We start from the raw sequence: 235,164 nt of genomic DNA, 5'->3' as shown, positions 1-235,164 counted from the left end.
TCTTGAGGCACAACAAAAAGGTAAGTACAAAATAAATGTGCTGTTTGTGTATATTGTATGTACCACACACACATCCACATATACTACCTCTTAACTGTAACTCACCCCACCCCTACCCCTGCTTTTTTGAGACAGTATTTACTCCTAAATTGCCCAAGCTAGCCTCAGACTCATTATGCAGATTAGGCTGACCTCAAACTCATGATCCCTCCTGCCTTCGCTTCCTGTATGTTTGGGATTACAGATGTGTGCTGCTACGCCCATGTTAAAATACCGTTTAATTTTCTAATGTGGTGTAATACCATTGGGCCAATGGATAGTCTTTGTATTTCATTGGTTCAGTGTTTTTAAACAATGGTCTAGACTAGAAAAGTTTTCTCCAGTGTAGACAGTTGAGCTCTGGCTGTGTGGGTGCTAGGGGAGCTGTCTACCACCTCATAAAACTGTTAGAGATACACAGCAGGGTATAATGCAAAACTGTTTCTTACTGAAGAGTACGATAAAAACAAAGCAAAAATTACTGCATTAGATGCATCTTCTGTGTGTGTTTTGTGGGTTGCTAATGATAACTGAAAGCATTTAATGGGGGCTTAGGATGTTGGAGAGGAACAGACGGGTCTGGCACTGGCGCATAGTAGCTGAGTGCTTCACGTCCTGATGTGCTGGCCGCAGGCAGATGCTAAACCCACCACAGTGACACATCTCTGACAAGGTCACACCTCCCAATCCTTCCCAGACTCTGCTACTGCCTTGTGATTAAGCATTTTCATTCAAACTACAGTTGGTTTGATTTTAGTCCTTTTGAAACACATAGGATTGGAGAAATGGCTCAGTGGTTGAGAGCACTGGCTGTTCTTCTGAGGTCCTGAGTTCAATTCCCAGCACCACATGGTGGCTCACAGTCTCTATGGTGAGATCTGGCATCCTTGTCAGGCCTGCAGGCATACACATAGACAAAACACTGTACATAATAAATCTTAAAGAAAAAAGAAAACACATAGTAAAAAGGTTTGTCGTAGCCAGGTGGCGGTGGCACACGCCTTAAATCCCAGCACTCAGGAGGCAGAGTGGATTTCTGTGAGTTCCGAGGTTAGCCTAGTCTTCAGAGTGAATTCCCGGTCAGGCTCCAAAACTACAGAGAAACCATCTTGAAAAACAAAGATTTGTCATGAATGTTCTTATGAGTTAAAAACGAGTGTTTGTCTCCACCTGCCTGGGGCAGCCTTGCTGGAGAGGCCTCAGGTGGTCTGGGGGGTTAGCGCTGCCTCTGCTGTTTAGTGGCCATGGGACTTGGAGCCTGAAGTCACCGTTCTGAACTTAAGGAGCTGCTGTTCCTTGAGTAGGTTATTAAGAGACGAGAGAACTGGAAGAGAACATCTTCCCTTTTTTGTCAGGTGAGCGTAATCATAAAAAAGAAGGATGAGGGGTCGGTGATGGAAATGGTCTCAACTTCACTGTAGTGCCCACGGTATAGTCAAAAGACGCAGCCCAGACCTGTTGTCAGACACTTCACTCTTTGTCGTCTCCCCAAGAGGCAAGGGACTGATGCGCAGATAACAAAATTGGAATTAAGTAGCCAACCCAGGTCACGTCTGGGAAGTGTCAGTCTCCAGAATTTTCTCTAGAACGTGCAGCTGTGTGGCACTCACCTGTACCGGCAACACTAAGGTATCTGGCTGCGGTTGCCTGTCACAGCCTTGTCCTTGTGGGCTCCGCCAACTCAGCGCACCGAAGGAAGGACGCCACGGAGATACCAGGTCGTGACCTAAGAAGTTGGTAACACATGCGCTCTGGTTTCTGATTTTGCTACATCTGCAGAAGTGAAAAATGTTTTTCTCTAATCTGGGGAACTTTCCTTTTAGAAAATCTGAAATTAGCTCCCATCGTGTGTAATCTTGTTGAGATACTGCTGCTTGCTGGCACCGTGCTGTGGAGGGGGTGCAGCCCCTGAGTGCTCTAGACAAGTACAAAACAATATCCCCAGCACCCGGGAGTTCAAGGACAGCCAGGGCTGTACAGAAATCCAATTATAATAAACACTTCAAAAGCCTGACTAATGGCATCAAGCAGGTCTTTTACTTTGAATTAAAAAAAAAAATTTATTTTGTATACAACATTCTGCCTGCAGGCCAGAAGAGGGCACCAGATCTCACTATAGATGGTTGTGAGCCACCATGTGGTTGCTGGGAATTGAACCTCTGAGCCATCTCTCCAGCCCCGTTTTGACTTTGTGTTTACTCTTTTGGCCAGTGAGTGAGTGGCGGAGTATGTGCTGACTGATGGCTCAGAGGCCCCATCCATGGTCCATGGAGTTTTCACTGCACTCTGTAGCCTTGGGAATGGTGCAGAGGCCACGGAGAGGTATAATCCACTTTAACCACCACTTTCTCCTCAGCCTGGGCATGGCACATTTAAACTCCTGTCTGTGATATGTCCTAATGCATTATTTCTAGTACGATTGGACTAATGTTTTTAGTTTAATTTTCCTCCTAGTTTCTTTATCCCAAGAGCCAAGTCTATTTCAGTGCTCAAAGTGTAGCCCTGCCACTTTATCCTTTGTTATTTTTTATTGAAAAAAGATACATATAAGTTCCTTGTTCTTGTTTTGATTTTCATGTTTTGGGAGGTTTTGTTGGTGTTTGATACAGGGTTTGTCTGTGTATCCCTTGCTGTCCTGGACCTCACTCTCTCACTATGTAGAGCAGGTTGGTCTTGAACTCACAGAGATCCACCCGCCTCTGCCTTCCAAGTGTAGGGATTAAGGGCGGAGCCACCACTGCCCAGCTTGTGTTTGGGAATTTCTTTCTGTTCTTGTCTTAAACAGATCAGGCTAAATGCCATGGCATTTCGTGGGTTATTATTTCTAGTTCTATTTCAGATTTTGATATTTGATTGAATTCATTATGGAAAACAGATCATTCTTTTCTTGTACCTTGGATTGAGCTCTTCTATGTAAATTGTTCCTTTTTTTTTTTTTTTTTGAGACAGGGTTTATCTGTCTGTGTAGCCCTGGCTGTCCTGGAACTTAACTTTGTAGATGGGGTTGGCCTCGAACTCAGAGATCCCCCTCCCACCTCTGCCTCCACACCCGGTTATTCTTTTATTTTTATTTTAAGGATTTGTGTATGAAAGGCAGACATATGGCAGAAGATTGAGACCAAAGGTCAGCATGGTGTGTCTACCTGTGTTTCAAATTGTGTATGTGTGCAGATGTTCATGGGTTCTGGAAGAGGATGTCATATCTCCTTGAAGCTATAATTAGAGGCTGTCGTGAGTCATCTGACATGGATGTTATGAGCCAAAATGAAACAGAACCTAACATTGGACCGTCTCTCCAACACCTTGACCTTAATTTTTAAGATGGTGTCTTTCACTGAGCCTAGAGCTCACTGGACTGGCTGGCCAGTGAGTCCCCAGGATTTGTCGTCTCCACATCCAAATGCTGGGTGACTGAACAACCATCACTTCACCCATGAGCCAGCTAGTCCTTAGGGCGTCTGCAGCAGCATCTTGTGCTCTTTGACAGAGGGAGGTCCAGAAGTAAATCTCAGATTTTTAAATAGGAAAATAGTGTGAACTTGGATTGAACACTTTAGAGAGCACATTGCTTTACTCCATCTGTAATCTGTATTAAAAAAAGCAGCTCAGAAAGAGAGCACGTTTAAACTGACTTTGTCCTAATACTGTAAGCCTTGTGTATTTCTAGATCTATAAAATAGGGAATATGGCTGGGTGTGGTGGTGCACACCTTTAATCCCAGCGCTCAGGAGTTCACATCACTGCAGCAGTCTGAAACTGTCGGGTCTGTCTTCGCTCCATTTCCATCCTGCTCTTAATGACGGAACGAGGTGTCTCCATGATCGTGTGTGAGCGAACGGAACATCGCATTTATCTTCCAAATGCAGAAAAGCAAGCACAAGTTTCTCTAATTTCAGTAAAGCGGACTGAATTCTCTCGTTCTACGTTGTAATCAGGGAAAAAGCTTTCTATTCTGTTGCTGTTCCCCCGAACAGAAAACACCGCCAGTATCAAAAAACTAACCCCAAATGATCGCCGCTTTATATCCTATTCTTAACCCACTCACAGCAAACTGACTTTAATGTAAAACACTTCCCAAAGAAACACGCCATGCTCCTGAGATTCAGACGCAAGTTTGGTTTCTCAGTATTGCAAACTCAGGAGTTTCTAAAAATTTCCACATACAATCAACAGCTTTCACGTCCAGCACAATAAATACACGGGCTTCTCAGACACCAGACCCTCTGTCCTGTCCTGAACACATGTGTCTGTGTGTGGTGGCAGTGAGACTCCTCTCCACAAAGGCCAGCGCTGCACACTTGCTGCCTTGAGACCCCTGAACCTGGGGCCCCAATCAGGCGTTGAGAAGTTCATCGTCTGAGTGTCCGATGGCGTCTGGGTTGGAGAGCGGATCCAAGTCTGCAAATAGATTGAACCAGGCTGACATGTCTTGGTTACCATTGTTGGGGGCTAGTGAAAAAGAAAGACATTGAAGAGATTCAGCTTTTGGCAATAATATTTTTGTACTACGTTAGTGATTTTTGACACAGATGCTCCGTAATAATAAAGTTGGCTGACATCGATTCACTGTGTTCCCTTAAAGACAAATTGAAAATGCAGGAAATATATGCTTTGCTGAGCTTGAATTCAGTGCCTCGGGGATGGTGACAAGGATCATGTGAGAAACAATCTCAGGTGATTTATAGAAGGCTCTCAGGTAAGGTTGCAAGTTACAGTAACTTGCTCCTGAGAAAACTTGAACTCTGCTAAAAGCCTCTTTATTGGGGCTGGAGAGATGGCTCAGTGGTTAAAAGCACTGGATGCTTTTCCAGAGGAACCAGGTTCAGTTCCAAGGACCCACATGGCAGCTCACAGCTGTCTTTAACTCCAGTTCCAGGTAATCTGACTTCCTCACACACCAATGTGCAGGCAAAACACCAATGCACATAAAATATTTAGCCTTGCGGTGAAGGCGCAGGTCTTTAATCCCAGGAGGCAGAGGCAGGTAGATCTGAGTTCAAGGCCAGCTTGATCTACACAGCTAGTTCCAGGACAGCCAGGGCTATACAGGTAAGCCTTGTCTCAAAAAAACCTAAATAAATAATGTCATACTTGAAAAATGTTAGACATAAAGGAAAAAAATTCTCTAATTTTTATTTCTCTTTTGAAGCAGGCTCTTGCTGTGTAGCTCAGGCTGGCTGCAGATTTGTGATCCTCTAGATTATAGGTGTGTTCCGTCATGCCCAGTGCTTGTCAAAACATTTGCTAGCAAGGGCTGGGGAGATTTCAGCAGCTACATACATGCCAAGTTTGATCCCCAGGGCGCACATAGTAGAAGGAGAGAAACACATATGTTTTTCCCTCTCTAAAGGTAACTTTAAAAAGGTAAAAAAACAACAACAACAAAAAAAAAAACCGGCTGGGTGGTGGTAGCAGACGCCTTTAATCCTAAATCCTAGCACTCAGGAAGCAGAAGCAGGTAGATCTCTGAGTTTGAGGCCAACCTGATCTACAGAGTGAGTTCCAGGACAGGCTCCAAACCACAGAGAAACCCTGTCTTAACCCCCACCCCCCCAAAAAAAAGTTAACATTTTGATAAGAACATTGTGTCTCAGATCCAAGTGGTTTTCTTGTATGTTTTTGCGTGTGGTACTTTGAATGTAACTGGCCCCCATAATCTCATTGGAAGTAGCACTATTAGGAGGATGGCTTGGTTGAAGTGCGTATGGCCTTGTTGGAGGAAGTATGTCACTGTGGCTGGGCTTTGAGGTTTCTTATGCTCAAGATACCACCTAGTGTGTCGGTTGACTGCAAGATGTAGGACTCTGAGCTACTCCTCCAGCATGTCAGCCTGCATGCCACAACACTCCCTGCCGTGATGATGGACTGAACTCTGAAACTGTAAGTAAGCTCCCCCCATTGATTTTTTTTATTTTTATGAGTTGTCATGGTGTCTCTTCACAGCAATGGAAACCCTAAGACAGCTTGGTTTTGGTTTTTTGAGACAGGGTTTCTCTGTGTAGACTTGGCTGTCCTGGAACTAACTCTATAGACCTGGCTGGCCTTGAACTCACAAAGATCCATCTGCCTCTGTGCTGGGATTAAAGGTGTGCACCACCACTGCCATGCGGTAGGTCATTTCCAAAGGCTACTAGTCCCTTGTCTTTGGGGTACTGTATTCAAACACCATGACCAAAAGCAGCTTGGGGAGGAAGTTAGGACAGAGGCTCAAACAGGGCAGGAACCTGGAGGCAGATCTGATGCAGAGGCTGTTTACTGGCTTGTTTCCATGGCCTGCTCCATCTGCTTTCTTATCAGTCCAGAGATGGAACTACCCACAACGGGCTGGGCCATCCCCCATCAATTACTATTTAAGAAAATGCCCTGGGAGCTGGAGAGATGGCTCAGGTTAAGAACATTGCCTGCTCTTCCAGAGGTCCTGAGTTCAATTCCCAGCAACCACATGGTGGCTCACAACCATCTGTAACGGGGTCTGGTGCCCTCTTCTAGCCCGCAGTCATACACACAGACAGAATATTGTATACAAAATAAATAAATATTTAATGCCCTATAGGCTTGCCTACTGCCTGGTCTTAGGGAGGAACTTTCCCCATTGAGCCTCCCTTCTCTTTCATTCCGGCCCATCCTTGTGAATATGGGCATTGTAGCCACAGTACTGCATTCTTATTTTTTATGTGTTTTGTTGGGGCTGTCTGGTTGCTATTTTTGTTTCTGTAACAGTCTTGCTACGCAGCCCAGGCTGGCCTGGCTCATCCTGTTACAATGTTTGAGTACTGGCATCTGGGGATTAGAAGTATGTGGCTGGTTCACATGTCAGGTTTACATTGTTTCAATTACGTGTTAGACTGAGTCCACCCTGTACTTGATGGATGAACACTCTACTTCTCAGCTGTCTCTGGGTCCCGGATTTCAGTTTCAGCTTGCATTTAATGATTAATGAAGTGGCACATTTAATGAGTTAATTTTTTCTCCCTTTTTGTTGGTTTGAGACAGGGTTTCTCTGGGTAGCCCTGGCGGTCCTAAAACTTGCTCTGTAGACCAGGCTGGATCCACCTGCCTCTGCCTCCGAAGTGCTGGGTTTAAAGGTGTGTGCCATCACTGCTTAGCATGAGTTAATTTTTTTATTTTTAATTTTTTTGGTTTTTTTTTTTTTTTTTTTTTTGGTTTTTCGAGACAGGGTTTCTCTGTGGCTTTGGAGCCTGTCCTGGCACTAGCTCTTGTAGACCAGGCTGGCCTCGAACTCACAGAGATCCGCCTGCCTCTGCCTCCCGAGTGCTGGGATTAAAGGCGTGCGCCACCACCGCCCGGCTTTTTTGGTTTTTTGAGACAGGGTTTCTCCGTAGCTTTGGAGTCTGTCCTGGAACTCGCTCTGTAGACCAGGCTGGCCTCAAGCTCACAAAGATCTGCCTGGCTCTGCCTCCCAAGAGCTGGGATTATAAGCATGCGTCACCACCACCCGGCTGTGTTAATTTCTAAGTTACAGATTTTTCGATATTACTATTTACCCAGAGTTGACACCGCCTTTTCCCTACTCTTCCTTCCCTGACAAAGCAAAGCAGCCTCCGACATACAGGTAAACAGTGTCTTTCTCACGACCTCAGCTTGTTTTTGGTTGAGACTGAGACTCACTATATGGCCTAGGCTGGTCTTGAAATCATAAAGATCCACGGGCCTCCACACCCCGAGGGCTGGATTAAAGCCTATGCCACTATGCCCGGTAGTGTCTTCACTTTTTGTGTTTGGTGAGCCATGACTGTCTGCCACAAGTCCACGGTAGTGTCTTCGCTTTTTTTTTTTAATATTTATTTATTTATTGTGTATACAATATTCTGTCTGTGTATATGCCTGCAGGCCCGAAGAGGGCACCAGACCTCATTGCAGATGGTTGTGAGCCACCATATGATTGCTGGGAATTGAACTCAGGACCTTTGGAAGAGCAGGCAATGCTCTTAATCTCTGAGCCATCTCTCCAGCCCTATATTTTTGTTTTTCTATAATGCTAAATTTGTTGAAAAATTTTAAAGTATTGCTATCATAAGAATTTTGAAAGTCTGCCCAACACTTGAACAATTTGAGCAAAAAAATGATTAGGTTATAGTGATTATAAACTACAAAAAATAATTCAAATGGATAAGAGATTATGCATGGGAAGAGACAAGCCAGTTTAGAGCAGCGTAGACCAATAGTGTGTTCAGGAGGATACCACCTATCCTTAAGTGGCAATCATCAGGCCAAATGATGTGCCTTGTCACCAAAACCCAAAGCCTGTCCTTCCAGTGACAAGGAGCATCTGAAGCAATGAGATCAGCGGATGGGGAAGCTGGATGGCAGCCCATGTTGGTACACAGCGCTAATCCCACAGATTTGAGGTTGTATCCGAGGTGCCTGGGTCATTCCTATCCAAGGCATCTTCTGAGCTGGGTGGCTCAGTGATGGAGCACATGCCTACCACGGATGATGCATGGCTTTTTTCTTCACACTGTGAGGCAAAGTGGTCCTTTTCTAAATTCTCCTGAATTTTACTATTAATGAATGCAAAGAAATGACTTACATTTTAATTTCTTTGGACGCTGTGAAGGCAGTGGCAGGGTATCTGGGTGTTCTGATCCCTCTTGGGAGCCCCAGCCTTTGGGGGAGGACAGAGAAACAAGGGTCAACAGCGAGATCCTCCTGTCTGTGCCAGAGAAGCTCTTGATTGGCCAAGCCCTCTCCTTAGTGTGTAGCTTAATAGAGAGTGAAGTGTGTTTATAGCTAAGGATATTGAGAGAGGTTTGCAGTTTCTACACTTTTTCTGATTTGTTGGATTACTGTTTTTCCTTCCTTTCTGTATTTGATATTAAGGATTGCTCATTTACTGTGCTAGACGTGATGGGCTAATAATGCCCATTTTTACTTTTAGGATATTAACAAATCCTTTAATCACTTTGCATATGCCTGTGGTTTGCCTTTAGATTCAGTGTGAACAGAAGCATTTTACTATAAAGCACAGACATTGACTGCTGCTGGATGTAATGGAAGTTTTTCAGGACACAGTATCTGGGGGACGAGATACAAGGATATGAGAAACTACACAGCTATGAAAACAGGAACCAAGTCACTTCAGTCCCAGAGGACTTGAACACCACTGCCGTATGTGTTAGAAAGTTCAAGGATTGGATTAGAAGACGTGAGTCTGAGCTCACGTGAAGACCGAACGGGAGCTGAAGGAACAATAGTGGCCTTTTAATCCCAGCACTCTGTGAGTTACAGCCCAGCCTGGTCTATAGAGTGAGTTCTAAGACAGCCAGAGCTACACAGAGAAACCTTGTCTCAAAAATCCAAAAAAGGAGAAGGAGCAGAAGAAAGCAGCTGCTGCCGCCATGGTTCCCTCAGGGATCTGGAAGTACTTGGTGGGGCTGGAGAGATGGCTCAGAGGTTAAGAGCACTGCCTGCTCTTCCAGAGGTCCTGAGTTCAATTCCCAGCAACCACATGGTGGCTCACAACCATCTGCAATGAGATCTGGTGCCCTCTTCTGGCCTGCAAGTGTACATGCAGATGGAAAACTGTACACATAATAAAGAAAACATTAAAAAAAAAGTACTTGGTGGTGGAAAATGGTATTTTGCAATGAGTCGGAGGTGAGAGAGAAGATGCAGACACATTTATCCTAAAGGCCGCGCAGACACCAGAAGTGCGGAGGGGGAGCTGAGGGGTTGATGTTGGATTCTTGCAGCAACACAGGCAACCGCGTGAAGTTCTGAGTGGACTGGAGCCAGACTGGGCTCAGTGTGACAACAACAGCACAGGTCCAGGGGCAGACGATTCCCAACGTGTGGCCATGGACACAGGGCAGTGGGATTGCTGGTGACTCCTTCTCTAGACAGCCCTCTGCCCATATCCCCACCTATTCCAACTCCAGTGTCCTCCACTCCGCCTGAACCCCCCCCCCTTTCTCTCATTCTGAATCTTTTTTTTTTTTTATAGCTCTGCTTGGAGTCTGAGCAGTTATTTATTTTATTTATTATTATGTATACAGTGTTCTGCCTACACACCAGAAGAGGGCGCCAGATCTCATTATAGATGGTTGTGAGCCACCAAGTGGTTGCTGGGAATTGAACTCAGGACCTCTGGATAAGCAGCCAGTGCTCTTAACCTCTGAGCCATCTCTCCAGCTCCTCATTCTGAATCTTGTAGGGAAAAATAGACACCAAATTTTTCTAGGGGTGGTGGTGGCATCATCTGACCCAGGAGTGGGGAACACATGGGTTTGGAGGAGGCAGCAAGGACACAGCCCTTGTTTCAGACTTCTTGATAACCACAGTGCTATTTGGATTTGATATTTTTTTTCCTGTTGACTGCCATAACTGCAGATTTTATCTTGTAGTGGTGAAGTTAAAATCAATTTCCCTTGATTCTAGCATCAATAACTGCAATAGTTTTGCTTAGCAAACACAAAGCATGCGTCCAAATGTCTCGTCAACACTTACTTTTGGAAGCTCCTTCCGCATGAAGGCCGAGGTCCAAGAGCTGTGAAGGGAGGAACTGGGAGGATCCCACCGGAGGCTCCTGGGCTGTGAGGCCAGCACTGGGGCTCCCGCAGGCTGTCTGGCATTCCTGGGTAAGCTCACTAGCACTCGAAGAAGTGGGGCTCAGGAGGCTGTTCAGAAATGCAAATTCCTTCTCAAAGTCATCTCCTTCCAGCGAGTCTCTAGGCAGAGCTTTTGCCACTGCTGGTTGAGAACAGAAAGAGGAAATGAGAGGAGGATGTAGAAGAACTAATTCTGCTTTTCCCTTATGGCATTAACATGATTTTAAACAACTATATTTGCACGGATGTTGGTGGCTCACTTTTAATCCCAGCATTTGGGAGGCAGAGGCAGGTGAATCTCCGAGTTTGAGGCCAGCCTGGTCTACAGAGAGGGAGTTCCAGAATAGCCAGATCTAAAGTCTCAAAAACAACCAAACAAAAACCCTTTCCTATACTCTTTCTCCTTCCTTGATGGCAGTCTCAAATTTGGCTCAGATTGTTCATCCTGTTACCAGTTTATCAAGAGATTTTAAAATTATAGTTGGATTGAGTCTGCGGTCTTTTCCCAGGGGTCACAAACTATGTAACAGTTCCCTTCTTACACCCAATGTGGTTCCTGGGCAATGAACTCAGTCATCAGGTTTGCTGGCAAGAGCCATTCCACCCACCCCCAACCCGACGTTTTGGATGGGTGTTGGGGATCCAAACTCAGGCCCTTGTGAACATCTGCCGAATCCCTGCCTTGTTTTCATATTTTATATGTATAGTGTTTTGCCTGCATGCATGTACATGTACCAGTGAGCATGGTTGGTGTCCATAGAGGACAAAGAGGGTGTCAGATCACATGGACCTGGAGTTACAGATGGTTGTGAGCCACCAAGTGGGTACTGGGAATCAAACCTGGGTCCTCTGGAAGAGCAACCAGCATTTTAAACCACTGAGCCATCTTTTCAGCTCCACTATTAACATTTTTTTAGAGATTTATTTATTTATGTATATGGGTGCTTTTGTCTGCATGTACATCTGTACACTAGAAGGGGCACTGGAACTCATGAAACTATATATTCGAGAGTTGTGAGCCACTATGTGGCTCCTTGGAATTAACTCAGGACCCATTAAACACTGAGCCATCTCTCCAGCCTTCTGCTTGCTGTGGGATAATGTTTTTGTACACTGTAAAGATTTATCACTCATATTGGTTTAATAAAACATAGATTGGCCAGTAGCCAGGCAGGAAGTATACACGGGGCAATAGATAGAATTCTGGGAAGTCAGTGACCAGCCAGACACAGAGGAAGCAAGAGAGAATGCCTCACTGAAAGAAGGTGCCAAGTCATGTGGATAAACGTAGACAGAATTAAGGGTTAACTTAAGTTGTAAGAGCTAGTTAATAAAATGTCTGAGATAGGGCAGGAGAGATGGCTCAGTGGTTAAGAGCATTGCCTGCTCTTCCAAAGGTCCTGAGTTCAATTCCCGGCAACCACATGGTGGCTCAAAACCATCTGTACTAAGGCTTGGAGCCCTCTTCTGGCCTGCAGGCATACACAGAAAGAGAATATTGTATACATAATATTTTTTAAAAATGTCTGAGATAATAGGGCAAACAATTTATAATTAATATAACCTGTGTGCTTTGGGACTGAACAGCAGTAAGACAGAAAATCCATCTATACTCCTTAATAATTTTGTGTGTGTGGTTTCTTTTATTTCTCAATACAGATTTCCTCTGTGTATCTTTGGCTGTCCTGGAACTCATTTTGTAGACCAGGCTGGTCTCGAACTCAACAGGGATTCAACTACCTCTGCCTCTCAAGTGCTAGGATTAAAGGTGTGCACCACCATACCCAACCTCCTCTTAATAATTTTAATAAGCTGGAGAGATGGCTCAGAGGTCCTGAGTTCAATTCCCAGCAACCACATGATGGCTCACAACCATCTATAATGAGATCTGTCGCTCTCTTCTGACGTGCGGGCATACATGGAGACAGAATGTTGTATGCATAATAAATAAATCTTTAAAAAAATTTAATAAGAGTGCAATTCTGCTTCTTACTACCTATCTCTAGAATTCTTTTCTGAAGCCATAAATCTTGGGTTTTCCTGAGTTGAGTTTCCCAAAACATTTAGGGGGCCTGTCTCTTCAGGGTGCTGGAGGTGACAATAGAGTTGTTCTTCTGTCCCTTATCACTGCAGAGAAAAGGGTAGTTTCAAGCCAAGAGCACCTAAGGTCCAGCTACCTCTCCTCACAAGCACTCAGTTTCGAAGGTGAGGGGGCCACTCTGAGGTCAACCATCAAACAGGATTCATAGCCCTCTCGCTGTACAGAATTCAAGCCTAAGAACATTCTCAGAGATAGAGAAGCTGTGCTAAGAGCCCCAGGAAAAAGTCAGTCTTGCCAGACATATAGGCTAAACCATAGCCAGCTACTTTGCCTGAAAGAACCAGGGGGGAAAGCTCAAGATAGCCTTAAACTGGTGGCAATCCTACTGTTTCAAACCTTAGTGTGATGAGATGTCAGGTGTCAGTCACTATGCCCCAGGGTGGAAACCTGAGGCAAACGTGGAGGCATGACGCCATCTAGTGGTGAAACAGTGGAAGTGTCCACTGGCTCAGAAATCACACAGTGCGCCATCTAGTGGTTAACCAGCGGAAGTGTCCACTGGCCCAGAAAATCAAACTGACATTTTGGAAGGGCAGCCACAAAGTCTTCAATGTGAAAACACAGTTTGTGGATTAAAAGACAGGCAACTGGAGTAGAAAATATAAAACTGGGGAAACAAGAAATGCAGCACAGCACTAAGGAGTCAACATCCAGTCATTGTAGTTCAAGAGGGAGGTGAGAACCGGAGACTTCCCAGACCTAGAGGGGGCTATGAAGGCACAGGAAAGTCAGAGGAGGATATTCAGTAAACTCCCCAGTGTACATAAAGCCGTCTGGTTCTGCTTGGACCAGCCTATGCCACAGAATACTCACAGCTCAGGAGATGGTGGAAGGTGTTCACGGTATCCATGGAAACTGGTAGCCAAGAATACCAGACCCAGAAAAGCTGTCTTGTAAAAATGAAAAAGCAAGCCAGGCGGTAGTGGCACACACGCCTTTTATCCCAGTATTCGGGAGGCAGAGGCAGGTGGATTGCTGTGAGTCCGAGGCCAGCCTGGTGTACAGAGTGAGTTCCAGGACATCTAGGACAACACAGAACCCTGTCTTGAAAAGGGGGAAGGGGAAGCTAGCGAGGAAAGCAGTACACACATAACCCAGAAGGCATAAAACTCACATATTTTTCAATTCTGTAATACAAACATGATGCATACGCTTTGCGTGTCATTAGCAATGGCCTAACCAACAGATAGTGAAAACAACAATAACTACATTGTTAGGAGAAAGGTGTAAGATGAGTCCAGCAGACAAACATTTGATCCTGAGGACAAGTGGAAGGAGAAGGGAGTCAACTCTCACCTCTGCACATGGGCTGTGGCATGCGAGCATCCACATACACAGTCCCACACTCAAATAAATGTAACTTTGTTTTGTCTTGTTTTTTCAGGACAGGGCTTCCTGACTGTCCTAGAATTCTCTCGGGAGACCAGGTTGGCCTCAAACTCAGAACTCAGAACTTGCCCTGCCTCTGCCTCCCAAATTCTGGGATTGAAGGCATACACCACCACCACCCAGCAATAAATGCAATTCTTAATAATCAAAAACAAAGACTGAAGCCAGGTACGGTGACATATACTTTTAATCTCAGCCACGAGGCAGAGGCTGATGAACTGGATCTCTGAGTTCAAGATCACTCTGGTCCATAGAGTGAGTTCCAGGACAGCTGGAGCTGTGTACAAGCAAGAGCCTGTCTTGAAAACAAAACAAGACCCAAAGGTTGGGGGCTGGAGAGATGGCTCAGTGGTTAAGAGCATTGCCTGCTCTTCCAAAGGTCCTGAGTTCAGTTCCCAGCAACCACATGGTGGCTCACAATCATCTGTAATGAGATCTGGTGCCCCCTTCTGGCCTTCAGGCATACATGCAGAAAGAATATTGTATACATTATAAATAAATAAATAAAAATATTTAAAAAAAAAGACCCAAAGGTTGGGCACAATGGTGCACACCTTTAATTCCAGTACTTGGGAGGCAGAGGCTGGTGGATCTGTGTGAGTTTGAGGCCAGCCTGGTCTAAACAGAGATCCTAGCTCAAAAAATTAGGATATAAATTGAGACATCAAAAATTCAAAATAGGCCTGAGGGTGTAGCTCAGTTGATAGTGTCTTGCTGGGTTCAGACCCTGGAACTACATAAGATAGGTATGTTGGCACACCTCTATAATCTCAGCTCTCTGGAAGCAATGTAAGGAGGATCTTAAGTTCAGTGTCATCTTTAGCCATTTTGAGGCTTTCGGTTTTCGATTTTTTTTGTTTGTTTTTCGAGACAGGGTTTCTCTGTGTTGCTCTGGCTGTCCTGGAACTCATTTTGAAAGAGATCCGCCTGCCTCCCCAAGTCCTGGGATTAATTGTGCACCACCACTGCCTGGCTGGGATTTCAGATTTTTAATATTTATGTATATGAATGTTTTGCCTAATATATATATGTGTGTGTGTGTGTGTGTGTGCACCATATGTATATCTGGTTCCTTGATCTGTGAGCTGCCATGTTGGGTATTGGAAACCAAACCCAGGTCCTCTGAAAGAATCAGTAAGTGCTCTTAAAACTTCTGCGCCACCTCTCCAGCTTCTAGAAGATTTTTTTGAAACTATTATTTTCACTCTTTGTGATCAGTGTTGAGTTGTGACTATTACAATATTGCATCTTTTACACATAAGTCTTACAATAATCCACAAAGCAAAGACTGCAGCTGACAAACCAAAACTAAAAGGACTCAAAGCACACTCTGCCCCTCAATGGAAGAATGGATAAACTAAGTGTAGAATATATACACATTAGAGTACTACTCAGCGGTAAAAAAAAAAACAACAATGACATCTTGAATTTTGCATGCAAATGGATGGAAATAAAAAACGCTATCCTGAGTGAGATAACCCAGACCCAAAAATATGAATATGGTATGTACTCACTCATTAGTGGATTTTAACTATAAACAAAGGACATTGAGCCTATAGTTCATGATCCTAGAGAAGTTAATAGGGTGAACCCAAAGAAAAACATCTATAGATCCTCCTGGAAATTGGAAGCAGACAAGATTGCTGGGCAAAAGTTGGGAGCATGGGAGTGGGTTGGGAGGAAGGGGAGAGGGAAGGGAGAAGAGGAGGGCTGGGGAGAGCTTGCGGGAGTGGGATGGTTGAGACGGAGGAAGGGTGGATATGGGAGCAGGGAAGGAGAGATCTTAATTGACAGAGCCATTTTGGTGTTGGCAAGAGACTTGGTTCAAGAGGGGATCCCAGGTATTCACGGTTATGTCCCCAGCTAGGACCCTGGGCAGTGGAGGAGAGGGTGCCTGAACTGGCCTTGTCCTGTAATCAGACTGATGACTATCTTGAATATCACCTAGAACCTTTGTCCAGCAACAGATGGAGATAGAGACAGAGACCCACATCAGAGCACTGGACTGAGCTCCCAAGGTCCAGTTGAAGAGCAGAAGGAGGGAGAATATGACCAAGGAAGTCAGGACCGCGAGGGGTTGATCCACCCACTGAGACAGTGTGCCTGATCTAATGGTTGCTCACCAAATCCAGCTGGACTGGAACTGAACGAGCATGGGATCAAACTGTACTCTCTGAATGTGGCTGACTATTGGGGCAGACTGAGAAGCCAATGATAATGGCACTGGGATTTGTCTCTACTGCATGTACTGGCTTTTTCAGATCCTATTCTATTTGGATGCACACCTTCCAAGGCCTGGATGGAGGGGGGAGGGCCTTGGACTTCCCATAGGGTAGGGTATCCTGCCCTCTCTTAGGACTGGAGGGGGAGGGAATGGGGGAACAGGAGGGAAGTGGGAGGAGGGGAGGAAGTAGAAATTTTAAATGGTATTATTTATAAAGTAATAAAAAATAAAACTTTTGGAAAAAGAAAAAGTGACAAATTATTTTGACATTAAAATGTAGCCATTTCAGGTGAAGGCGTCTGCCATCTTACCTGGTTCTCTCTCACCGCTTTCTTCCTCTTCTGACAAAGCTACCCTACAGTAAAAACAGAGACTTTAATTAAAATACGTTTGAGGGTCATAGCTCTCAGGTTCATGTAATTAAAATTTTAATTCAGGAGGTACATAAAACTTGTCTGGTAGGTCAAGTCTGTAACAGAGTATGCCCTATTTCGATAGATTTTATATATCTGCACAGACTGTAAAAAGCTTTATTCTTACCTTCTTTTTCCTTTTTTACAGGGGGGCGGATTTCAAGACAGGGTTTCTCTGTAGCCCTGGCTGTCCTGGAACTCACTCTGTAGACCAGGCTGGCCTCAAACTCAGATCCACCTGCCTCTGCTAGGATTAGAGACACGCACCACCACCGTCTGGCTCCTTGTTCTGGTTTCCTACCCCTTATTTCAGGAAACACTAACTCAGTCTTTATCAGGATTTTAGGCACTGGACCAAAACAAGGCTGAAAATTCCTTATTTGGAAATCTGAACTCCAGAATGTCCACAGCCTTTTGAACACCAAGCTGATAGGAGAAATGGAAAACTTTGTTACCACGAGGCTTGTTTTATGAACACACGATTTAAAGGAGAGTAACATTGCCTCAGGTCACACACAACTCACACCAGTTCCTTTCCTGTCTACCATCTCTTCCTTTTAGTAAGGACATCTAAAAAACCAGGGAACATGTGTAGAATTATGCCGAAGAAACCAGTGCATGCCAGCAAGCTGACTTTACTGTGTTTTAGAGTATTGACTATAGACTTTTATTATTTGAATTAAAATTATCCTAATCAATTAAAAATATATAAGAAAGCATAAATAAATTTTATGTTTAGACTTGGATCCCATCCCTAAGATATCTCAGTATGTTTATGCAAATATACCAAAATTCTTTTTTAAAGTCTGAGAGTTGGAACACTTGTACAAACACCTCGGGTAAGCGCCCTTGCTCTGTGTATCCCAGAGCTTCTGGCTGCAGAGCGTGGTGTTCCATTTTAAACCACTGGGGCCTGGGGTGGCCTTTACTTAACTTGTAGGAACTAAAATAGAGGAGACAAACACCCCACTTTGTTGCATTCTACTTTAAATAATAAAGTGATATTTGCCAAAGAAGGTAAGACAAGCTAGCTGATGACATCCCTAGTCAATGGTCACTTCAGTAGGTATCTAATACAGGGTGTTAGAACACCCTGTAACAGGAGTGGAGCATAGAAACAGGAGAGATTGAGCTGTTCTTCCTGGGCATGGCTTTGCAGCTGTCAGTACTGAAGGCTTTTAATACGTCTTAAAAGACACTTAAAGACTAATACAGTAGCAAATTTAAAAAATACTAAGAACAGGGGGGCTGAAGAGATGGCTCAGTGGTTAAGAGCACAGACTGCTCTTCCTGAGGTCCTGAGTTCAATTCCCAGCACCCACTTGGTGGCTCACAACCATCTGGTGCCCTCTTCTGGCCTGCAGGCATACAAGGAGGCTGAACACTGTGTACATAATAAATCTTTAAAAAAAATACTAAGAACAAAACCAAAAAAAATCCTTTCAAAGTAAATAGAAATTTAGGATTTGGAATGAAGTTTCCAATGATAGTATACATATGTTTAAACAACTTGGATGAAAAATGTTTGGGACTTTGCTTGATTGATAAAAGAATAGCTTTATACTATTGAAGATGCATAAGATTTTCAATAAAGCTTCTCTGTGAGAATAAAAAAACTCCATTCAACTATTTAGTCCTGACTTATTGTTGTTTTGTTTTTGTTTTTTTGAGACAGGATCTCACTGTGTAGCTCTGATTGACCTGAAACTCACTCTGTAGGCCAGGCTGGTCTCCAACTCCCAGAGATCCCCCTGCCTCTGCCTCCTGAGTGCTGGGATTAAAGCTGCGTCACTACTTGGCCTCATTCATGATTTCAAATGTCAGCATGGAATCAAGGTAAGCTTAAATTATATGTTTTATACATACAGACATTTAGTTTGGATTCCCCAAAGAGAAATAATATGGTTGGGAATCACCACTCAACAGTACCTGTCACTACCAGCAGAGTTTGGCGCTGTCTTGGGCAGCAGAAGAACATGGCCGAGCACAGGGAAGCGGGCAGAGTAAGGCCTTAGCCCCTAGTCTCAGCTGTGTCCTTGGAGATGGGCTAAGCCGGGCCCTGCCCCTGCTCCTGCTGTCCCTTCCAGGCTCCCCAGTGGAACGCAGTTCTTGGCACAGTGCACAGCCCTCCTCGTGAGAGTATGGAGTCGTCATCACAGCGTTCGCTGACTTACTTGTTGAGGTTTGCAGTAAGACAGCTGCCTTCCGCTTCTTCTTCCTTGTTGTCTGCAGTGACATTGCCTGGTTTGTCTTGTAGTCGCTAAGGATATAAAATGTAATAAGTAGATTGAAAAAAATCTATTCCTTTTTTCAAACAAAAGGAGCGTAAAAACGTTAGACAACCGTATAAAATAGAAATAGTTCTGAATAGTGAGCCATGAGAATGTGGTTGGTGTAATTTGCACACCGTTCTTCATCCTGGCTGCCTGTGGAAAGGTTAGCAACCTGTGGTGGGTTCAAGGAAAACACTGCACTGTTGGCCTGCTCTGCAGTCCTCAGCACATAGCTAAACATGTTCCACTTCCATTCTGAGGAGAAATCAGCCACATAATTTTGCCTAAATAACATATTATTAACTGAAGCATTTATTATATAAAAATTTAAAAAGCAACTTTAGCAGGGTGGTGGTGGCGCACGCCTTTAATCCAAACACTCGGGAGGCAGAAGCAGGCTGAGCTCTGGGAGTTCGAGACCAGCCTGGTCGAGCTATTTTCAGGACAGGCTCCAAAAGTACAGAGAAACCCTGTCTTGAAAAATCAAAAAAAAATTGCAACAAACAAACAAACAACCTTTAATCAAGGGCAGCTTTGGGGCTGAAAGGTGTTATCTTGTCAAAAGACTTTTAAAAATGAGAGTGGGCTATGGTGGTTTGTGCCTTTAATCCCAGGGTAAGTCCTCTATGAGTTCAAGGCCACAGTAAGACCCTTTCTCAAAAAAGGAAAAACTTAAAAGATGTAGTGACATTTCATTTGTATTTTAATGAATAAAGCATGCCTGAAGATCAGACAGTAAAACAGCCCCACTGGTCAGCCTTACAGACCAGGCAGTGGTGACACACACCTTTAATCCCAGTAACCATACTAGTTTGCCACAGAAGCCAGGTGGTAGTGGTGCACACCCTTAATCCCAGCACTAGAGAAGATTATAAAACAGGAGGAGACAGTCTCAGACATGGTCTCATTCTGAGATTCCTGGAGGCAGGATCACCATTCTGGACTGAGGTAAAGGTAGGAGCCAATGGCTGGCTGCTTTGCTTTTCTGACCTTCAGGCTGAACCCCAATATCTGTCTCTGGTTTTTTATTGATCATGCTATAAAAGGAGAATGAAGAAATGAATCAGCAGTTCAGAACACATGCTGTCCTTCCAGAGGACCCAAGTTCAATTCCCAGCACCCACATAAGGCGGCTTGCAACCACTTCTAACTCCAGTTCCAGAGTGATCAGACACCTCTAACGTTTGCAGGCACCCGTGTACGCGCATACACATGCATGCGCGCGCACACACAGACAAAAGGCACTTAAAGCTGGCCCATCAGAACGGAAGGAGTGACCATCACAGTGACCTTGTTGAATAGCACACATGACTGGGCCCTGTGAAATACGGAGAAACTAATCACACGTGAGCACACTTTTCACATATCCTGCAGTCGCACCATGTCAGGGCCACGCTGTGTGATCTGAGCGCCAGGAACCTCAACTGTGACATCAGGGTACAGGCAGGTAACCTGGCCTGCCTTTCTATCACTTGTTACTTCAATTGTTTTCCTTTTTGTAGATTTTGATAGCCCCTGTGTATTTTCAGGGTTTTGTTTGTTTGGGTTTTTTTTTTTTTTAAACAGATTTATTTATTATGTATACAATGTTCTGTCTGCATGTGTGCCTACATGCCAGAAGAGGGCACCAGATCTCATTACAGATGGTTGTGAGCCACCATGTGGTTGCTGGGAATTGAACTCAGGACCTCTGGAAGGAAAGTCAGTGCTCTTAACCTCTGAGCCATCTCTCCAGCCCTTTGTTTGGGTTTTTGACACAGGGTTTTCTCTGTGTAAAGTTGGCTGTCCTGGAACTTGCTCTGTAGACCAGGCTGGCCTCAAATTCACAGAGATCCACCTGCCTCTGCCTTCCAAGTGCTGAGATTAAAGTCATGCTCCACCACCGCCCAGCATATTTAATTTATTTTTAGTAAATTTCATTCTATACATCTTTTTAAGAAAGACTTATTCTTAATTGTGTGTGCAGATGCCACAGAGCCTGGAAGAATATGATGTCAGGCCCCAAAGCTGCTGGAGTTATAGGAAGCTGTGAGCCACCCAACATGGGTGCTGGGAACCAAACTTGGGTCCTCTGCAAGAGCTGAACTCTTTTCTTTTCTTCTTTTCTTTTCTTTTCCTTTCTTTCTTTCCTTCCTTTCTCTCTTTTCTCTTCCCTCCCTTTCTTCTTCTTTCTTTCCTTCCCTCCCTTCCTTCCAGCCCCGCGTCTCCTGTGTTTCTACTCTTCTTCCCTCTCCTGTCACACCAGTACCTCAGCGTGCAAGGTCCTGGTGACTTCAGAACCTAGAGGGTACAGATCCTAAAGAGAGGGGAAAATGTTTCCCAAGGTTTCATGAATTTGGAACTTAGCTTAGCTAAGGGCAGTTTCAGTGTTGTCACCTAATAAAGTGTGATACAGCTGAAGGTGAACCCAGGAGACATACCTTGAGAGCGATGAAGTCATATGGATGAAAGTCAGCACAGGCCTCCTGGATTTGGGACATCATTTGAGCTGTTTTCTCCCAGAACCCAAGCAATGTTCTCTGCGGAAAAAGGAAAGAGAACACTATAGTCCTGCCCCTTCTGAGACTGTTTGAGGCTATAGTGACAGGAACTGATCAAACTGCCCAAGTATGGGGAACAGAAGGAACTATGGCTCACAGTTCTTCACTAAGGTTAGCACCCGAGTCTGCTCATAATAAGAGAAAGAAAACCAATGTACTCCAAAGGCATAAGAACATGAATATCCATGTGTGTAATCTTTATGTTAGCATATATAAGCATTTATGTATGTGTGCTTACAGAGGTCAGAGAACACCTTGAGGGAGTTGGTTCTCTCCTACCATGTGGGTCCCAGGGATCAAATTCAGGTCATCATGCCTGAGAGCAAGCATCTTCACATGTTGAGCCATCTTGGCCCATGAGAATCTTTTTTTGAATGTTTTGTTTTGGTTTGTGAGACAGGGTCTTACTATGTAACCTTGATTGGCCTGGAACTAGCTCTGTAGACCAGGCTGGTCTAGAACTCAGAGATCCGCCTGCCTCTGCCTCCTGTGGGCTAGTATTAAAGGTGTTTGCCGCCACTGCCCTATAAGAATCTTTTCATTACAGAGAATATTTCCTACTGAATTTGGCCTTTCATTAAGGCCTCAAGAAAGACTTGACCCCTCAAAATGTGTTACTTAGCTAACTCAGGTAATTTGTAATCTTTCTTGTTGCTTCAAGATTCCTGTCTCAAGACACAGGCTGAATAGCGAGAACAGAGAAGCACCAAGCTATTAGCTGTTGAACTACAGATCGTCAAGGCTTTCCTTTCACCTCATCTTTTCTTGAGTCTTGAATTCCATAGTACTAAATGGAGTTAAGCATATTGCTTTAAGACAGCAATGAATAACCACCTCCTTCCAATTCCACTATTCCTTCCTTATTCAAATACAGTTTCTACTTGCTGTTTTCAAATACACAGCAACCTCAGCAACTACTACTTGTAAATAGCCAGCATTCATCGTAGATTATTCACGTGACTTTAGGGCAACATAATGCATGTTGGGGTATTTGTTTAACAATGCAAAGATGTGTTGCATTTGTTTATGTTGTGGAATATTTGTTTAATTATGTAAATATGTCTTGTATTTGCTTAACCATGCAAAGATGTGTTACATTTGTTTATGTTTAGAATATTTGTTTAACTATGTAAAGATGTATTGCATTTGTTTAATATATAAAGATGTGTTGCATTTGTTTAACAACCTTGCCTGCCTGTCTAAGTCACCTGATTGGTCTAATAAAAAGCACAATGACCAATAGCAAGGGAAGAGATATAGGTGGGACTTCTGGGCAGGGAGAGTAAGTAGGAGGAGTTTAGGCTCAGGGGAAGAAAGAAAAAGAGATGGCAGGTGTTGTTCTTTTGCCGAACTACAGTTCCCAGCGTTCTCCTGGATACGGACATTTCCCAGAAGCCTTTGCATTCCCCGTTAAAAGCAAAGGTCGTCACGAGTTTGCTCTCTTCTCTCTACTCTTCCCCCGCCTTTCCTACTGTGTTGGCACGCTCTTACCTGCCTGTTACCCCTCCCCCATTAAAGTGCACCCACGTGGGACCACCGCGTGTCTGTGTCTTTTCCTTGCGTAATGTCTTTACCCTCTAACCTGCAGCCAACCAGCAATTAAGAACAACAGTGGTGCCGCCATTTGACTCGGTTACCTCTCCGTCCAGGTGCCTGAGGCTTTTGCCTCTGGGTTTCACCGGCACAAGGTCTGGACCGACTGCCTGCACTCACCTCCACCTGTTTACCACGGCCATTCACCGCCGCCTCATCCTGATCTGTGAGTTAACCTAAGTTGGCTTCCTCCACCCCCCCCCCGCCCCCCCCCCCCCCCCGGGTCGCTCACAGACTGTCCGGCCGGCTTTCTTTGGCGCGTCCTAGACTAGGTCGCCAACCTCCCCCCCCTCCCCCCCCCCCCCCCCCCCCCCCCCCCCCCGGCTTTTTGCCCATGGCTGAAACCTGCCTCAGTCTGCGCCCCGGGAGTTCGGTGCTCCTGGCCTCTTTCTCTTTTTTCTAACCTTTCCGGCCTGCTCTGGTGCGGTGCCTTTGGGGCCGTATGTCGGCCCTGAAAAGCTTCATTGTCTCCTTCCAGCCGGGGCTCCCCCCCCCCCCCCCCCGTCCGGTAGCTGGGTTTGGGCCAATTAAGTTTTATCACGCCCCAAGAACACTCGGACACCTGTGCTCTTGGCCTTCCGTTGTTCACGGTACTTCGGTACCTTTTTGCGGGCAGGCTGCGCTTCAGCTATGGGCTCTAAGCATTCTAAGCCGGTTCCCCCATCCTCCCCACTCAGGCAGCTTCTGGAAGCTCTTGAGCCTCACGCCCTCATCCCCTCCATAAAACTATCTAAGTTAACATGGCTTTGTTACAAAACTTGGCATAAGTACAATTTACAAGGTTCTATCCGCTGGCCTTCCCAAGGGTCATTTGACCCCGACACTTTGCAGGAACTGGCCAACTTCTGTCACCGGTCAGCTAAATGGAAAGAATTAATGTATGTTATGGCCTTTTTCTACATGGCCCTGAAGACTGACCCATCCACCTTGTTGCACTGTTCACCTGCTCACATGTTTTTGGCCCTGCCCTCCCTCCAGGAACCCTCAGCTCCCGCCATGGGCTCGCAACCCTCCGCTCCGACCATGGACCCCGCTGACGACCCCCCGGCCCCCTTGACCTCGTGGGACCACTCCTTCCCGCCCTGCCCAATCGGGGGCTACCTCCCCTATCCCCCCCTCTTCAAAGGTTTCTTTTAGGTACAGAAAGGATTCGCCTACACCTTCCCCCCATGCCTCTAAACGTTTCATTCCTAGGTCTCCAGGAGTTCTGTGTAAATATCCTTCTGGGTCGCCTTCCCGTTCCTCTAAATCCCCTGAAAAATCTCATTCCCCCCATCTCATATATCCCAGCCTTTCTGATCCAGCTTCACCCAACTTCTCTCGCAGCCGGACACGACTACGAAGTCAGCTAACAATTTCTTCCCATCACAGGAGGCGCAGGCTGTCCGAATCAACTTTGGAATCCTCCGATTCACCTCCCCGCCCCACCCCTCCGCCTCAGTCTTCCAAAACCCCCTCAGGCCCTAACCCCGCCCGCCGCCTTGCGCCTAATTTCACCCCTCCCCTCACGCACTCGCTAGCCGCTGCCCCTGCTGCAACAGCAGACTCTGATCTACTCAAACCAGCTACCATCCTGCCCTTAAGGGAAGTAGCTGGCGCTGAGGGATTGATGAGGGTCCACTTGCCCTTCGCCTTATCGGAACTTTCACATATTTCTAAGCTACTAGGGTCATACACAGCTGACCCCACTAATTTTACAAAAGAGTTTCAATATTTAACCCAATCTTACAACCTAACTTACCATGATATTTATATGATTCTCTATAACAACTTGCTTCCTGAGGAACGCCGACGGGTCTGGGAGCAGGCGAGACTGCACGCTGATGAAGTACATCAGACTCAGCCTTCTCACCCACCTGGCGCAGAGGCCGTACCCGACCAGGAACCCCACTGGGATTACAACTCCCCCGGGGGCATTCTGGCCAGAGACCGATTCCTAACCTGCCTCCTGGTGGGATTAAGGAAGGCCGCTCTCAAACCAGTAAACTATTCTAAACTCGCAGAAATTATCCAAGACACTAAGGAAAATCCTTCTGCATTTCTTGACCGCCTTACCAAAGCTGTGTTACAGTTCACAAACATGGATCCAGAATCCACGGAGGGCAGACAGCTCCTGATGACGCACTTCGTCAACCAGTCCTACTCAGACATCAAGGCAAAGCTCAGGCGTTTGGAGAAGGGTCCCCTAACCCCACAGGCACAGATCCTATCTTCAAGATCTACCACGCAAGGAATGACAAGGCCCGAAATCATTGCCACGTGATCACGGCACCCACCAGGCCAGCCGAGATGATGGACTCCACTACCCGCCCTCCGCGCGCGGCTCCCCCGCCCCCCGGCCCATGCTTCAAGTGTGGTAAGACAGGTCACTGGGCAAAGGCATGCCCCAATCCCCATCGCAACCCAAGGGGCCCCTGCCCGAGGTGTCACAGGGAGGGTCATTGGTCCACAGACTGCCCTCGTGCGTTCGATGACGCGGGGGCAGCCGCCCCAGAGGACCCCCAGGTTGACCTATTGGGCTTGGCTCTGGAAGACTGAAGGTTCCCGGGCTCCTCTACCGACAACCCGACTGCTACGCCCATCTGCAACCAGGAGCCGCGGGTACTTCTCACAGTGTCGGGATGCCTCATCTCCTTCCTCTTGGACACCGGAGCAACATATTCGGTTCTAAGGGAATTTTGGGGGCCAACCTCCCCCTCAAGTTCCCCTATTGTCGGGGTAGGGGGACAGCCTTATCTACCTCTCCAAACTCCACCTCTCAATTGCATATTTAGAGGTATCTTTCTCACACATTCATTCCTAGTTCTACCAACCTGTCCAGTCCCACTCTTGGGAAGGGATCTTCTGACCAAGCTGGGAGCTTCCATTTCTTTTGCGCCCCCCACCCGTTTCGTTTCAGATTCGTCGGTGACACAGCTGCTGCTTCTCCTGGCTCCGCGACCCCCTGATACTAACATGCCTTTTCCCCTCCCAGCTTCCCAGGTGGACCCTCTCGTGTGGGACATTCAAAACCCAGCTGTTGCTAAACACCCCCCCTCCCGTCGTTATTCAGTTAAAAAACCCTACTGGGTGTATCACTCAAGCCCAGTACCCACTTCCTTCCCAAAGCCTCAAAGGACTAAAACCTATAATCTCTGATCTCTTGAGGAAGGGGCTGCTTCGCCCCACCTCATCTCCCTTTAACACTCCTATACTGGCTGTCAAAAAATCTAACGGGACTTATCATTTGGTTCAGGACCTCCGGCTCATCAATTCTGCTGTCGTTCCTTTACACCCAGTGGTACCTAATCCCCTCACCCTACTGTCTAACATTCCTTCAGGGACCTCCCACTTCTCAGTCTTAGACCTAAAGGATGCATTTTTCTCTATTCCTCTCAGCCCTCAGTCTCAGAACATCTTTGCCTTCACCTGGACAGATCCTGATACTAATTTCTCCACTCAACTAACCTGGACCATTCTCCCTCAGGGATTCCGGGACAGCCCACATCTCTTTGGCCAGGCTCTGGCCTCTGATCTGCTCTCACTGTCCCTCCTTAAATCAAAACTGGTACTCTATGTCGATGACATCCTGCTATGTAGCCCCTCTTTGGAGACTAGCAGGACTGACACCGCCACCTTATTAAGTTTTTTATCCAAAAAGGGCTACAGAGTCTTGCCTTCTAAGGCTCAACTGTCCACCACTCAGGTAACGTATTTGGGGTTAACCATAACCCCAACACAAAAGGCTATCACCCTGGACAGAAAAAGACTAATTCAATCTCTTGCAGTTCCTTCCACCAAAGAAGAGGTTCTGTCATTCCTGGGAGTGGCCGGTTTCCTGCGATCCTGGATTCCCTCATTCTCTCTCCTCGCCCGCCCCCTATATGAAGCAGCTCTTGGCTCTATGCATGAGCCCCTCCTTCACCCCATCACCAAACCTTTCCGGAGACTCCAACAGGCCCTTACCCAGGCCCCAGCCTTCCATCTTCCGGATTTAACTCGCCCTTTTTCCCTTTATGTAGCAGAAAGAGAGGGCTATGCCGTGGGAGTTCTAGGCCATCAACTGGGACCTTCCTTCGCACCTGTAGCTTACCTGTCAAAGAAGATGGGCCGGGCACCCTGCATACGGGCTTTGTCAGCTGCTGAACTTCTTATTCGTGAGTCAAAAAAACTAACCTTCGGGGCACCCACTACTGCTTTCTCTCATCATAACCTGTCTAACCTCTTAACTTACAAAGGCCTACAGACCCTACCTCCTTGTCGAGTTCTTTCGCTTCAGGTGGCGCTGGTGGAAGATACGAGTCTCACATTCCAGTGCTGCCCACCTCTCAACATTTCAAATCTTCTGCCTCAACCTGGTGTTAATGATTCCCCATCCCATTCCTGCATTGAGGTCCTAGAGGACCTACTGCCCCACCCCTCACATATACAGGAGGGCAGTCTGTCCCAGGCTACTCACACCTGGTACACGGACGGCAGCTCCTTTCTGCCCGCAGAGCAGGTTATACCATAGTGTCAGACACGGAGATAGTCGAGGCAAAGGCATTCCCTGCTCATACTACCAACCAGCAGGCTGAGCTGATAGCCCTCACCCGTGCCTTTCAGTTAGCCGCGGGACAATCTTTAAATGTTTACACAGATTCTAAATATGCTTTTCATATCCTGTTATCTCACGTGGCCATCTGGAAGGAACGCGGGCTTCTCACAGTGAAGGGAGGGTCTATTACCAACTCAGAGCATATTATGGACTTACTAAGAGCCTCCTATCTCCCTAAAGCTATAGGAATTATTCACTGTCGGTCCCATCAGTCTGACAGTTCTATTGTTTCCAAGGGAAATAACCGGGCTGACAGAGCAGCTAAGACAGCAGCACTTAGCTCAGATCTGCCTCAGTTACCTCAGGGAGTCCTTACAGCACAGCCCACAACCCCGCAGACACCTCCTAAGACTCAACAGATCCTGTCCTACCTACACCAGCTTTTTCATCCTAATGAAAAGGCTCTGCTTCATTTTGTAAAAACACATATCAAACCCACGCCTGAGGACATCAGGTTTCTAAAAGCCACCACTGCCTCCTGTCAGATCTGCCAAAAGTCAGATCCCAGGACTAAATATCGTAGCTTCCCTTTCCCTACCCACCAAGCAAGGGGCTCCATTCCGGAAACTGACTGGCAGCTGGATTTTATTCATATGCCCACAGTCAGGAGAATTAAATATCTCCTGGTTCTGGTGGATACAATGTCTGGGTGGGTTGAAGCCTCCCCCACCTCTAACAAGAGAGCCCAGACAGTCTCTGATATTCTTCTCCGAGAGATTATTCCTCGGTTTGGAATCCCAACTTCTCTTCAGTCAGATAATGGTTCAGAGTTTACTTCTCAGATTTCTCAAAATCCGTCTAAAGCGCTCGGAATCCCCTGGAATTTTCACATACTGTACCATCCTCAGTCATCAGGTAAGGTAGAACGAACTAACCGCTCTTTAAAGGAAGCCCTCATTAAGATGTCACAGGAGCTCCACCTTGACTGGGTAAGACTCCTACCCTCTAACCTGCAGCCAACCAGCAATTAAGAACAACAGCAGGGGCCAGACAGACAGACATGGAAGAAGCAGGAAAAGCAGGATGTACAGAAAGAAAGGTAAAAGCCCCAAGGCAAAACATAGATGAATAGAAAGAGGTTAAATTAGTTAAAGGAGCAGGTGGAGCAAGCCTAAACTAAAGCTGAGCCTTCATAATTAATATTAAGTCTCTGTCTTTATTTGGGAGCTGGTTGGCCGCCTAAGGAAAATTTTGCTACAGGTGAGACTTGAGAATTTAGTCACGTGGGACGGCAGATCAAAGGAGCACATGATCTCGACTGGGCTAACTTAGGTTTTTAAGCCCAAATTATCTTTACTTAATTGTCATTGGTTTCATTTTATTTATCTATCTATCTATTTATTTAGGTTTGTTGAGACAGGGTTTCTCTGTGTAACAGCTCTGGCTGCCCTAGAATTTGCTTTGTGGACCAGGTTAGCTGCAAACTCAGAGATTCGCCTGCCTCTGTCTCCTGAAATTAAAGGCGTGAGCCATCACAAATGAACCTTGCTTCATTTTCTTTACTTGATACAAAAGTTTTCAACCTTTTTGGACTATGGTGATCTTCTTGCTTTGTTGTTTAGTTTGGTGACGGAGTCTGGATGTGAACCCTCAGTCCTCCTGCCTGTGCTCTGGAACGCTAAGATTACCTGGCTGCCCCTACAGCTGGCTGCACTTACATTATCACTGCCTCAAACAAAAGTATATGTAACCAGAGTTTATGAGCCTTAAATTTCACCTCCTCACCATTTTTCCTTTCTTTTCCTTTTTTAAATTTTTTTTAATTTTAATTTTATTTTCATTTTTTGAGACAGGGTTTCTGTGTGGCCCCAGCTGTCCTGGAACTCAATTTATAGACCAGGCTGGTCACTAACTCAGAGATTGGTCTGCCTCTACCTCCCGAGTGCTGGGATTAAAGACTTGCGCCACCACTGCCTGGTTTACTGTGCCCACTTTCGACCTCAGAAAGTCTCTAAGTCTTTCTGCTAGGACCCCAAAGAGGACAGTGTGGAACTAGAGTATAAACAGTCTCTAAGTCTCTCTCAGTCAGAGCCTTATGGTTGGTTCTCTGTCTCATTTACAACTGTCACTGGAACCTGATCAATGACATCAATTTTCTTGTACCATTAGACAACTTGTAAAAAGGAATCGCACTACGTCTCCTCTGCGAGAACGTGCTGACCATGAGTGGGCAGGTACCTGGTAAGTAGTGAGAGAATGAGACAGCATATTGCAGCGACTGGCTCCAAGCAGATCCACTTTCTGACAGACATCCATTTTTAACTTGTCAAAAGAACCTTTGCTATTTCTCACTTGGATCTGTACCTGCAATCACAAAAAAGTCCATTATTACCAGTACCAAAAATGGAAATCTAATGGGCCTGAAATTAGTTTCTCCAGAACACGGGATTGTAACAGTTCCTTTCTCTGTCATTATCATTCCGTGATTAGTGAGAGAGACTTTAGCTACTTTTTGACAATTGAAGGCAATTCTTTCTTATATTTATCTTTTATATATTTGCTCATTTGTGTAGCAGGGGGCATGTGTCAGAGAACATGCATGTGGAGTTGAACATGCATGAGGTCAGAGAACAGCATGTGGGAGTTGGTTGTCTCCTTTCACTATGTGAGTTCTGAGGATGGAATTCAAGTTGTCAGACTTGGAGGTGGGCGCTCTGACCCTCAGAGTCACTTCACTGGCATCCGATAGCTAACTATTGGAAAATCATTTGGTTAAGAAGAAAACAAGTGCCCCAGATAAAAATAGATGTTTGAGATGTTTAGGATATGTACTGTATATAGTAAGAGTAGAAGCAAAATTTGGAAGGGCTAAGGAGGTGGCTCAGTGGGTAAAGGCACTTGCCACCAAGCCTGGTGACCTGAGTTTGGTCCTTGGGACCCACACAGTAGAAGGAGAGAACCAACTCCCAGTTGTCCTATGTCAATGACATGTATGCTGTGGCATGTGTTCTCACACACACAACATAAATGAATAAATGTAATAAAAAGTTTTATGGACAAGCATATTCTAGTGATATATGTGCATTTCACAAACAAACAATAAAATAATAAATTTAGAAGAACAAGTAGAAGATATGGTCAAATGTTGGGAGGCATTACTATTTCTAAATCATTGAGGTATTTATAGATTTAAATTGTTTCTTAATAAATGTCATCAGACAACATAAACACTGACTTTGAAATGTTTATTCATTGACTTAACTAAAATTTACAAGTTGTCCAGTATATGAAGCACCATTCTGAAAACTGAGCTTTGGTGACAAACAAGTGTTCACCTCACCGCTGTCAGGCAGGGAGGGGCAGAGAAAAGGGAAATCACTGCAGGACGGACTCTGAGCCTGGAAACGTACTGAAGACGTGAACAGAATTTGAACGACCACTGAACCACCAGGAAGGCCCTGGGCGAGCTGGGGTAGAGTTTGCACAGGAAGAGGTGATAGCTACACTGAGACTCTGGGGTAGAGTTTGCACAGGAAGGAGGTGGTAGCTACACTGAGACTCTGGGGTAGAGTTTGCACAGGAAGGAGGTGGTAGCTGCACTGAGACTCTGGGGTAGAGTTTGCACAGGAAGGAGGTGGTAGCTACACTGAGACTCTGGGGTAGAGTTTGCACAGGAAGGAGGTGGTAGCTGCACTGAGACTCTGGGGTAGAGTTTGCACAGGAAGGAGGTGGTAGCTGCACTGAGACTCTGGGGTGGAGTTTGCACAGGAAGAGGTGGTAGCTACACTGAGACTCTGGGGTGGAGTTTGCACAGGAAGGAGGTGGTACCTACACTGAGACTCTGGGGCGAGTGCCCAGGACAAGGGGCAAGGCTCAGAGGAGCAGGGCCTTGGTGAGAGGAGTCAAGTGTCAGAAAGCTGTGCGGGGGATGAAGGGCCAGACCTCTGCAGGATTCGAAAGGGGACAGACAGGAATCTGTGCTTTTGTTTTATGTCCATGTAACAGTCTGAAAAGACGGAATTCAGCGCTCCAGGGCTTTCTCCGTGCTGTCAGACACTCTCGGGAACTAGATGCTGTCGTCAAGGGTTCCAAGGGAGTAGGACGAAGGCTGCTCTGGCTGCAGGAGGAACACTTACTTATTTCACAGGACTGCTGACAGGAGTCAGTGAGCTGTGCTTGCTAGAGTTATGTCATCGTTTGCAGCTGAGAACACACCACCCTATCGCGTGCAGTGTGTGCACCTGTAGTCTCAGCTCTCGGGAAACTAGGCAGGAGTGTGCATTCCTGCCCAGCCTGGGCTAGACAATGAGATCTTTTTTTAAAGATATATATATATTTTAATATTTATTTATTTATTATGTATACAATATTCTGTCTGTGTGTATGTCTGCAGGCCAGAAGAGGGCACCAGACCCCATTACAGATGATTGTGAGCCACCATGTGGTTGCTGGGAATTGAACTCAGGACCTTTGGAAGAGCAGACAATGCTCTTAACCTCTGAGCCATCTCTCCAGCCCAGACAATGAGATCTTATTTTTTTTTAAAAAAAAGGCTAATATTTTATTATCACTGTTAAATTATTCTGCATTAGTTCTCTATGTTAGTGTCAAGAAAAGGAGGGCTGGAGAGATGGCTGCTCTGCTCTTCTGGAGGCCGCACAGCCATCTCTAATGGGATCCAGTGCCCTCTTCCGGTGTGCAGACACGCAAACAGAAGCACCCACATACATAAAAGACATGAAGAGACCTAAAAGAAAGGAAAGGGATACATTTTCTTACTTTTCTAAACTTTTCCATTTGTTTTAAGGTGTCTGGGTCGAGCTCCTGGGATGCATCCTTCATCCACAGCAGGGCTCCTCTGTACTCCGTGCGAGCCTGCTCCATACGATTAATGGTCACCAAAGTGTCAGAAACGGCCCTCTGGCTGAACGTTGCTACTTCTTGCTTAAGACGAGTCAGGGGAGTGCACAAGGCCAATCTAACAGTAGAGAGGTAAAGATCAGAGGATTGCACATCTGTAAACATGTATTTACCACGATGATGAGTCACAAGCATGCCTAGAAGATTGAGAAAGCAGACTGAGTTTCTAGGAGAGATGTTCCTACAGGTCCACCCCCTTTTTTTAAAATATTTATTTATTTATTATATATATAATGTGTGTATGCCTGAAGGCCAGAAGAGGGCATCAGATCTCATTACAGATGGTTGTGAGCCACCATGTGGTTGCTGGGAATTGAACTCAGGACCTTTGGAAGAGCAGGCAATGCTCTTAACCGCTGAGCCATCTCTCCAGCCCCAGGTCCACCCCTTTTAACTTTAGGAAATATAACTTGGTAGCATTGCGGGTGTTGATCCAGATAAATAACCCAGCAGGCACGCTACCATCTAAAAAGAGTTCCGAGACCACAAAGGACTCCCCACAGAGTGCTCAGTTGGCAAGTGTAGGGAGAAGCAGGGCTTTAAAGGTTATATTAAAATGCTAAGAGAACTGAGGGGGATACAGTTCTTGACAGCTGAGGACAGGAACACAGGTGTGTAAGGAGCCCAGCTATGCTAAGGCTGCTTTCAATTCAGTGGCTCAATTCTTTTTTTTTTGTTTTTATAAAAGTTATTTAACTTTATTTCATGTACGTTGGTATAACAACACCAGATTCTCTTGAACTGGAGCTACAGACAGCTGCGAGCTGCCATGTGGGTGCTGGGAATTGAACCCGGGTCCTCTGGAGGAGCAGTCAGTGCTCTTAACCACTAAGCCATCTCTCCAGACCCCTGGCTCAATTCTTTTAAGGAGGGTTTCTACACTAATACGGCACTGCAGAATAAAGTTGGGCCAGACATCACACTGCAGAACCCGATGAGGTCAGTGTTCTCATTCTTTCTGTATTACAAGGATTTGAGCTGTATCTAGAGAATGTGTGTGTGTGTGTATGAGATAGTCTTTGTAATACAGATCTTTATGCTAAACACAGTGAAATAATAAGTAGAAAGCATGTAGTTAAGAAAGAAGAAAAACCAGGCTGGGTTTGGTGGGACAGGTCTTTAATCCCAGCACACGGGGAGGCAGAGGCAGAGGCAGATGAGTATTTATGAGTTCAAGGCTAGCCTGGAATACATAGTGACCTTTTCTAAAAAAAAAATAATAATAATAATTAAATTGAAACTTTTTAAATTTTTTTTATCATAGATAGTATATGTCAACAAAAGTGACTTGAGGGGCTGGAGAGATGGCTCAGAGGATAAGAGCATTGCCTGCTCTTCCAAAGGTCCTGAGTTCAATTCCCGGCAACCAAATGGTGGCTCACAACCATCTGTAATGGGGTCTGGTGCCCTCTTCTGGTCTGTAGGCATACACACAGACAGAATATTGTGTACATAATAGATATTTTTTTTTAAAGTGACTTGAGGAAGGTGTAGTGCAAGGGTCCTGTGTCCACTAGGCTGCATGAGGCCCGGGGGTGACTGTCAGCATTCCAGAAAACAGAAAGGGAAAAAAACAGTAACACATATTTTAAATATTAACCATTCTGTGACTCTATTATAGTAAACTATTTGAGAAATAGAAATGTAGCTCTAAATGCTGCTTTTAGGAATCAGGCAACGAAGAACATTAATTTTTAAGTAATTCTTTTGAGTGCAAATGAATAATTAAGAGCTAGGCATAAAATATATCTCCCCAAACACATTTCTCGTGAATGCCTTATTACAAGCTCTCTTTGCTAACTATGGGAACTGAGCACACGCATCACAAGCAGATGCGACTACAGTGAAGGAGGAGGAAAAGCCGGGTGAACCTTTGCTTGGCTGAAGAGCACAGAGCCTTGCCAGCTGCGTCCATCATTTTGCCAGCTTGAGTGGTGTCCCGTTCTGCTTGGAACTTTAAAAAGAGCCCGAGTTCATTTTCTTCCTCTGATATAACTAGAGAAAAAAAATCACAGTTTAGTTCATTGCTTCATTTCATCATTTTCTTAGAACATACAGTAGGCAGGAGACACGATTCTACAGGTAAAGGGGCCACCAATGCTGACGGCTTGAGTTCAATCCTTGAGTCCCACCCACATGTGGAAGGAGAACTGACCCTGCACACACGTGCTATGGCAGACACACACACGTGCACACACACACACACACACACACACGTGCGCACACACACACACACACACACGTGCACACACACACACACACACACACGTGCGCACACACACACACACACACGTGCGCACACACACACACACACACGTGCGCACACACACACACACACACGTGCGCACACACACACACACACACACACGTGCACACACACACACACACACACACTATATATATATATATATATATATATATATATATATATATATATATAACCACAGGATGGTTGCTTTTCTTATACAAAGTATTTGTTTCTTGTTTGAAATTGTTGAATTGTCTTGGTTCCCACTCTGGTTTTCCCCCAGTGCTCCCTATCCTAGACCCACAGACATCTACAGTCCTGATGTCACCTGGTGCACTACCACCCAGCATGGACCATGAAGGGATGGTCCAGAGTGTGCTGCCTGATGTGAGAAGAGATGGAGGAAAAACAGACTTTGACTAATCTGACTACTTTCATACTGTCATAGCTAACAAAAAACAAAAACAGGGGGACTGGGCTAAGAGTGGGCAGAACTCGAAACATGTGTTCTGCACACGTGAGGCCCCATGTGTACACAGAAGTAAGCTTAGGTTTTGTTTTTTTTGGATTTGTTTTTGTTTTTGAGACAGGGTTTCTCTGTGTAGCCCTGGCTGTCCTGGAACTCACTCTATAGACCTCGTTAGCTTTGAATTCACACGTCCGCCTGCTTCTGCCCACTGAGTGCTAGAAATTAAATGTACACACCACCATCGCCTGGCTCTGAGACAGGGTCTTAGTATGCATAGGATAGCCTTGGCTCCCTGTGTAGCCCAGGTTGGCCTCCAGGTCGTGATCTTCCTGCCTCAGTCTTTTAAGTACTGGGATTGCCTGGCTTGCATGTTGTTTCTAGGAATACATTTTTGTTTGTTTTTGAGACAGTCTTCCCTACAGAACCCTGGCTTTCCTGGAACTCAGAGATCCACCTGCCTCTGCCTCCCAAGTGCTGGAATTAAAGGTGTGCACCACTATACCCAGCCTGGAACTCATTTTTATTACACTTTACAAAAGTGTCAGACGATATTGTTCCTCACCACAGAGTGGATCATGATGTAGAACTCTCAGCTCCCTCTCCAGCACCATGTCTGCCTGCACGCCACCATACTTTCTGCCATGATGGTAATAGACTTAACTTTTGAACTGTAAACCAGTCCCCTCCATTTAAACATTTTTTTCTTTATAAGAGTTGTCATGGTGTCTCTTCACAGCAATAAAACCCTAAGACAGCATCCAGTGTAGGCAGTACTGCATTAGTCTCAATACTACTACTACTACTACTACTACTACTACTACTACTACTACTACTACTACTACTACTACTACTACTAATAATAATAATAATAATAATAATAACCACTTTAAAAGTAAAAATCCCAGCACTTAGGAGGTAGAGGCAGGTAGATCTCTGAGCTTGAGGCCAGCCTGGTCTATAGAGTGAGTTCCAGGACAGCTGGAACTACACAGAGAAAGACTGCCAAGAAAAAAGAAATATTAAAAACAAAACAAAAACCGGAAGGGCAGCAGCAGAGGCCAGCTCTCTCCATTTGTAAACTCTCTTCCCTCAGAGCAAGGGGATACAACGAAGGGGCAGCCAACCACTCAACTAGTGTTACCATCTTTAACAAAACCATACACCGTGTTATAAACACGTACCATGATCCAGAGCTAGTGATCTGGGGAATCACAAACTCAAAAATTCAAATTCCCTTTGGTTATCTTCTAAACATAGACTTAGAAGCGCTTCCCATTGTCTGAAACACCTCTGTCCAATCCACACACCCAGCCCTCAGGACAGCAGAGTGCGTGCTCTTGCTTCTAACCCAGAATAATTTTGGGGTCTCTCAACTTTTGCTATGACTCAAAGGCATGAGTCTACTGCTTTTCCTACAGTGTGGATTTCAGCACAGATTACAAAGAGTAGAAATGCTTAGATGTCTAAAACTTTTATTTCTTTTTATAAACTTAAGAAATTCTTGTAAGCTTCAGGGAGTCATGAGACTTGGATATACCTCTCACAAACCAAATGGACTCCAGATAAGTACTCTTGTCAATCAACAGCCTAAGCTTTCCCCCTACCCCTTCCCCTTGACTTGGAATTCCTCCCTTCCTCCAGTTACCAGGACCACAGACCTAGAAGTGTCAAGAGTACACCCAATATACAACCTTTATCCTAAACTCCCTAACTTTACTTTCTGTCCCTTGTCTCTCTATCCAGCAGATTTCCAATCAACTGAAGTTGCAAACTGCTTCAATATTTCTTGCAACATGTCAGCCTTGGATGTTGCAGAACCTGCATCCGAGACTGCTTCAAAGCAGCCTGCATTTCACTAGCCCCAGGTGGTCCCATAGAACCTGGGCAGCAAGCCAACAAGCAAAAAGCAAAACAAAACAATCCAAAAACAAAACAAAACAACAACAACAAAAAACCCAACAGATGTCCTCAAGCCTGTATTTCCCTCTCCCTCTCTGTCCTTTGACCAACATTCCTGTCTTCCTGGGCCCCAACAATGACACCCCATTTCAGCTCAGCAGTTGTTACAGTTAGAGATCGTGCTGACCCCTATCATCAACGAAAGGCTGGAATGGGAGGTCTCAAAGAAACCCAGGACAAAAGTGAGGTGCGATTCATGCATCAAAGCAGACACTGGATACCTCTCCCAGCACTTCTCACAACCCCCCTGCCTGGCTCCCTTACCCCTGGTGTCTTTTCCTATGTAACACAGCCGTCTTGGCTATATATGCTCCTGGTTCTTCTCTGGGCTGTGCTCCTGGACTTCTGGTTCATCGTTTGCTTTCTCTTCTACCCCCACCCCCATGACCTGGTGCAGTCTGCTGACCCATGCAGCCTGGACTCTTCCAGATGTCTCTGGCTGTGCTCTCCCTCATATTTATGATAAAAACCTTCTCAGTCATACCTAGGAGTGGTCATGTCCTCATTTTCATTCAGGAATAATGTTAACATTCCAATTGCTTGAGAGGAATGAATTTTCTACGGCTCATACTTTAATATTAGGGAAAATCATCCCTTTTGTGTGAGGATTTAAAGCTCTCTGGGAACAGAGAACACTCCATTTTCAGGTATAAAGAGAGCATAAATCATTGCCGAGTCTCACCTTTATGGATGCTGAAAGAGGCAGGTGAAGCCCAGCCTCTGCTGCTTTTGTGCTGGGACCAGCCTGCCAGCGTCAACAGACACCCCACTCTGACAGGCTCATTCCGGGGCCCTAACCTGCTGTGTTTGTCTGATAGTACGAGCAGGAGAAGACCTGTGAGTATGAATCTTCAAGACACCACGTGTTTGCAGAGAAGGTACACAATGAAGCCTGCACTTATGGCCTCTTCCTTCCTCTGACATGCCACGAAGATGCAAAGTTGAAGGCACACAGACTTGCCAATGTTTCTAGACATTTTCAGTGGACATGGCAGCCTTTCACAGCCTGGTGTTTTTGACCCTTAGTAACCTGGCCCTAACTTTCCTTTGTTCTTCCTCCCTTCTTAGTCTTAGATACATGCTCTTCCGTGCATACGGGCTGTTTTCTTTCTTTACTCTTGTTCCCTGGCCTCCAAATCTCTTCTTCCCTCATATATCCGCCCCCCACCTAACCATGACCACATTCCCTTTGTCAAATACCATATCCCACGGTTACTCCCAGCTACAGTTCTGTGATATGTCTTGAAGCTGACTCAGTTGCATGCTTTTTGTATCATTTTTTAATTTTGTCACAGAAAGTTCAACTATTTTCTTGGGAAAAGCACACATATAGAATGCATGACATATTTACACACACAAAAACAACTTCCCTAATTATGCCATATTGAGTTTTTCTTCACTATGAGTTTTGATTATAAATGGTAAACCTGACTTACAAAGCTTTGGAAAATAGTGTTTTTTTTTTTAAGGCAGTGTGTTATTGTGACCCAGACTGACCTGGCTGGCCCACACTCGCCTCTCACTCAGTGACCCTCCTGCTCAGCCTCCTGAGTGCTGGGGGGCAGGGGAGAGTCACCCACAGACAGGAAAGCATTTATTAATGAGAAAATATTTACTGAACACTGACTCCATGCTAGACATTGTTTTTAAGGTTTGGGGACACACAAGTAAACAAAACCAGTTCCTGCATTATCAGATCCAGCACAATGGCTCAGTGGGTAATGGCACTTGCCACCAAGCCTGTGACCTGAGCTTTGGTCCCCAGAGTCCACATGATGGAAAGAAAGAATTGGCTCTCACAAAGTGTCCTCTATGCCCTGACATGTGTATAACCTAACCTCAAGCAAGAAGTAATTAGTAAATAATAGGAAAGTTAAAAGAAGAGCACATTCTAAGTGTAAAAAGAAGCAATAGAGAGAATATACAGAATGCTGAATATTATAAGAGCACAGGGGAGTTATAAAGGAGAGGGAGTTTGAATTAAGGCCTTGTCAAAACGATGGCCTTTGACGAAAAATCTAAGGAAAGTTAGGGAGCATATGATGCAGATATGCCTGTCGTGAAAGAGAGCGACACAATTCAGTGAAAGGGTTTCAGGACATGAGATCAGAGAGGTAGCCACATCTAGTAAGCCACTATAATTGAAGTAGAGAAAGAAATTCAATGGCCAAGTTCCAACCGGAAGTGGTCGGGGACAGAGAAGAGCCTGCCAAAGGCAGGATGCTGAAGTTGGAGAGGAAGACCACAGCGGGGTGGGCTTGTGGGAGCGGAATAAAGGAGGTAAACTGAGGAGGGGGTAATCAGCTGTGGGGATGAGAACTGGCTTTTCCTTCCTGTGACCTTGACAAGAGATGCTGGAGGAGAGGAAAGAGCAGAAGGAAAAAAGCCAGGTGTGGGGGGATCTGCCTGGAAACTGAGCGTTCAGGAAGGCGGAGGCAGGAGGATTCCAGGCCAGCTTGGGCTACAGAGCATACAAACAACATTATCAAACGTTCTTGTGAGAGAAAAAAAAAGAATGAGGAACTGATTGTAAAATCTACAGGGGCCAAAAGAGGTTTTGAAAGATGGAACAAACCTTAAAGTTCACCAAGAGTAAAACCAGAGTAGAAAGTGAGTCTGGGCTAAGGGATTTAATGAAGTAAAAAGGAAAAGACGGACACCGGGGGTTTAACAGGTCACTGTCAGTATTCATAGTTTTAAATTTTAAATAAAACCTCACTAAATAGCTTGATAAACATACTTTACCATTAAGTGCTCATCTTCAAAAATGCATACCAATCATTATTTTAAATGGGAATTATCGGATAGCTATGATGTCATACCATTGAGTCTTAGCTGATATTTCTCAACTATCTTCAGAAGTTCATTGCATGTCTCCTGGATGGAGTGAAAAACCTTGAAAAATAAATTTTATTAGGACAATTTAAAGAACAATAAACAAATACAACTTTTAGCACTTCAAAATGAGAATATTTGCATAAAAGTATCTATTGGGTTTACTTCATAAATTATGTCAATTTTCTTGGCTATGATTTACCTCTCTTAAACATAAATACCATGTCTATTTTTATTGACTGGGATGTACTTCAGGCTTAGTTTTATCATTGATATAGAAAGCACATGGATAAAAAGAGATAAATTGTGGAATTTATCTATAGAATTTGTTCTCCCTTCTGCTCCCAATTATCTGAACATGAGAAAGTTATATACAATATAAACAATTTCAACAACACAGGAAAAAGAGAGTACTTTAGAAACAGGTGATGCTCAATATGGGGCTTTTTCTAATAGTGTCAAAGCAAAACAGTCCAATAAGTTTATTATTAAAAAAAAAAGATGTAGCCGGGCGATGGTGGTGCATGCCTTTAATCCCAGCACTCGGGAGGCAGAGACAGGCGGATCTCTGTGAGTTCGAGACCAGCCTGGTCTACAGAGCTAGTTCCAGGATAGGCTCCAAAGCCACAGAGAAACCCTGTCTCGAAAAACCAAAAAAAAAAAAAAAAAAAAAAAAAAAAAAAGATGTATTGGGCTGGGCAGTGGTAGCAGATGCTTTTAATCCCAGCACTACAGAGGCAGCCTGGTCTACTGAGTTCCAGGACAACCAGGGCTACACAGAGAAACCCTGTCTCAAAAAAACAAAAGAAAAAAAAAACAAAAAAAACCAACAAAATGACGGTAACAAAAAGAATGTACGGGACGGGTGAAGTGGTACAGCCTGTGCTGGCAGTAAAGGGGGAGGAGCCCTATACTGTGGTCACGCATAGCCACCATATGTAAAGCAGCACATGCAAGTTTGTAGTAATTCTAAAAGTTTAACTTCTGCTGTGCTTTGTTTGAGTCAAGATGACACAATGTAGTATAAAATCTAAAAGTGGCAAGAATTCTGGAAGTTCTCACCGTAAAGAAACACCACATGTTTGAGCTGTGTAACTAAAACATTAACTATCAGATATATGGATTGAAGGTTTCATGGTATCCACTTTATAAAAAGATTTATCTTTATTTTTATGTGTTATGTGTTCTGCCTGAAGGTGTGTCTCTAACCACATGCTTGTCTGGTGCTACGCAGGCCACAAGAGGGTGTCTGATCCCGAGACTGTGGGTGCTGGTAATCAAACCTGGGTCCTCTGTAAAGCAGCCGGTGCTCTTAACTGCTGAGTTTTCTCCAGCTCTCTCTCCATTAAACTCTTATGTTTTTATGTATCAGTTAAACTGAGTTAAGAATAAAAAGAATATCATGACACCAAATACAAACTGCTTTTGGAAAAGGCTGGGGATGTGGCTTAGTGGTTGAGCACTTGCCTCCCATGCGTGGGTTCAAGCCAGAACTGCCAAAAGGGAAAAAGAAAATTATTTGAAAATAAATTATTAAAATTACAAAAGCTTGCTTTTGGGTTATTTTTGTTTGGAATTTCCCCTCTTTGCTACTGTAGTTAATCAGAAACAGAAAATTAAGAAAATATCTGGTGAACTCTGACTTCAAAGTTAAGCCCACAAGATGAAGCCATATACCTGGTGCAACTCTTCATACATAAACTTTCCTAACCTGGGAGTATTTATAAGAGTCGCTGGAGGAATAATAATAACTTTAGATGTGCTTGATAATGAATTAGATTTGGCATCTGGTCATGGCCATTTAAAACTCAGTTTTCGGGGCTGGAGAGATGGCTCAGCGGTTAAGAGCATTGCCTGCTCTTCCAAAAGTCCTGAGTTCAATTCCCAGCAACCACATGGTGGCTCACAACCATCTGGAATGAGGTCTGGTGCCCTCTTCTGGCCTGCAGGCATACACACAGAAAGAATATTGTATACATAATAAATAAATAATAATAATAAAAAAAAGCTTTGTTAAAAAAAACCCTCAGTTTTCAGGGGCTAGAGAGATGGCTCAGCAGGATCCGCCTGCCTCTGCCTCCCGAGTGCTGGGATTAAAGGCGTGTGCCACCACCGCCCGGCTAGCAGTTGAAAACAAATAAAAAACTGGCTGCTTTTCTAGAGGACCCGGTTCACCTCCCAGCACCATCTGTAACTTCAGTTCCAGGGGATCTGATGCCCTCTTCTGGCTTCCCCAGGCATGTGGTGCAAAGACACACATGGAGGCAAAACACTTACCATACATGTAAACTAAATAAAAAACAAAAATCAAATTTCAATGCATGAAAGATTACAAAATGATACAAACAGACCGCCCACCAAGATGAGGTGATTACGGCAGGAGGTTCCCACAGTCCTGCAAGACTTCCTACTACTGTATGTTATTTTCATGACGAATTTTACTTTTTACTTATGTTTTTTGGAGATGGGGGGGGGGTCTTATGCAGCCCAGGATGGCCTTGAGCTCACTAGATAGCTGAGGATGACCTTAAGTTCCTCATCCTCCTGCCTCCAACTCCCAAGTGCTAGGATTATATATGAGCCATCAAGCCTAGAATTTTTTCAGTTTTTAAGAAAAATAGTACAAATATGGAAGAACATAGCTGATTGCCAATATGTGTAATGGTCAGCATTACAATACAATGTTCTAGAGTGCCTAACCATATAAACAACACAGAAATAGTTCCTTCTGTGGGATTGTGTGTGTCAACAGTTCTGGGTGTTGCTACAGCAGTCTGCTCACGTCCCACACATGAACCACAAGGATTACTCTGCAACACAAACAAATAGCAAATGCTTCTTTTCATTTCCTGCTTTTTCAAGACAGGGCTTCTCCACTGTGGGTGGAGCCATCCCTGGGCTGGCAGTCCTGAATTCTGTAGGAAAGCTGGCTGAGCAAGCTATGGGGAACAAGCCAGTAAGTAGCTCGGCCTGAGGACCCTTCCTTGTCTGGGTTTCTGTTCTGACTTCCCTCAGTGACGGACTACAGATGTGGAAGAGAATATGGAAGTCTAAGTCAAACCTCTCCTCCCCAACTTGCTCTTCGTCATGGTGTTTCATCACAGCAGCAGCAACCCTAAGACGCTCCTTAAACTCCTTGGTGTGCATGTTTGCGACAATCTCCCTTGGAGTCCTAGATAATAACCAGTTCCACACAATACACAGTCTTCACGTTTACCTCAAGCTTAGCATCCAGTTCTGCATCAGATGCAACCACATGCTCGTCTTCCTTCTTTCCTGTGGCTTTGATAAAGACCTGTTTAGTCTTCCAGTACTTCTTCTGCATTCTGTTCATCACCGACTGCTTATCTTCTGCTCTGAGCTGCCCACAGGAATCCATGGAGTAACTAAAACACACTAAGATTAAGCTTCTTTTAAAAACTTACCAACAGACTAAAAAATTACATTTAAAAACTTACAAAACTGACACCTAGCTGGCTTGTCAGTATTTAATTGACAAACCAAAATTGATATCAAATATAAACATGATAATGCTTGCTTTATATGATCTAGGTTTTTTCCTATAATTACAACTATAGAAAGAGAGAGGTAAAAAGATTAATATTACTTCTACTTTTGTTATGAAGCAAAAGTGTTAAAATTGTTATTCTATAGTTATGACTGGAAATAATTCTATTTAATCAATATCTAATAGCAAACATTTCTTAGTTTATTACTCCCCCTAATTTTTAATTTTTGCAGCATACTGAAGAATAAAATTTGCATACATATATACATTTTATAAATATATTTACAAAAGATGTTAGATGAATATAATTTAATAAACATTTTTAGATATGTAAAGATTCAGATACATGCACATCTTTAAATATTAAATAAATACTGTAATATCCATAAGACAACAGAAACGAAAACCTTAGATATGGAGGAGACATGTTATAAAGAAAGGGACAGACACTGTAAGCCATCATCATAAACCTGATGGGTGATTGCTTTAACAGAGATGACACAGCTACATATAAGAAAATAAAATGTGAAAAGCATTTTGTAAAGATGTTTAAAAGAGAGACAATAATAATTGCTTGATACTAAAGCCCAAAGTATTCCTGTGGGCCGGGGGAACAGAGCGGAGATGTCCGTGACTCAGTCGCTTGTCCTTGTCAGCAAAGAAACAGACTCGTCTCCCTTTCATTTGGAAACACTTACTAATTAAGTTAAAGTAGGCTAATTTCTAAACTCCCAGGGCCAACAAGAGCAAGAGAGCCTACCATGACACAAAAGCTAGGGAGAAAAGAGGAAGGCAGCCTGACAGACAGCAGACACCAATTTACTAGAGTAGGATTGCAATATTTAAAATCATATACAGGGGCTGGAGAGATGCTCTTCCAAAGGTCCTGAGTTCAATTCCCAGCAACCACATGGTGGCTCACAACCATCTGTAAAGAGGTCTGGCACCCTCTTCTGGCCTTCAGGCATACAGACAGAATATTGTATACATAATAAATAAATAAATATTAAAAATAAAATCATATAAAACTTCCTTTTAAGCACTAAAAACCCAAAGTCATAAAAAAGGTTAGAAAGCAGGGTTAGAGTATTTGCCTGACATGTTTGAGGCCCTGACTTTAATCCCCACTAATCCAAAATCAAACCCAATTAAAAATAAAGTCCTGAAAAACTAAAAACTACAATCCAACCAACCACTCATTTAGGTGATGTGACATTCTCCTCAAACAAAATGACACAAAGGTAAAAAAGAATGTGTCAAAAGTAGATCTTACCAATGTATACCAAGAGTTAACATGTGGTATATATCAATAAATCATAGAAAATATTGAAACAAGTCAGAGATACAAACTTCAAGTAGTCTAATTAAAAATCAACTACATGGGGGCTAAAAAAAAAAATGGCTCAGGAAGAGCACTGGCTACCCTTCCAGAGGACCTAGGTTTAATTCCCAGCACCCACAGGACAGTTCTCAACCATATATAACTCCAGTCCCAGAGGAGTGGGCAGCAGGCATGCACATGGCATACGTGTACACGGACATACATGCTGTCAAAACACCCATACAAATTTTTAAAAAAGGAGTAGAGAGGATAGAGAGATTTCCCGGTGGTTAAGAGCACTGGCTGCTCTTCACAGGGTTCAGGTTCATTTCCCAGCATCCACATGGTGGCTCATGATTGCCTGTGTGTACCTCCAGTCCCAGGGGAATCTGATGCCCTCTTCTGACCTCTGGGGGCACTAGGCATGTATGTGATGCATATAAAAATATACAGACACACATGGTGCACATAATACATGCAGGCAAAACATCTACACATAAAATAATAAATATTTAAAATGGGTTAGATAGCCAGTGTGGTACACACCTCTATAATCCCAGTACTTGGGAGACTTGGGCAGACCTAGGATACACAGTGAGACTGTCTAAATAAACAGACAGATAAATCTGGCTGAAATCGTGTATGGACAAAAGGAATACAACAAAAGTGGACTCAAAATGAAACTATAAAAATGATCAGATTTAAGGAGAGACAAGTAGGTATTGGGAAGAGAAAAGCTATAAGAAAAAGACAAGATAGAGTGGGACAGAAAACACCCAGAGAAATACAATACCCCTCAAACTTGTGGATGACAGTCATGACGTATAAATGCAATGAGCTGGATAAACCTAGGTAGGATAACACAAATAACACAAATAAAATCTTAAGTAGGTACATCATAGACAAGCTGTTTAGATCCAAAGATGGAAAAACACTTTGAAAGCACAGAAAAATGTTTAATCATTCTTATTATTCTTTATTATTATTATTATTATTTTGAGACAGAGATTTTCACTCAGGCTGATCACTAATTGACCAAGTTGGCCTTTAACTCATGGTGATGCTCCTGCCTCAACATCCTGAGTGATGAGATAACAGACAGAAGCCACTGGGCCTGGATAAGAAAATCTATCTTGAGGGCTGGAGAGATGGCTCAGTGGTTAAGAGCACTGCCTGCTTTCTAAAGGTCCTGAATTGAATTCCCAGTAACCACAGGGAGGCTCACACCCATCTGTAATGAGATCTGGTGCCCTCTTCTGGCCTGCAGGCATGCATGCAGGCAGAATACTGCATAATAAATAAATGAATGAATGAATGAATGAATGAATGTTTTAAAGAAAAAAAAATTATCTTGAAAAACAATGAAGAGCCGGGCGGTGGTGGCGCACGCCTGTAATCCCAGCACTTGGGAGGCGGAGGCAGGCGGATTTCTGTGAGTTCGAGACCAGCCTGGTCTACAAGAGCTAGTTCCAGGACAGGCTCCAAAACCACAGAGAAACCCTGTCTCAGAAAACCAAAAAAAAAAAAAAAAAAAAAAAAAAAAAAAAAAGAAAGAAAAACTATGAAACAAAAATACAGATGAGAGCTAAGTTTTCAATAAAATAGCAAATTTAAGTAAAATAGAAAGCTAAACTTAAGATATTTAAAGGAAAAATCATGTTGACGCGTAATTCTATATTTACGAAACCATCCATTAAAAATAAGCTATTGTGGGAGTGTATACCGAAATCAAAGAACAAAAGAGGTTGAGGCAGGAATACCATAAGTTCCAGGCTATCCTGGGCTACACAGTGGGACACTATCTTAAAATAAGAAAAAAGCAAAGATGCAAACAAAAATGAAGGCATTTTCAGATACAAAACTCAGAGATTTAACGGTTAAGGTATTTCAGAAATGCCACCATCTGGCTAGATTATAACTTCAGCGTTTGCCCATCACTCCTGTTGCGTGAGTTCAATCCCCAACATGGCTAACAACAGGAATAGCATATGTTTGGGCACACACGATAGCGCTGGTATTGTTGTCACTTCTGGATGGCGAACTTTGTCATCAGAAATGTATGGTCACGGCGCGATATCTCAGGATAGAGTTCAATTCCAGAACTCACACCCGCCTCCTGAAAGTTGTTCCCCCATCATGGTACATGCATGCACACACCAATAAGTTAAAAAATGTAAAATGCCAACAGTTCAGCCAGGCCAAGTGGCTCAGGCCTTTAATACCAGCACTTGGGACGCAGAGGCAGAGGTAGGGGGATCTTTTTAACTTTGAGGCCAGCCTGGTCTACAAAGAGAGTTCCAGAAGAGCCAGGGCTATTACACAGAGAAACAAACCCTGCCTTAAAAAAAAAAAAAACAAGCAAAGAAACCAAAATGTCATCAGTTCACCATTAATTGATGGGAAAAGAAAATGTGGCATATTTACGTAATAAATATTACTCAGTCATAAGAGAGTTACTGACAATGTGTCTGGACATGCTGAGTGGAGTAAGTGGGGACCCAGAACACAAAAACAGCAACACAGCATCCTTCAACCTGCTTCTGCCGCCATATTGCCTTCTCTTCCTCCCCTCTCTGCATTTGAAGGATCCTTGTGATTACATCTAAGCTACCCAGACAACCTGTTTCTACCTCATGAGTCCTACCAACCTGTGAAGTCACTTTTGCCACAGAAGGTAATAGCTCTCTGAAATCCAAGACCCTGGTGACTAGATGTTATCCCGAGTTTTTATCCTTGTTTAGCAAAAGAAAAGGCTCAGATAACTCACTTGGGAAAGGTACCTGGAAGTCTTAAAATGGCTTCGTTCTGATTTCATACAAGAGAACTGGAGAAGGGTCTTTTCCAACGTTTGTAATACTGGTTTATTGATGCCAGTTTTCATGTGAGTCTGTTTATTGTTCTGGAAGGGCAGTCTATGTTTTCTAGAGGCTTTCATGGTCGACCCTTTATTTCACAATGATAGCTATAGATTTCCTCTGAGGCAAATTCAGATTACACTTCATTATGTTCATGGAATTTCTTGGCCACAGCTGGGAGGGGTGCAGAGATGGTGTCACCTGAACATCCGAGTGCTGCCAACACTCAGAACTCTCCTTCCGTGAATTCTGGGGCCTGTGCTCCTGCGGGAGGGAGGGAGCCAGTGTACCCCATCCTGTGCGTCACACACTTCCAGCAGGGCAGGTCTGCTCTGAGAGCCATCGTCCCATGAGCGAGCCTCAAAAGCACCTGTTCACTTCTCTTCTGGCAACTTCGTTACCCTGCTTATTGTGCCGTGTGTGTGTGTGTGTGTGTGTGTGTGTGTATGTGTGTGTGTGTGTGTGTGTGTATGTGTGGGGTACACATGGAGGTCAGAAGACAACTTACAGGAGTTGGTTCTGTGTTTCCCAGGATGCAATTTAGGTTCTTAGGCTTGGAGTCACACCCCTCCCTGCTGAGTTATCTCTTTTCCTCTTGCCTGAGGGGGACCCTCAGCTATTCTTTTGACATGCTATTGGGTGTGTGTAGGAAAGTGACTAATTATCATTATTAGTCCATAGACCTGGGGAAACAGACTACATGACTTACAGCAGCTTGTATGTGAATATTCTACCTGTTCTCTATTTTGCTAAATGTCCAACATTTTTATTGTTATTTTGTCTTCCAAGAATACTAAGATCCCTCATGTACCCAGCGTGCCTTCTGGTGTTTCGTTGGCCTCGCACACACGTGTTGTTTGCTTTGATTATGTGCTTGCCTTAGTATCGTCCTAAAGACTAGTAAGGAAGAATGGGAGGCAAAATGTATTGATCCTGCCATTTTAAAATACAAAGTTTATTATTTATACTTTTGGCAGTTAGTCACCCTCCCCACCGTCCTTCTGGAATGCTTGTGTTACATGTAGGAGCCTTTCTGGTGCATATCCCTAAGCCTTGTCTCATACGCTTTGCTTGTCTTTGGTTCCTTTTCCTATGACCTCTCCATATGGCGGCTTACAGCAGAACCCACATAAATGCTGGGCTTGGTGGCCTGCACCTGTAACCCCAGATCTGGGGTGGGAACAGGGTAGACTAATCCCAATGGTTCACTAGCCAGCTAGTCTGGTCAAAATGACAAGCTCCAGATTCAGTGAGACCCCTGTCGTGAAAAGGTGAACAGTGGTAGAGGAGGACCCTCAGCTTTGACCTCTGGCTGCCACATATAAACATACAGGCAAGTCAGAGCACACTCACGTGTGTGTGCGCACACACACACAAACACAGACACACACAAAAACACACTCACACTCTCATACAGTAAGGGCAAAACAGTAAGCAATTCACAAAAGAACTTTAAAAGTTCAATGAATATACAAAATTATATTCCACCAATAGCTAAAGAAATACAAACAAGGGGCTGGAGAGATGGCTCAGAGGTTAAGAGCACTGATTGCTCTTCCAGAGGTCCTGAGTTCAATTCCCAGCAACCACATGGTGGCTCACAACTATCTATAATGAGATCTGGTGCCCTCTTCGGGCATACAAACATACATGGAAGGAATGTTGTATACATAATAAATAAATAAATCTTTAAAAAAAAAAAGAAATACAAACAACCCAGGTAAAAGAGGTGGAATTCCAAGCCAAACAAAGAAATACAGTGGGGCTGGAGAGATGGCTCAGAGGTTAAGAGCACTGCCTGCTCTTCCAAAGGTCCTGAGTTCAATTCCCAGCAACCACATGGTGGCTCACAACCATCTGTAATGAGGTCTGGTGCTCTCTTCTGGCCTGCAGGCATACACACAGAATAATGTATACATAATAAATAAATAAATAAACAAACAAACAAACAAATAAATAAAAGAAATACAGTGTAATCCTGTCTCAAAAGAGAGAGGAGAAAATGTCAGATGAGCTATTACTTAAAAGTACTTAAAGCTTTGGGGAAAAGTGAAATAATAGTTTACATAACTCTTTTCTCTAAAATTAAAATATCTCATATGCAAAATTCCATATCTTAAAGTTCTGATGTCAATAAATAAATGTCAGATATAATGATGAAATACAATCAATTTTAAGGAGACACTCATGTCCGATAAGCATGTGCTCTAATCTCATATAGATCCATTTTTGGCAACTTGGATGAGCTCTGAAAAGCTCACTTCTAACTTGCCGAATCCTTGAAGCCAGACAGCAGAACAGACAACTGAAAAAAATGGGAACATATTTATGGTGGCTACAGTTCTTTACAGTTTTTCTGGGCTTCGCCTGTGAGAACCTGACTGAAGAATTTATAAATGGCCCTCATTCTTCAGTGGTGTAGAACTAATTCAGCAAGACCTAAAGTTGGGGAATCAGTTCTGAGACCTTTAATCACCTTTAGATAGGTGGAAGTCTGGAGCTCTTCTGTAGATACTTTGCAGAACTTCCCTAAGGTCTGCATGGAACACAGCACTCAGGAGACCCCTGACACCACACATCAGCACCTCCCTTGACGAGAGAGCTGATTTTTAAAATGTCTGTCCTTTGACTTTAACTGCAGGATTAAAAAGGCAAGCAAGGTAGGCACCCGAAAACCCACAACAGCTTGTGGAACATTAAAAAAAAAATTATTGCCTAGACACAAGGCATGGTTACGTAGAAAAGAATCAGGGCACACATCAGACTGAAGTAAACCCATCATCCCTCAGCCTTGCTGGCCTCAAAACCAATGGAAATCGCCGTACAAGCAATCAGCTACAGCAGCACTAAGTCAGCTACAGCAGCACTAAGTCAGTCAGCTACAGCAGCACTAAGTCAGTCAGCTACAGCAGCACTAAGTCAGTCAGCTACAGCAGCACTAAGTCAGCTACAGCAGCACTAAGTCAGCTACAGCAGCACTAAGTCAGTCAGCTACAGCAGCACTAAGTCAGTCAGCTACAGCAGCACTAAGTCAGCTACAGCAGCACTAAGTCAGCTACAGCAGCACTAAGTCAGCTACAGCAGCACTAAGTCAGCTACAGCAGCACTAAGTCAGCTACAGCAGCACTAAGTCAGTCAGCTACAGCAGCACTAAGTCAGTCAGCTACAGCAGCACTAAGTCAGCTACAGCAGCACTAAGTCAGTCAGCTACAGCAGCACTAAGTCAGCTACAGCAGCACTAAGTCAGTCAGCTACAGCAGCACTAAGTCAGTCAGCTACAGCAGCACTAAGTCAGCTACAGCAGCACTAAGTCAGTCAGCTACAGCAGCACTAAGTCAGCTACAGCAGCACTAAGTCAGCTACAGCAGCACTAAGTCAGTCAGCTACAGCAGCACTAAGTCAGTCAGCTACAGCAGCACTAAGTCAGCTACAGCAGCACTAAGTCAGTCAGCTACAGCAGCACTAAGTCAGCTACAGCAGCACTAAGTCAGTCAGCTACAGCAGCACTAAGTCAGCTACAGCAGCACTAAGTCAGTCAGCTACAGCAGCACTAAGTCAGCTACAGCAGCACTAAGTCAGTCAGCTACAGCAGCACTAAGTCAGCTACAGCAGCACTAAGTCAGCTACAGCAGCACTAAGTCAGTCAGCTACAGCAGCACTAAGTCAGCTACAGCAGCACTAAGTCAGTCAGCTACAGCAGCACTAAGTCAGCTACAGCAGCACTAAGTCAGTCAGCTACAGCAGCACTAAGTCAGCTACAGCAGCACTAAGTCAGTCAGCTACAGCAGCACTAAGTCAGCTACAGCAGCACTAAGTCAGTCAGCTACAGCAGCACTAAGTCAGCTACAGCAGCACTAAGTCAGCTACAGCAGCACTAAGTCAGTCAGCTACAGCAGCACTAAGTCAGTCAGCTACAGCAGCACTAAGTCAGTCAGCTACAGCAGCACTAAGTCAGCTACAGCAGCACTAAGTCAGTCAGCTACAGCAGCACTAAGTCAGTCAGCTACAGCAGCACTAAGTCAGCTACAGCAGCACTAAGTCAGTCAGCTACAGCAGCACTAAGTCAGCTACAGCAGCACTAAGTCAGTCAGCTACAGCAGCACTAAGTCAGCTACAGCAGCACTAAGTCAGCTACAGCAGCACTAAGTCAGTCAGCTACAGCAGCACTAAGTCAGCTACAGCAGCACTAAGTCAGCTACAGCAGCACTAAGTCAGTCAGCTACAGCAGCACTAAGTCAGCTACAGCAGCACTAAGTCAGCTACAGCAGCACTAAGTCAGCTACAGCAGCACTAAGTCAGCTACAGCAGCACTAAGTCAGCTACAGCAGCACTAAGTCAGCTACAGCAGCACTAAGTCAGTCAGCTACAGCAGCACTAAGTCAGCTACAGCAGCACTAAGTCAGCTACAGCAGCACTAAGTCAGCTACAGCAGCACTAAGTCAGCTACAGCAGCACTAAGTCAGCTACAGCAGCACTAAGTCAGCTACAACAGCACTAAGTCAGTCAGCTACAGCAGCACTAAGTCAGCTACAGCAGCACTAAGTCAGCTACAGCAGCACTAAGTCAGCTACAGCAGCACTAAGTCAGCTACAGCAGCACTAAGTCAGCTACAGCAGCACTAAGTCAGCTACAGCAGCACTAAGTCAGCTACAGCAGCACTAAGTCAGTCAGCTACAGCAGCACTAAGTCAGTCAGCTACAGCAGCACTAAGTCAGCTACAGCAGCACTAAGTCAGCTACAGCAGCACTAAGTCAGCTACAGCAGCACTAAGTCAGCTACAGCAGCACTAAGTCAGCTACAGCAGCACTAAGTCAGCTACAGCAGCACTAAGCAGTCAGCTACAGCAGCACTAAGTCAGTCAGCTACAGCAGCACTAAGTCAGCTACAGCAGCACTAAGTCAGCTACAGCAGCACTAAGTCAGCTACAGCAGCACTAAGTCAGCTACAGCAGCACTAAGTCAGCTACAGCAGCACTAAGTCAGCTACAGCAGCACTAAGTCAGTCAGCTACAGCAGCACTAAGTCAGCTACAGCAGCACTAAGTCAGCTACAGCAGCACTAAGTCAGTCAGCTACAGCAGCACTAAGTCAGCTACAGCAGCACTAAGTCAGCTACAGCAGCACTAAGTCAGCTACAGCAGCACTAAGTCAGCTACAGCAGCACTAAGTCAGTCAGCTACAGCAGCACTAAGTCAGTCAGCTACAGCAGCACTAAGTCAGTCAGCTACAGCAGCACTAAGTCAGCTACAGCAGCACTAAGTCAGCTACAGCAGCACTAAGCAGTCAGCTACAGCAAACCCTCCTAACATCAGCACCCAGAGCCCAAAGACTACAACAGCCATGTGAACTGGGAGGGCCTATGGTGCTCTGCTTGCACCACTTTCACGCAAAGATCAGGCTAGAACAGAACAGCCCCATCCAGCAATAACTAATTACAAAACAAATAACAAGGAAGAGCAGCACTCTGTGCAAGAAAAAGGAGAAACTGCCATAACAGAAAAAAAATAGGAAAAAAAAAAACCCAGTTGAAATTAGTTCCGTAAAACAGAGGTTTGAAAAGCTTTGGAGACAAAAAACAAAGATACCCCCATACAACTGATCGTAAGAACTGAAAAGCACCAAGAGTTAAGAAAAAACAGCTGGGACTGGAGAGATGGCTCAGAGGTTAAGAGCACTGGCTATTCTTCCAGAGGTCCTGAGTTCAATTCCCAGCAACCACATGGTGGCTCACAGCCATCTATAATGAGATCTGGTGCCCTCTGCTGGTATGCAGGCATACATGGAAAGAATGTCGTATACAAAATAAATAAACCTTTAAAAAATATGTACTGAATTTTGAACTACATTACCAACAACTACAGGCAGAAGGGCTGTCTGGAGCAGCAGTTTGGGGAGATTTAAATATGAAAAGTCCAATGGCTTGAAACAGCATAGTTAGTCAAAATAAGGATGACTGATCTAATGCATACAGTAATTCTGGACAGAGAAATACTGATACTTGGAATAGCCAAAGTAAGAGGGATGTAAAACTAAAATTGAAAGGCTTTACCATGCTCCCGGAAAAACTAATTATGATCCAGACTGTCTCATGAATATTATTCAAGTTCAAAGGAAAATAGAGTGCTCTCAGCACTTGGACAGAAAAATCGGTGCCACCTCCAAATTAAGTAATTTATACTGGTTCAGACACCCACTCTTAACATAAGGTGGGGAAGTGACAGTTAAGGGTTAACTCTTTGGCATGTCACTGTGAGGATCCAGCACCACAGGGAGAGAAAGTAAGTACTGTGTCAGGTGCTGAGGGACAAAGCACCACACGGAATTGTCTACTAGCTAGGATATATAGGAATAGGTACATAACATTCCGTTGTGTGTGTTATTGATGGGTATACATTGTTTTCAAACTTGGCATTATCTGAGACAATACGAGGAACATTTAAAAGATACACAAGCATGTTTATTAGATATGTTCCCAGAAGCATAAAGGCATAAGTGTGTTTTGAGGTGCTAAGGTTTTGCAGCGCTATCTTCCATGTTGTACCAACCAGCACCATTTCCCAACGGCATGGTTGATGTTGTGCTGTGTCACATTTTGGTGAATTTCAGTATTTCAAATTTTTCATTATTGTCTTATGGTATTACGGGATGTTGTTCTTGTCATCAGTACAACTATGATTACCTTACAAGAAATCCTCACAAGATTAGCTCTGCTAATAGTCTCTTCTGGAAATGGGGGGCAGCGTTCGACGGGCTCATGAGGCACAGAGACGAACACAGGGGCTCACAAGGCAACACACACACTCGTGAGCCCTCCTCTCCCCAAGGTATAAAAGCAGTTACTTCTGAATGGGAAGCTGCTGTCTGGTGGGTAGTGCCTAGAAATAACCTCGGTCAAACTCTGGGTCACTGAGCTAGAATCACTCAGTTTTTGTCATCAGTGTCCTATGTAGGGTGAGTCACACAGCACACGGTGACCTTTGATGCTGCAATTATAAGTAGTTTGGGGGGCAATGACCTCTTACATAGCTAACGGAGTAAATGGATGTGTTCGAACTGCCCAATCCATCAGCTACTCCTCCATTTCATTCCCTTTCCCTGAGGGCAAACACTATTGAAATTAGGTCAGCTGATAACACTGTAGTGGCCTCTACCTGTTTAAGTAAACGAAGAACGGCGTATCTCTCACTTTAAACTAGAAATTAAGGTGGAAAAGCTAAGCTGAGGGCTACAACAGGCTGAAGGACGGATCCCTACATTAAACACAGAGCCTGATTGTGAATGAAAGCGGTATTGGCATTCCATTTGTATTTTAATAAATAAAGTTTGCCTGAGGATCAGAAAAGCAAAGCAGCCAGCCACTGGCTCTTACCTTGACCTCAGTCTGAAAAGGGTGATCCTGCCTCCAGGAATCTCATAATGAGACCGAGAGGTGTCTTCTCCCATTTTATATTCCTCTCTAGTTCTGGATTAAGAGTGTGCATCACTACCGCCTGGTTTCTATGGCAAGCTAGTGTGGCTACTGGGACTAAATGTGTGTGTCATTGCTGCCTGGTCTGTAAGGCTGGCCAGTGTGGCGGTTTTACTTTTCTGGTCCTCAGGCAACCTTTATTTATTAAAATGCAGATGAAATGCCACTACAGAAAGCAGACACTCTTGAAGTAAAATCAAAGTGCCACCCCAGAACACAAGTGTAATGAGGAAGCAAACCAGGATTACAGAAAGATCTGGTGGTTTGGACAGATCATGGCAGCTAAGCATCTAATCCAGAACATCTAATCTCTTCAATTTGATAAAGTTACAATTTATCTGAGAGAGTTACAGGGCAAAGTCTGTAGTTAACAGAGTCTGGGTCATGAGACAGTTTTGTTTAAGTGTGGAGTTTTTGGTGTTTCATTTTTTGAGACAGGGTCTTGCTTTCTTCATTAGCCTGGCTGAAAATTCTCTGGCCTCCCTCTACTGGGTGCTGGGAACACTGGCGTATGGTATAGCACCCAGCTCTGATTCATGAGGAATAAGGTACAGATATCCATGCCACCTCTATAACACTGCCCAGATTAGTTTCAACTGTAAACTTGATACAACCTAGAGTCACCTGGAAAGAGGGAACTTCAGTTTAAGGACTGCCTCCATCAGCTGGGTATGGTGGCGCACACCTTTAATCCCAAAATTCATGAGGCAGAGGCAGGCAGACCATCCGAGTCTGAGGCCAGCCTGGTCTACAGAGCGTTCCATAAGCAATGTTCCTCCTCTATGGCTTCTGCTTAAGTTTTCACTTGTGTTCTGCCCTGGCTTCCTTCAGGGATGAACTGTGACCTGGAAGTGTGAGCCAAAGAAACCCTCCCCTTCCCGGAGTTGCTTTGGTCATGGTGTTTATCGTGGCAACAGGAAGCAACCAGGACAGGCATGAAGTGCAAGGTGAAACAGGCAGTGTTGGTGCAGAAGCCGCAAACTGCCAGAAGGTCCAGCTGAGACTGTTGAGGAAGTGGACACACACCAAACAACAGGCTTAAAGGGAGCTGAGAAAGCCTTCTGTTGAAGAAGACTCAGCTGGAACTTTCACAGACAGAAGCCAGTGCCCGGCTTTGTCCAAGGACAGGATGACTCCCTTGTTCGGGGCTTAATATGACTGATGACTAAGTTGAAGCCAGTGCTTCTCGGTCATTTAAGAATCAGTTAATAAAAGGCTAGTTCCTGGACAGCTAGGGCTGTTGCTGAGAAACCCTGTCTTGAAAATCCAAAAAAATAAACAAAAATAAAAAAAAATAGAAGTTGAGTTAAGCTGGGCGGTGGTGGCACATGCCTTGAGTCCCAGCACTAAGGAGGCAGAGGCAGGTGGATCTTTGAGTTCTAGGACAGCTTGGGCCATGAAGAGAGCCTGTCTAGAAACTGCCACCCCCTCACACATAAGTCAGAGTAATCATCTACTACCTCTGGTTCTTCTAATCTCTCCACTTCTGAAGTGACCCCAGAGCTGAAGCGGTGGATAACTAGAAGGAAAGGGTGTCTTCCGTGCACAGAAGGAAAGTTGCACAGGTGATCTCCCAGAGGTTGTGACAGCATGCACAGCTTCTGCCCAAGCTCACACAAGACAGTCCCAGCATGGAGCGGAGAGATAGGTACAAAGTTCCATCCTCCACGTTCCTGTGGATGGACACACAGCCAAGGGCAAACAGGCAACACAAACTGGACCTGATGGTTCTGTGCGGAGACCCACTGCTCAGGATCCTTTCAAAATAGTACTGCTAAGCACAGTAGTATTTCCTGTTGTCTCGGGTGCTGAGGCAGGAGGATTGCTTGAGCCTGAGTAACATGGTGACATACCATGTTATATTTATACTTAAAAAAACTTTTTCTAGGGGGCTGGAGAGACGGCTCAGAGGTTAAGAGCATTGTCTGCTCTTCCAAAGGTCCTGAGTTCAATTCCCAGCAACCACATGGTGGCTCACAACCATCTGTAATGGGGTCTGGTGCCCTCTTCTGGCCTGCAGTCATACACACAGACAGAATGTTGTATACATAATAAATAAATAAATAAATAAATAAATAAATAAATAGAGTAAACCTTTTCTACTGGTCATTGGCAACACACCTAGTCCCCCAAGAGCTCTGATGGAGATTTACAATGAAATTAATGTTGCTTTCATGTCTGCAAATATAGAAGGCCCAGGAATCACTTCAACTTTTAAACCTTATTATTAAAGAAATGCACTTTACAAATCTGTAGCATCCATTCCCATGACAGACTGAGAAAATTATGTAATGACATTTTTGAAAGAAGTTGGCACTTTAGATGTTTTGATTCATGATTTATGAGATCAAAGTATTAATATTAACAGGTGTCTCAGATGACATTGAGGGGTTCAAGGCTTCAACAGAAGTAACTACAGATATGGTAGAAGCAGCAAGAAAGTGTGGAGCCTAAGGATGTAGCTGAATTACTGTAGCAGATGAGGCGTGGCTGTTCTGTGTTTTTGGAGACAGGGTTTCTCTGTAGTTTTGGAGCCTGTTCTGGAACTCACTCTGTAGACTAGGCTGGCCTCGACTCCCAGAGATCTGCCTGTCTCTGCCTCTTGAGTGCTGGGATTAAAGGCGTGCGCCACCACTGCCTGGCCGAGGAGTGGCTTCTTGAGATACAACCTGTATAGTGAACACTGACGGAATGACAACTAAAGATTTAGACTATTACAGAAGCTTAGCTGATCCATGGCTGGAAGGGAGCAGCTCCATTGGAAGAAGTGCTATGCTACCAAGCAGTATTAGTATTTCAAGCTACAGACGATCATTCCTAAAAGTTAATCACTGATGTTAAAAACAACAACAAAAACAAAATAAAACAAAACTGTTACAGCCACTCCAATCTTCAGCAACTCAGCAAGACTTCTTCCAGGAAAACAGCCACACTGGATAAAGGGGCAGATATGGCACTATTTGGCTTTTAATAATGTATTTTTTTAAATAAAAAAATCTATGTAATTCTTTTAGACTTAAGCTACTGCACACTTAATACAACAGAGTATACATTTAAAGAATAAAAATAAAAATTTAAAGAAGACAGTGAGTGTTAAAGTAAAAAATGATTTTACTCAATGTATAACTTTTGTTTATTAATTAAGTTTAGATTGGCTGGGGTGTGTGCCTGTAAACCTGGCATTTAGGAGGTAGAGGCAGGAGGATCAGGAGTTCCTGTCTTGGAAACAACAAAATTTTTATATGTATTGGAAAACTACAGGATTATATATCTCACTTTATTGTGGTGGCTTAAAACTGAATCAACAATATATCTAAACTGCTTGGCCAATGTTGAACTGGGGCCATAATCTCAAATTACAATTCCAAATGCCATTAGCAAGAATGCTGAACTCCTGAAATGTCAGTCCCCAAGGTCTACATGATACAAAAAACATATTTGGAATGGGTACAAAGCTAGGTATGCGTGGAAGCCAGCACCCTAAACAAGATTTTAAAAAATTAAAAATAGTAAACTGGGAAAAAGGGCAAAATTTAAGTGATAAATAAAAAAGGCCAAACAACAAAAATAAAAATGATATTTAACAAAAGCCACTTCACATAAAGAAAATTAATTTCCAGTTTTAGAAATATTTTAAAGTTCTTTACACATACCATCTGGTTTTTTTTTTTAATTTTGTTTTGTTTTTCGAGACAGGGTTTCTTTATGGAACCTTGGCTGTCCTGGAATTCACTCTGTAGACCAGGCAGCCTTGAACTCAGAGAGACCTGCCTGCCTCTGGCTCCCAAGTGCTAGGAGTAAAGGCGTGTGCCACCACCACTTGGCCCCATTTGTTTTAAAGAATATAAAAATAATAAAAATTTAAAGAAGAAACAGTATTAGTGTAAAGAAAAGATTTTACTCAATGTATATATTACAGAGAACCAGAGTTTGTTATTGTTAGTATGAAACATTATAGTATATTATGTTTCACATTTTGATATTTGCTCTTACTTTTGTCACTGAAATTAATTTTTATGACAAACATCTATGTAGTGATATTTTGTTATGTTTTAGCAAATACAGTTTGCCTGAAGATCAGAGTGTTGCGTTAAACCACTAGAGGTCAGGTGGTGGTGGCTCACACTTTTAATCCCAAAATTTGGAAATCCCATGCCTTTAATCCCAGAACTAGGGAGGTGGAGACAGGGCTGTAAGGGCCGAAGAGACAGAGCTCGGTGCGGGCTGAGGTGCAGTCTGAAGCAGTCAGTCAAAGGACGCAGTCCGAGTAGGCTGTCCGTCCGAGGACTCCTTAGAGGTAAAAGGTTTCTCTAGTGGCTGACTGCACTGCTTCTCAGATCTCTCGGCTTTCACTCTCTAATATCCTACTCCGGGTTATTATTAAGAACAATTAGAATTCGTACTACACATCTACAATGAAAATACTTCCTGCTTTTCCTATCAGTCTCATGTTTAGAGTTTTGCCGTCTGAACTGGGATCCATTTACCTAGCAATTACAGCTGCTGGTAATTAGATAGTGCTCTGCCCATAACAGCTTCCAATAGCTACGTAATCAACCATTTCGCACTGTTAAAATAAGTAAAAAGAGTTCAAAGAAAACTGGGAATGTTATACACCGATAATAAATATAAGATGATTTTTAAACTTCGGTCATATAAAAATATATACGTACCAGTAGGAGATGTTTGCTTGGCCAATAAATGTGTAACTGTAGTATATAATTAAGTCCCACTGAAGAATGAGGTACCTGTGGCTGCTAATTGTGATGTGGAGATGATTAAAGTAATACCACTTTACAAAACATCGCTTGAGCCAGAATCAAATCAATCAGTACCTGAATACTTAGAACCCAAACCACAGAGAAACATCATCTCCCCACAAATTATTTCAGTGACCTACAGCTGCTAACAGTTGTATGTTTTGTGCATGAAAAGCATAGATTACATGAAGCGTCCCCACCCCCCACCCGGATGGCAAGCCCACAGCCTCACGGGTAGGGTGCCAAGCAGGATTATTTTTCCCTTCTCCATCTTTCCTAGAGCATCAGGTTTCGGTCGCCGGCATCGTCGCCCAGGTGAGGTCAGTGGTCAGAGACACCTGGCCTGCTTTCCCCTAGCGGAATCCGAGGCTGGGGTCCCCACCTGGGAGAGGAGGCGACGCGTCTCGCACTTTGCCCTAAAGCACAGCAATGCTCAGGTTCTGCTTTCACCGTGTCCACCGAGCAATGAGGCTGTCAGCAAGGCGTCCCGTAAGGGAACAATAATCAAATCAATTAAGCACGACGTACAAAGGCGGCCAGCGGGACAGGCTGTGAGCAACTGCCCCAGCGGAAGCATCCAGGCCGGCCTCAGGCCGCGGCTTCTCCCGCAGGCGGCGAGGGAGAAGGGGCTGGGTCTGCCCAAGCCGCCGGCTGAGGCCGGCCCGCCGAGAGCGTCGGAACCGGGCGAGCCCCCGCGCCCCCGCCCGCTGTTGTCATGGGAACCAGGTCTGTCCGCCGCCGCCCTGAGGGAGCGGCGGCCCCGAGAGCCCCGGACGCTCACCGCGCCGCCGGAGCCGCGCTGCGCCGCTCCTCGCCGCCCGGGCCGCGCTCTGCCGCGCCGAGCTCCTCCGCGCGCCGCCCCAGCCGCCGCCCGCGAGCTCCCGCCCGCTCGCCGCGCGGGTGCGCCGAGGTGCGGGCTTCGGCGGCGGGAGATTTAAAGCCACGCCCGGCGAGCTCCGAAGTTACCGGTCTCAGCTGGCGAGCTCCGCCCGCCCTGGAGGAGTTCGCGGAGGTGACAGCCACGGTGGGCGCGTGGAAGCCCGGGCCGCCCTCGTCTCCCAGCCCCCGCCTTCCCCGCGCCGCCTGTGCGCCTCGGTCGCCACTCAGTGCTGGTGCTCAGCGCGCGCAAAGGCTTCGCGTGGGACTTTAAACCCTCATTTTTAAAAGGTGTAAAGAGGGGCAACTGTTAATAACCGACTTCAAAAGGCCCTATACAAAATTGTAGTGCCGCGTGTGACAGTGAATGATAAACCAGTTTTCAGAGTAAAAAGCAAATTCTGAGCCTAAAGATCTCAGAAAAGAATGGAAATGAGGCAAAAGGAAAATTGTTTTGATAGGGAATAATAAACCCAAAATGCTTCTCTTTTCAAGTTTGACACCCAAGTTCACCTTTCCTATAGGGTACAGTACACAAGTTCATTGTGTATAAGATACACAGGCTAGCAAGAAAAACACCCAAAGCTTACACTTGGGATAAATAGTCTTGAGGAATTATGGAGAACTACGTGAGGTAAAGGTCCAGGTAAAATATTAATTACGGAGCGCTCGCTGTAAAATCAGAAAAAGAGATACCTTTTCTATAAAAGGCTGATTTGGACCAAAACTTTTCAGTTGAATTGAGATCCTTACCCAGATATTTGAATTTCAAATAATGGGCAAATACTTGAAGCTATATACATTTTTTGCCACCCGCTCCCCCCACCCCCAATGTGTCGGTAGCTTTTCTTGCTGTTGAAGTCCAAATCCTTGAAGGATTATGGATTAGCAGGTGGCAGACATAGTTAATTAACTGTATGTCCTCGGATCTTTCCTAGGCCATATAGAGATGGGTAGGTGGGTCCCCAGTTTTTTCTAAGGCTCCAAAGAGTTCTAAACAGCCAGGTGCCCAGGGCAAGGAGTTAATGGCAGCTATTGCAATCTATTGAATGAATCCAGCTGTCAGCAAAGCACAAGGTGAGCAAAATGAAAAAAAGACTCAAACTGGGCAAAAACTGATGTGGGAGGTCACTTAGTACAACCAAAGCTGTATAGCCCGCAGTGCTGACCATCTGTGTAATGGAGCCCCCTGTGATTTAAGCTAGAAAGGTCCTATGGACAGATGGCCCTGCAGGAAGACTGGAATAACCTACCTCCACCACACCCTTAGCAGCTGCAGGCTGACAAACGCATGGCAGCCTTTTAACTCCCGCAGGATAGGAAAGCAACCCACCTGCTTGATTCAATTTAGGTTGCTCAATGCTCTTCCCCTCCAGCTCCAGGTTAACCCTAACTGATCCCACTTTAGGCATTAAATTTTGTTTTGAAGACAGGTCTCACTGTGGAGCTCTGGCTGTCCTGGAACTATGTAGAACAGGCTGGTCTTGAACGATTCGCTTGCCTTTGTCTTCCGAGTGTTGGCATTAAAGGCATGGGTTACTAAGCCGGGCTTTCATGCATTATTTGTAGGTACACACACAGATTCAGTCCACGAGGGCTGCCTGGCTCTCTAACAGAGCAGACAAGGCCTTCAGTTTTGGCAGATTGTTCTTCAGAGGAAGAGAACTAGACTCTGGTGGAGTCAGCCAGCTCCTAGATGCTCTTGAAGAATACTATCTTTACCAGCCTGGTCTACAAGAGCTAGTTCCAGGACAGGCTCCAAAACCACAGAGAAACCCTGTCTCGAAAAAGAATACTATCTTCAAGGAGACAGACCGTTGGGAGGTTTGCCATGCTCCAGCCTCCAGGACTTGCAGCTGCGAAGAGGAAGGACAGGCGCGCGCGCGCGCGCGTGTGTGTGTGTGTGTGGGGGGGGGGGGGGAGCACGGAGTAGGAGGATCTGAACCTTTCCTGTCCCAGTCTCTCCATACTTTGGTGGTAGATGGAAAATCATTCTTGCAGCTGCCTCCAATCTGAGACTCCGCCAGCGACTTTTAACTCTAGCCTCTGATATCTGCCTTAATTTCATTAGTGACCTGCTGTCTGCAGACTTAAATGCAAGGCTGGCACCTGCAGCCTTGCAGACCGCACAGAGCAGAGCCAGTCCCTCAGTTGACATTCCACTGTCACCAAGACTCTCAATTGCTACTTTCCTGTTTGAATTGTTCCCGCATGGCAATTAAGTTTCCTTTAGGTATACACCCACTCCATTCCTGGGAGGGCAAGACAAGAACTCATAGAACAGACGGTCCCAATATTGTTTGGGATCCCTTCTAACCAGCTTATTTGGCCTCTTAATAATTCAAACGTGTCAGTGCAGTGCCTGCAGAGGCACAGGGAGAGGAGTTTGGGCGCTGTGGCTCACGCTGGAGCAGACTTTTGATGATTCACCTGTCACTGTGTCGCCATGCTCCTAAAGTCTGTCTGATAAACTCAGGCTTCACTAAGCTGGTGGAATCCTCTTTGGCCCACTGTCTACAGTGAACAGTTGTGTTCGTCTCCCCAGGAAGTTACACAGAACATGTGTATCATGTTTATGTACCAGTCTGTTCTTTCCCTTAGATGCTTCACTGTTCCAGTCTCATGTATTTCTGCAGCCTTGCCTACTAGCACTTTGCCTAATGCATCATTAGGTCCCTAACCATCTTTATTCTAATGAATGAAGCAAAACAAAGATGCCTAATGGTGAGCTGACAGGTATTATAATTTTTTCTTCTAGACAGGGTTTCTCTGTATGTATCCCTGGCTATCCTGGAACTAGGCCTAATTTTAAATTTAGGAAGTTGCTGAGTGGTATTAGTAGTAGTTCATCCTGATTCTGATTTTGAACTAGTTATGAAGCCAGTCATGATTTGGAAGTCCTAAAGCTCTTGCTTCCACTTCTTAAGTACTGGGGTTACAAGCATGTGCAATGATGGTTTTCTGAAACAAGGTTTCTCTGCGTAGCTCTCTGGCTGTCTTGGAGCTCACTTCGTAGACCAGGCTGGCCTCAAACTCAGAGGTCCACCTGCCTCTGCCTCCTGAGTGCTGGGATTAAAGGCGTGTACCACCACTGCCTGGTGCAATATTAGTCTTTTCTTTTTTAAATTCTTTCTTTTTTTTTTTAAATTTATTTATTTATTATGTATACAATATTCTGTCTGTATGCCTGAAGGCCAGAAGAGGGCGCCAGACCTCTTTACAGATGGTTGTGAGCCACCATGTGGTTGCTGGGAATTGAACTCAGGACCTTTTGGAAGAGCAGGCAATGCTCTTAACCACTGAGCCATCTCTCCAGCCCCAATATTAGTCTTTTCTAGGTTTTTCTTCAAATAGAAAAAAGAAGAGACAAAATTACTTACTGTATTTGTAATATATCCTTTTATAACAGTTCAAAGGCAAATTTTAATTTCAAACCAGTATTTTTAAAAGTGTACTTTAAAACTCAATTAAATTTTTGGGGTCTGCATAGGGTAAACAATTCAGGCCACACATTTATTGTGTTTTATAAAAAGGAAAGACAGAGAGTAAAATGCAGCTATTATGAAAGATGAACCATTATACACATATTAAAGGGCGGCTTCCTATCTCTGCACTGACAGTGGTATTGGAGGACTAGCCACTGACTTCTTTCTCTGAGACACTGTCATGTACCTTAGGCTGCTTCTGAGTTCCCTATACAGTGGGGGGTGGATGACCTTGAACTTCTGATTCTCTTGCTGCTAACCTCCCAGGTCCTGGGATTACAGGAATGCACTACCACACCGACTTTCTTTCCACGTGTTAGAGACAGGACTCAGGGCTTTGCACATTTTAGGGAATCCCTCTCCCAACTGAGCTATATCCCCAGTCCTCTGCAATTTCATTCATAGTTTATGACACAACAGTAAGACACGAAAGACAAAACAAAACCCAACAATATTTTTGAACAATCCTTCATGTTCAAGCCCCTACATGGGAAGTAGTAGGTGAGTATCTGTAGGAATACAATTTGTTGTCTGCTCCTCCACTCAGAAGTAGCTGTGTGAAAAGAGAGAAAAGTAAATATAAGTATACAGTAGCTAGACATGATTAAATACGACTTTCATTTTGTTTTTTTGAGAGAGGATCTGTGTAGCCATAGCTGTTCTAGAACTTACTCTGTATACCAGGCTATCCTCGAACTCACAGAGATCTGCCTGCCTCTGCCTCCAAATGCTGAGATTAAAGGCACATGCCACCACTGCTTGGCAAGACATTGCCCACACGAAGTGTGCATATGAATATATATACAAGATATGTATGTATATGTGTGTGCGTGCGTATATATATCTTGTATTCTGACCATATTTTCTATCTATACCCAAACAGTTTTGCTTCTTCTTTGATGTCATATACTAACACAAACGATTTGATGTATGTTAAACTGCACAGCTTGAAACAGTATTTAAGGGGACATATTAAAACAAACATCTCCGCTACTAGGTTGAGCATCCCCAATCCAAAGGTCTGCAGTGTAGGTTGGAGATGTAGCTTACAGGTAGAGCACATGCTGATACACACAAGGCTTTGGGCCAATTTCAACGATGTAAAGATGCGTTGCTTTGCCTGCCTAAGGCACCTGATTGGTCTAATTAAAAAACCGAATGGCCAATAGCTAGGCAGCAGAATCAAAAGGAAGTTCACATTTAGATTTGGGACCCATTCTAAGATATCTCATAAATGTGCAAATATTCCAAAATCTGAAAAGCTGCACATCCAAAGCATTTCCGATAAGGAACACTCAATCTACATCACTATACAGTGTACAAAATATTAAAAACAATCAATTATTTTGGTTGAGACACAGCATGTTATTTTACTTCCAATGAAGTATTTGCCAAGGTATATAATGAACTAAAATAGTTTTGGACTTAAAAAAAACAACAACAGGGGGCTGGAGAGATGGCTCAGCGGTTAAGAGCATTGCCTGCTCTTCCAAAGGTCCTGAGTTCAATTCCCAGCAACCACATGGTGGCTCACAACCATCTGTAATGGGGTCTGGTGCCCTCTTCTGGCCTTCAGGCATACAGACAGAATATTGTATACATAATAAATAAATAAATATTAAAAAAAAACAACAAAGGCTCCGTTTACTTTTTGAAGATATGTTTTTACACTATAGCCTAAGCTGGCCTCAAATTTGCAGCAATGTTCTTGCTTCAGCCTCCCTAGAACTGAGATTACAGGTGTGAGCTACCACATTTAGAAATAATCACGTTGTAAAAGAGTGTATTATTTTCAGGCAAATGTACACTGCAGATTATACCAAGTAGCTCTAGGACCTACATTCTGAAAGAATTCTTGGACAAGAGATAACATATGCACATAAAAATGATTATAATTTTTGTTGTTGTTGTTTTTTGAGACAGGGTTTCTCTGTAGCTTTGGAGCCTGTCCTGGAACTCACTCTGTAGACCAGGCTGGCCTCAAATTCACAGAGATCCTCCTGCCTCTGCCTCCCCTAAGTGCTGGGGTTAAAGGTGTGCACCACCATTGCATGGCTGATTATAATTCTTGAAGTACATTTTTTAATCCATTTCTATTATGTAGAATTAATTATGTAAACTACACATGCAATTCCAGCACTCGGGAGGATGAGGTAGGGGAGGCTGCTGTTAGCTTGAGTTCAGCCAGGGCTACATATCAAGACCTGGTCTCATCACAAAAAACCTTCTAAAAGAGGTATTTCAAACTAGAAATACTGTGATACAATCAGTTTGAAGTAGTGAATTTATGGACCATATGGGATTTGGATATATAGCCAAGTAGTAGCCCACTTGCCTAGCATAGGTGAACCCCTGGGGGTTCAGTTCCCAGAACTGCCAAAAGAAACAAAATGATATATGGGGGGGGGGGGGAGACTTGTTTTAAAACTTCAACTTTTGTTACTCTTAAAGAGCAAATCTGTTTTCAGTTTTTTGGTATGAGATGTAAAAACAATTTTTTTGTAGCACAAGCCTGTAATCCCAGCACTCAGGGGGCAGACACAGGCGGAGCTCAGAGTCTGAAGTCAGCAGTGTCTACACAGGGAGTTCTAGACAGCCAAAGAAAGACCAGATCAGATCAGACCAACCCGAAAGATCCTGTTAACTTTAAGCATAAGGTCTATCCTTTCTTCACCAAGTAATTTCTAACTTCTTACCCCTGTGTCTGTCCAGTCCACACTTAGAACTTTGTCTTCATGAGCAGCTAGATCATAGAGAGGAGCCTTACAACTAAAGATGAAAATACACACGTTACATGAATGCAGTGTTTTTCAATACAAACATACAATTAGTAATACTTCTCATTTATTATAACAAACACTCAAGAAAAATGCTATTTAAAATCAAAAATTTATTCACAATAAGGTCAATTTCACACTTTTATACTTTATATTTCTATCCCAAATCTTTTCCTTAAGTTTGGTATGTTTATATTCCTAAATACATAAAAGCCAGATGGGCAACAGACATAATCAAATCAAAACTCTCAAGTTTCCCTCATAAACCTATTTTTCTAAAATATAAAAACAACCACTTAATTATTTTGTGTCTGGGTGTTTGCTGTGCACCATACACTCATGCAGTGCCATGGCGGTCAGAGTTCCAGATTTCGGCTCCTATAACCATCCAGTCCTGCAGGGGGATCCAGATAAAGGATAAAGTCCTCAGTGCTAAGACTACCAGCATGCCCAACACCATTCACCTTGTTTATCTAGGTTCCAAGGTCCTCATGTGTGCAAGGCCAACGCTCTACTTACTGAGCTATGCCTGCAGCCCAATCCTGGGACTTTTTTTGAGTATTAGTATTTGTTACATGAGACAGTATGAACCAAACCTGGGTCTTCTGGAAAAACAGCAAGCGCTCTTAATTGCTGAACCATGCTTCCAAGTCCCCACATTTACCTTCTTGTGTCCCACAGCTTGACAATGTTATCTAGAGAGCCTGAAATCAGCTGCTGTTCATGGGTAGGAGACCACTTCACTGATGTTACCCAGCCTGTATGTGAGGTGAGGGACAGCGACACCAAAGAACCATCTGGATGAAGACGAAGAAAATGCAGTGGTTTTAGGAAAGAGAAGCAGAAGACACCGAAAGAATTTTCATAGAAACTTATCTTTTTAAATATTCCCCACTGGATACAACATACCTTTAGTTCGGGGATCCCACAGTCTAATATGCCTATCTGTGCTTCCAGAGGCCAAACGTTTACAGAGGGGAGAATAGGAAATACAATTAAACACTTTATTTCCTGTCTGAAAATAAAAGGAAAGAACATTTAACCAAAGAGAAATTTATTACTGACAAGCTCAATGTTAACTAGAGGAACACCAAAATTAAGTCTTACCAAAGTTGACTTAAGGCCACCAGACTCAACATCCCACACTCTAATTGTGTGATCCCAAGATGCACTGCAGATTTCTTCAGTATCGGACCAAAGCACCGAGGAAACTGCTTCATTGTGGCCAGAGAGGGTCACCAAGGGAGTCTAGAAATAAAAGGCCCCCAGAAGGGAAAAATATCTTCACCACAGAGTAACTGAAACAAGAGTAGATTTTAGGGTCAGGTGTGATGATGTACTCAGGAGGCAGAGGCAGGGGGATCTCTTGTGTTCCAGGCCAGCCAGGGATACATAATGATACCCTGCCAAAATAAAAGAGATGTCAATGTCTAAAGTAGATAGGCCAGATTTTTCCCCAGTGGATTATTGTTTTTATAGTAATTCTCCAAGATAGACATTTCTCTCTTTGTCTTATATATGAAGGGGCTCAGTGGATAAGTGTCAGCTGTCAAGACTGATGAACTAAGTTTAACCAAGGGACCCAAATGGTGGAAGGAGAATCAATTCCCATAAATTGTTTTCTGACCTTACACATATGACATCACACACAGTAACACATACCACATAAACTTAAAAATTGAAAAAGAAAATCTTGAAACTACTGGTTTCCACATATAAACAAGCTAAAAATATGACCAGGGATTTCACAATTCAGTATCAAAGCACTAACTAGGGCTTAAATTATATTCTACTGTATTTAAACAAAAACAAAAGTACAGTGCTACATAATTTCTTTTCTATTTTCAGACAATGTTTCATATAGCCAATGCTGGCCCCAACTCACTATGTAATTGAAGTTGGTCTTGAATTCCCAGTTCTCCTGCCTCTACCTCCCTAGTGCTGGGATCATAGGCATGTGGCAGTATGCCCAGCTCTAAACGATACACTTTATTTAAAGTCAGGGGATAGAAAGATGGCTCAGCAGTTAAGAGCATTGGCTATTCTTCCAGAGGACCTGGGTTCAATTCTCAGTCACTCACATGACAGTCCCAGAGGATCTGATGCCTTCTTCTGGCCTCCTCAGGCAACAGAATGCGTACAATATAGAGACATACACTCATACTCATAAAAATAAATACATTTCAAAATAAATTTATATATAAGTTAGTACGTAGCTAGATGCAGTGAGGCAAGCCTTGTACTTTTGGGTACTGGAGAGGTTACAGCAAAAGGACTGCTTGAGCCCAGAAATTTTAGGACAGCTTGGGCTACACATGAGCTCTTCTTGCTTTCAAAGAGGCATAAATTAAGTATGTTAGATAATGTCAGCCAGTTATAGCTCTAAAAAAAAGTCATTATCTCAAGTACTTGTAGGCATGTGGAACCCAACGTTGGGAAACTTACAACACCTAACATTCAACAAGGAACACCTGCACAGCATCTGTCTAGCATAACGAGGCGCTAAATTCAATCCTTTCCTTAAAGTTCTAATTTGTGAGCATGTGTCTTCATTCATAGCTTTTAAAAATGTTTTTATTTATTAATTGATTGATACTTGTTTCTTTAAGACAGGGTTTCTCTGTGTAGCTCTGGCTGACCTGGAACTCACTCTATAGACCAGGCAGGCTGGCCTTGAACTCCCAGAGATCCACTTGTCTCTGCCTTCCAAGTGCTGGGATTAAAGGCGCGCAGCACTACTGCCCAGCACGCTTAAGCTTCTTCTTTTTTTTTTTTAAAATGTTTGTTTGTTTGTTTATTTATTTATTTATTATGTATACAATATTCTGTGTGTATGCCTGAAGGCCAGAAGAGGGCACCGGACCTCATTACGGATGGTTATGAGCCACCATGTGGTTGCTGGGAATTGAACTCAGGACCTTTGGAAGAGCAGGCAATGCTCTTAACCTCTGAGCCATCTCTCCAGCCCACGCTTAAGCTTCTTAATGTATGTTAAACTTTAATTAAAAGCAAACATAAAACCAAAACTGTACTGATTTCAGTGAGAAAGTCTGTGTATAGGTTTTCTGTCTGCACTGTCACCACGTGCACGCCTGATGCCAGAGGAGGCCAGAAGGGTGCATTAGATCCCCGGATCTGCAGTTACAGGAAATTGTGATGCAAGAGGAGGCCAGAAGGGTGCATTAGATCCCCGGATCTGCAGTTACAGGAAATTGTGATGCGAGAGGAGGCCAGAAGGGTGCATTAGATCCCCGGATCTGCAGTTACAGGAAATTGTGATGCGAGAGGAGGCCAGAGGGTGCATTAGATCCCCTGGGTCTGCAGTTACAGGAAATTGTGATGCGAGAGGAGGCCAGAAGGGTGCATTAGATCCCCGGATCTGCAGTTACAGGAAATTGTGATGCAAGAGGAGGCCAGAAGGATGCATTAGATCCCCGGATCTGCAGTTACAGGAAATTGTGATGCGAGAGGAGGCCAGAGGGGTGCATTAGATCCCCGGATCTGCAGTTACAGGAAATTGTGATGCGAGAGGAGGCCAGAGGGTGCATTAGATCTCCGGATCTGCAGTTACAGGAAATTGTGATGCGAGAGGAGGCCAGAAGGGTGCATTAGATCCCCGGATCTGCAGTTACAGGAAATTGTGATGCGAGAGGAGGCCAGAAGGGTGCATTAGATCCCCGGATCTGCAGTTACAGGAAATTGTGATGCAAGAGGAGGCCAGAAGGGTGCATTAGATCCCCGGATCTGCAGTTACAGGAAATTGTGATGCGAGAGGAGGCCAGAGGGTGCATTAGATCCCCGGATCTGCAGTTACAGGAAATTGTGATGCGAGAGGAGGCCAGAAGGGTGCATTAGATCCCCTGGGTCTGCAGTTACAGGAAATTGTGATGCGAGAGGAGGCCAGAAGGGTGCATTAGATCCCCTGGGTCTGCAGTTACAGGAAACTGTGATGCGAGAGGAGGCCAGAAGGGTGCATTAGATCCCCGGATCTGCAGTTACAGGAAATTGTGATGCGAGAGGAGGCCAGAAGGGTGCATTAGATCCCCTGGGTCTGCAGTTACAGGAAATTGTGATGCGAGAGGAGGCCAGAAGGGTGCATTAGATCCCCGGATCTGCAGTTAAAGGAAATTGTGATGCGAGAGGAGGCCAGAAGGGTGCATTAGATCCCCTGGGTCTGCAGTTACAGGAAATTGTGATGCGAGAGGAGGCCAGAAGGGTGCATTAGATCCCCGGATCTGCAGTTACAGGAAATTGTGATGCGAGAGGAGGCCAGAAGGGTGCATTAGATCCCCGGATCTGCAGTTACAGGAAATTGTGATGCAAGAGGAGGCCAGAAGGGTGCATTAGATCCCCCGGATCTGCAGTTACAGGAAATTGTGATGCGAGAGGAGGCCAGAAGGGTGCATTAGATCCCCGGATCTGCAGTTACAGGAAATTGTGATGCAAGAGGAGGCCAGAAGGGTGCATTAGATCCCCGGATCTGCAGTTACAGGAAATTGTGATGCGAGAGGAGGCCAGAAGGGTGCATTAGATCCCCGGATCTGCAGTTACAGGAAATTGTGATGCAAGAGGAGGCCAGAGGGTGCATTAGATCCCCGGATCTGCAGTTACAGGAAATTGTGATGCAAGAGGAGGCCAGAGGGTGCATTAGATCCCCCGGATCTGCAGTTACAGGAAATTGTGAGCTGTCATTCAGAAATGAGAAACCAGCCTGGGTCCTCTGGAGCCAGTGGTCTATTCTGCTGAGTCATTACTCTGTCCCACCTTAGTTTCAACAGTTTTATATTTATGTTAGTGATGACTATAATAACTAATGTATGGTCATACGCTCAATGGCACAGCTGACTCACCATTCTCCTTACCATTAAATAAACAAGGTTAGATAGCATAACAAACACCTTTATATCAAAACGGATCAAAGTCAAGCTCATAAAAGCAGACAGTAGAGTAGTCATCGCCAGATTTGGTAGAAATGGGAAAATATCAGTCAAAGAGCACAAACTTTGTTATAAAAAATTGAAGAGCTAGTGCACTGTGGGAGGTGATGGACATAGTAATTTGAATATGATAATCATTATGTAAGTGTATCTAATTACATCAAATATATTCAATCACGATTTAAGGTGGAAGAAAAAAAGTCAGGTATAGTGACACATTCCTGAGTCCCAGCAACCAGGAAGCTGAAGAACTACTGTAGTTTGAGACCAGTCCAAGCCAGTGAGTTCCACATTAGCCTAAGCTACACAGCAAGAGTCTGTCTCAAACTAAACAAACTCTGTTTAATGAGATCTAACTGCTAAACAATAGAATTAAACTTCACATTAATGACTTCTAGTGATTCAGGATACAACTAGCAGCTCTAAAATGGATTTTATCTTCAGTATATGAAATAAATAGTATTAGACAGTCAGATAATTACTGCCAATCAAGAGTTAATGATAAAAATGTACCATGATAACCCTATCACTCTGTAAGCTTGATTCAGATGTTACACTATCCAAATTCTCAGAAAAAAACCCAGTACACACTGAAGGAAAGCATAACCATGGTTGAAGCAACAAGATAAAGGAGAGTACAGGCAAAACAAGGAGGTGGGTGGAGAGCTAGCTCAGCAGTTAACAGCACTGACTGCTCCTCAGAGGACCCACATGGTGGCTCACAACTGTCTGTAACTACAGTTCCAGGGGATCCAACACCCTTACACAGGCAAAATACCAATGCACATAAAAATAAAAATAATTAAAAAAAAAGATTTGCTGAATTATCATAGTTTCATCAAACAGACCAAAGCCAAATATAGTCAATGCTCACAAATACTTTAACAGACAGACTATTACAAAAAACGACAATTAGTCAAATGCAGAAAATAACTGATCATGGGATGCCCAGCTCCAACGGATACATCTACAACACAACTCCTGTACTTAAGGCTCAGGGAACATTGTAGAAGAGGGGACAGAAAGATTGTTAAAAGCCTGAGGACCATGAAATCTGAGATTGTCTCTCTCATCAATGACAGCCTCAGCAGTAGGGCTGCCTAACTAAGACTGGACAGGACTCTATCCATGCTAACACGGAGGAAGGAAATCTCATGGGGCCTCGCACTACAGGGACTAAGGATGAGAATGACAGAAATATTTTCTTCCAGAGATGAGCTTCTTAAGGATGGATACATGGAAGGAGTTGGAGGTTGGATAGGAAAGGGAGAAAATGATGTGATTATTATTTTAATTAAAACAAAAACAAACTTACCCTTGTTAGCCCCAATTGCTCTGTTTTCTGCTTTTTTCTTGGCCGATTTGTGGATTCTTCTATTTCATCTTCTTCATCTGTAGGAACTACATCATAGAAAATAGTATTTAATATTGAAAAATTTAGTTACTATTAATGGTAAACTTCAAGAATGTCCTACATTTGGGTATACAGTTTTCTTTTTTGACTAATTAGGGAATGTATATTCCTTGTTGTTTTGGTTAACACAAACTGTATATAAACATTCTCTCTGACCACTGGGGACTGTAGCAATGTTAAAGCACCCGACCAGCACGCATGGGGTCCTAGACTCAATTCTTAGTAGCAGCAAAAGTAAAAACATTTCCTGGATTGGCAATCAAACATGGAAAAGACTGTTAAAGCATATTAAAAAAACTCAAAATTAAACTGTTTGAAATCTTACTGTTTTTATGCTCATTGTTAAAAATATGGACCATTTTATCAGAATGATGAAAAGCTGCTTCCTGTTTAATTCAGACTAAGTTACTATGGCCATATTATACTTATGCCATGCAGAAAATAATGTAAACACAGGTTAGAAGATGTACTTTAGCCATGCTTAATCTCACTATTTCCTTTTTTAAAAAATAAAAATGCTTCATAGTTGTTTTGTAGTGCTAGAGATCCACGCTAGCGCCAGGCAAGTACTTTATCAATGAGTTATTATGTCCAGGTCCTTGGATAATTCTTAATTCTTTTTTTATTTTGGAAAGATCTTTGTTATAAACATCATTTAGTCAGGTAGAATACTAAGACTGAAAACTATAGATTTTAATATTTTGTAACTTTCATGAATATTGATTTATTTTTCCTAACTAGATTATAAATCCCTTAACAGTAATAGCTGTACCAAACAGTATCTCATTACCTGATACTATCAAAGAATAAGACATTTCATAAAAGGAAAACAATTGAAACTAAACTACATTCTTTTTCAAAAATTGTTTGCTTTAAGCATTTTTATAACATCTACTAATATGTATATTTTCTGCCATATTACACATAATTATTTAAAGTTGATTAAACTGGTTCTGAACTCATTAACTACTTTGTGAGATTTAATTGGGGTCTGAACTGTAAACAGCAATTCCATCAGAAGTAACGGGGTCTTTTGATCTTTTTACATATACAGCTGTTAGGTCTCAAAGTTTAAGAAGGTGTGTGGGTTTGTCCCCATTCCTTTTGTTCCCATCAGCATTTCCTAACTTCTTTTAAGAATCTGTCCTCTCCTTCATCTGTATTTTCAAAATAAGCTGGTATGGTGGTGCATGATCGTAATCCCAGTATGAGGAACAACGAGGCAAGAGGATTACAAGTTTGAAGCCAGGATGGTTTATATGGCGAGTGCCAGGCTTCAGGACAGTGAGGGATCTATAAAAAGATCCTGCCTCAAACAGAAAATTTCAAAGACATTTTTATATGTATGCATGTTTTGCCTGCATTTATGTGTGTATACCACATGTGCCTGGTGCCCAGGAGCCAGAAGAGGGTGTCAGATCCTCTGACACTGGAGTTGAGGATAGCTGTATGCTGCTATGTGAATGTGTGAACTAATCTGGGTCCTCTGCAAGAGCAGCAAGTGCTCTTAATCACTGAACCATCTTTTCAGTCACTCAAAACTCATTTTTAAGTGACTTAAGATGAGTTAAAACTACTCAAAAAATAACTTCCAGGTTTTTTTTTTAATTAAGTGCATTCTCAGATCTAAGATTATATATATGTAGCAAATCAGTGACTTTCAAAAAGAATCAAAAAACTTAAAACAAATATAATTTGTCTTCATACTATACTTCTTTTTGTATATACTAAAATACTTTGGTCTATTTTTACAGCAAATATGAGAAGTAAAAGTTTCACTAAAATTCTAGAAACATGATTAATAAGTCAAAGTACAAAAAAATATTTATACCTGTAGACCAGATCTTTAGCATCTTATCCCAGGAGCCACTGCAAAACTAGATACATATGAAGGAGAAAGCATATGTAATAACTTACATTATTTGCCCCTTGCCCCCATTTTTACTTTCCAAATTTTGCTTTGCTTGTTTCATCTCTTTGTACACAGGCTCTGTAATCGTTACTACTCGATAATCATACTTGGCTTCCCAGTCTTCTGGAAGCTGTGGCCTTGATCTCCATAACCAGCTGCCATGCTTATAAGCGCCCGTGTCCCACACAGCTGCTTAGATCAGAGTGGGCAACTAACCTATACTGAGCACCTTTACAAATAAATCCTGAGAAATAAAGTTGGACATTTTCTAGGGGAAAGAAACACATTTCCCTGCAAGGGACAAGGGATAAAACTAGAAGTATTTCATGTAGAGAACACCGGAATATGGCTCAAATCGAACACAAATGACTTGGGAACACATAAAGGGTTGAGGTATGCTCGCTACATTTAGCTCTCATTTCAGAGCTTTGAGGCCCAAATGCATTATCACTTTCTTGTTCTGACTTGTTCGTTCTTTCTTTGGCTATCACAACTTTTCTTTTGTGTTTTTAACAAACTGAAGATGAGTTTCTGCCCATGTATAAGTAAAATACAGGTCTAACTTCCTAGTCAAAAGACAAGAATGGTTAATTCATGTAAATCTGTATTCAACAACATATAATCTCTGTGACTCAAGATAAATCATAAACCTTTATCATTGAGTGCATCAAACATTCTTTGTTACTCAAAGTTGCAGAACACTCTTTTATTATTTATTTATTTATTTATTTATTTATTTATTTATTTATTTATACAGTTAGCCAGAAGAGGGTACCAGACCTCATTACAGATGGTTGTGGGCCACCATGTGGTTGCTGGGAATTGAACTCAGGACCTTTGGAAAAGCGGGCAATGCTCTTAACCGCTGAGCCATCTCTCCAGCCCCCGCAGAACACTTTTTTTTTAATAAAATATTTCTTTATTTATTATGTATACAATACTCTGTTTGTGTGTATGCCTACAGGCCAGAAGAGGGCAGCAGACCCCATTACAGATGGTTGTGAGCCACCATGTGGTTGCTAGGAATTGAACTCAGGACCTTTGGAAGAGGAGGCAATGCTCTTAACCTCTGAGCCGTCTCTCCAGCCCCCCGCAGAACACTCTTAAATCTGCAATTCTCCAATGCAGCAAAGGGAACTTTCAAATAAAAGAGGGTCTGCAACCCTTCATAAGGCAATGAGGTCATTACTTTTTGGTTTGTATCCATTTTGTTATAATAAAGAATAGGCCAGACTGGGCAATGGTGGCTCATGCCTGTAATCCCAGTATTCAGAAGGAGGCTGAAGCAGGCCAGTCAAAAGGGATATGAGGCCAGACTGGACCACATAAGTAGAATTCCAGGACAACCTGGGCTACAGTGTTCTTTGATGCAGTAAGAACCTGCATCAAAGAACAAAAACAACAGACTGAGGATTTAGTTTCACGTCAAGTACAAGATGTATGTTAACACTAATAATAAAATAAGCCGTTAACATTAGCCTTAGTGTGCTAAGGCTTGGGTATCATCTAGATGTTTAATAGATGACAGAGCACTTTAAGAGAATTTGATAAGGGCAGGAGAGATGGCTCAGAAGTTAAGAGCACTGAGTGCTTTTCCAGGGATCCTGATTTCAATTCCCAGCAACCACACGGTGGCTCATGAGATCTGGTGCCCTCTTCTGGCCTGCAGGCATACATATAGGCAGAACACTGCACACATAATAAATAAATCTTAAAAAAAAAAAAAGAATTTGATAAATTAAAATTGTCAATGACTATTATTTAAGGTTATCTAAAGAAATTACTAGTTTACTTGGTAGGTCTCTCTCTCTCTGTAACCCTGGTTGTCCTGAACTCACTCTGTAGACCAGGTTGGCCTCAAACTCTGAGATCTGCCTGCCTCTGCCTCCCGAGTGCTGGGATTAAAGATGTGCACCAACACCGCCGGGCTTATTCCAATTTTTAAAATGTAACTTATAGAATATAATAAAGACAGATATCTAGAAGAAGTAAATCTAATAAATATATCTATCTTATTGTATTTACTTTAGATCTAAAGTCTTACTATTTTTTAGGTTCTGATTGTTATGGAAGTTAGAAAAATCATTAGGACTATATATGTATGTATATATAAAATGTTTACTCAGCTGCTTACATTCTAACTCAACACAATAGTGGCAACACACTGGCTACTCACTTTAGTTCCTGAGCTGTTGACCGCTATGGAGTCCACACTCCCAGCATGACCTCTGCAGCAGTGTAGGGCTTTCACTTTGTTCTTCTCCACATTCCATTCCCATAAGAGAACCGTCTGATCCATTGAGGCACTCAGTAGCAAGCAGGACAAACTGTCTGAAGAAAAGAGAAAACAAGAAACAAGTTAGCACAAAATCTTAACTGCATCTTATTTTGTAATCACTCAGCATCTTTGTGACTGTTTTAATAATAATCAGATGGACTGCTTTTGAAAGAGAGTTATCATAGTAAAGAGGAAAATGCACCTGCAATCCCAGCCCTCAGGAGGCCGAGTTCCAGGCCAGCCTGGCCTGTACAGTGAGATCCTGTGACCATACCACCCCCTGCTGTCGCCAAAAAGAAAAGATTCTTTAAAAGTAGGAAAAATGCGTTCAATATACTTAATAACTAGAACATGTACAGATAATTTTAGTAATGATTTACTTCTGTAAATTCCTGGATTTGAAGCTAGTAACATGCCTCAACAGCAGTGTGCTTGCCCAGCACGCACAAAATCCTGGGTTCAGATTCCAGGACCAGGCAGAAACAAACAGCAATCTATGGATTTAAAAATTATTAATTCTTGCTGGATGGCGGTGATGCACGCCTTTAATCCCAGCCCTTAGGAAGTAGGGGCAGGTGGATCTCTGTGAATTTGAGGCCATTCTGGACAGCCAGAGCTACACAAAAAACTAAAACCATAGAAACACACACACAAGTGCTTCTTCTTTTTGGTTTTTCTTTTCCCTTCCTCCCTTCCTCCCTCCCTCCCTCCCCTCCCTTCCTGTGTTGTGTCCCCCCCCCCCCAGGGTTTCTCTGTACACCCAATCACTCTTTTACTAGACTAAAATTAGTTCAATTTTAACTCTCAGGACTCCTTTTATGTATAATCCTACCTTTTTACTAGACTAAAATTAGTTCAATTTTAACTCTCAGGACTCCTTTTACGTATAATCCTACCTTTTTACTAGACTAAAATTAGTTCAATTTTAAGTCTTAGGGTTTCTCTTACGTATAATCCTACCTTTTTTCACCCAAGCCACATCTTTCACAACATCTGTATGTCCCGCAATTGTCATTATTGACTTTCCTTCCAAGGACCAGATCCGAGAGGTCTTATCATAAGAACCAGACAGGATCCTACAATGGGAAGAAATACTATGAAATACAATAAGATGATGACCAATTGTTTCTATGGCAATGGCAAAGTAAACTCCTCTTTAACATGAAGAACAAGATGTCAAAGTATAACAGCAGCTCAGATGTTACACTAATTTTCTGAACCACTGAAACAATGAGATTTCACTTTTATTGTTGAAAATGTTATAGATTTCAAAGCAATACAAACTGCTTGTAAAGCCTAACATTCCTTAATTAACCACTGAATACTATTCAAAAGAAAAACAGGGAGGGCATATAGCTCAGTGGTCAGCACTTGTCCAGTAAGCAGAAGCCTCTCAATCTGATGTCCAGCACCACAGACATACACACCCCCTACAATACCAAAGCAAAAAGGAAAATCATGAAGAATAAAGAAAACCAAGCCATGCATGGTGGCACACCTTTAACCCCGACATTGGAAGAGAAGCAGGATGATCTCTCTGCGCTTGAGGCCAGCCTGGTCTATATAGGAAGACAGCTAGGACTACATAGACACACACGCACGCACCCTAAAACAAAACACTTAATAATAAATAAAAATAAAATGGCCCCGAAAAAGGAAAGATGGAAGTAAGGTACTCCTCTGATCAACTCCTAAGGTATTTTTCTTTTTTTAAAAAAAATATTTATTTATTTATTATGTATACAACAGTCTGTCTGCAGGCCAGAAGAGGGCAGCAGACCCCATTACAGATGGTTGTGAGCCACCATGTGGTTGCTGGGAACTGAACTCAGGACCTCTGGAAGAGCAGGCAATGCTCTTAACCACTGAGCCATCTCTCCAGCTCTTTAAGGTATTTTTCTTTAAGTAAAGCCAGTAGGATTAGGATCAGTAGTAGCCATTTGCTTTAAGACAGTGGTTCTCTGGGCTGTGGTGGTGCACACCTTTAATCCCAGCACTTGGGAGGCAGAGGCAGGCAGATCTCTGTAAGTTCAAGGCCAGCCTGGTCTACAAAGTGAATTCCAGGACAGGCTCCAAAGCTATAGAAAAACACTGTCTCAAAAAAAAAAAAAAGAAAAAGAAAAAGAAAAAGAAAAAGAAAAAAGAGGGGCTGGAGAGATGGCTCAGAGGTTAAGAGCATTCCCTGCTCTTCCAAAGGTCCTGAGTTCAATTCCCAGCAACCACATGGTGGCTCACAACCATCTGTAATGGGGTCTGGTGCCCTCTTCTGGCCTGTAGGCATACACATAGACAGAATATTGTATACTTAATAAATAAATATTTAAAAAAAAAAAAAAAAAGAAAGAAAAAGAAAAAAGAAAAAGTCTCTCTCTAGTGGCTGGCTGCTCTATTTCTCTGATCTTTCAGCAAGATAGTGGTTCTTGCCAGGTGGTGGTGGTGGGTGGTGGTGCATGCTGTTAATCCCAGCACTCGGGAGGCAGAGGCAGAAGAAGGATCTCTGTGAGTTTGAGGCCAGCCTGGTCTGCAGAGCAAGTTCCAGGACAGGATCCAAAGCTACAGAGAAACCCTGTCTTGAAAAACCAAACCAAGCAAACAAACAACCCCCCACTCCAAACAAACAAACAGAAAAGAAAAAAAGACAATGGTTCTTAACCCATGGGTCAAGACCCCTTTGGGGGTCACATATCTGATATCCTGCATATCAGATATTTCCAATTCAAAACACTAATAAAATTACAATTATGAAGTAGCAATGAAATAATTTTATGGTTGGGGTCACCACAACATGAAGAACTATATTAAAGGGTCACAGCATCAGGAAGATTGAGAACTGGTGCTCTAAGACATTCATCCATACCTCCTTGACTTCAGGCTGCTCATGTTAGCCCTACAGCAGCATGCCTGAATCTTCATGGTGGTAGGTTAGGGGGATCTGCAGCCATAAACATTAATTTTTTTCTCCTCTATGAAGCAGTGTGTATCTCTGGTCTTAAGTATCAACGACTGCTGACTTATATAAATACAAATATCACAACATTTTGAAACAAAGAAAATCTAATAATAAACACTTTTTTCTTCTTCAATGCACTGACTGCAAATGCCTGTTTGGCATGGTCACCAATACACACAGCACAAAGTTGCTTTTATGAAAAAAAGGAATCAGAGAGAAACAGTCACATTGTGGATGACAAAGACTGAAGAATGTACATAAGAAAAAAGAATCGGGCTGCAGAGATGGCTCGGGTTAGGAGTACTGATTAGAGGTTAGGCTCACAACCATCTATAATGAGATCTGGTGCCCTCTCCTGACATGCAGGCAGAACACTGTATACATAATTGTGAATAAATCTTGAGAGAGAGCCGGGCGGTGGTGGCGCACGCCTTTAAGCCCAGCACTCAGGAGGCAGAGGCAGGCGGATCTCTGTGAGTTCGAGACCAGCCTGGTCTACAAGAGCTAGTTCCAGGACAGGCTCCAAAGCTACAGAGAAACTCTGTCTTGAAAAAAACCAAAAAAAAAAACAACAACAACAACAAAAAATCTTGAGAGAGAAAACAAAAAGCACACCCCCGGGCATACCATTCTTCTGTCCCTTCAATTGAGCTGATCCAGTCATCATGGAACATACATTGCTCTGGCTGGGGTGCGGTGTATTTTTCCACATATTCTAGTTCCACAACCTCTTCCTAGTCACACAGAGAACAGAAAATAAATCAGGGGACAGTTTCAAAATATTACTTTGAAGACAGAAAATTTGGGAGCCGCTTAAAAAGTCAAGGTTTTCTTTGGCCTCAGATTCAGCTAAGAATATAAAAATTAGTAGCCTCAGAAAACTTACATTGAAAGTGGGAATAAAAGGGGAGCTTTAGAAAACATTTAGTTTTATCTTTAATTATGTGTATGTGCACGGGCACATGTGCATGAGGACGGTGGAGAAGAGAAGCACTGTATCCCTTTGGAGCTGGAATCAGAGGCAGTTGTCAGCTGCCCAGTGTGGGTACTGGGAACTGAACTCAGGTCCCCTGGAAGAACAGCAAGCACTCTTAACCATGGAGCCTTCTCTCTAGCCCCCAAAAGAGAGATTTTATGTAAGAAAATATTTAGATAAACAAAAATCCAAGCATATTTCTCAGTGAGGAGAGAACTCTTCAGGAAATGGGCAGTGGTGATAGCTGCACAGTACCATACTTCACATTGCTGAACTGCACACTTAAAAATGGATAAAATGACAAGTTTGCTCTTACGTATTTTATAACATTTTGAACCACAAAATATAGGAGAACTTACAAATTATATTGTAAACATTTTATTACATTCATTTATCTTGTGTGAGTGTGCATCCATGCATTCCACAGTGCACATGGAGGTCAGAGGACAACTTGTAGCAATTGGTTCTCTCCTTCCACCAGGTGGGTCCTGGGGATGAACTCAGGTCATCAGGCTTTGTGGCCACTGCCTTTACTCATCTTGCTGATTCCAAATATTCCTTTTGTTTTTCTTGTTCCAGACAGGATCTCACTATATAACCCTGGTTAGTTTAGAACTCATATGGAGACCAGGCTGGTGAACTTACAGAGACCTGACTACCTCTGCCTCCTGAGTGCTGGGATTAAAGGTATGCACCATTACTCTTGGCTGTATTCCTTTTGTTTTAGATTTATTTTTATTTTGTATCTTGCCTGCATGTATATGCAGTGCCCAAGCAAGCCAGAAGAGGGAGTTAGATCTCCTGAGATTGAGTTACTGACAGTTGTGAGCCACCATGTGGGTGCTGGGAATTGAACACAGATCCACTGAAGAGTAGTTAGTGCTTTTAACCACTTGGCTATCTGTCCAGCTCCTGGTGATAGTCTTAGTTATAAAAACAACATTAAAGAAAGTTTGCTGGGTGGTGGGGCACACCTTTAATCCCAGCACTTGGGAAGCAGAGGCAGGCAGATCTCTGTGAGTGTGGGACCAGTCTGATCTACAGAGTTAATTCCAAGACAGCCAGGGCTGTTTTGAAAAACAAAACAAAACCAAAAACAAACAAACAAACAAACAAAAAACAAAAGAAAGTTTAAAAATTATAGGGTATCATAATCACTATAACCTAACCCACATTTTCTGAGACATGTACAATGATGCTGTACTCTGGCACTTGCTAGCAGGCCCGAGGTCGTAAACTCAATCCCTGGGACCCACAGGAGAGCGCTGACCTCCACTCTCCCACTAACTGCTCTCCATCTTCACATGCTGTGGCACCTACACATACCATATAATATGTAAATAAGTAAATGTGATTTAAAAACGTTTTCTGAGACACTTAGAAAAAGTCAAAAGGCCAGGTGGTGATGGCGCACGCCTTTAATCACAGAACTCTGGAAGCAGAGGCCAGCCTGGTCTGCAGAGCAAGTTCCGGAATAGACAGGGGTACACAGAGAAGCCATGTCTTGAAAAACAAAAAAACAACCAAAAAAAAGAGGGCAAAATAATTTTGGGTGTTGAAAACAATTGAAGCTGATTCTATAAGCAGTTACTTAAAATATTTAGTAATATATTTAATCGAATATAAGCAGTACTTGGATTTACCGATGAAATATTTTCCAGTTCCATGTGTTTGACCAAGGGCATTCGAAGAAACTGGCCCTTGATAAGGAAATCGAACTCGACATGTTTGTGGAGCTCTGCAAAAAAGAGTAAGGGTTTTAAGAATATCAGTGTCACATGTTTGGGAGCCCCAAAGCAATCACGTCTGCAGTACCCATTGCTGTCCAGTTGTTCCACAACTTCTCAGGGCTCATGTAGCATACCGAATGACTTGTTTTTGTTAAGACAAGGTCTCTCTGTGTAATAGCTCTGGTTGTCTTGGAACTCACTCTGTAGACCAGGCTGGCCTCGAATTCACAGAGATCTGCCTGCCTGTCTCCTGAGCACTGGGATTACAGATGTGCACCACCACTGCCTGGCTGATTTCTGGCTTTTTGAGACAGGGTCTTTGGAACTCACTATGTAGACCTGGCTAGCCTTGAACTCACAGAGGTCCACCTGACTGTGCCATCATGGTGCTGGGATCGAAGGTGCGCACCACCATGCCACTTGACTACATGATTTCTAAAGAACCAATATACTTTTCTCTTAACTTATACTTGGTTTTAAGGTGGTATAATTATTTTAGGAGCCTGGGTTCAAACCCAGGTATATGTATGCTAAGCACACGTTCTAACACTCAATTAACTCATCAAACACTCTAATAATCTCATCTTTTTGTTTTAAAAGAATGGTTTATTGAGTACACAAGAGGTCAACAGACTAGAAAATAGCTTGAATACCACCTGAAGCCCATTCTTTGAGTTTTAAAAAGATTCCATTATACAGAAATGTACAACATACATAAAAATATAAATAACCGTGAACACATACATCCTGCTTTAATACTAAACAACTCATCAATAATTTCTATTCCTGTCTCCATTCTCTTTTAAAGCAACCTCAGAAACCATACCATTTTGTTTGTAAATGGCTTTACTATGTGTCTCTAAAATATAAAAACTTAAAACACAATGTTAAATATTAACTATGGCCAGGCAGGGGCTGGAGAGATAGCTCAGTGGTTAAGAGCATTGCCTGCTCTTCCAAAGGTCCTGAGTTCAATTCCCGGCAACCACATGGTGGCTCACAACCATCTGTAATGAGGTCTGGTGCCCTCTTCTGACCTGCAGACATACACACAGACAGAATATTGTATACATAATAAATAAATAAATATTTAAAAAAAAAACTATGGCCAGGCAGTAGTGGCGCACATCTTTAACAACAGCACTTGAGAGGCAGAGGCAGGTGGATCGCAGTCAGTTCGAGGCCAGCCTGGTCTTCTATGAAGAGACTTTCAGGCCAGCCAAGACTGTTACACAGAGAAACCCTGTCTCAAAAAACAAAACAAACAGCAATTAGCCATGTTATTATCAAATACTCAGGTCATTATTCACGAGGGTTTTTTTTTTTAATTAATGTAACTTATATTTTGAAACTGGGTCTTACTGTGTAGCCCACACTGGTTTCATACATACATAGCCCAGGCTAGCCTCTAGAGGCTAGACAGATAAATAGGGCTATCTCAGACTCATTGTCAGTCTCTAGAGCACTGTAACTGCAGGTGTGTATCATCAGGCACAGCTGTTCATTTTGTGTAGTAGGCTTTTGAAAGCTGGCACCTAACTGGTTAATGTGTTTACTCAATCTTTAAAACTCCCCCTCCTTTTTCTTGTCATTTCCTCACTGAGGAAAGCAGGTCAACATCTTGTATTTCTTACATTCTGGGCTTGGTTAATTACATCTCCAAAGTGTCTTTCTATTTTTTATTTTTATTATTGTGTACGCCATGGCACCCATGTGGTGGTCAGAAGACAACTTTGTGAAGTTGGGTCTCTCCACTTTTACTTGGGTTGTGAGGATTAAACTCAGGTCACCAGGCTTGCAGCACTGGACAGCAAGCCTTTAGCTAGCTGAGCTATGTTGTGGCTCTACAGAGTGTCTTATGTTCCTCTATCCTCTACTATATCGTGTAAACCAGCGAGCCTTAAATGATTGGTAAGACTTCAGTTTCGACCACATCAAAACGAATGCATTAACCAATTGCGTCTTCTTTTTTACATATGTGCGTGAGCATACGTGAGTGCATGAGTGTGTAAGTTCAAGGCTAATGTTGAATGTCACTCACCACCTTAAATATTAAGGCAAGGTCTCACTGAACCCAGAACTTGATGTTGGGCTAGTCTGGCTGGCCAGCTCACTCTGGAGACCACCTCTACTCCCAGTGTGCTGAGATTATAGGCAGGTTCACACCAGCCTGTCCTAGAGATCTGGACACTGGTCTACATGCTTCCACAGAAACACTTCCATTCACTGAGCTATCTCTCCAGACCTTATTTTTTTCTTATAATTTATTTTTATTTTGTGTGCATTGGTCTTTTGCCTGTATGTACGTCTGTGTGAGGGTATTGGATTTTGAAATTACAGATAGTTATGAGCAGAGATAGGTGAATCTCTTAGTTTGAGGTCAGCCTGGTCTACAGAGCAAGTTCCAGGACAACCAGGATTCTACAGGGGAAATCCTGTGTCAAAACAAAATTGTATTTATGTGTAGTTGGTGGCACTGTGTCCTCTCCTAACTTCTTGGAGCATATATACCTACCATTTTTGGTCCCCAGCAATTTATTGATGATGTTACTAAGGTCAGCAACTTCAGAGGCAGCGGGGATTGAGAAAGGAACATCATCTACGGCATAGCTATAAAAGGGAAATGATATGTCAGTATTATGTCTACACATATTTTAGCAAATCTCAATTTCTTCATTCAATAACTATTTACTGGGTCCTTCATGCCAGACATTTGCTACAAGGCAAAACCAAAATGATGTAAAGTGTCTTTATTCTCAAAGAATCAAGCAGGCACTTGGGAGGAAGAAGCAGATGGATCTCTGTGAGTTCAAGCCCAGCCTGGTCCACAGTGGAGTTACAGGACAGCCAGGCCTACACAGAAAAACAAACCAAAGCCGGAGGTGGTGGCGCATGCCTTTAATCCCTCCCAGAGGCAGACCAAAGGAATTTACTCCTATTTCAGGCAGTGATTTTACTTTAAGAAGTGTTCAAAGATGAGACTAAAGATACATAGTGTTTTAAATCCCATATACTATGAAATAGTTTTTAATTCTTTGTGTAGGCAACAAGGAACCACTGTAGCAGTCCAAGTTAAAGAATAACAGCAGTACTTTAGTTAGATCTTCATAGCTGTACAAACTAAATTAGAATAATATATGAGCGGAGGCAGAATAAAAGACCCAAAAAGAAATAACATTTGCAAATCATTTATCTGGTAAGGAATTTGTATGCACAATATATAAAGAACATTTATAATTCAGTAATGAAGTCTTTTTTAACGGGCAAGGGATTTGAATAGATGGTTTTCTAGTGAAAGAGCAAGGACCAACAGGCACAGCACCAAACTACAATGAATATCACTTTGAACCCATTATTGTGCAAATAAAGTGTTGGTGAAGATCCAGACAGAGAAAGAGGAACCCTCATTCACTGATGGTGGTAATGTAAAATGGAGTAGTTACTGTGGAAAAGAGTGTGCCAATAGCTCTAAGTTAAATGTGGACTTGCCATTTGACCCCAGAACTACACTCTGGGCATGGTGGCATAGGCCTTTATCCCAGCATTTGGAAGGCTAAGGCCAGTAGATCAGTGGGTAGGCCAGCCTTCGGTCACAGTGAGTTCCAGGCCAGAGAGGGCTGCACATACAAAGTGTACATAAATACTTGCACAGCCACTATTCACAGCCTAAATGTCTAACAGGACAATAAGAGAAAACGAGCCATACAATGGGCTATTTAGCCATAAAATAAATGAAGTATTATGATAGTCTGCCTTATGTTTAAACTATAAAAAACACAGTAAGCGAAAGATGCCAGCCACAAAAGACCACAGTTTGTATAATCTCATTACACAAAATGTCCAGCATGTACACACACACAGAGATGGATGGCCTGTGGGTAAGTGGTTGACAGAGGTGGGGCGTGTTTAAGGGACTGAGTGGGAACTAAAGAGTGGTGAACTTTTTATAAATGAATTGTGTTGATGGTTGTACAATTCTACTACTATGATGCACCTGAATCTCACCCATACTCCCTATGTATCACTAGTGAATCTGCCATCTATATGGCTTATTTATATATAAACACATAAATACACACAAATAAACATATACGTGCACACTGTCCTGGTTAGTTTTGTCAATCTGACAGAAGCTATGGTCATCTAAGAGGGAACTTCAATTAAGAAAATGCCTCAATGAGATTGGCCTGAAGGCAAGTCTGTGGGAACATTTTCTAAATTAATGACCAATGTAGGGAGAACCAGCACACTGTGGAAAGTGCCACCCCTGGGCAGGTGGTCCTGAGTTTGTCTATAAAGTGAGTTCCAGGATAAGTCAGGGCTATAGAGAAACCCCGTCTCAGAAGAGGCAGGCTTAGCTAGGTATGGGGAGGGCAGGCTACAATGCAGCATTCTTTCCTGGTTTTTGCTTCAGCTCCTGCCTTGGCTTCCTCTGATGGTGATGTGTGAGCCAGATAACCCTTTCCTCCCCAAGCTGCTTTTGGTCATGGTGTTTTATCACACTATGTCTTACCACACTAACTGGGGCACACACACCTAATCAAGTCGGTAACTTCATAGATCCAATTCCTAATATGGTTGAGAAGAGCAAATGAAGCCGTGCTTTCAGAAACCATGAGACACCATTAGCGGACAGCCTGTAAACAGAACTGTCACTATTCACCCCTCAAATTATGAAGTAGTGTGTGCATCATTCCGAAAGCAAACTCGAAGCCCGGTTCCTTCCACACACATTGAAATTATAAAGCGTTCACGAAGGTGGGTGGGAAAACGGAGATCCAGGAAGCCAGCTAAATCGTGTCCACCGCTTCCAAACGGGACAACATAGGGCAGAAGTGAGGGGCACGGGAAGGGGAGGGCGAATGAAGTCTTTTTTATTTTTATTCTATCAGGCACTCAGGTTATCTTATTTGCATTAAATCCTTCTAATTCCGGCCAGATTCTTATTAAACTCCTCTCAGCTTTGATTGACTAAACCTTGTCTGTTTCTTTTAACGTATATTCCCAGTCAAAACCGCAAGGACTACCAGTGACTACAGGGTCCAAACCCAACCGGGTCTTAAAGCCAGATCGGCTCCGGGAAGGCAGGGGCAAACGCCGAGACGCATACTTACTTCTTGTTCTCGGTGTAGAACCGTGCCTGGAGTTGTGCCATGGCGGAAAGTGCACACGAGACTCCTCCACAAAGATCTGTGCGTTGACAGTCAGCACGCGGCAAGAGCCGTGGAAGGTAGGATCTGCTACCTTCAGCTTCCTCAGACCATACCACGAGGTTCTCGTTGCGCAGGCGCCCAGCCCGCACACATCAACTACCTATCCCGAGATTCAGGAAACATCGATCAGTCAAGCACAGTCTTGAGAGCAGCCAGTCCCCTAAACACTTCTATGTTTGCGCTATCAGACCCGTAATCGATTAGGAAGACAGACAGGGAAAAGAACTAGCTCGAACCTGATTTTTTAGAGGGTGTCTTTAGGCCGGATACTTCGGCCTCAGCGCCCAGATACTACAAACCCCAGAAGGGAGCGCTCTGAACGCCGGGAGTGGAGGTTTTATTTATTTAGCCACACGGAACTCAGGTTCTCTTATTTGCCTTTAAAACTCCCTTCTCCGGTCAGACATTCCATTTCCTGCTCCCTAACCCTGGGTGACAAAGGTCCCCCTGTCTGTTTTTTATGCGTCGTTACCGTGTGTTCTTACCTCAGGCTGCAGAGCGGAAGTGCTGGGCAGGAAAACGACTCGGAAGAGACCGGGGCGACGGTGGCCGAGAAGGGCCTAACCTTAAGGGCCTGAATTGCGCCTCCCGGAGGGGTGCGCGTGCGTAGTGCGCTGGTCTCCATGGCAGGGCCTCGGAGCCAAGACGAGGTTGAGTAAACTCGTTTTGAATTTTCTCCCTTCTGCTCCGGCGGACTCCCCTCTCGCGTTGCGGGGCTCACTGCGGCGGCAGGGTTGGGGGAGCGGGAGGTCCGGCAGAGCTGTCTGCGCCCACGGACCGGACACTCCCTCCCGACCTCCCTTTTTCCTCCTGCCTCCGCCTCTTCCCATCACCTCCTGACCCTCCCGGGCGGGGAGCAACCGCCGCCCCCGCCCCGGCTGCCGCGGCCCCGCTGCCTGCTGTCCTGGCGCCTCGCCGGCCTCCCGGAAGGGGACCCGCGGCCGGGGGAAGGCTGGCGGCAGCAGGGGGAGACTAGGTGTCCTGGAGGGTGCTGAGTCCGAGAGCACCCGCCGGAGAGGGGCCGCTCCCCTGCTTTCTCAGCCTGAAGTTTAGAAAGGCTTCCTCTGCACCTCTCCCCTGCTTTCGGACTGTTTTTGCTTTTGAATTGAACTCACTCAAAGGCCTGTGTCGGTCTCAATGGTTCTGAATGTTACTTTAATTATTTTCCCGAGTGGAGAATAGATGGGGATACTTTAAGATCCCAAAGTCACATTCTAAGGCATTTGCCCAAAAACCTCCAAGGAGCGCGGCGGGTGGAGCGCTTGGCACTCCGGGGACAATAATTGAGAGGCAGGCAGAACTGGATTGCAAAATGTGTGGGCTTAGCGGTATGTGTGCAGGTGAAAACAACGGAAGCTTTTCTTTTTTTTAAATATGTTGCCTAATATTTAAATCATCTGTAGAAAATTAGAAGTGATCTAAACAATTAAAGGCAAAAAACAACCATTTGTTAAGTGAGCAATGACAGTAAAAGCATGACAGTTTCAGTGTATCCACCTTACAGAATTGCATGCCCTGTAACAGGAATGCCTGCATTTGATTCTACCTGTGCTACATAACCTTTGTGTCACACTTTGATCAACTGCGAGAATTAAATGTCACATAAGAAGCACTCTAAATGTTAACTATTGACTTCGTAAGAGCTAGCAGTACAAGTTTTAAATAGAAACATCACTGATGTAGGTAGAGGCATAAAATGAGAAAACCTCTGCCCAAGCTCCAGAAAGAAATCACTTTGATAAGACTTTACATGTAAGCCATTACAATGTTGAGGATTTACATTAAATAATCTGCGACAGCTGAAACTTGAAATTCCTAACTTGAAGTGTGACTATTGAATTCTTACTTACTGATAGCATATGATTGATTAATTAGCCTTTTAAACTTTCTTTAATTTGAACTTTATCAAGTTACCAATAGTTAAAAGTCAATACTTTTTATTTTAATTTGAATGGAGCTATGATTAGAAAGATGCAGAATCTGAATTACTCAAGGAAAGACGTCAATTTGCAAAGCAGAAATCTTGGATTCACTAAAAGATGTTTTTATTTGGCTAAGATGTTTAGTTAAGGAAAAACTAGTTATTAGTTTTGCAAAATGTAGAATACCCAGCATGATTTTTTTCTTCCGTCAGTAACTTGGATGTCTTCATTGTATCCAGGCAGTGCTTGGGATAGCATCACTAATGCTTTTGTGTCTTGGTTTCCTAAAAGTTTAGTTAATATCAACTGAAAACCTTTGGGATTCATTTACTGTGGTCCTCATGAAGACTCACTGTTATCTGGAGGACCCCCAACAGGGAAAAATATTTCTTTGTGTTTCAATCTTTTGTTTTGAGACAGGGTCTCAGTCTTTCTATGTAGTCAGGATGGATTTGAATTCACTGTGTTTTCCTAGATTGGCTTTGAACTTGAGATCCCCTGCCCCTACTTCCTGAATACTAGAATTATATATGCCTGCTACCACATTTGGCTGTTGTTTGTTTTGAACCTGAATCTAAAGTTCTGGAATTAAGGTTTTATGTGTTCCAGGCAAGCACTCTCCTCCTAGCTATATCGTAGCCCAAGTTATGGGTTCTTAGGAGAATTACCATAGTTCCCTTTTATTCATGGTTTTGTGTTCCCTAGTCTCAGTTACCTGCTGTCAATATTAAATGGAAGGCCTAGAAATAACTCATGAGTTTTAGATTGTATGTCTTTCTCAGTAAGTAACATAATGTCTTACACTGTGCTATCAGGGATATCATGTCCAGGGACAGTATCCACTCCACTGCCCACCTGTTGGTAATAGTAACCTTTTTGGTTATTAAGTCAGTAACAGTTAATTAATTAATTAAGTCTGTGTTTCAGTAAGTGCAAAGGTGATGACAGTGGCAGCTCACATCTGCCAAAGAGAAGTTTTAAAGTGTTCTACGTCAAATGATGGAATTTTTAATTTGGGAAGAAAAGCTGTAGGCTAGTTTAGTAACATCTACAATCAACAAGCTATTTCAGAGACCACATCATGGAAGTTTTACTAAAGTATATCGTTAAGACACTTTCTCTCTCTCTCTCTCTCTCTCTCTCTCTCTCTCTCTCTCTCTCTCTCTCTCTCTGCTTAATTATAAAATCATTTGTTTGTGCTCGCTTTAGGGATCCTGGTTCCAGGTATTCTCATGGGCTCAGACTGTGCCCCCAAGGATAAGAGGGTAGGCACCACTGTGTTTGGCTAACCCTTAAACAGATAATAAAGTCACTTTGGAATCTGTGTAAAATTAAATTAAATTAAGCTCTCAAAGAGCAACGAAATAAAAAGGTGTGTGTGTGTGTGTGTGTGTGTGTGTGTGTGTGCAGGACAAGAGCTGTAGAAATCACAATTACAGGTAAAAGTGGTAAACATGATCCTTAACTTTTCTACTAGAAAGTAAAACGTTTAAGTTGGAGCTGCCTGCCTCTGCCTCTTCAATACTGAGATTAAAGACATGCACCATCACACCTGGTTTAGATTATTAGTTTTAAAGGATATGTTTTAATCCAGAAAGGTTAGGGGAGCAATACAAGATTAATGGTGACAGTTTTCCAGGAAGTACACCTGAGAAATTACTCTTAAAGCCTTGGACACATAAACTTGCTGTTGATCAAAGTCGAAGATCCATATCCCAAGTAATAACATTTATAAAGAAACGTCCGTGTCTGGACTAGTCTCCAGCCTTCTGCCATGCCTTTACCATGTGTAAACAGTCAAACAGCTGTTAGAAAGTGAAAACACAGAAGCCGTAAGTTTCTTACCAACCTTTATTTTTTTAAAAAATTCATTTTTATTTGTTTGTATATGTATGTGCCTTGTTTGTAGTTTATACACTTGAGTACAGACCCACAAGGCCAGAGGAAAGTGTGGCATCCCCATGTGGAGCCACTGCACATGGGTGTTGGGAACTGAACCTTGGTCCTCTGCAAAAGCAGTATGTGTTCTTAACTACTGAACAATCTCTCCAGCCTGGAAACCTATACTTTTGATACAGAATAAAATCCAGTTCTGTAAAGTGATAGGAACATCCTAGAAGGCCATTTCCCAGAAAAAGAAAAGCAAGCTCTCCAAAATTTACTAAAAAATAGACTCCAGCCTGGCGGTGGTGGTGCACGCCTTTAATCCCAGCACTCGGGAGGCAGAGGCAGGCGGATCTCTGTGAGTTAGAGACCAGCCTGGACTACAAGAGCTAGTTCCAGGACAGGCTCCAAAACCACAGAGAAACCCTGTCTTGAACCCCCCCCCCACAAAAATAAATAAAATAAATAAATAAAAATAGACTCCATCATTTAAAAAACTAATGTATTTTTACTTAATGTGCACTGGTGTTTTTGTGTGTGTACATTTGTATGACACAAACATGAGCCATCATGTGGATACTAGGAATTGAACCCAGGGCCCCTGGAAGAGCAGCCAGTGCTCTTAACTGCTGAGCCATCTCTCTAACCCCCAAAGATTCTATCTTTAATGCTTCTTTCTGTTCCCTAGTCCTGGTAATTCATGCTTACAAGATACATTTGTCAGCTCTAGGATTGGAGGTTGTAGGTATAGAAACTTTATTTTCAGCTCGTGGCTTCCAAAGATGCTCTACTGGTAATTACTTTCATTGAGGGGAAAAAAAATATGTGGCTACAGAAATCTTTGTTTCAGTGATTATTATAGAATGTTGGGCCTAAAATAAATGTCTAATTGTAGATAAGGAAGCAGGACAAGGGTTAAGTTGCCTCTTCTAGGACATAAGTGGTGTCAGACTTTAGCTCTTTCAACTGAGCAGAATAATGTTCTACCATGTTAGCCTGTCAATAAACAAAACGTATACCATGAAATGTAGTAGTTTTGTGTGTAGAAGAGTAAAATATACATTGACTATTATTTCCTTGCAGAGAACATGCTACTGTGAAGACATAATTACAATTTTCACATGAACAAAGTTGGCACTATTGTAATTCAGTGCCCCAAAGGAAGACTGTCAATGACTATAAAAGGACATTTCTGAGGCTAACAGAATGTAGGGATCCGAGCTTGAAACCTGAGCCACTGCCTGAAGGTAATAACTTTTTAAACTTTTTTTTTTTTTTTGGTTTTTCGAGACAGGGTTTCTCTGTGGCTTTGGTGCCCGTCCTGGAACTAGCTCTTGTAGACCAGGCTCGCCTCGAACTCACAGAGATCCGCCTGCCTCTGCCTCCCTAGTGCTGGGATTAAAGGCATGCGCCACCACCGCAAGGCCTAAACTTTTTTTTTCAATTCATTAGTTGTCTTTTTGTTTTTTACATTTTTTAAAAAAATATTTATTTATTTATTTGTTATGTATACAATATTCTGTCTGTGTGTATGCCTGCAGACCAGAAGAGGGCACCAGACCTCGTTACAGATGGTTGTGAGCCACCATGTGGTTGCTGGGAATTGAACTCAGGACCTTTGGAAGAGCAGGCAATACTCTTAACCGCTGAGCCATCTCTCCAGCCACTGTTTTTTACATTTTTTATGTTTTAATAGTATAAATTACCAAATCCATCCACTGTTCCCGTCCCCTCCCTCCATTCCAACTTCTCACCCCCTGGACACTCTCAACTTCATGTGCCTTTTTTTTTAACCCACTGAGTCATCTTAGTGCTGCCAGTGTGTACAGGGGTCATTAATGCGGGGCCATCTACTAGAGCCTGAGTAACCTCTCAAGGTCGAATCCCTGAGGAAAGTAATTGTCCCTCCTCCCACAGGAGCCCTCAGCAGCCAGCTATCCCCAGTTGGGGTGGAACTTCGTGACTCTCACTTCTTTCTGGTTCCTGGACTTTGGCCTGATCCTGTCTTATGTGTGCAGTCATAGCTGCTGTGAATTGATGTATCTGACAGAGGGCTGGTATCTGGAATACACAAATGACTCAAGAAAAGAAACCCCAAACAATCCAATTAAACTGTCTCAGAGTGGAACTAAACAGAGCTCACAAGGGAAAAAAAATTACTAAGATTTTTTTTCTTTTTAATGTTCAACAAGCATCTTGAGCTATCAGGAGATTTTATATTACTCTCGTCAGAATGGTTAAAGTCAAACAAATGCTGGCAGAGATACATGAAAAGGAGAAAGATTATTTGTTTATCGATATTATTTGTCTGAAGTTAAAAATCATTGAAAAATGAGTGTCTGTTGCTTAAAGATTAAAGAACACTCTTTGAGTCCTTTGAAACCTATAGGTATAAGGAAGAGTTTTAGATGGATGAAGGGAGATATCAGCCTGTTTCATCAATATGCAGAAGCTGGAATAAGAATATCTGTTCTATCTGTGGTCACAGTGACCTTACTGTGGGCACCAGAAACTCTAAGTTGAAAATGGTTCCAAGGAATCAGCTAAGTGCTCTTAATTGTTTAGCTGTTTTTTTTTTTCAGCCCAATTTTAGAGATTTTAATATTTAATTTTTTTATTTATTTACTGACTTATTTAGTGTGATCAGGCATGTATGTGCACACATGTGCATGCTTGTGCTTATTCAAGCACACACTACTGTGCACATGTGGAAGCCAGAGAACAGCTTGCAGGACTTGGCTCACTCCTTCCACCATCTGGGTTCCAGGACTCAAATATGAACCACGAGGCTTGGCAACGAGCACCTTTACCAGCTATCTCCTAAGCCCAATCAGAGCAGAGTTTGTTCACTGTGATTATATTTGGCTGTTTTCCATTCATATGCATAATTATGGTTTACTTTTCATTTAGGTATGTTGAGACCAACAGACGAAGAGAAGATAATCTGTTATTCACAGTTCTCAAAAGGAGTGGGCATGCTGTACCCCAGAGAACCACACAGAGTGACACCGAGGTTGGTGGCAGGAACACATGGGTGCAGAAGACTGCAGAAGAACCTTGTTTGTGGTTTTTGAGAGAAAAAAATGGGCAGAGAAGCCTAAGCAGACTAAGCTGGCTTGAGATCAGGAAGTTTGAACAAACTTATTGTACTATGGCTTGTGTTGTATTGTATTGGTCTTAGGGAAGTTAAAACTTGGTGTGCTGTCCCAGAGGGTCAGAGAGCCTATAATGAAGCTAGCTGTGGGAGCCTAGTATTTGGACTTGTTTGCATAGGGAGATTAGTTTTGCCAGAGCATCTTTTATATCTCTAGTCCTTCCCTGGTCAGTGAGATTCCAAAGATGCTGAAGGGTCATAACAAAAACTAGGAAACATGATTAATATAAAATTGAAATTAGTTTTAAATTTTCTTCCTTTGTGCTCTTTCCGTATAGAAGGAATTAGGAGCAATCCCTCTTTAGTCTCGAAGAGCTGATGCAAGATTATAGTTGCTTGGTTTCTAAAAATGTCCTTATATAATGTCTTGCCTTGATACTCATTTTGTGGGAAGATTTTTCATTTCCAACGTTTTTAAACATGTATAGGACTGTTCAACCTTTATAGTTCTAGAATTTATTTTGGTAAGTTTTCTTTTTTTCTAGGAACTTCCCATCATATCTTTGCCTTAATGTCGACTTTAGGTAGTCCCTTTTTTATTCCTGATATTAATTTGATTTGTGTTTTTTTCCCTATTCTTTAAAAAATAATTATTAATTAATTAATTTGCTTTTTCGAGGCAGAGTTCCTCAATATAACAGATCTGACTGTCCTGGAACTTTATTTGTAAGTCAGGTTGGTCTCAAACTCACAAAAATCTGCCTTTCTTGCCTTCCTAGTGCTGGGATTAAAGGTGTACACCATCACCACCTGGCAAAAAATGCTTATTTTTCAATTATATGTATATGGGTGTTTTGGCTACATCTATACGTGTATATTATGGTCATGCTTGGTGCCTATGGAAGTCAGAAGAGGGCGTTGCATCACCTGGAACTGGAGCTACAGGCAGTTTGTGAGCTGCCATGTGGGTGCTTGGAACTGAAGTAAGAGCAGCACCAAGTGCTCCTAACCATAGAGATCACCTGCCTCTACCTCTACCTCTTGAGTGCTGCGATTAAAGACGTGCACCACCATGTCTGATTTCTCTCACTCTTTCTTGATAAGTGTTTTCTTTCCCTAGAGAACTACTTGTAATATTGATTTGTTATTGTCTTCACTGTTTATTTTAATAATATTTAGTATGAGTTTAATATATATTTCTTCTATGTTTACCATTTTTAACTTTATTCCTTAGATACTTACTGTTTCCTTTTTCAAAGATTTTTATTCATTGACAAAAATTGTATTTATTTATAAAGGGGAACATATTTGATATGTATACATGGTGTGGTTAAATCAAATGAATGAACATTTTCATGACTTTTATTCTCTCTCTCTCTCTCTCTCTGTGTGTGTGTGTGTGTGTGTGTGACAGATGGGGGGGGGGGAAGAGAGAGAGAGGAGATATTCTGAAGACTGTTCCAAGAACTTTGTGCATGCTAAGCAAGTGCTCTACCACTCACTGAGCCATGCCTCATCCCAATTACCAGTTTGGTTTTTTTGTTAATGGTATATCTTGGCTGGGCGGTGGTGTGCATGCCTTTAATCCCAGCATTCGGGAGGTAGAGGCAGGTGTGTTTGATGCCAACCTGGATTGCAAAGCAAGTTCCAAGACAGCCAAGGCTATACAGAGAAACCCTGTCTCAAAAAAGAAAAAAGAAAAAAAAACCCACAAAAGAATGGTATATCTTTTTAAAATTAATTTCATTTTTAATGCTCTCTCTCTCTCTCTCTCTATATATATATGTATATATATATGTGTGTGTGTGTGTGTGTGTGTGTGTAAAACAACCATATATTTGTGGCAGGAACCCTTAGAGACCAAAGGCATCAGATTCCTTGGAGCTTGTGCTATAGATGGTTGTGGGCCACCCACTGTGGGTGCTGGGAGTCAAAATCAGGTCCTCTGGGAGAGCAGCCATCTCTCCAGCCCTTATCAGTCTTTTTGTTTTAGGGATATTTAAGGGGCCAGAGAGATGAATCAGCAGTTGCAAGCTCTGGCTGCTCTTCCAGAGGACCCAGATTCAGTTCTTAGCACCCACATGGCAGCTCACAACTCATAACTCCAGTTCCAGCACCCTCATAAGACATACATGCAGGCAAAACACCCATGCTCATGAAATAAAGGAGAGAATGCTTAATTAAGATCTACTTTCAACAGCTTTCAGGTATCCAACATTGTAGTCACTGTGAGATATGATAGCTCTTTTGAACTTGTCTATACTGAAATTCTGAGAGCCCCAACATTGCAGTTTTATTCGGTTGCACCTATGGCCTAAGACTCTGATGTTTGTGCCGACTCACGGCCAGTACCTGTGACCTAAGACTCTGATGTTCGTGCCGACTCACGGCCAGTACCTGTGGCCTAAGACTCTGATGTTTGTGCCGACTCACGGCCAGTACCTGTGACCTAAGACTCTGATGTTCATGCTGACTCATGGCCAGTACCTGTGGCCTAAGACTCTGATGTTTGTGCCGACTCACGGCCAGTACCTGTGACCTAAGACTCTGATGTTCATGCTGACTCACGGCCAGTACCTGTGACCTAAGACTCTGATGTTCATGCTGACTCACGGCCAGTACCTGTGATCTAAGACTCTGATGTTTGTGCCGACTCACAGCCAGTACCTGTGGCCTAAGACTCTGATGTTTGTGCCGACTCACGGCCAGTATCTGTGACCTAAGACTCTGATGTTTGTGCCGACTCACAGCCAGTACCTGTGGCCTAAGACTCTGATGTTTGTGCCGACTCACGGCCAGTACCTGTGACCTAAGACTCTGATGTTCATGCCGACTCACAGCCAGTACCTGTGGCCTAAGACTCTGATGTTTGTGCCGACTCACGGCCAGTACCTGTGGCCTAAGACTCTGATGTTCATGCCGACTCACGGCCAGTACCTGTGACCTAAGACTCTGATGTTCATGCCGACTCACAGCCAGTACCTGTGACCTAAGACTCTGATGTTTGTGCCGACTCACGGCCAGTACCTGTGGCCTAAGACTCTGATGTTCATGCTGACTCACAGCCAGTACCTGTGACCTAAGACTCTGATGTTCATGCCGACTCACAGCCAGTACCTGTGGCCTAAGACTCTGATGTTCATGCCGACTCACGGCCAGTACCTGTGACCTAAGACTCTGATGTTTGTGCCGACTCACAGCCAGTACCTGTGGCCTAAGACTCTGATGTTTGTGCCGACTCACGGCCAGTACCTGTGACCTAAGACTCTGATGTTCATGCTGACTCATGGCCAGTACCTGTGACCTAAGACTCTGATGTTCATGCCGACTCACGGCCAGTACCTGTGACCTAAGACTCTGATGTTCATGCCGACTCACGGCCAGTACCTGTGACCTAAGACTCTGATGTTCATGCCGACTCACAGCCAGTACCTGTGACCTAAGACTCTGATGTTTGTGCCGACTCACGGCCAGTACCTGTGGCCTAAGACTCTGATGTTCATGCCGACTCACAGCCAGTACCTGTGACCTAAGACTCTGATGTTCATGCTGACTCATGGCCAGTACTTGAAGATCTGGATCTCTAATCATTCAGAGTAGTATTGGTTTTTATTGTTTGTTGTTTTCGTTTTTGGTACAGGGTCACATATAGCTGAATGTGGCCTTGAATTAATTATGTACTTGAGGCTGATCATGGACCTATCTGTCTCAGCTTCACAAATACTGAGATTATAGGTTTACACCACAATTTCTGGCTGGAATGGAGTTCAAAGTATATCTGTAAATCAAGTTTGCTTGGGGTTTTGTTTTTCCTTGTTTCATGTTTGATGACTTGATGTGAGGTAGTATGATGAAGTCTTGCTTTGTGATAATGGCTTTGCCAGTTTGGTTCCAGATTCTATCCAGTTTTTATAAGTTACTAAGGGAAATTTCAAAATAATAGCAGTTGTATAGCGACACAAAGCCATTTATGAGTGCTTTCATTGTCATCTCCAGGCCGACCTTGTTTTATGTGTAGCTCTGTCTGACTGTACTCCTTTCTCTCAGACTTTGAATGTGACATAACTTTATATCACAAATTCAGTTTTAATGAGCCAATATAGAGTGTAATTAAGAACAGAATGAGGGAACTATGTAATCCTAACATTTTTATTTGCCTTAAATATATTATAGTGCCTTGGCAAATTAATTAATAAAAACAGTAATTTCCTATCTATAGAATGGAAATTATTTTGCCTATATTGTATAAGGTACCATGGTTATGGAAGACGAAAGATTTATTTGGGATTAACACCCCCGTCAAAATGTTAGTACTACAGTTGATGACCAGATGTTTACCCTTTCAGCTGTTAACTAATAGGAGAAAAATGAGACTGAATATGAAGCCAGCATGGAACAGCAGCGTTTGTTAGGAGCCAGCTGTAGCGATGGGAAAGAGTCCAAAAGAGGAGCTCAGGAATCCGAGGTAGGGATTCAACTGCAAGGGTTTCTGGTCTTACGAAGAACACCATGCATTTTAACAACTTTTCATGCTTGAAAATAGTCTTTTACTCAGTGATACAAGATTTTTAATACACCAGGGATGGTGGTACACACTTGTTTTCCAGGCATCCAAGAGGCACAGCTCAGGGCCAAGAGTTGAAGGTCAGGCCTGGGGTGCGTATTTGAGACTCTGTTTCAAAAAGGTTTTGATACATATCTCTCATATATTTAATTTTTAATATAGAATTTTTAAATAATGCTTAGATATACCATAAAATTTTTGTACTCTCTCTCTATATATATTGAATTATATTTAATCATTTCCATATGCATCCCTGGGAAAATAAAAAGTTAAAACATGTGGAAGTCAATGCTTTCACTCAAGACAGTGGTTCTCAACCTGAGGGTCATAGCCCTGTTTGGAGTTGAGTGACCCTTTTGATAGGGGTCACCTAAGACCATCCAAAACCACAGATATTTATGATTCATAACAATAGCTAAATTACAGTTATGATGTAGCAATGAAAATAATTTTATGGTTGGGGTTCACCATAACATGAGGAATGATATTAAAGGGCCGCAGATTTGGGGAAGGTTGAGAACCACTACCTTAAGAAATACTTTGGGCTGCAATGTAGCTCAGTGGTAAATTGTTGCCTAGCATGTAGAAGGTCCTGTGTTCAATACCCATCACTAAGAATACCCAAACTCTGCAGGCATAGCGGTGCACATCTTTAGCACTCAGGAGGGTTTGAGGCCACACACGGTCTACATATCTCCAGAAGAGCCAGGATTATATAGCGAGACCCTGTCTAAAAACAAAACAAAATAAAAACTCTTGTAGTAAAATGAATAATGAACTGAAATATAAATGTCCTTCTATGTTTATTATCAGTCTTTTTAAAAACTGTAAAAATAGACCAAGTAGTGGTGGCACACTCCTTTAAACCCAGCACTAGGGAGGCAGAGACACTGTGAGTTTGAGGCCAGCCTGGTCCACAGAGCAAGCTCCATGGCCAGGGTGGTTACACAGAGAAAGCCTGTCTCAAAAAATCAAAAACAAAACAAAACAACAACGACAACAAGAAAACCTTTGTAAGAATATGGTATATTTTTCAAAGGCGTTGTCATTTTTTAATTAAAAATTTATTTTTTGACTTTTCAAAAGCATATAACCTGTATGGACTCTGGGGATCCTTCCTTTGGACAGAATGAGCACCCCACCATTTTGCCTGTTACTGCTGAAACAGATGATCCCCTCACATCACAGGATCTGCCAGAGACACTGACTGATACACAGGCCCTCTGTGCAGAGCAGTTCCATCTTTTAGACCCAAATGGGCAGCCTCTTCAATATGACCTCCACTCACAAATGGTGAGTATATTTTATAGCTAATGAATGTTATGGTATTTAATAATATCTATTAATCATACTAAATGACCTTAGTTTCTTGATACTACTAGCTTATTCTTTATATTGAAAATATTCTTTCTATGACTTTTTTAAAATATGGGTATTTTTGCTTTTAGGAGTGCAAAGACTACAAATAGTATTTAAAGCAGTCCTTACTCTTGTGTCAGGCACACTGGTGTTTGAGAGGAGCTGGGTGTGGTCTATAGCTAGTTTGCTTGTAAGTTACTTTTTGTTTTTGGGAACAAGATTTTGTATAGCCCAACCTGTCTTTGCTCTCTCTGTGTTATTAAACTTCATGCATGTGCTATCATGATTAAGATCATAGGTGCTTAAGACCATAGGCGATAGTGAAACTGATTGATTTGAATCTTAGCTTCAACACTTGCCCACTATGGGACCTTTGGAGAAATTGGCAGTCTCAGTGCTGTGTCTGTGGAGTGAAGTAATAAGGCCATCCTAGAAGTAGGTGTCCGCTTCAGTAACCTAGTAGCCCTGGTAAATCAGAATGGCATATCGTTTCTTTAATGTCTCCAAGACGATCACTACCAGACCTTCAGAAAATAAACAGGTGCTTCATGTAATCCCACCTACCCAGACAGGAATGGCGCAGGTGACCATACCTCGGGAGCCGCTGGTGGACGCGACTAGTCCCCAAGGTGAGTCAGTATGGGGTGGGAGCAGGCATTGACCGTGCTTTAAAGATTAGAGTGATAGTCTAGAAAATTTCCTATGGACATCCATATTAAAGTTCATCTCTTTAGGTAACATTGTGAATTAATTAATTAGAAAACATTTTTTTTTTTTTTTTTAGTTTAGCCCCAATAAATCTTAAGTTCGTTTTTGAACTCCTGTTTAGGTTAACTGTCTATTTGATTTTGGAATTCTGTGAAGCTGGTTGACTCTTGCTTCCTCCCAAATAACCAGTGAGCATAAGATAAATTCTTCTTAATTATAGAAACAACAATGAAATTGCAACAATAGCACAAATATAGTACCTAGCGACAGGAGATTTTTATATTTGTATTTTATTGATTTTTTGCTAGCTTTGTGACCCATTCTTTTTTTAGTGTGTTATTTGACTCTTCTCCTCCTCCCCCATTCCTTTGTTTCACATTAAGAAGAGAATCAGGCTTCCATTCACCCATTTTTTTTGCCCGTTTGATAGTATCCCTATTAATTTTTTCCTTCCCTTTGCAATATAGTTGAATCTCTTTTTAACATCATTGTTACACTATTTTGTTGCTCTTTTATACATAGTTCTTTTTGACTTTATGATTTGTTGTCTTTATTAATAGTCATTAAAAGTTAAAACAAAAACATGATTTACGGGAACATTATAAACACAATGTATAAGTTTTTGTTTTTTTATTACATGTGAAACTCTTTAATATAACAATTATTTTGGCTATTTTAAAGTCATAACTTAAATATAAGTATAAAAAGTTAACTACAAAATTTCATAGTCATGCAATTTAAATTGCATTTTAAAATTTTAAATAAAATGCAATTTAAAAGTAATTAAGTTTATCAGTGACAGTCTCAATAAATTATTTAAAGTTTTTTTAACTTCAGAACAAGTCTTCTTTTTCCTATTTAAGTGATTTAATTTTAGTTAAGTAATCGTCATAATGTTATTCAAGATACTGATGTTTCTTATTTTTGTTGTTAAGATGCCTCTGAAGAGAAACCCATTGACAGAAGCTTACCGACTGTAAGAGCAGATACTCTAGAAGCCAGTGCCAGTAACTGTATTCTTCATTCACAAGCATCCCTTGTGCTACCCAGAAAGTCAGGGACCAGGTGAATCATGGGAAAGAGGAGCTTGTCTTTGGGGTCACGATGGAAGTCTGTTTTTACGTGATCATATCTAAAGCTGGCAGACAATAGAAAACATCAGAAGTTCACAGAGAGGAGGCGTTCATCACACGTGTCTCCTTTAGTTCACAGAGAGGAGGCGTTCACCACACGTGTCTCCCTTTAGTTCACAGAGAGGAGGCGTTCACCACACGTGTCTCCCTTTAGTTCACAGAGAGGAGGCGTTCACCACACGTGTCTCCCTTTATTTTAGTGCATCTTGGCAAGGACATAGTCCTTTTTTTTTTTTTTGAGAAATGTTAAATGCCAATAGTACATTTCAGAATAAAGACATTCATTCTAGTTCCTAAGATTTTTAAATGGTTTAACAGCGTTTATATAGATATAATTCCTATATGGTAAAGTGTTTGCAAATTTTTTTTTGATTTTTTTCAAGACAGGGTTTCTCTGTGGTTTTGGAGCCTGTCCTGGAACTAGCTCTTGTAGACCAGGCTGGTCTCGAACTCACAGAGATCCGAAGGCCTCTGCCTCCCGAGTGCTGGGATTAAAGGTGAGCGCCACCACCGCCCGGCTGCAATTTTTTTTATTAGCATTGTGTGTGTGTGTGTGTGTGTGTGTGTGTGTGTGTGTGTGTGTGTTAGTTCTGGATATTGAGCACAGGGTCTTTCTTGGGCATGCTAGGCAAATATTTTCCACACAGTTACAAAAACATAGCCTGTCTTTTGCTAACTTCTACTTGGTTTTATCTTTTTTCCTAAAAATAACATTTTTCATGATGATTCTAGGAAAATATTGATAATATTCCTATTAATTTTCTTCCTTCCGTTTGCAAAACTTCTTGTTTTTGGAATTTATTTTAATTCTATGTGTATGGGTATTTAGCCTGTATGTCTATGCACCATATGTGCAGTGCCCTTGGAGGCCAGAAGAGGGCATTAGGTCCCTGGGACTGGAGTTACAGTTGTTTTTAAATTTATTTTATGTGAATTGGTGTTTTGCCTACATGTATGTCTGTGAAGGGTGTTGGATCCCCTGGAACAGGAGTTATAGACAGTTGTGAGCTGCCATGTGGGTACTGGGCATAGAATCTGGGTCCCCTGGAAGAACAGTCAGAGCCCTTAACCGCTGAACCACTTTTCCAGCCCCTCCCTTGAAGTATCGTTTTACGTGTTTATATTGCTTTAATTGTTCTATGAAGATATTTTGGCTGGGTGGTGGTTGTACACACCTTTAATCCCAGCATTTGGGAGGGAGAGGCAGGTGGATCTCTGTGAGTTAGAGACCAGTCTAGACTGGCTCCAAAGCTACAGAAAAACCCTGTCTCAAAAAAACAGAACAAAACAAAAACCAAACCAAACCAAAACAAAAAAGAAAGAAAGAAAACATGTGAACCATTTGTTTATATTTTTGTTTTTTTTCCATCATGTCTAGGAATTTTTTCCTTCTTGATTTCTTCAATGACCCAGTCATCATTCAACAATGTATTGCTTAATCTCCATGAGTTTGTAAATTTTTTGAAGTTTCTATTGCTGTTAATTTCTGGCTTTATGCCAGGCAGTTGTAGCCCATACCTTTAATCCCAGCACTTGGGAAGCAGAGGCAGGAGGATCTCTGTGAGTTCAAGGCCAGCCTGGTCTACAGAGGGAGTTCTAGGATAGCCGGGGCTACACAGAGAAAACTCTTTTTTCAAAAACCAAAATATTGAATAATAATAATAACAATTCTGGATTTATTCATCATAATCAGCAAGAATACAGGATGTTGTTTCAACTTTCCTACATTTGTTGAGACTTGCTTTGTGTTTTAATGCATGAGCTATTTTAGAGACAGTTCCATGGGTTGTTGAAAAAAGCGTGTATCCTCCCTTGTTTGGGCAGAATGTTTTGTAGCTGTCAGTCAGGCCCGTCAGTTAGTTTGGTCTATAATGATGTTTAATTTCAGTGTTTCTTTATTTATTTTCTGTGCAGTTGAGTTGTCCAGTAGTGAGAATGGGGTACTGTGGTCACACACTATTACTGTTTGGTGGTTATCTGTGATTTAAAATCTTGTAGTATTTGTTTTACAAAACTGGATGAGTCTGTATTTGGTGGACATGATGCTTTGAGAAAGGTCATCCATGGTTCATCTTTTCTAACACAGTGGTCCCCATTAGTGTCCCTGTCTGTGGAGATCATAGGACTTTGCAGGAAGAAGTAGTCACTGGGGGCAGGTGTGGAGGGTTTGGAACCTTGCCCCACTTCCTGCTGTCTCTTTCTGCTTCCTGTGTGACTTCTCTGCCATGAGGGACTCTCTCTCTCTGGAACTGTAAGTCAAAGTAAACCCTGTCTTCTATCATTTGCTAAGGTGGACAAAGTCATGCCCTGACCCATAGTGCGCAGCACAGGCAAAATGATGTTTGTGGTGGCATTGACCTGTGTGGGCCTTTGGTGCTGGCTGAACAGCCGTGGTGTTTCCAGGAACGGAATAAATAAGAAGCCGACTGTGTTTTTGTTTGATCTGTAGAAGCAAACATATTCTCAGACTAATGGAAGTCTACATTGGATGGTGGCAAGAAGGAATCTCAGTCACTAGACCAAGATATGATCAAGATTGCATATACAAAACCCCTTGAGTGAAGAGAAGGACAGATACCCCTTAGGAAAGGACCTTGCTAAAATACCTAAGAATTTTGTTATTAGCCTTTCTCCTACATTTCCCCAGAAAGACTTCCCCTTGTTTTTTTTTTTTTTTTTTACCAGGCTAAGTGTACACTGTGGAAGTAATTAGACCTTTCAGGGTCTTTTGGATACTGGTTCTGAATTGATACTGATTCTATTAAATCCCAAGAAGCATTGTAGTCCTTCAGTTAAAGGAGGGGCTTCTGGAGGTCAAGTTGATTAATGGAGTTTTAGTGAAGTCTGTCTCACAGTAGAACCAGTGGGTCCCTGAACTCATCCTATGGCTATTTCCCCAGATCCAGAATGTATAATTGGGATGTAAGATAGACTTAGAAGTTGGCAGAATTCCTACAGCTCTTGACTCTGGCTAGCCCCACTGTTTTGCCTGTGCATGACCACCAACTCGACCACTCTTCTGCCAGAATGGCTTTTTTTTTTTTTTTTGGTTTTTCGAGACAGGGTTTCTCTGTGGCTTTGGAGCCTGTCCTGGAACTAGCTTTGTAGACCAGGCTGAGATCCGCCTGCCTCTGCCTCCCAAGTGCTGGGATTAAAGGCGTGCGCCACCACCACGCCCGGCTTGCTTCTTTAAAGGAACACTTTACAAATACTTCATGGTTTTAGACTTACGTGTGTCCTTGATGGTCTGGGCAGTTCCCTGGGTATTTTAAAAATGAACTCAAGATCTGAGCCTCTTGATTGACACGATTCTGTACGGTTTTCTGAATGAAGAGAGTGGCTTGGATGCACACCTTCCTAGACCTGGATGGATGGGGGAGGGCCTTGGACTTCCCACAGGGCAGGGCACCCTGACTTCTCTTAGGACTGGAGAGGGAGGGGGAGGATGGGAGGAGGTGGAAATTTTTAATAAATAAATTAAAAAGAGAGTGGTGAACATTTTCATAGGTCACCTCTGGCCATATCTAAGAAGAGTTTATTGCTTTATCCTTTAGCCCCATCAGGAACTATAATGTAGATTATCAATAAAAAAGTTACTGTGGCAGGAGAGACTGCTCAGCAATTAAGAGCTCGTTGATATGATCCTTTGTGAAAAGGAAGAAATTGTTTCTAAAGGTTTTATAGAAAAAAAAAAGAGATTCCTAGAATAAACCAGAAAAACATAAATCAATGGCATGGAATACATCTAGCATTAAATACATGTACAGAAATTTTTGTTTGCTTGTTTTTAAAAAGGAGTCAGAGGCTGGAGAGATGGTTCTGTGCTTAAGAGTACTTGTTCTTGTAGAGGACCTGGGTACGGTTCCTAGCACTCATACAGTGGGCTACAGTTCCCGTAATTCCAGTTCCAGGGGATACAATGCCCACTCTGACCCCAGTCACATGTGGTGGTGTGTTAACTTACATGCAGGTTAACTATGAAGATACATAAAATATTTTTTAAAGATGTGGGGAGATGGCTTAGTTAGTAAAGCATTCGGCACGAAGTACGAGGCTCTGTGTTCAAAACCAGGTGTAGTAGTTCTTGTCTGTGGCCTCTGGGAAGTGGGCCCAAAGGAAGACTGAGCCCTTGAGTTCACTAGCCAGCCAGTTTGCAGAGTTAGTGAGCTCCAGGTTTAGTGAGAAACCCAGTCTTAAACAAGGTGAACCAGATGGTGTGGTGGTGGCGCACGCCTTTAATCCCAGCACTTGGGAGGCAGAGGCAGGCGGATCTCTGTGAGTTCAAGTCCATACTGATCTACAGAGCAAGTTCCAGGACAGTCAGGGCTACACAGAGAAACCCTGTCTGAAAACAAAACAAACAAACAAACAAAAAACCTGAAAAGTTAAGGGTGACTATGGAAAATATCTGATGTCAACCTCTGGTTTTGATATACATATGCACACATGTATATGCACATGTGTGCCCATATATTACAGTATCACACACACACACATTATGAAGCAGTTAAATGTTTTGTGTGTGCATGACTGTGTATTTACATCTACTCTTCTCACCCAGACTGCTCGAGGAATCTTTGCCGTCTCCTCTGCAGCCACTTTCTTCTAACACACCTATATGGGCCTGCCGTCTTAGGAGTTGTGAGGTGGGTTTCATTTACCTGGTTATGGCAACATTTCATCCCTGACTGAACATTTTTGCATACAAATAGTAAATTGCTATCTGTCATATTCTGTATGCATTTATGCTTAATCTAAGCTCGCATGTTATTTCATTCTTTAAAGATAAAGGCTCTGGTAAAGCGGGAGTTTTGCCTATTGTGTGGTGCCTGCCTGTACTCCCAGCACTTGGGAGGTAGTGGCCGGAGAATCAAGAGTTTAGAATGTTCCTTGGCTACATGAGTTTGAGACCAGCTTGGGCTACATGAAGCCCTGTCCCTGAAACACAGGCTGGAGCAAGGGAAAAAGCAGCAGTCATGTAAAGCTCTTCTCGCTCTACTATCATTTCTTCTCTGTGGCTGACTTCCCTTGTTATCATCCCTTTCTATTTTTGCCTCCCTCCCTCCCTCTTTCTCTCTGTTTTCATTTATTTCTTTTTATAGTCTCACTATAACTTCCTCAAGATTTGCTTTTGACCTTGTCTTCACTTTATCTTTTGAAGGATTTTACCTATTTTGTTGACTTTCAACTATAAAATATTTTGTTTTATTTATTTAAAATATTTATTTATTTTTATTATGCATACAATATTCTGTCTGTGTGTATGTCTGCAGGCCAGAAGAGGGCACCAGACCTCATTACAGATGGTTGTGAGCCACCATGTGGTTGCCGGGAATTGAACTCAGGACCTCTGGAAGAGCAGGCGATGCTCTTAACCACTGAGCCATCTCTCCAGCCCCCTATAAAATATTTTGCAAACCTGTATCACCAGTTCTGTAATTCTTACTGTTGTCCCAGACCTTCAGCGTCTTTTTGCAACCATATCAGTTCTGCTTCCTAAATTCTTTGCCTGTTCCATTAATAAACACCATTTCCTTAGATATCCAGACTCAAAGTTTTAGACTGATTTTTTTGTTTCATTCAGATACTTAGCTGGCTTTTGTTGTTATTGTTTTGACTGTGTGTTTGTTGGAGATGATCTCACAATGTAGCCATAGCTGGCCTGATGCTCAATATGCAGACAAAGCTAGCTTTAAACTTGTGTTAGTTGATCTGGGGGTAGAATTTTAGATACCCAAGAGAATGGTATATTACATATTCTTCAAGCTTTCTTTTCTAACTTACATCTGTTTGACGATAGCACTTGAGTTCAGATCAGACCCCACTGGTTGTACAGGCCAGTGGTGAGGAAGTGAACTGATGCTGTTTTATGTTAGGAAACTGTCTTGTTAAACTAACTGTTCACTCCCTTTACAGAAAATTGGAGACTCCTACCGTGGCTACTGTGTGAGTGAGACTGAATTAGAAAGCATCCTAACTTTTCACAAGCAGCAAACCCAGAGTGTCTGGGGCACTCGCCAGTCTCCAAGCCCAGCCAAACCTGCCACGCGCTTGATGTGGAAGTCCCAGTATGTCCCCTATGACGGAATCCCGTTTGTCAATGCAGGTACTTGATGTGGAAGTCCCAGTATGTCCCCTATGACGGAATCCCGTTTGTCAATGCAGGTACTTACAGCTCCCCAGCAGCTGTGCTCTTTGTGAACATGTGATTTCTCTGTGACAGGATACATTTCATTTTGGTAGGTAAGAATTTAATTTTAATTGCTGGAAATGAATATTAAACTAAAAAGAAGACAGCAAATATAACTAATTTATGTCATAAAATTAGTTTTACTCTATGACACTGAATAAATAATACTTCATAAATAGAACTTTAAATTGCAAGTAGATCTATAGACAACATTACCTAATCAAAAGTAATTCTTTATAGTCTCACTAACAGAAATAAATCATCTCTCAGATAGATAGATGATAGATATATGGACAGACACATAAAATTTCATTGTTTAGAACAGATTCTACAGCCAAATAAGTTCCAGAAGCTTTGTTTTTTAAGGTTTTTAGGCTTCAGATTTACTCATAAAGAATTGATGTGCTAGGGGGAGAGGAGTGGGGGTGGGAAATGGGAGGCAGGGAGGAGGCGGAAATTTTTAATTAAAAAAAAAAGAGAAAAGAATTGATGTGCTGTGGGGGGCAGGGAGGTTTGGAGAGAAGGCTCAGAGAGAGGTTAAGAGCACTGGCTGTTCTTCCAGAGGTCCTGAGTTCAATTCCCAGCAACTACGTGGTGGCTCACAACCATCTATAATGAGATCTGGTGCCCTCTTTTGGTGTGTAGGCTGTATACATAATAAAAAATAAAAAAAAGAATTAATGTGCTGATTTTTACTTCTGTTGACAATGTTATAAACTTCTCTACATGCAATCCCTGGCTTAGTATTTCCAGACTTTAAAAAAATATCCATGTTAGGCCGGGCATAGTGGCATATACCTTTAATCCCAGCATTCAGAAGGCAGAGATAGGAATATCTCTGATTTTGAGGCCAGTCTGATTTATGTAGTAAGTTCCAGGACTACCAAGGCTATATAAAAACAAAACAAAACAAACAAACAAAAAACTCAGAAGTACTGGGCGCAACTTTATAATCCAGCACTCAGGGAAGCAGAGGTAGAAGGCTCTGTAGGAGTTCAAAGCCAGCCAAGGCTACTTAGTGGACCCTGTATCAAAAAAGAAAAAGAAAATTATGGGAATTTTCATATGTATCAAAAATAGAGGTAAGAGCTGGGCGGTGGTGGCGCACGCCTGTAATCCCAGCACTCGGGAGGCAGAGGCAGGCGGATCTCTGTGAGTTCGAGACCTGCCTGGTCTACAAAGGGAGTTCCAGGACAGGCTCCAAAGCTACAGAGAAACCCTGTCTCGAAAAACCAAAAAAAAAAAAAAAATAGAGGTAAGAATATAAAAACTGTCTGCATTTTTAGTAAGAAATACTGATGTTTTGCTCCATAAGATTATGTAATTAAGACTATAGATTTTGAAATTGCCACAACCAAGTTGTTAAAGATCTGTCTAGACTATATGAGCACCTAAATTACTGTCATTGGTTGGTTTTGGGCTACAGGTAGTCGAGCTGTGGTAATGGAGTGTCAGTATGGACCAAGGAGAAAAGGTTTCCAGTTACAGAGACTCAGTGAACAAGGAAGCAGGGCTTGTCATCTCTACAGAGCTACGTGCCCAGCCAGGTAAGCTATTTTATCTTACTTTATGTTTTTACATTGAAGTTTTAATTTTGAATAGCAAATAGAAGCATTTCTATTAAGTTTAAACAGTTCAGTTATGTAAGTTGTACGTTCTTTTTTCCACTACTGTTTTGTATCTTTCTCATTAAAGCTTCAACTCTCTTTTTAAAAGATTTTATTTATTTATTAAGTATACAATATTCTGCCTGCACGTATGTCCACGCCAGAGGAGGGCACCAAATATTACTATAGGTGGTTGTGAGCCACCATGTGGTTGCTGGGAGTTGAACTCAGGACCTCTGGAAGAGCAGCCAGCGCTCTTAACCTCTGAGCCATCTCTCCAGCCCAAAGCCTCAACTCTTAACAGTTTTTTTGTCTCATTTTACAAAGATTTTCTGTATATGAATGTGTATGAATATACACATATCCTCTTCTACCCTAAAAGGTCAGTAAAGCCTGCTAATATTTTCTTTCCTTAAACTGAGGTAATAGTATTCCCTCTTTTCTGCTGCCTGAAAAGACTATAGTGAATATTTATCTTAGTTAGGGTTTCTATGGCTATGAGGAGACACCATGACCATGGCAACTTTTTTATCTATCTATCTATCTATCTATCTATCTATCTATCTATCTATCTATCATCTATCTACCTACCTATACCTTCCTATCTATCTAATTTATTTATCTATATATTTATTTATTTGTTTGTTTGTTCATTTACTCATTTATTTTACATACAGTGTCCGGAGTGCACGAGGGCCCCAGATCTCATTACGGACAGCTGTGAGCCACCATGTGGGTGCTGGGAATTGAACTCAGGTCCTCTGGAAGACCATACAGTGCTCTTAACCTCTGAGCCATCTCTCCAACCTGACCATGGCAACTGTTACAAAGGAAAAACATTTAATTGGGTGATTTATAGTTCCGAGGTTCAGTCCATTATCATGGTGGGATGTGGCGGCATGCAGGCAGACGTAGTGCTGGAGAGGGAGCTGAGAGCCTACATCTTGCACAGATGACAAGAAGTAGTCTGAGACTGGGCATGACTTGAGTATATATGAGACCTCAAAGCAGGCTAGCTTCACACACACTGTGTGGCCAAGGGTGGCCTTGAATTTTTCATCCTCCTGCCTCTGCTTCTTTAATTCTGGGATTTACAGATGTTTACCAATATACCTAGTGACAAACTCTGTATTAGATCAAAACCACAATCAATAACCTCACTTCAGTTTATTAGTAGGATAAATAAGTATAATGGTAATTGTCAGGGAAAGGTTATAATTTTTAAAATGTTGACAAGGAAAAAAAAATGCTTCTGAGAGATTTTACCAATTTACACTCATATCAGAAATGTATAAGAGCCATAGTAATTTTTAGGCAGAGGACTAGGTTGTCATTGCTCTGGGTGAGAATAAAAAATATGAATCAATGAAGGATTTTTTCTTAATATTCTATACTCTCTTAGACATTGAAACTGTTCAAAATTATTAGTAAAATGAATAATGTTAAAGGCTGGGGGATAGGAAAGTGGTACAGGTAGCCCAGGTGTGTAGCTGTCCTGGAACTTGCTATGTAGATCAGGCTGGCCTCATAAAGATCCTCCTCTCTTTGATTAAAGGCATGCATCACCACGAGTGGCTTAATTTATGTGTTGTTGTTGGCCTGGCAGTGGTGCTCACCTTTAATCCCAGTACTGGGGGATTGAGCAGAGGCAGGTGGATTGCTGTGAGTTCAATGTCTTCCCAGTACACAGAATGAGTTCCAGGACAGCCAGAGATATGCAGAGAAACCCTGTCTTGAAAAAAAGAAAAAAATTTACACATCTTTGTTGTATGAATGAATTTAGGTAATGAGAGTTTCAAGGCGATCAGCCTGGAAGAAGATCCATAAAATAAACCAAATGCAAATTATGGCTTCCAGGACAGGGAAGGAGAAAAAGGTTAAAAAAAAGTCTAGCCGGGCGGTGGTGGCGCACGCCTTTAATCCCAGCACTCGGGAGGCAGAGGCAGGCGGATCTCTGTGAGTTCGAGACCAGCCTGGTCTACAAGAGCTAGTTCCAAGACAGGCTCCAAAACCACAGAGAAACCCTGTCTCGAAAAACCAAAAAAAAAAGTCTATATTTAGATATTTATACTCAGTTTGTGATCATTGTTGATTATCTAAGTATCATGCACTCAATATGACAGCTTTTGTAAGCTTCTGAATACTAAATTCAGTGTTCTCTAACTTTTCTTTTGAGTTCTTTATTGATGTTAGGTATTTCTTGAGATTATAATGAACAATTTCTTCTTTGTATTGCATAAAGGATTTACATTAAAAAGGTACAGAAATTCCCTGAATATAGAGTGCCTACAGACCCCCAGATGGACAGGAAGATGATCAGAGTGGAGCAGGAGAAAGCCTTCAGCATGCTGAAGAAGAACCTGGTGGATGCTGGGGGTGTTCTTCGGTATGACATTCAGACAGTATGTTTTCAATTGTTTCATCGAGGACTGGCTTTATAAGTTAGATACCTCACCAGTATTAAACTTATTTACTATTGTATATGTTATTAAGTTTATTACCTAAAAATTATGTATAACTCAAAGCATACGTTGTTGATTACTATGACAGGCATCTGTGAATTTTAAGCCCTAAGTAAAATTTTATTTTATGCTTCATGTTTTAGATAGAAGGAACTATAATATTTCTGGCTTACTGTTCTTTATTTGTTAATTCAGGTGAAGAATTTATTATTGCATGAGGTCAAATATAAGGAAAACTTTTATATGATCGTTTATAAAAATTTAAAAAATGAAGTCAATAATTAGGCCCTTCAATTTTTAAAATATGTAGCTCTAATATTTTTCTTTTAAAAATATCATTAGATTTTAAATTTTTATTTTGTGTTTAAGAGGTTTTCCTGGATGTATATATGTGCATCGTGTACATTTTGATGCCATGGAGGTCAGAAAAGGGCATTGGATCCCCTAGGACATGAGTTATAAATGGTTGTGAATCACCATGTGTGTGCTGGGAATCTGCAAGTATACCAAATACTCTTAACAACTGAGTTATCTCTCCAGCTCCATACTATACAACTTGCTCTCTTTTGTTTTTATCGGTTTATATCAAGCAGAAGTACAGGAGGTCAGTGGGATAGCTCAGTGAGTTCACTCTCCAGGGCCCACATGATAAAAGGCAAGAACTGACTCCTTCAAGTTGTTCTCTGACCTCTACATATGCATGCTGACACATAGATGTCCCCACATATACACATACACAAATAATAAATGTAAAAGACTATCCAAGTGCTTCACCAAAAGTTAAATCGCCTCTCTCTCTCTCTCTCTCTCCCTCCCTCCCTCCCTCCCTCCCTCCCCCCCCCCTCTCTCTCTCTGTGTGTGTGTGTGTGTGTGTATCATGTGCGTGCCTGGTACCTATGTAAATTGGAAAAGAGCTTTGGGTCCCTGGAGCTGGAGTTACAGATGGCTGTGAGCTACCATGTGGATCAGCAAGTGCTCTTAACTTCTGAGCAATCTCTCTACCCTCATATATGTGTAAATCCTTGCATTGCCTTAACATAGGGTCATAGTAAAAGTTTATGAAGTTACCTTTTTAATTGAGTATAAAGTCAATCTTAGAGGAGTTGAACATAAGACATTTTGAATTTTTTTCTACATAGCATAATCATATGTGATTTTTGTTTAAAAGATTATTCCCTTTCTTGATGCATATTAGCCTAAGTAATATGATTCCCACTTTTGTCTGAATTATCAAATTTTAATATTTAAATTTTAATAATTTCAAATGTTTTCTCTTATCAGATGGTATGTGCAGTTACCTACACAGCAAGCTCATCAGTATCATGAATTAGAGACTCGTGGCCTCTCTCTGTCACCTTCTCCTCTTGAAGAAGAGGAAACTGTAGTCAGAGATGAGAACTGTGCGTTGCCCTCACGTCTCCACCCGCAAGTAGCGCATAAGATTCAGGAATTAGTGTCTCAGGGAGTAGGACAAGTGTATGCAGTGAGGAAGCAGCTCAGGTACAGGAGAAGCAGCGTTTTCTTTTACACTGGTTGCCTAGGTGATACACTAAGCATTGATTTTCCAGGGCATATACATCTCATCTGTGAACATTGTTTTCAGCCAATGCTTGGCAAGCTTCATATGGTATTTCTTAATAAATTCTAAATGCTTATTTGAGACACTAAATCTTTGGCAGATTAGACTATTTCTACGTGATGAATTTATTTTATTTTACTAGCTAAGGTCTTCCTGGCCTTTAATTCACTTATATAGCCCAGGTTGGCTTCCAGTTTTCAGCAATCTCAGGTAACTAAGTGCTGGGATTACAGGTGTGAGTCACTATTCCTGAAATGAATTGAATTACATGATACATATTTTTGACATAAAAATGTGTAGAATCAGAAAATTAAAAACCTAGATTAAAGTAATTATTTTAGATTATTTGAAATTAAATAGAATTTTATTGTAATGGGGAATGAATATGATCAAAATAGAATATATACATGTATGATGTTCTCAAAAATTAAAATATTTGATTTTTAAAAAGATAAGTTAAACTATTTACTATAACTGTGTTATATTCGATTATAAATATGTTATGTATCACAACAACATTAATTAAGTATCTTGAGTACCATTAAAGATACGTCAAAATACTACAAATACAAGTTCCATTAGGCTGGAGGTGATGGCACACACCTTTAATCCCAGCACTCAGGAAGCAGAAGCAAGTGGATCTCTATGAGTTCAAGGCCAGCTTGGTCTTCAGAGCTAGTTCTAGGACAGCCATGGCTACACAGAGAAACCCTGTCTTGAAAAAAGAAAGAAAAGGCTTTTCATTAGATGAATAACTATCCAGATAAACTACAATGATAATTATTGTAATAAGGTGATTGATATATGTATATCACATATTCTGCCAAACCTTTAACTATATCATTTTACACATGAAAAAATAGAAATTAAAAATTGCTAAGTAATTGCCTTGGAAGACAGTGTCAGAACTGAAACCTGGATCTGGCTCTATAGCCTGTGTGTAATGTTATGATACTTTGTTCCTTTTGTTTACTGTGTACTGAAATCTGAATAAGAAAATGAGAATTATAAGAATTAGTTTTTGTTTGTTTGAGATTGGGTCTCACTGTATAGCCCTGGCTAAGTTGGAACTCACTATGTAGACCAGGTGTCATAGAGATCTATTGGCCTCTGCATCCTGAGTGCTGGGATTCAAAGTGTGCACAGCTACAGTGAGCAGACACCATATAATCTTTCTGTTTTCAGAAATAAACATTTGTTTTCATTGAGTTGCCTACAGAACAAAGCCAAAATTTAGTAAAGCCATCCACTATTTACTAAAATTTGGCTTATTCTACTTATTTCAAATTTTTACAATTCTTATTCTACTTATTTAAAAAGAGGTTCAATGAGAAAAAAGCAATAAATCTCTGCAGGTCTAATAAATGTAATATATAAAGCACAAATGTATTAAACATGTAATTGTGTAGCAATGCTACTTTTCTTACACTATCTTGCCTTCCGAAATCTCATTGTCTCACAATATTCGAACCATCAAGTTTCATGTAGTATTAATTGGTACCTTTAGAAGCAGTGTAACATGATGCTTACATATACAAATTGGAAATAGGTCCGTGTTTTCTTACTTATTAAACAGGTATTAATTCAGGGCAACTTCAACTTGTGCAGCCTTCAACTCCCTCATCTGTAAGGTGGAATTGATTCTTGCACCGGGTCACATGGTCACAGTAATAGTTGAAGGAAATACCTGTAGTGTGTTCAGAATTGTGTCTGATATGGTAAGCACTTAAAAACATTATAATGTTCAAATTGAGGATTGTGGTCCAAGTTTAATTCATAAAAATGTCCAAGCTCAGTTGGATGGTGGTGGCACACACTTTTAATCCCAGTGCTTGGAAGGCAGAGGCTGGTGCATCTCTGTGAGTTTGAGCCAGCCTGATTTACAGAGTGAGTTCCAGGACAGCCAGTGCTGTTTACACAGAGAAACCTTGTCTTGAAACAAGCAAACAAACAAAATAAAATGTTAAAGCTCTGTAATAGTGTGATTTGAACCAATTAAAATAGCACCTTTTGCTGGGTGGCGGTGGTGTAAGCTTTTAAATCCTAGCACTTGGAAGGCTACAGAGAAACTACAGAGAAACCCTGTCTTGAAAAACAAAACAAAACAAAAAACCAAACAAACAAAAAATAGCATCTTTCTTTAACCTTTGGTTTGTTTGTTCTTTTCGTTTCTTTCCTTTTCCTTTCTTTTCTTTCCTTTCCTTTCCTTTTTTTTTCTTTTGAGATAGGATTTCTCTCTGTAGTTTTAGAGCCTGTCCTGGAACTCGCTCTGTAGACCAGGCTGACCTCGAACTCACAGAGATCCGCCTGCCTCTGCCTCCTGAGTGCTGGGATTAAAGGCGTGGGCTACCACCACCTGGCAAATTCTATGTTTTAATGAATAGAAAGAAATCTAAAGTGGCTAATATTTTATTATTTACAGAATTATTTACGTACATATGAATTATTTATAGAAATATGAATCATACTTTATAAAAGCTTATATTGAAAGAGAAACTTTCAGTCAGTCTTTAAGTGCATCATTACAGTGATATTTTTATTTTATATCCTCCACAGAAAATTTGTGGAAAGAGAGCTGTTCAAACCTGATGAGGTACCTGAAAGACATAATTTGTCCTTTTTTCCAACTGTAAATGATATAAAAAATCATATCCATGAGGTACGGAAATCCTTGAGGACGGGAGATATGGTATCTAATCCAGAGATTATTCCAGCAACGGTACGATCACACCCACTTCTTTGTTTCATTAGAGTCTTTTTCAGCTCCCATTAATGCATTAGCAAGTCTCTAGTTCTGGTAATACTTAATAGAAAAGGCTACTGTTACACCATCTCAATTGCTATGATTTAAGGAAATACATTAGGTAATTTTCTAAAATATGAATTCCACAAGCTCTCAGATAATGACTTAACTGCATATTTCTTACTACCCTCACAAGGAACAGAAACAACAGTAGATTTCCAAATCTAAGTATAACAGAGAAGAATCAATATTTTTTCTTTATGAGAACTACTTCTTTTTCAGTTTACAGACATTTATTGAGCACATACTGAGTATATCCCTTGCTCATTTTAAAAAATAGATGGTCAAGGTCAAGTAGTTCAGTTTCAGGTGCACAAAGTGAGCTCTCCATGCCATATATGGATATCAGTGTTTACCTCATATTTTATGTCATCATTTCTCTGTCAATATTAGTAATTTCTGAGATATTTTTACCATAGTTATCCAGAAATTAGTTATTACAGTAGAAGTAGTGACTACTAATTTAGGAATTAAAATCTGAGTAGCTTTAACTTTTGCCTTCTTGACTTTTTACTTTCCAAGTTTTACTATCTGAACATTTTTGAATTGTACTTATTTCTTATGTATGTGGATGTTTTGCTTGCATGCCTGGGTCCCATGGAGGCCAGAAGAGGGTGTCGGATTCCCTGAACGTGTGGTAATAGGTGGTTGTGAGTCATCATGATGGGCTCTGGGAATCAAACCTAGGTCTTCTGGAAGATCAGCTGGTGCTTCACTGCCGGGCATCTCTTCAGTCCTAGTACTTGGATATTTCAAATGCTAGACCTGCTGGGATGGTTTCTCTTTGTTTATTGTGTATCTAAACTTATTATTATTCTACCAAATTCAAGAAATAAAATATTTTCTTTCTACACTTCCTATCCAAATTGCTGATATCTGAGTTCATAGACCCTAACATATGGGACATACTTGCACTTTGAGAATGTAAACAAGTAGAGAGTGATTACAGGAAAAAAACACCAGTGTAGTGAAAATAAAACAGGGAGCTGGGGGAGAGCTCATTCTGTAAAGTGCTTGCTGCACAAACATGCTGGTCTAAGTGGGATCCCCTAGGACTCACATAAAAATGCTGAGCGTGGTAGACGTGAACTCCCAGTCCCAAGTGCTGGGGTTGGGGGCAGGATGGGACTAGCTGTGTAATTGGTGAGCTCCAGGCCAATAAAAGACAGACTTAGTGCTGTCCTCTGGATCCACAGTGAGAGAGAGGGAGGAACGGAGGGAGGGAGAGTAAAAAAAGAAAATAGAGGGCTGTAGAGTTGGCTCAGAGGTTAGGAGTGCTGGCTGTTCTTCCAGAGGTCCTGAGTTCAATTCCCAACAACCACATGGTGGCTCACAACCATCTAAAATGAGATCTGGTTCCTTCTTCTGAAGGCAGAACATTGTATGCATAATAAATAAATACATCCTAAAAAGAAAGAAAGAAAAGAAAGAAAGCAGACTGAGAAAGCCATAAAGAGCAAGCCAGTAAGTATCACTCTTCTGTGGCCTCTACATCAGCTCCTGCTTAAAAGAAAAAGGAAAATAGAGTTGGCTAGATAATTCAGTAGGTAACAGTGCTTGCCATTTCCAGAAGTTGTCCTCTGCTTTCCACATGTGTGTACACGAGACACAAAATAAGTAAAAGAGGCCGGGCGGTGGTGGTGCATGCCTTTAATCCCAGCACTCGGGAGGCAGAGGCAGGTGGATCTCTGTGAGTTTGAGGCCAGCCTGGTCTACAAGAGCTAGTTCCAGGACAGGCTCCAAAACCACAGAGAAACCCTGTCTCGAAAAACAAAAAAACAAACAAAAAAAAAAGTAAAAGAGTGTATATGATGGTTGTATTAATGTCTTAAGATTATTTTCAGTATAACTCCGTTGCTTTTGCTGAAACAAATGTTCTCACTTCAGCTCCAGTGGACTACAGATAGCGGGAATATTCTCAGAGAGACTGTAACAGTTACATTTGCAGAAGGTAGGTTGTTTCTGGATATTTTTTATAACATAGAAATCAATTGGTGTTATATCTGGAAAGAAGTTAACTATCTCATATAATCATTAAAAAAAAAATCTCTGCATGCTCCTGTGTCCCGGTGTGTGTGTGTGTGCTGCCGGTCCTCCTCCGTGCACTGCCAGAGTTCAGGGATATATGTGTTTGCTACCTTGCCTAGCTTACTGATGATTTTTTGAAGTCCTCGATTCTGATAGTAATGATTGTTATAAAATTCAAGAGAAATAACTGTACATCTCCTGTTGAACTCAGGAAATTCACTGGGAGAACCAGTTACCAGCAAAGTGGGGGCGAGTAGGTCCCCAGAGCCGTTCCGCTTGCTCTCCCCACTTCCTTCATTTCAGCCCAAAATCTCTTCACACTTACAGGTAGGCACCCATTAAATGCTAAGTTTAATCTTATTCTTCTTTCATGATTCCTCTTTTAAGGACTTCAGAGAATTGCTGTAAAATTACAATAATGGCCATATATTTCTTTATTATTAATCTCGAATCCTTTATGCCTTGATTGAAGGTGATAATTCGGGTATTATGTTCTGAAAAGTTTGAGGGAGACTCTGACTGCAGTACAGTTTGCTGTATTGCTTTTCCTTGGTCCTTGTTTCTGTCTTCATGCAGTGTTTGTTATTAACTACATACCTATTATCTTGTGTTCCAATTATTTTTTTTGTTGTCAAAGAATATCCATGAGTATGTCATATTCAGTAAATCCAAACATTGTGATATAACTCTTTTCTCTTTGGAAGGGTTTGAAGTTACAGCCAAGACTCTCCTCTCTTGATGGATCCCAAGCTCTGGTATCAGAAAATGGTCACCCTTCCTCCGGTCCTTCAGGACTTCTGGATACAGCAGGAAATGCTGTAGTGAATAATCATTCTCTACTGCTTGGTCAGAGTCAGAACCTTCGAACAGACACATGCCTAACGCAAAACAGCAGCGCTGCCTCTGCTGTGGGAAACCTCCCAGAGTCAGTTCAAAATCTTGAAATGGGTCCGCTGGTGGAAGCTGAAGATGTTGAGGATACAGGGAATCTGGACGGAAGTGTAAATAGGATTCTGTTGGGAGATGTGCAGACCGTTCCAGCTCTGAGTAAGTGACCGTCAGTTTACAGTTGCCTGGTATCACCCCACCAAACAACGGAAAAAGCATTCATTTCTACCCAGTGGGCTTATAATATTGTAAAGTTCAAATAAAATTATGAGAGGAAGATATTTCATTAACCTAATATTTTTTCTTATTATGTCTAATTATTTAATCCCAGTGAAATTATTCATTGTCTATCCCAGCACTTTAAAGGCTTAGGCAGAAAGATTGCAAGTTCAAGGCCAGCCTGGTCTACAAAACAAGTTCTATATCAGCCTGAGCAACTTATCAAGACCCTGTCTCAAAATAAAAAGAGAGCTGGGTGGCAGAGTAATTTATTGCTTAGCAGGTCCTAAGAACTGGGTTCAGTCGCCAGTGCAGACAGGAAAAGAAGGAAAGAGGAAACTATTCATTTTGAATAATTTTTTTAAATTTTTATTTATTTATTTTTTGAAACAGAGTCTCACTGGCTGTCCTGGAACTCACTATATAGACCAGGCTGGCCTCAAACTCATGTGACCACCATGCTTAGCTGGATTTATTTAATTTATTTTGCATAGAAGGGTTTTGCCTGTGTGTATGGTATGTATGTGCAGAACATGTGTTCCTAGTGCCCAGGGACCTAGGGCAGAAGAAGGCCTTGGTTATCCTGGAACTGGAGCTTCCCGATGATCCTGGTTGTGGATCATCATATGGGTGCTAGGAACCGAGCCCAGGTGCTCTAACCTCTGAGCTATTTCCCTAGCCTCATAGCTCGTTTCTTGATTATCTGCTTTTCCATGGAAAGTCTATGGTGATGTAAAACTAGCAAAATTATTTTAGAATACATAAAATGTGTTAGAATGCATAGAAGGTACTAGAAGCAAGTCATGTAAGGAAAACTACTTTAGGGCAAAGATTATGGAGAGATGACTCAGAGGTTAAGAGCAGTGTCTGTTCTTCCAGAGGTCCTGAGTTCGATTCCCAGCAATCACATGATGGCTCACCACCATCTGTAATGAGATCTGGTACCCCCTCTGGCCTGTAGGCAGGCATGCAGGCAGAACACTGTATATAACATAAATAAATAACATTGATAAATGTACATAGAAAGGATGGGAGTAAGTAGCCAATAAAGAGTTAGTAATAAGAAGTTGGGTTATACACTTAAATATTGAGTTTTGTGGACATTTACAAAAAAATCAGTAAGATTTGAGCACATGAGTTTGTTTGAAGACCTTGTTATCTTTTGTTGTTGCTAACCCAGTTGTCATAGTGATAAAGCGTGTTCGCTCCCACCTGACCTCACCACATTACTTTCACACAGCTTCTATGGGAAGAGATCAGTATGCATTTTACTTTGAAGTATAAGCATCTTCACGGAAATTATCCTTACAACATGTATTTGCTCTATCACCATTCTTTTGGTAAATACAACTGAATAGCTTCTTTTAGAAAGGGTTACAGCCTTTTAAATTTATAGGGAAACACAGTTGTATGAAATTCACAGAAACCTTTTATAACTACAGAGTAACATTACAGATGAGGAGAAAAATGAGTATATGAAAATATATTGTCATAACACCATGCGAAAGTTAGCTGTATTCTCATTCTACAGATAGAGAAACCAAGGCTCAGGGAAGTTAATTGCCTAGTGCTCACATTTAGTCAGTGATAGAGGAGAGGACTAAGCCCAACTATTTTAATCCTTACCTCTAAGGTTTGCTTTCTCCCTCTGTGTTGTCACATAGGATTTCAGGGAGCATTAATCCAAACTGCTTTCAAAGAAACCCCTTTTAATCCAAATTTGTATGATTTATCTAGTGAGGTCGTAATCTGGGGGGTTATTTCACCAGGATTGTGGGGTCCTCTTTCCTTCTTGGCTCGTTGGCTGTCAGGCTGAGAGGGGAAAGAGGTAAAGGGTGTGACAGGAAGGTTTGTAGGCAGTCCATGAAAAGTGGATGGAAGGAAGGGAGCATCCATGACACAGACATCGGTGAGAGAGTACAAGGAATATGTAGGACTGGGGAGCCTGGGGACAAACCCTATCAGAAGGCTTATCCTGGGGCAGAATAGCACATCTCTCCTATAGCAGAGCCCCTAGCACGAGTCTTCTGAGCAGATAAGGTCAGTCCCCCAGACCAGGGACATTCCCCAGACAAAGGCAGGTAGAGAGCTGGAAGCTCTGCTGGTGGGAGGGAGCTCCATGCTGCCCAGCTAATGAGAAGCTGCCAGGCCATGGCAGACTGCGACCTCTAACTAGCCAGCAATGTATTCCTCCAGGATGTGAGCCGTTGGGGTCCCCATGTTGCTGACTGAACTGCAGTATAAAGTCCAGTATACCTCTAACAATATGCATGTGGCCAGCATATCAGTAAGCAGGTCGCAGTCTAAGAGCAACTGAGCAGAGGTTCTTGATAGAGAATGATGATCCGAGGCCAGGTGTGGTGGTGCCTGCCTTTAATCCCAGCACTTGGTCTCTAGGTTCAAGGCCAGCATGGTCTACATAATGAGAACCTGTCCCCAAAACAAAAGAACAAGTGAAGATGCATTGTATTGGCCAGTTGACAGTGTTCCAACTGGTGTGCCGGCTCTCCATTCATGTCGTTGTAAGCACGGCGGAGGGTGCTCAGGTGTTCTGAAGTGCTCACACAGCTGAGACAGGGCCATCATTTTAAGATGTGCTGCTGTGTTTTCTAATATGCCAAATATTTTTTTTCAATTTTACCATGACCCTTTTCTAAACTGTGGTTTATTTGAGTTTATTCTAGGTTCAGATTGTTTTTATTTTTTAAAGATAAAGTCTCATGTATACCTGGTCAACCTTAAACTGGCTGTGTTACTAAGGATGATCTTGAATTCCTGATCCTCTGCTTTCAACACTCCAGTGCTGGCATTACAGGCGTACACCATCATGTCTGGCTTTAATTTGTATACTTTTTAAAGAGACCACAGTGTAATAAAATATACTAACCCTTTGTGTCTTTTGTTTGGTTTTAAAGTTAAAGAAAGTCTAGAAGATACTCTGTCTGTGAACCAAGTTAAACAAGAATCCAAAGAGTCGACACTGTCTATAGGATCACAAACTTTTCTGGACTGTAAAAAATCATCTGCTACATAAAATGCTTAAAGCTTTTCAAATTCTACAGCTCTGGTTCTGATGTCTTAAAAGGTGAAGATTGACGGGCATGGCATGTCAATCATTGGACCAGAACACAGTGATGAGCAGCTTTGACTTAAAACTTGAATATTTGTTGTCAATTCCATATTTGTATTTCTCTCAAAAAGTATCTTGCTTTATTTTGTATTCATATTTTTTTTTAATTATCCAGTAAGACAAGTGTTAAAAGATCATCTGAACTTCACAGTAATTTAGTGTGAACACAAATAGTTATCTCACTCCTGGAAATACCTAGTATTGGTTCTTATAAGACAAAAAAGGCCAACAGTCAGAGTGTGTGAGTGTGTGGGGCATGTGTTGTGTGCTCAGAAATTTAAAATTGTGTGGAGAGTTTCGATTAGCTAACAGGTAAGAGAATTTGTTATGTGTCTTATTTGAAAAGATAGAGCAATAGACTTATATGAAAGCACAGAGCTGCCAGTCACATTCCTATAGATTTGCAAAGTGGCCCCCAGCCACCAATCACATTCCTATACATTTGCATAGTAGCTGACAGACACCAGTCACATCCCTGTAGATTTGCATAGTAGCACACAGCCACCAATCACATCCCTGTAGATTAGCATAGTAGCACACAGCCACCAATCACACTTCTGTAGATTTGCATAGTAGCACACAGCCACCAATCACATTCCTAGAGATTGTGTAAAAAATCATTTGCCTTCTAAACGCCTGTATAGTCGCAGCATGCCAGTGCTGGCCAGTTCCCATGTTCAAGTGTTTAATTCTCTCTAAATGTACCAGATCTTAAAAACAAGTATAAAAATTTCAGTATCTGTATTTGGCATTCCCTTAACAACTCCACAGCAGAGTTTGGCAAGCGTTCCTTGGATCATGTGTTACAAGGTGTGGCATCTGCAGTAGTAGGCTGGACATTTAAAATAAGCAGTTAGAAACTCACAATCACAGGCTGGCTTGTTTGAAACCTGCAAGCAGACTTGTATATACAGCAGTAAATTACTGATAAACAGCCACAACACACTTCCTCAGTATTCATTTTCTGTTAGCAGCTAGTGTGCTTAAATCTTAACATCTTACGCAAACTGAATGTTTCCTAGCCACCACAGAAGTGCTAGGAACATAAGCTTTGGGGCCCACCAGTGTGTGCTTCCTCTTCTTTATATCCTGTCAGACTATGACTTCATCAGTGAGTATGAGACTGTTTTCTTTATAACAGGTTTGTAAAGAGATTTCAAAATGTGTGTATATATTGTAACCTAATGTACAGTGCTCTTGTAATAATGTAATTTTTCATTAAAAATTCTGTTTTTTTCTTATGTGTTAGTTTTTGAAAATATTCTTCTCCTAGAGATAATGAAAATTTTGTTCATCTTAAATAAGATGCTGATAAGTGCTTTAGTACCTGAGAATTTTAAAGAGAGATTTATGTCAGTTTGAAGCCTGATAGTTTTTAAGGATTAACTGCCATCAGCATATATGTATATGCTACATATGTATATATATGTATATGCTAGTAGATATATCTGTATCTATGAATATGTATATCTATGTATATACTAGTAGATATATCTGTACCTATCTATGAATGTGTATATCTACATATATGCTAGTAGATATATCTATATCTATTTATGAATATGTATATCTACGTATATACTAGTAGATATATCTGTATCTATCTATGGATATGTATATCTACATATAGACTAGTAGATATATCTATCTATTTATGAATGTGTATATCTACGTATATGCTAGTAGGTATATCTATATCTGTCTATTTATGAAATGACTTGGTGGGTAAAGGTTCAACTGTGATGTCCTGAGTTCAATCCCCCCAAATAGATGTAAAAGTGGAAGAAAGCAAGCCAACTCCACAGTGTTGTCCTATGACCTCCACACATACATCCCACACAATAATAATTTACAAACAAAAATTTAAAGGCTAGCTGTGGACTCAGCAGGTAACTCCACTTGCCATTAAGCCTGATCACACTGATTTAGATTCTTTGACCCAGGAGGGAGAGTACTGACTGCTTCTGGTTGTTCTCTGAGCACCTCTAGCCATGCAGGAGGGGTCAGGGGTCTAGGCCCTGGTATGGAGGGCCTAGAGAGTGGGGTGTCCTGCCTAGTGGGTAGTCACTTATCTCTTGGTACTCTGTGTAGTAACAGGCTGTGTTTCAGAGTTCCACTGAGGTTGCCCAAATTTTTATATTGTGGTGTGAGAAAAGATTGATGGCAAAACGGCACTGAGCAGAGATAAAAAAGAAGAGGGAAAATGAACTTGTAAAATGTATTGGAAGAAGCAGAAGGGTCATTATATTTAACCTAGTTTTCCATCATATTCTGATAGCTAAAATGGGAGCAGGTAGATGCTGTAGAATCTGTCTTTGATCCTGTGGTAGGGTTGAGGGGCATTCATGCTGTATGCTAAGTGCAGTGGTGTGTAGGTACAGGTTGGCCCAGCTTGTGAGAAATTATTTTCGTTGTCCATCCAGAGTTTAAAATTCTGTTTACTTGAGACTGACCTTGATGTGAGTCATCACATGATGGAATGTCACAAGCACTACAAATCAACCCTTTCTCCTCTTTTCAGAGACATATTTTAAATATTTCTCATCTTAAAGGTAGTCATACTTATTTTAAACTCATCATTGTGTGTAGGTAAGTGAATAAAGAAAAAGAAAAATGACTCATACTCTGAAATTTCACAGCATTTGTACCATAAACAGTAGGGATAAGAAAAAAGGTGACTCTGTCTAAACTTTTTCTCATTAATTGATATACTATCCATTTCATTCCTAGAATTCTCCCTACCCAGTGTAGTTCCTGCATGCTTGTTGAGTTTCAGTTGTGTCTGTCTATCTCAGGGTGGCCAGATCAGACTTTTCCTTTTTTCTGTCTCTTTCATTTGGATTTTGGACACTGGACAAATCTAAGTATAACTTTTCTGATACTTTAGGCTCCTTTACTTTTTCTAGAAATGCTCCATTTTTTCATGTGTCAGTTTGTTTATCATATGTCTGACCTCCATACCTGCTTAAACAGCATGATTGTATTTTTGCCTTTACCCCTCCATTGTCCGGTTTAATCCGGTACGAACCAGTTTGATCCAGTTTTAAAACAGTCTACACTGGTATGATCCAGTTTGAACCAGTTTGATCTGGTCTTATCAAATTTCATGCGGTTTGATCCTGGCTAAGCTGATTTGATGCGTTTTGAGCTGGCCAAAACCGGTTTAAACCGGTCTAAACTGGTTTGATCTGGTTTGGCGGACCTGTAAAAATCTAATCCAGATTATCTGCTTTGAACCAGTTTGATCCAGTTCTGAACCAGTCTACACCGGTTTCATTCAGTTTGGTCTGGTGTGATCCAAATTGAAACAGTTTTGAACCGGTCGACACTGGTGTGATCCATTTTGATCTGGTCTGATTCAGTTTGTTCCTGTTTTAACTGAGCTCAGCTGGTTTGATCCAGTTTGAGCCGGCCTAAATCGGTTTGATTTGGTTCAAACCAGCTTGATCTTGTCTGGAACCGTTGGAAACTGAGTGGACCAGGTTTGATCCTGATTGAGATGATCTAAACCAGTATTGTCTAGAATGAACCAGTTTGATCCGATTTTGGACTGATGTGAACCTGTTTGATCGGATATGAAAGAGTTTGATCCAGTATGATCTACTTGATACGGTTTTAACCGCTCTAAACTTGTTTGATCTGGTTTGAGTCTGTCTAAACCGGTTTGAACCGGTCAAAACCGGTTTTATCTGAATTGAACCAGTTTCATCCTAGTTTACACTGGTCTAAAACAGTTTAATACGGTATGAACCTGTTTGGTCCAGTCTGATCCAGTTGGATCCAGTTTTGAACCAGTCTACACTGATATGATCCAGTTTGAACCAGTTTGATCTGGTCTTATCCAGTTTGATCCGGTTTGATCCTGGCTAAGCTGGATTGATGCGTTTTGAGCTGGCCAAAACCGGATTAAACTGGTCTAAACTGGTTTGATTCGGTATGGCAGACCTGTAACAATCTAATCCAGATTATACAGGTTCAATCCGCTATGAACCAGTTTGATCCAGTTCTGAACCAGTCTCACTGGTTTGATCCAGTTTGGTCTGGTGTGATCCAAATTGATACAGTTTTGAACCAGTCGAAATGGGTGTGATCTAGTTTGATCCGGTCTGATCCAGTTTGGTTTTGTTTTAACTGAACTAAGCTGGTTTGATCCAGTTTGAGCCGGTCTAAATCTGTTTGTTTTGGTTCAAACCAGGTTGATCTTGCTTGGAACAGTTGTAAACCGCTTTGAACCAGGTTTGATCTGGTTTGAGACTGTCTAAACCAGTATTGTCTAGATTAAACCAGTTTGATCTGGTTTTGGACTGGTCTTACCTGGTTTGATGCGGTATGAATCAGTTTGATCCAGTATGATCTCCTTCATCCGGTTGGAACTGGTGTAAACCAGTTTTGTGTGGATTGAACCAGTCTCATCCTATCCAAAGACTGGTCTAAACCGGATTAATCCGGTATGAACCCGATTTATCCGGTCTGATCCAGTTGGATCCAGTTAGAACCAGTCTACACTGGTATGATCAAATTTGAACCAGTTTGATCTGGTTTTATCCAGTTTGATGCAGTTTTATCCTGGCTACGCAGGTTTGATGCGTTTTGCGCTGTCCAAAACCGGTTAAAACCCATTAAAACTGGCTTGATTTGGTTTGGCAGACCTGCAAAAATCTAAACCAGATTATGCAGGTTCAATCCGCTTTGAACCAATTTGATCCAGTTCTGAACCAGTCTACACTGGTTTGATCCAGTTTGATCTGGTGTGATCCAAATTGATACACATTTGAACCAGTCGACACTGGTTTGATCCAATTTGATCCGGTCTGATCCAGTTTGATCCTGTTTTAACTAAACTGAATTGGTTTGATCCAGTTTGAACTAGGTTTGATCCGGTTTGAGATGGTCTAAACCAGTATTGTCTAGATTGAACCAGTTTGATCCGATTTTGGACTGGTCTAAACCGGTTTGATCCGGTATGAATCAGTTTGGTCCAGTATGATCTACTTGATCCGGTTTGAACTGGTCTAAACTGGTTTAATCTGGTTTGAGACGGTCTAAATGGGTTTGAAACGGACTAAAAATGTTTTATCTGGATTGAATCAGTTTCATCCTGTTTTACACCGGTTGGTTTAATTAGGTATGAACCTGTTTGATCCGGTCTGATCCAGTTTGATCCAATTTGATCTGGTCTTATCGAATTTCATGCGGTTTGATTCTGGCTAAGCTGGTTTGATGCGTTTTGAGCTGGCCAAAACTGGTTTAAACTGGTCTAAACTGGGTTGATTCGGTTTGGCGGACCTGTAACAATCTAATCCAGATTATGCATGATCAATCTGCTTTGAACCAGTTTGATCCAGTTCTGAACCATTCTCACTGGTTTGATCCAGTTTGATAGGGTGTGATCCAAATTGATACAGTTTTGAACCAGTCGACATGGGTGTGATCTAATTTGATCCGGTCTGATCCAGTTTGGTTTTGTTTTAACTGAACTAAGCTGGTTTGATCCAGTTTGAGCCGGTCTAAATCTGTTTGTTTTGGTTCAAACCAGGATGATCTTGTCTGGAACCGTTATAAATCGCGTTGAACCAGGTTTGATCCGCTTTGAGACTGTCTAAACCAGTATTGTCTAGATTGAACCAGTTTGATCCGATTTTGCACTGGTCTAAATTGGTTTGATCCGGTATTATCTACTTGCACCGGTTTTAACCGGTCTAATCTGGTTTAATCTGGTTTGAGACGGTCTAAACGGGTTTGAAGGCGAATAAAAAGGAGTTATAAGAACTTCACCTTTTAACCTGCCCATATTTTTAACACACTGTAAATCATTTTAAAATTGTTCTTGGTGCTGGAGAGATGGCTCAGACGTTAAGAGCACAGCCTGCTCTCCCCGAGGTCCCGGGTTCGAGTCCCGGCCACCCCATGGTGGCTCACAACCATCTGTGATGGGGTCTGGTGCCCTCTGCTGGCGTGAGGGCATACACGCAGACAGAATACTGTATACATAATAAGTAAATGTAAAAATTAGAATATTGTATACATAATAAAAAATGTAAAAATTAGAATATTTTATGATTATTAATAAACATAAAATTAGAATATTGTATACATATTAAATAAATAAACATAAAATTAGAATATTGTATACATATTAAATAAATAAATATAAAATTTGGAATATTGTATACGTATTAAATAAATAAATATAAAGATTAGAATATAGTATACATAATAAATATAAAAATTAGAATATTGTGTGCATAACAAATATATAAATTAGAATATTGTATGCATAATAAATATAAAAAGTAGAATATTGTATGCATAATAAAAATTATAAAAATTAGAATCTTGTGTACATTCTAAATCAATATCAAAATTAGAATATTGTATACATATTAAATAAATAAATATAAAAATTAGAATAGTGTATACATAATAAATATAAAAATTAGAATATTGTGTGCATAATAAATATAAAAATTAGAATATTGTATACTTAATAAATAAATATGAAAATTAGAATATTGTGTACATTCTAAATAAATATAAAAATTAGAATATTGTATACATAATAGATAAATATAAAAAGTAGAATATTGTATGCATAATAAATAAATTTAAAAATTAGAATATTGTATACATAATAAATAAATATACAATTAGGATATTGTGTGCATAATAAATAAATATAAAATTAGAATATTGTGACCATAATAAATAAATAAATAATTAAAATATTGTGTTCAAATAAATAAATATTTTAAAAAAGAAAAGGATGGAGAAAAATTTACCTTCCCAGTGCCTACACATATTAACGCTCAGCAAACTGGGAGATAAAAGTCGACTGCACTCCCACTGGGAACGCTCAACCGCACGAGCATGAGTTGATACGTTGTAAATGAACCCTTGGAAATCACACGGAAGCGATTCCATAAATCTATAAAATACCATTCCACTGATTGCATTTTGCTATTTGACTCAAAAAAATGTTTTAATATTTATTTCATAATAAAAATTATAATAATCATGACGGTAAAAAATACGCCAAACATGTTTTCTTTATTTCTCACAAAACTTTATTGCCACGTGAACCCGAGTGCTAGAGTTTTAGAAAGATTGTTTGAGTCAGCAAAGATATTTTTTGCCTAGATGGGGATCCCAAACGGCTCCTGAAATTAATTAATGAAATTAATTAATCCATTCACTACCCGGGTGACAGAATGGGTTTAAAGAAAATTAGGGGAACAGAAGGGAAAAAATTAAGAGAGACAGGGTAGGGACGCTTAACGATTTGCAAAAAAAGTCATTTAAACAAAAATTCAAATCGTGACAAAGATTTGCAGAGTCCCAGAGAGTTAACAGCAGAAGCGGAAAGGGAAATGAAGATGGTTTAGGAAAAAATTACAGGAAAAACATGTAAATAGGGTGGATCCAAATCTTCGTGGTCTTCTATTCGTATTGCTTTCCTGAATTTCTCCTACAGGTTTTAAATTTAATAATTTTCAATTTTAATTTTAAATTTAAATTTAATTTAATCCAGAGGGAAGATGCTATTTTAGAATGAATCTTCTTAAGACACAAACCAAGTAAAAAAAAAAACTGGATCAGACCGGATCAAACTGGATCAAACTGGATCAAACCAGTGTAGACAGGTTCAAAACCGGATCAAGCCTGATCAGACTGGATCAAACTGGTTCAAACTGGACCAAAGAAATGAAAACTCATGAAGAAAAAATCTCTGTATTAATTATGAAAGGTAAACGGAGACTTTGTCAACGAGCAGGTAGAGGCCCAGCAGGGATTATTATATTTCTATTTCAATATCGATGAAATAAAAGACTGCTAGGAGTGGGCGTGGCTGGGGTTTGTGGTCCGGACCAGAAGAGGGAGTGGCTTGGTTCGGGTGGGGCCAGGGGTGGGCGGTCCTAGGAATGGGCGTGGCTGGGTTTTGGGGCGTGGCCAGGGGTACAGCATTGCTAGGGTTGGGCGTGGCTATGGTTGGGGCGTGGCCAGGGGTGCGGTAGTGCTATGGGGTGGGCGGTGCTAGGAGTGGACATGGCTGGGGTTGGGGGCGGGGCCAGGGGTGCGGCATTGCTATGGGGTGGGCGGTGCTGTGATTGTGGCGTGTTTAGGTATTGGGTTAGTCCTAGAGTTAGGGCTTGGCTAGGGGTGGGGCGGGGTGTGGTGAGCAACTCCACTGCTCCGCGGGACTACATCTCCCATGATTCCCCGTGACGACCATGTTGCCTGTAGTCAGCGATGGACTCGGTCCAGCAGGATGTCCCTGGCCTCAAAGGCCAAGCTTCTCCCTTCCTGCCTGCCCGCTGCTGTGCGGGACTACGTCTCCCATGATTCCCCATGACGACCATGTTGCCTGTAGTCAGCGATGGACTCGGTCCAGCAGGATGTCCCTGGCCTCAAAGGCCGGGCTCCTTCCTTCCTGCCTGCCCCGTGCTCCGCGGGACTACATCTCCCATGATTCCCTGTGCCTGCCAATTTCCCCCCCTTACAGCCCCCCCAACTGCTCTGCATCTATATTCAATCATCCGCCTATTTCATCGATGTTAATTAGATTCATATTTAATACTAGTTAATATCATGGACGATTAATTATGTTGAATAATAAATAGATCGTTTGTATTCAATCAGTGCAGGGCAGGGGGGAGGGGGCGGAGCTCTGTGTCCCCGCGGCGCCGCAGCTGCTTCCCACCAGGAAAATTAGAATATTGTACACATAATAAATAAATAAATATAAAAATCAGGATATTGTGTACATCATAAATAAATAAATATTTTTTAAAAATAAATAAAAATAAAAAATAAACACCTCTTCTATACACAAAGGATAGAGAAGCAGAGGGAGAAACAAGAGAAACTTTGTATTTCACAACAGCGACAAACAGCATAAAGTAACTTGGGGTCACCATAACCGATAATGAAAAATCCATTTGATAAGACTTTAAGGCTTTGTAGAAAACCTGAAAAGGACCCAAAAATATTGAAAAATCTCCCAAGGTCTTGTAGGAGTAGGATCAACAAATATGGGAGCTACAGCAATGGCGATCTATAAATTTGATACATTACCCGTGAAAACGTAAAATAAATTTTTACAGACCTTGAGGAAACAACAATATTCAACTTTATAAAAAAAAAAAAAACCAAAAAATTTCTTTTTTTTTTTTTGAAAAACAGGGGAAAATACGCACAGTGAATTTTTTTGGGGGGAAATGTGTGCGTGGTATTCCTGGATAATTCCTACTGGTTTGGGGCACGGATCATCTTATAGGGACCCGAAGAAAATTTAGGATTATTTCCTTTGAAAAACAGGATGAACCCACAGCCTCTCGTTTTCAGAAGCAAATTCTCTACTCCAGAGTAACATTGCTTTTGAATTTCATTCGAGGTTTTTCAAAAATATTTATCTTGAATTAAGTAATTCATTAATAAACAAATATCCTTTCTCGCCGCGGTTGCCACTCCTCACGACTCAAACCATGAAAAGATAACATGATAGCATAGAGTGTCACGATTCTCCGTGTATCTGGATTTTTGTACTTGATTTTAATTTAATTTTAATTGACTCACGGAGATCTGTCTGTCTCTGCCCTCCAGGCACTGGGATTAAAGGCGTGTGCTACCACACCCAGCAACTCTCTTTATTCCTTATATTTCGATTTTTACTTTAAGAACTTCAACTTTTAGCCTGCCCATATTTTTAACACATTGTAAATCATTTAAAAAATTTTCTTGGTGCTGAAGAGATGGCTCAGAGGTTAAGAGCACAGCCTGCTCTCCCAGAGGTCCCAGGTTCGAGTCCCTGCCACCCCATGGTGGCTCACAACCATCTGTGATGGGGTCTGGTGCCCTCTGCTGGCGTGAGGGCATACACGCAGACATAATACTGTATACATAATAAGTAAATATAAAATTAGAATATTGTATACATAATAAATAAATGTAAAAATTAGAATATTGTATACATAATAAATAAATGTAAAAATTAGAATATTTTATACATAATAAATAAATGTAAAAATTAGAATATTTTATACATAATTAATAAACATAAAATTAGAATATTGTATACATATTAAATAAATAAACATAAAAATTAAAATATTGTATACATATTAAATAAATAAATATAAAGATTGCAATATTGTATACATAATAAATATAAAAATTAGAATATTGTGTGCATAACAAATATATAAATTAGAATATTGTGTGCATAATAAATATAAAAAGTAGAATATTGTATGCATAATAAATAAATATGAAAATTAGAATCTTGTGTACATTCTAAATCAATATCAAAATTAGAATACTGTATACATATTAAATAAATAAATATAAAAATTAGAAAATTGTGTGCATAATAAATATAACATAAGAATATTGTATACTTAATAAATATAAAAATTAGAATATTGTATACTTAATAAATAAATATGAAAATTAGAATATTGTGTACATTCTAAATAAATATAAAAATTAGAATATTGTATACATAATAGATACATATAAATAGTAGAATATTGTATGCATAATAAATGTAAAAATTAGAATATTGTATAGATAATAAATAAATATACAATTATAATATTGTGTGTATAATAAATAAATATAAAATTAGAATATTGTGACCATAATAAATAAATACAAAATTAGAATATTGTGTACAAATAGATAAATATTTTAAAAAAGAAAAGGATGGAGAAAAATTTGCCTTCCCAGTGCCTACATATATTAACGCTCAGCAAACTGGGAGATAAAAGTCGACTGCACTCCCACTGGGAACGCTCAACCGCACGAGCATAGGGCGATACGTTGTAAATGAACCCTTGGAAATCACACGCAAGCGATTCCATAAATTTATAAAATACCATTCTACGGATTGCATTTTGCTCTTTGACTCAAAAAAAAACGTTTTAATATTTATTTCATAATAAAAAAATAATAATGATGACGGAAAAAAAATACGCCAAACAGGTTTTCTTTATTTCTCACAAAACTTTATTGCCACGTGAACCCGAGTGCTAGAGTTTGTAGATTTTACTTTAGAAAGATTGTTTGAGTCAGCAAAGATATTTTTTGCCTAGATGGGGATCCCAAACGGCTCCTGAAATTAATTAATGAAATTAATTAATCCATTCACTACCCGGGTGACAGAATGGGTTTAAAGAAAATTAGGGGCACAGAAGGGAAAAAATTAAGAGAGACAGGGTAGGGACGCTTAACGATTTCCAAAAAAATTCATTTAATCAAAAATTCAAATAGCGACAAAGATTTGCAGAGTCCCAGAGAGTTAACAGCAGAAGCGGAAAGGGAAATGAAGACGGTTTAGGAAAAAATTACAGGAAAAACATGTAAATAGGGTGGATCCAAATCTTCGTGGTCTTCTATTCGTATTGCTTTCCTGAATTTCTCCTACAGGAATTTTAATTTTAATAATTTTCATTTTTAATTTTAAATTTAAATTTAATTTAATCCAGAGGGAAGATGCTATTTTAGAATGACTCTTCTTAAGACAAAAACCAAGTAAAAAAACTGGATCAGACCGGATCCACCTGGATCAAACTGGATCAAACCAGTGTAGACAGGTTCAAAACCGGATCAAGCCTGATCAGACCGGATCAAACTGGTTCAAACTGGAACAAAGAAATGAAAACTCATGGAGAAAAGATCTCTGTATTAATTATGAAAGGTAAACGGAGACTTTGTCAACGAGCAGGTAGAGGCCCAGCAGGGATTATTATATTTCTATTTCAATATCGATGAAATAAAAGACTGCTAGGAGCGGGCGGGGCTAGGAGTGGGCGTGGCTGGGGTTTGTGGTCCAGACCACAAGAGGGCGTGGCTTGCTTCGGGTGGTGCCAGGGGTGGGCGGTGCTAAAAGTGGGCGTGGCTAGGGGTTGGGGCGGAGCCGAGGGTGTGGCATGGCCATGGGGTGGGCGGATACTAGGAGTGGGGCGTGGCTAGGGCTGAAGCGGAGCCAGAGGGGAGGCATTGCTAGGGGTAGGCAGTTTTAGGAGTGGGCATGGCTAGGGTTGGGGCGGGGCCAGGGGTGCGGCATTTCTATGGGGTTGGCGGTGCTGTGATTGGGGCTTGGTTAGGGTTTGGGTTAGTCCTAGGGCTAGGGCCTGGCTAGGGGTGGGGCGAGGTGTGGGGTGCAACTCCACTGCTCCGCGGGACTACATATCCCATGATTCCTTGTGACAACCATTTTGCCTGTAGTCAGCAATGGACTCGGACCAGCAGGATGTCCCTGGCCTCAAAAGCCAGGCTCCTCCCTTCCTGCCTGCCCGCTGCTATCTCCCATGATTCCCCGGGGCGTCCATTTTGACTGTAGTCAGGGATGGACTCAGTACAGCAGGATGTCCCTGGCCTCAAAGGCCGGGCTCCTCCCTTCCTGCCTGCCCGCTGCTGTGCGGGACTACATCTCCCATGATTCCCCTTGACGACCATGTTTCCTGTAGTCAGCGATCGACTCGGTCCAGCAGGATGTCCCTGGCCTCAAAGGCCGGGCTCCTTCTGATTCCCCGTGACAACCATGTTGCCTGTAGTCAGCGATCGACTCGGTCCAGCAGGATGTCCCTGGCCTCAAAGGCCAGGCTCCTTCCTCCTGCCTGCCCGCTGCTGTGCGGGACTACGTCTCCCATGATTCCCCGTGACAACCATGTTGCCTGTAGTCAGCGAAGGACTCGGTCCAGCAGGATGTCCCTGGCCTCAAAGGCCGGGCGCCTTCCTTCCTGCCTGCCCGCTGCTGTCTCCCATGATTCCCCGGGGCATCTATTTTGACTGTAGTCAGGGATGGACTCGGTCCAGCAGGATGTCCCTGGCCTCAAAGGCCGGGCTCCTTCCTTCCTGCCTGCCCGCTGCTATCTCCCATGATTCCCCGGGGCATCTATTTTGACTGTAGTCAGGGATGGACTCGGTCCGGCAGGATGTCCCTGCTGGGCAGGTAGAGGCCCAGCAGGGATTATTATATTTCTATTTCAATATCGATGAAATAAAAGACTGCCTGGAGTGGGCGTGGCTAGGGGTGGTGGCGGGGCCATGGGTGGGCGGTGCTAGGGGTGGGCGTGGCTGGGGTTGGGAGCTGGCCAGGGGTGCGCAGTGCTAGGAGTTGGTCTGGCTTGGGTTTGGGGCGGGCCAGGGGTGCAGCATTGCTAGGGGTGGACGCGGCCAGGGTTTGGGGCAGGGCCAGGGGTGCCCTAGAGCTATGGGGTGGGCGGTGCTAAAAGTGGGCGTGGCTGGGGGTTGGGGCGGAGCCGGTGGTGTGGCATGGCTAGGGGGTGGGCGGTGCTTGGAGTAGGGCGTGGCTAGGGCTGAAGCAGGGGCCAGGTGTGAGGCATTGCTAGGGGTGGGCGGTGCTAGGAGTGGGCATGGCTAGGGCTGAAGCGGGGCCAGGGGTGCGGCATTGCTACGGGGTGGGCAGTGCTGTGATTGGGGCTTGGTTAGTGTTTGGGTTAGGCCTAAGTTTAGGGCGTGGCTAGGGGTGGGGCAGGGTGTGGGGAGCAACTCCACTACTCCGCAGGACTACATCTCCCATGATTCCCCGTGACGACCATGTTGCCTGTAGTCAGCGATGGACTCGGTCCAGCAGGATGTCCCTGGCCTCAAAGGCCGGGCTCCTTCCTTCCTGCCTGCCCGCTGCTATCTCCCATGATTCCCCGGGGCGTCCATTTTGACAGTAGTCAGGGATGGACTCAGTACAGCAGGATGTCCCTGGCCTCAAAGGCCGGGCTCCTTCCTTTGCCTGCCCGGTGCTCTGCGAGACTACATCTCCCATGACTCCCTGTGACGACCATGTTGCCTGTAGTCAGGGATGGACTCGGTCCAGCAGGATGTCCCTGGCCTCAAAGGCCAGGCTCCTCCCTCCTGCCTGCCCGCTGCTGTGCGGGACTACGTCTCCCATGATTCCCTGTGACGACCATGTTGCCTGTAGTCAGCGATGGACTAGGTCCAGCAGGATGTCCCTGGCCTCAAAGGCCGGGCGCCTTCCTTCCTGCCTGCCCGCTGCTGTCTCCCATGATTCTCCGGGGCATCCATTTTGACTGTAGTCAGGGATGGACTCGGTCCAGCAGGATGTCCCTGGCCTCAAAGGCCGGGCTCCTTCCTTCCTGCCTGCCCGCTGCTATCTCCCATGATTCCCTGGGGCGTCTATTTTGACTGTAGTCAGGGATGGACTCGGTCCGGCAGGATGTCCCTGCTGGGCAGGTAGAGGCCCAGCAGGGATTATTATATTTCTATTTCAATATCGATGAAATAAAAGACTGCTAGGAGTGGGCGTGGCTAGGGGTGGTGGCGGGGCCATGGGTTTGCGGTGCTAGGGGTGGGCGTGGCTGGGGTTGGGAGCTGGCCAGGGGTGCGCAGTGCTAGGAGTTGGCCTGGCTTGGGTTTGGGGCGGGCCAGGGGTGCAGCATTGCTAGGGGTGGACGTGGCCAGGGTTTGGGGCAGGGCCAGGGGTGCGGTAGAGCTATGGGGTGGGCGGTGCTAAAAGTGGGCGTGGCTGGGGGTTGGGGCGGAGCCGGGTGTGCGGCATGGCTAGGGGGTGGGCGGTGCTTGTAGTGGGGCGTTGCTAGGGCTGAAGCGGGGCCAGGTGTGAGGCATTGCTAGGTGTGGGCGGTGCTAGGGGTGGGCATTGCTAGGGTTCCTGGCGGGGCCAGGGGTGCGGCATTGCTACGGGGTGGGCGGTGCTGTGATTGGGGCCTGGTTAGGGTTTGGGTTAGGCAAAGGTTAGGGTGTGGCTAGGGGTGGGACGGGGTGTGGGGAGCAACTCCACTACTCCGCAGGACTACATCTCCCATGATTCCCCGTGACGACCATGTTGCCTGTAGTCAGCGATGGACTCGGTCCAGCAAGATGTCCCTGGCCTCAAAGGCCGGGCTCCTCCCTTCCTGCCTGCCCGCTGCTATGTCTTATGATTCCCTGGGGCGTCCACTTTGACTGTAGTCAGGGATGGACTCGGTCCAGCAGGATGTCCCTGGCCTCAAAGGCCGGGCTCCTTCCTTCCTGCCTGCCCCGTGCTCCGCGGGACTACATCTCCCATGATTCCCTGTGCCTGCCAATTTCCCCCCCTTACAGCCCCCCCAACTGCTCTGCATCTATATTCAATCATCCGCCTATTTCATCGATGTTAATTAGATTCATATTTAATACTAGTTAATATCATGGACGATTAATTATGTTGAATAATAAATAGATCGTTTGTATTCAATCAGTGCAGGGCAGGGGGGAGGGGGCGGAGCTCTGTGTCCCCGCGGCGCCGCAGCTGCTTCCCACCAGGAAAATTAGAATATTGTACACATAATAAATAAATAAATATAAAAATCAGGATATTGTGTACATCATAAATAAATAAATATTTTTTAAAAATAAATAAAAATAAAAAATAAACACCTCTTCTATACACAAAGGATAGAGAAGCAGAGGGAGAAACAAGAGAAACTTTGTATTTCACAACAGCGACAAACAGCATAAAGTAACTTGGGGTCACCATAACCGATAATGAAAAATCCATTTGATAAGACTTTAAGGCTTTGTAGAAAACCTGAAAAGGACCCAAAAATATTGAAAAATCTCCCAAGGTCTTGTAGGAGTAGGATCAACAAATATGGGAGCTACAGCAATGGCGATCTATAAATTTGATACATTACCCGTGAAAACGTAAAATAAATTTTTACAGACCTTGAGGAAACAACAATATTCAACTTTATAAAAAAAAAAAAACCAAAAAATTTCTTTTTTTTTTTTTTGAAAAACAGGGGAAAATACGCACAGTGAATTTTTTGGGGGGGAATGTGTGCGTGGTATTCCTGGATAATTCCTACTGGTTTGGGGCACGGATCATCTTATAGGGACCCGAAGAAAATTTAGGATTATTTCCTTTGAAAAACAGGATGAACCCACAGCCTCTCGTTTTCAGAAGCAAATTCTCTACTCCAGAGTAACATTGCTTTTGAATTTCATTCGAGGTTTTTCAAAAATATTTATCTTGAATTAAGTAATTCATTAATAAACAAATATCCTTTCTCGCCGCGGTTGCCACTCCTCACGACTCAAACCATGAAAAGATAACATGATAGCATAGAGTGTCACGATTCTCCGTGTATCTGGATTTTTGTACTTGATTTTAATTTAATTTTAATTGACTCACGGAGATCTGTCTGTCTCTGCCCTCCAGGCACTGGGATTAAAGGCGTGTGCTACCACACCCAGCAACTCTCTTTATTCCTTATTTTTCGATTTTTACTTTAAGAACTTCAACTTTTAGCCTGCCCATATTTTTAACACATTGTAAATCATTTAAAAAATTTTCTTGGTGCTGAAGAGATGGCTCAGAGGTTAAGAGCACAGCCTGCTCTCCCAGAGGTCCCAGGTTCGAGTCCCTGCCACCCCATGGTGGCTCACAACCATCTGTGATGGGGTCTGGTGCCCTCTGCTGGCGTGAGGGCATACACGCAGACATAATACTGTATACATAATAAGTAAATATAAAATTAGAATATTGTATACATAATAAATAAATGTAAAAATTAGAATATTGTATACATAATAAATAAATGTAAAAATTAGAATATTTTATACATAATAAATAAATGTAAAAATTAGAATATTTTATACATAATTAATAAACATAAAATTAGAATATTGTATACATATTAAATAAATAAACATAAAAATTAAAATATTGTATACATATTAAATAAATAAATATAAAGATTGCAATATTGTATACATAATAAATATAAAAATTAGAATATTGTGTGCATAACAAATATATAAATTAGAATATTGTGTGCATAATAAATATAAAAAGTAGAATATTGTATGCATAATAAATAAATATGAAAATTAGAATCTTGTGTACATTCTAAATCAATATCAAAATTAGAATACTGTATACATATTAAATAAATAAATATAAAAATTAGAAAATTGTGTGCATAATAAATATAACATAAGAATATTGTATACTTAATAAATATAAAAATTAGAATATTGTATACTTAATAAATAAATATGAAAATTAGAATATTGTGTACATTCTAAATAAATATAAAAATTAGAATATTGTATACATAATAGATACATATAAATAGTAGAATATTGTATGCATAATAAATGTAAAAATTAGAATATTGTATAGATAATAAATAAATATACAATTATAATATTGTGTGTATAATAAATAAATATAAAATTAGAATATTGTGACCATAATAAATAAATACAAAATTAGAATATTGTGTACAAATAGATAAATATTTTAAAAAAGAAAAGGATGGAGAAAAATTTGCCTTCCCAGTGCCTACATATATTAACGCTCAGCAAACTGGGAGATAAAAGTCGACTGCACTCCCACTGGGAACGCTCAACCGCACGAGCATAGGGCGATACGTTGTAAATGAACCCTTGGAAATCACACGCAAGCGATTCCATAAATTTATAAAATACCATTCTACGGATTGCATTTTGCTCTTTGACTCAAAAAAAAACGTTTTAATATTTATTTCATAATAAAAAAATAATAATGATGACGGAAAAAAAATACACCAAACAGGTTTTCTTTATTTCTCACAAAACTTTATTGCCACGTGAACCCGAGTGCTAGAGTTTGTAGATTTTACTTTAGAAAGATTGTTTGAGTCAGCAAAGATATTTTTTGCCTAGATGGGGATCCCAAACGGCTCCTGAAATTAATTAATGAAATTAATTAATCCATTCACTACCCGGGTGACAGAATGGGTTTAAAGAAAATTAGGGGCACAGAAGGGAAAAAATTAAGAGAGACAGGGTAGGGACGCTTAACGATTTCCAAAAATATGCATTTAAACAAAAATTGAAATAGCGACAAAGATTTGCAGAGTCCCAGAGAGTTAACAGCGGAAGCAGAAAGGGAAATGAAGACGGTTTAGGAAAAAATTACAGGAAAAACATGTAAATAGGGTGGATCCAAATCTTCGTGGTCTTCTATTCGTATTGCTTTCCTGAATTTCTCCTACAGGAATTTTAATTTTAATAATTTTCATTTTTAATTTTAAATTTAAATTTAATTTAATCCAGAGGGAAGATGCTATTTTAGAATGACTCTTCTTAAGACAAAAACCAAGTAAAAAAACTGGATCAGACCGGATCCACCTGGATCAAACTGGATCAAACCAGTGTAGACAGGTTCAAAACCGGATCAAGCCTGATCAGACCGGATCAAACTGGTTCAAACTGGATCAAAGAAATGAAAACTAATGGAGAAAAGATCTCTGTATTAATTATGAAAGGTAAACGGAGACTTTGTCAACGAGCAGGTAGAGGCCCAGCAGGGATTATTATATTTCTATTTCAATATCGATGAAATAAAAGACTGCTAGGAGCGGGCGGGGCTAGGAGTGGGCGTGGCTGGGGTTTGTGGTCCAGACCACAAGAGGGCGTGGCTTGGTTCGGGTGGTGCCAGGGGTGGGCGGATACTAGGAGTGGGGCGTGGCTAGGGTTGGGAGCGGGGCCAGGTGTGAGGCATTGCTAGGTGTGGGCGGTGCTAGGAGTGGGCATGGCTAGGGCTGAAGCGGGGCCAGGGGTGCGGAATTGATACGGGGTGGGCGGTGCTGTGATTGGGGCTTGGTTACGGTTTGGGTTAGGCCTAAGGTTAGGGTGTGGCTAGGGGTGGGGCGGGGTGTGGTGAGCAAATCCACTGCTCCGCGGGACTACATCTCCCATGATTCCCCGTGACGACCATTTTGCCTGTAGTCAGCGATGGACTCGGTCCAGCAAGATGTCCCTGGCCTCAAAGGCCAAGCTTCTCCCTTCCTGCCTGCCCGCTGCTGTGCGAGACTACGTCTCCCATGATTCCCCGTGACGACCATGTTGCCTGTAGTCAGCGATGGACTCGGTCCAGCAGGATGTCCCTGGCCTCAAAGGCCGGGCTCCTTCCTTCCTGTCTGCCCCGTGCTCCGCGGGACTACGTCTCCCATGATTCCCTGTGCCTGCCAATTTCCACCCCTTACCAACCCCCCCCCTCTGCATCCATATTCAGTCATCCGCCTATTTCATCGATGTTAATTAGATTCATATTTAATACTAGTTAATATCATGGACGATTAATTATGTTGAATAATAAATAGATCGTTTCTATTCAATCAGTTCGGGGCAGGGGTGAGGGGGCGGAGCTTTGTGTCCCCGCAGCGCCGCAGCTGCTTCTTGCCAGGAAAATTAGAATATTGTACACATAATAAATAAATAAATAAATATAAAAATTAGGATATTGTGTACATCATAAATAAATAAATATTTTTTAAAAATAAATAAAAATAAAAAATAAACACCTCTTCTATACACAAAGGATAGAGAAGCAGAGGGAGAAACAAGAGAAACTTTGTATTTCACAACAGCGACAAACAGCATAAAGTAACTTGGGGTCACCATAACCGATAATGAAAAATCCATTTGATAAGACTTTAAGGCTTTGTAGAAAACCTGAAAAGGACCCAAAAATATTGAAAAATCTCCCAAGGTCTTGTAGGAGTAGGATCAACAAATATGGGAGCTACAGCAATGGCGATCTATAAATTTGATACATTACCCGTGAAAACGTAAAATAAATTTTTACAGACCTTGAGGAAACAACAATATTCAACTTTATAAAAAAAAAAAAACCAAAAAATTTCTTTTTTTTTTTTTTGAAAAACAGGGGAAAATACGCACAGTGAATTTTTTGGGGGGGAATGTGTGCGTGGTATTCCTGGATAATTCCTACTGGTTTGGGGCACGGATCATCTTATAGGGACCCGAAGAAAATTTAGGATTATTTCCTTTGAAAAACAGGATGAACCCACAGCCTCTCGTTTTCAGAAGCAAATTCTCTACTCCAGAGTAACATTGCTTTTGAATTTCATTCGAGGTTTTTCAAAAATATTTATCTTGAATTAAGTAATTCATTAATAAACAAATATCCTTTCTCGCCGCGGTTGCCACTCCTCACGACTCAAACCATGAAAAGATAACATGATAGCATAGAGTGTCACGATTCTCCGTGTATCTGGATTTTTGTACTTGATTTTAATTTAATTTTAATTGACTCACGGAGATCTGTCTGTCTCTGCCCTCCAGGCACTGGGATTAAAGGCGTGTGCTACCACACCCAGCAACTCTCTTTATTCCTTATTTTTCGATTTTTACTTTAAGAACTTCAACTTTTAGCCTGCCCATATTTTTAACACATTGTAAATCATTTAAAAAATTTTCTTGGTGCTGAAGAGATGGCTCAGAGGTTAAGAGCACAGCCTGCTCTCCCAGAGGTCCCAGGTTCGAGTCCCTGCCACCCCATGGTGGCTCACAACCATCTGTGATGGGGTCTGGTGCCCTCTGCTGGCGTGAGGGCATACACGCAGACATAATACTGTATACATAATAAGTAAATATAAAATTAGAATATTGTATACATAATAAATAAATGTAAAAATTAGAATATTGTATACATAATAAATAAATGTAAAAATTAGAATATTTTATACATAATAAATAAATGTAAAAATTAGAATATTTTATACATAATTAATAAACATAAAATTAGAATATTGTATACATATTAAATAAATAAACATAAAAATTAAAATATTGTATACATATTAAATAAATAAATATAAAGATTGCAATATTGTATACATAATAAATATAAAAATTAGAATATTGTGTGCATAACAAATATATAAATTAGAATATTGTGTGCATAATAAATATAAAAAGTAGAATATTGTATGCATAATAAATAAATATGAAAATTAGAATCTTGTGTACATTCTAAATCAATATCAAAATTAGAATACTGTATACATATTAAATAAATAAATATAAAAATTAGAAAATTGTGTGCATAATAAATATAACATAAGAATATTGTATACTTAATAAATATAAAAATTAGAATATTGTATACTTAATAAATAAATATGAAAATTAGAATATTGTGTACATTCTAAATAAATATAAAAATTAGAATATTGTATACATAATAGATACATATAAATAGTAGAATATTGTATGCATAATAAATGTAAAAATTAGAATATTGTATAGATAATAAATAAATATACAATTATAATATTGTGTGTATAATAAATAAATATAAAATTAGAATATTGTGACCATAATAAATAAATACAAAATTAGAATATTGTGTACAAATAGATAAATATTTTAAAAAAGAAAAGGATGGAGAAAAATTTGCCTTCCCAGTGCCTACATATATTAACGCTCAGCAAACTGGGAGATAAAAGTCGACTGCACTCCCACTGGGAACGCTCAACCGCACGAGCATAGGGCGATACGTTGTAAATGAACCCTTGGAAATCACACGCAAGCGATTCCATAAATTTATAAAATACCATTCTACGGATTGCATTTTGCTCTTTGACTCAAAAAAAAACGTTTTAATATTTATTTCATAATAAAAAAATAATAATGATGACGGAAAAAAAATACACCAAACAGGTTTTCTTTATTTCTCACAAAACTTTATTGCCACGTGAACCCGAGTGCTAGAGTTTGTAGATTTTACTTTAGAAAGATTGTTTGAGTCAGCAAAGATATTTTTTGCCTAGATGGGGATCCCAAACGGCTCCTGAAATTAATTAATGAAATTAATTAATCCATTCACTACCCGGGTGACAGAATGGGTTTAAAGAAAATTAGGGGCACAGAAGGGAAAAAATTAAGAGAGACAGGGTAGGGACGCTTAACGATTTCCAAAAATATGCATTTAAACAAAAATTGAAATAGCGACAAAGATTTGCAGAGTCCCAGAGAGTTAACAGCGGAAGCAGAAAGGGAAATGAAGACGGTTTAGGAAAAAATTACAGGAAAAACATGTAAATAGGGTGGATCCAAATCTTCGTGGTCTTCTATTCGTATTGCTTTCCTGAATTTCTCCTACAGGAATTTTAATTTTAATAATTTTCATTTTTAATTTTAAATTTAAATTTAATTTAATCCAGAGGGAAGATGCTATTTTAGAATGACTCTTCTTAAGACAAAAACCAAGTAAAAAAACTGGATCAGACCGGATCCACCTGGATCAAACTGGATCAAACCAGTGTAGACAGGTTCAAAACCGGATCAAGCCTGATCAGACCGGATCAAACTGGTTCAAACTGGATCAAAGAAATGAAAACTAATGGAGAAAAGATCTCTGTATTAATTATGAAAGGTAAACGGAGACTTTGTCAACGAGCAGGTAGAGGCCCAGCAGGGATTATTATATTTCTATTTCAATATCGATGAAATAAAAGACTGCTAGGAGCGGGCGGGGCTAGGAGTGGGCGTGGCTGGGGTTTGTGGTCCAGACCACAAGAGGGCGTGGCTTGGTTCGGGTGGTGCCAGGGGTGGGCGGATACTAGGAGTGGGGCGTGGCTAGGGTTGGGAGCGGGGCCAGGTGTGAGGCATTGCTAGGTGTGGGCGGTGCTAGGAGTGGGCATGGCTAGGGCTGAAGCGGGGCCAGGGGTGCGGAATTGATACGGGGTGGGCGGTGCTGTGATTGGGGCTTGGTTACGGTTTGGGTTAGGCCTAAGGTTAGGGTGTGGCTAGGGGTGGGGCGGGGTGTGGTGAGCAAATCCACTGCTCCGCGGGACTACATCTCCCATGATTCCCCGTGACGACCATTTTGCCTGTAGTCAGCGATGGACTCGGTCCAGCAAGATGTCCCTGGCCTCAAAGGCCAAGCTTCTCCCTTCCTGCCTGCCCGCTGCTGTGCGAGACTACGTCTCCCATGATTCCCCGTGACGACCATGTTGCCTGTAGTCAGCGATGGACTCGGTCCAGCAGGATGTCCCTGGCCTCAAAGGCCGGGCTCCTTCCTTCCTGTCTGCCCCGTGCTCCGCGGGACTACGTCTCCCATGATTCCCTGTGCCTGCCAATTTCCACCCCTTACCAACCCCCCCCCTCTGCATCCATATTCAGTCATCCGCCTATTTCATCGATGTTAATTAGATTCATATTTAATACTAGTTAATATCATGGACGATTAATTATGTTGAATAATAAATAGATCGTTTCTATTCAATCAGTTCGGGGCAGGGGTGAGGGGGCGGAGCTTTGTGTCCCCGCAGCGCCGCAGCTGCTTCTTGCCAGGAAAATTAGAATATTGTACACATAATAAATAAATAAATAAATAAATAAATAAATAAATAAATAAATATAAAAATTAGGATATTGTGTACATCATAAATAAATAAATATTTTTAAAAATAAATAAAAATAAAAAATAAACACCTCTTCTATACACAAAGGATAGAGAAGCAGAGGGAGAAACAAGAGAAACTTTGTATTTCACAACAGCGACAAACAGCATAAAGTAACTTGGGGTCACCATAACTGATAATGAAAAATCCATTTGATAAGACTTTAAGGCTTTGAAGCAAACCTGAAAAGGACCCAAAAATATTGAAAAATCTCCCAAGGTCTTGTAGGAGTAGGATCAACAAATATGGGAGCTACAGCAATGGCGATCTATAAATTTGATACATTACCCATGAAAACGTAAAATAAATTTTTACAGACCTTGAGGAAACAACAATATTCAACTTTATAAAAAAAAAACCAAAAAATTTCTTTTTTTTTTTGAAAAACAGGGGAAAATACGCACAGTGAATTTTTTGGGAGGGGGGAATGTGTGCGTGGTATTCCTGGATAATTCCTACTGGTTTGGGGCACGGATCATCTTATAGGGACCCGAAGAAAATTTAGGATTATTTCCTTTGAAACTCAGGATGAACCCACAGCCTCTCGTTTTCAGAAGCAAATTCTCTTCTCCAGAGTAACATTGCTTTTGAATTTCATTCGAGGTATTTCAAAAATATTTACCTTGAATTAAGTAATTCATTAATAAACAAATATCCTTTCTCGCTGCGGTTGCCACTCCTCACGACTCAAACCATGAAAAGATAACATGATAGCATAGAGTGTCACGATTCTCCGTGTATCTGGATTTTTGTACTTGATTTTAATTTAATTTTAATTGACTCACGGAGATCTGTCTGTCTCTGCCCTCCAGGCACTGGGATTAAAGGCGTGTGCTACCACACCCAGCAACTCTCTTTATTCCTTATTTTTCGATTTTTACTTTAAGAACTTCAACTTTTAGCCTGCCCATATTTTTAACACATTGTAAATCATTTAAAAAATTTTCTTGGTGCTGAAGAGATGGCTCAGAGGTTAAGAGCACGGCCTGCTCTCCCCGAGGTCCTGGGTTCGAGTCCCTGCCACCCCATGGTGGCTCACAACCATCTGTGATGGGGTCTGGCGCCCTCAGCTGGCATTTGGACATACATGCAGACAGAATACTGTATACATAATAAGTAAATATAAAATTAGAATATTGTATACATAATAAATAAATGTAAAAATTAGAATATTGTATACATAATAAATAATGTAAAAATTAGAATATTTTATACATAATTAATAAACATAAAATTAGAATATTGTATACATATTAAATAAATAAATATAAAAATTGGAATATTGTATACATATTAAATAAATATATATAAAGATTACAATATTGTATACATAATAAATATAAAAATTAGAATATTGTGTGCATAACAAATATATAAATTAGAATATTGTATGCATAATTGTCAGGAGCCAATTTCCCCCTAAAATCATTACAGGAACCATCACCCTGGGGACTCTGCAGAGAACCCCACACCTCTAATTGTGTTAGGAATCGTTCTATTGACAGAGCCTACCCCATACCCAAATTGGCTGTTAATGAGAGCTATCTGTTAGCGGAACCCACCCCGCATTCCAAACTATCTAGGGAGCTAGGTGTGTCAACTTCCAGGCCTACAGTGACCTGACTGAAGATAACCTCCTGCCTACGTGACCAACTCGGACCATGTGACCAACGTGAACCACGCAGCAAGAGCCCAGACCCCTGTGCCCATCCCCCAACTCTTTACCATATATAAAGCTGTACCCCATCTGTAATAAACGGAGGCTCTGACAAACTTTGCATGGCCTTCTTCCTGTCTCCTAGCCCATATCTTCCAGGTAGTGCCTCTCCGTGACCCTGGAATAACTGAACTGCCAGGCGGGCTACTAACCCTAGACTAAGTAGCCCGCCAAGGTAATCAACAGGTTTTCAGAATAATCTTAGAGCCAGTTCACATCAAGCATTGTTTCTATTAAATTTCCTAAGCATGCCGCATGCGCATATTTTAACCCGCAAAGAAACGTTTTATAAACACCACAAATGCCGAATGGCACAATTCTCTCTGTGGAAGAAGCGACCTTGATGACACCAGTCCTCGTCCTAACCGTCATGGGGTCAGATGAAACCTCTTTTTTTTTTTTTTTAAAAAAAGTATATATTTATTTATTTATTTATTATGTGCACAATATTCTAATTTTTATATTTATTTATTTAATATGTATACAATATTCTAATTCTTATATTTATTTATTATGTATAAAATATTCTAATTTTTTTTTTTTTTTTGGTTTTTCGAGACAGGGTTTCTCTGTGGTTTTGGAGCCTGTCCTGGAACTAGCTCTTGTAGACCAGGCTGGTCTCGAACTCACAGAGATCCGCCTGCCTCTGCCTCCCGAGTGCTGGGATTAAAGGCGTGCGCCACCACCGCCCGGCCAAATATTCTAATTCTTATATTTATCTATTATGCATACAATATTCTAATTTTTATATTTATTATGCATGCAATATTCTAATTTTATATTTATTTATACAATATTCTAATTTTTATATTTATTTAATATGTATACAAGATTCTAATTTTTATATTTATTATGCATACAATATTCTGCCTGCGTGTACGCCTGCAGGCCAGCAGAGGGAGCCAGATCTCATGACAGATGGTTGTGAGCCACCATGGGGTGGCCAGGACTCGAACTCAGGACCTCAGGAAGAGCAGGCGGTGCTCTAACCACAGAGCCACCTCTCCAGCCCCAGGTGAAATCTCTTGCAGCTTAGGTTGAGATTATTGTCCAGACCGCCCAGGATACCTGTGATGGCAGAACATCATTTTCTGGCCCTGAGCGCTCTGCTCTCCGTCTCTTCACCTCGGGGATCAGATGTAACTTAATTTGATTTATCTGAATAATTTTGATGGGACTCCATACAATTTCACTTATATGGATAACAGGGAGCCAACACGATTTGGAAATGGTCCTGGATCAACCTGGTATTAATAATAGGAAATTCTGGCGCTTATCTTCAAATGCTCTGAGCACAGTCCATCACTGAGACCTGGGATGATAATACTGAAAATTATGAATTTAAATATCCTCTATGTCCAGACTTTGAATATAATATTTTAAAATATCAGCCATTTATTTGGAATATTTTCAGCAAAATTTATATAAAGGCTTTAAATATTATAGTTTAAAATATCAGCCATTTATTTGGAAATTTTTTTTCGGCAAATTTGGAAAATAATTCAAAATAAATGGATCAACTGTCATCCATGTGGCGAATGTATATCACCACTGGTGATTTGACTAATGGCACCAGGATGAATCGAGCCAGGAATAAAATGATAAATGGAAGCTGTTGTCTGGCATGGGGAGATGGAGGAATCCATGATGATCTTATTTCCTTATTCACAGCGCAAACTGCAATGCAGACGCAGAATTGGCAAATCGCAGCCACCGTAAAACCTGATCAGGTTTCTAATGGATTATTAGTCGGAACACAAGTATCCGCTTCTACTTATATATTTTATATTTATTTATTTATATATTTACCTTACTTAGAAGTAATAATGTTACCGCTTCTGTGCCGCTACCACATGTATTTTTATTTGAAAGAATCAATTGTCCTACTGGAATTATTTTTAATGATTAACAATTATAGTCACACATTAATTCCTCTATTCAGTTTAATCCTCATCACCACTTATGATACTAGAACAAAACACACAAATTTAGCTGCCTGTAAACTGAGGTAATTCTTGAGCTCAAAATTGTATAGATCATTTTTGTTGAATTGTTTATTTAATAAGATATGGAAAAGCACAAAGTTCGTGTTAGGGTTAGCAATCGCTGTAATTCCTGACCTTGTTGCTGTTGTGGACACTGCACATGTGGCTGGTGTTGCTTTACATACATCCTTGCAGACAAAAAAATTGTAGAGCAATAGCAGATTCTCATAAACTGGCTTCAGCCAGTTAAATTATAGGCTTGACTTTGGACAGAGATTGATGCACCAAACAAACTTGGGTTCGCTGAGAAAAAAAAATTGTATCGTTGCAGGAAAAAATTAAATTACTTTGTGTTGTGATTGGAACTCAACCACTATTTGCATTACTGATTTGGGTTATACTGATTTTTTACAGGTATGGAATGATATTCCAGCTTATATTTTGAGCAATGGCTAAGCTCAATCTTTCAATGATCACTTACATGATCACTTCAATTACACACTTATATAGGACTTTTGTTAAATCATAACCCTCAAACATTGAATAAATTTTTGATGACAAATTGGCAGGATTAAATAATAAGGGATTCTTACAAAGCATTCTTCATACCTCCAGTGGTATGGTTATCGTAATCGTGCTCATACTTTTTTATGTCTGATTATGTTACCAGTTTTATATTGGACCAAAGATGATAATTACATACTTTATGGTTAAAACGCCTTTTTAATTCAAATAAAAATAAAAAACGATGAAATTGTGGAGACACAGAACCGGCTCAGAGTGCAGGCTCCTCCTGGGGCAGAGGCGATGAAGCCGGGAAAATGTTGTTTTGCAAACCAAGCACAGATGAAAGCAAACTTTCTCTGCCCATTTTTCATATGTTATCTCTGAATAAAAACCCTGGATTAAGGAATGGACTTTGAGCTCAGTTCTTCACACGCCACCAGTTATAAAAGAGTGCTTTGCTTCTGTATTTTTTGCCTTATTTGTATGTATTTATTTCCATTATTATTTGATTATTATTATTAATTGATCTTTTCATTTTTATTAGTGTTATTAAATGAGGTCTTGTTGCTGGCATGGAGAAGCGAGAGTTTCTCATGATCGTGTATGTGATGGGGGGGGGAGTTTAGAGTTAAGGTACTGCTTTTTACTCAGTATAAAAGGCCATACTAAAATAAAAAAAAATAAAGTGTGTTACTTTAAAAAAATAAAATAAAATGAAATAAAATGCCATACTAAATGAATCTTATCACACTTTGGTTCACACTCTTCATCCCGCGGACTGATTTGCATGAGACACAAACCCAGGGACTGCGAAGCGATAGATGACTACAGGGTAACACCATCCAAAGTTAAAGACATCGACGAAATTAACTTTTAGCTTTTGGTGAGAGAAATTGAGGAAGACACCAGGAAACGGAAAGATCTCCCCATGTGCTTAGATAGAGAGGATAAACATAATAAAAATGGCATCTGTCCAAAAGCAATCTTAAATATTAAATATTAAGTGGAATCCATACCAAAACACCAACAAATCCTTAATGTCATTTTAAAGAACAATAATCAATATTAAAAAACCAAAAAAAAAATCCTGTACAGGAAAGTGAATTCCAGAGGCGTGACAATCCATCCACCTCCATTACAGAGACATAGTCATGGAAACAGCTTGGTATCGGCCTAGAAACAGAGATCCGACCACTGGAATCAAATCAAAGACCCCGATAGTCATCCACACAGAACTTCAGCTGGAATAAATAAATAAATAATAAAGAACTTCAGCTGAAAAATCAATAAATAAATAAAAATAAAAAATAAATAAAAAAGAACTTCAGGCAAAAAAATAAATAAATAAATAAAAAGAACTTCAGCTGACTTTTGACCAAGAAGCTAAAATTATACAATGAAATAAAGAAAGCATCTTCCACAAATGGTGCCGGCATATCCATGTCAACATGGAGAGGAACGAAACCAGATCCATATCCATCAACATGCACAAAACTAATGTCCAACGGAATCTCCAAAATATATAAAGAGCTCGAGAAATTAGACATCAGGTCTGGAGAGATGGCTCAGTGGTTAGAGCACGGCCTGCTCTTTCAAAGGTCCTGAGTTCGAGTCCCGGCCACCCTATGGTGGCTCACAACCATCTGTAGTGAGGTCTGGCGCACTCTTCTGGCCTGCAGGCATACACACACACACACAGAATATTGTGTACATAATAAATAAATAATTATTTAAAAAAAAAGAAATTAGACATCAAAAGATGAAAATGCCTTCCCTCCTCCGAGGACCGGATGGATGTGGTAGGGAGGCTGCTGGTTTGTTCCCGGATGCTCAGAACTAAATAATAAAACAGAAACCGTTTTACTTGGAATAGTCCCAGATGCTCAGAACTAAATAATAAAACAGAAACCACATTACCTGGAATATTCCCGGATGCTCAGACCTAAATAACTAAATAATAAAACAGAAACCACATTACTTGAAATATTCCCGGATGCTCAGACCTAAATAATTAAATAATAAATCAGAAACCACATTACTTGGAATATTCCCAGATGCTCAGACCTAAATAATTAAATAATAAAACAGAAACCACATTACTTGGAATATTCCCGGATGCTCAGATCTAAATAATTAAATAATAACACAGAAACCACATTACCTGGAATACTCATTGGACAACAGCTTAAGCGTATTTATGGCTAAATCATATATTAACGCATCTCCATTAATCTGAATATTGTCTTCCCTTGTAAAGTTCCAGCATCTGTCTAACAGTCCGCTCTCATTCTCCTATGGTTAAAATCATATTTTTCTTTAATTCTACGTTTCCATTTCTGGAACTTACATTTTTATATTCTCATTCTTATGATTTGGGATTGCCAACAAGTCTGCCTCAAAGTGAGGAAATAAAAACTCCATTAATACAAAATGAAAGGGGAGGGGGCTGGAGAGATAGCTCAGTGGTTAGAGCACGGCCTGCTCTTCTAAGAGGCCCTGAGTTCGAGTCCCGGCCACCCCATGGTGGTTCACAACCATCTGTAATGAGGTCTGGTGCCCTCTGCTGGCCTGCAGACATACACACAGGCAGAATATTGTATACATAATAAATAAATATAAAATTAAAATATTGTATACATAATAAATGTAAAAATTAGAATATTGTATACATAATAAATATAAAAAGAATTAGAATATTATATACATAATAAATAAATATTTTATTTAAAAAAGGAAGAAATGGGTTAAGAGGCTGAAACTAACGGGCCAGGCAGTGTTTTTTAAAAGAATGCAGTTTCTGTGTAATTATTTCGGGTGGAAAGCTAGCCGGGTGGGCAGGAGGCGGCCCCGCCGCTCCTATGACAACACACTGAGGGCTCCTATCCCTCTGTGGGGTGTTGAGGTAAAATTCGTTTTTTTTTTTTTAATTTTAAAATTTTACCACCACCACAGCCTACTCCAGGGTGGAGTGGATAAAGGAGACTCCAGAGCTAAGAGAAATAAAAGAAGGCAGAAAAAGAAAAAATCCACAAACACCTCCAAAAATGTGAAAGACAGCGTGATAGCATGAGAACCCAGGGAATATACAACAGGAGAATTTGAACACCCTAATCCGGAGGAAGTAGAAGAAATAGACTTTAAACGTAAAATTATAAAGAAGACAGGGACCAAAAGACACAATGTGAAAAACAACTTTAAATAAATGCATGAGAAGAATAACAACAACTCTGAAGAGATGAGAAATCCATCAAAGATACCCTGGGAAAGGAAGCCAAGAAATAGCAATCAAACCGGTAATGGAAAGAGTTGAAGACTTGAAAAATGAAATGGAGGAAATGGATTAAACAAAATTATAGAATAAATGTTTCCCAACATAAAAAAATAATATTACTATTAAGGTAAAAGAAAAATACAGAACACCAAATAGACTGAAAAAAAGCCTCACCACATAATAATCAAAACAAAAAAGATACAGTATTAAGAAAAAATAATAAGAGCAGCTAAGGAAAAAGGTTTAATACTAATTAGTAATATATAACAAAAATGACTTCAAACTTAATTTGTTTAAAGCAATCAAAAGAGAATAAGATGGAAACTTTGTACTCATGGCAGGAATATTTCATCAGGATGAAGTATGAATTCCAAATATAAATTTCAGTAATATAAAAGCACCCACATCACTAGAAATCAATGTATGCCTCAAACCAAACAGGAATAATGGAGATAATGAAATAAATGGACTTAACAGACATCTGTAGAACATTCAACCCAAATAGTAAAGAATATACCCGCTCAGCATCTCGAGAAAATTCTCCAAAATTGACCACATACCTGGCAACAAAGTGCATTTAATATGCCACAAAAAAATTTTTGCAGAGGCAGGTGGATCTCTGTGAGTTCGAGGCCAGCCTGGTCTACAAGAGCTAGTTCCAGGACAGGCACCAAAGCTACAGAGAAACCCTGTCTCAAAAAATGAAAAAATAAATAAAAAGGGGGGAGAGGCTGGAGAGGTGGCTCAGTGGTTAGAGCACAGCCTGCTCTTCCAAAGGTCCTGAGTTCGAGTCCCGGCAACCCCATGGTGGCTCACAACCGTCTGTCATGAGGTCTGGTGCCCTCTGCTGGCCTGCAGGCATACACACAGGCAGAATATTGTATGCATAATAAATAAATAAATATAAAAATTAGAATATTGTATACATAATAAATAAATATAAAAATTAGATTATATACATGATAAATAAATATAAAAATTAGAATATTGCATACATGATAAATAAATATAAAATTAGAATATTGTATACATAATAAATAAATATAAAATTAGAATATTGTATACATAATAAATAAATATAAAAATAGAAAGAGAAGCAAAATATTGTATACATAATGAATAAATAAATAAATATAAAAATTAGAATATTGTATACATAATAAATTAATTTTTTAAAACAAATAAAAAAAATAAAAAATAAATACCTCTTCTATACACAAAGGATAGAGAAGCAGAGGGGGAAATAAGAGAAACCTCATATTTCACAACAGTGACAAATAGCATAAAGTATCTTGATTTTAGAATAACCAATAATGAAAGGTCCATGTGCCAATACTTTAAGGCTTTGAAGAAAAACTGAAAAGGACCCAAAAATATTGAAAGATCTCCCATGCTCTTGGATGAATTGGATCCACAAAGTAAATATGGGAGCGATAGAAACGGCAATCTATAAATTCGATACATCACCCATTAAAACGAAAGAGAATTTTTTTACAGACCTTGAGAAAACAATATTTAACTTTATATAAAAAAACCAAAAAATTTCTTTTCTTTCTTTTTTTTTTGATAAACAGGGGAAAATACCCATACTGCATTTTTTTGGGAATATGTGCGTAGTATTCCTGGATTAATTCCCACTGGTTGGGGGCACTGAGAATCTTTTAAGGACCCAAAGAAAATTCAGAGTTATTTCTTTGAAACTCAGGATGAACCCACAGCCTCTCGTTTTCAGAAGCAAAATCTCTTCTCCAGAGCAACATTCCTTTTGAATTTCATTCAAGGTCTTTTAAAAATATTTATCTTGAATTAATTTAGCAGCACCGATAAACAAATATCCTTTCGCCGTGGTTGCTACTTATCACAACTCAAACAATGAAAACATAGCATGATAGCATAGAGTATCCAGATTCTCTGTGTATCTTGTGTACACGCAGACAGAATAGTGTATACATAATAAATAAATATTTAAAATAAATACTGGAAATAAATAACTCAATAAATAGCTAAAATAAAGAAATAAAATAAAATAAATATTTTAAATAAATAAATAAATAAATAAATAAAATTGTGTGCCACCACCCCTAGAACTCAGAGATCTGCCAGGCTATGCGTCCCAGGCATGGGGATTAAAGGCGTGCGCTGCCAAACCTTGAAATCACAGACCTACCTCTGACCCTTGAAGGCCGAAGTCTCCTATCTTTGTGATTCCCAGAGGAGATATTATTCCTAGAAATTCCTGGCAAGAAAAGCTGCGGCATGATAATTTCAAACAAACTGCTGGCTCCACGCACAAGGCACAGGCCACGACTGAGGGAGGGAGGGAGGCCAGGCTGCCTTGTCTATTGGCCACTAGAAACTCTCTGACTTCCTGTGCTCAGTGCCCGGCCTATGGATTTTCTCTCTGTGACCTCTCAATTGACTCGTTTTTTTTACCAGTATTCCATCAAATAACAGAGCATATTTATTTTAAAACAGGATTTGTCAGGGTTCCAGTGGCAACTCAGAAACAGCGCCCTCTGCTGGCTGACAGGGAAACGGCAGGTTTCTTTTTCATTGTGGAAGTATGTGGCATCAATAGATAGCACAGATTCCATGATAGCCCAAGTTGACTTTTTAAGATAATGGTACTAGGAATTTACCTGAAAGGTCGCACGCTGTTGAATATGACTTTGAGAAGTTATTGCCGAGTTTTGACAAGGAAACGGACAGGATAGACTTCCAGGATGGTAACTTACATGGTATCCAGGGGCAATTCAAGGAGGCTGTATTATCTTTATTTTGTTAATATTTATTTATTTATTAAGTATACAATATTCTACTTTTTATGTTTATTTATTTATTATGTATACAATATTCTAATTTTTATATTCATTTATCATGTATACAATATTCTAATTTTTATATTTATTCATTCATTATGTATACAATATTCTAATTTTTATATTCATTTATTATGTAAACAATATTCTAATTTTTATATTTATTTATTATATATACAATATTCTAATTCTTTTTATATTTATTCATTATGTATGCAATATTCTAATTTTTATATTTATTTATTATGTATACAATATTCTGTGTGTATGCCTGCAGGCCAGAAGAGGGCACCAGACCTCACTACAGATGGTTGTGAATGGGGTGGCCGGGACTCAAACTCAGGACCTTTGGAAGAGCAGGCAATGCTCTTAACTTCTGAGCCATCTCTCCAGCCCCGATATATTCTCTTTCAAAGGAAACATGGAGACCTTGGACTCACAGGTGCAGAATGGGGAACAAAAAATTGATACCTTACTGGAATCCCTAGAGACACATTGCAGGTAAGGAGATTCAGGATTTAAGAAAGGCAATGATACAAAACTTTGAAATGATTGAGGAAATTATTTTTAATTTTTAGGACCTCAAATTACGATGATGAATCTTGGATAGGATTAGCAATTTCTAAAGCAATGAGGGGACATAAACCTACCAAATGTTTTAATCGTGGTAAATTTGGACACCTAAAAAGGAATCAAAGCCAAGGTATTTCTAGAAATAACACTTCATCTGTGAATGGCAGAAATCGGAAACCTCAGCATTCAGGTGTAAAATTGGGAGGATAAGTCAGAAATTGAATTAGGAAATAAGAAGCCTATATTTTGGCAGACCTCAACACAATACTCAGAGACCATTTGCAATTTTAAAGGACATTGATGCTGAAATTTAACCATGATTTTTTTACTATCACGGGATCCTTAGGGGTTGCTTATAATTAATATACAGTTGAGGGTTGCGAGAGGAATTTTATAAGCTCAGGGATCTTTTTGAAAAAAAAAAGATGGAAATTTGGATAGGTAATAACGGTATTGGTGAGTTATTGTTTATAGATAATTACATTGGTATAGATTTTTGAATATGGATACAAAGTTAAATTATGTTGAATATTGTATGCATGCATGCTAATACCTATGTTTAAAACATCTTTGTGCACTGATATATATTGTGTTGATATATGGATATCATATTACAGTGTACATTTCTACCTATGACTAAGATACTTATATATTATTTATGTATTGATATCCATTGGTTACATTTGTAGGTAATTGTTCGCATTGATGGCACAGTTGTATATTCTTTAATATAATACTGTAATATATATATTTACTATTTATTTATTTATTTATTCTTAGATAGGGATTAAGAGTTATAGATCAACAGTCATCCATGTCGGTCATATTTATAGTTAGACGAATGAGGTTCTTTAGATACATAGTTTATATTTTGTATAAATAGTCTTCAAGCTCTTCGAAGAGCTGTAGAAAATGCCATTCAATTTATTTCTAGAGTTCTGTGGTAGTGAGACACAATTATTCGAACCAGTTTGAACCTTTTTGATTCGGTCTGATCTAGTTTGATCCGGTTTTGAACCAGTCTACACTGGTTCGATCCAGTTTGATCCGGTCTGATCCATTTTGATCCACTTTTGAACTAGTCTACACTGGTTTGACCCAGATTGAACCCGTTTGATCCGGTCTGATCCAGTTTGATCCGGTTTTGAAGCAGTCTATACTGGTCTGATCCAGTTTGATCCACTTTGATCAGGTCTGATCCAGTTTGATCTTGTCTTCTTATTGACAAAACCAGCCTATGGGAAACAAACTGCCCATACCTCAGTCACTGACAAAACACACAGGATCCAGAAATGGATACACAGAATTGACAGTTTTGTAAAATCTGTGTCCCCACCCTCCCTCCTGTCAATCACCTCTGTGTCCCCGCCCCTCACCCACGAGGGCCCCAGTGTCCTCTCTGTCACCACTTCCTGTCACGGGTGCCAGGAGTGCTGGGAAATGGAGTCTTGGTTGGCCACTTCCTGCCGCTGACACAGGGCACCATGGGAAATGTAGTCCCATAGCCACTTCCAGCCCAAGGGGAGTGGTGTAAAAACTATTAAAAAAGAGCTGAAAGCCTGGGCACCCTATCTTGGTTAAGGCAATTGGTTCATGTTCTGGCGACTAGGCTCCTTACCTGACAGTTGGTGTTTCCTGTGTTCTACCCAGCAAAAAAAAAAAATATCCATGGGGCTGGAGAGATGTCTCAGTGGTTAGAGCACTGCCTGCTCTTCCAAAGGTCCTAAGTTCAATTCCCAGCAACCACATGGTGGCTCACAACCATCTGTAATGAGGTCTTGTGCCCTCTTCTGGCCTGCAGACATACACACAGACAGAATATTGTATACATAATAAATAAATAAATATTTAGAATTCACCAATATCCTAGGTGAAGAAACCCAGAATCACATAGAAAAATACGATATTTACTCACTTATAGGTGGATATTAGGTAAAACACACATCAGAGGGAGCCTATGTGGCCTGTCCATCTTGATGTTTGATCTAAAAGATAACTGTACCAATGCCACAATTCTCACAGATACAAAAGATAGAGAACATAAATAAAAAAAAAAATCAAGGAAAGGTCACTTAACGGCACTGTATACTCTGTTCTCGGATGGATGGCTATGATGAACTCTATTCACCTAAATAGTTGTAAGGGTGTTTTCCCAGCATCTGTCTGTGCACAGTACCTACAGAGGCCAGAAGAAGGCAGAAGATGCCTGGGACTGAAGTTACAGCAAATGGTTAGCTACCATGTAGATTCTGGGAATGGAACCTTGAGATCTGTAACAACACCCAGTGTTCTTTTTTTAAAAAAATATTTATTTATTTATTATGTATACAATATTCTGTCTGTGTGTATGCCAGAAAAGGGCACCAGACCTCATTCCAGATGGCTGTGAGCCACCATGTGGTTGCTGGGAATTGAACTCAGGACCTTTGGAAGAGCAGGCAGTGCTCTTAACCTGTGAGCCATCTCTCCAGCCCTCACCCAGTGTTCTTAATTGTTGAACCATCTCTTTAGTCCCTCTTTTTATTTAAAACTTATTTCCATACTGGTGAGGAAGGTCCTTCTGTCTATGTGTTAATTTTATTGGTTAATGGATGAAGAAAACTGGCGTGGTCTATAGCATGGTTGGAATCTAGCTGGTAAGCCAGTCATGTGGCAATACACAGATTAATAGAAATGGGTTAAATTAATATGTAAGAACTAGCCAATAAGAAGCTAGAGCTAATGGGCCAAGCAGTTATTTAATCAATACAGTTTTTTTGTGATTATTTTGGGTCTAAGCAAGCCAGACAGCCAGAAACCACTATAAAATGATAATTAAAAAATATTGCATCATTTTCCCTTTTTATCTCTTCATTCCCTCCATTCCCAAATCCCTTCCAATTTCTTCCTTGTTAAGTTTGGGTGAATCCATATGCTCAAACACATGAAGACAAACGGATGCATCCATTTTTGTTGATTGTGTATAGATGGATAATTGGCTGATCATGTTGTATTGGATAAACAGTTAGGGAGCTCATCCCTTCCTGAGATTTATTTTCTCAAATAGAGGACATTTTTTACTTTTTAACCAGCATCGGTTGTTTGAGCCTGACTGGGCTGCCTTGGACAGTAAAATCAAGAATAGAAAACTTAGTCTAGAAAATATCTTACCAGTTAAGAGCACTGAAGATTCTGTCAGAGCATCCAGATTCTATTCCTGGTACATATAGAAGTTCACTACTATCTGTAACTCTAGTACCAGGGCTTCTGACACCATCTTCTGGCCTCCTTGGCCATGATAAGAACAGGAGATGTAGACCATAAAAATTATTTTCAAGCTATATGTGGTAATGCAGTCTTTTCATACCTGCAATCTGGACACAAGAGCTAGAATTGCCCAGCTGAGCCTCAAGACAGTCGCAGTTGTCCTACTAGATGAGCAGAAATCAAATGACAAAGCCAGCACAGCCCTTCCCAGCTCTGCCATTCCACCCTAGGGGAACACAGGGCTCCAGTCTGGAAAATTGGTATTTTAGTAGAAACTCTTCCAGGCTCTCAGAGCACTTCCTGTTCCCTTTCCAAAATACGGTGTCCATGGCATGTGTGTTCCATTACAGAGTCACTGACCACTGTAATCAACCCTTTCCCTCATAGCTCAGATGTTCTGAAGCCAAACCTAAGTCACATTCAAACAGCAACTCTTGATAAAGCAAAATTCATGATTTTTCTCATTTCTGGAAAGTCTTAGAAGAAAGTGATGATGTAAATGATGTAATTATAATCCACAAAAATTAATATAAAAGGTGAAACAGGTTTATGGTGTGATGTGCTCCAAAGTTTAGTGATTTATATATTAGAGCACACCAAGGATTAGTAACACATTTTATCTAAGACTGTGCATCTTAAATATGTAAAATAACAGTTCTTTTAGGCAGGGGAACACCATTTTATCCAGTTCTATTTTTGTCACAGTAGTTCAACTATTGTAATTTGGTTCTTTATCCTGATTCTTGATTCATTAATTGGTGGATGCAAGAAATGGTGAGAAAGAACATTTAGCGATCATCTAAAATTGATTGATTCATTGCCTATTTTATTTGATCAACGGACCAAGTTACCCTAGGGATAACAGCGCAATCCTATTCAAGAGCCCATATCGACAATTAGGGTTTACGACCTCAATGTTGGATCAGGACATCACAATGGTGCAGCAGCTATTCATGGTTCGTTTGTTCAACGATTAAAGTCCTACGTGATCTGAGTTCAGACCGGAGTAATCCAGGTCGGTTTCTATCTATTAACTGTTTCTCCCTGTACGAATGGAAAAGAGAAATGAGGCCTCCTTAACCTAAGCGCCTTAAAACTAATATATGAAATTATCTTAATTTAGTAAGTTTGTTTAACAACACCCTAGACAAGGGTTTTATTAGGGTGGCAGAGCCAGGAAATTGCGTAAAAATAAAATAATAAATTTAAAAAAAAATAAAAAAATAAAACCGTGTCCCCAGGGGTTCAAATCCTCTCCCTAATAGTGTATTTCATCAATATCCTAATACTCTTAGTACCAGTACTAGTTGATATAGCATTTCTTACCTTATTGAAAGAAAAATCCTAGGTTACATACAACTACGAAAAGGCCCAAACATCGTAGGACCCTTACGAAATTCTTCAACCATTTGCAGACACTATAAAATTATTCATTACAGAACCCCTACGCCCCATAGCTACCTCTACAACCCTACTTATTATTGCCACAACATTATCACTAGCCCTAAGCCTATGAATTCCACTCCCCGTACCACATCCCCTAGTGAACCTAAAACTGGGGATCCTATTTATTTTAGCCACATCAAGCCTTTCAGTATACTCCATCCTAGGATGAGGCTGAGCATCCAACTCCAAATACTCAATGTTCGGGGCCCTGCGAGCAGTGGCATAAACAATTTCATATGAAGTGACAATAGCAATCATTCTCTTATCCGTCCGTTTAATAAATGGGTCTAATCCCAGCACTCAGGAGGCAGAGGCAGGCGGATCTCTGTGAGTTCAAGACCAGCCTGGTCTACAGAGCTAGTTGCAGGACAGGCTCCAAAGCCACAAGGAAACCCTGTCTCGAGAAACCAAAAATAAATAAATAAATAAAAATAAAAAATAAAAAAAATAAAATAAATGAGTCTACCTCAATCCAATCTCTTATCTATACACAAGAACCATTGTGACTCCAAATCCCAGCCTGACCGTTGTGTGTATGCTGCAGGGCAGAAAAGGGCACCAGACCCCATTACAGATGGCTGTGAGCCACCATGGGGTTGCCGGGACTCGAACTCAGGACCTTTGGAAGAGCAGGCAATGCTCTTAACCTCTGAGCCATCTCTCCAGCCCCTAATCTAATGATTTTATCAGCCATTATTTCAGTATTAATTGGAGCATGAAACAGACTTAACCAAACACAAACATGAAAAATCCTAGCCTACTCATCCATTGCCCATAGGCTGAATAGTCTCTATTTTACCCTACAACCCATCACTAACAACCCTAAACCTCCTAATCTACATCATTATACCTATCCCCATATTTTTTATCTTCCACGCCCACTCATTTACGTCAATCACATCCATTTCACTTATGTGAAATAAAAGACCAATAGCCCTACCTATAATTTCATTAATTTTATTATCAACAGGAGGACTGCCACCACTCACATGGTTTCTACCTAAATGAGCTATTATCACTGAACTCATAAAAAACAACCTATCTTTAGATACATTAATAGCAATGGCCGCCCTAATCAATCTATTCTTTTATACACGACTAATTTATTCAACCTCACCAACCACCTTCCCAAGCAATAACAACTCCAAAATATACATTCACCAAAACCATACAAAAAGCAACAACATGTTATCATCAATAATCGTCATTAGCACACTAATACTTCCCCTATCTCCCTTACTTCTATAGCAGAAGTTTAGGATAGTTAGTCCAAGAGCCTTCAAAGCCCTAAGCAAATCCACAAAGTTTAACTTCTGATAAGGACTGCAAGACTACATCTTACATCTAATGAGTGCAAATCAATTGCTTTAATTAAGCTAAATCCTCTACTAGATAGAAAGGACTCAAACCTACAAACTTTTAATTAACAGCTAATTAACACCCTAATATGGCTTCAATCTACTTCTCCCGCCTATCAGAAAGGGGGCCGGAGAAGCCTCAGTAGAGTCATTGCTCTACACCTTCGAAATTTGCAATTCGATGTGATTATCACCTTAAGGCCTGGTCAAAAGAGGCTTTCTCCTCTGTGCTTAGATTTACAGTCTAATGCTTTACTCAACCATTTTACCTATGTTCATGAACCGCTGATTATTCTCTACCAGTCGCCCTATTAGGCGATGACCAAATCTATAACGTAATTGTCACAGCCCACACATTCGTAATAATTTCCTTCATAGTTATGCCAATGACAATCAGTGGCTTCGGCAACTGACTTGTCCCACGTACAATCGGAGCCCCAGATATAGCATGCCCACGAATAAACGATATAAGTTTCTGACTTTTACCCCCATCGTTTCTCCTCTTACTGGCATCAGCAATAGTAGAAGCCAGGGCAGGAACAGGCTGAACTGTTTTTACATTCCATTAGCACATGCTGGGGCATCAGTTGACCTAACCATTTTTTTCACTACAAATAGCAGGTGTGCCCTTGTTGATTGCCTTGGCGGGCTACTTAGTCTAGGGTTAGTAGCCCGCCTGGCAGTTCAGTTATTCCAGGGTCACGGAGAGGCACTACCTGGAAGATATGGGCTAGGAGACAGGAAGAAGGCCATGCAAAGTTTGTCAGAGCCTCCGTTTATTAGAGATGGGGGACAACTTATATAGAGTAAAAGGTTGGGGGATGGGCACAGGGGTCTGGGCTCTTGCCGCATGGTTCACGTTGGTCACGTGGTTCTCGTTGGTCACGTAGGCAGGAGGTTACCTTCGGTCAGGTCACTGTAGGCCAAGGAGTCGCAACTAGGAGATGACACACCTAGTTCTCAAGATAGTTTGGAATGTGGGATGGGTTCCGCTAACAGATAGTGCTCATTAACAGCCAATTTGGGTGTGGGGTAGGCTTTGATTCCTAACACAATTAGGGGTGTGGGGTTCTCTGCAGACTCCCCAGGGTGATGGTTCCTGTAATGATTTTAGGAGGAAATTGGCTCCTGACATGCCCTCAATTCTTGGGGCAATTAACTTCATTACTACACAATCATCAATATGAAACCACCAGCTATGACACAATAAGCGGTCTACACTGGTTTGATCCAGTTTGAAACAGTTTGAACAGGTCTGATCCAGTTTGATCCCGTTTTTAACCCGTCTACACTGGTTTTATCCAGTTTGAACCAGTTTGATCCTTATTCATCTGATCCGTCCTAATCACTGTTGTCCTTCTACTCCTTTCCCTCCCTATTCTAGCAGCAGGAATTACAATACTTCTTACAGACCGTAATCTAAATACCACTCTCTGCGACCCAGATGGAGGGGGCGACCCCATCCTCTATCAACCCCTGTTCTGATTCTTTGGGCACCCAGAGGTACATATTCTTATTCTCCCTGGCTTTGGCATCATCTCCCATATCGTAACCTACTACTCAGGCAAAAAAGAACCATTCGGATACATAGGAATAGTCTGAGCTATAATATCTATGGGATTCCTAGGATTTATTGTTAACAGTAGGACCTGACGTAGACACACGAGATTACTTTACATTGGCCACAATAAGAGCCAACCTTCGTTAAGGTAAAATAAGAAAGGAAGGATTCGAACCCCCTAAAACTGGTTTCAAGCCAGCACCATAGCCTCTATGTCTTTCTCAATGAGATATTAGTAAATAAATCACATAACTTTGTCAAAGTTAAATTATAGACTAAACTCTATCTATCTTATATGGCTTACCCATTCCAACTAGGCTTACAAGATGCTTCCTCCTCATTGGGGCTGAAGAGATGGCTCAGAGGTTAAGAGCATTGCCTGCTCTTTCAAAGGTCCTGAGTTCAATTCCCGGCAACCCCATGGTGGCTCACAAACCATCTGTAATGAGGTCTGGTGCCCGCTTCTGGGGTGCAGACATACACACAGACAGAATACTTTATACATAATAAATAAATAAAATAAATAAATAAATATTTTAAAAAGATGCGTCTTCACCTATTGTAGAAGAATTAATAAATTTTCATGACCAGACACTTAGAATGGTGTTTTTAGTACTAGATATCAGTAATCTCATAAAGACAACAGAACTAACTCATACTACCAGTATGACACCCAAGAAGTAGAGACGATCTGAACCCTCTTAGACCCGCCATAATCCTGATTCTAATTGCCCTGCCTTCCTTACAAATCTTGTACATAATAGACGAAATTAACAACCTAGCCCTCACAGTAAAAACAATGGGCCACACATGATATTGAAGATTGATCTTTATCAATAATCTAATTACATTACGAAGCTTAGAGCGTTCACCTTTTAAGTTAAAGTTAGAGATAGTTAGTCTCCATAGTGAATGCCACAACTGGATACATCCACATGATTTATTACGGTCCTGTCAACGACAATCACACTGTTCATTTGTATACAGCTAAAAATCTCACTTCACAATGTCCCACAAACTCCATCAAGTCAAGTCAATTAGACTTATAAAAGCAAGCAAAAAATAAATAAAAAAATAAAAAAAAGGGCTGGAGAGATGGCTCAGAGGTTAAGAGCATTGCCTGCTCTTCCAAAGGTCCTGAGTTCGAGTTCCGGCACCCACACGGTGGCTCACAACCATCAGTAATGGGGTCTGGTGCCCTCTTCTGGCCTGCAGGCATACATACACACAGGCAGAATATTGTGTGCATAATAAATAAATAAATAAATGTTAAAAAAACCCCTGAGAATCAAAATGAATGAAAATTTATTCGCCTTTTTCATTACCCCTACAATAATTGTCGTACTTATTATTATACTCCCATCAATACTTTATAACTTCTTCCAAACGACTGGTCTCAAACCGCTTCTACTCATTTCAACAATTACTCAAACTCATTATTAAATAATGCTAATCCACTCACCCAAAGGACGCACATGATCACTCCTACTAGTATCCTTAATTATATTTATTGGCTCAACTAACCTTCTAGGACTCTTACCACACACATTCACCCCAACAACACAATTATCAACAAATTTAGGAATAGCAATCCCAATATGAGATGGAGCCGTAATCCTCAGCTTCCGCCATAAACCGAAAGCCTCGTTAGCCCACTTCCTACCCCAGGGTACCACTATCTCCCTCATTCCTATATTAATCATTATTGAAACCACCAGCTTATTCATCTAACCCATAGCCCTAGCTAACATCACCGCAGGTCACTTATTAATTCACTTAATCAATGGTGCTACAATAGTTCTCACAGCATTAGCCCACCAACAGCTACAATCACATTCATCATTTTAGCCCTTCTTACTATCCTAGAGTTTGCCGTAGCCCTAATTCAAGCTTACGTATTTGCCTTACTAGTAAGCCTCTACCTACATGATAACACCTAATGACCCACCAAACTCGTCCTTTCCATATAGTAAACCCAAGCCCTTCTCTGCCCTACTGCTAACCTCAGGTTTAGTTATATGATTCCACTACAGTTCAGCTATCCTTCTATCACTAGGACTCCTAGGTAATTCACTCACTATATATCAGTGATGACGTGATGTAATCCGAGGAGGCACTTATCAAGGACATCACACACCTATTGTACAAAAAGGCCTACGCTACGGAACAATCCTATTTATCATCTCCGGAAGTTTCTCTTTGCAGGTTTCTTCTGAGCATTCCATCACTCAAGCCTAGCCCCAACCCATGACCTCGGGGGCTGCTGGCCACCAACAGGAATTACACCCCTTAACCCTCTAGAAGTTCCACTCCTAAACACATCAGTCTTATGAGCATCAGGAGTATCTATCACATGAGCCCACCACAGCCTAATAGAAGGCAAACGAAATAACACACACCAAGCCCTATTTTATCACAATCATACTGGGAGTCTATGTCACCATTCTACAAGCCTCAGAATATTTTGAAACACCATTCTCTATGTCAGATGGAATTTACGGATCCACATTCTTCACGGCAACCGGATTCCATGGCCTCCACATCATCATTGGCTCCACCTTCCTAATTATTTGTCTCCCACGACAATTAAAATACCACTTCACATCTAAACACCACTCTGGCTTCGAAGCAGCAGCACGATATTGACACTTCGTAGACGTAGCATGATTATTCCTATATGTATCTGATTATTGATGAGGATCATACTTTCTTAGTATAATCAGTACATCTGACTTCAATCAGTTAGTTCTAGTGCAACCTAAAAGAAAGTAATTAACATATTACTTATCTTACTAGTAAACATCACCCTAGCCATAACCCTAGTTCCCATAGCCTTCTGACTTACTCACTTTAACATCTATACTGAAAAAGTCAACCCATAGGAATGCGGATTTGACCCTATAAGCTCAGCTCGACTACCCTTCTCAATGAAATTCTTTCTAGTAGCGATCACCTTCCTACTCTTCGATCTTGAAATCGCATTAACTCCTTCCATTACCCTGAGCGATACAATTCCCCAACAGAAACATACCAACAATCATCGCATTTATCCTCATCACAATCCTAGCCCTCGGCCTAGCTTATGAGTGGACACAAAAAGGCTTAGAATGAACAGAATAACTGGTAATTAGTTTCATTGACATTAATGATATCGACTCATTAGATTATGATGATATCATAATTACCAAAAATGACACCTGCCGTACTTAACATTACCCTGTCCTTTACTTTTTCTTTCCTAGGAACCCTTATATTCCAATTGCACCTACTATCTACCCTCCTCTGCCTAGAAGGTATAATATTATCCTTATTTATCACACCCTTAAACACACACTCCATAATTATATTCCCAATCCCCATTGTTATCTTATCTTAGTATTTGCTGCCTGTGAGGCAGCTGTAGGGCTAGCCCTATTAGCAAAAATTTCAAACACCTATGGCTCTTATTTCGTACATAACCTAAACCTTCTACAATGCTAAAAATTATTTTCCTATCATTCATACTATTACCCCTAACCTGACTTTCAAGTGACAAAAAAGTATGGATCAATGGTGACAACCTATAGCCTTCTAATTAACCTTGTCTCTATTAACCTTTTATGACAAAACAACGAAAACAGCCTGAGCTTCTCTACCATATTCTCCGCAGACCCCTTATCTGTCCCACTTCTAGTCCTAACAACTTCCACGAATACTCCTGGCCAGCTAAAATCATATCAAAAAACTAAACATTTCCCTACTAGTGTACCTCCAAACTCTACTTATCATGACATTCTCTGCCAATGAACTCATCATATTCTATGTCCTATTTGAAGCCACCCTCATTCCAACCCTTATTATTATGACACGATGAGGGAACCAAACAGAACGACTTAACGCAGGGATTTACTTCTTATTTTACACCTTAGTAGGATCCATCACCCTAGTAATTGCCTTAATCTGCATTCAAAACTCAACAGGAACATTAAACCTTACCCTAATAACACTAAAAAACTCCTCACCAATCAACCAAACATGGTCTAATATCATCCTATGACTAGCTTGTATTATTATATAATTATAGTTAAACTACCCCTATATGGAGTCCACCTAGGACTCCCTAAAGCCCATGTCGAGGCCCCCATTGCAGGATCTATGATCCTCGCAGCAATTCTACTAAAGCTAGGGGGATATGGCATACGAATCTCTACAATTCTAGACCCAGTAACTAGATATATAGCCTGTCCTTTTATCCTATTGTCACTATGAGGAATAATTATAACCAGCTCCATCTGCCTCCGACAAATGGACCTAAAATCGCTCATCCCTTATTCTTCAGTCAGCCATATGGCCCTAGTCATGGCCGCCATCATAATCCAAACCCCATGAAGTTTTATGGGAGCTACAGCATTAATAATTGCCCATGGTTTAACATCCTCCCTATTGTTCTGTCTAGCAAACACAAACTATGAACGCATCCATAGTCCAACAATAATCATAGCCCGAGGTCTACAAATAGGATTCCCTCTAATGGCCACATGATGAATCATAGCAAGCTTAGCTAATCTTGCCCTACCACCAACAACAATCAATTGAATTGGAGAACTAATAATTACAATCTCCTTATTCTCTTGATCAAATCCATCCATTATTCTACTAGGAACAAACATCCCTGTTACCTCCCTTTACTCAATCTACATAATTGTCACCACACAACGGGGTAAACTAACCAACCATATAAATAACTTACAACCTTCACACACACGAGAATCGACACTCATAGCTATCCATATTTTACCTCTCGTCCTAAGCTAATTATGGGCTCCACACTATATTAATATAGTTTAAAAAAATACCAGACTGTGAATCTGAAGATAGGATATAAATATCCTTATTTACCCAGAAAGCATGCAAGAGCTGTTAAACTCTCACTAAGCCTAAAATTTGACCTTTTCTCAATCGTTTTCTTACCTGTAGCCCTATTTGTCACATGATCAATTATAGAATTTTCTATATGATATATACACTCAGACCCAAACCTAGATCGATTATAGAATTTTCTATATGATATATACACTCAGACCCAAACCTAGATCGGTTTATCAAATACCTATTAACATTCTTAATCACTATAGTCATCTTAACTACCACTAACAACCTGTTCAGAAGTTAAATGGTCAACCTTCTTTTAAAGTATTTTATTGTCAGTTTCCCTCTTTATTTTTTTTAAAGATTAATTTATTATGTATACAACTTTCTGCCTCCATTTATACTAACATGCCAGAGGAGGGCGCCAGATCTCTTTTCAGATGGTTGTGAGCCACCATGTGTTTGCTGGGAATTGAACTCAGGACCTCTGGAAGAGCAGAACAAGCTGTGAGAGCAACCCAGGAGAACAGAGCAAGAGAGCATGAGACACAGAGCAGACCAAGAACAGTTCCCAGAGACTCAGACAGCTACTGTAAGAATTGCATCAACAGAATAGAAAAGATGGAAGAGAGAATCTCAGGGGTTGAACATAGCTATATGAAATAAATTCATCAGCCAAAGAAAACATTAAATCTAACAAATACTTAACACAAAACATCCAGGAAATCTGGGAAAACATCAAAACTCAAAACCTAAGAATGATAGGGATAGAAGGAGAACTCCAGCTCAAAGAAAACACATTAAACAAAATGATACAAACTTAAGGAAAGATAGCCCTACAAAGATCGAAGAAGCTTACAGAACACAAGATAGACTGGATAAAAATAAAGTCCACTCACCATATAATAATTAAAACACAAAACATATAGACTGAAGACAGAATATTATGAGCAGCAAAGGGAAAAGGTCAAGTAACATATAAAGGTAGACCTATCAGAATGACACCTGACTTCTCAATGGAAACCAAGAAAGCAAGAAGGCCCTGGTCAGATATGCTGCAGACACTAAGAGACCACAGATGCAAGCACAGATATCTATACCCAGCAAACGTTTCCATCACCATCGATGGAGGAAACAAGATAATCCATGACAAAACCAGATTTGCACAATATATATCACAAACCCAGCATTACAGAAAGTACTAGAAGGAAAACCCCAACCCAAGGAAGCTCACCTTACACACAAAATAATCAAGCAACAGATAACCTCACATCAGCAAAACCAAAGGAAGGGAAACACACAACCACTCTCAATGAAACAGAACAGGTATTAACAACCACTGGACATTAATAGCACTTAATATCAATGGTCCCAACTCACCTATAAAAGGACCCAGGCTAAGAAAATGGATAGGAAAACAAGAGCCAGCTTTCTGCTGTATACAAGAAACACACCTCAACCTCAAAGACAGACATTTCCTCAGAGTAAAGGATTAGGAAAAGGTTTTCCGATTAATTGCACCTAAAAAAAGGTGTAGCTATCCTAATATCTAACATTAGATTTCAAAATGAAATAAATAAGAAGAGATGAAGAAAGACAGTTTATACTCATAACAAGATAAATCTATCAAACTGAAGTCTCAATCCTTAACATTTATGCCCCTAATACAAGAGCACTCACATATGTAAAAGAAACATTACTAGCCGGGCGGTGGTGGCGCACGCCTTTAATCCTAGCACTCGGGAGGCAGAGGCAGGCAGATCTCTGTGAGTTCGAGACCAACCTGGTCTACAAGAGCTAGTTCCAGGACAGGCTCCAAAACCACAGAGAAACCCTGTCTCGAAAAACCAAAAAAAAAAAAAAAAAAAAAAGAAAGAAAGAAACATTACTAAAGCTTAAAACATACATCAAAATCCGCACACTGCTAGTAGGAGACTTCTACATTCCACTAACCACAATGTTAGTTTGGTCTACCAGACAAAAAATTCACAGAGAAATGAGGAAACTAACAGATGGCATAGATGAAAAGGAATTAACAGACATGTACAGAACATTTCACCTAAACGCAAAATTATACCTTCTTCTCAGCACCTCAGAACCTTCTCTAAGAATGACCACATACTCCATAGCAAATCAAACATCTGCAGATATGAAAAAATTGGAGTAACCCTATGTGTCTTATTGGATCACCAGGTTTAAAGTTAGAAATTAACAACAATACTATGAGAAATCATACAAATTCATGGAAATTGAAAAGTAAACTATTGAACCACCCCTGGGTCAAAAAAGAAATAAGAAAGAAATTAAAGACTTCCTAAAATTAAACAAAAATGAAGCCACAAAGTACACAAACCTATGGGACACTATGAATTCAGTGCTAAGAATTAATTATTAATTGCGTTGGGAGGCTAGAATTTTTGGGTTTTCGTGAGTGGGCAGACATATGAAAGAAAGGAAGAAAGGAAGGAAGGAAGTAAGGAAGGAAGGAAGGAAGGAAGGAAGGAGAGAAGGATCAGAGCAGTGAATATACAGGTGCACAGACCTTACACCAATGTTGACTGCAGATAGAAAAATAAGAGGAAGAAAAAAAAATAGAACGTCACCAAAAGGACAGCCTGGTCTATAAAAATGAGTTCCGGGACAGCCAGGGCTATTCCATGAAATTGGCTGAGTTCAAATCAGCAATTTCCCAACTCCAACAAGAATGTTGACAGGAAAGGCAACAGCTGTACACCTCGAGGAAGGCCAGTGGAGCTGTAGGCACACCCTTCACACCCTTTGAAACTTCTCTGTTGCAAGGTCACAGAGTTAGGAAAGGAAAATAACGCGTCACTGAAGTCATTCCTAGACTAGGGCTCCCTTCACAACCATTTGAAAGGATCACAGCACTGAATATACAGACGCACGGTAATTACACCAATATTGACTGGAAAGACACCTAAACTAACAGAGACACACACATACACAATCCATAGCATTTGCTGCCTAGCAGATCAAATGAATTCCAGTGTCAGTAGGCACACCCTTCACACCCCTTGAAACTTCTCTGTTGCAAGGTCACAGAGTTAGGAAAGGATCTTGATCTTGAACTTTCCTTAATAGTAAGTCTGTGTGTGGATCACACTCAAGCCAAGTGCCCCTCAGAGCTCATGGAAGACAAAACAGATCTCTAGAATAAGAGAGACGGGGGGGGGGGGAGATTCACTCAAGAAAATGAAAGCAAAACCCTACACAAACCCTGGCACACAGTAAAATCAGTCCTATGAGGAAATTTGTAGCTCTGATTGCCTACTTTTTAAAAAGACTTCTAACCGGGTAATGGTGGTACACGCCTTTAATTCCAACACTCGTTCTGGTCTCCAAGAGCTAGTTCCAGGACTGACTCAATTAGAGAGAACTAGAGAGAAACCCTGTCACAAAACAAACAAAAAAGGAATAAATACTTTATGGAAGAATAGATGGACAGATAGACAGACAGACAGACCCACACCCCATCTTCTGTCTTCTGAAGGTACCAGGCTCTCTCACAGGGGTCAGGCAGAAACGCAGGCAGTGTATGTGTGTGATATCAAGCAAGCCTATATGTGATATATAGGGTATGATAGGATAATGTCAGTATTAAATTGGGGTAGGTCTCAGGAGCACAAGAACCCAAATCTGTGCTGTACTCCCTGTCACCAGAAGAGGGCACTAGATCCCGACCATGTGGTTTCTGGACATTCCAGAAATTCCATCTCTCCAGTTCTCATTCTTTCATTGTTCCTCCTGCATGCCTGCATCTAGTGAGAGAGTGGGCACCATTCCTCCCTGCTTCTGTGTGTCTGTGTCTGTCACGTCCCGGATAGCCAGAGTGCCCGCCTGAGATAGATGTGGCCGGCAGCCCTGGGGCTGGGGGAAAGGGAGAGAGTGGGTTCCCTGGAGAGCCTTGGGCAGAGGCTCTGTGGATTCCCTGCAGGAGGCCTCACAGACTCTGAGGAGCCCATGGGGGAGGGGGAAAAGGAAGGTCAACCATACAGTCCTGCCTGGCTTTTGCTTTGCTTTGCTTTGTTTTTGTTTTGGTTTGTTTCCAGGTACAGCTGTGACCAGGTCTGAATCCAGGACAGACTCCAAAGCTAGAGAGAAATCCTGTCTCAGAAAACAAAAAAAAAAATAAATGAATGGATAGATAGCTAGATAGCCAGACAGAGAGATGATAAAAACACCTCCAAGATCAGGGAGACCAAGGCAGGCAGATCACTGTGAGTTTAAGGCTCCCTTGTTCTGCAGATTGAGATTCAGGACAGGCAAAGTGACACAGAGAAACCCCGTTTTCAAAAAAAAAAAGGTGAGGGCTGGAGAGAGATGGCTCTGTGGTTAAGAGTTCTGACTGCTCTTCCAGAGGACCCAGGTTCAATTCCTTACCACCCACATGGCAGTCAACAGCTGTCGGTAACTCCAAGATCTGACACCCTTAGATAGACATACATGCAGGCAAAACACCAATGCCAGTAAAATGAAAATAAATAAATTATTAGGAAAATAAATATATAAAAAAGGTGTTTAGTGCATGCCTTTAATCTCAGCACTAGGAGGCAGAGGCAGATGACTCTCTGTGAGTCTGAGGCCAGTCTTGTCTACAAAGTGAGTCCCAGGGCATACAAGGGTACACAACGAAACCTTATGTTGAACAACCACAAATAAGCAAACAAATAGAGAGATAATAACAATAAAAATATTTGAGAGTTCAAATAATTGACTTCATCCACAATAAAAGAATATAAAAATAAAAATATCAAATGCACTTGAACACATTGGCACAGGAGAATGCTTGCTAAATAGAACCCCAGTAGCACAGACACTGAGAGAAACAATAAGTGAGACCTCCTGAAACTGAAAAGCTTCTGTAAAGCAAAGAACATGGCCAACAAGACAAAACGACGGCCTTACAGAATGGGAAAAGATCTTCACTAATCTCCAAAATACACAAAGAAGTCGAGAAATTGGTCATCCAAAGAACAAATAATCCAATTTTAAAAAATGGAGTACAGACCTAAACAGAGAACTCTCAACAGAGGGATCTAAAATGGTTGAAAGACACTTAAATGTTGGGTCGAGGGGGGGGGTCATGCAAAGATGAGAACACCACCAAGTCTAATAAACCAAAAACAAACTTAAAAATAAAAACACACCGTGAGTCACAGAAGCTTATCAGCTAGCTGAGACCACAGGCAGAGTTTGGGCTTCTGACACTGTGGCAAAAGGCCGGTTTCTGAAACCCATTTTTATAGTAGGGGCATCGCAGGGCGGTGGTGGCGCAAGCCTTTAATCCCAGGACTCGGGAAGCAGAGGCAGGCGGATCTCTGTGAGTTCGAGACCAGCCTGGTCTACAGAGCTAGTTCCAGGACAGGCTCCAAAGCCACAGAGAAACCCTGTCTCGAAAAACCAAAAAAAAAAAAAAATATATATATATATATATTTCGCTGGATGTGCCTCTGTGTGTGTGTGTGTGTGTGTGTGTGTTGTGTGTGTGTGTTTATGGGGTGGCTTTTGAACTAACCAAGATGACTGGTTCCATATCTGGCAGAGAGGCAGGTGGATCTCTGGGAGTTTGAGGCCAGCCAGCCTGGTTGACAAGAGCTAGTTCCAAAGACAGGCTCCAAAGCAACAGAGAAACCCTTCCTTGAAAATCAAAACAAGAACACAAACCAAAAATAAAATAAAACATAAATTAAATGAGTGAGAGAGAGAGAGAGAGAGAGAGAGAGAGAGAGAGAGAGAGAGAGAGAAAGAAATGTTGATTTGTTGATTTACAGACAAGAAATAAGAAAAAACAAAACCATAATACAAAACCATAATGTTACCAAGATGACAGCCTGGTTTATATAGTGAGTTAAAGGTATTATACAGAGAAACCCTGCACCATAAATAATAATAATAATAATAATAAAAGAAGAAAACAGAAAAAAAAACAAGTAAGGAAAAAGAAAGGAAGGAAGGAAAAACAGGTGTTTTTCCTTTTTTTCTTTGTTTATCTCAGGTTATTTTATTTTAATTTATTTTTTTAATTGCAGCAGCAGCAGCAGCAGTATATTTTGGGCAGCACATTTCTTTATTCTCAGTTCTTAGCCCTCAGAAATCAGGAGAGGCAGAAACAGGCAAATCACTGTGAGTTTGAGGCCACCTTGTTCTGCAGTGTGAGTTTTAGGACAGGCAAAGCGACAGACACAGAGAAACCCTGTCTTAGGGGGGAAAAGTGTGTTTAGTACAGGCCTTTAATTCCGGCACTAGGAAGCAGAGGTAGAGGCAGGGGCAGCTAGATCTCTGTGAGTCTGAGGCCAGCCTTGTCTACAAAGTGAGTTCCAGGGACACAGGGAACCTCTATGTAAAAAACACACACACACACAAATAAACTAATAATAATAATAATCTAAGAGCTCAATTAATTGACTTCACCCACAATTCAAAAATAAAAAAAGAGTGTGTCTGACTGATCAGTGAAAGGACTATGTGGGCCAAGGGGCTGCCACAATTATGGCTTGGTGAGAGGGAGGAACTGAGGGAGGGAGGAAGGGAGGGAGGGGGGAGGAAGGCAGGCCTGCTTTCTTAGGGTTCTTTTTCAGTGGTTGTGTTTGTACAACCCCACACCCCACTTCTCATACTAAAAACCGAGTCTGAGAAAATTAAAACAGCCGTGGAAAAATTCCCACTTGAATGTCTGTTCCTGCCCTGTAAAACAAGAACCACAACAAAAATATCCATATCTAAGCAGGCCAATTAAGTTGTAGCCTCACCCTTTAAAGGTTCTAGCTGTTGGGAAGGGCTGGTGACCTTGAACTTTACTAGTCTCTGAAATCTGCCTTCTCACTTTTACCAGGTGCCCTCAGGGGCCAGGAGTGGAGGCCAGGGCCCCTGCTACAGGAGATTTCCTAGATCACCTACAGGCGCTTAGGATTCCTGGGCCTGCTTAGAGAAAGACACATGACAAGTGAGACGCAGAGAAAAAAAATTTTTCTGAGACAAGAATTCTCTTAGCTTTGGCACCTGTCCTGGAACTGTAGACGACCAGGCTGGCCTCAAACTCACAGAGATCTGCATGCCTCTTTCTGCCACAGAGAAAATTACAACAGCCATGGAATAATATGAAAAATTCTGATTTACGCCAGGCAGTGGTGGCGCACGCCTTTAATCCCAGCACTTGGGAGGCAGAGGCAGGCGGATCTCTGTGATTTCGAGACCAGCCTGGTCTACAAGAGCTAGTTCCAGGACAGGCTCCAAAACCACAGAGAAACCCTGTCTCGAAAAACCAAAAAAAAAAGCCTTTAGAATCATTTACTGCTAGTTGCTGGGAATAGCTGCTGCCCTCAGTTCAGTTTAGTCTACTTAGATTGTTGGTGGAGTTTGCAAGTCTGCTGCTTGAGCACTTAGCTCCCAGCAGGTCGCACTGTTGGAGGAGTGTGGGGAGCATCCCAGGCCTGTAGCACGAGGGCAGGGCCTTTGAAGGCTGTTACACTTACCACTCGCTGAATCTGATCTGTAAGCTTTGCATCCTGTCCATTGCCACATGAGGAGTCTCCACCATGTGCCGTGGTCCCCATTAACAGCACCGTGATGGCATTGGTGACACTTTTCCTGGGCAGGGAACCCATGTCAGACCAAATTGTGGGTGAGGATTTTACATGAACAGGGGTGATTCTAAAGCACTTGCACCACTAAAAGCCCACTCTCTCATGGGTGAAGACTCATGGAATCTGCATCTATCTGAATCTCCGGAGGAGGTGGATGACTCCAAAGCAACATTGTTCTCCAGACCCAACAGAGCTGATGCACATAGGACCTCACAGAGACTGTGATATCACTAAAGAGATCTGCAGGAGCTCAAGCCAGATAAAATCTCAGCATGGAGGAGGGGAACTGGTCACAAAGCCCTACACCTAGCCAAGTGGCTATTTGTGATTGATAGCTGCTTGGAGAATGAAAACAATTTTCTCAATGGAGTTACACTGGGTATGGCAAACACAGCCCAGGACAGGCCCCATGCCCAGTAGTTTCTAGTATAAATAGGACTTCATGATTTTGTTTTTGACTTATAAACAGACTGTTTTGTTTGTTTTAAGCAAGAGAAAGAGCATGATGTCAAGTTGGGAGGAGTTGGGGAAGGGGGAAAATATGATAGAAATAAAGGTAAAATTTAAAAATAAGGAAAAATTAAAAGTAAAATATATATGATGACGAGGTGCTGAGGAGATGGCTCTTGCAGAGGACCTGACTTCAGTCCCAAGACCCCAAATGGTGGCTCACAACTGCCTGTTATTCCAGTTCCATGGCATATGACAGCATATTGTGTCCTCAGTGGGCATATTCACAGACACACACGCAGGGAAAATATCTGCACACTTAAAATTTAAAAAAAAAACAAAATCTGAAATAATAATAAGATATATCTGTTGATCTGGATAGTGCCATTAGCTAGAGACCTGAGTTCAGTTTGAAGAACCTACTAACAGCCATCTGTCACTCTGAGGCCACCCTGGGCTATTCAACCCGTGTTACATAGTAAGACATATATACGCACAAACACAAACACACACACACGTTCTCCACATAGTCTGTACATTTATATACTTACTTCACCATTATAGTGATTCCATATCACAGGTATTGTTACCATCCACATTGTACACAAGAAATGAAACGTCCAGAGAGACTGAATAAGTAGCTCCCAAGTTATAGAGCAACTAAGATGTTACCCATGATTAAGTCATGCCTCCTAGTCATCCTGATCATTGTGAGGTCAGGAGGCAACCTGGGCCCTCAGTGTTTAACCATATGAAGGAGGCAGTAGATACAGGAAACTGAGAAACACCCAAGATGGCACATTCACGGCTCATGTCCTAGACTCTGACAACTGCTTGCTCTCAGCTCTATGATTTGGAAAAGGATCAGAAAGTCGAGGCAGGGGATCCCAGGTGTGCCAGGTAGTGGTTCTCAGACTTTATTCACTGGAAGGGGTATATGAAAGAGATTATATGAGTGTGTGAGGGGAAAATGCACGGAAAATTGTTTGTCTGCCTCCCTAATTTCCTGCAGTGGACCAGTACACAGTCTACCTGTGCTTGGAAATCTTGACCCAGCCTGAAAAGAACAGAAAAGCTTCTCGCCAGGATCTCTATTTTCATCAGGTGCTCGAGGATGTGAATGACACACGGAATGTGCATGTGGGGCCCGGCAGTGAGGACAGTAAGGACCATGAGCAGAAGAGGAGAAGAGCCAGGAATGTGAGAACAAGACACCCAGTCACTGTGAGGAGCTGCTCAGATACGTTTCCTGGCAATTGTTGTCACGTTATCCACAGTGGGCGCTATGATGCATAAAACTGATGTCACAAAGCTCCTGAAGACCAGTGCTGGATCCATGAAATCATGTGTTCCGGGTTGAGACCAAGTCTCCACCCATCTAGCCATAGTCTTGAGGAGATAGGAACCACAGGAAGGGCCTTAGCCCTGTGCTTCCTGCTTCCTATTCTGGAGGGTTTCCTGGCAAGAGATTGGCACCCCTGGGAGTCAGAGAACCTGACAGGATCTGCTCTGTAGGGACCATCTCCTTTCCTTGGCCAGAAGGGACTGGCAATACACCCTGCTGCTCTCCCCTCTGTTCAGCATCCCTGGGGCCCTTCTCAGCCTGAATAACCCCTCATTCTTACCTTCCAGGTTTAAGGTCTGAGGATTCTGCCTCCTCCCCAGGCTGAAGCCATCCATCTACTACTGCAGTCGGCTTCAGTGCCCTTCACGTCACGACCAAATCAACTCGCTCTGTCTCCACGGTCCCAGGTAGGCTGAATTGCCCATTCTTGCTTAAAGGGCATTATTGTTGGTCAGGCCTGAAACATGAGCAAGAAAGAAACTTCCAGATGGCTAGACTCACACTGACTGGTGTACTTGTTTCATCATCTCTTTCCACTCAGCATGATTCTGGGTAGCCTGTGCTGGTTGTCACTGGCTGCTTTCTTCTCGGAGAGCTGGTGCACTGCCCCAAATGAGCTGAGGAATAACGAAGATCTGAGCCAGATGTCCGGACACCAACCTGTCACAATTGTGCTGAACTAAAGAGACTAAAAGACCTAGGATTTGGAGTATGATGGCAGTTGCCAGTGAAGCTGTTAGGCATAAGGTGAGCTCTAGCAGAGAACAACAGACCACAAAAGACAGGCCATAGAACAATGGGTAGGCAGGGTATAAAGATAATGGTGTTGGCCTCCCTGAGATCAAGAGAGAAGGAGATGGCAGTGGGAGACTCTGTAAGGCCCAGCTCAGGACCTTCCAAACAGGAAGTGACCAACAATGGGGGACGGTGGTCCATATTAGCTGGATCAGATTAAAACAGCCTCAAGACTTCCTCTGCAAGGTGGCATGTAGAGAGCTCTAACCCTTTCCCCAGTAAACTTTCAAGTTAGCTTTGTCTTTTCTTTCTTTTTTTCTTCCTTTCTTCCTTTCTTTCTTTCTTTCTTTCTTTCTTTCTTTCATCTTCCTTCCTTCCTTTCTTTCTTCCTTCCTTCCTTCATTCTTGTTTATCTGAGTTTTTCTGTGTATCCCTGGCTGATCTGGAACTTTCTCTATAAACCAGATTGGCCAAGAACTCAGAGATTCATCTCCCTCTGCCTCCAGAGTTCTGGGATTAAAGGAATGCACCACCATGCCTAACAAACTTCAGCTGTTTCTTAAACTTCTTTACATATTCTTGCATCTTATACACCTACTTACTTATAACAGATTGAATTATAGGTAACCTGGGCTTCTGAGGAAGCACAGCCTTTTCCTAAAAGTATCCATTCTAGGGAGAGCACAAAGGAGAGATGGACAGTGAGAAGAGAAATTTAGGGCCTGTGCCTACCAGGATCTAGGTTGCTGCATGTCGAATTGGCTATATTACTTGCCTCTTTGATTGCTCTGCTTACACTCTTGAGTACTTGACCAACTACTGCATCCTATTGGAATTCTTCCCTTTCGAAAAGAAGAAGGATCAAATGAAGAAATGCATGAAGGAAAGACAGACAAAAAGAAGAAAGGAAGAAAGAGTGCTGCTAAGGTCAAGACCAGAGAAAAACAGAGATCCTCTCTGCTTCATAAGAAAAACCAGTGAGGTAACTGGAAGTAGGGTCAGGAGACAGGAATTAAATAGGGTAGTATCACCTGATTTCTTAGCACTGATACCTGAATTAGATAGGGTAGTATCACCTGATTTCTTAGCACTGATACCTGAACCTCCTTTCAGGCAAATCAAATTAGCATTTGAGCATAAGATCCAAAATTCACTCACTCTCTCTCCCTCGCTCTGTGTGTTTGTGTGTGTGTGTGTGGGTGGGGGGGTATTGTGAGGTTGTAGTGGTGTGTGTGGTATGTAAGCTCCTAGTATGATTTCCTGATGTGTCCAGGAAGGAGAACCTCCACACCAGATGATCAAATGTGTGTGTGTACGTGTGTCTGTGCACAGTCACGCGTGTCTCTGCACATTTGAGGTTGATGCCTATATACAGGTTTGAGTGTGTTTTCTCGTGTCTTGTCCACTTTTTTTCTGAGACAGAGTCTTTCATTGGCCTGAAGCTCACAAAATAGGGTAAGCTGTCTGAGCAGTAAACCCCAGGAACATTACGTATCCACAGTTTTGTGCTGGGATTCCACAACTGGAGTTTTATGTAGATTCTGGGGATTGCAAATCAAGCACCTTGTTAATTGAGCTTTCCCCTCAAATCCTAGGATGAAGTTTTAATTGGGATACAAAATAATCAGTTAGAAATGTGGTTTTTAAAAAGTGGATTTATATTTTTTAAAAAAGGTGGGGGCGGGGGTGTATTCTGAAAACTTTGACTTTGATCCTGAGTTCTAAGTGTTTTCCAAATCAGCTAGGGCTCCAAAAGACCAAGGTATTATTCCACCAAAACCCAAGTTGGTGAGCCAAAGAGTTTAAAACTTACAGCTAACAGATGAGGAGTTACTTACAGGAGCAAAGCAGCGACACCACAGAAAGTCTGACTGCAGCAAGGAAAGATTCCTTCTCTGTAGCCAGATAGATGGAAGTGCCTGCCCGTCAGTCGACCGTTCACACTCTCAGTACTCCAGTGTCTCCAGAGGCTACAGAAACACAAGTAACTGGGTCAGAATCACACACAGATGACAAGGAAATACTTCGGTGAGAGTCTAATAACTCCCACTCCAGGTTAAATGCCCTTGTATAAAGAACCATCAGCAGGCCGGTGGTGGTAGGGTGTGTAACAAGGAAGCTCAGTAAGTCGTGGAAAGCAAGCCTGTAAGCAGCATTCCTGCCATGGCCTCTGTATACTGGTATATTTGTGTTAAAATGAATAAAGCTTGCCTGAAAATAAGCGGGCAAAGCAGCCACACTCCTCAGCTATACAGGACCGCGGTGGGGTGGGGGGAGCAAAACTTTAATCCCAGTGCTCAGGAGGCAGAGGCAGGCAAGTCTCTGAGTTCAAGGCTATTCTGGGCTATACAAGATTGATCCAGAAACAGATATCAGTGTTTGGGAATCACACATGTTTAATCCCAGTACTGGAGAAGGGGAGACAGGAGCAATATGAAGAGCAGAGAGAGGAATATAAAGGGGGAGAGACAGGAACTCAGGAGTGTGGAGTCTGATAATTTGTGGAGACAGGATCATCACCTTGAGTCTGAAGACTTGGTAGAGGTGGGTGGCTGCTTTGTATTTCTGATCTTCAGCTTGGACCCCAATACCTGCCTCTGGGTTTTTATGATTCTGCTACACCTCTGCTTTGATTTCTGCTTCGAGATTCCTTCCTTGATTTCCTTACATGATGGACTAAAACTGGAAACTTAAATAAAGCCTTTCAATTTGATTTTGACCATAGTGATTACAATTTAAAACTAATACAGCATATTCCCAAGTGGGGGATAAACCAGACACCCTTAAATCTCATATATGGGCCATCCATAATCTTCAGCGTGACACATACCCTGCATTAAGAGCCCCAAACCACCATTAAGGCCACTTGCTTTGAAGAATTTTTTTTTTAATTTTAGAGATTTATTTTACGAAAAAGTTGCAAAAATAAGACAGAATATTCCCAAATGCCCTGAACCTGGTTGATTCTTTTGTTACGATTTTGAGTGGATGTGTCACAATTGTTGAGCCAATCAAGGCATTCCTAATTACTAAATCCATGGTTTATTCAGATATCCTTATCTTTTACCATTACTCTTTACCATTGTCCATTAGTGTCTCCCACGAAGACACTAATTCATACAGCAGTGGTTCCCATGGCTTTTTGTAAGACATATATTTGTGTTGAGGAATCATTTATACTTCTAGGGTAAAATGAAACGTTAGTGTGTTGCATTCTTCCCTACTGTCTTTATCTCAATGGAGTCACCTTTGGGAAGACCATGAGAAGTTCTTTTCTGAAGTACATCACCTCCATCAAGGTTGCAGAGAACATCAAGTTCTTCATGTTGTATATTGTTCATTTTATAAAAGCTCCCTCCAGAAATGGAAGCCTCACAGACATGGTGGCTGTCCTTGTGTTAATGTCGACCTACCACAGTGTCAACTGAGAGGGAAGCCTCTAATGAGAAACTGCCTACATCAGATGAAGAGGTTGGTCTTTGGACACATGTGTGTGTGGTTTCCCTGATTATTAATTCACAAAAGAGGTCCCGGTCCGCTGTAGGCAATACCATTCCTAGGGAGGAGGCTCTAGGTTAGATAAAAGTACCAGCGAAGCACGAGCCTATGGGCAAGCCAGAGAAGGGACTAGCTAATGTAAGACTTTAAGACAATCCTGAAGCCATTTCTGACTATTCTAAATCCTCTCAGCCTCCGTGCCATAGTGCTTCCCCTCCTCCCCTGGGAACTAAGGACCTTATAGCTACACACGCAGGTACTCAGTTCCTGAACAATTACCCATATACGTACGTTTTGATTCAGTCCCCTGGGAAACGGGGTCAAAATGACCTCTGACCTCATCTGATCTGGCAACAGCTCTCTAGTCAATTATTGGTAATAGCCCTTCTGAATGAGCCATTCACAACCCCCCTTGATTCTGTGGCCTTCTCCTTTAAAAGTAGCCTGTCTCTCGGCTTCCTGAATGCTGAGGGACCCTGTCATGACAGAATTAATAAAATCCTCACGCCTTTGCTTCAGCTATGGTGTGAGAGTTGGTCTCTGGCGGCGACTCCTCCTCGGTGTTTGGACGCTGGAGTCCACTCTTCCTTCCAGGCTTCCTTCCTCCAGGTTCTTGCCTTGAGTTCCTGCCCCGATTTCCCCAGTGATGAACTGTGACTTGGAAGCCTGTGCCAAATAAACCCTTTCTTATCTAAGCTGATATTGTGTTGGAGTGTTTTAGAACAACGCCAGAAACTGCTACTGTGGCCCACTCTGTTGGCAGACACAGGCAAAGGAAGGCACATTCCAGACTAGTCTGGGCGACATAACGAAACACTGAATCAAAAACTAAAACCCAAACCGTGGTGATAACCACGAAATGAAAGTGTAAATCCACTCTTAGGAATACAGGTCGCTGACCAACATTATTCTGCTGTGTCATGTTATGCCAATGCCTGTCTGTCTCTGATGTTCATTCTCTCCTCTCAGAGCCATCGAAGTCCTCCCGTCTCTTGGGCTTTCTCTAATACTGCTGCAGGTATGAAGTGAATTGATCTACCATGACTTCCTTTAAAGGAACCATGGAATTGATTTTTCATGTGTGTCGAGTGAGAGAGGAGGAAAGCCTCATTTGTATACATGGATAGCCGGCAATCCCAAGACCACATACTGAAAAGATGGCAACACTTGAGGTGTTCGCATATCAAGCATGACATGTTTTGTTCAAAAACCTGTGACTTTCTAATCAGTGACCTGGAGACTAGAAGGAAGTGGTGTTCTGTTCGACCAGTATGCTAGATTAAGCAAACCAGTTGAAAACAACAGATATAATTTAATAATTGAAAACGGGGAAACTCACACGACTGGGGTAAAGTTTCCCATGTCCAAAACAGGTCTGGAGAACACCATGCAAAGAGAGCCAAAGAGAGCAAACTCACCCAGATTCCCAGGTTTTCTTCCCTGGCCCCAAGCAGCCACACCCTAGATAAAAGTGATTGGCTGAGCTTCCCCATCAAGATATCAACTTCCTCTAAAGGGTGATGACAGAAAAAGTTAAATCAGTCTCTTATCCATTGAAAACATTCTTCATGCCTGAAGGTGACATAGATATTTTAGGAAAGAAAGAAAAGTAAGAGTCCCGAGAAAAAGCAGAAATACACAAATATAAACAATCAGAAATTCTTCAGGCTGAAGGAAAAGAATACCAGAAACAACAACATCCTTTTGTGCAAATAAAGACCATCAGAAGGCTTGAATGTCATCTTAATACCAAGTTCCCTATTTCCACTTTTTTTCCTTTAAAATACACACAGGGCCTGGCAGGATGGCCCAGCGCCTACAGATGTTTGCAGGGACCAAGATGGCCTGAGTTTGCCTCCCTGGTACACTGAAAAGGGAGAACTGACTCCTAAAATTTGCCCGCTACCTCCACGTGTATATTGTGACACACATGCATAAAAACATGTGCACAAAATGTAAAATATATGTGAATGTTTAAAAGAAAATTATGATATTTTAGGAATGTTTAACACATATGCACATGAATTAACTATAGTGTATTGTATAATAAAGAACACTAGAAAATGGCAAATGAATTTCTATTGTTAAAAAGTTTTACTACTGACATATGATCTCACCCTGTATCCCATACTGGACTGAACCTCACTATATGGCACGGCCTGGCCTCAATCTTATATGAAACCATCTTGATCCTGGGATTACAGGTGTGAGGCACCACACCTAACATCAAGATTTACTTTATGGAAAAAGGGGACAAAAAGCAATACTGGGTAGAATATAAAATACTAAGGACATATAATTTATAATCACTAAAACATATCAAGTTAAAAATAAGAATTGGAGAAACAAAATATGAGCAAATCACTTTTCATAAGGGATTTAAAGAATATGATACAGATCAAGACCTCGCTGGCCACAACCTGAAATAATTTAAGTAGAAACAAATAAAAAATACACCAGATCAATGAGACAAAAAGTAGGTTATTTTATATAATAAAGATAGACAAACCCCTATGCAACCTATTAAAGATGAGAATAAACATCCAAAGCAACACAATCAGAAATGAAAAGGGATACAGACACTACGGAAATCCACAGAATTCTTAGATCATACCAAAAAAACCAGTACTGCACAGAATTGTAAAACATAAATGAAATGGACACTTTTCTGGGTGGGTACCATTTACATCAATTAAATAATGCCTAGGTGAACAATTTCAATATGTATATACTCTTAAAGGAAAAAGAAGCTCCCGTAAAAAGCAAACAAAATATCCCAGGACAAATGGTGTTAATGAAGAATTCCATTACAACTTCCCTACTCTTCTAAGTGCTGCACATAATATAAACAGAAGGAACATTGCCAAAACTCTTTTTATGACTATGCAGTAAGATTGTCGCAAAAACAAAAAGAATCAACCGAGGAAGAGAATAAAAAACTAATCTCAATATTGAACATGAATGCAAAAATACTCTATCCCATCCTAGCTTGCCACCAAGGACTCCTATCCATCTGGAATGTGTTGATGTCCATCACCACAGTCTACTCCAGGGTGGAGTAGATATAAGAGACTCCAGAGCTGAGAAAACTAAGAGAAGACAGACCAAGAAAAAACCACAAGCACAGAGATAGCCGCAGCAAAGACCATACCAAGCAGGCAAGACTCTCCTAACAGGATTGGTACAAATGTGCATGCATTTATGTAAGAATACCTCCAACAATTTGAAAGACAGCATGATAGTATGAGAAGCCAGGGAATATACAACAGGAGAATTTGAACACCCTAATCCAGAGGTAGTACAAGAAATAGACTTTAAACATAAAATTATGAAAAATATAGGGACCATCAAAAAGAATGTAAAAAAACAACTTCAAACAAAAGGATGAGAAGAATAACAACAACTCTGAAGAAATGAGAAATCTATCAAAGAATCCCTGGGAAAGGAAACCAAGAAAAAGCAATCAAACTGGTAATGGAAAGATTTCAAGACTTGAAAACTGTAATGGAGGAAAAGGATTCAACAAAATTAGAGAATAAATCTTTCCCAACCTAAAAAATGATATTCCTATTAAGGTAAAAGAAGCATACAGAACACCAAATAGACTGAAACAGAAACCCTCACCGCATAATAATAAAAACACAAAAGATACAGTATTAAGAAAGAATATTAAGAGCAGCAAATACTTTATACTCACAGCAGGAATATATCATCAGGATGAAGTATCAATACCAAATATAAATTTCAGTAATATAAAAGCACCCACATCACTAGAAATAAATTTATGCCCGAAACCACACTAATAGTAGGAGACTGCAGCACTCCTCTCTCAATAATGGACAGGTCAACCAGACAGAAACATAACAGAGAAATAAGAGGAATAATGGAGATGATGAAATAAATGGACTTCAGAAATATCTGTAGAACATTCCGCCCTAATAGTAAAGCATATATCCTCTCACCTACTCATAGAACCTTCTCGAAAATTGACCACAAACATGGATAACAAAGTGAACCTTATATGACACAAAAAAATTTTGCAGAGGCAGGCAGATCTCTATGAGTTCTAGGCAGGACTGGTCTACAAGAGCTACTTACAGGACAGGAACCAAAAGCTATAGAGAAACCCTGTCTTGAAAATCCAAACAAAAAAAATGGTAGGGGGGGTGATTGGGCTGGAGAGATGGATCAATGGTTAAGAGCATTGCCTGCTCTTCCAAAACTCCTGAGTTCAATTCCCGGCAACCACATGGTGGCTCACAACCATCTGTAATGATGTCTGGCGCCATCTTATGGCCTGCTGACACACACACAGACAGAATATCGCATACATGATAAATAAATTACCAAGAAAGTAAATATTTAAAAAAATTTTGCAAGCACATGAGCATTATCAGATGACCATGGATCAAAGTTGAAGTATAACAACTGTTATTACACCAAAGACAGACAAACTCATGGAAAGGGAACAGGCAACCACTAAACTGTACCTGGGTCAGGGAAGAAATAAAGAAATGAAAGTATTCCTTGAATTCAAAGAAAATAAAGACACAACGTAACCAAACTGAAAGTGGCGCTAGGAGGAAAATCCATCTTCTCAGCACCTCATGAAAAGGTCTATAAAGCTGACCACACTGTGGAACAAAGTAAACATACACAGAAAAAAACTGGAGTAATACACTGTGTCCTATCAAATGACCATGATTTAAAATTAGAACTTGACAACAACAGTACTATCAGAAATCCTACAAAACAATGGAAATTGAACAGCAAACTACTTAACCACGCATGGACCAATGAAAAATAAAATAAATACTTCCTAAAACTCAAGAAAAATGAAGGCACGTTGTACCCAAACCTATGTAACACAATGAAAGCAGTGCCAAGAGGAAACTTCCTAGCACAAACAGAAAGCTCACACTAGTGACTTAACAACACATGTGAATGGTCTCGAAAAAAAAAAGCAGACATGACCAGAATAAGTAGAAACAGAAAATAAAAAAATTGAGGGCGGAAATAAATTGAAACAAATAAATAATACAATGAATCAATGAGACAAAAAGCAGGTTATTTGACAAAATAAAGAAGATAAACAAACCCTAATGCAAACTAATAAAAGACAAGAGGGAACATCCAAACTAACACAATCAGAAATGAAAATGGATACATGACAACAGACACTAAGGAAATTCACAGAATCCTTAGATCGAACCACAGAAACCTGTACTCCACAAAATTGTGAAACATAAATGAAATGGACAATTTTCTGGCTAGTCAACATTTACCTAAAATAAAATGAGGCTTGGATGAGCAATTTAAATAGCCATATACTCTTAAAGGAAATCGAAGCTCTCATCAAAAGCAAACCAAATATCCCAGGGCCAAATGGTTTTAATGAAGAATTCCATCAGAACTTCCTGTACTCCTCCAAATGTTGCACAAAATATAACCAGAAGGAACATTGCCAGACTCGTTTTATGAGTATGCAGAGTCAGGGGAAAAATTCCTGGAGATCTGACAGCCAAACTAGCGAAAAAAGCAAACTCCAGATTCAATGACTCACCTTAAGACATACTGTGGAGAGCAACAAAGGAAAACCCCTGATGTCAGCCTCAGGCATCCATACATGCGTGAACGTGTATAACCATGTGCACCCCATTCCACATACACACACACCTAAGAATTTTCTCTGGATGTACTTTGTAGCATTCCTTGGGTAAGAATATGACCTCATACCTATTGCAGGATGATCAAGATCAGAGTTCTATTAACTTTATTATCAAAAAAATCTTAGCCAGGCGATGGTGGCACACGCCTTTAATCCCAGCACTCGGGAGGCAGAGGCAGGCAGATCTCTGTGAGTTCGAGGCCAGCCTGGTCTACAGAGCTAGTTCCAGGACAGGCTCCAAAAACACAGAGAAACCCTGTCTTGAAAAAACAAAAAAAAAAAAAAGAAAGAAAAAAATCTTATAGATGTCATCCCTCGCCACTTAAGTACAAACTCTCCCCTATAGCAGAACTACACCATAGGAAATGAATATATCAAATTGTATTTATACCCCCGGGCTCCATACCACATGATTAGTTTGTTGGGCACAAATTATAATGATCATACTTCCTGTTTCTTGGAAGTTTGAGAAATTACTACATCATCACTGATATTACCTAGGAGAAAATGTTCTGCAAAAAAAATAATAGTCACTTTCAGCTTCTAAAACTTTTAAGACATTTATCTTTGGTCATATATAAAATACTGACCACTATACTAAGTGAAGAAACAAAAAAAACATATATGAAACTTTTCAAGTAAGAGTCTGAAATGCCTATGAAAACGGGAGCATTTCTTCTGGGTAACCGGTGCTGGCTGCTTCAATATGAACAGTCTTTAGACTCTGAACATTAAACCTCCATGGAGGCAATACTAACTGCAGAGCTCACTACACTGAGTCTGGCAGTTCTATCATACTACAATTAAAAGTCCTAAAAATACCAAAAGAGAATAATCATGAAAAACACTACAAAGTTTGAGTGAAGCGTTTCTATATTAACATCAACAAATGCATGAGGTCAATTTTTAAATCTGAAAAATTACATGGGGCTACTGAGAGAGCAAGCGTATTTGCCTTCATGAAGGATTTTTATTTAATTTAGACTCAATTCATTCTTCTTCTTCCCTGAGAATGTGGAGGGCATGGCCAAGCTTAACCTTTGATCTCCGCATAACCAATAAGGAGGAAATAAGCACCTCTACCAGGAAAAGGAAGAGTGAAGAGATGCAGCAGAGCAGGGATCTGCAACTAGCTGACCATGTACTAACGACCCAGGTAAAAACTAAGCTTTATGAAAGTGAGGGTGGAAAGAGTCCTAGGCTCTAAGATGGCTCATATGACAGGCACACCAGTGGATGTCATGCTCCCTGATGAGGACACTGCACATGGGCATCTCAACGCTGGCAGTGGTCCCAAAGTCTAGAAGTGTTTTACCCTAAAAGCATCAACTGCAATCAATTTCTAAGTCTGTTTTGCCTCTGTCCATGACAAGAACCAACTTGTTCCAAAATTCTATAAAATGTTTTTTCATGTTAAACTCTGCTGTTTACAGAAAACATGAAAAAACAAGGACATGAATGCTGCTATCACATGATACTCATAATATTTTCAATCTCAAAGCCTTCGGATCCATGAAAGAAACCAACACCGATAAAAGTCGACTATTTCAGGATGAGATCAGTGATGGCTTACGGCGAGTTGTCTAAAGGACAATTTCTGTCTTTGTGACACACACCCAGTTAATGTTAAACTAAAACAAACTCAGGTAGTAAGTGAACTAGGACAAAATATGCTTAAGACAGTCTAAAATTGTATAAAGACAGTTCACTAATATGTCTAAGTTTCTTTCTCATTTCTCTTCAAAGGAAATCTGTCATAAAAATACACACATTTTATCAAACACACTACACACTACACCAACACATACACACACGATACAAACACACTACACACACCATACTACACCAAACACATATACATACACACATCACACACACACTACACCACACACATACACACACCAAACACATCGCACACACTACACCACACACATACATTTCTACACAATACACATCACACTAAACCACATACATATACACATCACACACTCCACACTATACCACACTACATCACACGTACCACACACATACATATACACACCATCCACACCACACACACTACACCACACACACATACCTACACACATCACAATACACCACACACACATACACACACATGACACACACCATACTACACCACACATACCACACTAAACCACACACACCATACACACACACATCACAATACACCACACACACATACACACACATGCACACACACACTAAACCACACACACATATACACTACACACTACACCACACACACACACATCACACACACACACTACACCACACACACACCACACACACACATCACAATACACCACACACACCACACACACACATCACAATACACCACACACATACACATCACACACACACACTACACCACACACATACACACACCACACACACACACACACATCACAATACACCACACACACACTACACCACACACATACACACACCACACACATTACACACCACACACATACATATATACACAATACACATCACACTAAACCACATACATACACAACATCACACACGCCACACTATACCACACTACATCACACGTACCACACACATACATATACACACCACACACATCACACATACACTACACCACACACACACCTACACACATCACAATACACCACACACATACACATCACACACACACACTACACCACACACACATACACACACCACACACATAACACATACACTACACCACACATATACACGCACCACACACATCACACACACACCACACATACATACACACACCACACACACATTACACACCACACACACATCACACACACACACCACACACACACACCTACACACTACACCAAACACATACACACCACACACATCACACACCACACACACATCACACACACACACCACACACATACACACACCACACACATCACACATACATTACACCACACACATACACACACCACACACATCACACACACCACACATACATACACACACCACACACATACATACACACCATCCACACACACACATACACACCACATACATCACACACACACTACACCACACACATACACACACCACACACATCACACATACACTACACCACACACATACACACACCACACACATCACACACACATCACACACACATCACACACACATCACACACACACCACACATACATACACACACCACACACACATTACACACCACACACACATACACACCATCCACACACACACCTACACACTACACCAAACACATACACACCACACACATCACACACCACACACACATCACACACACACCACACACATACACACACCACACACATCACACATACATTACACCACACACATACACACACCACACACATCACACACACACCACACATACATACACACACCACACACATACATACACACCATCCACACACACACCTACACACTACACCACACACATACGCACCACATACATCACACACCACACACACATCACACATACACTACACCACACACATACACACACCACACACATCACACATACACTACACCACACACATACACACACCACACACATCACACACACCACACATACATACACACACCACACACATACATATATACAACTAAACCACATACATACACACATCACACACTCCACACTATACCACACTACATCACATGTACCACACATACATATACACACCATCCACATCACACACATCTACACACTACACCACACACACATACCTACACACATCACAATACACCACACACACATACATACACATGACACACACCATACTACACCACACGTACCACACTAAACCACACACACATACACACACCACACACACACACACATCACAATACACCACACACACATACATACACATGACACACACCATACTACACCACACATACCACACTAAACCACACACACCATACACACACATGCACACACTATAAAGAATCTTAAAGCAGTTAGACATGGGCATGGGCATAGTGGCACACACCTTTAATCTCAGCACTTGAGAGGCAGAGGCAGGCAGATCTCTTTGAGTTCAAGGCCAGCCTTGTCAACATAGAGAATTTCAGAACAGTCAAGGATACATTGAAATCGTGTCTCAAAAGTACAAAAGAAAAAAAAAACATCAGCAGCAAGTAGTTAGTTTAACCAATCCAGAGAATAAAGAAATTTTATGGAAAAATAAAGTAAAAATGAACACTGCCTAACTAAGGTTTTCATTAATCTTAAACATAGCCCAATTTCTTGCTATTTTTAGAAGAATTATTTACGTGTGTGAGTGCTTCTATTTGCATGTGTGCCTGCACGAAAGAAGAGGGCACCCGTTCCCATTACAGATGGTTGTGAGCCACCATGTGGTGGCCGGGACTCGAACCCAGGACCCCTGGAAGAGCAGCCAGTGCTCTTAACTGCTGACCACTCCTCTAGCCCCAACTCCTTGTCATTTTAAGGCTAGAGATACTGTTCTATTTCTCCTTAAACCATACACCAAACAAAAAATAGCAAGTGAAACCAAAATTTCAAATCACAAAGATAACCACAGCTCCTCAAGAATAGCCTGGGTGCCAAGAATGTAGGATCCAAAAATTGTGTATACAAAAGTCAAATCTATACTTTTTTTTTCAAAAACAATGGATCATGTCAAAGCTTGAAAACATCACTTTCTTTGCACATGAAAAACATGTACGTTAATAAGACCTAACAGGAGATGTAAATATCTGGGTAGGGAAGGTCTACAATCACAGAACTTAGGAGGCGGAGGCAAGTGAATGCATCAAGTCCGAGCCAACGTGGGCCACACAGTAAGACCCTATCTCTGAAGAAAGACCAACTAACCAACAAGTGACCAGAGTAATCCCTGTAGCATTCTATAGCCATCTTCCAAGGTTTCAAAGATCACTTTCAGACTGTTTAACTTCAGCATGATGCAGAATGATAACAACAGCAAACATTTGGTTTCTGATGGTAATGACAACCTCTGAATTACTTTTATTTATTTATTTTACAGCCCGACTGCAGTTTCCCCTCCTTCCTCTCCTCTCATTCCCTCCCCCTCACCTCTGTGCCCCCAGTCTACTGTTTCTGCTGCATTACTTTTTAAGTTGTCTTTCCTATCCTTGTGAGCAAAATAAAAAATACAACACACAGATCTCACTCATTGTTTCTTTCCCTTAGCCTTTTCCTCAACTGTTAGATTTCCCCAAACACAGATGGAAATGTCCAGTATGAAGGAAGAAATGGAATGTTTTCACATTCGGTATTTAACTGGTAGCGATCCATTTTCATGATTCCATGCTGGGCTTAAACTTGCTATGCACAGTTTTTTTTTTGTTAGAATTTATTTATTATGTATACAGTGTTTTTCCTACATATATGCTGCAAACCAGAAGAGGGCACCAGATCTCATTACAGATGGTTGTGAGCCACCATGTGGTTGCTGGGAATTGAACTCAGGACCTCTGGAAGAGCAATCAGTACTCTTAACCTCTGAGCCATCCCTCCAGCCCCTATACACAGTTTCTTATGTTTGTTTTTCTGGCTATTTTAGACAAATTTCTAAAATGAATTTATGAGTTCAAGCACTAAGACCTTTGAGAGAGTTACAAAAAATTGCATACTGCTTTTCAAAGCTAATAAATTGTACACTTTTATCTCTTTTGATCACTGCATCCTCAAAAACATTGGACATTTTTAGTGTTATAGTATTTGTGTTCTAATAAATAAAGTTTTACTGGAGATCAGAAGGCAAAGCAGCCACCCTAGTCAGCCCTACAGGCCAGGGAGTGGTGGCACATACCTTTAATCCCAGGACTCAGAAGACAGAGTTAGATGGATCTCTTTGAGTTCAAGGCTACCCTGGGCTACAGAAAATCAATCCACAAACAGATCCAGGTGGTGATGGTTCACACCTTTAATCCCAGCTTTTGGGAATCACACACCTTTAATGGAGAGAGGTGAAGACAGGAGCAATATGACTGGGCAGAGAGTAGAATATTTTTTGTTCGTCTGAGAGTTGGTAGAGATAAGATCTCTCTAGTTGCTTGACTGCTTTGCTTTTCTGATCTTCAACTTGAACCCAATATCTATCTCTAGGTTTTTATTATTCGTGCAACAGAAATTTCTCTTCCTAAAAGAAAATCAATTTAAGCACCAAAAGGAAGACCGAAGGACTGTTGGGGGATATCAGGAACAAAGCCCGTGTCTCACCCATACTAAACAAATACTCTACACTGAGTCACAGTCTCAGTACTCAAATGTTTCATCACGAGTTTACACATTTTAAAGGTGACTGCATTTGTCTGTGCTTCAACTGTACAAACTTTTAGTCACTTTTCCAGGATCCCCTAATATTAAGTTGCTATACCTCAACATAAAACTGCTGCTTGACATCCAGAAATTTAGTGTTTATACAGTCCAAAAAACCTTACTTACTGTAACTTTCCCACTATTTTTATTATTGGAAAATTCTTTTCCATTTTGACATAGCTATTGATATAGTTTCAGTGCCTTTGTTAAAGATACTACACATTTCAGACATAGACCTCAGGGAAATAGAGTTGGAACTGACCTGCAAGCCTCCTTCCCAAGGACTAGCTCTAGTAGTACCTGAAGATGCTATGCAAACTGCCAAAGGAAAAGAGAAATCAACATTCCTACCCAGCTATAAAACTTAGGAACCTCAGTGATACACGTGCTTGCACAACCGTGTTGAGCCTTTCACTGTGCTGGTGCTCTGACATGGGGATCAGACAAAAACTATCAGGATCAGTTTTCAGGAAACTGGAGACAGGCAGATGTCTGTGAGTTCAAGGCCAGCCTGGTTTACGTAGTGAGTACCAAGACAGCCGAAGCTATGTAATGAGACCTTATCTCTCAACGATGTTTTCTTCATTTTACTGGCACACATACAGGTTTCTTTTAGTCTTTAAAACCAAATCTCACTTCTAAGACAAAGTGTGAGGTAGTCCCTTCTACTGCTAAATTATATAGAAGACAATTTTAATTATGTTGTCCTGTAGACAGAGCAAGGGTACCATTTGCTAAAAGTAATGGAGAAACTCGGGCACTTTGAGGACTCCTCAGAATAGCTACCTTATTTCCTTTGGAGGGAAACTGTAAAAGAGAAAGCATCAACTGAGGCCTGTTAGAAATCAGTAACCCTGGCATGCATGCTGCTTAGGTTTCATCAACTGTGACATCGAGAAAATGACTTTAGAATATAAGTTTATGCTGAAATAAGAAAACCACCTAGTTCAGAGATCAGTTTCCTCCCTCTTGTTGTTATGGCTACATGGAATGCACTTTTGCATTACGAAAGATGTCTGAGAGGTAACATAACTACCAACCACCCGTCCCTTCCTAAAAACTAATAAATATTGCAGAAACTCAAGAATGACCCAACATATTACCAAGTGGTCCTTCTGAGTTGTTGTGCCAGGATTACTAATTTCTAATAGGCCTCTGCTGTCGCTTCCCTCGACCCTAGTTATCCTCTTCAGGGAGAAGGCAGGTGAGATTCATCTTGATTCACCCCGTTGTCGACCAAATGTGGAAAATTCTTTAAGCACGGCTACTTTTCCATTTTGTCTACACACTGAAATCATCTGGGGAACTTTCAAAACCTTAACGCCCAAGTCACACCCCAACCATGCACATCATAATATCTAAGGGGTGGGTGGGGCCAGTCACCTATACTTTAAAAAGTGTCCAGTATGGTCCAAGATGAAGCCAAGGTTGATACCTGCTATGCTGGATCGCCCCTCTTGATTTCGAGTGACTTCTGCCATAAGTGAAATCAGAAAAGCCAACCTGGAGCAAGTCAGAACCACAGCCATGCTCAGAAGGTACAGTGGGATCCCAATCACGGGGACAGCACAAGTGCTGCGCTGAGCTCCACCAAGGGTTACCCCGCGCCTCACTGGAGGACCATGCTTTCAAACAGCTTGCCCTTCCAGCAAAAATAAGTCGGCTAATTTTAAAGGTACCATTTGTCTCTACTCATTAGAATTTTCTTCAAAAAAAAAGGCAAATCTCTTGAGAAGGACAGAAAATGTGTACACCCTGGCCCAACACGAACAAAGGAGCTCTAAACCCCTGGCTGCCTAGAAAGCACCTGCCAACCTCTAGGCGGGGAAGCGCCCAGCCCACAGTCATTGCACCTGCCAAGCCTTGCCCGCCCCTCCTACCTTCCAGCAGCTCGTCCAACCTGGTGATCCTCCGACTGCCGTCTATGGTGTAGATTGTGCGGACGCCCTGAGGCAGGTTCACATTGTCAGACAGCGAGCAGGTCAGCTCTGTGAGAAGCGAATCAAAGGAACTGAAGCTATCATTGGAGGTGGCAAAGACCAGGCCATTGAAGTAGCAGTCCCCATTCCGGTAGAAGCGTGCCTTCTTGGCCTTCTTCTCAAAGCTTTAGGCCTGCAAAGTCCGCGTGCGGTAGAAGCTGCAGTGTGCACTGTGCGCCGGGCTGGGGATGAGCCCATTGCAATTGGAGCCAGAGATGCTGCTGCCCCCGGAGGAGCTCCCAGACCCTCTCCACAACCGTGGCCGCAGCCTTTTGTCCCGTTCTTCAAAATGCTCCAGCTCAATGCTCCTGGTGCTGGCCGTCGCGGCTGCTCAGAGAAAGCTCTCCACAAATAAATAAATTAATGAAGGAACGTCCCCACAGCCCCAGCCGCAGCGTGCCGTGATCTGGGCGCTCTGGCCTTAAAGCATTGGGACACCTGGCTCGAGCACGAGGGCCTTGCTCACAGGTGGGCCCCGTTCAGCCCTAGTGATGCCCCACCTCTAGCCACGCCCTAAGTACACCTTTATGGCACAACAGGACTTAATGGGGTTTTGACACTGGCATGATATGCTCCTCCCTCTGGGCCTCTCCGCTGCCGCCCCGCGCCCTCCCTCAGCACCGTGTGACCCTGTTCACCCTCCGCCCCCTCCGCGCCCCGTACCAGCTCCAGCGGCGGCTGCAGGTCACAGGTGGTGCTTTCTCCGCTGTTCTGAAGTGCACCAACTAGATATTTACTAATGCTAATGGCGTTTGGTTCTTGTTTTGGGTTTGGGGAAGGGGGAACCGAGGGAGCCTTGCCTGTGCATGTGTATTTTAGACATATAGACACCACCATGTCAAAAGACCCAATGCCTCAGTTCCGCGGGAATAGATGAACTTTCCTCCACCCCACCAGCACAGGGAGCTTCAGTGTAGTGATGTTTTGTTTGGTTTTGTGTTTTTTCTTCAGCTTTCACCCCTGATAAGTGACTTCAGCTGTTTCTTATATAGAGCAATTAGAAGCCAGGTGGTAGTGACGCACACTTTAAATCCCAGCATTCGGGAGGCAGAAGCAGGCGGTTCTCAGAGGAGGTCACCAGTTTCAGTCAAGGTAAGGGAATACTGTGGGAGTGTGACACTGTTCGCCCTCCGCCCATAAAAGCAAGAAGAGTTAAGGGACCCTTCCATTTAAGGTCACTGAGTTCAGACTGGCAAAACCAAGAATCCCATCTCATACCCAGATCACAATCCCTGCACAAACTCTCATTCTATTGCCTTCAGCTCCTCAAAAACTCGTTCAGTCCTTAAAATGAGTTCAATGCTTCTGAGTATGAAGCCAAACAGAGAAGAAATGATATGTGTTCAGCCATGCTGTTTCTAATCAACACCCTCGCATTGGTGCACACACCCAACATTAAAATCACTTAAAATGCCAATAAAGTCTTCCACAGTATATCACTCACAGAATGATCCTTCTGAGTCACTGGTCCTCTTTCAACACAAAACATGGTATGATTACTCTACCGAGCTGAACCATATCATAAAGCCTTCAAGTATTAGCCATATACTCATAAAAGGCATTTGTAAGAAGAGTTCGATACAAAGGTAGCTTTTCCATAACTAAATCTCACTGATCTCCCTAGGAAGCACAAATAACTCTAATACCCATTGTCAATATTGAAGTTACCCCAAATTTTAGTGATTAGCCATTAAAGCAAGAAATGTTTAGGGACCCATCCAAGGTCACTGAGTTCGGACTGGCAACACCAAGAATCCCATCTCATACACAGATCACAATCCTGCACAAACTCTCATTCTATTGCCTTCAGCTCCGCAAATACTCGTTCAGTCTTCAGAATGAGTACAATGCCCCTGAGTGTAATACCCAAGGGCCTATATTGCACTGACCGCAAATTTTAGTGATTGGCCATCAAACCTAGAAAAGTTAAGGGACCCTTCCTTTTAAGTTCACTGAATTCGGACTGGCAACACCAAGAATCCCATCTCATACACAGATGACAATCCCTGCACAAACTCTCATTCTATTGCCTTCAGCTCCTCAAAAACTCGTTCAGTCCTCAAAATGAGTTCAATGCTTCTGAGTGTGAAGCCAAACAGAGAACAAACGATATAGAACTCATTCAGTCCTCAGAATGGGTCCAATGCCTCTGAGTGTAATACCCAAGGGCCAATATTGCACTGACCCCAAATTTTAGTGATTGTCCTCAAAATGAGTTCAATGCTTCTGAGTGTGAAGCCAAAAAGAGAACAAACAATATGTGTTCATCCGTGCTGTTTCTACAAAACACCCTGTCTTTGGTGAACAACCAACATTAAAATCACTTAAAAATCCCAATAACTTCTTCCACAATATATAAATTACAGTATGATCTACATTTTATGAGTCATTGGTCCTCTTTCAACACACATGGCATGAATCCTTTACAGAGCTGTACTATATCCTGAAGCCATCATTTATTTGCCACATAATTATAAAAGGCATTTGTGCGAACGGTTCGAGTCAAAAGGAGCTTTCCCATAACTAAATCTCAACGATCTCTCTTGGAAGCCCAAATAAATGTAATACCCCAGTGCCAATACTGCAGTGACCACAAATTTTTAGTGATTCGCCATTAAACCCAGAAGAGTAAAAGGACCCTTCCATTTAAGGTCACTGAGTTCGGACTGGCAACACCAAGAATCCCATCTCATACACAGATGACAATCCCTGCACAAACTCTCATTCTATTGCCTTCAGCTCCTCAAAAACTCGTTCAGTCCTCAAAATGAGTTCAATGCTTCTGAGTGTGAAGCCAAACAGAGAACAAACGATATGTGTTCATCCGTACTGTTTCTAAAAAACACCCTGGCTTTGGAGAACACCCCACATTAAAATCACTTAAAAATGCCAATAACTTCTTCCACAATATATAAATTACAGTATGATCTACATTTTATGGGTCATTGGTCCTCTTTCAACAAACATGGCATGAATCCTTTACCGAGCTGTACTATATCCTGAAGCCATCATGTATTTGCCACATAATTATAGAAGGCATTTGTGTGAAGGGTTCCATTCAAAAGGAGCTTTCCCATAACTAAATCTCAACGATCTCCTTGGAAGCCAAAATAAATGTAATACCCCAGTGCCAATACTGCAATGACCACAAATTTTTAGTGATTCGCCATTAAACCCAGAAGAGTTAAAGGACCCTTCCATTTAAGGTCACTGAGTTCGGACTGGCAACACCAAGAATCCCATCTCATACACAGATCACAATCCTGCACAAACTCTCATTCTATTGCCTTCAGCTCCTCAAATACTCGTTCAATCCTCAGAATGAGTACAATGCCTCTGAGTGTAATACCCAAGGGCCAATATTGCACTGACCCCAAATTTTAGTGATTGGCCATGAAACCTAGAAGAGTTAAGGGACCCTTCCATTTAAGTTCACTGAATTCGGACTGGCAACACCAAGAATCCCATCTCATACACAGATGACAATCCCTGCACAAACTCTCATTCTATTGCCTTCAGCTCCTCAAAAACTCGTTCAGTCCTCAAAATGAGTTCAATGCTTCTGAGTGTGAAGCCAAACAGAGAACAAACAATATGTGTTCATCCGTGCTGTTTCTAAAAAACACCCTGGCTTTGGTGAACAACCAACATTAAAATCACTTAAAAATGCCAATAACTTCTTCCACAATATATAAATTACAGTATGATCTACATCTTATGAGTCATTGGTCCTCTTTCAACACACATGGCATGAATCCTTTACCGAGCTGTACTATATCCTGAAGCCATCATGTATTTGCCACATAATTATAGAAGGCATTTGTGCGAAGGGTTCGAGTCAAAAGGAGCTTTCCCATAACTAAATCTCAACGATCTCTCTTGGAAGCCCAAATAAATGTAATACCCCAGTGCCAATACTGCAGTGACCACAAATTTTTAGTGATTCGCCATTAAACCCAGAAGAGTTAAAGGACCCTTCCATTTAAGGTCACTGAGTTCGGACTGGCAACACCAAAAATCCCATCTCATACACAGATCACCCTCCCTGCACAAACTCTCATTCCATAGTCTTCAGCTCCTCGAATTGGCTATATTACTTGCCTCTTTGATTGCTCTGCTTACACTCTTGAGTACTTGACCAACTACTGCATCCTATTGGAATTCTTCCCTTTCGAAAAGAAGAAGGATCAAATGAAGAAATGCATGAAGGAAAGACAGACAAAAAGAAGAAAGGAAGAAAGAGTGCTGCTAAGGTCAAGACCAGAGAAAAACAGAGATCCTCTCTGCTTCATAAGAAAAACCAGTGAGGTAACTGGAAGTAGGGTCAGGAGACAGGAATTAAATAGGGTAGTATCACCTGATTTCTTAGCACTGATACCTGAATTAGATAGGGTAGTATCACCTGATTTCTTAGCACTGATACCTGAACCTCCTTTCAGGCAAATCAAATTAGCATTTGAGCATAAGATCCAAAATTCACTCACTCTCTCTCCCTCGCTCTGTGTGTTTGTGTGTGTGGGTGTGGGTGGGGGTATTGTGAGGTTGTAGTGGTGTGTGTGGTATGTAAGCTCCTAGTATGATTTCCTGATGTGTCCAGGAAGGAGAACCTCCACACCAGATGATCAAATGTGTGTGTGTACGTGTGTCTGTGCACAGTCACGCGTGTCTCTGCACATTTGAGGTTGATGCCTATATACAGGTTTGAGTGTGTTTTCTTGTGTCTTGTCCACTTTTTTTCTGAGACAGAGTCTTTCATTGGCCTGAAGCTCACAAAATAGGGTAAGCTGTCTGAGCAGTAAACCCCAGGAACATTACGTATCCACAGTTTTGTGCTGGGATTCCACAACTGGAGTTTTATGTAGATTCTGGGGATTGCAAATCAAGCACCTTGTTAATTGAGCTTTCCCCTCAAATCCTAGGATGAAGTTTTAATTGGGATACAAAATAATCAGTTAGAAATGTGGTTTTTAAAAAGTGGATTTATTTTTTTTAAAAAAGGAGGGGGGTGTATTCTGAAAACATTGACTTTGATCCTGAGTTCTAAGTGTTTTCCAAATCAGCTAGGGCTCCAAAAGACCAAGGTATTATTCCACCAAAACCCAAGTTGGTGAGCCAAAGAGTTTAAAACTTACAGCTAACAGATGAGGAGTTACTTACAGGAGCAAAGCAGCGACACCACAGAAAGTCTGACTGCAGCAAGGAAAGATTCCTTCTCTGTAGCCAGATAGATGGAAGTGCCTGCCCGTCAGTCGACCGTTCACACTCTCAGTACTCCAGTGTCTCCAGAGGCTACAGAAACACAAGTAACTGGGTCAGAATCACACACAGATGACAAGGAAATACTTCGAGGAGAGCTGGAATCTCAGGTGAGAGTCTAATAACTCCCACTCCAGGTTAAATGCCCTTGTATAAAGAACCATCAGCAGGCCGGTGGTGGTAGGCTCAGTAAGTCGTGGAAAGCAAGCCTGTAAGCAGCATTCCTGCCATGGCCTCTGTATACTGGTATATTTGTGTTAAAATGAATAAAGCTTGCCTGAAAATAAGCGGGCAAAGCAGCCACACTCCTCAGCTATACAGGACCGTGGTGGTGGTGGGGGGAGCAAAACTTTAATCCCAGTGCTCAGGAGGCAGAGGCAGGCAAGTCTCTGAGTTCAAGGCTATTCTGGGCTATACAAGATTGATCCAGAAACAGATATCAGTGTTTGGGAATCACACATGTTTAATCCCAGTACTGGAGAAGGGGAGACAGGAGCAATATGAAGAGCAGAGAGAGGAATATAAAGGGGGAGAGACAGGAACTCAGGAGTGTGGAGTCTGATAATTTGTGGAGACAGGATCATCACCTTGAGTCTGAAGACTTGGTAGAGGTGGTTGGCTGCTTTGTATTTCTGATCTTCAGCTTGGACCCCAATACCTGCCTCTGGGTTTTTATGATTCTGCTACACCTCTGCTTTGATTTCTGCTTCGAGATTCCTTCCTTGATTTCCTTACATGATGGACTAAAACTGGAAACTTAAATAAAGCCTTTCAATTTGATTTTGACCATAGTGATTACAATTTAAAACTAATACAGCATATTCCCAAGTGGGGGATAAACCAGACACCCTTAAATCTCATATATGGGCCATCCATAATCTTCAGCGTGACACATACCCTGCATTAAGAGCCCCAAACCACCATTAAGGCCACTTCGCTTTGAAGAATTTTTTTTTTAATTTTAGAGATTTATTTTACGAAAAAGTTGCAAAAATAAGACAGAATATTCCCAAATGCCCTGAACCTGGTTGATTCTTTTGTTACGATTTTGAGTGGATGTGTCACAATTGTTGAGCCAATCAAGGCATTCCTAATTACTAAATCCATGGTTTATTCAGATATCCTTATCTTTTACCATTACTCTTTACCATTGTCCATTAGTGTCTCCCACGAAGACACTAATTCATACAGCAGTGGTTCCCATGGCTTTTTGTAAGACATATATTTGTGTTGAGGAATCATTTATACTTCTAGGGTAAAATGAAACGTTAGTGTGTTGCATCCTTCCCTACTGTCTTTATCTCAATGGAGTCACCTTTGGGAAGACCATGAGAAGTTCTTTTCTGAAGTACATCACCTCCATCAAGGTTGCAGAGAACATCAAGTTCTTCATGTTGTATATTGTTCATTTTATAAAAGCTCCCTCCAGAAATGGAAGCCTCACAGACATGGTGGCTGTCCTTGTGTTAATGTCGACCTACCACAGTGTCAACTGAGAGGGAAGCCTCTAATGAGAAACTGCCTACATCAGATGAAGAGGTTGGTCTTTGGACACATGTGTGTGTGGTTTCCCTGATTATTAATTCACAAAAGAGGTCCCGGTCCGCTGTAGGCAATACCATTCCTAGGGAGGAGGCTCTAGGTTAGATAAAAGTACCAGCGAAGCACGAGCCTATGGGCAAGCCAGAGAAGGGACTAGCTAATGTAAGACTTTAAGACAATCCTGAAGCCATTTCTGACTATTCTAAATCCTCTCAGCCTCCATGCCATAGTGCTTCCCCTCCTCCCCTGGGAACTAAGGACCTTATAGCTACACACGCAGGTACTCAGTTCCTGAACAATTACCCATATACGTACGTTTTGATTCAGTCCCCTGGGAAACGGGGTCAAAATGACCTCTGACCTCATCTGATCTGGCAACAGCTCTCTAGTCAATTATTGGTAATAGCCCTTCTGAATGAGCCATTCACAACCCCCCTTGATTCTGCGGCCTTCTCCTTTAAAAGTAGCCTGTGCACACTATTCGAGGTCTCTCGGCTTCCTGAATGCTGAGGGACCCTGTCATGACAGAATTAATAAAATCCTCACGCCTTTGCTTCAGCTATGGTGTGAGAGTTGGTCTCTGGCGGCGACTCCTCCTCGGTGTTTGGACGCTGGAGTCCACTCTTCCTTCCAGGCTTCCTTCCTCCAGGTTCTTGCCTTGAGTTCCTGCCCCGATTTCCCCAGTGATGAACTGTGACTTGGAAGCCTGTGCCAAATAAACCCTTTCTTATCTAAGCTGATTTTGTGTTGGAGTGTTTTAGAACAACGCCAGAAACTGCTACTGTGGCCCACTCTGTTGGCAGACACAGGCAAAGGAAGGCACATTCCAGACTAGTCTGGGCGACATAACGAAACACTGAATCAAAAACTAAAACCCAAACCGTGGTGATAACCACGAAATGAAAGTGTAAATCCACTCTTAGGAATACAGGTCGCTGACCAACATTATTCTGCTGTGTCATGTTATGCCAATGCCTGTCTGTCTCTCCTCTCAGAGCCATCGAAGTCCTCCCGTCTCTTGGGCTTTCTCTAATACTGCTGCAGGTATGAAGTGAATTGATCTACCATGACTTCCTTTAAAGGAACCATGGAATTGATTTTTCATGTGTGTCGAGTGAGAGAGGAGGAAAGCCTCATTTGTATACATGGATAGCCGGCAATCCCAAGACCACATACTGAAAAGATGGCAATCCCTTCCATACACTTGAGGTGTTCGCATATCAAGCATGACATGTTTTATTCAAAAACCTGTGACTTTCTAATCAGTGACCTGGAGACTAGAAGGAAGTGGTGTTCTGTTCGACCAGTATGCTAGAATTAAGCAAACCAGTTGAAAACAACAGATATAACTTAATAATTAAAAACGGGGAAACTCACACGACTGGGGTAAAGTTTCCCATGTCCAAAACAGGTCTGGAGAACACCATGCAAAGAGAGCCAAAGAGAGCAAACTCACCCAGATTCCCAGGTTTTCTTCCCTGGCCCCAAGCAGCCACACCCTAGATAAAAGTGATTGGCTGAGCTTCCCCATCAAGATATCAACTTCCTCTAAAGGGTGATGACAGAAAAAGTTAAATCAGTCTCTTATCCATTGAAAACATTCTTCATGCCTGAAGGTGACATAGATATTTTAGGAAAGAAAGAAAAGTAAGAGTCCCGAGAAAAAGCAGAAATACACAAATATAAACAATCAGAAATTCTTCAGGCTGAAGGAAAAGAATACCAGAAACAACAACATCCTTTTGTGCAAATAAAGACCATCAGAAGGCTTGAATGTCATCTTAATACCAAGTTCCCTATTTCCACTTTTTTTTCCTTTAAAATACACACAGGGCCTGGCAGGATGGCCCAGCGCCTACAGATGTTTGCAGGGACCAAGATGGCCTGAGTTTGCCTCCCTGGTACACTGAAAAGGGAGAACTGACTCCTAAAATTTGCCCGCTACCTCCACGTGTATATTGTGACACACATGCATAAAAACATGTGCACAAAATGTAAAATATATGTGAATGTTTAAAAGAAAATTATGATATTTTAGGAATGTTTAACACATATGCACATGAATTAACTATAGTGTATTGTATAATAAAGAACACTAGAAAATGGCAAATGAATTTCTATTGATAAAAAGTTTTACTACTGACATATGATCTCACCCTGTATCCCATACTGGACTGAACCTCACTATATGGCACGGCCTGGCCTCAATCTTATATGAAACCATCTTGATCCTGGGATTACAGGTGTGAGGCACCACACCTAACATCAAGATTTACTTTCTGGAAAAAGGGGACAAAAAGCAATACTGGGTAGAATATAAAATACTAAGGACATATAATTTATTTTATTTAGTGATTACTAAAATATATTTTATTTAGTGATTACTAAAATATATTTTATTTAGTGATTACTAAAACATATCAAGATAAAAATAAATACTAAAATATATTTTATTTAGTGATTACTAAAATATATTTTATTTAGTGATTACTAAAACATATCAAGATAAAAATAAGAATTGGAGAAACAAAATATGAGCAAATCACTTTTCATAAGGGATTTAATGAATATGATACAGATCAAGACCTCGCTGGCCACAACTTGAAATAATTTAAGTAGAAACAAATAAAAAATACACCAGATCAATGAGACAAAAAGTAGGTTATTTTATATAATAAAGATAGACAAACCCCTATGCAACCTATTAAAGATGAGAATAAACATCCAAAGTAACACAATCAGAAATGAAAAGGGATACAGACACTACGGAAATCCACAGAATTCTTAGATCATACCAAAAAAACCAGTACTGCACAGAATTGTAAAACATAAATGAAATGGACACTTTTCTGGGTGGGTACCATTTACATCAATTAAATAATGCCTAGGTGAACAATTTCAATATGTATATACTCTTAAAGGAAAAAGAAGCTCCCGTAAAAAGCAAACAAAATATCCCAGGACAAATGGTGTTAATGAAGAATTCCATTACAACTTCCATACTCTTCTAAGTGCTGCACATAATATAAACAGAAGGAACATTGCCAAAACTCTTTTTATGACTATGCAGTAAGATTGTCGCAAAAACAAAAAGAATCAACCGAGGAAGAGAATAAAAAACTAATCTCAATATTGAACATGAATGCAAAAATACTCTATCCCATCCTAGCTTGCCACCAAGGACTCCTATCCATCTGGAATGTGTTGATGTCCATCACCACAGTCTACTCCAGGGTGGAGTAGATATAAGAGACTCCAGAGCTGAGAAAACTAAGAGAAGACAGACCAAGAAAAAACCACAAGCACAGAGATAGCCGCAGCAAAGACCATACCAAGCAGGCAAGACTCTCCTAACAGGATTGGTACAAATGTGCATGCATTTATGTAAGAATACCTCCAACAATTTGAAAGACAGCATGATAGTATGAGAAGCCAGGGAATATACAACAGGAGAATTTGAACACCCTAATCCAGAGGTAGTACAAGAAATAGACTTTAAACATAAAATTATGAAAAATATAGGGACCATCAAAAAGAATGTAAAAAAACAACTTCAAACAAAAGGATGAGAAGAATAACAACAACTCTGAAGAAATGAGAAATCTATCAAAGAATCCCTGGGAAAGGAAACCAAGAAAAAGCAATCAAACTGGTAATGGAAAGATTTCAAGACTTGAAAACTGTAATGGAGGAAAAGGATTCAACAAAATTAGAGAATAAATCTTTCCCAACCTAAAAAATGATATTCCTATTAAGGTAAAAGAAGCATACAGAACACCAAATAGACTGAAACAGAAACCCTCACCGCATAATAATAAAAACACAAAAGATACAGTATTAAGAAAGAATATTAAGAGCAGCAAATACTTTATACTCACAGCAGGAATATATCATCAGGATGAAGTATCAATACCAAATATAAATTTCAGTAATATAAAAGCACCCACATCACTAGAAATAAATTTATGCCCGAAACCACACTAATAGTAGGAGACTGCAGCACTCCTCTCTCAATAATGGACAGGTCAACCAGACAGAAACATAACAGAGAAATAAGAGGAATAATGGAGATGATGAAATAAATGGACTTCAGAAATATCTGTAGAACATTCCGCCCTAATAGTAAAGCATATATCCTCTCACCTACTCATAGAACCTTCTCGAAAATTGACCACATACATGGATAACAAAGTGAACCTTATATGACACAAAAAAATTTTGCAGAGGCAGGCAGTTCTCTATGAGTTCTAGGCAGGACTGGTCTACAAGAGCTACTTACAGGACAGGAACCAAAAGCTATAGAGAAACCCTGTCTTGAAAATCCAAACAAAAAAAATGGTAGGGGGGGTGATTGGGCTGGAGAGATGGATCAATGGTTAAGAGCATTGCCTGCTCTTCCAAAACTCCTGAGTTCAATTCCCGGCAACCACATGGTGGCTCACAACCATCTGTAATGATGTCTGGCGCCATCTTATGGCCTGCTGACACACACACAGACAGAATATCGCATACATGATAAATAAATTACCAAGAAAGTAAATATTTAAAAAAATTTTGCAAGCACATGAGCATTATCAGATGACCATGGATCAAAGTTGAAGTATAACAACTGTTATTACACCAAAGACAGACAAACTCATGGAAAGGGAACAGGCAACCACTAAACTGTACCTGGGTCAGGGAAGAAATAAAGAAATGAAAGTATTCCTTGAATTCAAAGAAAATAAAGACACAACGTAACCAAACTGAAAGTGGCGCTAGGAGGAAAATCCATCTTCTCAGCACCTCATGAAAAGGTCTATAAAGCTGACCACACTGTGGAACAAAGTAAACATACACAGAAAAAAACTGGAGTAATACACTGTGTCCTATCAAATGACCATGATTTAAAAGTAGAACTTGACAACAACAGTACTATCAGAAATCCTACAAAACAATGGAAATTGAACAGCAAACTACTTAACCACGCATGGACCAATGAAAAATAAAATAAATACTTCCTAAAACTCAAGAAAAATGAAGGCACGTTGTACCCAAACCTATGTAACACAATGAAAGCAGTGCCAAGAGGAAACTTCCTAGCACAAACAGAAAGCTCACACTAGTGACTTAACAACACATGTGAATGGTCTCGAAAAAAAAAAGCAGACATGACCAGAATAAGTAGAAACAGAAAATAAAAAAATTGAGGGCGGAAATAAATTGAAACAAATAAATAATACAATGAATCAATGAGACAAAAAGCAGGTTATTTGACAAAATAAAGAAGATAAACAAACCCTAATGCAAACTAATAAAAGACAAGAGGGAACATCCAAACTAACACAATCAGAAATGAAAATGGATACATGACAACAGACACTAAGGAAATTCACAGAATCCTTAGATCGAACCACAGAAACCTGTACTCCACAAAATTGTGAAACATAAATGAAATGGACAATTTTCTGGCTAGTCAACATTTACCTAAAATAAAATGAGGCTTGGATGAGCAATTTAAATAGCCATATACTCTTAAAGGAAATCGAAGCTCTCATCAAAAGCAAACCAAATATCCCAGGGCCAAATGGTTTTAATGAAGAATTCCATCAGAACTTCCTGTACTCCTCCAAATGTTGCACAAAATATAACCAGAAGGAACATTGCCAGACTCGTTTTATGAGTATGCAGAGTCAGGGGAAAAATTCCTGGAGATCTGACAGCCAAACTAGCGAAAAAAGCAAACTCCAGATTCAATGACTCACCTTAAGACATACTGTGGAGAGCAACAAAGGAAAACCCCTGATGTCAGCCTCAGGCATCCATACATGCGTGAACGTGTATAACCATGTGCACCCCATTCCACATACACACACACCTAAGAATTTTCTCTGGATGTACTTTGTAGCATTCCTTGGGTAAGAATATGACCTCATACCTATTGCAGGATGATCAAGATCAGAGTTCTATTAACTTTATTATCAAAAAAATCTTAGCCAGGCGATGGTGGCACACGCCTTTAATCCCAGCACTCGGGAGGCAGAGGCAGGCAGATCTCTGTGAGTTCGAGGCCAGCCTGGTCTACAGAGCTAGTTCCAGGACAGGCTCCAAAAACACAGAGAAACCCTGTCTTGAAAAAACAAAAAAAAAAAAAAAGAAAGAAAAAAATCTTATAGATGTCATCCCTCGCCACTTAAGTACAAACTCTCCCCTATAGCAGAACTACACCATAGGAAATGAATATATCAAATTGTATTTATACCCCCGGGCTCCATACCACATGATTAGTTTGTTGGGCACAAATTATAATGATCATACTTCCTGTTTCTTGGAAGTTTGAGAAATTACTACATCATCACTGATATTACCTAGGAGAAAATGTTCTGCAAAAAAAATAATAGTCACTTTCAGCTTCTAAAACTTTTAAGACATTTATCTTTGGTCATATATAAAATACTGACCACTATACTAAGTGAAGAAACAAAAAAAACATATATGAAACTTTTCAAGTAAGAGTCTGAAATGCCTATGAAAACGGGAGCATTTCTTCTGGGTAGGTGCTGGCTGCTTCAATATGAACAGTCTTTAGACTCTGAACATTAAACCTCCATGGAGGCAATACTAACTGCAGAGCTCACTACACTGAGTCTGGCAGTTCTATCATACTACAATTAAAAGTCCTAAAAATACCAAAAGAGAATAATCATGAAAAACACTACAAAGTTTGAGTGAAGCGTTTCTATATTAACATCAACAAATGCATGAGGTCAATTTTTAAATCTGAAAAATTACATGGGGCTACTGAGAGAGCAAGCGTATTTGCCTTCATGAAGGATTTTTATTTAATTTAGACTCAATTCATTCTTCTTCTTCCCTGAGAATGTGGAGGGCATGGCCAAGCTTAACCTTTGATCTCCGCATAACCAATAAGGAGGAAATAAGCACCTCTACCAGGAAAAGGAAGAGTGAAGAGATGCAGCAGAGCAGGGATCTGCAACTAGCTGACCATGTACTAACGACCCAGGTAAAAACTAAGCTTTATGAAAGTGAGGGTGGAAAGAGTCCTAGGCTCTAAGATGGCTCATATGACAGGCACACCAGTGGATGTCATGCTCCCTGATGAGGACACTGCACATGGGCATCTCAACGCTGGCAGTGGTCCCAAAGTCTAGAAGTGTTTTACCCTAAAAGCATCAACTGCAATCAATTTCTAAGTCTGTTTTGCCTCTGTCCATGACAAGAACCAACTTGTTCCAAAATTCTATAAAATGTTTTTTCATGTTAAACTCTGCTGTTTACAGAAAACATGAAAAAACAAGGACATGAATGCTGCTATCACATGATACTCATAATATTTTCAATCTCAAAGCCTTCGGATCCATGAAAGAAACCAACACCGATAAAAGTCGACTATTTCAGGATGAGATCAGTGATGGCTTACGGCGAGTTGTCTAAAGGACAATTTCTGTCTTTGTGACACACACCCAGTTAATGTTAAACTAAAACAAACTCAGGTAGTAAGTGAACTAGGACAAAATATGCTTAAGACAGTCTAAAATTGTATAAAGACAGTTCACTAATATGTCTAAGTTTCTTTCTCATTTCTCTTCAAAGGAAATCTGTCATAAAAATACACACATTTTATCAAACACACTACACACTACACCAACACATACACACACGATACAAACACACTACACACACCATACTACACCAAACACATATACATACACACATCACACACACACTACACCACACACATACACACACCAAACACATCGCACACACTACACCACACACATACATTTCTACACAATACACATCACACTAAACCACATACATATACACATCACACACTCCACACTATACCACACTACATCACACGTACCACACACATACATATACACACCACACACATCACACATACACTACACCACACACACACCTACACACATCACAATACACCACACACATACACATCACACACACACACTACACCACACACACATACACACACCACACACATAACACATACACTACACCACACATATACACGCACCACACACATCACACACACACCACACATACATACACACACCACACACACATTACACACCACACACACATCACACACACACACCACACACACACACCTACACACTACACCAAACACATACACACCACACACATCACACACCACACACACATCACACACACACACCACACACATACACACACCACACACATCACACATACATTACACCACACACATACACACACCACACACATCACACACACCACACATACATACACACACCACACACATACATACACACTATCCACACACACACATACACACCACATACATCACACACACACTACACCACACACATACACACACCACACACATCACACATACACTACACCACACACATACACACACCACACACATCACACACACATCACACACACATCACACACACATCACACACACACCACACATACATACACACACCACACACACATTACACACCACACACACATACACACCATCCACACACACACCTACACACTACACCAAACACATACACACCACACACATCACACACCACACACACATCACACACACACCACACACATACACACACCACACACATCACACATACATTACACCACACACATACACACACCACACACATCACACACACACCACACATACATACACACACCACACACATACATACACACCATCCACACACACACCTACACACTACACCACACACATACGCACCACATACATCACACACCACACACACATCACACATACACTACACCACACACATACACACACCACACACATCACACATACACTACACCACACACATACACACACCACACACATCACACACACACCACACATACATACACACACCACACACATACATATATACAACTAAACCACATACATACACACATCACACACTCCACACTATACCACACTACATCACATGTACCACACATACATATACACACCATCCACATCACACACATCTACACACTACACCACACACACATACCTACACACATCACAATACACCACACACACATACATACACATGACACACACCATACTACACCACACGTACCACACTAAACCACACACACATACACACACCACACACACACACACATCACAATACACCACACACACATACATACACATGACACACACCATACTACACCACACATACCACACTAAACCACACACACCATACACACACATGCACACACTATAAAGAATCTTAAAGCAGTTAGACATGGGCATGGGCATAGTGGCACACACCTTTAATCTCAGCACTTGAGAGGCAGAGGCAGGCAGATCTCTTTGAGTTCAAGGCCAGCCTTGTCAACATAGAGAATTTCAGAACAGTCAAGGATACATTGAAATCGTGTCTCAAAAGTACAAAAGAAAAAAAAAACATCAGCAGCAAGTAGTTAGTTTAACCAATCCAGAGAATAAAGAAATTTTATGGAAAAATAAAGTAAAAATGAACACTGCCTAACTAAGGTTTTCATTAATCTTAAACATAGCCCAATTTCTTGCTATTTTTAGAAGAATTATTTACGTGTGTGAGTGCTTCTATTTGCATGTGTGCCTGCACGAAAGAAGAGGGCACCCGTTCCCATTACAGATGGTTGTGAGCCACCATGTGGTGGCCGGGACTCGAACCCAGGACCCCTGGAAGAGCAGCCAGTGCTCTTAACTGCTGACCACTCCTCTAGCCCCAACTCCTTGTCATTTTAAGGCTAGAGATACTGTTCTATTTCTCCTTAAACCATACACCAAACAAAAAATAGCAAGTGAAACCAAAATTTTAAATCACAAAGATAACCACAGCTCCTCAAGAATGGCCTGGGTGCCAAGAATGTAGGATCCAAAAATTGTGTATACAAAAGTCAAATCTATACTTTTTTTTTCAAAAACAATGGATCATGTCAAAGCTTGAAAACATCACTTTCTTTGCACATGAAAAACATGTACGTTAATAAGACCTAACAGGAGATGTAAATATCTGGGTAGGGAAGGTCTACAATCACAGAACTTAGGAGGCGGAGGCAAGTGAATGCATCAAGTCCGAGCCAACGTGGGCCACACAGTAAGACCCTATCTCTGAAGAAAGACCAACTAACCAACAAGTGACCAGAGTAATCCCTGTAGCATTCTATAGCCATCTTCCAAGGTTTCAAAGATCACTTTCAGACTGTTTAACTTCAGCATGATGCAGAATGATAACAACAGCAAACATTTGGTTTCTGATGGTAATGACAACCTCTGAATTACTTTTATTTATTTATTTTACAGGCCGACTGCAGTTTCCCCTCCTTCCTCTCCTCTCATTCCCTCCCCCTCACCTCTGTGCCCCCAGTCTACTGTTTCTGCTGCATTACTTTTTAAGTTGTCTTTCCTATCCTTGTGAGCAAAATAAAAAATACAACACACAGATCTCACTCATTGTTTCTTTCCCTTAGCCTTTTCCTCAACTGTTAGATTTCCCCAAACACAGATGGAAATGTCCAGTATGAAGGAAGAAATGGAATGTTTTCACATTCGGTATTTAACTGGTAGCGATCCATTTTCATGATTCCATGCTGGGCTTAAACTTGCTATGCACAGGTTTTTTTTGTTAGAATTTATTTATACAGTGTTTTTCCTACATATATGCTGCAAACCAGAAGAGGGCACCAGATCTCATTACAGATGGTTGTGAGCCACCATGTGGTTGCTGGGAATTGAACTCAGGACCTCTGGAAGAGCAATCAGTACTCTTAACCTCTGAACCATCCCTCCAGCCCCTATACACAGTTTCTTATGTTTGTTTTTCTGGCTATTTTAGACAAATTTCTAAAATGAATTTATGAGTTCAAGTACTAAGACCTTTGAGAGAGTTACAAAAAATTGCATACTGCTTTTCAAAGCTAATAAATTGTACACTTTTATCTCTTTTGATCACTGCATCCTCAAAAACATTGGACATTTTTAGTGTTATAGTATTTGTGTTCTAATAAATAAAGTTTTACTGGAGATCAGAAGGCAAAGCAGCCACCCTAGTCAGCCCTACAGGCCAGGGAGTGGTGGCACATACCTTTAATCCCAGGACTCAGAAGACAGAGTTAGATGGATCTCTTTGAGTTCAAGGCTACCCTGGGCTACACAAAATCAATCCACAAACAGATCCAGGTGGTGATGGTTCACACCTTTAATCCCAGCTTTTGGGAATCACACACCTTTAATGGAGAGAGGTGAAGACAGGAGCAATATGACTGGGCAGAGAGTAGAATATTTTTTGTTCGTCTGAGAGTTGGTAGAGATAAGATCTCTCTAGTTGCTTGACTGCTTTGCTTTTCTGATCTTCAACTTGAACCCAATATCTATCTCTAGGTTTTTATTATTCGTGCAACAGAAATTTCTCTTCCTAAAAGAAAATCAATTTAAGCACCAAAAGGAAGACCGAAGGACTGTTGGGGGATATCAGGAACAAAGCCCGTGTCTCACCCATACTAAACAAGTTTCATCACGAGTTTACACATTTTAAAGGTGACTGCATTTGTCTGTGCTTCAACTGTACAAACTTTTAGTCACTTTTCCAGGATCCCCTAATATTAAGTTGCTATACCTCAACATAAAACTGCTGCTTGACATCCAGAAATTTAGTGTTTATACAGTCCAAAAAACCTTACTTACTGTAACTTTCCCACTATTTTTATTATTGGAAAATTCTTTTCCATTTTGACATAGCTATTGATATAGTTTCAGTGCCTTTGTTAAAGATACTACACATTTCAGACATAGACCTCAGGGAAATAGAGTTGGAACTGACCTGCAAGCCTCTTTCCCAAGGACTAGCTCTAGTAGTACCTGAAGATGCTATGCAAACTGCCAAAGGAAAAGAGAAATCAACATTCCTACCCAGCTATAAAACTTAGGAACCTCAGTGATACACGTGCTTGCACAACCGTGTTGAGCCTTTCACTGTGCTGGTGCTCTGACATGGGGATCAGACAAAAACTATCAGGATCAGTTTTCAGGAAACTGGAGACAGGCAGATGTCTGTGAGTTCAAGGCCAGCCTGGTTTACGTAGTGAGTACCAAGACAGCCGAAGCTATGTAATGAGACCTTATCTCTCAATGATGTTTTCTTCATTTTACTGGCACACATACAGGTTTCTTTTAGTCTTTAAAACCAAATCTCACTTCTAAGACAAAGTGTGAGGTAGTCCCTTCTACTGCTAAATTATATAGAAGACAATTTTAATTATGTTGTCCTGTAGACAGAGCAAGGGTACCATTTGCTAAAAGTAATGGAGAAACTCGGGCACTTTGAGGACTCCTCAGAATAGCTACCTTATTTCCTTTGGAGGGAAACTGTAAAAGAGAAAGCATCAACTGAGGCCTGTTAGAAATCAGTAACCCTGGCATGCATGCTGCTTAGGTTTCATCAACTGTGACATCGAGAAAATGACTTTAGAATATAAGTTTATGCTGAAATAAGAAAACCACCTAGTTCAGAGATCAGTTTCCTCCCTCTTGTTGTTATGGCTACATGGAATGCACTTTTGCATTACGAAAGATGTCTGAGAGGTAACATAACTACCAACCACCCGTCCCTTCCTAAAAACTAATAAATATTGCAGAAACTCAAGAATGACCCAACATATTACCAAGTGGTCCTTCTGAGTTGTTGTGCCAGGATTACTAATTTCTAATAGGCCTCTGCTGTCGCTTCCCTCGACCCTAGTTATCCTCTTCAGGGAGAAGGCAGGTGAGATTCATCTTGATTCACCCCGTTGTCGACCAAATGTGGAAAATTCTTTAAGCACGGCTACTTTTCCATTTTGTCTACACACTGAAATCATCTGGGGAACTTTCAAAACCTTAACGCCCAAGTCACACCCCAACCATGCACATCATAATATCTAAGGGGTGGGTGGGGCCAGTCACCTATACTTTAAAAAGTGTCCAGTATGGTCCAAGATGAAGCCAAGGTTGATACCTGCTATGCTGGATCGCCCCTCTTGATTTCGAGTGACTTCTGCCATAAGTGAAATCAGAAAAGCCAACCTGGAGCAAGTCAGAACTACAGCCATGCTCAGAAGGTACAGTGGGATCCCAATCACGGGGACAGCACAAGTGCTGCGCTGAGCTCCACCAAGGGTTACCCCGCGCCTCACTGGAGGACCATGCTTTCAAACAGCTTGCCCTTCCAGCAAAAATAAGTCGGCTAATTTTAAAGGTACCATTTGTCTCTACTCATTAGAATTTTCTTCAAAAAAAAAGGCAAATCTCTTGAGAAGGACAGAAAATGTGTACACCCTGGCCCAACACGAACAAAGGAGCTCTAAACCCCTGGCTGCCTAGAAAGCACCTGCCAACCTCTAGGCGGGGAAGCGCCCAGCCCACAGTCATTGCACCTGCCAAGCCTTGCCCGCCCCTCCTACCTTCCAGCAGCTCGTCCAACCTGGTGATCCTCCGACTGCCGTCTATGGTGTAGATTGTGCGGACGCCCTGAGGCAGGTTCACATTGTCAGACAGCGAGCAGGTCAGCTCTGTGAGAAGCGAATCAAAGGAACTGAAGCTATCATTGGAGGTGGCAAAGACCAGGCCATTGAAGTAGCAGTCCCCATTCCGGTAGAAGCGTGCCTTCTTGGCCTTCTTCTCAAAGCTTTAGGCCTGCAAAGTCCGCGTGCGGTAGAAGCTGCAGTGTGCACTGTGCGCCGGGCTGGGGATGAGCCCATTGCAATTGGGGCCAGAGATGCTGCTGCCCCCGGAGGAGCTCCCAGACCCTCTCCACAACCGTGGCCGCAGCCTTTTGTCCCGTTCTTCAAAATGCTCCAGCTCAATGCTCCTGGTGCTGGCCGTCGCGGCTGCTCAGAGAAAGCTCTCCACAAATAAATAAATTAATGAAGGAACGTCCCCACAGCCCCAGCCGCAGCGTGCCGTGATCTGGGCGCTCTGGCCTTAAAGCATTGGGACACCTGGCTCGAGCACGAGGGCCTTGCTCACAGGTGGGCCCCGTTCAGCCCTAGTGATGCCCCACCTCTAGCCACGCCCTAAGTACACCTTTATGGCACAACAGGACTTAATGGGGTTTTGACACTGGCATGATATGCTCCTCCCTCTGGGCCTCTCCGCTGCCGCCCCGCGCCCTCCCTCAGCACCGTGTGACCCTGTTCACCCTCCGCCCCCTCCGCGCCCCGTACCAGCTCCAGCGGCGGCTGCAGGTCACAGGTGGTGCTTTCTCCGCTGTTCTGAAGTGCACCAACTAGATATTTACTAATGCTAATGGCGTTTGGTTCTTGTTTTGGGTTTGGGGAAGGGGGAACCGAGGGAGCCTTGCCTGTGCATGTGTATTTTAGACATATAGACACCACCATGTCAAAAGACCCAATGCCTCAGTTCCGCGGGAATAGATGAACTTTCCTCCACCCCACCAGCACAGGGAGCTTCAGTGTAGTGATGTTTTGTTTGGTTTTGTGTTTTTTCTTCAGCTTTCACCCCTGATAAGTGACTTCAGCTGTTTCTTATATAGAGCAATTAGAAGCCAGGTGGTAGTGATGCACACTTTAAATCCCAGCATTCGGGAGGCAGAAGCAGGCGGTTCTCAGAGGAGGTCACCAGTTTCAGTCAAGGTAAGGGAATACTGTGGGAGTGTGACACTGTTCGCCCTCCGCCCATAAAAGCAAGAAGAGTTAAGGGACCCTTCCATTTAAGGTCACTGAGTTCAGACTGGCAAAACCAAGAATCCCATCTGATACCCAGATCACCCTCCCTGCACAAACTCTCATTCCATAGTCTTCAGCTCCTCAAAAACTCATTCAGTCTTCAAAATGAGTTTGATGTGTCTGAGTGTGAAGCCAAACAGAGAACAAAAGATATGTGTTCAGCCATGCTGTTTCTAATCAACACCCTGGCTTTGGTGCACACCCACCATTAAAATCACATAAAATGGCAATAAAGTTTCCACAATATATTGCTCACAGTATGATCCATTCTTCTGAGTCACTGGTCCTCTTTCAGAACAAAAAATGGTATGATTACTCTACCGAGCTGTACCATATCCTAAAGCCTGCAAGTCTTAGCCATATACTCATAAAAGGCATTTGTAAGAAGAGTTTGATACAAAGGTAGCTTTTCCATAACTAAATCTCAGTGATCTCCCTAGGAAGCACAAATAACTCTAATACCCAAGTGCCAATATTGAAGTTACCCCAATTTTAGTGATTGGCCATTAAAGCAAGAAATGTTAAGGGACCCATCCAAGGTCACTGAGTTCGGCCTGGCAACTGATACCCAGATCACACTCCCTGCACAAACTCTCATTCTATTGCCTTCAGAACCTCAAAAACTCGTTCAGTCCTCAGAATGAGTACAATGCCCCTGAGTGTAATACCCAAGGGCCTATATTGCACTGACCCCAAATTTTAGTGATTGGCCATTAAACCTAGAAAAGTTAAGGGACCCTTCCATTTAAGGTCACTGAATTCGGACTGGCAACACCAAGAATCCCATCTCATACACAGATCACAATCCCTGCACAAACTCTCATTCTATTGCCATAAAAACTCGTTCCGTCCTCAAAATGAGTTCAATGCTTCTGAGTTTGAAGCTAAACAGAGAACAAACGATATAGAACTCGTTCAGTCCTCAGAATGAGTACAATGCCTCTGAGTGTAATACCTAAGTGCCAATATTGCACTGACTCCAAATTTTAGTGATTGTCCTCAAAATGAGTTCAATGCTTCTGAGTGTGAAGCCAAACAGAGAACAAACGATATGTGTTCATCCGTGCTGTTTCTAAAAAACACCCTGGCTTTGGTCAACACCCAACATTAAAATCATTTAAAAATGCAAATAACTTCTTCCACAATATATAAATTACAGTATGATCTACATTTCATGAGTCATTGGTCCTCTTTCAACACACATGGCATGAATCCTTTACAGAGCTGTACTATATCCTGAAGCCATCATTTATTTGCCACATAATTATAAAAGGCATTTGTGCGAAGGGTTCGATTCAAAAGGAGATTTCCAATAACTAATTCTCAACGATCTCTCTTGGAAGCCGAAATAAATGTAATACCCCAGTGCCAATACTGCAGTGACCACAAATTTTTAGTGATTCGCCATTAAATCCAGAAGAGTAAAAGGACCCTTGCATTTAAGGTCACTGATTTCGGACTGGCAACACCAAGAATCCCATCTCATACACAGATCACAATCCTGCACAAACTCTCATTCTATTGCCTTCAGCTCCTCAAATACTCGTTCAGTCCTCAGAATGAGTACAATGCCTCTGAGTGTAATACCCAAGGGCCAATATTGCACTGACCCCAAATTTTAGTGATTGGCCATTAAACCTAGAAGAGTTAAGGGACCCTTCCATTTAAGTTCACTGAATTCGGACTGGCAACACCAAGAATCCCATCTCATACCCAGATCACAATCCCTGCACAAACTCTCATTCTATTGCCTTCAGCTCCTCAAAAACTCGTTCAGTCCTTAAAATGAGTTCAATGCTTCTGAGTATGAAGCCAAACAGAGAAGAAATGATATGTGTTCATCCGTGCTGTTTCTAATCAACACCCTCGCATTGGTGCACACACCCAACATTAAAATCACTTAAAATGCCAATAAAGTCTTCCACAATATATCACTCACAGAATGATCCTTCTGAGTCACTGGTCCTCTTTCAACACAAAACATGGTATGATTACTCTACCGAGCTGAACCATATCATAAAGCCTTCAAGTATTAGCCATATACACATAAAAGGCATTTGTAAGAAGAGTTCGATACAAAGGTAGCTTTTCCATAACTAAATCTCACTGATCTCCCTAGGAAGCACAAATAACTCTAATACCCATTGTCAATATTGAAGTTACCCCAAATTTTAGTGATTAGCCATTAAAGCAAGAAATGTTTAGGGACCCATCCAAGGTCACTGAGTTCGGACTGGCAACACCAAGAATCCCATCTCATACACAGATCACAATCCTGCACAAACTCTCATTCTATTGCCTTCAGCTCCTCAAATACTCGTTCAGTCTTCAGAATGAGTACAATGCCCCTGAGTGTAATACCCAAGGGCCTATATTGCACTGACCCCAAATTTTAGTGATTGGCCATCAAACCTAGAAAAGTTAAGGGACCCTTCCTTTTAAGTTCACTGAATTCGGACTGGCAACACCAAGAATCCCATCTCATACACAGATGACAATCCCTGCACAAACTCTCATTCTATTGCCTTCAGCTCCTCAAAAACTCGTTCAGTCCTCAAAATGAGTTCAATGCTTCTGAGTGTGAAGCCAAACAGAGAACAAACGATATGTGTTCATCCGTACTGTTTCTAAAAAAACACCCTGGCTTTGGAGAACACCCCACATTAAAATCACTTAAAAATGCCAATAACTTCTTCCACAATATATAAATTACAGTATGATCTACATTTTATGGGTCATTGGTCCTCTTTCAACAAACATCGCATGAATCCTTTACCGAGCTGTACTATATCCTGAAGCCATCATGTATTTGCCACATAATTATAGAAGGCATTTGTGTGAAGGGTTCCATTCAAAAGGAGCTTTCCCATAACTAAATCTCAACGATCTCCTTGGAAGCCAAAATAAATGTAATACCCCAGTGCCAATACTGCAATGACCACAAATTTTTAGTGATTCGCCATTAAACCCAGAAGAGTTAAAGGACCCTTCCATTTAAGGTCACTGAGTTCGGACTGGCAACACCAAGAATCCCATCTCAAACACAGATCACAATCCTGCACAAACTCTCATTCTATTGCCTTCAGCTCCTCAAATACTCGTTCAATCCTCAGAATGAGTACAATGCCTCTGAGTGTAATACCCAAGGGCCAATATTGCACTGACCCCAAATTTTAGTGATTGGCCATTAAACCTAGAAGAGTAAAAGGACCCTTCCATTTAAGGTCACTGAGTTCGGACTGGCAACACCAAGAATCCCATCTCATAAACAGATCACAATCCTGCACTAACTCTCATTCTATTGCCTTCAGCTCCTCAAAAACTCGTTCAGTCCTCAAAATGATTTCAATGCTTCTGAGTCTGAATCCAAACAGAGAACAAACGATATGTGTTCATCCGTGCTGTTTCTAAAAAACACCCTGGCTTTGGTGAACAACCAACATTAAAATCATTTAAAAATCCCAATAACTTCTTCCACAATATATAAACTACAGTATGATCTACAATTTATGAGTCATTGGTCCTCTTTCAACACACATGGCATGAATCCTTTACCGAGCTGTACTATATCCTGAAGCCATCATGTATTTGCCACATAATTATAGAAGGCATTTGTGTGAAGGGTTCGTGTCAAAAGGAGATTTCCCATAACTAAATCTCAACGATCTCTCTTGGAAGCCCAAATAAATGTAATACCCCAGTGCCAATACTGCAATGACCACAAATTTTTAGTGATTCGCCATTAAACCCAGAAGAGTAAAGGGACCCTTCCATTTAAGGTCACTGAGTTCGGACTGGCAACACCAAGAATCCCATCTCATAAACAGATCACAATCCTGCACTAACTCTCATTCTATTGCCTTCAGCTCCTCAAATACTCGTTCAGTCCTCAGAATGAGTACAATGCCTCTGAGTGTAATACCCAAGGGCCAATATTGCACTTACCCCAAATTTTAGTGATTGGCCATCAAACCTAGAAAAGTTAAGGGACCCTTCCATTTAAGTTCATTGCATTCGGACTGGCAACACCCAGATCACCCTCCCTGCACAAACTCTCATTCCATAGTCTTCAGCTCCTCAATAACTCATTCAGTCCTCAAAATGATTTCAATGCATCTGAGTGTAAAGTAAAACAGAGGAGAACAATCGATATGTGTTCATCCGTGCTGTTTCTAATCAACACCCTCGCATTGGTGCACACACCCAACATTAAAATCACTTAAAATGCCAATAAAGTCTTCCACAATATATCACTCACAGAATGATCCTTCTGAGTCACTGGTCCTCTTTCAACACAAAACATGGTATGATTACTCTACCGAGCTGAACCATATCATAAAGCCTTCAAGTATTAGCCATATACTCATAAAAGGCATTTGTAAGAAGAGTTCGATACAAAGGTAGCTTTTCCATAACTAAATCTCACTGATCTCCCTAGGAAGCACAAATAACTCTAATACCCATTGTCAATATTGAAGTTACCCCAAATTTTAGTGATTAGCCATTAAAGCAAGAAATGTTTAGGGACCCATCCAAGGTCACTGAGTTCGGACTGGCAACACCAAGAATCCCATCTCATACACAGATCACAATCCTGCACTAACTCTCCTTCTATTGCCTTCAGCTCCTCAAATACGCGTTCAGTCTTCAGAATGAGTACAATGCCCCTGAGTGTAATACCAAAGGGCCTATATTGCACTGACCCCAAATTTTAGTGATTGGCCATCAAACCTAGAAAAGTTAAGGGACCCTTCCTTTTAAGTTCACTGAATTCGGCCTGGCAACACTAAGAATCCCATCTCATACACAGATGACAATCCCTGCACAAACTCTCATTCTATTGCCTTCAGCTCCTCAAAAACTCGTTCAGTCCTCAAAATGAGTTCAATGCTTCTGAGTGTGAAGCCAAACAGAGAACAAACGATATGTGTTCATCCGTACTGTTTCTAAAAAACACCCTGGCTTTGGAGAACACCCCACATTAAAATCACTTAAAAATGCCAATAACTTCTTCCACAATATATAAATTACAGTATGATCTACATTTTATGGGTCATTGGTCCTCTTTCAACAAACATCGCATGAATCCTTTACCGAGCTGTACTATATCCTGAAGCCATCATGTATTTGCCACATAATTATAGAAGGCATTTGTGTGAAGGGTTCCATTCAAAAGGAGCTTTCCCATAACTAAATCTCAACGATCTCTCTTGGAAGCCCAAATAAATGTAATACCCCAGTGCCAATACTGCAATGACCACAAATTTTTAGTGATTCGCCATTAAACCCAAAAGAGTTAAAGGACCCTTCCATTTAAGGTCACTGAGTTCGGACTGGCAACACCAAGAATCCCATCTCATACGCAGATCACAATCCTGCACAAACTCTCATTCTATTGCCTCAGCTCCTCAAATACTCGTTCAATCCTCAGAATGAGTACCATGCCTCTGAGTGTAATACCCAAGGGCCAATATTGCACTGACCCCAAATTTTAGTGATTGGCCATTAAACCTAGAAAAGTTAAGGGACCCTTCCATTTAAGTTCACTGAATTCGGACTGGCAACACCAAGAATCCCATCTCATACACACACCACACACATCACACATACATTACACCACACACATACACACACATACACACACCACACACATCACACACACCACACATACATACACACACCACACACATACATACACACCATCCACACACACACATACACACCACATACATCACACACACACTACACCACACACATACACACACCACACACATCACACATACACTACACCACACACATACACACCACACACATCACACACACATCACACACACATCACACACACATCACACACACACCACACATACATACACACACCACACACACATTACACACCACACACACATACACACCATCCACACACACACCTACACACTACACCAAACACATACACACCACACACATCACACACCACACACACATCACACACACACCACACACATACACACACCACACACATCACACATACATTACACCACACACATACACACACCACACACATCACACACACACCACACATACATACACACACCACACACATACATACACACCATCCACACACACACCTACACACTACACCACACACATACGCACCACATACATCACACACCACACACACATCACACATACACTACACCACACACATACACACACCACACACATCACACATACACTACACCACACACATACACACACCACACACATCACACACACACCACACATACATACACACACCACACACATACATATATACAACTAAACCACATACATACACACATCACACACTCCACACTATACCACACTACATCACATGTACCACACATACATATACACACCATCCACATCACACACATCTACACACTACACCACACACACATACCTACACACATCACAATACACCACACACACATACATACACATGACACACACCATACTACACCACACGTACCACACTAAACCACACACACATACACACACCACACACACACACACATCACAATACACCACACACACATACATACACATGACACACACCATACTACACCACACATACCACACTAAACCACACACACCATACACACACATGCACACACTATAAAGAATCTTAAAGCAGTTAGACATGGGCATGGGCATAGTGGCACACACCTTTAATCTCAGCACTTGAGAGGCAGAGGCAGGCAGATCTCTTTGAGTTCAAGGCCAGCCTTGTCAACATAGAGAATTTCAGAACAGTCAAGGATACATTGAAATCGTGTCTCAAAAGTACAAAAGAAAAAAAAAACATCAGCAGCAAGTAGTTAGTTTAACCAATCCAGAGAATAAAGAAATTTTATGGAAAAATAAAGTAAAAATGAACACTGCCTAACTAAGGTTTTCATTAATCTTAAACATAGCCCAATTTCTTGCTATTTTTAGAAGAATTATTTAAGTGTGTGAGTGCTTCTATTTGCATGTGTGCCTGCACGAAAGAAGAGGGCACCCGTTCCCACTACAGATGGTTGTGAGCCACCATGTGGTGGCCGGGACTCGAACCCAGGACCCCTGGAAGAGCAGCCAGTGCTCTTAACTGCTGACCACTCCTCTAGCCCCAACTCCTTGTCATTTTAAGGCTAGAGATACTGTTCTATTTCTCCTTAAACCATACACCAAACAAAAAATAGCAAGTGAAACCAAAATTTTAAATCACAAAGATAACCACAGCTCCTCAAGAATGGCCTGGGTGCCAAGAATGTAGGATCCAAAAATTGTGTATACAAAAGTCAAATCTATACTTTTTTTTTCAAAAACAATGGATCATGTCAAAGCTTGAAAACATCACTTTCTTTGCACATGAAAAACATGTACGTTAATAAGACCTAACAGGAGATGTAAATATCTGGGTAGGGAAGGTCTACAATCACAGAACTTAGGAGGCGGAGGCAAGTGAATGCATCAAGTCCGAGCCAACGTGGGCCACACAGTAAGACCCTATCTCTGAAGAAAGACCAACTAACCAACAAGTGACCAGAGTAATCCCTGTAGCATTCTATAGCCATCTTCCAAGGTTTCAAAGATCACTTTCAGACTGTTTAACTTCAGCATGATGCAGAATGATAACAACAGCAAACATTTGGTTTCTGATGGTAATGACAACCTCTGAATTACTTTTATTTATTTATTTTACAGCCCGACTGCAGTTTCCCCTCCTTCCTCTCCTCTCATTCCCTCCCCCTCACCTCTGTGCCCCCAGTCTACTGTTTCTGCTGCATTACTTTTTAAGTTGTCTTTCCTATCCTTGTGAGCAAAATAAAAAATACAACACACAGATCTCACTCATTGTTTCTTTCCCTTAGCCTTTTCCTCAACTGTTAGATTTCCCCAAACACAGATGGAAATGTCCAGTATGAAGGAAGAAATGGAATGTTTTCACATTCGGTATTTAACTGGTAGCGATCCATTTTCATGATTCCATGCTGGGCTTAAACTTGCTATGCACAGGTTTTTTTTGTTAGAATTTATTTATTATGTATACAGTGTTTTTCCTACATATATGCTGCAAACCAGAAGAGGGCACCAGATCTCATTACAGATGGTTGTGAGCCACCATGTGGTTGCTGGGAATTGAACTCAGGACCTCTGGAAGAGCAATCAGTACTCTTAACCTCTGAACCATCCCTCCAGCCCCTATACACAGTTTCTTATGTTTGTTTTTCTGGCTATTTTAGACAAATTTCTAAAATGAATTTATGAGTTCAAGCACTAAGACCTTTGAGAGAGTTACAAAAAATTGCATACTGCTTTTCAAAGCTAATAAATTGTACACTTTTATCTCTTTTGATCACTGCATCCTCAAAAACATTGGACATTTTTAGTGTTATAGTATTTGTGTTCTAATAAATAAAGTTTTACTGGAGATCAGAAGGCAAAGCAGCCACCCTAGTCAGCCCTACAGGCCAGGGAGTGGTGGCACATACCTTTAATCCCAGGACTCAGAAGACAGAGTTAGATGGATCTCTTTGAGTTCAAGGCTACCCTGGGCTACAGAAAATCAATCCACAAACAGATCCAGGTGGTGATGGTTCACACCTTTAATCCCAGCTTTTGGGAATCACACACCTTTAATGGAGAGAGGTGAAGACAGGAGCAATATGACTGGGCAGAGAGTAGAATATTTTTTGTTCGTCTGAGAGTTGGTAGAGATAAGATCTCTCTAGTTGCTTGACTGCTTTGCTTTTCTGATCTTCAACTTGAACCCAATATCTATCTCTAGGTTTTTATTATTCGTGCAACAGAAATTTCTCTTCCTAAAAGAAAATCAATTTAAGCACCAAAAGGAAGACCGAAGGACTGTTGGGGGATATCAGGAACAAAGCCCGTGTCTCACCCATACTAAACAAGTTTCATCACGAGTTTACACATTTTAAAGGTGACTGCATTTGTCTGTGCTTCAACTGTACAAACTTTTAGTCACTTTTCCAGGATCCCCTAATATTAAGTTGCTATACCTCAACATAAAACTGCTGCTTGACATCCAGAAATTTAGTGTTTATACAGTCCAAAAAACCTTACTTACTGTAACTTTCCCACTATTTTTATTATTGGAAAATTCTTTTCCATTTTGACATAGCTATTGATATAGTTTCAGTGCCTTTGTTAAAGATACTACACATTTCAGACATAGACCTCAGGGAAATAGAGTTGGAACTGACCTGCAAGCCTCCTTCCCAAGGACTAGCTCTAGTAGTACCTGAAGATGCTATGCAAACTGCCAAAGGAAAAGAGAAATCAACATTCCTACCCAGCTATAAAACTTAGGAACCTCAGTGATACACGTGCTTGCACAACCGTGTTGAGCCTTTCACTGTGCTGGTGCTCTGACATGGGGATCAGACAAAAACTATCAGGATCAGTTTTCAGGAAACTGGAGACAGGCAGATGTCTGTGAGTTCAAGGCCAGCCTGGTTTACGTAGTGAGTACCAAGACAGCCGAAGCTATGTAATGAGACCTTATCTCTCAATGATGTTTTCTTCATTTTACTGGCACACATACAGGTTTCTTTTAGTCTTTAAAACCAAATCTCACTTCTAAGACAAAGTGTGAGGTAGTCCCTTCTACTGCTAAATTATATAGAAGACAATTTTAATTATGTTGTCCTGTAGACAGAGCAAGGGTACCATTTGCTAAAAGTAATGGAGAAACTCGGGCACTTTGAGGACTCCTCAGAATAGCTACCTTATTTCCTTTGGAGGGAAACTGTAAAAGAGAAAGCATCAACTGAGGCCTGTTAGAAATCAGTAACCCTGGCATGCATGCTGCTTAGGTTTCATCAACTGTGACATCGAGAAAATGACTTTAGAATATAAGTTTATGCTGAAATAAGAAAACCACCTAGTTCAGAGATCAGTTTCCTCCCTCTTGTTGTTATGGCTACATGGAATGCACTTTTGCATTACGAAAGATGTCTGAGAGGTAACATAACTACCAACCACCCGTCCCTTCCTAAAAACTAATAAATATTGCAGAAACTCAAGAATGACCCAACATATTACCAAGTGGTCCTTCTGAGTTGTTGTGCCAGGATTACTAATTTCTAATAGGCCTCTGCTGTCGCTTCCCTCGACCCTAGTTATCCTCTTCAGGGAGAAGGCAGGTGAGATTCATCTTGATTCACCCCGTTGTCGACCAAATGTGGAAAATTCTTTAAGCACGGCTACTTTTCCATTTTGTCTACACACTGAAATCATCTGGGGAACTTTCAAAACCTTAACGCCCAAGTCACACCCCAACCATGCACATCATAATATCTAAGGGGTGGGTGGGGCCAGTCACCTATACTTTAAAAAGTGTCCAGTATGGTCCAAGATGAAGCCAAGGTTGATACCTGCTATGCTGGATCGCCCCTCTTGATTTCGAGTGACTTCTGCCATAAGTGAAATCAGAAAAGCCAACCTGGAGCAAGTCAGAACCACAGCCATGCTCAGAAGGTACAGTGGGATCCCAATCACGGGGACAGCACAAGTGCTGCGCTGAGCTCCACCAAGGGTTACCCCGCGCCTCACTGGAGGACCATGCTTTCAAACAGCTTGCCCTTCCAGCAAAAATAAGTCGGCTAATTTTAAAGGTACCATTTGTCTCTACTCATTAGAATTTTCTTCAAAAAAAAAGGCAAATCTCTTGAGAAGGACAGAAAATGTGTACACCCTGGCCCAACACGAACAAAGGAGCTCTAAACCCCTGGCTGCCTAGAAAGCACCTGCCAACCTCTAGGCGGGGAAGCGCCCAGCCCACAGTCATTGCACCTGCCAAGCCTTGCCCGCCCCTCCTACCTTCCAGCAGCTCGTCCAACCTGGTGATCCTCCGACTGCCGTCTATGGTGTAGATTGTGCGGACGCCCTGAGGCAGGTTCACATTGTCAGACAGCGAGCAGGTCAGCTCTGTGAGAAGCGAATCAAAGGAACTGAAGCTATCATTGGAGGTGGCAAAGACCAGGCCATTGAAGTAGCAGTCCCCATTCCGGTAGAAGCGTGCCTTCTTGGCCTTCTTCTCAAAGCTTTAGGCCTGCAAAGTCCGCGTGCGGTAGAAGCTGCAGTGTGCACTGTGCGCCGGGCTGGGGATGAGCCCATTGCAATTGGGGCCAGAGATGCTGCTGCCCCCGGAGGAGCTCCCAGACCCTCTCCACAACCGTGGCCGCAGCCTTTTGTCCCGTTCTTCAAAATGCTCCAGCTCAATGCTCCTGGTGCTGGCCGTCGCGGCTGCTCAGAGAAAGCTCTCCACAAATAAATAAATTAATGAAGGAACGTCCCCACAGCCCCAGCCGCAGCGTGCCGTGATCTGGGCGCTCTGGCCTTAAAGCATTGGGACACCTGGCTCGAGCACGAGGGCCTTGCTCACAGGTGGGCCCCGTTCAGCCCTAGTGATGCCCCACCTCTAGCCACGCCCTAAGTACACCTTTATGGCACAACAGGACTTAATGGGGTTTTGACACTGGCATGATATGCTCCTCCCTCTGGGCCTCTCCGCTGCCGCCCCGCGCCCTCCCTCAGCACCGTGTGACCCTGTTCACCCTCCGCCCCCTCCGCGCCCCGTACCAGCTCCAGCGGCGGCTGCAGGTCACAGGTGGTGCTTTCTCCGCTGTTCTGAAGTGCACCAACTAGATATTTACTAATGCTAATGGCGTTTGGTTCTTGTTTTGGGTTTGGGGAAGGGGGAACCGAGGGAGCCTTGCCTGTGCATGTGTATTTTAGACATATAGACACCACCATGTCAAAAGACCCAATGCCTCAGTTCCGCGGGAATAGATGAACTTTCCTCCACCCCACCAGCACAGGGAGCTTCAGTGTAGTGATGTTTTGTTTGGTTTTGTGTTTTTTCTTCAGCTTTCACCCCTGATAAGTGACTTCAGCTGTTTCTTATATAGAGCAATTAGAAGCCAGGTGGTAGTGATGCACACTTTAAATCCCAGCATTCGGGAGGCAGAAGCAGGCGGTTCTCAGAGGAGGTCACCAGTTTCAGTCAAGGTAAGGGAATACTGTGGGAGTGTGACACTGTTCGCCCTCCGCCCATAAAAGCAAGAAGAGTTAAGGGACCCTTCCATTTAAGGTCACTGAGTTCAGACTGGCAAAACCAAGAATCCCATCTGATACCCAGATCACCCTCCCTGCACAAACTCTCATTCCATAGTCTTCAGCTCCTCAAAAACTCATTCAGTCTTCAAAATGAGTTTGATGTGTCTGAGTGTGAAGCCAAACAGAGAACAAAAGATATGTGTTCAGCCATGCTGTTTCTAATCAACACCCTGGCTTTGGTGCACACCCACCATTAAAATCACATAAAATGGCAATAAAGTTTCCACAATATATTGCTCACAGTATGATCCATTCTTCTGAGTCACTGGTCCTCTTTCAGAACAAAAAATGGTATGATTACTCTACCGAGCTGTACCATATCCTAAAGCCTGCAAGTCTTAGCCATATACTCATAAAAGGCATTTGTAAGAAGAGTTTGATACAAAGGTAGCTTTTCCATAACTAAATCTCAGTGATCTCCCTAGGAAGCACAAATAACTCTAATACCCAAGTGCCAATATTGAAGTTACCCCAATTTTAGTGATTGGCCATTAAAGCAAGAAATGTTAAGGGACCCATCCAAGGTCACTGAGTTCGGCCTGGCAACTGATACCCAGATCACACTCCCTGCACAAACTCTCATTCTATTGCCTTCAGAACCTCAAAAACTCGTTCAGTCCTCAGAATGAGTACAATGCCCCTGAGTGTAATACCCAAGGGCCTATATTGCACTGACCCCAAATTTTAGTGATTGGCCATTAAACCTAGAAAAGTTAAGGGACCCTTCCATTTAAGGTCACTGAATTCGGACTGGCAACACCAAGAATCCCATCTCATACACAGATCACAATCCCTGCACAAACTCTCATTCTATTGCCATAAAAACTCGTTCCGTCCTCAAAATGAGGTCAATGCTTCTGAGTTTGAAGCTAAACAGAGAACAAACGATATAGAACTCGTTCAGTCCTCAGAATGAGTACAATGCCTCTGAGTGTAATACCTAAGTGCCAATATTGCACTGACTCCAAATTTTAGTGATTGTCCTCAAAATGAGTTCAATGCTTCTGAGTGTGAAGCCAAACAGAGAACAAACGATATGTGTTCATCCGTGCTGTTTCTAAAAAACACCCTGGCTTTGGTCAACACCCAACATTAAAATCATTTAAAAATGCAAATAACTTCTTCCACAATATATAAATTACAGTATGATCTACATTTCATGAGTCATTGGTCCTCTTTCAACACACATGGCATGAATCCTTTACAGAGCTGTACTATATCCTGAAGCCATCATTTATTTGCCACATAATTATAAAAGGCATTTGTGCGAAGGGTTCGATTCAAAAGGAGATTTCCAATAACTAATTCTCAACGATCTCTCTTGGAAGCCGAAATAAATGTAATACCCCAGTGCCAATACTGCAGTGACCACAAATTTTTAGTGATTCGCCATTAAATCCAGAAGAGTAAAAGGACCCTTGCATTTAAGGTCACTGAGTTCGGACTGGCAACACCAAGAATCCCATCTCATACACAGATCACAATCCTGCACAAACTCTCATTCTATTGCCTTCAGCTCCTCAAATACTCGTTCAGTCCTCAGAATGAGTACAATGCCTCTGAGTGTAATACCCAAGGGCCAATATTGCACTGACCCCAAATTTTAGTGATTGGCCATTAAACCTAGAAGAGTTAAGGGACCCTTCCATTTAAGTTCACTGAATTCGGACTGGCAACACCAAGAATCCCATCTCATACCCAGATCACAATCCCTGCACAAACTCTCATTCTATTGCCTTCAGCTCCTCAAAAACTCGTTCAGTCCTTAAAATGAGTTCAATGCTTCTGAGTATGAAGCCAAACAGAGAAGAAATGATATGTGTTCATCCGTGCTGTTTCTAATCAACACCCTCGCATTGGTGCACACACCCAACATTAAAATCACTTAAAATGCCAATAAAGTCTTCCACAATATATCACTCACAGAATGATCCTTCTGAGTCACTGGTCCTCTTTCAACACAAAACATGGTATGATTACTCTACCGAGCTGAACCATATCATAAAGCCTTCAAGTATTAGCCATATACTCATAAAAGGCATTTGTAAGAAGAGTTCGATACAAAGGTAGCTTTTCCATAACTAAATCTCACTGATCTCCCTAGGAAGCACAAATAACTCTAATACCCATTGTCAATATTGAAGTTACCCCAAATTTTAGTGATTAGCCATTAAAGCAAGAAATGTTTAGGGACCCATCCAAGGTCACTGAGTTCGGACTGGCAACACCAAGAATCCCATCTCATACACAGATCACAATCCTGCACAAACTCTCATTCTATTGCCTTCAGCTCCTCAAATACTCGTTCAGTCTTCAGAATGAGTACAATGCCCCTGAGTGTAATACCCAAGGGCCTATATTGCACTGACCCCAAATTTTAGTGATTGGCCATCAAACCTAGAAAAGTTAAGGGACCCTTCCTTTTAAGTTCACTGAATTCGGACTGGCAACACCAAGAATCCCATCTCATACACAGATGACAATCCCTGCACAAACTCTCATTCTATTGCCTTCAGCTCCTCAAAAACTCGTTCAGTCCTCAAAATGAGTTCAATGCTTCTGAGTGTGAAGCCAAACAGAGAACAAACGATATGTGTTCATCCGTACTGTTTCTAAAAAAACACCCTGGCTTTGGAGAACACCCCACATTAAAATCACTTAAAAATGCCAATAACTTCTTCCACAATATATAAATTACAGTATGATCTACATTTTATGGGTCATTGGTCCTCTTTCAACAAACATCGCATGAATCCTTTACCGAGCTGTACTATATCCTGAAGCCATCATGTATTTGCCACATAATTATAGAAGGCATTTGTGTGAAGGGTTCCATTCAAAAGGAGCTTTCCCATAACTAAATCTCAACGATCTCCTTGGAAGCCAAAATAAATGTAATACCCCAGTGCCAATACTGCAATGACCACAAATTTTTAGTGATTCGCCATTAAACCCAGAAGAGTTAAAGGACCCTTCCATTTAAGGTCACTGAGTTCGGACTGGCAACACCAAGAATCCCATCTCAAACACAGATCACAATCCTGCACAAACTCTCATTCTATTGCCTTCAGCTCCTCAAATACTCGTTCAATCCTCAGAATGAGTACAATGCCTCTGAGTGTAATACCCAAGGGCCAATATTGCAC

General features: G+C 41.6%; 3 protein-coding genes and 1 long non-coding RNA gene across 24 annotated transcripts; 1 reads left to right on the top strand and 3 right to left on the bottom strand.

Moving 5' to 3' along the window:
• Window positions 1–4,080: 4,080 nt before the first annotated feature.
• On the bottom strand, window positions 4,081–60,885 carry Ica1l (islet cell autoantigen 1 like). Of its 9 annotated transcripts, none has more exons than XM_075956129.1 (13): window positions 60,779–60,831; window positions 45,710–45,764; window positions 43,305–43,483; window positions 40,075–40,147; window positions 34,448–34,571; window positions 32,436–32,634; window positions 29,895–30,020; window positions 21,428–21,526; window positions 18,909–18,994; window positions 16,633–16,676; window positions 10,507–10,749; window positions 8,591–8,665; window positions 4,081–4,488 (listed from the first exon to the last, which is right to left on the bottom strand). In XM_075956129.1, exons 3-13 carry the CDS (start codon window positions 43,464–43,466, stop codon window positions 4,373–4,375), a joined length of 1,347 nt encoding a protein of 448 aa, XP_075812244.1. In that variant the 5' UTR covers window positions 43,467–43,483; window positions 45,710–45,764; window positions 60,779–60,831; the 3' UTR covers window positions 4,081–4,372. The 9 variants fall into 9 exon arrangements, with proteins under 9 accessions (XP_075812244.1, XP_075812246.1, XP_075812242.1 ...); XM_075956131.1 differs by lacking the exons at window positions 45,710–45,764; window positions 60,779–60,831 and adding exons at window positions 59,911–59,994; window positions 60,380–60,687; XM_075956127.1 differs by lacking the exon at window positions 45,710–45,764 and having other exon boundaries at window positions 60,779–60,885.
• A 3,475-nt stretch (window positions 60,886–64,360) lies between these two features.
• On the bottom strand, window positions 64,361–89,445 carry Wdr12 (WD repeat domain 12). Of its 2 annotated transcripts, none has more exons than XM_075956137.1 (14): window positions 89,031–89,445; window positions 88,447–88,645; window positions 85,848–85,942; window positions 83,246–83,340; window positions 81,254–81,360; window positions 78,637–78,752; window positions 77,575–77,729; window positions 75,318–75,363; window positions 73,388–73,473; window positions 68,243–68,383; window positions 68,045–68,150; window positions 67,800–67,932; window positions 67,055–67,127; window positions 64,361–64,911 (listed from the first exon to the last, which is right to left on the bottom strand). In XM_075956137.1, the coding sequence occupies exons 2-14, from the start codon at window positions 88,485–88,487 to the stop codon at window positions 64,834–64,836; spliced, it is 1,272 nt and encodes a 423-aa protein (XP_075812252.1). In that variant the 5' UTR covers window positions 88,488–88,645; window positions 89,031–89,445; the 3' UTR covers window positions 64,361–64,833. The 2 variants fall into 2 exon arrangements, with proteins under 2 accessions (XP_075812252.1, XP_075812253.1); XM_075956138.1 differs by having other exon boundaries at window positions 88,782–89,038.
• On the top strand, window positions 88,952–125,356 carry Carf (calcium responsive transcription factor). Of its 7 annotated transcripts, none has more exons than XM_075956122.1 (18): window positions 89,129–89,195; window positions 91,677–91,732; window positions 93,435–93,598; window positions 95,262–95,364; window positions 99,792–99,910; window positions 101,096–101,302; window positions 101,937–101,997; window positions 103,012–103,141; window positions 107,771–107,855; window positions 109,126–109,315; window positions 110,826–110,946; window positions 113,249–113,392; window positions 114,750–114,968; window positions 117,604–117,766; window positions 119,738–119,801; window positions 120,090–120,205; window positions 120,583–120,925; window positions 123,901–125,356. In XM_075956122.1, exons 5-18 carry the CDS (start codon window positions 99,836–99,838, stop codon window positions 124,017–124,019), a joined length of 2,037 nt encoding a protein of 678 aa, XP_075812237.1. In that variant the 5' UTR covers window positions 89,129–89,195; window positions 91,677–91,732; window positions 93,435–93,598; window positions 95,262–95,364; window positions 99,792–99,835; the 3' UTR covers window positions 124,020–125,356. The 7 variants fall into 7 exon arrangements, with proteins under 7 accessions (XP_075812236.1, XP_075812234.1, XP_075812238.1 ...); XM_075956120.1 differs by lacking the exon at window positions 89,129–89,195 and adding an exon at window positions 89,826–89,873 and having other exon boundaries at window positions 101,877–101,997; XM_075956121.1 differs by lacking the exon at window positions 91,677–91,732 and having other exon boundaries at window positions 88,952–89,195.
• A 39,549-nt stretch (window positions 125,357–164,905) lies between these two features.
• Window positions 164,906–219,135, bottom strand: LOC142839751 (uncharacterized). Of its 6 annotated transcripts, none has more exons than XR_012908827.1 (5): window positions 218,570–219,135; window positions 203,453–203,584; window positions 182,638–182,769; window positions 180,345–180,521; window positions 166,191–166,281 (listed from the first exon to the last, which is right to left on the bottom strand). It is a non-coding gene; the product is annotated as an uncharacterized LOC142839751 (long non-coding RNA). The 6 variants fall into 6 exon arrangements; XR_012908830.1 differs by lacking the exon at window positions 218,570–219,135 and adding an exon at window positions 178,159–178,273 and having other exon boundaries at window positions 166,212–166,281; window positions 203,453–203,721; XR_012908829.1 differs by lacking the exons at window positions 166,191–166,281; window positions 218,570–219,135 and adding an exon at window positions 164,906–164,986 and having other exon boundaries at window positions 203,453–203,716.
• Between the last annotated feature and the right edge of the window lie 16,029 nt (window positions 219,136–235,164).

This window comes from Microtus pennsylvanicus, chromosome 22 (genome assembly GCF_037038515.1).
Source record: "Microtus pennsylvanicus isolate mMicPen1 chromosome 22, mMicPen1.hap1, whole genome shotgun sequence".
NCBI lineage: Eukaryota > Metazoa > Chordata > Mammalia > Rodentia > Cricetidae > Microtus > Microtus pennsylvanicus.
Note: the sequence above shows the minus strand (reverse complement) of the source record. Positions and strands in the feature narration are given on the sequence as shown.

What these genes read in the sequence shown, in the direction of transcription:
- Ica1l (XM_075956127.1), bottom strand. Translation starts at nt 43,466, where the DNA reads ATGGATTCCTGTGGGCAGCTCAGAGCAGAAGATAAGCAGTCGGTGATG. An exon ending in AACTGGATGCTAAGCTTGAG is followed by an intron (nt 40,148 to 43,304) that starts GTAAACGTGAAG and finishes TTATTTTTCAAG; the next exon opens with GTTTTTCACTCCATCCAGGA. An exon ending in TGCTCTTCAGCCAAGCAAAG is followed by an intron (nt 32,635 to 34,447) that starts GTTCACCCGGCT and finishes CTCTACTGTTAG; the next exon opens with ATTGGCCTTGTGCACTCCCC.
- Wdr12 (XM_075956137.1), bottom strand. Translation starts at nt 88,487, where the DNA reads ATGGCACAACTCCAGGCACGGTTCTACACCGAGAACAAGAA. An exon ending in AACTGGAAAATATTTCATCG is followed by an intron (nt 81,361 to 83,245) that starts GTAAATCCAAGT and finishes CTGTGTGACTAG; the next exon opens with GAAGAGGTTGTGGAACTAGA. An exon ending in AGCAATTGGGGCTAACAAGG is followed by an intron (nt 68,384 to 73,387) that starts GTAAGTTTGTTT and finishes TTTTATTTCTAG; the next exon opens with ACTCCCTTGGTGACCCTCTC.
- Carf (XM_075956119.1), top strand. Translation starts at nt 99,836, where the DNA reads ATGGAACAGCAGCGTTTGTTAGGAGCCAGCTGTAGCGATGGGAAAGAG. An exon ending in GGACGCGACTAGTCCCCAAG is followed by an intron (nt 101,998 to 103,011) that starts GTGAGTCAGTAT and finishes TTTGTTGTTAAG; the next exon opens with ATGCCTCTGAAGAGAAACCC. An exon ending in GATGCTGGGGGTGTTCTTCG is followed by an intron (nt 113,393 to 114,749) that starts GTATGACATTCA and finishes TTCTCTTATCAG; the next exon opens with ATGGTATGTGCAGTTACCTA.